The 277,729-nt window shown below is 50.7% G+C and overlaps 10 protein-coding genes across 51 annotated transcripts; 5 read left to right on the top strand and 5 right to left on the bottom strand.

The window, feature by feature from the left end:
• Positions 1-20,391: 20,391 nt before the first annotated feature.
• Positions 20,392-33,308, top strand: TBX21 (T-box transcription factor 21). The gene is made up of 6 exons (XM_055257331.2): positions 20,392-21,153; positions 29,810-29,964; positions 30,271-30,392; positions 31,386-31,544; positions 31,672-31,733; positions 31,938-33,308. Exons 1-6 carry the CDS (start codon positions 20,663-20,665, stop codon positions 32,554-32,556), a joined length of 1,608 nt encoding a protein of 535 aa, XP_055113306.1. The 5' UTR covers positions 20,392-20,662; the 3' UTR covers positions 32,557-33,308.
• Positions 33,309-97,735: 64,427 nt separating this feature from the next.
• Positions 97,736-112,261, bottom strand: OSBPL7 (oxysterol binding protein like 7). 7 transcript variants are annotated; one of them, XM_055257299.2, is made up of 24 exons: positions 112,101-112,258; positions 111,832-111,961; positions 110,639-110,800; positions 110,406-110,531; positions 110,165-110,218; positions 109,422-109,535; positions 108,942-109,052; positions 108,705-108,822; positions 107,670-107,773; positions 107,195-107,287; positions 106,978-107,110; positions 106,804-106,898; positions 106,521-106,616; positions 105,628-105,894; positions 104,939-105,032; positions 104,007-104,254; positions 103,686-103,823; positions 101,132-101,195; positions 100,954-101,032; positions 99,702-99,846; positions 99,444-99,588; positions 99,232-99,358; positions 98,906-99,028; positions 97,736-98,767 (listed from the first exon to the last, which is right to left on the bottom strand). In XM_055257299.2, exons 3-24 carry the CDS (start codon positions 110,711-110,713, stop codon positions 98,659-98,661), a joined length of 2,658 nt encoding a protein of 885 aa, XP_055113274.1. In that variant the 5' UTR covers positions 110,714-110,800; positions 111,832-111,961; positions 112,101-112,258; the 3' UTR covers positions 97,736-98,658. The 7 variants fall into 7 exon arrangements, 6 of the variants coding, with proteins under 6 accessions (XP_055113274.1, XP_063484350.1, XP_063484352.1 ...); XM_063628280.1 differs by having other exon boundaries at positions 111,832-111,936; XM_063628282.1 differs by having other exon boundaries at positions 105,628-105,765; positions 111,832-111,936; positions 112,101-112,257.
• A 1,648-nt stretch (positions 112,262-113,909) lies between these two features.
• Positions 113,910-122,355, bottom strand: MRPL10 (mitochondrial ribosomal protein L10). Of its 3 annotated transcripts, none has more exons than XM_055257347.2 (5): positions 122,221-122,355; positions 119,284-119,453; positions 117,503-117,667; positions 117,101-117,245; positions 113,910-114,914 (listed from the first exon to the last, which is right to left on the bottom strand). In XM_055257347.2, exons 1-5 carry the CDS (start codon positions 122,270-122,272, stop codon positions 114,661-114,663), a joined length of 786 nt encoding a protein of 261 aa, XP_055113322.1. In that variant the 5' UTR covers positions 122,273-122,355; the 3' UTR covers positions 113,910-114,660. The 3 variants fall into 3 exon arrangements, with proteins under 3 accessions (XP_055113322.1, XP_055113323.1, XP_055113321.2); XM_055257348.2 differs by lacking the exon at positions 122,221-122,355 and adding an exon at positions 122,070-122,210; XM_055257346.2 differs by lacking the exon at positions 122,221-122,355 and adding an exon at positions 119,926-120,024.
• On the top strand, positions 122,306-128,212 carry LRRC46 (leucine rich repeat containing 46). Of its 2 annotated transcripts, XM_055257351.2 has the most exons (9): positions 122,306-122,766; positions 122,867-122,972; positions 124,669-124,767; positions 125,298-125,406; positions 126,236-126,282; positions 126,549-126,658; positions 126,916-126,985; positions 127,217-127,359; positions 127,635-128,212. In XM_055257351.2, the coding sequence occupies exons 1-9, from the start codon at positions 122,757-122,759 to the stop codon at positions 128,003-128,005; spliced, it is 1,065 nt and encodes a 354-aa protein (XP_055113326.2). In that variant the 5' UTR covers positions 122,306-122,756; the 3' UTR covers positions 128,006-128,212. The 2 variants fall into 2 exon arrangements, with proteins under 2 accessions (XP_055113326.2, XP_055113327.2); XM_055257352.2 differs by lacking the exon at positions 124,669-124,767.
• Positions 128,213-128,573: 361 nt separating this feature from the next.
• SCRN2 (secernin 2) lies at positions 128,574-132,186 on the bottom strand. 3 transcript variants are annotated; one of them, XM_055257333.2, is made up of 8 exons: positions 132,090-132,186; positions 131,555-131,728; positions 131,075-131,256; positions 130,328-130,527; positions 129,675-129,890; positions 129,416-129,581; positions 129,154-129,334; positions 128,574-128,884 (listed from the first exon to the last, which is right to left on the bottom strand). In XM_055257333.2, exons 2-8 carry the CDS (start codon positions 131,726-131,728, stop codon positions 128,726-128,728), a joined length of 1,278 nt encoding a protein of 425 aa, XP_055113308.1. In that variant the 5' UTR covers positions 132,090-132,186; the 3' UTR covers positions 128,574-128,725. The 3 variants fall into 3 exon arrangements, with proteins under 3 accessions (XP_055113308.1, XP_055113307.1, XP_055113309.1); XM_055257332.2 differs by having other exon boundaries at positions 131,555-132,180; XM_055257334.2 differs by having other exon boundaries at positions 128,742-128,884; positions 129,416-129,603; positions 131,555-132,165.
• A 3,647-nt stretch (positions 132,187-135,833) lies between these two features.
• Positions 135,834-233,329, bottom strand: SP6 (Sp6 transcription factor). Of its 16 annotated transcripts, none has more exons than XR_010118092.1 (6): positions 233,261-233,318; positions 209,845-209,965; positions 203,592-203,630; positions 189,336-191,591; positions 187,301-188,134; positions 182,145-182,821 (listed from the first exon to the last, which is right to left on the bottom strand). XR_010118092.1 is itself a non-coding variant. In XM_063628816.1 (2 exons), exon 2 carries the CDS (start codon positions 139,349-139,351, stop codon positions 138,221-138,223), a length of 1,131 nt encoding a protein of 376 aa, XP_063484886.1. In that variant the 5' UTR covers positions 139,352-139,408; positions 186,920-187,294; the 3' UTR covers positions 135,834-138,220. The 16 variants fall into 16 exon arrangements, 2 of the variants coding, with proteins under 2 accessions (XP_063484886.1, XP_055113324.1); XR_010118086.1 differs by having other exon boundaries at positions 187,301-188,665; positions 189,336-189,453; XR_010118089.1 differs by having other exon boundaries at positions 187,301-191,591; positions 233,272-233,329.
• Positions 187,381-223,698, top strand: SP2 (Sp2 transcription factor). 13 transcript variants are annotated; one of them, XM_063628784.1, is made up of 11 exons: positions 188,124-188,141; positions 189,040-189,152; positions 200,869-200,935; positions 206,793-206,869; positions 207,635-208,609; positions 214,957-215,269; positions 216,928-217,102; positions 217,357-217,550; positions 219,709-219,805; positions 220,910-221,034; positions 221,639-223,698. In XM_063628784.1, the coding sequence occupies exons 4-11, from the start codon at positions 206,807-206,809 to the stop codon at positions 221,677-221,679; spliced, it is 1,983 nt and encodes a 660-aa protein (XP_063484854.1). In that variant the 5' UTR covers positions 188,124-188,141; positions 189,040-189,152; positions 200,869-200,935; positions 206,793-206,806; the 3' UTR covers positions 221,680-223,698. The 13 variants fall into 13 exon arrangements, with proteins under 13 accessions (XP_055113290.1, XP_063484852.1, XP_063484857.1 ...); XM_063628786.1 differs by lacking the exon at positions 188,124-188,141 and having other exon boundaries at positions 189,008-189,152; XM_063628778.1 differs by lacking the exons at positions 188,124-188,141; positions 189,040-189,152; positions 200,869-200,935 and adding exons at positions 194,162-198,068; positions 198,564-198,644.
• A 90-nt stretch (positions 233,330-233,419) lies between the features above and the next one.
• Positions 233,420-241,177, top strand: PNPO (pyridoxamine 5'-phosphate oxidase). 3 transcript variants are annotated; one of them, XM_055257358.2, is made up of 7 exons: positions 233,420-233,737; positions 235,215-235,339; positions 236,521-236,620; positions 237,462-237,515; positions 237,764-237,892; positions 238,209-238,279; positions 238,500-241,177. In XM_055257358.2, exons 1-7 carry the CDS (start codon positions 233,600-233,602, stop codon positions 238,666-238,668), a joined length of 786 nt encoding a protein of 261 aa, XP_055113333.1. In that variant the 5' UTR covers positions 233,420-233,599; the 3' UTR covers positions 238,669-241,177. The 3 variants fall into 3 exon arrangements, with proteins under 3 accessions (XP_055113333.1, XP_063484895.1, XP_063484896.1); XM_063628825.1 differs by lacking the exon at positions 237,462-237,515 and having other exon boundaries at positions 233,474-233,737; XM_063628826.1 differs by lacking the exon at positions 237,764-237,892 and having other exon boundaries at positions 233,474-233,737.
• A 2,723-nt stretch (positions 241,178-243,900) lies between these two features.
• Positions 243,901-245,118, bottom strand: PRR15L (proline rich 15 like). The gene has a single exon (XM_055257369.2). The coding sequence runs from the start codon at positions 245,087-245,089 to the stop codon at positions 244,778-244,780; it is 312 nt and encodes a 103-aa protein (XP_055113344.1). The 5' UTR covers positions 245,090-245,118; the 3' UTR covers positions 243,901-244,777.
• A 17,219-nt stretch (positions 245,119-262,337) lies between these two features.
• On the top strand, positions 262,338-273,607 carry CDK5RAP3 (CDK5 regulatory subunit associated protein 3). Of its 2 annotated transcripts, XM_063628279.1 has the most exons (15): positions 262,823-262,962; positions 263,172-263,217; positions 265,296-265,427; positions 265,708-265,808; positions 266,177-266,225; positions 266,940-267,118; positions 267,321-267,460; positions 267,678-267,822; positions 268,521-268,631; positions 269,651-269,729; positions 270,662-270,750; positions 272,419-272,624; positions 272,989-273,160; positions 273,263-273,285; positions 273,413-273,607. In XM_063628279.1, the coding sequence occupies exons 1-15, from the start codon at positions 262,957-262,959 to the stop codon at positions 273,558-273,560; spliced, it is 1,626 nt and encodes a 541-aa protein (XP_063484349.1). In that variant the 5' UTR covers positions 262,823-262,956; the 3' UTR covers positions 273,561-273,607. The 2 variants fall into 2 exon arrangements, with proteins under 2 accessions (XP_055113302.1, XP_063484349.1); XM_055257327.2 differs by lacking the exon at positions 262,823-262,962 and adding an exon at positions 262,338-262,534 and having other exon boundaries at positions 273,263-273,607.
• The last annotated feature ends 4,122 nt before the right edge of the window (positions 273,608-277,729 follow it).

Genomic DNA, 277,729 nt, shown 5'->3' with positions numbered 1-277,729 from the left:
GAGACGTGCATGAATGAATAAGGGTGATTTAGGGACACACGAGGCAAAGAGAAATCCTGCTGTTGAGAAGAGGCGCAAAGGATGGCTGGGAATGAGAGCACAGAGGCAGGGGGATGACCCAGGTAGCCACTGCTGGTCCTTGAGCATGTCTGAAGGTGGAAGGGAACCCAGGTGTCCTGCAACCTGGGCATTCCCCTGTCACCAGGGTGAGGGAGAGTGTGGGGACACAGGGTGCAGGTTCTGGCAGCTTGTCTCCTTGATTTCTGGGGACCTGGGAGAGGGCTCAGGTGCAGGGTGGAAAGTTGCTGGGGGCTGGGAGGGAAGGCTGGGAAGGAGAGAAAGCTAACGTGCCCCAGCCTTTCGTCTAATCCTCCCCCTCGCCCCTGCCACCAAAAGGAGAGGACAAGGTGTGGGGAGATGGGGAAGGGCTAGGGAGCCCTGCCAGTCCTTCTCTCAAGGACTGTGATCATGGAAGGACACCTGATACTCATTACTCTGTGGAGACAGGGAGGCAGGGCACTGAGGCTGAGAAAATGCAGAGGCAAAGGGGTCTCTAGGCTCCTGGAAAGGGGAAGAGGGTGGGAAAACTGCGGCAGGAGCAAGGGGGAGGGAGGGAAGACCTCTGCTGAGTCTGGAAAGACACACGTGGGGGACCCACTCACTCTCCCAAAGCCAGACATGCAGGGGTGGGGGAAGACGACTTCACAGGGAACAAGCCACCCTCGGGCGCATCGCCACATGCTGTATTAAAGGCCAGTGTCCCACAGTCTCTCTGGCTATGCCCCTTCTCCCCACAGGGTTTCCCCAGCCAGAGCTACCAGGCCATGGAGATCCCTGCCCCTGGCCGGGTCCCCATGCAGGCTGTGTCAGGAGATGAGCTGAGTGCAGCAACAGCTCCTTTCAGCAGCCGGTGGTGCACGTGCGTGCACATGTGTGCGGGAGAGTGTATGTCGGGAGCATCGGATCCTAACACGGGGAGGGGTGTGTGGGTGAGTCAGCCGTGTTAATCAGAAACACCTCACCCAGCTGATTAGGACTAATGAAGAACGGAGTGGGTGGGGGGCTCACTCAGTGACGTCTTTATAGGGTAGAGAGAGCCGGACAGCTCCCCCAGTCCCATCCTCCCTCAGCAAGGACAAGAACAGACCAACTTTGGCGGCCACAGGAAGAGTAGAGGTCAGATATAAGGATGAACCACAAGGGCTGGGGGTTCCTAGCTGGACAGGGGCGGGCAAGGTGTCTGAGGCGGCGGCCAGGTAATGTGGGGAAGATGTGTGAAATCCTCCAGCACCTGCCCCTATTCCTGCACTTCCTCCACTTTCTCTGTTTTGACCCCAGTGACATTCTCAGTGCTCAAGGCTGCGCCCCCTGGTCGCTTTCTAAGAGCCAACCCACATCTGCCACACCGGAGCCCCGTGAGCATGTGAGCCATGCTGTTCAGGAGCCGCCAGCCGTGCCCTTTACACTGCAGCCCAGGAGAGAAGGCTCTGGCTTGAGGCACTTACTGGTTTGTGCATTCACTGTTCATGCAGATGCCATGTAGATGCCATGTGGCTCTATGTCATGACCAGGGAAGTCTGGCAGGGCTGAGGACACAAAGGGGCTGCGCAGGGGGAACCTGGGCATCAGCTAGAGGCCCTCTCGTGCCTGCCCTTCCTTGGGGCAGAGGCAGATGCCCCTGAGAACCCAGTCTCAGCCCACAGCTTCACCCATCCTGCATGCCAATTCAGCCAAGGGCAGAGTCACCAGGCGCATCTCACAGATGTCCCATTCGGCTATGTGAGTGTGGGCATGGGGGAGGGGGAGGGCTGAGGGGACAGGATGGGTGTTGGCCAGCACCTCAAACACCTCCTAATTTGCATTACCGCTGACACCCTTCTTGACCAAGAAAATGGAGCCAGAAATAACAAGGGGGGAGGCGGTTCCCTTGAGGGGGACTTTGAGGTTCCCTTTCCTTGCCTCCAACACTCCCACGGTGCAGGGGACAGGAGGTCAGCCCCACAGTGGGGCCCTGGCCAGGGGAAATGCACCTGCTGTGGCTCATCCCTCTCCAGGTTGGGCAGACACCTCTTTCTAGCTTCCCACTTCCCTCAACCCCAGACACCTGAGCCCTGACCTTTCCTTCTTCAGAGCCTTCCCCACTGTCTGTTCCTCTGGGAACCCTCTCCCTGGTGCCCCTCTGGCAGCTGTAATGACCCCAGCTCTACCTAATTGGGGAGTTGTCTCTGCCAGTGTTCTCAGTCTGTGTTCTGCCTTCCCCATCAGACTGGGCATTTCCCAGGGCCAAGGGATGAATCTCCCCTATCAATCTGGCACCAGCTCAATGGACCATTCCACATGGGAAATAGGCCACACAATAGAGCAGAAGAGCTTGCGATGAGATTCTAAAAATGGCATGAGGTAAATCCGGGTCCGGTGTGAGACTGTGGCTGTGTGGTGGAGCAAAGGTAGACCCCCGTCCCCGCAACCCCAGGGACTCCCAGCTCTGTCAGAGGCCTCTGAGTGTCAGGCAATGGGATCCTGGAGGAAAAGGATCAGGACCGTGGCAGCACAACACTTTTATCCCCTGCCCCAGTGACTGCGGCACAGACTCACAGACACATTTGATGCTCAAACTGTGTGGACTGAATTTACTTCTTTCCCAAAGAGGGGAGGGAATGGTGTGACAGTCACGGCTTGGAAGTGGGAAATGATGGGCCGTGGAGAGCAGGCCCCCTCTCTGGCCAAGAGGTCCTGGCACCTGGCAGGGTGAGGTGGTGAGGGTGGAGGCAGAGCAGAAGGGCCTGGCAGGGAAACCAGGTCGTGAGAGACAGCGAGAGAACTGTGAACGCACTGTGGGAAGGAGAGAACGGTGAACTGAGAACTCCCCCACTCCTCCCTCCAGAGATGCTATTTTAGGGGAAGAGAATATATGCAGTGCAGGGGGCAGGGGTGGGGGAGCAGGCTGTCCATGGGGTCAGCTGGGCCACTGCTGCTTCTACTCTCCTAAGCATCTTCTTTGGCCCTAAACACTCCCTTCCTCTCTGGGAAAGTCTTCTTGTTCCCTTGAGTGTGAGGGTGGAAAGAACGAGCCAGGAGATTTGGAGCTGGTCTCTTGGTACCCTGTGAGGGTCCCTGGGGCCTCAGACCTAGGGGGGAGTTTCTACTTCCATTGCTTCCTTGGAAGGTGGGTGTGGAGGGCAGACTGTGAGGCAGGCACGGAGCCCGGTTCAGCAGGCTCACTCCACGCTTAGGCACTCTGCGCCGATCCTCTCTTAGTGTCAAGCAGGGGGAGTGAAATTTGGTGTTAGAGGAGGCCAGGGCGAAAGGCGCATCCAGGCCAGCCAAGCTTCCACAGATGGTTGGACCCCTCCCAATGGGGAGGCCGACCTGCTCCTTGGCCCAAGGAGGCTGGATGGAGATTGCTATCAGATAGAACCCTTGCTTGGCATGAAGGGAAATTCTTGCACCCCAGTTCAACCCTCTGAAGGGCCCTGACTCATTTTGGGATGAAGGCTCCAATGCCCTGTGGGTTTCTGTGGTGGCTGGGGGCAGGGGTGGGCAGGGAGGGTAGGGGATGAACAAAGACTTTTGTTTTCGTTTTTGGAGCTGGGTTGTTTCTCCACCTGATCCAGCTTCACCTGAAGGAGAGCGTTGGCTGGAGTGGGAAGAAGACCCGACTTCCAGCCTGGGAGGTGCTGAGCACTGGCTGCAGTAGAAGGAACCTTCGGTTAAACTTTAGGAAGAACTTCCTGCGGACACATTTCCAAAGAAGAATTGAGGGATCCTGTCCCCTGGATGTTCCCCACAGCAGATTCCTAGAGGGATCTGGGAGCTTGGCCTGGCCTTGGGAACGGAGGCAGAGAGATGAGCAGAGAGACCCACTGCAGGTGGGGAGTGGGTGGCAGAAGGCTCCAGGCAGGAGGGATGAGGGTGGGTCCAGGCGTGAGAACACACATGTCCCCAGGCCACAGCCTGGGTTGAGGGATCTGAGGCGGAAGAGTACAGGAAGAAAGGCTGCCTCTCCGCACCTCCTCTCACCTGTCCTGTCTTCATGCTTTTCTTCTTCTGGCCTTATGGGCCAGGGCAGAGAGGGGGTGGGAAGAAACAGCTCTGGTCCTTCTACCCATTCCTCCCTGGAGCAAGAGGCCTGCAGGACTTCTTGGTGGGGAGACTGAGATGAGACCTCATTTGGAGCCTCAAAGGTCAATGCGGCAGTGGAGCCAAGTCCCCTGGGGTAGAGCAGCTGGAGGCAGCCAGTGAGGCGAGAGGCAGGGGGCCATGCCACTTTGAAGGGATGCCCATGCCAGGCCTCCAGCCCAGAGGTGAGAAGGTGGCCAGGCCAACTGAATAATGATCTTGCCCCTCCCCTTTCTTGGGGCCCTTGGCCGTGTGGGTGTTGCAGGAGCCGAACTCTCCCTTCTCCCCACAGACAGCAAAAGCACACTGTGGATGGGAGGTAAGGGGGAGGATCAGGAGATGGTGTGAAGGAAATAGTTCACCCCTGCATGGGTGAGGGGGAAGGGAGAGGACAGTGCCCCCTGGTGCCCAGCACACACAGAGAACTCACATGAGGGATCAGAGAGCCCTGTGCCCACCTGGATATTCCACTCCCTCCCAGACTGGCAAATGGTTGTGCTTGAGGACAGAAGCAGTGCAGAGGTGAGACTTCGCACAGGGTCTCAGGACTCCCTGCGTCCTCCGAGCTCAGAGGTGTGTGTCTCTGATCTCAGGTGCTGCCCTAGTCCCCCACAGTGGGCACAGGTGGGTCTCCTCCCCATGGATGGTCAGGCAGTTGCATTGTCTCCACACCACCCTCCAGACTCACCCTGTCACATCACCCCAGATACACAAAGCACACGGACTGACCCAGTTCCATGCACATCCCTTCCCCACCTACCAGGCTTCCAGAACACCCATGTTCAGGGACACACTCCTCCCAACACACACAGCCAGGATCACGGTGCCACACAGGTGTGTCCCAGGTGCCACAGGAACCCAGGAATAGTGCACACTAACACATGCATGGAAATCCCACACCCATATGCAGACACGTACACTCCTGGCTCTGAAGCTGACCTCATTATCCAGTGGTGTGCTGCCAAACGTTTAACAACCAGCTCGCCAATGTAAGCTACCTCAGCACTGAGCACTGGGAAGAGATACTCATAATCGGCTCTTGAGAGCTGGCATGAGCCAGCTCCAGCCCACCACTCCATTATCCTTCATAGAAATCACATGATAAAACTTAAACGCAGCTGGGCAGCCCCGAGGAGGGCTGCACCTGGGCAGCAGTGACTCATCAGGGCAGCTTTTTTCCCCGTGGGAGTGCCTCCCCTTCCCTAGCTTCACGCACCCCCCCACTCCTGTCTGGACCCCACTTCCTGCCCCTCTCGTTCCTCCTCCTCCCTCTCTGTCACTCAGGGCTACAAGCTGTGGCTGGTACTCAGGCACATCTCGTTCATCCTTTCTCTCTCTGCCATGGCTGAGGCCACCAGGTGTGGAGGGTGACAGGCTCATTCCTAATTCTAGCAGCCTTCCTGGAGGAAGAGGACACGGCGATGCCATGTTACCAAAATGCTGTACCTCTCTGTGCCTGGGCTGCCACTGACCTGTATCCACATCCTTGAGCCAAGCCCATTCCTGTTTACTTTTTTCTGTCTGGTCATGAGGACAAGGGGTCTGGTTTACACTGAAAATCGTGAGAAGGGGAGAGAATTCTCAGCCTACAGTGTAGCGAAGGAAGCCGTTTAGAGCCTGTTCTGAGAGTGAGCACCTCTGGTTCTAGCCGCGCTCTGTGAACACTGTGCCGTTTCTCAGAGCTTCTGTTCCTCGGTGGACTAGGTGGTTTAATTTCCATCATGGCTCTGATATTTTGGCATTCTATATTTCTGAGATTGTTCCAAACTCCATTCAGTGGGAAGCTTCCCTTAGAGCTAATCTTGATCTCTTTCCCTGTAGCTCATGAAGGAGGTGACAGATGTGGTTCAGGAGTATACCTGGGGGACTCAGGGGCCTCTGCTCTTCATTGTGGCTCCTAGATTATTCCTGCCAGGCACACATGTAATGGGGCAGGGGCAGAGAGAGAAGCAGAGAGAGAGGAGGGAATAAGGAAGGAAGAGAAAGAAAGGAAAGGAAGAAAAGAAGGAAGGAAAGAAAAATGAAAGAGGGAAAGAGAAAGGAAGTGAAATGATATGAAAGAAAGGAAAGGAAGGGAAATGAAGGAAAAGAAAAGAGAAAAGCAAAGCAAAAGGGCTCATCGTGGATGCAGAAAGCAGCCAGCCTTGCCAGTAAAGTAGCCGGGGGTACATGGAGGGGATACAGAAGGCTGTTTCTGGTTGTTGCAAACCCCGTCTGTGTGAATCTGTAAAGTGGGTGCAATTCTGGGTCTTGCTGAGCCTTGGGCTGAGTCATGCTAGGGCAGAGTGCTCTGGGCAGGGGCTGGGGTCCGGGAGTCAGCCCACTCCTCTGCCCAGGGCCTCCTGCCACTGCTTTGCTGCTCCTTCTGAAAACAACTGAAACCGCAAAATTGGCTTGTGGTCGGGTGACTATCAGTGACTGCTATTCAGCTTGGCTTCCTAGGATGACTAAGGGGGTTAAAAGTCCCTCCCATTAGCCCCCCAGATTTTCAGGGGAGTCAGAGGCCAAGACAGAAAATTGTTTTCTTTGGAGGCTTTTGCTAGCGTCTGAGTTCCCAAATGGCAGGGCCTGCGCGCACTGTCTCACAATGTCTGTGGGTTCAGGAGTTGGGGGGTCACCAAGGTGGAGGGAGCAGTATCCCTGGGCTTGCACACCCAGCAGCTTGGAGTGGGGAGGGGTTGGGGTGGAGGATGTCTGGGTCATCAAAAGAGTCTCCTTTCAACATGCCTCTTCTGGTCCCAGTTCTCGGGGTAGCTAAGCTGCTGATGCTGCTAGTGGGACGGGGTATCATGGGTCCCCTCGGCAGGGCCTGGGCACCAGCTAGGCAGCCCAGCTGCTTGAGCTGCAGAGAGTGCTGGAACTGCCCCTGCTGTGCTGAACATCCCAGGTGCTGGGTCCTCCTGATTCCCCATGGAGTTAGAAAATTCACAACCTGGGAGGCAAGAGGGTGGGCTCTACAGGGTTCTGTGTTCCCTTTTAGTGGCTCTGAGCCGTCTTGCTCTGACTTGATTTCTCCTTCTTGAGATGAAAGGCTTGGATTCTCTCAGCACTGACCTTTCGCGTATCTGTGATGCTAGAGAAAAAAGGGAAAAGGCAACCACTTCCTAGACCCGCAGGCCCCCTCACCGTGCTGCCCAGCTATCCAGAAGGTCCTGCCCACCTCCAGCGCTGCCCTCCCCTCTCTTTCTGACTGCCCGGGGTCTCAGTTTCTCTCTTTCCCTCTCTTTCTTTCTCCCTCTGTCCTGCTCACTTTCCGTTTAGGCTCCCTCACACTCCCCCTACCCCTGACAGCGAGGTGCACGTGAGTTCTTCTGACTGCTGACCCAGATCTTCCTAACCACTCCCTGGCTGGGTTCAATTTCCCCACGGGGTGAGACCCTCCCTAAACTCTCCCACCTATATCCAGGGTCTAGGGGTGGGGTTTTGATATCTCCTTGAGCCCTCAAACAGGTGGGAAGGTTGAGGGTCTGCATGGCACGTCTGTGACCTGCCCCCACCGGGCTGAGGGTCCTCTGCTGGGAGGAGGAGCCAGTTTTCTGAGAAGGAGGTGCCGGTATCCTCAGAGACTCCTGAATTCCCAACCTTTCCCTCCCAAGGTGGGCGGGTCTCCTCACAGGGAGGCAGAGGGAATCTGCTTAATACCCAGGGATCAATGCCAAGCAGGGAAGGGGGACGCCGATCAGACTTGTGACTCGGGGAGGCATGGTGAGCACGTGCAGACCCAGAACGTGTGAAGAACATACGTGTGGAAAAAGTTTGTGTCACTCATAGGCATATCAGAGGCATGACATCTCCCTTCCTCCACCCGCCCTCTCCCTCGGGGGCTAGAGGGCCCCCCTACATACCAACCACACACGTGTGTTAAGTGTGTGTGCACACGCACACATGCAGCCGTCTAGAAGAGCACGACCGGGGAGCTGGGCTGGAGGGGTGGAGGGGGAAGGGACAGGAAGGCAGGGTCGCCCCACCCCCACCGCGTGCCCGTGCCTACCGAGTGCCGCCTCCCGGTGGCTGGTGAGGTCTCTGCCCCCTTGACTTTTCCCTGCTTCGAGGAAACACCTCCCTTTAGGGGAAAGCGAGATGGTGAGGGGAAGCAGGGGAAGCACTGACTCTCGGCAGAGGCATGAGCCTGATTTTCCAGTCCGTGGCGGGGCGGAGGGAGATGGCACTGGGGACGCCCGGGCGATGGGGCCTGACTCAGAGCCAGAACCACAGGGCTCCTCCGCTGTATTGTCGTCGGGGAACTAGAAGCCACCAGGTTTATAAGAAACTGCAATTCATCTCTGCCCTCTTCCACCCCTCTGCAAGGGATCAAGGTTAGACTAGGAGAAGAACTTATAGCCCGGGGCAAGAAAGGGACTCTGTCTCAGGTGATCTTTTTGGAAGCCTTCGCTGGGTTTCTTCGAGAAAAAGGGCCTGCCCCAAGGGGGTTAGATCGTAAGAAGAGCCTGGGGCCAGGGCGTGGGGCCCCCCATTTCCCTGTTTGTTGTCAAGGAAAGCCCCCTCCTCACTTCCAGCCTGGAACAGGAGCTCCTAAGAGCTGTGGACAGAGCTACTGCTGAGGCTGCAGCAGGGGCATACAGGGGTCCCCAGAATCCCAGGCAGTCTGGCTGGCATGGAGGGGATGGGGCAGCTGGTGGCTCCACTTGGCTCTGCTGCCTCACTCTTGGCCACTGGCTCACGTGTCCCAAGGTGAGAAGCAAGAGGGAGGAGAGTGCAGGTTCAATTAGCAGGAGGGCAGAGCGGAAGGTGTGATGAACTTAGGCGTGGGCAGAAAGACGGAGGCAGCACTGCCTGGCAGGGCGCATGCCCAGTGGCATTCTCTTCCCATTCTAGGAGCTGCCCAGGCCCCTTCCTTCCTCAGGCAGAAACACCTAACAGCTTGGATGGCTGGCAGTGGGCTCCGTTGCCTGGGGCAGGGAGTTTGGAGAAGTGAGGAAGGCTCCTGCCTCTCACTCCACCTGGACACCAGGACTCCTGGGTCCTTCCCGTCTGGACTCATCTTCCTTCACTGCCACAGTGGCTGTGTGACGAAGCTAGTCCCTGCCCTTTTCAGTCTCTCAGCCCTGCTTCCCCACTCCTACCCCATCAGCGGGATGGGATTTGCTGAGTAACGGGGTCCGGTTCTGCAGGGTCATCAGACAGAAAGGACGTCAGGAGAGGTGAGAAGAGGCCTGGGTGAGGCAAGGGTAATGTCAATTAGGACACCAGGATGACTTCCCAAAACATAGGGAAACACTCACTGGGTGACATACAGGGCCCTTCCATCTTGCCTTTCTCCAGAGGGAATGAGGAGAAGGACTCAGCCCAGGTTGGGTTGGGTACCTTATAAGGAGAGAGGGTCAGGGGATAAAAATAACTGAGAACCTGGGAAAATCATGTCACCTCTCTGAGCACCAGCTTCTCATCTGCAAAATGGGAACAATAGTGTCCTCTTCACACAGGTGTGGGAGGCTCCACTCAGGAAAGTGTATAGTAAGTGTTCATTAGGTCACCAGCCATGTGATCTTGACAAGGTATTTAACTTTTCTTTTTTTTTTGAGACGGAATCTCCATCTGTTGCCCAGGCTGGAGAGCAATGGCACGATCTCAGCTCAGTGCAGCCTCTGCCTCCTGGGTTCAAGCAATTATCCTGTCTCAGCCTCTTAGTAGCTGGGATTACAGGCATGTGCCATCACGCCCAGCTAATTTTTGTGTTTTTAGTAGAGATGGAGTTTCACCATGTTGGCCAGGCTGATCTCAGACTCCTGACCTCCAGTGATATGCCCACCTCAGCCTCCCAAAGTGCTGGGATTACAGGCACGAGCCACTGTGCCCAGCTGGTACTTAACTTTTTTTTTTTTTTTTGAGATGGAGTCTCTCTCTGTCACCAGGCTGTAGTGCAGTGGCACAATCCCGGATTACTGCAACCTCCAACTCCCTCGTTCAAGCGATTCTCCTGCCTCAGCCTCCTGAGTAGCCGGAACTACAGGTGCGTGCCACCACAGCAGGTAATTTTTGTATTTTTAGTAGAGACGGGGTTTCACCATGTTGGCCAGGATGGTCTCAATCTCCTGACCTTGTGATCCTCCAGCCTCGGCCTCCCAAAGTGCTGGGATTACAGACATGAGCCACTGTGCCTGGCTGATACTTAACTTTTTTATATCTCAGTTTCCTTGTCTGTAAAATGGGAACAATGGTTCTCACCAAGTTGCCTTCACACCATTGTGAAGTCTAATGAAATCAAAGGTATACTGACTAGTCTTAACCAAAAAAAAAAAAAAAAAAGAGAGAGAGAGAGAAAGAAAGGAAATAAAGGGTACGAGTTGCCTGGGGATGTTCTTTTTTTTTTTTTTTTTTTTTTTTTTTTTTTTTTTTTTTTTGACAGAGTCTCTCTCTGTTGCCCAGGCTGGAGTGCAGTGGTGCAGCAATCTCAGCTCACTGCAACCTCCGCCTCCCGGGTCCAAGCAATTCTCCTGCCTCAGCCTCCCTAGTAGCTGGGATTACAGGCACCTACCACCATGACCAGATAGTTTTTTTGTATTTTTAGTAGAGATGGGATTTCACCATGTTGGCCAGGCTGGTTTCAAACTCCTGATCTCAAGTGATCTGCCCACCTCGGCCTCCCAAAGTGCTAGGATTACAGGCATGAGCCACTATGCCCGGGCCGGGATATTCTCTTATCTCATCCTTTACCTCTCAACCCAGAGCGGTGATAGGGGGAGGGGGTTAATTAGGAAGAACTGGGGTTTTTACAGTTTCCAAACTCACTGGGAGTCAAGGATTGAGACAAAGTACAAGCTAGATTTGGCAACATCCAGGGTCGTGCATGGGAGCCCGGGAGCCCCATGCCCCACTGCCTATTTGCAGGGCCCTGGGTCTTGGGTAGTGGCCCTAGTTCAGTGTGCGCATGTGTGTGAAATGCAAGGTGATGAGGTCAGTATCTCAATTCCCAGTTACTGGTCCGGTTGCTAAGAACTTACCTGACCATCACCATCCTTTCCCAACTCACAGAATGTCAGGTTCTGATGCCAGTGATTGGAAAGAAATGGAGGTGAGCAAGGAGAGGGGCAAATGCTGGGCAGCCATGCCAGCTTTATGTCCCCTGTGGCCAGAGACGTGGGTCCAGGGCCCTTCTCAGTGCCCAGCTCAGTCCAGCCAGCTGCCCATGGCCCTTGTAGGAGGAGGTAGGCTGGACGCCTTCTGACACTTCCTGGGTAACTGAGCGGGGCAAGCAGCAAACAGCAGGCTCCTGGGGAAATCTCAGACTTGTGTGTCAGAGCGGATCTGTGTCTGGGGTGGTAAGTGGGGTTAAACTCAAGGTCAGACCTAGCCAATCCATTTTGGCGCCAACGTGGCCTTGGGTGTCCTCTGTTCCAGTGGCTGGGACCCAGGTGCCCACTCAGCTGGAGACAGCACTGCTGGGAGCCTAATGCCTGGTTTGTCCCTCTGCTTCACACACTGGTTGCTTGCCTGATTTCTGCCTGTGCCTAGGATTTATAAGGAAGGGAGTTGTGGCATGTGGATCCCAGGCCTCCGTTCTACTCCCAAATTTCAGGTGCTAATCTCTCCATGAGTTTCAGTGACCTCAGAAAAGGAAATAGGATTAAGCTGCAGTTTAAGGGGTTGTGGGAAGACAGCTGAAAGAATGTCCCAGTCTTCAGTAGAGGAGGTGGGAGGTGGCTGTAAACTGCCTAAATCGGGGGAACACTACCAGGAATCTCAAATTGCTGTACAATGCAGACACAGTCAATCAGCCTCCACCTACTTAGATCTCTAAGTGCTTAGAGATCACCAACCTGTCCCAGGCTCCTGAGTCTATTACCTCACTCCTTGTTCTCTGCCTTTCCCAGGCTACTGTGGTTATGATTTGTGGCAGAAGTTGGGAAGGCAGAAAAGGAGAGAAGGAGGGAAAAGGATGATCTGAGAACAACCTGGAGGGCCAAAGTGGACCCCTTGCAGAGTTGGCAAGATGGCAAAGGGGATGCAGTGGCAGGTGAATTAGTTCAGATAGGCAAGAAATGTAGAATAAGTCAGCAAGCCGCCTTTGCGCAGGAGATCCCTAGGCGAGAAGGTAAGAAGGGCTTCCACATGCGGCAGTAGTCTCAGTGTTTCTGGAATGGAGTTTGTATATATGTTGTGGGTGGGGTAGGGGGAACAGAAGAAGAGCTGCAGCATCCTGCCTTTGAGGAGGAAGATGGTACAACAGGAAGGCCAGGAGGTGGGCTGCAGGTAGAATTCCAAAATGTCCCCGTGAGACAGGGTTGAGGGAAGCAGAGGGCCAGCTGCTGGGCCTGCAGCCTTCTTGCCCCCACTCCCAGCTCACCCGCCTACTGCAAACACTCCTCAGCTCCCCCACCCCATTCTGGCCCACAGCCCTGGGGAAGCGACATGGCGTTCTCACCACGGACTCAGTGCCGGCTGTGGCTTCTTCCCTCTGACCTATTTTTTAATCATTTGATGGGATTTTCCCCCCCCAAACCAAAGCCCCAGCCCCCTGGGCCCGTCAGCTCCACCGCGTGTCAAAACCACCCCTGTCACTTTGCGTTGGTTTCTCAGTCCAGCCAGCCCCTCCCCGCAGGGCCTGAGAGCGATGGCTAATTACCCAGCTGCTGAGTGCCCCCCACTCCTGCCCCTCCACCCCCAGCCCTGACAGAGGGGCCCTGGAGGACTGCTGGGAGAAGCTGGGGCCTCCTCACCCTCCCACTGCTTGGCAGGAAGTCCTTCCTGCTGTCTAACCTCCATTCTTCCCTCTGTCCTGCCCCTAGTGGTGCTGAATCGCAGACACAGAGGCTGTTGGTACTAGAGGGGTCTTTGGGATACCTCTTTAAGGGACAGAAAGGGGCAACTAGTCTTCTGTCCTGGGTTTAGGGATGTCTTCTGTCACTCTGACTCTCTAACAGAATTCTAGGGAATGGTCCTTGCTGTCTCATTTTACAGAGCAGAAAACTGCGACACACAGAGGGAAAGGGCCTAGCCCAAGGTGATCTATGCCAGTGGCGGAGCCAGGATCAGAAGCCAGAGTTCCATGTTTGTCTTTCCACCTGTTTCTGGGTCCTGTTTCTGGTATATAGAGGGTCCACCCCCACATACCAACTAGGTCTGTTTCTGTTTCTGTGCAACTCTGCTGCCAGCCCTGAGCAGGTGTGTTCCCTGCCATGCTCTCTCTCCCTTGCCCCCTGGCCATACAGAACTTCACCCTGGCGTTTCAGGGCTGGGCAGCTTGCTTCGGGCACCATTTAGGAATTGGACTCTTTCCCCCAATACCACCCATGCCCTTTTCCCTCTTCCTCTCTCATTCATCCCTAACCAAGTCCATAAGTCTGCTCTGTCTCACCCGCACCCCGAGACATTAACCAGGTGGAGAAGGCAAAACCTCTAGGCCAGACACAGGAAGGCCAGAGCCAACTCACAGATGGGGCCTAGTCCCAGATGGACAGACAGACATGCAGGAGATACATGGAGCGCTGGATAGCCCTGGAGACATGGACAGTGACATGAAGATGCAGAGACAGACACAAACACGCTACAGAGACAAGGCAAGTTCCGAGGCCCACAGGTAACAGACAGACACAGAGACACAGAGAGAGGCACAGAACCTACACTCAGGACCAGCATGCAGACCTCTCACAGGTCCCAGGGATAGGAGTGGAAGTAAAGAGGATACACAAGATGCAGGCAAAAACACAGGGACCCAGAGAGGGGCCGAATCAGAACTGAGGAACCCAGACACTCAGGAGCCCTGAGAGACACGGGCACACAGGGCTGCCCACAGATCCCAGGAAGCCAGAGAGAACCTTGGGGAGAGAGGAGGCCCCAGGGGGTGGCTGGCCCTCTGAAGGACAGTGAGGCCTGGCCTGGCAGAGCCTGACTGTGCCAGGAAGTCATGCCAAGATGGCAAGATGGGAAGCAGAGAGGAGCTTGGCAGCCTGGGGGTTAACCCCTCAGCCTGTGCCCTCCCTCCAAGTCCCTTTTCCTTGGCTCTTCTTTTTCTTCCCTCCCCTCCCAGCTCCTTTTACCCAAAGCCCTGGATATTTCCCGCCCCCCCACCCAACTCCTGGTAACCAGACCCTGCTTCCTGTCTGAGATTAAGGGCCTGTCTGCTGAGAGGCAGGAAGGGTGGGGGCACAGCCTCTCCCCAGGGCCTCTTGAAGCTTGGGCTTGCCCATCCATACTATGGCATGCCCCCCTGATAACAGAGTTACCCAAGTACCCGACGTCTGAATATCCCTTCAGGAGGGTGCAGGAGCCCTAGCCTGGGAATGCAGTGGGGGCGGCCTACTGCATGCGTCGGTGTGCATGGGGGGTGTGGGTCTTGTGTGAAACACTGGCAGGGGTGAGAGCAGCTAGAGATAGAGAGAGGATAGATGATTCAAAATAAGATGCCAGGGAGAAGGAGGACTGAAAGGCACCCAGGCCCGGCCTGGAGCCCAGGGGTAAGGGCCGCTCAGACTTGGGGGTGTGTGTGTGGGGAAGGGTGACCCAGCTTGCAGATGAGAGCCTGGAACCCTTGACCTTGGGAGGAGCCCTCTGTTCTGTATTCACACTGACCACCTGGTGCTGGGTGCTGGGGACTCGGAACTCCTACAGCTGTCACAGGGCGGGGGAGTTCTACAGGTGCTTGTCCCTCCCCTTCCCCCCTCTCTGGCTGTTAATCCGATGGTTCCGGCCATGCCCTCTGAAGGACTGGCAGTCTGGGCCCAGAGGGGGAGGGGATTCAGGGCGCACGGGGTGGGCAGAGTCAGATGCTGAAGGAGCTCTGGGATGCTGGATGTGGGGCGAGAGCAGGTGATGGGGCTGCAGGGACTGGATCGCAGAGATTTCCCTAGCATAGCTCTGCATGGGATGTGTGTGCACATGCGTGGATGATGGCGTGTGTGCACGTGGTGTGTTGTGAGTCTACACCCCAGGGACAAGAGGGCTGAGGGGGTCACCTTGCTAGGAGCTCTTTGGGGGCAGGGACTGACCCTAATTTATCTTTGTGATCCCAGATCTCCAAGGGCCTGGCTTATCCCAGCCCTCAGGTACCCAGGGAATGGTATATGGGTATCAGGAGGGGAAGCCTGTCCCTTTCTAAAATGGGAGTCTTATGAACAGAGGGGCTCTCTTTTGGCCCTGAGTGGAGGCTGAGGATGGACCTGAAGGACACTTTGTGGATGAGCCACTAAGCGAGAGGGAGGAAAGGGCAGGTGTAGGTGCCTGGGAGTAGAGGAAAGAGGGCTTAGCACGGTCTGTGCCTCTGTTTTGTTTCAGCCTTAGGACAGCACCCCTCAACCTTCACACGACAGACCCAGTTAGTCCTGGCAGAGGTCTGATAGCTCCATTTACTGACAAAAAAACCAGAGAGGTTAAGATACTTTAATAGGTCACACAGCCAGTAAGGGTTGGGATTGAGGTTCCAACCGAGCCACCCAACTAAGTCTCCCCACCCTGTTTCTCTCTGCCCCAGCTCCAGCACCCCCAGGCCTCTCTGCTTCTGCAGACTTTCCTCCCATTGGCCCATCTCTCTCTGTCTCCTTTCTTTCATGCCCCTCTCGCAGGCCCAGCCTGAGACTTTCCCACTGAGTCATGATCTGGGTCTCTGACTTTGTGGTCTCTGTCCCTCTCTGGGTCTAAATCTTTCTTTCGGAAATGCACCCTAAGCCTCTCACTTTGCCCTCTCTTTCTTTTCATGCCTCCTCCCCAACTCGCTGCCCCCTCTCTTTTACTGTCTACCCTCTCACAGCCTCTACGGCTCTGCCCAGCAGGGTGGAGGGTGGAGATCCTGGGTCCTGGTGTCATGCCATGCTCCACTAACAGTTTCCAGTAGGCTGGGCGCGGTGGCTCATGCCTGTAATCCCAACACTTTGGGAGGCTGAGGCGGACAGATCACGAGGTCAGGAGATCGAGACCAGCCTGGCCAACATGGTGAAACCCCATCTCTACTAAAAATACAAAAAATTAGCCAGGCGTGGTGGCATGTGCCTGTAGTCCCACCCACCATGGGAGACTGAGGCAGGAGAATTGCTTGAACCCAGGAAGTGGAGGTTGCAGTGAGCTGAGATTGCACCACTGCACTCCAGCTTGGGTGACAGAGCAAGACTCTGTCTCAAAAAACAAAACAAAACAAAAAAACAGTTTCCAGTAATAGCCGCTCCTCCCCAGTTGCCCCACCAAACCCATCCAAGAGCCTTCCAGGTGCCTAGGGAGCTCAGCACTCCATACGTTTTCAGGAGAGGACCCAGGTGGCTGGTAGACTCTGGGGTGAGGAATCATCTGGTCCTACAGCATTAATAAGGAAATCTCAATGCCTGCAACCACCCTCCTCAGGCATGAAACCTCCTCCACTGCCCTCAGTGTGCATACCCAGCAAGCTCAGGGCACACTGACTCGCAGGATGGGACTTGGAGGTGGGACAGCAAAGTGGGAGGGAGCCTGAGAGTGGGGTGCATGGACTCCCTGAAGTCCAGTGCATCACCTGGAGTCCTTAAACATACAGATTCTAGAGAGCCGCCACAGGCCTGGGCCTCAGAATCTCTAGAAGCAAGTCCCAGAAATCCACATCGTCGTGGCTTCCTGGCACAGTCTGCAGCCCACAGGTGAAGCAAGTGCTGTGTGACCTTCGGGGAGCCTCTCTCATTTTGAGTCTTTATGGGAAACAGTTTGAAAGGAAGCCCTGAACGTTTGCAGAGGACAACAGCGTGGAGAGAACCAGTGTCTAGGCTGCGGGATTAGGCATGATTTTCTTTTGTGTTTTCTAAACCTTTTCTTTTCTTTTTCTTTTTGTTTTTTTGAGACCGAGTCTCCCTCTGTCACTCAGGCTGGAGTTCAGTGGCGCAATCTCAGCTCACTGCAACCTCCTCCCTCCTCCTGGGGTCAAGTGATTCTCCTGCCTCAGCCTCCTGAGTAGCTGGGACTACAGGGGCCAGCCACCACACCTGCTAATTTTTGTTTTTGTTTTTGTTTTGAGATGGAGTCTTGCTCTGTCTCCCGGGCTGGGGTGCAGTGACACGATCTTGGCTCACTGCAACCTCTGCCTCCCGGGTTCAAGCGATTCTCCTGCCTCTCCCTCCCAAGTAGCTGGGATTACAGGCGCCCATCGTGCCCAGCTAATTTTTGTGTTTTTAGTAGAGACGGGGTTTCACCATGTTGGCCTGGGTAGTCTAGAACTTCTGGCCTCAAGTGATTTGCTGGCCTCGGCATCCCAAAGTGTTGGGATGACAGGCGTGAGCCACCACGCCGGCCTGTTTTCTAAACATTTTCTGTTTTCTAAACCTTTTCTAGTGTTAGTATGATTCTTCCTCACTCTTGTGGGAAGAGCACTGGCCTGGGAGTCAAGAGACCTGGGTTCTAGCTTCAGCTCTGCCACAAATGCAGTGTGTGAGTTTGGTGTCTTATTCCATTTTGCATATTTACCATCCACCATGTCTCATAAACTGTGATGCTGGTTGGAGGCCATGTCTCTCTCATTCCTGGACGCTTACCTTGTGTTTCTTCATTCCTTTCTCACCAGGACCAGCCTCATAATGCTCCCTGTATTGATGGGATAGAGACGGGCTGGGAGGGGCAGACATGGGGAAGTGAGGGGATCCCAGGGGGCCTCATCTCCTCGCTCCTCTTCTCCCACCTTTCCAGCCCCAGGGCCCAGGAGGAGAGTGAGGTGGCAGCTGGAGGAGAAGGTGTCACTGCCAGGGCCCTTATTCTCACCCAAGCTGGCAGAGGGGCGGGACTGGCAGCAGTGACACCAGGGCCACTCAGCCCCCGCTTTTCACAAGCACTTTCTTTTTTGGGTGGAAGAAATTGGAGAGAGGCGGTGAGAAATTGGGGATTGAGGAACCAGGCTGTAAGACCCTATAACAGCCTGTCAGGTTCCAGAGAGACCACCCCCAGCCTTCCTCTTCCTCCAGAGGCATGGCCCCAGGACCACCTGATTCTGAGATTCATAATTCCACCTGCCCCAGAAAGCTGGGTGGGAGCTCATGTCATCCTGTTCAGAGGCAAGGGGATGAATCACTTGACCTGAGGATTAGTGTGGAAAAGAGGAGGGGGAGAGAGAGGGAGGAGCAAGACTCCATTTGATCTTCAACAGCCAAGCACTGAGCAAAAATGTCCCCCAAAGAGGTGTCAGCATTCAACAGTCTCACATCTCCTGGGGAATCAGTCATTCAGGAGGGTCTTACTGAAAGCTCTCATATTTCCCCAAAAGTAGTGAAGGATCCCAAGGTCACCGTCTCTTCCAAGCAATGCTGCCCCGCTTTGAACAACAGGCAGAAACTTCCCTGTTCCTTAAGGTACGGAGAAATGGCGGCTAAGGTGTTGGGGAGGAGGCCAGTCCTGTGTTTCTGGTACTGTCATGTATCCGGTCTCCAACCTCAAAAGATGTGCTGATTCTCTCTCCCCCAACCCTCCCTGGGTCATGCCCACCTCCTGGAGTCCCCAGCTTTGCCTTTGCCTGCCAACTTGCCTCTTGGTTCAGCTCTATTTGGGAGCAGAGAGTCCCCATGGGCCCCTAAGGGTGAAGCCCTGTCAGGCTGGGACAGAAATGTAGAGCTGGGGCCAGTTCCCAGGGGAGAACTGGGGAGGGCTGGGGTGAGGATAGAGAGAGAAGTTAAACTTTAGCATGACAAAAATGTTAAAGTATTTTTCAAAGTACTCTTAAAAATGTAAATCTTTATCGATATACTGATATGCAAAATATTCCATGACACCTTGTGGAGTGAAAAAAAAGTACACATTATAAAGCAGCATGTGTAGTGTTTATATAAATTATATATTTGTGCATGTGTGCAAAAGACAGAGACAGAGAGTATATAAGGAGTGCGGTCTCAGAGGGTGTTCACTGAAATGTTAATCCTGTTTGCCTTTAGGGGGTAGAATTTGGGGTGATTTATACAGTCTTGTTTTTACTTTTCTGTGCTGTTTTAATTTCCTATATAAGTATGTTTCATCTTTATACACAGGAAAACTCCCAATGATGCTATTTTCAATTGGAGGGGGCTGATAGTTTTCATCATAAAAGGAGTCTAATACATTAGTTAACATAAAAGGAAAATGGAGAAAGAAAAGCCTCCATCGTCCTATCTCCGAGGCAGCCCTTCAGAGCATGTGGTGGGTTTCCTTCCTGTCAGCCGGCTCTGAATCTGTTCAAAGCAGCTTTTCCATCCAGGTATAATAATAGATTGGAAAGTGCTGCACACGTACACCCTCTCATGTAAGGCTCGCAGCCCCCCTGAAAAGTAGATCTGTTTGTTTCCCGCAGTCTGTGGATGAGGCACGTGAGGTTGACTTTCAGGCAAGGAAAATGACTTGCCTGGGTCACATATACCTGGCAGGCAGAGCCAGACCTGGGATGCTCAGCACTGGCAGCCCAATGCTACTTCCAGTGCCCATGACTGCCATGCAGGGTAGGGGAGCTTCTGTGGGCCCAGCCAGGCCCAGCTCAGGGCCCTGCAAACCCCTGGCTGCTGCTGATGCCGTGTGCTTTAAGGAACTCTTCCTGTTGTCCATCAGATTCCAGGCCTGCCCCCAGGGCTAGAGCTACAAGATGCAGCCAACTCAGCACATGTGGACCTCTGGTGGGGAGAAAGAGCGCAACCCGAAAGGTCACTTAGCACAGAGTCTGGGCACACAGTAGGTATCAATAAAGATCGATGGAATGTTCTTTTTTTTTTTTTTTTTTTTGAGACGGAGTCTCGCTCTGTCGCCCAGGCTGGAGTGCAGTGGCGAAATCTCGGCTTGCTGCGAGCCCCGCCTCCCGGGTTCACACCATTCTCCTGCCTCAGCCTCTCCGAGTAGCTGGGTCTACAGGCGCCCGCCACCACGCCCGGCTAATTTTTTGTACTTTTAGTAGAGACGGGGTTTCACCGTGGTCTCGATCTCCTGACGTCGTGATCCGCCTGCCTCGGCCTCCCAAAGTGCTGGGATTACAAGCGTGAGCCACCGCGCCCGGCCAGTTCATGGTGAAAGTTGCTTCTAGTGTGCGCGTGCTCTGAGCCTCTGAGTGCTAAGAGAATGCCCAGCGAATCCCACTTGGGCCATCTCGGAAGGCTTCCTGTAGGAGAGGGCCTTTGAGCTGAGCCTTCAAAGCTTGGCTGAATTTCCCCGAGGGTCCAGAAGAGAGCCACGGGCTGGTGTATCAGGTGGCGGAGTTGACAATCCCAGAAAGCAAGGTCTTCGAACTACAGGGTGCGCGCGGGCTCTCGCTTGTCTCCACCGTAGGGGGCCCTGCAGTACTCGCCAAGAGCGTAGAATTTGCCTAGTACTAGCCACGAGAGGGCGGGGTGGGGCGAGGCGGAGCAGGGCCGAGGTGGCGGAGTGGGGGGGAGCCGGAGAGCTTCATAAAGCCACAGCAAAGCGCCGCGACTCTAGTGACAGCGGCCCGCTGGAGAGGAAGCCCGAGAGCTGCCGCGCGCCTGCCGGACGAGGGCGTAGAAGCCAGGCGTCAGAGCCCGGGCTCCGGTGGGGTCCCCCACCCGGCCCTCGGGGCCCCCGCCCCCTGCCCCCTGCCCATCCCAGCCCACGCGACCCTCTCGCGCGCGGAGGGGCGGGTCCTCGACGGCTGCGGGAAGGTACCAGCCCGCCCCGGATGGGCATCGTGGAGCCGGGTTGCGGAGACATGCTGACGGGCACCGAGCCGATGCCGGAGAGCGACGAGGGCCGGGCGCCTGGCGCCGACCCGCAGCACCGCTACTTCTACCCGGAGCCGGGCGCGCAGGACGCTGCCGAGCGTCGCGGGGGCGGCAGCCTGGGGTCTCCCTACCCGGGGGGCGCCTTGGTGCCCGCCCCGCCGAGCCGCTTCCTTGGAGCCTACGCCTACCCGCCGCGGCCCCAGGCGGCCGGCTTCCCCGGCGCGGGCGAGTCCTTCCCGCTGCCCGCGGGCGCCGAGGGCTACCAGCCGGGCGAGGGCTACGCCGCCCCGGACCCGCGCGCCGGGCTCTACCCGGGGCCGCGTGAGGACTACGCGCTACCCGCGGGGCTGGAGGTGTCGGGGAAACTGAGAGTCGCGCTCAACAACCACCTGTTGTGGTCCAAGTTTAATCAGCACCAGACAGAGATGATCATCACCAAGCAGGGACGGTGAGTGCGGCGCGCCGGCCCGCGGGGCCTCTGTGCCCCCGCCCGGAACAAGAACGTCTCGTCTGTTTTTCTGGCTCGACAATGCTTCTGACTCCCTGTCCCTCACTGCTTTGGCTTCAGCGTAGGGAGACAGGGGAACGGGGTTGTTGGAAGGACAGGGAAAGCTCCGGAGGGGCGTCTGTGCCCAGGCTGTTGCACCAACAGCCAGAGGACTCACAAGGGAGACGAGTGAGTGCGGGGCAGTGAGAAGTCACCTTGATTTAGGGGAAGGGTTACTGTGGCTTCATCCAGAATTGGTGTGCGCCCCTGCTGGTGTGCGCCCCTGCCTCTACTGTAGAGGAGTCGCAGCGGGCAGTGAAAGCCTGTGTTCTGGGCGGACAGGACGCCTGGGCCTCCTGTGTGGGAAACTGGAGGGGAAGGGAGCCCCTTATCTCCGGGCCCCCTGCGCCCACCTCCCCCGGCTCCCTTGCTGCTGGTGTGATCAGGTCAGCTTTAGTGGTGGTGGTGGTGGTGGTGGTGGTGTGTGTGTGTGTGTGTAGGGGGGGAGATTGGGATTTGGTGACATGGAGAAGCAGTCGCCAAGTTTCCTTTCCGGTCTTACTTTGAGATCATGTATCTGGTGTGTGTGTGTGTGTGTGTGTGTATGTGTGTGTGTGTATGGGGGGTAGTGGCAGTAAAGCTTATAGGGGGCACAGATCCCTTCCAGGCACAAATGCCCACAGGCTGGGCAGATGAAGCTCACCCAGGGATCCAGCCTGGTGGCCAGCCCCACACTGCACCCTTAGAGGCTGGTCCAGTGAAAACCTTCCCCACACTCCTGTCCAGATATTCACCGGTTCAGCCTGGGGAAGTGGGGAAGGGGATTCCCATGGCTTCATGGCTCGGGGTCCCTGAGCCCTGTGCGTGATGGAGAGAGTTTGGGGCTGAGGGTGCTGCTTCCGGATAGAGCCTCCTGCACAAGGAAAGAAACAGAAACCTGCGACTTGTGTGGTATTTGTTTAGTAAGCAACCCCCGGAGTGGGCTGTGTCTGATGTGGGCTGTGTGCACCCACCCTTCCCAGTGAGGCCCATGTGAGCAGGGGATCAGCGAGGACCAGTGTGAAGGGGCTGTTGTCATTGGTGGACCTGGGATGCTGGGTCCGAGGTCCGAGAGGTGTGGATACCAAACGTGGGGCTTGGGGTGGAGGGGAGAGGGAGAAGGCCATGTTGGGCCCCAGGGGTTGGTATTCCATCTGGGCATTGCTGGAACATTCTTCCCTCCAGATGATTTTTGTGGGGTAGACTGGGACTGGGGAACCTGTTGCCAGCCACAACTGGCTTCAAGTTACTGAGCTGTTCCACTTTCCCTGGGATGAACCCAGGAAAGTTGGCGTGTTCTTTGATGGCTCAGCCTTCATCTCCTAAGCCTTCTGATAATTCCTCTCGGCTCCCCTCAACCCTAGTCACCCTTTGGGTGTACCCAGACACAGCCCAAGCTTCTGGTCCCAATGTGTCTGAATAGGAATGGACCCAGAAGATCCTGTCCCTCTCACTGCACAGACAGCGAAACAGGCCCAGAGACAGCAAGACACTCTTCCAAGGTCACACAACACACTCATTGCAGGCAGAGCTGGCACTAGAGCCCAGATAGTATTTGCCTGGGATTCTTTCTCTGGCCCCCTACGGCCACCAGTAAGAACAGCCACCCACGCTCTCCGAAGGCCCTGATGCATTCAGAGTGCTTTCACTTCCATTATTTCACTGTGCGTTAGGTAGGCCAAGCAGTCTCCCCATTTTACAGTTGAGGTCACTGAGTTGCAGGGACAGCTAGTGGCTTGTACTCCATCACACAGCAGACCAGAAGTGGGGCCTCTTAACCTTCCAGTCTGTTGTGTGGTCAGGAGGCCTTCCCACCCTGGGCCCTTGCTGGGGTCTCCCCACAGCCTCTGCCAGGCCTCTGCCTCCCCCTGCCAGTCTTGAGGGATGGGGTGGATGGAGCATCAGCCAGCACTTTAAGGAGTTGGCCAGTGCTAGGGGGCTGCCTCTCCACCTGTAGAGCCAGCTTCAGGGAGGCACTTGAGGGGATGATTCTCGAAGTGTGTATCACCATCTCTACTCCCATGGCCTCCTTTCCTTGGTGTTCCTGCTGAGTAATTCTCACTTGACAAGTTTTTTTGTCCCCCTTTTAGATACATACACTTACATTTTTTTATTACGAAAAATTCCACTACATACAAACATGGACAGAAGAATGTAACAGACTTCCATCACCCAGCTTCCACAGTTGTCAATATGGGTCCAATCTTGTTTCTGCATCCTCACTTCGCTTCTTCTGTCTGCAACTATATTAGTAATATAGTAATTACTAAGTACATTCTAGATATTATTTTATCTCTGCACCTCTAAAAATGGCTTTTTAAAATGAACGCAATACCGTTAGCAAACCTGAAAAGAATTTCCTAAATATCACCAAGCTTCTCTGATTGCTTCATAAATGTGTGTGTGTGTTTTACAGTCCTCACACTTTTTGTTCCATTCCAAGGGGCTCCATACGCGGGGTCCCTGTTGAAGGAGGCAGTGGCCCTTCACTGTTTCTTTTGGTGCTTTTTCTTGGATCAGGCTTCATAGGCCCCATGCTGACATGGAGGGGACAGAGGACACACAACCCCAATTCAGTCCCACCAGCCCCAGGTTACCTCCATACCTTCTCAGCTTGGGCTCTTGAGATCTGGGAAATCAGTGGCCATTTCCTCTCGAAACAGGCTTTTGGGCTCATAGTACAGCTTCCTTTCCGTCCTCCTGCTTTTGTCGGTTGGCCTATCCCTCCGTGGGTTCCAGTGACCCACTAGTCACACCACATCACCCATGACCTTCTTCCTTTTTGAAAGGTTCTCCCACCCCAGGCCCACCTACAGCCCCATGGCTTTTTGCCTTGAGCTGACTCACGGCCGTCCCAGATTCTTCCTCTCCCATCCACCCTGGATCTATCCCTCGGTATTGACCAGCGCCAGTGGCACGCTCTTCCCAACGGGCAGAAATGGGGCAGGGCACAGGGGGTGATTCCTGGGTCTGGAGATTGATCAAGGCAGCTCAGATGGGGCTGAGAGAGGGGAACTGAGAACAAGACGATGGATTATCCCAATAGGAGACTTTGGTGTCTACGTTTGTGTCTGGAGATTTGGGCAGCCTGATAATGCCCCACACAGGCTTGTGCGAGGGTTTCTGTGTGGCGGTGTGTGTGTGTTGCGAATGTGTTGGTGAGTATATAATAGTTGATGGTAGACATTCTCAGTAGAGGAAGAGAGAGGCCTGTGTCTCTGTGAGTGTGTGGGTGTGTATTAATTGCTGGCAATCCCCACTTTTCTGGGTGTGATTGGTTGATTATTATAATTAAGATAACTTTGGGTAGCTGTGTTGTGTTAAGCTCAATTTGCATTTGGATTTGTGCATGTGAAGATAGAGGTTGGTAAAACAACAATTTCAGTCCCACACTATCCTTTCTATCCTCACAGTCATTACAATTTTTTTCTTGTCTCCACTTTCCCAACTCCAAGAACTTTAATTTTTTTATTTGTAATATTTTTCATGGGCCAGGAAGTGGACCTGAACCTCCCACATAGATAACTTTAGTCGATACTTTTTACATCTTTTTTTTTTTTTTTTTTTGAGATGGAGTCTCACTCTGTCCCCCAGGCTGGAGTGCAGTGGCTCGATCTTGGCTCACTGCAACCTGCACCTCCCGGGTTCAAGCGATTCTCCTGCCTCAGCCTCCCGAGTAGCTGGGATTACAGGCAGAAGCCACCAAGCCCAGCTAATTTATGTATTTTTAGTAGAGACGGGGTTTCGCCATGTTGGCTAGGCTGGTCCCAAACACCTGACTTCAAGTGATCCCCCGCCTTGGCCTCTCAAAGTGCTGGGATTACAGGTGTGAGCCACGGCACCCGGCCCAACTTTTCAGATCTTAAAAATTTTTTTAAATTTATTTTTTATGGAGACAGAGTCTTACTTTGTTGCCCAGGCTGGTCTCAAATCCCTGATCTCAAGCAGTCCTCCCGCCTCAGCCTCCCAAAGTGCTGGGATTACAGGCATGAGCCATTGTGCCCAACTAAAAAAATTTTTTTTAGGCTTAAGCATGCTTAACTGGTTTCATTTCTCTTGGGGCAAGTGAAAACAACTTTAATTAGAAATTTTTTTTTTAATGAGACAGGGTCTTGCTCTGTCACCCACGCTGGAGTGCAGTGGTGTGATTATGCCTCACTGCAGCCTCAACCTCCTGGGTTCAAGCAATCCTCCCATCCAGCCTCCTGAGAAACTGGGACTATAGGCGCACACCACCATGTCTGGCTAATTGTTTCTATTTTTTGTAGAGATGGGGTCTCACTATGTTGCCCAGGCTGCAGCTTTGCTTTTTGTCTGGCTGTTTGCCAGCGGCCATCTGAGTCTATTAAGTGGATCTGAGGTTGGTAAGACGAGGAGGTCCCTTGATGCCCAAGCACATTTTGTACTTTGGTAGGTACAACACATTGTCAGAATACCCTCCCAAAAGGTGCTACCAATTTACACCCACACCAATAGTCTATGAGAGGACCCATTTTCCCATAGCCTCATCAGCAGTAGATATTATCACTTTTCTTTTTTTTTTTTTTTGAGACAGAGTCTCGTTCTGTTGCCCAGGCTGAAGTGCAGTGGCATGATCTCTGCTCACTGCAACCTCCGCCTCCCAGGTTCAAGCGATTCTCCCACCTCAGCCTCTCGAGTAGCTGGGATTACAGGCGTGCACCACCACGTCCGGCTAATTTTTGTATTTTTAATAGAGATGGGGTTTCACCATGTTACCCAGGCTGGTCTCGAACTCCTGACCTCAGGTAATCCACCTGCCTTGGCCTCCCAAAGTGCTGAGATTACAGGCGTGAGCCACCACGCCAGGCCAATATTATCAATTTTTAAACATTCACCAATACGACTGAGAAGAACTATCTATCTCCTTGCTATTTTAACTTGCACTTAATTACAGTGAAGCAGAGTCTGTGCCAGGAGCTCCGAATCTGGGAGAGGTATGACGACCCTGTGAACCATCCCAAGGCTACTTAGTTCTTAGGGCCAGCAGAGGAATTTGGGGTCTTGGACCCTGTCTTATGAGGGTGGGATGGTAAGTGATTTTTTAGGGAGGCTCAATTTGGCACCAGACCCATCACCACTCTCGGTTCCTTCCCAGCAAAGTGTCATGTAAATCAGGGGCTATTTTGGGATTCCAGCTGGTGGTGATTCTCGACTTTTAGGAAGAAACCTAGATCTCCTTTCTCTTCTCCCTTTTCCCCAGCCTCTTCCTGTGTCTCCTCCATTTCCCTCTACTAGTGATAAAAACAGGATGAGCTGGGCATGGTGGTGAGCACCTATAACCCCACTCGGGTGACCCGGGAGGCCAAGGCAGGAGGATTGCCTGTGCCCAGGCATTTGAGTAGAGCCTGGGCAGCACAGCAAGACTCCATCTCTTAAAAAAAAATCAGTATGGCCTGGGCGCAGTGGCTCACCCCTGTAATCCCAGCACTTTGGGAGGTCGAGGCCAGTGGATCACCTGAGATCAGGAGTTCGAGACCAGCTTGGTCAACATGGTGAAACCCCGTCTCTACTAAAAAGTACAAAAATTAGCCAGGCGTGGTGGCGGGTGCCTGTAGTCCCAGCTACTGGGGAGGCTGAGGCAGGAGAATAATGGCGTGAACCTTGGAGGCGGAGCTTGCAGTGAGCCAAGATTGCGCCACTGCACTTCAGCCCGGGCAACAGAGCGAGACTCTGTCTCAAAAAAAAAAAAAAAAAAAAAAAAAAAAGAATTAGCCAGGCGCAGTGTTGGGCGCCTGTATTCAAGGAGAATCTCTTGAACCTGGGAGGCAGAGGTTGCAGTGAGCCGAGATCACACCACTGCACTCCAGCCTAGGGGACAGAGCGAGACTCTGTCTAAAAACAAAAGAAAAAAAAAAAAGAAAATAATTAATATGAAGCAATGGGGACCACAGGCCACAGCATGCACTCTGCAGTCAGAAGACCTCACCTCTGCTCTCCCACCAAGAACTGTCACCAAACCTCTCGGAGCGTCAGTTTCTTCAAATATAAAATTGGAAATACATTTTATGTTTTTTTTTTTTCTTTGAGACGGAGTCTCACACTGTTGCCCAGGCTGGAGTGCAGTGGCGCCATCTCGGGTCACTGCAACCTTCGCCTCCCAGGTTCAAGCGATTCTCCTTGCCTCAGCCTCCAAAGTAGCTGGGATTACAGGCACCCGCCACCACACCCGGCTAATTTTTTGTATTTTTAGTAGAGATGGGGTTTCACTATGTTGGCCAGGCTGGTCTCGAACTCCTGAGCTCAGGCAATCCACCCTCCTCGGCCTCCCAAAGTGCTGGGATTACAAGTGTGAGCCACTGTGCTGGGCCATCTTTCGAACTTTTTAACAGCTTTCAGAGGAAAGATGGACAGAAGTTAGACTCTCCATTTACATGTGAAGAAACTGAGATTTGGGCCGGGCGCAGTGGCCCATGTCTATAATCCCAGCACTTTGGGAAGCTGAGGTGGGTGGATCACTTGAGGTCAGGAGTTCGAGACCAGCTTGGCCAACGTGAAACTCCGTCTCTACTAAAAATACAAAAATTAGCCGGGTGTGGTGGCACATGCCTGTAGTCCCAGCTCTTGGGAGGCTGAGGCAGGAGAATCACTTGAACCTGGAAGGTGGAGGTTAGAGTGAGCTGAGATCGCGCCACTGCACTCCAGCCTGGGTGACAGAGGAAAACTCCATTTCAAAAAGAAACTGAGATTTGGTTTAAGAATTAACTTATCCAGGGTCATAGGGTAGTAATCTATTTTTCTCAACTCAGGAAAGTCAGGGGAAGACAGGTGTGTGACAGCACCCTTCTAGGACACCTTCCCAAGGTTGTTAGGTAAGTTGTCCTGGGGACCTCTGGGGATTCGAAGTCCCTCAAAAAGAGTTCATAGGCCCCTGGAACCCTCCCTCCTCCAGGTTTCCTGACTCACTGATAGGTCCCTTTTTCCCCATCCTTCAGGGCTTCTCATGAGAGGAGGGGGAAAAGTGTGTGGAAATGAAAAGTAATTCTGATGAGGATTAGCTTCTGCCATTCTGAAAACTCTGCGCTTCCTGCTTGTGTTAGAAGAGAAAGGCTAAGCCATTGGAGCTGGTGATGGAACTGGTGCTGGTGGAGGTGGTGGTTGTGATGGTGAAGGTGGTGGCTGTAGATGGTGGTGCCCGTGCTGGTGCTGGTGGAGATCGTGGTTATCGTGATGGTCGTTGTGATGGTGGAGGGGGCGGTTATAGTGACGGTGGTTGTGATGGTGGTGATGGGTGGTTACAGTGCTGCTGGTGGTGATGGTGCTGGTTGTAGTGGTGGTGGTGACGGGGATAGTGAAGGTGTTAGTGGTGGAGATGGTGATGGTAGAAGAGTGCTTCTTTTCTGAATCTGTTACTCTGGCATGATAGCAGAATCATACAGCATCCCACCCCCTAACTTCCTCTACTTTTCCTGGAAACAAGGACTTTGAACATGAGCCCCGTGTTCAATAGAGCCTTCTTTCAGGTGGGTGGGAAGCTCCCTGTTCAACTAGGATGTGTGCAACTTCTCTGAAGGCTGAGGGCAGGCTATACCGCAGGCGGCAGACCCAGGAGCATGGGAGAGGAGGGGCCTGTGAGTGGGTGTCATGGGGCTGGGAGTGTGTTAGCACTGTGAGAGCCACGGCAGAGAGGGTGGCTGAGGAACTGGGGCGTGAGGACCTTCCAGGAACTGCCTGTGGAGAGCTGGCTGGTGCCCCATCCTAGGAAGCAGCTAAGGTTAGAGACAGGGGTGTGCAGGTAGATGTCGAGCAACTGACCCTCCGAAAGAACATTTTAAAAAACTCTGATTTGTAGCGTTTGCTGATCCCCGTGGTGTAAATACTCCTGCTATGGATGATTTCAAGCGACTCATGTGAGTCATTGAACGCAGAGCTGGGAAGAGATGCACAGTGTGCTGTGATTTAGTATCTCCTCCATGCAGCTGCAATAGACGGAAGTAACCTCGACAGCGCAGACAATAGTAAAACGTAAAATAACTGGGCAGTGATGATTTTTTAGTTTTTACTACTTTGTTTTTTGTTTTTGTTTTTGTTTTTGTTTTGAGATGGAGTCTCACTCTTGTCATCCAGGCCGGAGTGCAGTGGCACGATCTCAGCTCACTGTAACCTCAGCCTCCTGGGTTCAAGCCATTCTCCTGCCTCAGCCTCCTGAGTAGCTAGGATCACAAGCACCTGCCACCACACCCAGCTATTTTCTGTTGTTGTTGTCCTTTTTAGTAGAGACAGAGTTTCGCCACGTTGGCCAGGCTGGTTTCGAACTCCTGACTTCAGGTGATCCGCCCGCCTCGGCCTCTCAAAGTGCTGGGATTACAGGCATGAGCCATGGTGCCCGGCCTACTTTGACTGTTAATATGTCTTGAGTTGCAAGTTTATATAATTTAATTTTTAATTATGGCTGTGTTTAACCACTGGCTGGCAAACTCCCTAAACACCTTCCAGCTGGTTCTTGTGAGTGGGAGGAAGCCGGCTACAGCACACCACTGATGCCTGGGCACTGTTGCAGGGGGGACTGGCTGTCGAGCTGGAGCTGATGGGTGCTGGGGGCTTTCTCTCTTCTCTCCAGGCGGATGTTCCCATTCCTGTCATTTACTGTGGCCGGGCTGGAGCCCACCAGCCACTACAGGATGTTTGTGGACGTGGTCTTGGTGGACCAGCACCACTGGCGGTACCAGAGCGGCAAGTGGGTGCAGTGTGGAAAGGCCGAGGGCAGCATGCCAGGTGCGCGCGCCCTGGGAGCGGTGGGCTCTGTTTCGTTGGGACTGGGCGCCCCCTGGTGGGCCCACCAAGCCCCTACCCCTAATTCCTAGACCTTTAACCCCCATCCCGCTCCATCCCAAGCCATTGCATCCCACCTCTTTCTGGCTTCCTGCTTTGCTCTAGCCTGTCCTCTGCTGAGTCCTCTGACCTTCCCTGCCTGGTCCTCCCTCTGCGTCCTTCCTTACATCCCTCTCGGGACAGGCAAAGCCCTACATCACCAGGGTTCTGTCCCGGGGGCTGCATGTCAAAGAGGTGAACTGTCCACAGGAAACCGCCTGTACGTCCACCCAGATTCCCCCAACACGGGAGCACATTGGATGCGCCAGGAAGTTTCATTTGGGAAACTAAAGCTCACAAACAACAAGGGGGCGTCCAACAATGTGACCCAGGTAGGACCTGCTCTTCAAAAGGTAGCCTCACCCTGCGCCCCACCCTGGGTCTGAGACCTCCAAGGCCACAAGGGTCCTGCGGGGCCAGTTTGGTTCATTTTTTCTTCCTTCCTAAAGGAAGGAAGGTTCGTTTTTCTTCTGTCCTAAAGGAAGGGTCATTTTTTTTCCTTCCTAAACTCTGGCTGTTTCTCACCCACCCTGGGAGGAAGATGAGATGGGATGAAGCTGAATCTTGGACAGGGGTCATATTCAGGCCACACAGGCCAACCCAGCCTCAGGGTTGCTTCACCAAATCATGGGTTGCCATTGCTTCAGCACCATGAAAGACACAGAGTTGGCCCCGTGGTCCCAGGGAATAGATGCCGAGTTTCTCTAGGTTGAACAATCCTGTTAAAAGTGCCCTTGCTGGCTGGGTGCGGTGGCTCACGCCAATAATTCTAGCACTTTGGGAGGCCAAGGCGGGTGGATCACGAGGTCAGGAGTTCAAGACCAGCCTGGCCAAGGTGATGAAACCCTGTCTCTACTAAAAATACAAAAATTAGCTAAGCGTGGTGGCAGGTGCCTGTAATCCCAGCTACTCAGGAGGCGGAGGCAGGAGAATTGCTTGAACCCGGGAGGCAGAGGTTGCAGTGAGCTGAGATCGTGCCACTGCATTCCAGCCTGGATGACAGAGTGAGATTCTGTCTCAAAAAAAAAAAAAAGAAAAAGAAAAAAAAGTGCCCTTGCCCTAAAAGCCCTGTTTGTGCTGATACCTTGGTCTCAATTGACATCTGGAGGTAGAAGAGGGGGCAAGAGGCTAGAACTGGTGCCCCAAAGAGTCCGGACACTGGAGTTGGAAAGCTTGGGGGAAGTTACATGGTGGCAGGGCAGGGGAATGGACAGGATGACCTCAGGGTGCTTGCTAGCCTCATGTGGGGCCAGCTGTTGGTGTGGGTGATGGGATCCTCGAAATCCCTCCTCCCCACCCCGACAACCGTCCCGCTCTGTCTACAGATGATTGTGCTCCAGTCCCTCCATAAGTACCAGCCCCGGCTGCATATTGTTGAGGTGAACGACGGAGAGCCAGAAGCAGCCTGCAACGCTTCCAACACGCATATCTTTACTTTCCAAGAAACCCAGTTCATTGCCGTGACTGCCTACCAGAATGCCGAGGTGAGGGCTGCCTGAGCCCCGTGGGGAGGAGGGCAGAGTGGGTCCCACCGTCTTCCTTGGGAGGGATTTGGAAAGTTCCCGAGCCCCAGACTCAGGACTCAGGTGACTCTATTTCCCTTCTCTCTAGATTACTCAGCTGAAAATTGATAATAACCCCTTTGCCAAAGGATTCCGGGAGAACTTTGAGTCGTAAGTGCCACTGGGTTCAACCCAGCTTTGGTCCCTACTGAGACACATCCTCTCCCTGCCCCTGAAAACAAGAGGGTGGGGGACAGGTGCTAGAGGTGGGCAGGCCAGGGAAGGAGGGTCAGAGAAGGAATGTGTGAAACAGGTAGGCTCACAGGTGACTGGTTCTGCTTGTGACTCGTTTTCTTGCCTTCTATTTTTTTCTAGCATGTACACATCTGTTGACACCAGCATCCCCTCCCCGCCTGGACCCAACTGTCAATTCCTTGGGGGAGATCACTACTCTTCTCTCCTACCCAACCAGTATCCTGTTCCCAGCCGCTTCTACCCCGACCTTCCTGGCCAGGCGAAGGATGTGGTTCCCCAGGCTTACTGGCTGGGGGCCCCCCGGGACCACAGCTATGAGGCTGAGTTTCGAGCAGTCAGCATGAAGCCTGCATTCCTGCCCTCTGCCCCTGGGCCCACCATGCCCTACTACCGAGGCCAAGAGGTCCTGGCACCCGGAGCTGGCTGGCCTGTGGCACCCCAGTACCCTCCCAAGATGGGCCCGGCCAGCTGGTTCCGCCCCATGCGGACTCTGCCCATGGAACCCGGCCCTGGAGGCTCAGAGGGACGGGGACCAGAGGACCAGGGTCCCCCCTTGGTGTGGACTGAGATCGCCCCCATCCGGCCGGAATCCAGTGATTCAGGACTGGGAGAAGGAGACTCTAAGAGGAGGCGCGTGTCCCCCTATCCTTCCAGTGGTGACAGCTCCTCCCCTGCTGGGGCCCCTTCTCCTTTTGATAAGGAAGCTGAAGGCCAGTTTTATAACTATTTTCCCAACTGAGCAGATGACATGATGAAAGGAACAGAAACAGTGTTATTAGGTTGGAGGATGCCAACTAATTTGGGAAATGGATGAAGGACTAAGAAGGCCCCCGCTCCCTCTGGTCCTTCTCTGTTTAGTAGTTGGTTGGGGAAGTGGGGCTCAAGAAGGATTTTGGGGTTCACCAGATACTTCCTGGCCCACGATGAGACCTGAGAGGGATGTCCCCTTGCCCCATCCTCTGCCCTAACTACAGTCATTTACCTGGTGCTGCATCTTGCTTTTGGTTTCCAGCTGGAGAAAAGAAGACGAGAAACTCTTGGACATGAAGGAGCTTTTTGCATCTAGGGGGTGGGAGGGGTCAGGTGTGGGACACGGGAGCAGAAGACTCCACTTTCTTCCTTTGTACAGTAACTTTCAACCTTTTTGTTGGCGTGTGTGTTAATCCCTGATCCAAAAAGAACAAATACACGTATTTTATAACCATCAGCCAGCCAGGGTCAGGGAAAGGACTCACCTGACTTTGGGCAGCTGGCCTGGGCTCCCCCTGCTCAAACACAGTGGAGATCAGAGAAAAGGGGCTGGAAAGGGGGGAATGGCGCACATCTCAAGAAGCAAGATATTGTTTGTGGTGGTTGTGTGTGAGTGTGTGTTTTTTCTTTTTCTTTTTATTTTTTTTGAATGGGGGAGGCTATTTATTGTACAGAGAGTGGTGTCTGGATATATTCCTTTTGTCTTCATCACTTTCTGAAAATAAACATAAAACTGTTGAATGTGCCTGCCTCAGTGCCAGCATGGGGGGACATGGATGGGGACTCAGTTGGGGTTGTACCCAAGCTGGTGTACCCAAGGTGTTCTGTCGGCTTTCATTTATGGGGAACCTGCTAAAACCCTGAAATGACTCCAGCTGAGTTACAGCAAGGCCACATGTCCTACCTTCAGCACTCAGGGGGATGGTTGATGCTACCTCTTAAGGCATCTTGGGATGGACAGAGAAGAATCCCTTGCCCTGTGTGCACCCTGACCTTGAAAGGAGGGGTGTGAGGGCAAGGCCAAGGGCTGGACTGGAAGCAGGGGTGCAGGGTGCTGTGAGGGGGTGGCACTTTATTTCTCTTTGCATTTCTAGCAGCCCTCCACCTTTATCTCTAGGGTTATTCAAGGATTAAAGAAATAAATATAAAATGAGCCATGTGAAATGACCATTTTTGTAGGTCAAAAAGCCAAATATTAGCAATTTTATGTGACTCAAGCTAATACATGTAAAGGGTTTAAGAACATTGCCTGACAAACAGTAAGCACTCACTGTGTAAGCTATTGTTACCAACAGTTTCTAGCTGTTTCTGTCTCTCTGTCTTTTTATACACATACTGAATTGTGTTTGTAAAATAATACATACTTTTTTTTTTTTTTTTTTTTGAGACAGAGTTTTGCTCTTGTTGCCCAGGCTGGAGTACAATGGTGCGATCTCGGCTCACTGAAACCTTCGCCTCCCAGGTTCAAGCGATTCTCCTGCCTCACCCTCCTGAGTAGCTGGGATTACAGATGTGCACCACCATGCCTGGCTAATTTTTGTATTTTTAGTAGAGACGGGGTTTCGCCATGTTGGCCAGGCTGGTCTCGAACTCCTGACGTCAGGTGATCTACCCACCTTGGCTTCCCAAAGTGCTGGGATTACAGGCGTGAGCCACCACACTTGGCCTATACAAGCTTCTTTTAAATAATTCAAGCAAAGAAGAAAAATATAAAGACAACAATAAATTATCTCAAATCTTACCCATCAAGAATTATCATTAACATTAGATGGGTTAGATAGACAGAAATAGTTTTATAAAATTGGAACCATACTGAAAAATGCTTTTTCTTAATGAAAATGGTTAAATGTATCTTATAGAATTTAGTCACACACACATACACACACACACACACACACACACACACACACATTAAGACAAGCAAAACCCCTCAAACTCTCAAGTGAAATGAAGGGAGTTGCTAAACTTAAGATAAATTTTTCTTCACTACAAGAAATATTTTCTTGTTTTTTTTTTGTTTTTTTTTTTGAGACAGAGTCTGGCTCTGTTACCCAGGCTGGCGTGCAGTGGCGCGATCTCAGCTCACTGCAACCTCTGCCTCCCGGGTTCAAGCAATTCTCCTGCCTCAGCCTCCCGAGTAGCTGGGACTACAGGCGCGTGCTACCACGCCTGGCTTTTTTTGTGTTTTTAGTAGAGACGGGGTTTTCACCATGTTAGCCAGGATGGTCTCGATCTCTTGACCTTGTGATCTGTCCGCCTCGGCCTCCCAAAGTGCTGGGATTATGAGCCACCGTGCCCAGCCAAGAAATAGTTTCTAAAAGAACTCTCAGGATAAGACAGGCGCTTATAGGAAACATTAAGAAGTTAGAGTTACTATGTTGCCCCACCACAGTCCAGGGTGCACCCCACTCTAATGGGGAAACATCATCATGGGCTTTGGGTAGTTCTCCCAGTTCTGTTTGGAGTCTGGAAAAACCTGGGGTTTTTTTGGTTTTCTTTTTTTTTTTTTTGTCACAATTCACATCCCATCCTTTTTTGCTCTCTACTCAGAGGCACCTTCTAGTTAGAAGGAAAAACTAAGGTGGCATACTTGGCTCCATTTCCTTTGAATTTGGAGTCTCATAATTTTGTAAATGACAGGAGTTCTGCCACATTGTGCTCTGTGAGTTCAGATTATTTCTCCCCCTACTCCTACCCCGTGGCTGTCACTTTCTAAAGTTAATGGGTTGGGTCCAATTCCTTTCTTGGAGGAACTGTTGTTGATAATTATAATACTCTTTTCTCTCGCCATTTAAAAATGATTTTTGCTCCCTTCATTAGATATGAAGTTAAGTGACTTGTGATCAAGCCATACTTTACCACCTTTTCTGGAAGTCTGACTGCATGTTTTGATGTGGTGTTATTTGGCTCATAAAGGTTCATTACTGTTATTTCTTCACTATTAGATGTACCTTTTACTGTATATACTGTGTATATATACACATACCATATATATCTATAATATATATAATCTAAATACCGCACAACTCAAGATATTTCTTCAAGAGTTAAACACTAATAATATCACAACTATATTTCCTCCATCTAATCTCCTGCCTTTCCCTCATAGATAACCAGTATCTTTAATTTTGTGTTTTGCTTTTCCTGCCTTTTATTTGTTATATTTTTTATTTTTGTAGAGATAAGGTCTTGCTATGTTGCCCAGGCTGGTCTTAAACTCTTGGGCTCAAGAGATCCTCACCTTGGCCTCCCAAAGTGCTGAGATTATAGTCATGAGCCACTGCATCCAGCCCCTTTCTTGCTTCTTAAAATTAAGTGTTAATACTTTATGTAAGTCTAACTACTGTGCTATGTAGTTTTACTTGTTTTTAACTTTATAAAATAATATATGTGTGTGTGTATGTATACATACATACATACATATATGTTTTGATTTTTGACTCAACACTGTTTTTAAGATTCATCCATTTGTGGCACGTATTTTTCATTTTTCACTATTTTATGATATTCCATTATGTGTATGTTTGCTATAATTTACTTATCTATTTTCCTGTTGACAATTTACACACTTTTGTTATTATGAACAGTTTTTAAAATATTTTTTAATGTGTCTTCAGGCACACAAGTGCTAAAATTTCTCAAGTCAAGTCTGTATCTAGAAATCGGTAGGATATGTGAATGTACAATTTAACAAGAGAATGCCAAATTACTTTACTAATTTACACTCTCACCAATAACGTACAAGAGAACATGTTGAGTTTCTTTCTTTCTTTCAGCAGTAGTAAGGTTGAGCCTTTCTTCATATGTTTTCTAATCATAGGTTTGTAAAATGATTTGTTCATATCTTTCACTCATATTGCTATTAGGGTATTTGTCTTTTTCTCATTGGTTCTGGTTCTTTATATATTCTTGACTTGATATCAACCATCATTTGGTTATTTATATTGCAATTATCTTCCTCTAGATTATTGTTCCTCTTTTCATTTTCTTTAAAGTGGTTTTCTGATGAACAAAAATTTGTAGTTTTAATGTAGCTAAATTGAACAATTTTACTTTTTTTTTTTTTTCTTAAGAGACAGGGTCTTGTTCTGTCACCCAGGCTAGAATGCAGTGGTGTCATTATAACTCACTGCAGCTGCAAACTCCTGGCCTCAAGTGATCCTTCCACTCAGCCTCCCCAGTAGTTAGGACTACAGGCATATGCCACCATGCCTGGCTAATTTAAAAATTTTCTGTAGAGATGAGGTCTTGCTATGTCACCCAAGCTGATCTTGAACTCCTGACCTCAAGTGACCCTCTCGCCTTGACCTCCCAAAGTGTTGGGGTGGCATGAGCCACCACATCTGGCCAACATTTTATAGTTAGTACTTTTCCTTATCTCATTTAAGAAAACTTTTTCTGCTTGAGGGTTAGAAAGATATTCATCTGTATTTTTTTCATAGGATTTGAAGTTTTGCATTTGACATTTAATTCCTTTTAGTGTATGGTGTGAAGGATTCATTTTTGTTTTTGTTTTCCAATTTCTCCTGTTTGTTTTTGTTGAATAGTCTTTCTTTTGCCCATGGTAGTAGTCTCACATACTACTTCTGGTAGAGCAAAGTCCTCTTTTTAAAATTTCTTCTTCTGAAGTGACTTGACTATGCCTAGCTAGCTCTTTGCCCTTCTATATGCAATATATAATAACCTGGAAATTTTCATAACAACCTTATTGAGGTTGGACTAAATCTATTGTTCAATTTGAGAGAAGAGATAACTTTGTGATATTGTCTTTCTATGCATGAACATGGGATATTTCTTCATTTATTTAGGTCATCTTTAAGGTTCTTTAGCAAAGTTTTCCAATTTGTAGGTGCAGGACTTTTATATCTTTTGTTAAATTTATTCTTGGGTATTTCTTTTTTTCTCTGTAAAAGGCATCTTTTAAAATATATGTTTCCTAGCTGTTTGTTACTGGTTTGCAGAATTACAATTGATTTTTGTATATTGATCATGAGATCCATGTTGCTAAAGTCTCTTATTATTTTGGGGGAATTTCCTATAACTTCTTTAGAGCTTTCTCTGTGGCCAATCATATTATTTAAAAAAAATGAGAATTTTAGCCGGGTATGGTGGTGGGCGCCTGTAGTCCCAGCTACTCAGGAGGCTGAGGCAGGAGAATGGCATGAACCTGGGAGGTGGAGCTTGCAGTGAGCCAAGATCGCACCACCACACTACAGCCTGGGTGACACAGCGAGACTCTGTCTCAAAAAAAAAAAAAAAAAAAAAAAAAAAAATTAATGAGAGTTTTATTTCCTTGTTTCTAATCATTACGCTTCTAATTTATTTTCCTTATCTTATTCGACTGGTCATAACCTCAAGTGCTGGTTTTTTGTCTTTTGGGGGATGGTTTCTTTCACTCTTTTTTGACCCCACCTCTGATGGGGTCTCACTCTGTCACTCAGGTTGGAGTACAGTGGTGCGATCATAGCTCACTGCAGCATTGAACTTATGGGTTCAAGTGATGCTTCTGCCTCAGCCTCCCAAATAGCTAGGACTACAGATGTGCACATTACGAAGCCTAGCTAGTTAAAAAAAAATTTTTTTTTTCTTTGTAGAAACAGGGCCTGGTTATATTGCCCAGACTGCTCTTGAACTCTTGGCCTCAAGTGATCCTCCTGCATTGGCCTCCCAAAGCACTGGGATTAGAAGAGTGAGCTGCCATGCTCAGCTCAGTTTTCCCCTATTTATTACACTTTTTTTTTCTTTTACTTGTTTGCATTTCTATAATTTATTTATTTTAGTGGCTTATCTATACATTTTAATGAGTATATTTAATAATGAATGATGTTTTATCCTCCCTTCTCATCAGTAAAATAATTTTTGATCACTTTAATTCTGATCTTCCTCCTTCTGACTTACTGTTCCTCCTTCTGACTTACTAATAAAAACTTACTTCCTTCTTCTGACTTATTGATAACTCCTATATTATCATTTTAGTAGCCATTCTAATAACCTTTTTTCCATTCATATTTTTCTCCTCTCAACTTACTCATTTCGTTCTTTCTTCTTTTAACCCCTAAAAATTGGACTCCTTTATTATTTTATTGAGACTATGCTTGGTTTGGACTTACCTTTATGTTACCATTCTTTTTTGTTCATTTTCCCTTTTTTGCATTTCTCTTTTTTGGGGGATCATTTACCTACATCTTTAAATCCTTTATAAGTTCTTTTAGAGAAGTTCTCTTTGTAAACTTCCCCTGGGCTTGTTTCTTATAAATGTTATCATTTTCCCTATTGGTATTGAGTGATTGTTTTGCTGAATACACAATTTCGGGTGAACAGTATTTTTTTCTTAATTTTTTTTTTGAGGTGAAGTTGTACTCATTGTGTCACCCAGGTTGAAGTGCAGTGGCATAATCTCGGCTCACTGCAACCTCTGTCTCCCAGGTTCAAGTGATTCTCCTGCCTCGGCCTCCTGAGTAGCTGGGATTACAGGCATCCACCACCATGCCTGGCTAATGTTATTTTTTTTTTTTGTATTTTTAGTAGAGACAGGGTTTCACCATGTTGGCCAGGCTGGTCTTGAACTCCCAACCTCAAGTGATCTGCTCGCCTCGGCCTCCTGAAGTGCTGGGATTACAGGCATGAGCCACTGCACCCAGCCTTTTCTTATCATTTTATATGAGTAATTCCACTGTATTCTGGCTTCATTGTTGTGAGATCTGCTGCTATTCTAATTATCATTCTTTGTTAGGTCATCTGTGTTTTTTCTCTGCTTTCCAGATCTTCTATTTATATTCATGCCCTAAAGATTCACTATGATGTGAGAAGGCATGATTTTATTTTTCCTTATCATATTTGGGATACATTGTGTTTCATGGATCTTTGCATTCATCATTTTCATGAGCTCTGAAAATTCTCAGTCATCATCTCTTTAAATATTGCTTCTTTCTATTCTCTCCAATTTCATCCTTTAGGACTCCAATCAGATGGGTGTCTTTTTTTTTTTTTTTTTTTTGACAGGGTCTGGCTCTGTTGCCCAGGCTGGAGTGCAGTGGCATTTTCTTGGCTCACTGCAACCTCCACCTCCTGGGCTTAAGCCATCCTCCCACCTCAACCTCCTGAGTAGCTGGGACTGCAGGCATGCACTGCCATACCTAGCTAATTAAAAAAAAATTTTTTTTTTTGTAGAGACAGGGTCTCGCTATGTTGCCTAGGCTGGTCTTAAACTCTGGGCTCAAGCAATCTTCCCACCTTGGCTTCCCAAAGTGCTGGGATTACAGGTGTGAACCATATTTATCCTTATAATTGCATTATTTGTTTTTGTAAACATTCTACACCTAGCTATTATGTATTTTCAACATCTGCTGTCCTTGTAGGGGGTGATGGCAGGGTTGTTGTCTAAATCTGTTGTTTCTTTTGATTCTCAATGATAGTGGGTTTGCCTTCTTCCATGCTTGGTGGTCTTCTTTCTTTATTTATTAAATTTTGCTAAAGAAAATCTTCAAGGAGTCTTTGGTGTATAGGCAATAACACTTCTGAGTATTTAACATGTCTTTATTTTACTTACACATGTGAGTGATAGTTTGACTCAGTATAAAAGGCTAGGTTGAAATAATTTTCTCTCAGAATTTTTTTTCTTAAAGACCAGTATGACAGTACTCTCAGACTTTTTTTTTTTTTTCCTGAGATGGAGTCTCAGTCACTCTGCTGCCCAGGCAAGAGTGCAGTGGTGCCATCTCGGCTCACTGCAACCACTGCCTCCTGAGTTCAAGTGATTCTCCTGCCTCAGCCACCAGAGTAGCTGGGATTAGAGGTGCATGCCACCACGCCTGGCTAATTTTTATATTTTTAGTAGACATGAGGTTTCACCATGCTGGCCATGCTGGTCTCGAACTCCTGGCTTCAGTTGACCCACCTGCCTCGGCCTCCCAGAATGCTGGGATTACAGGCATGAACCATCACACGTGCCCTACTTACAGAATTTTTAAAGCATTTTTTTCATTGTCACTTAGTTTTTAGTATTGCTCTTAAGAAGTCTGATGCCATTTTTTTTTTTTTTTTTTTTTTTTTGAGACGGAGTCTCACTCTGTCGCCCAGGCTGGAGTGCAGTGGCGCAATCTCGGCTCACTGCAAGCTCTGCCTCCCAGGTTCACGCCATTCTCCTGCCTCAGCCTCCCGAGTAGCTGGAACCACAGGCACCCGCCACGACACCTGGCTAATTTTTTGTATTTTTAGTAGAGACAGGGTTTCACCGTGTTAGCCAGGATGGTCTTGATCTCCTGACCTTGTGATCCACCCACTTTGGCCTTCTAAAGTGCTGGGATTACAGGCGTGAGCCACCACTCCCGACATTTTTTTTTTTTTTTTTTTTTGAGACAGGATCTCACTCCCGTTGCCCAGGCTGGGGTGCAGTGGTGCTATCACAGCTCACTGTCACCTCAACTTCCCAGGCTCAGGTGATTCTCCCACCTCAGCCTCCTAAGTAGCTGGGATTACAGGCACATGCCACCATGCCCAGCTAAATTTTTGTGTTTTTAGTGGAGACAAAATTTCATCATTTTACCTAGGCTGGTCTCAAATTCCTGGGCTCAAGCAATCTGCCTGCCTTGGCCTCTCTAAATGTTGAGATTACAGGCGTGTGCCACTGCATCCGGCCTTTGTTTCTCTTCCTATTACTTCGTTTTCATTTTTTGACTTTATATTCTGTCCTCTGGGAGAGATTTCCAAAGTTATCTTAGTAGTGGCTTATTAACTTGGGGATGGCTGAAGATTAATTTCTAAAGGAGGGAGTGATCCAGAAGGATAAATATCTGTACTTATGATTTACATGAATGCCTTTCTGAGTGTCTGTGGTTACAGCTATCTCTTAGTATGCCATATTTTGTAAGAGTTTATATGGCAAGAGTTATAAACAGCTGGGTATAAAAGTAACTGTTGGGGGCTGGTCTGATGGTATTGGGTTATCAGGACTTATTAGCATTAGTGTCACTAAAGTTGGGAGACAGAGTGAGACTCTGCCTCAATCACACAAACAAACAAAAAACCCAGCCTGCCTAAGCTACTTATACCTAGATTACCACTGGGTTTTCCAGATAGGGAAAAGGGATGTAGGAACTGCTTCAGAAAACATCTGAAAAAACACAACTGCCTGTGGTCATATCCTAATATAACAAGTATTCTTCTGTGATGTAAGAGAAATTGTGGGCTGGGCATGGTGGCTCACCTGTAATCCCAGCACTTTGGGAGGCCAAGACAGGAGGATCACGAGGTCAGGAGATCGAGACCATCCTGGCTAACACGGTGAAACCCCGTCTCTACTAAAAATACAAAAAATTAACCAGGCATGGTGGCAGGTGCCTGTGGTTCCAGCTACTCGGGAGGCTGAGGCAGCAGAATGGTGTGAACCCGGAAGGCAGAGCTTGCAGTGAGCCGAGATGGCGCCACTGTACTCCAGCCTAGGTGACAGAGTGAGACTCCGTCTCAAAAAAAAAAAAAAAAAGAAACTGTGGCACAGATACATGGCTGAATCATGTTCGGCCACACACAATATCAAAATGGTCTTTCACCTCACTGATTTGGTTTTCCCCCAGTTCAAGTGTGCTCTTTAGAGCCTTCACTGAAAGTTTAAATTCCTCCATTGGATTTTAGTTTTCTTTTCAGTTTTGTCTTATCTCATCTATTTTTCTTTCATCCTGGCCTTTTATCTTTGTATCTCAGTTTTCTCCTAATAGATTTATTTTATTTCATTTAATATGCTGAATAGTTACCTGAAATTTTTTGGGTAGGTCTTAAAAATGTCAATATAGGCCGGGCGCGGTGGCTCACGCTTGTAATCCCAGCACTTTGGGAGGCCGAGGCGGGTGGATCACGAGGTCAGGAGATCGAGACCACAGTGAAACCCCGTCTCTACTAAAAATACAAAAAATTAGCCGGGCGTGGTGGCGGGCGCCTGTAGTCCCAGCTACTCGGAGAGGCTGAGGCAGGAGAATGGCGTGAACCTGGGAGGCGGAGCTTGCAGTGAGCCGAGATTGCGCCACTGCACTCCAGCCTGGGCGACAGAGCAAGACTCCGTCTCAAGAAAAAAAAAAAAAATGTCAATATAATTGAAGAGGTAACTGACTATGTGGGATTACCAGCTATATATCAGTTCAAAAAATAGTCCAACTGTAACCTTTTTTGGGCAAAATAATAGATATTATATACCATACTCCTCCTTTCTGAAAACTTCTCCCACACCCTCCTCCCTCCAGGGGTAAGCCTCGGAAGGCCATGTTTATATGATGTGACCCTGCCCCACCTCATCTGCATCATAACTGATTGAAAGTGCATTGACACATGAAAGAATTGAGGTTGAGAGTCATTAGTCACTTTGGGGTGGTGCTTGAGTTTGGGTTGTCTACACTGTGTTGCAACAAGTCAGCCAAGCATATGAAGATGCAGAGAATACAGTTTGTGGAGCTGGAGTAGAAGAAGATATGCAAGGAGACAGAGGAATAAAACTTAAGAAGAGATTGAGTGATAGCAAGATGAGAGTAAGAGTGAAAGAGAATTTCCTGGTTCCAGTTCCCTTTAAAGTTCTACTTAACTTCCTCTCTTTGTCCCTTGAGTCACTTCCATGTGGTGATAACAATTCTCCTTTAGTTTGTAGTGGGATTCTGGGACTACTAAGAGAACCTCAATTAAGACATCCCTTCCCAGTCATAATAAGCAAATCACATCATTGTGAGTAAGAGGATGAAGATGCTGCACAGTCTGTTCCTATAGTGGGAGGATATGGATCCAGCTCATCCCAAACTAATATCACACTGTTAAGAAACAAGACGAAAAGCTGTGGGAGTGGAGAGACAGAGATCACATCCTCATTTTATCCCTATGTAAATTATTTTCTGATCTATCAAAGGTTGACCCTGCCATTCCTAGGTCTTGCTGAAGTATTGGTGTAGCTTCCATATGAGTAGCAAAAGCTCACAAAGCTTTGCCTATAGCCAATTTCCAATTGTGGAGTTCAAAGTGGGAGGGAACAACTGAAGCTTCTGGCCAGGTGTGAGGACCACAATCATAGTCCGAAGTGGAGGGTCATAGCCAAGTCCTGTCTGCTTCTCATGTTCAATACTAGGATTTCAGATCAGTGAAGAAGCAGTGGGCATACATTTTAGATGGATGCTTTGACTTTGGAGTAACAGTGGACCGTCTTTTAAAAAGGGAGATGTCTAAATGAGATTCACCTAGATGGGAACCAAGCCTGTGAGGCCGACAGTAGCTTGGCAGAGAGCCGACAACACTCTTCAAGGAGGCCCTTGAACATCACCAGGGCCACAGAGTCTCTCCTGGATGCTGTACTCAGTGACAATTTCATTCTTTTGAAACTTATTATAAAAAATTTTGAGCATACAAAACATTCACTGTATTTAACAATTATTAACATTTTGCCATATTGCTTTGTCTATTTTTTCAGGCATTCTAAACTAAGTTGTTAATATCATGATATTTCACTGTCAAATATTTCAGTCTACATCTCTTAAAAGCAAGGGCATTTTTGTTACATAACCACAATGCCACTATCATGCCTAACAAAATCAAAAATAATTTCTAGTATGTTCTTTTATTGAGTACTTATCCATATTTACCTCACTGTAACCCAAATGTCTTTCACAACTGATTTGTTTGCCCAGATTCCAAACAAAGTCTACATCTGATACTTCATTGTTATTCCCCCTCTTTTAATAGGGAATAGTCCTTCTACTTCTCCTTTTTCTTAAATGCTGTTGACTTTTTAAGTAGCCAAATCAGCTGTTCTGTAGAGAAGTATCCCACTTTCTGGATATGGGTGACTGCTTTCTCATGATGTCATTTAATTTATTTGTCTATACTCTTTATTTCATACAAATTTACATATTTATTTATATACACACACAGTGGGCCCTTGAACGCTCATGTAGTTGAAAATCTGCATAAACTTTTGACTGCCCAAAAACTTATCTACTGTTGATTGGAAACCTTACCAATAACATAAACAGTTGATTAACAGATATTTTGTATATTATATGTATTATATACTATATTCTTACAATTAAGTCAACTGGAGAAAAGAAAATGTTCTGAAGGAAGCCATAAGGAAGGGGAAATATATTTATTATTCATTAAGTGAAAGTGGATCATCAAAAAGGTCTTCAACCTCATCATCTTCCTGTTGAGTAGGCTGAGGAGATGGAGGAAGAGGAGGGGTTGGTCTTGCTGTCTCCGGGGTGGCAGAGGTGGAAGAGTTGGAGGAGGTGGAAGGGGAGGCAGGAAAGGCTGGGACACTTGGTATAATTTTTATTGGAAAAGATCTGTGTACGAGTGGACTCATGCAGTTGAAACCCATGTTGTTTGAGGGTCTAATGTTCAGTCACATTAAAATGCACAGTCTGCCTTATTGTCCAGCTAGAACTTTCTGACCAACTTGATAGTAAGAGGGATTGTTAACAAAATTCAGACAGAGACTGATGTCATATCTTCAAAGATTGGGACACCTGACTAATAAATAATCTCTGCTTGTCCCCACAGGTGAGCCACCAATACACCCTAAGTCTAAAAGTCTCTAAGGAAAAAAGTACACATATTTCTTATTTGAGCTACTATACTTCGAGGTCACTTTGTTACAGTAGCTTAACCTGTCTTCCTTCCCACAAAGTTGTCAAGGAAAATATCTACATTAGAGATAATGGATAGTCATTATCCTATCAACAACAAATGGTGTTACTAGAGGTGTCATTATCCTCTAGTAACACCATTTATTGGCTAGTCCATTAGTTCCCCATTTATTTACAATGCCATCATTATTATATTTTGAATTCCAAGGTATACATAAGTATGAGTCTGTATTTTTTTCCTTTTATTCATTTGTCTTTTAATATGCCAATTATACACTTTTTAAATGACACATTTTACTTTGAGATAATTATAGATTCACAAAAAGTTGTAAGAAATAATACAGAGGCTTGGCACAGTGGCTCATGCCTGTAATCCCAGCACTTTGAGAGGCAAGGTAAGAAACCCTGTCTCTACTAAAAATATGAAAGTTAGCTGGACATGGTGGTGCACACATGTAGTTTCAGCTACTCAAGAGGCTGAGGCAGGAGCATCGCTTGGACCTGGAAGGTGGAGGTTTCAGTGAGCCAATATTGTGCCACTGTACTCCAGCCTGGACGACAGACAGAGACTCCATCTCAACAACAACATCAATGAAAAAAAAAATTTTTTAAGAAATAATACAGAAATCCCATGTACCCTTTATCCTGTTTTCCCAGTGGTAACACTTATAAAACTATAATATTACAACATAGGTACCAACATTCATGCAGTCAAGATACAAAACATTTCCATCACCACAAGGATCCTATAGCCCATTTATAATGACACCCATTTCCCTCTAGATCTCACCCCCTCTTTGACCCTTGTAGGTTACCTACTAATCTGTTTTCTGTCAAATTTTTTCTTAATGTATTTGGGGGCTCTGTTATTAGGGGCTTGTATGTTTATCATTGTAACTGAGGATTTTATCAATATATAATGTCCTTTGTCTCTTATAATCTTTTAAAAAAATGTAAGGTCTACTTTGACAACAATATAACCACCAGCTCTCTTTTGGTTACAACTTGCATGGAATATTTTTTCCTTCAAATTCTTTGTTTTCTTATATCTAAAGTGAGTCTCTTGTAGACAGCATACAGATGAATCATGACTTTTCATCACTCTGCTAATTTGCCAATTAAAAATTGTTATATTTAGCCCATATCAGATGATCTGATATCTGATAACATATCTGACATGTTATATTTAACATATCAGAATGGAATTACTGATGTATTAGGGCTTAAAATGAATTGGTAAGTGTTTCTCTTTTACTTTCTGGAAGAGATTATATAGAATTGGTGTTAGTTTTTTTTTGTTTTGTTTTGTTTTTTTTCTAAGACGGGGGGTCTCACTCTGTCACCCAGACTGGGGTGCAGTGGCACAATCTTGGCTCACCGCCACCTCCACCTCCCATGCTCAAGCAATCCTCTTGCCTCAGCCTTCCGAGTAGTTGGGACTACAGGCACACACCACTACACCTGGCTAATTTTTGTATTTTTTTGTAGAGACGGGGTTTCACCATGTTGCCCAGGCTGGTCCCAAACTCCTGAGCTCAGGTGATCTGCCCTCCTCAGATTCCCAAAGTGCTGAGATCACAGGTGTGAGCCACCACACCCAGCCAGAATTGGTGTTAATTCTTTCACCATTTGATAGAATTCTCCAATGAAACCATCTGGGCCTGAAGATTTCATTTTTGGGAGTTTTATATTATGAACTCAATTTACTTAATAGTTGTAGGACTATTCAAATTGTCTGTTTCATATTGGGTGTAGATTTTGTTTTTTGAGGAATTGGTTCATTTCATCTAAGTTACTAACTTTATATGCATAATTATTCATAACGTTCCCTTATTCTCCTTTTATTGTCTGGAGATCTGTAGCAATATCCCATTTTGGTCCTGCCATTGGTAACTTGAGTCTTCTTTTTTCTTTGTCAGTCTTGCTAGAGGTTTGTCCATTTTATTCATTTTTAAAAAGAACTAGCTCTTTGTTTCATTTATTTTCTCTATTGTTTTTGTTTTAAATTTAATAGATAGTTGCTCTTATCCTTCTGCTTGCTTTGCATTTATTCTGCTTTTCTTTTTCTGGCCCTTGAGGAGGAAGATTAGATTATTGATTTGAGACTTTTCCCTTTTTTTTTTTTTTTTTTTTTTTTGAGACAGAGTCTTGCTCTGTCCCCAGGCTGGAGTGCAATGGCACAATCTCACTGCAACCTCTGCCTCCCAGGTTCAAGCACTTCTCCTGCCTCAGCCTCCCAAGTAGCTGGGATTACAGGCACACACCACCACGCCCAGCACTTTGGGAGGCCGAGGTGGGCAGATCACCTGAGGTCAGGAGTTCAAGACCAGCCTGGCCAACATGGTGAAACCCCATCTCTACTAAAAATATAAAAATTAGCCAAGCATGGTGGTGGGCCCATATAATCCCAGCTACTTGGGAGCCTGAGGCAGGAGAATCGCTTGAACCTGGGAGGCAGAGGTTGCAGTGAGCCGAGATCACTTCATTGCACTTCAGCCTGGGTGACAGAACAAGACTCTCTCTCAAAAAAAAAAAATTATTGAGATAATTTTATGGTCCAGGATGTGGTGTGTATCTTGTGGGCACTTGAAAATAATGTTCATCCTGCTGTTTTCAATCGTAATGTTCTTGTTGGTTGATGATGTTAGGTTCTTCTGTACACTTGCTGATTTTCTTTTTTTTTTTTTTTTTTTTTTTTAACAGAGTCTAGCTCTGTCATCCAGGCTGGAGTGCAGTGGCGCAATCTTGGCTCACTGCAACCTCCACCTTCTCCTGCCTCAGCTGCCTGAGTAGGTGGGACTACAGCCACACACCCCCATGCCCAGCTAATTTTTGTATTTTTAGTAGAGATGGGATTTCACCATATTGGCCAGGCTTGTCCTGAACTGCCAATCTTGTCATCTGCCTGCCTTGGCCTCCCAAAGTGCTGGTATTACAGGGATGAGCCACCGCACCTGGCCTCACTTGCTAATTTTCTATCTAATTGTCCTGTTCATTGCTGAGAGAGGGGTGTTGAAGTTTCCAGCATAATCATGGATTTGTCTATTTCCCCTTTCAGTTATATCAATTTTCCCCTCTATGTTGGACAGCTCTGAACATCAGTTTATTTACATATTTTGTAGCTCTGTTGTTTGATGCATACAATTTAGGATTGCTATGTCTTCTTGAGAGATTGACTTTCATTTTCTCTGCTTCTGGTACTTTTCTTTGCTCTGAAGTCTACTTTATCCATGCCAGGTGCAGTGGCTCACACCTGCAGTCCCAGCACTTTGGGAAGCCAAGGTGGATGGATTCCTTGAGGCCAGGAGTTTAAGACCAGTCTGGCCAACATGGCGAAATTCTGTCCCTACTAAAATTATAAAAATTAGCTGGATGTGGTGGTGCATGCCTATAATCCTAGATACTCAGGAGGCTGAGGCATGCGAGTCCCTTGATCCTGGGAGACAGAGGTTGCACTGAGCCAAGATCATGCCACTGCATTCTAGCCTGGGTGACACAGTGAGACTCTGTCTCAAAAAACAACAACAAAAAAATGAAGTCTACTTTATCTGATAATAATATAGCCACCCCTGCTTTATTTTAATTGATATTTGCATGACATATCTTTTTTAAAAAATCTCTTTACTTTCAACCTGCCTATATAGTTATTGTGGTGCCCCCTTATTCGTAGTTTTTCTTTCTGTGGTCCAAAAATATTGTTTAAAATTCCAGAAATAAACAATAAATTTTAAATTGCTCATCATTCTGAGTAACATGATGAGATCTCTCACCATCCTTCTGTCTTCCACCAGGATGTGAATCACCCCTTTGTTCAGTGTATTTATGCTGTATACACCACCTGCCCGTTAGTCACTTAGTAGTCAGTCTTGAGGGTTATCAGACTGAAAAAACATCATATATATAGGGTTTGATACTATCCTCAGTTTCAGGCATCCACTGAGTGTCTTGGAACATATCCCCTGCAGATAAGCGGGGACTACTGTATATTTGAAGTAAGTTTTTTTTAGGCAGCATATAATTGGTCATATTTTCTATAAACTCTGCCAATCTCCATTTTTTAATATGTGTATTTAGACCATTTACATTTAACGGAATTACTGATATGTTAGGAATTAAACCAGTGGGTTTTTGTTGTTGTTTTATGATTATTCTCTGTTTCTCATTTTTGTTCTTTTTCCTGCCTTCCTGTGGCTCAATGGAACATATTTTAGAATTCCATTTTGATAGTGTTTCTGAGTACATCTTTTTGTATAGTTTTTAAAATAGTCACTCTAGCTATTATATTATCTATCTATCAATCTAATCACATTCTACTGATGTAATTTTTCCCAGTTAGAATGAAACATAGAAACCTTATCTTTCTTGGCTGGACACGGTGGTTCACCCCTGTAATCCCAGCACTTTGGGAGGCTGAGGTGGGAGGATCACCTAAGGTCAGGAGTTTGACACCAGCCTGGCCAACATGACAAAAGCCTAAAACAAAAAATACAAAAATACAAAATACTAAAAATACAAAAAAAAAACAAACAAAAACTTAACCAGGAATGGTGGTGCATGCCTGTAATTCCAGCTACTCAGGAGGCTGAGGCAGGAGAATCACTTGAACCCAGGAGGCAGAGGTTGCAGTGAGCTGATATCACACCACTGCACTCCAGCCTGGATGACAAGGGTGAAACTCCATCTCGAAAAAAAAAACCCTTATCTTTAAGGTCCTTTACTCTCCCCATTTTTAGTATAATTGTCTTAAATATTTCCTTTATATTCATTTAGAACCACACCAGGTAGTCTTATAATTTTGCTTCAACCATCAAACATAATTTAGAAAAATCAAGAGGATAAGTTAGTTTATTAAATGTATTCATATTTTTGCTTACCATGTTCTTCCCTTCTTCCTAATGTTCCAAGATGTTCTATTATAATATCCACTCTGTTTAAAGAATTTCCCTCAGCCATTTTTAAAGGTAGACCTGCTGGCAACAAAGTCTCTTAGTTTTTCTTCATGTGAAAATGTCTTGATTAACCTCTTATTCATGAAGGGTATTTTTGCTGAATGTAGGATTCTGGGATGAGTTATTTTCTATCAACATCTGGAAAATATGCCACTTCCTTCTAGCCTCCTTAGTCTCTGATTAGAAATCTACTGTCATTTAAATAGTTTCTCCCTTATAGGTAAGATACTACTTCTCTCTCACTGCTTTAAAGCCTTTTGCTTTGCCTAGTTTTCAGAAGTTTGTGATGTGTTTTGGTGTGGATTTGAGTTTAGCCTATTTGGGATCCACTTGACTTCTTGAGCCTGTAGGTTTATGTCTTTTGCCAAATTTGAGATGTCTTCAGACACTATTTCTTCAAGTACTTTTTTTTTTTTTTTTCCGACAGGGTCTCATCGCCCAGGCTGGAGTACAGTGGCACGAACATGGCTCACTGCAACCTCCCACTGCCTTCCAGGCTCAAATGATCTTCCCACATCAGCCTCCCAAATAGCTGAGATCACAGGCACGCACTGCCACGCCCAACTAATTTTTGTATTTTTTGTAGAGACAGGGTTTCACCATGTTGGCCAGGCTGGTTTGAAACCCCTGACCTCAAGTGATCCGCCACTTGGCTTCCCAAAGTGCTGGGATTACAGGCCATATTACCCAGCTAGTCTGGTACTCCTGAGCTCAAGGACATCTGCCTGCCTTGGCATCCCAGAGTGTTGGGGTTACAGGCATGAGCCACTGAGCTTAGCCTCAGGTACTTTTTTCTTTCTTTCTTTCTTTTTAAAGATACTGTTTGTATTGAATGTGTTGATCTGGGCATGTCTTTCTGTGTTGCCCAGGCTGGAGTGCAGTAGCACAATTTCGACATCTGGGCTCACTGCAAACTCTGCCTCTTGGGTTCAAGTGATTCTCCTGCCTCAGACTACAGAGTAGCTGGGACTACAGGTACACGCCACCATGCCTGAATAATTTTTGTATTTTTACTAGAGACGGGGTTTCGCCATGTTGGCCGGGCTGGTCTCAAACTCCTGGGCTCAAGTGATTTCCCCAGACTCGCCTCCCAAAGTGTTGGGATTACAGGTGTGAGCCACCGCGTCCAGCCCTTAAGTACCTTTTTTTTTTTTTGAGACAGTCTCGCTGTTGCCCAGGCTGGAGTGCAGTGGCGCGATCTTCGGCTCACTGCAGGCTCCACCCCCCGGGGTTCACACCATTCTCCTGCCTCAGCCTCCCCAGTAGCTGGGACTACAGGCGCCCACCACCTCGCCCGGCTAATTTTTTGTATTTTTAGTAGAGACGGGGTTTCACTGTGTTAGCCAGGATGGTCTTGATCTCCTGACCTCGTGATCCGCCCGCCTCGGCCTCCCAACCTTAAGTACTTTTAAAACCCTGCTCTCTTTCTCCTCTCTTCTGGACTTCTGATGACAAGAGTGTTAGATCTTTTGTTATCGCTCCACAGGTCCCTGAGACTGTGTTCATTTTTTTTGTTTGTTTTAGTCTGTTTTCTCTCTGTTCTTCAGTTGGGTAATTTCTATTTTCCTTTTTTTTCAGTTTACTATTTTTCCTCTATTCTCTCCATTTTTACTGTTGAACTCATGCACTGAGTTCTTTATTTTGATTATTATATTTCTCAGTTCTAAAATTTTCATTTGGATCTTCTTTATGTCTTCTATTTTTTTGCTGAAACTTTCTAGGTTTTCATTTATTTCAAGTGTGTTCACTGAAGTATTTTTATCATAGCTGCATAAAAATCTTTGTCGGATAATGTTAATATGCCTGTCGTCTCAATGTTTTTTTTTTTTTTTTTTTTTTTTGAGACAGAGTCTTGCTCTGTCACCCAGGCTGGAGTGCAGTGGCGCGATCTCGGCTCACTGCAAGCCCCGCCTCCAGGGTTCACGCCATTCTCCTGCCTCAGCCTCTCCGAGTAGCTGGGACTACAGGCGCCCGCCACCACGCCCGGCTAATTTTTTGTATTTTTGGTAGAGATGGGGTTTCACCGTGGTCTCGATCTCCTGACCTCATGATCCGCCCGCCTCGGCCTCCCAAAGTGCTGGGATTACAAGCGTGAGCCACCGCGCCCGGCCTCCTGTCGTCTCAATGTTGGCATCTATCAGTTTTCTTTTTTCATTCAGTTGAAAATTTCCTGGTTCTTCGTATAACAATTGATTTTCTACTGAAATGTGTACATTTTGAGTAATATGATACTCTTGATCTTATTTAAACCTTCTGTTTTAGCTGGCTTTCTTTGATGCTACTCGGGCAAGAAAAGGGGTGCCTTCACCTCTTTACTGCCAGAGAGGGGTAGAAGGCAAGGCCCTCCACATCATTTTTATTGACACTGCGAGGAGAACTACCCTCAGTGGAGATGAAAGTCCTTACTCCTTACTCTGCCTTCCCTTGACACGGCTCCATTCGGTGGATGAATGAGGGAAGGGAAGGTCAATTTCCTCCCTACAGCCTTGCAAGGATGGAAGTCTAAACTCCTCACTTGGTCTTTGCTGGCATGTTTGGGAGTTGAGCCACAGTTTATTTTCTGTAATATTTAGCTACAATAGAATGGCTACTGTCTAAAACAGCAGTCCCCAAACTTTTTGGCACCAGGGACTTGTTTCGTTGAAGACAATTTTTCCACAGACCTGGGTCAGAGAATGGTTTCAAGACGATCCAAGCAAATTACATTTATTGTGTACTTTATTTTTATTATTATTACATTGTAATATATAATGAAATAATTATGCACCTCACTATTATGTAGAATCAGTGGGAGCCCTGAGCTTGTTTTTCTGCAACTAGATGGTCCCCTCTGGGGGTGATGGGAGGCAGTGGCAGATTGTCAGGCATTAGATTCTCATAAGGAGCATGCAACCTAGATCCCTCGTGTATGTAGGTCGCTCTTATGAGAATCTAATGCCACTGCTGATCTGACAGGAGGCGGAGCTCAGGAGGTGCATCAGCAAGTGATGGGGAGTAGCTGTAAATACAAATGAAGTTTTGCTGGCTTGCCCACTGCTCACCTCCTGCTGTGTGGCCTGATTCCTAATAGGCCATGGACCCGGAGCCGGGAATTTGACGTAGGCCAGGCGCGGTAGCTCACACCTGTAATCCCAGCACTTTGGGAGGCCAAGGCGGGTGGAGCATGAGGTCAAGAGATTGAGACCATTCTGGCCCACGTGGTGAAACCCCGTCTCTATTAAAAATACAAAAAAATTAGCTAGGCGTGGTGGCATGCGCCTGTAGTCCCAGCTACTTTGGAGGCTGAGGCAGGAGAATTGCTTGAACCCGGGAGGCAGAGGTTGCAGTGAGCCAAGATCGCGTGACTGCACTCCAGCCTGGGCGACAAGAGCGAAATTCCATCCAAAAAAAGAGATGCTCTTGGTTATACTCATGTACTTATCTTCCAGAAGAACTTCGGACTCAGCATTTCAAATCCCCCCTTTGAAAATCCCATTAGAGTTTTGATTAGGAATATATTGAATTTACAGATTAATTAGAGGAGTATATCTTTTTTTTTTTTTTTTTTTTTTTGAGGTGGAGTCTTGTTCTGCTGCTCAGGCTGGAATGCAGTGGCGTGATCTTGGCTCACTGCAACCTCCGCCTCCCAGCTCAAGCAATTCTCCTGCCTCAGCCTCCCGAGTAGCTGGGATTACAGACGTCCAGCACCATGCTCAGCTAGTTTTTGTATTTTTAGTAAAGACGGGGTTTCGCCACATTGGCCAGGCTAGTCTTGAACTCCTGACCTCAGGAGATCCGCCCACCTCGGCCTCACAAAGTGCTGGGATTACAGGCGTGAGCCACTGTGCCAGGCCTTGGAGGAGTATATCTACTGCATTAGAATATTGAGTCATTCCATTGAAAACCAATGACTCTTTATATTTATTACTCCTGTATTTTATGTCCAACTTTGAAAAGTCATAGTTTTTTGAAATTTCTTGTTAGATATATTCTTATATCATCACAGGGTTTCTTTTTTAAATTGGAAATGGGATATTATTAACTAGCTATTTCTAATCAATAATTGTCAATGTCTACAGAGTCATTAGTTTCTGTATATTCATCTTATATCTGGCCACTTTACTAAGTCTTTTCATTAATTCTTCCAGTGGCTTTTTTTCCCTCTACTAAGCATCCTCTTCCCCCACATTTCTGGTAACAGCTGCAGGAGTGCATATACAATACAGTACAAGTCAATCATAGCATCCCATGCTCCTGGATGAAAGGTTGGCACATGACTCAAGACAAACCAATCAAAACCCTTCTTGGGATTTTTATGGTTGCAGTTGATATAAAAAAAAAAAGGCTTATTTTTTCCCCTAGTTATGGTTTTCAGGTACTATCCTGGATGCCACTGGTAGCCAGCATCCTCTAATTGCATGGAGAAACCCATTCTCATTTAGGAGACAATGAGGTTGAAACACAAAGTGGGAAACCAAGATAATAGAGAGAGAGATAAACTAGGAGTATTTGGTCCTTGTTCCCAATATATTCCTGCCTTTCCCATCTCATGACACACTAAGTCCCCTTTTGTTTAAATTGAGTGGGTTTGTTTATTTGCAACTAAAAGAATCTTGACCATACAGAACTGGTACCAGAAGTTGGGTGATGTAAGCAATAGAATTTGAAAAGTGAACCTGAACAAGTGGTGTGGAATGCAATGAAAACGCCCTCTTTCCATCCTGGGAAGGTAGCTATTCTCATGGTAGTGGATCAGCTGGGTTAACCATTTCCTGTTGTACCTTGGGAGTCAGATTATGTGGCCAAAAGTGATGAAATTATTGGTGAACTTGATGGAAAATGTTAGATATTGAACATAATTTACTTCCTGTGGTCTTCAATATAGTGCTACAAGATAACAAAAATCTTTCTTTTAAGCTGGACCATCCAAGGAGGTTGGATAATTAGCTTTGTTAAGAAAGATTCAATCTATCTGTGGCCAATGATCTAATACCACCAAGAGACAATTGTGTGCTGTGTGTAACTGCAAAAGCTGAATTTTCTTCTCTATGCTCAAGTTAGGAGTCATCAGAGCAAATGATCTATTATACCCATAGTCTATTTTTTGTTTTGTTTTGTTTTGTTTTATTTTTTGTTTTCTATCTCTCTGTTCTACATGCACGGTGTCGAATAACCTGCCTTGCAGTCCCAGCAGCCCTCCCCTTATTGGAGTCTCAGCAGCTCCTGGGGCTATAGAGTCTTATTTGATACCAGCAAGAAAGAACAAGTCCGTTTCACAGTGTTCCCAGCAAAAGTCCTGTGATTCACTCCGGGCTGTTGTAGATCAAGTGCCCATCCCTGAGCAATCACGGGATTGCTCCCATGACTAGGGAGATGGGAATATATTGAGTGGCACAACCTAGATTTGGGAGCGGAAACAATCCCAGATTAAATATCCTGTCTGAGGATGGACTGGGGAGATTGTTCCCCAAAGGAAATTCAAGGTCTCAATCCCAGAAGGATGCTGAGAAGTGAACCCCAGATGTTCTAAGAAGGAACCTGAACCTAAGGCCTAGATGGCATCGTCAGAGCCTCCAGGCCTGTTTCTAGGAGACAGGCACAACCATAGCCAGGTTCAGAGTCAAATTTCATAATTGGGCAAAATTGTTAGCATTGGTTCCTTGAACATGGTATCCCCAGGAATTGAAATGGCAGACAGTCAGCTAGGATTTAAGGGAGTTGCGTCACCAGAGAAATCCCAGGCCTGGCAAATAGGGGCCTCCGATGGCTCAGCCCTGAGGTCATTCCCACTCTATGCCAGCAGGAAGTGGGGCACTTGAGGACTTGAAACTCCTCCTAGGTCTAGCCATGGAGGGCAAAGGACGAGGTAAATTCAGGCAGTGGCCACAATCAGGGCAATCTGATCTGCTAAGAAACAGTCGATTTCACTGCCAGGGAAGTGAGTTCTTGCAGGTCCTATCCTCCCACCTGGAGTGAATTTCTAGACTGTGGACCACTGTTACTTTCCCTCCTCTCCCCTTCCTTTTAAAAAATATACGTTACTTTTTTTAAAAACAAAAATCCTAAGTGCTGTTTGTTTGTTTGTTTGTTTGTTTGTTTTGAGACAGAGTCCTGCTCTGTCACCCAGGCAGAAGTGTACTGGTGTGATCTTGGCTCACTGCAACCTCCACCTCCCGGGTTCAAGTGATTCTTGTGCCTCAGCCTCCCAAATAGCCGGGACTGCAGGTGTTTGCCACCATACCCAGCTAATTTTTTTGTACTTTTAGTAGAGATGGGGTTTTGCCATGTTGCCCAGGCTGGTTTTGAACTCCTGGCCTCAAGTGATCCACCCACCTCGGACTCCCAAAGTGCTGGGATTACAGGCATGAGCCACTGTGCCCGGCCTTAAGTGCTCATTTTTATAAAACAAAACAACATAGAAAGTTACAAAGTGAAACCTGAGTCTGTCCCCAGACCCTCCCTCTTTAGGTCCACTCTGACTCTCTAGAGAGTAACACCTTTAAGAATTATGTGTGAATCTTCCAGTGCTTTCCCTGTATACATACAAATATAAGTATATACCTGAACCATAGAAGAGAGTAAAATTGAAAAAGTCTCCCTCTATTAATTCTGAGGCCCATTCCCAGAAGTAATTATTTTTAACTATTTCTCTTTTTGGCTTTCCTGATAGTACTTCCATGATGCTAGAAAATATGCTTCCATCTCTGTGCCTAATCCATCAAGTTTAAACCGTAGCTTCTGACTCCATGTAATGAAAGGTGATTAATTTAGCTTGCTTTCTCTGCTTCCTTCTTTCAATCTCTGCCAGTCACATATTTATTTACTTCTTCTTCTATTATTTACTTTTCTAAATTTAAATAATATATTTCAAATCTATTTCCTGACTTCTTGTTGGATCATTGCCTGTACAAAAATGATTTTTTTGTTCTCACACTTGATTGATAGTTTGGCTGGGTATAATTTCCTCTCAATATCAGTTAGGATTAAGGTTAGCTATAAATAAGAGACTCAAAATAGCAGTGGCTTAAACAAGTTGAAGTTTGTTTCTTTCTTTTGTGAAAGACTGGAAGGGACTAGGTTCCTCCCAGTTTTCCACTGTGTCACACTTAGGAGGATGTGGCCCTTCTCCTCATGGTTCAAGAGGATGGCCTCATATTGGCTTTTTTTTTTGAGACAGAATCTCGCTTTGTTGCCCAGGCTGGAGTGCAGTGGTGTGATCTCGGCTCACTGCAACCTCTGCCTCCCGGGTTCAAGCGATTCTCCCACTTCAGCCTCCTGAGTAGCTGGGATTATAGGCGCACACCAGCATGCCCAGCTAATTTTTGTATTTTTAGTAGAGACGGGGTTTCACCATGTTGGTCAGGCTGGTCGCGAACTCCTGACCTCATGATCTGACCGCCTTGGCCTCCCAAAGTGCTGGGATTATGGGCATGAGCCACTGCGCCCGGCCCTCATATTGGCTTTCTAGGCAGCAGGATGGAGGAAGGTGCAAAGAAGGAAGGGACAGCCGGAACTTAGTCACATGGCCACACTTAGTTTCATGGAAGCCTGGATGTGGAAACTTCATTCTGGATGGCCATGCACTCAGCTGATTTTTTTTTTTTTTTTGAGACAAGGTCTCACTCTGTTGCCCAGGCTGGAGTGCAGTGGCCTGATCACAGCTCACTGCAGCCTCAACTTCCTGAGCTCAAGTGATCCTCTTGCCTCAGCCTCCAAGTAGCTGGGAATACAAATGCACACTGCCACACCCAGCTAATTTTTAATTTTTATGTTTTGTAGAGACACGGTCTCGCCAGGTTGCCCAGGGTGGTCTTGAACTCTTAGGCTCAAGCAATCCTCTTGCCTCAGCCTCCTGAAGTGCTGGGATTACAGGTGTGAGCCACTACACCCTGCCAAATATCAGGTGTTTGTGTTTCTTTGTTTTTTTGAGACAGGGTCTCACTCTGTCACCCAGGCTGGAATGTAGTGGCTTGATCTCTGCTCACTGCAGCTTCCACCTTATGGGCTCAAGGGATTCTTACCTCAGTTTCTCAAGTAGCTGGGATTACAGCCATGCACCACCATGCCCAGCTAATTTTTATATTTTTTGTAGAGATGGGGTTTGGCCATGTTGACCAGACTGGTCTCGAACTCCTGAGCTCAGGTGATCCACCTGACTTGGCTTCCCAAACTGCTGGGATTATAGGTGTGAGCCACTACGCCTGGCCAACTATCAGTCTTAATGCACCCTATACTTGTTGAAGGTTTTGCTCCACTTTCTTCTTCTTTTTTTTTGGACAAGATTTGGCTCTGTTGCTCAGGCTGGAGTGCAGTGGCATAATCATAGCTCAGTGCAGCCTGGAACTCCTAGGCTTAAATGATCCTTCCATCTCAGCCTCCTGAGTAGCTGTGGGACTACAGGTGTGCACCACCACGCCTAGCTCGCTTCCTTCTTCTTGCATCAGGTCTTGCTTATGAGATGTCAGCTGACAATCTGATTTTCATTTTACCTTTGTGGGTAATCTCTTTTTCCTCCTAGAAGTCTTCAAATGAGAGAGAATGACTTACGCAGAGCACTTGGGATGCGGGAGCACAAACCATTTCCTCACCATTCCCCACTGACCCGTGGTGCTTGTCCTCCCCACCAGACTCCATCCTTCGCCTGCCTTCTGTGTCTGCCGCTCAGTGAATGTGGATGTCCTCCAGCTCTGGCTCGCCCTGAGTGATGGCATCCTCCTGAGGCTTTAGCTACCACCCGTGGGATGAATCCCAAATTTATCTCCACCCCTTAATCCCTTTCTCAACCTCTAGGTACAAAATTATCTAATCATCCACTGGGTATTCCACCCGACTGACCGACAGGCACCTCGATCCCCCCCACGTGCCAATCTCAACTCTCCAGTGCCTCTCACCTCAAGCCGAACCTCCCATTTGTCCCTGTCTCAAGGAACTGGGTAAGTTTGCCCTTTATCCCAAGCCAGAACCTACCATTTCTGAGGTCTATACCTCTGTATGTTACTGTCCCTCCCTGAACTTTCTTCTTCCTTTGCTAATGCTCATTCATCTTCCATAACTCAGTTGAGGGACAGTGTTTTTAGGAAAGCGTTTCCTGGTTTCCTCCTGCCTCGGTCTGTGTTGGGTGTCCTCTCTTGGGCTCCCAATGTCTGGAGAGTCCCTGTGCCCCATCATCACTGTATACTTCCTTTTTTTTTTTTGAGACAGAGTTTCTCTCTTGTCACCCAGGCTGGAGTGCAATGGAGCAATCTTGGCTCACTGCAACCTCCGCCTTCAGGGTTCAAGCAATTCTCCTGCTTCAGCCTCCCGAGTAGCTGGGATTATAGGAATCTACCACACCTGGCTAGTTTTTTATTTTTAGTAGAGTCAGGGTTTCACCATGTTGGCCAGGCTGGTCTCAAATTCCTGACATCAGGTGATTTGCCCACCTCGGCCTCCCAAAATGCTGGGATTACAGGCGTGAACCCCCTGTGCCCGGCCCATCACTGTATACTTTCTAATCATCTGAACCCTCATCGGGACTGTGAACTATGTGAAGTTAGACACTGGATCTCATTTTCGAATTTCCAGCTATAGTGGGACATCTGGCACATACAAGTGACAGCTTCTTTTTTGTTTGTTTGTTTTGAGACAGAGTCTCGCTCTGTCACCCAGGATGGAGTGCAGTGGTGCGATCTCAGCTCACCGCAACCTCTGCCTCCTGGGTTCAAGCAATTCTCTGCCTCAGTTTCCCGAGTAGCTGGGATTACAGGCACCCAACAAGTAGCAGCTTCTATGGTTTGCTGTCCAGCCCATTTTTTGTGCACCTCCTGATAACTACACCCCCATTTCTTTGGGGAACTGCCTCTCTCCCTCTACATGGTCCTGAGGAGCTGAGCTGTGGTACTCTCTTCTACTTCCACCTCCTCTACAAAGGCGGGCATGTGACCAGGCTGGGTTAATCAGTTTTTCATGTCCCTGGCAACAGTGATTAGACCAATGGGTATCAGTGACCCAAGCAGGACCAATCAGATTCTTTTTTGGAATTACCCTGCAGACACTGGAAGGAGGTCCCTTTCATGTTGGGATTGCTAGTTGAGATGTTATAGGTGTGGGGCTGCAGGTGGCCATCTTCCCTCCTTGTGGAGGGAGTCGGTGTGTAGAAAAAAGGCAAGCAGACTCAAGTGGAGATGAGATATGGGCAAGGATGGAGCCCTGGTGGCCTTGTGTCCTGAGTTCCAGTCCTGTTGGTGCCTGTTGCCCTCCTTCAGCCCTTTAGACTCTTAGAGTACAGTGTCCTCCCAGTGTGAGCCAGCAAGTTCCCTCTTAAAGTTGGTTTGAGTGGGTTCCTGCTGCCTGTAACTAAAAGAGTTCTGACTAATAGAGGACTCCGTACAAATTTAATGAAAACACTCATAAACTAAGTGAACCATCTCAGGCACTCTCACCCACCATCCAAGGTGGTGCAGCAAGACCTCCTCATCTATGCTCTTTGAAGAGGCTGATACTACCCCCTGCCTGCACTTGCAGTCTCCAGTCTGAACCCTGCAGAATGGCAAGTGAGACCTTTGTGATCTGACCTCAACTTCCCCAGCAAATTTCCCATCCTCTTCCTAGGCAGCCTCTGTTCCAGCCAGTTCCTTGCACATAGGTCACTGAACTTGCCCTGTTGTTTCAGACGGTTGCATGTGCCTCACATTGATGCTCTTATCCCAGCTGATTAATCCTGACCCACCCTCCAAGACCAATCCCAAGGGCATCTCCTCTAAAGTCTTTCCTACCCCACCCAAGCATAGTTCAGCCCCCTTTTCTGCAGTAATCACCCCCCACTGCAAACCCATCATATGAAATCACAATCATTGCTTACTCATCTGTCCTTCCTCTACTATGCAGGGTCCCTCAAGGGCAGAGGCATGCTTTTTATCTGCCTTTGTAGCCCTGTCTCCCAGCACTCATAGTATATTGTCAACAAACACATGTTGTGAGTGGTCTTGGGAAGAGGCTTCATTTCCTTCTCTATAAAATGGTGGAAAGGGAGTTCTTCTGACCCCGCACACTCCCAGGTTTCAGGTTTCAGAAGAGAGGCACGTCTTATGATCATCCATCAGGACCCACTCCATGCCAAGAGGGTGGAGAGCAGAAAGACACTGTGGACCTCATCGGACTAGCCCGTGTCTACACTGGCTTCTGGTACAGTTGATGATGGGTCCATTTAACTTAGAGTACCCTGACTCTCCCCGAGAGTCTCTGAGCTTTAAGCAGCCCAGTCTCCTCCCTCATTTTCCACCACCAGATGTGACAAAAAGAGAGGGGAGGTTCTTGGAGGTCTCCTGACCCTCCATTCATGTGTGAGGACAGAGACATCCCAGGGAGGTGCTGGAGGAGCTTTGGGGAAGTCAGAGAAGAGGACTGGGAAAATTCTCTCTGTTGCATGCACTCAAGTCCCTGGCTGTGACTGTGTTACTGTATGAGCCTTCCCACACCAGTGGTAGGCAGCGTGGTGGAATGCTTAACAGCAGAGAATCTGGAATCCAGAGTAGCTGTGCAGCTTTAGGCAAGTCACCTAACTTCTCTGTCCCACAATTTCCTCATCTGTAAAATAGGGATGATAAAAGTAGTTACCTCACAGGGTAGATTGTGAGGAATAAGAGTTATTTGTAAAGCACATAATAACTGCTATTAGTTGCTTATATATACAATAATAGGGTTTCCTGTGTTGAAACTCAATCTTGGGACCCATGAACTCTTTTTGTCCTTAATAAAGAGATAACTCAATGGGCCCATGAGCAGAGTGGGGGTGGGATGGAAATGATTATGAAACTGCAGTCATGTGTCCCTTAATGATGGGTAGGGATGCGTCGTTAGGTGATTTCATTGTGGTGGGAACATCAGAGTGTACTTCCACAAACCCGGATGGTACAACCCACTTCACACCTAGGCTATGCGGCATAGCTTATTGCTCCTAGGCTACAAACTTGTACAGCATGTTACTGCACTGAATACTGTAGGCAATTGTAACACAATGGTAAGTATTTGTGTATCTAAACATATAAAATGCACAGTAAAAATACCATATTATAATCTTATGTGACGACTGTCATTTATGCGGTCCATTCTTGACAAATGTTATGCGATGCATGACTGTGCATGGAGGATGGAAAAGACATAGTGAAATTCCTCCAGCATCCACAAGAGGGCTCCTCAATCTCCCCAAAGCACCCACTTCACTATGATGAAGAGCCTCGTGGGACTCATTGCCTTTTCTTCTACTTGAGTATCTATCGAAGCAGGTCAATGAGAATCAGGCCACGAATGTGTGATGATGGCTGAAGGTGCTGCCTAGTGATGGCAAATGACCCACATAGAAGCATCTCCAAACTCAGGCTGTGTGCATCCCAACACACACCACTTCTTATCTCGCAGAGACACAGATATCCCCAACTTTTATCCCTGTCCCCCAGGACACTGGGGAGAGGGAGAGTCATGTGCTCTGTGGAAAACTATGCCGGTTCCCTCCCCCACGCCCACCCCTGGGAGTCAGGCCCCTCCACCGGCCTCACCCATTGGGCCCTCATAGTGATCTGGCCCCTAAGCAGCCACAGACCTCTCAACCACTCCTGCCTCCCCAGCTACCTGAGCCTGACCACGGTCTGAGCTAGGTCACGTGGGTCTAGCTCTGGCCCTCACCTCTGGTTTTTGGGAGAGAGCTGTAAGTGGGATGGGAGTGAGGTGGGGAGATGGGAGACATCCCTGTGTCCTGCAGAGAGGGTGAGGATTGGGTTGAGAACAGGGTGGTGATTAGGCCCACTGCCCAATTCAGCAGAGAACTCATGAGTGACAAGGGACGCCACTGCTCTGGCGTGTACTTAGGAAGAGCAGTGGTGGGAGAGAAGGTGGAAGATCAGAAGGGAGGTCATGCAACCCCCCTCCCTACAATGCAGGCCCAGGTCACCTCCCTGCAGCTGGGCTCTGTGGGGATGCAGCCCGCAGGGACCCAGATGTGGCGGAGTCACTTCTGACCCCCCACCCTCCTTTCCCAGCTCTCACATGCGTAGAGGAGCCAGGGGCAGAGGAAACAGCACTGGATTCTACAGGAGGCCTGGGTTCTAGGCCTGCTCTGTCACTCACTGTCATCGCCCCACTGAGGTTCAGGTTCCTCATCTGTAAGGAAGGATATGACGCCATCCAGCCCCAGCAATGGCAGATTGGCTCTCACGGATGATGGAATCAGAGTTTGGAAGGGAGCGGGGATAAGGGCCCTGCCAACTGTAGATGGGAACACAGTTCCTAAAATTACCTACCAGTTTAGTCGGGGCAGGAGCAGAACAGACCCTTAGTGGAATCTAAGGTCCACCATCACTCAAAAGACAGGGTTACTTCGCCATCAGTTCCTGGGACAGAGCACCATCCCGTGTCTGCCATCTGACTAATCCTCCTCCCCAGTTAAGGAGGCTTGGGCTGTGGGGAGTCTTGCCCCACCCACCTCAGATACAGGAGACAGCGTGGTTAAAAGAGGCCAGAAAGTTCTAGAAGGGCTGGCAAAGATGCAGGTTGAGAGGACAGAAATGGGCACTTGCCCCCAGGCATCACCTTCAGCGCACACTCTGGGACCGACCCGGGTGGCCCAGGGGTGGGATGTGGCGGGGACATGTGGACCCCGAAGCGTCTGCAGGCCGGCGGGTGTGGACAGCAGCCTTGCAGGAAGGAGCAGTGCGGGGCAAAGCCCGGGGCTCTCGGGTGCAGCAGGCCGGGTGGCCGCGGGGCGGAGCCCGAGGACCAGAGACGCCCGAGAGGGAGGGACCCGGCGCGCCTTGGTCTCGGTCGCCTGCGCCCGGAGCGGCGCGGACCAGTCCGCCGCCTTTCTCGGCTTCCCGGAGGCTGCCGGGCTCGGAGCACGCGGAGAAGGCGCAGGGTTCGCAGCAGCGCTCGGACTCAGTCCCCCAGTGGCGGGGAAAACCGGCTGGGACCCGGGCCGGGGGCCAGGGAGGCAGCAGAGTCTCCGCGTGGTCCGTCGGCACACAGCGGGGTTCCGCTCGCCAACACTAAGGCGGGGCGCGGCGGGACCCGCACAGAGAGCAGATCCCTGGCAGCCCTCATCTTGGTGGTCGTCTACCACCCTAGCTACTAAAGAGGCTGGGGAGGCTATAGGATGGCCACAGAAAAGGCACCTCAGGTCCCCTCAGTTGAAGTATTGAGGATCAAGAGGTGGTTGGATTAGACGAGGGAGGGTTGGACCAGGCACAAGCCGCTGCAGATCCCCCCCCTCCTTTTTTTTTTTTTTTTTTTCACTTTTTAAGTTCTAGGGTACATGTGCACAATGTGCAGGTTTGTTACATATGTATACATGTGCCATGTTGGTGTGCTGCACCCATTAACTCGTCATTTACATTAGGTGTTTCTCCTAATGCTATCCTTCCCCCAGCCCCCTACCCCACGACAGGCCCAGGTGTGTGATGTTCCCCGCCCTGTGTCCAAGTGTTCTCATTGTTCAATTCCCACCTCTGAGTGAGAACATGCGGTGTTTGGTTTTCTGTCCTTGTGATAGTTTGCTCAGAATGATGGTTCCAGCTTCATCCAAGTCCCTGCAAAGACATGAACTCATCCTTTTTTATGGCTAGGAGGGGTCGAGGACCAATGGCCTCTTTCCAGGCTCAAATGCTCTTTTGCATTTCTTTTGATCACTGTTGTTTTTTTCTTGCAGATCAAAGTGATGAAAGTCAATTTTAGAAAATTTGAGAATTTACAACAAAAGTAAGAAAATTATAAATTGCTCCTAATGTTATCACCAAGAAACAGTCTTATTGTCTTTATTAATATTAAATTAATATATACAAAATCACACTGTATTTAAATTTGGCTGGGCATGGTGGCTCACGCCTGTAATCCCAGCACTTTGGGAGCCCAAGGCGGGAGGATCACTTGAGTCCAGGAGTTTGAGACCAGCCTGGGCAATATAGGGAGACTCCGTTTCTACAAAACATACAAAAACTAGCCAGGCGTGGTTGTGTGTGCCTGTAGTCCTAGCTGTTTGGGAGGCTGAGATGGGATGCTCGCTTGGCCTGGGAGGTTGAGGCTGTAGTGAGTGAGCTGTGATCATACCACTGCACTCCAGCCTGGGTGACAGAGTGAAACCCTATCTCAAAAATAAACAAACAAAAAAAACAACAAAAAAACCCAACATTATATCAAGAACATTTTTCCATATCATCAAATAATTTATAAAAGCATGATTTTTAAAGTCCATATTATATTTAATTGGAAGAGTAGATGACAACTTATTTAGTCAATTCCTTATTGATAGAAGGTTAGATTGTCAATCTCGAAATAGTCTCTAAATTTTGCCACAGCCAACATCCTTGCACGCGAGTCTGTGCCAACATATGCCTATTCTTTTAGGACAAGAACTAAGACAAGAACCATTGGGTGAAGTATTATGAATTTTTTTTCTCAAATTTATTTTTATTCCAAAAGAAGTACCAGCTCCTTGTAAATGATATAACCAATCCTAAAGGACCCAGAAAAGAACACTGAAGTCTGCCTCCACTCTTTGTAAACTCCCCGGAGGTGACAGAGTCCTCATTTTTGTAGGAAGAGGTCAAGATTTTCCTGTGTGCATTGCAAGGTAGACATACTCTTGTATATGTATGTATATGACGAGGAACAGCAGATCACACTTATAACCCCTTTCTCTTTTTAAAATTAAATACATCATTTTGTGAAAAACACACATTTGGCCAGGCATGGTGGCTCATGCCTATAATCCCAGCACTTTGGGAGGCCAAGGTGGGTGGATCACTTGAGGTCAGGAGTTCAAGACCAGCCTGACCAACATGGTGAAACTCCGTCTCTACTAAAAATACAAAAATTAGCTGGGCGTGGCAGTGAGTGCCTGTAATCCCAGCTACTTGGGAGGCTGAGGCATGAGAATCGCTTGAATCTGGGAGGCAGAGGTTGCAGTGAGCGGAGATTGTACCACTGCATTTCAGCCTGGGTGACAGAGCGAGACTCCGTCTCAAAAAAAAAAAGAAAAAAAGAAAAAGAAAAACACACATTAATTGTGAACAACAACAACGAATCAGATCAAACTGGGAAAGAGAGTAGAGCGTGAAAAGCTGGGGATTGAGGGCGTCTTCAGACTCGCAGTGTCCCTGTGTCGCTGTGTCGGTAGGGGTGGTCACAGTCATGAGAGCCTGGCCCACTCCCTGTGAGTGCCTATCAGGAGAGGCCCCCAGACTCCTGAGGCTGGAGTGCTGGAGGGGAGACCCCAGAGTGGAGGAGGCGTGTAGATTGGGTGGAAGTCATTATCTCAGTGCCACTAAGGTCCATGATTCTGGGGAGACAAGGGACCCAAGTCGCAGGGGAATGACTGGCCTCTTTGGCAGAACCTGGAACAAAGACTTGCAGGTCCTCGGTCTGCCTGGGGTGCATGGCTTTCCAAGCCAAGGGAACTCTCTCAGCAAATTAAAGGGACCCTCCCTGCCTGGACATGGGCCACCTGATCCGAACAGCTCTGGCTCTGTTGGGCTGAACTGCTCTCCTGCACATAGCTGGGCCACCACCCTTCAGGCCCTCCCTTACTAGTCTGAGAGCCCAGAGGCCTCATCTGCCCTCCTCAAGCAGAAGACCCTCCTCTGTGCCAACCCCCAGAGCTGAGGAAATTCCAACAACCCAAGCAGCTAGCTGAGAGGAACCATGAGTGGGCAAAGGTCCCAGGCCATTTAAGATGACTGTAGTTCAAAGGAGAGATCATGGAGCAGGGACCTGAGGAAGGCTGGACCATGCATGGGTCGCCCGTGAAGGACAATACCCCCAGGCCATCGCACCCTGGACTGTCCCCAGGGACCTGTGTCAGGAGCTGTCACTTCAGGGACTTTTAGATGATACCCATGACAGTGCTGTAGAGATGCTTTTCATGTTGCATGTTAACAGTTGTGGGTCCAATGGGGTGGGTTTCCTGCCCGGGAGTTCTGCTCTGACACTTGAGGGTATGGTTGACAGCCTCCTTCCAGCCCCTAGGGTGAGGTCTTACTCACTCTGGGTAGGTGACCACGCATCTCAGCTCAGTCTGCTGCTAATTAAATGCTCAGCTGTTACATGGAGATAGAATTAAATCAGGAGTTTGAGGAAGCTGATCATTATCATAACAATTATGTTCTATTTGGTGCCTACAATGACCCAGGCATTTTACATCGCTTTTTATTTTTTTAGTGTTTATAATTGCCTCCCAGGTAAATACTCTTCCCTGGTTTACTGAAGAAGAAGTGAAGTTCAAAGAAATTCAGTAACTTAACCAAGAAAAAATCAGTAGCAGATTATGGGCTTGGGCTCATGTTTTTCATTTCTCTATGTTCTTAAAACTTTTGAAAGACTTATATAATATTTTTTACATTTAAATGAAATTATAACAAGGATAACTTTACCCTAATATGACAGCAAAAGCAAATTGCTTGGAAAACCTGGAAAAAACAAAACAAAGTTCTATGCGGGTTGTCACTTCTAAGATGTTGACTGCATCCCTGAGATGAGCTGTTAGTGATCATCAAATCGAAGATCACTTTCCCTGGAATCACCTGAGAGGAAATGAACAAATTAACAAAAAAGAAAAATAAGAAAGCCCAAAGACTGGAAAACAGTTGTGCAGTTTCTTACAAAACTCAACATACCCTTACCATATGCTCCAGCAATTCCACTCCTCAGCATTTATCCCAGAGAAATGAAAACTTCTGTTCACAAAAAAGCTTGTACACAAATGTTCATAGTGGCTCTATTTATAAGAGCTCCAAATTAGGAAAAACCCAAACGCCCTTCAATGAGTGAATGGATGAACAAACTGTGGTTCATCTACACCATGGAATACCACTCCCAATAAAAAGGAACAGGTTCAGCAGGTGAGGTGGCTCACGCCTGTAATCCCAGCACTTTGGAAGGCCGAGGTGGGCAGATCACTTGAGGTCAGGAGTTTGAGAACAGCCTGGCCAACATGGCAAAACCTTGTCTCTACTAAAAATACAAAAGTTAGTCGGGTGTGGTGGCGAGCACCTGTAATCCCAGCTACTCAACAGGCTGAGGCAGGAGAATCACTTGAGCTGGGGAGGTGGAGGTTGCAGTGAGCGGAAATCGCATGACTGCACTTCAGCCTGGGCACCAGAGTGAGACGCTGTCTCAAAACAAACAAACAACAACAAAAAAACCAAACAAACAACAACAAAAAACCACACACACACACACACACACCAGAACGGGTTACTGTGACACACACAACTCAATGAATCACCAGGACATTACAATGAGTGGAAAAAAGCTAATCCTCAAGGTCACCAAAGCTAGAGCTCTAGGAAAAGGTCCCTAAAATACCTCACATAAGACGGTGTCAGGATGGGGGTAGTTTTGAAGGGAGAGCCTGGGGGATTCCTTTATCTGACCCAACAAGAGACTTTTTTCTCTCTCTGCCTTATCTGGGGAGAGGCTGATTTCTCCAGGATGAAGACTCACTGGGCTGGTCTATACCATACCACCATATAAGCGTACCTGAAAAGCTTCTTTCTTTTTTTTCTTTTTCTTTTTTTTTTTGAAATGGAGTCTCACTTTGTTGCCCAGGCTGGAGTACAGTGGTGCAATCTCATCTCACTGCAACCTCCACCTCCCGGGTTCAAGCAATTCTCCTGCCTCAGCATCCCTAGTAGCTGGGACCACAGGTGCTCACCTCCACACCTGGCTAATTTTTGTACTTTTAGTAGAGACAGGGTTTCGCCATGCTGGCCAGACTCCACCTTGGCCTCCCAAAGTGCTGAGATTACAGGCATGAGCCACCATGCCTGGCTTTTTTTTTCTTTTTCTTTCTTTCTTTTTTTTTTTTTTTTTTTTTTGAGAGAGAATCTTACAATGATACCCAGGCCAGTCTTAAACTCCTGGGCTCAAGCGACCTTCCTGCCCAGCCTCCTGAGTACTTGGGATTACAGCCATGTACTATGGTACCTGGCTTTGAAACCTTTATTCTTCCTCAACCCCTCTCTCCCACCGCCTCTCCAGCAAACCAACAGACCATCATCCCTGCAACCGCTTTAAGCCTCCTTATCAATCCCCTGTCTCTGGAAGGATGGTCTTTCTCCTGTCCCAGCTTTTAGGGGCAGATCATTTTCAGCTCATATCATTCCCCAGTTTCAGGTATGCAAATACAGGACAGACACTGAAGCCAAGATTTTCTGACACCTGCCTTCTGTGAACATCACTTCATTCCCTGTGGCTTTTCCCAGCCCCTCATTCAATAGAAAAACCGTCGTTGTCTTGTAAGAAAATGTCATGGAATGGTAAGCTGACCTGAACTTGGCCATGAGTACCCTTCCTGACCCATGAGGTAGGGTCCTTATAGGCCACACCCTTGCCATCCCCAACTGTGCAGACCCCATGAAAACAGGTGAATCTCTTCCATGTCCTCTTCACATCCCATTCAGTATGCCCCAAATCACATCTCTCCTTGTCTCAAGTAGCAACTCCCATCCTACTGCACTTGGCTCCCATTTTCCCAACACATCTTTCTTCCATCTCATACAGACACCCCTTCCCACAGAGGCAGGTAGAACCTCCATTCTAAGACGTAAAAAATTTTTCCTTCCCCAGCGTGTACACACAATGGTCTTCTGCTGTCCCTGTAACTTATCTGGCGTGTACTTCTCTTTGAACACACTTCTTTCCTCACGGTCCTCTCTGAATGAGGTTTTCATCTTCCCCAGCCCTTCATACCACAGGGACAGTGGGGGAGGTTTGGGGTTATTCTGGCTCTTATTTTCACTTCTAACAACTCCTCAGGAAACTGTGACCCAGTATCAGTCTCTATTGTTTCTTTTTTTCTTTTCTTTTCTTTTTTTTTTTTTTTTTTTTAGAAATGGAATCTTGGCCAGGCGCAGCGGCTCACGCCTGTTATCCCAGCACTTTGGGAGGCCAAGACGGATAGATCACTTGAGGTCAGGAATTTGAGACCACCCTGGCCAACATGGTGAAACCCCATCTCTATGAAAAATATTTAAAAAATAGCTGGGCATGGTGGCACGCGCCTGTAATCCCAGCTACTCGGGAGGCTGAGACAGGAGAATCGCTTGAACCCAGGAGGCGGAAATTGCAGTGAGGCAAGATCATGCCACTGCATTCCAGCCTGGGCAATAGAGCGAGAGTCTATCTCAAAAAAAAAAAAAGAGAGACAATGTCTTGCTAAGACGCCCAGGCTGGCCTCTAACTCCTGGGCTCAAGCAATTGGCCCTCCTCAGCCTCCTGGGGCAGCTGAGACTACAGATGTGTGCCACCATGCCCAGTGTCTATATTAATGAGATGTAAGGTCAGAGGAAGATCTGCCCATAGACAAGAGATACCTTTCCTTCTCTGTAGGTCCATCTTACACCACCAATTTGCATCTGTCACTAAAAACAGATGAGCTATGGCATTAGAAAGGGGTTCCAGAGTAGTCGTAACTCTTCAAAAGCCCATTTCACCAGCATCAGCCTTACCAGCAAGTAGCTGATAGTGAAGATCAACCAGAATTTCCTCTAATTCCTATATATTGTGACATTTTCTTGGTAAAGGTGTGTGTGAGTGTGTGTGTGTGTGTGTGTCTTCCATAAAGCAGGGAGGTTGATTTTGCCACACACCACGGTCTGATGTGAATTCGACCCATCAGGAGCTCCTCTCTGGTTGTGTATGATTTGTGGGTGTCACTCTCCATCATTTCAGTACTGAGACATATTTTCATTTGTTTTTATTTTTATTTTTGATCACTTTAGGAATACAGGGGTTTAGACATCCCTGAATTACGCTAGCAGCTTTCTTAGAATTCCTACCTGAATTACGCTAGCAGCTTTCTTAGAATTCCTACCTTTCGGCCAGTGGATCACTAATCAGAGCAGACTACAGATGTCCCTTAAACTGTGCTAGGTTTATAAAGACCCTTATAAGGTATAGCTCACATCCCATCAGGAAAGTCATGACTGGTAGAGGAACCATGTGACCTACTTGTCTGGAAGAGGGTAGAAGAAATGAGACAGAGGCTTCTCTCATCTTTGCTGTTGCAGAAGATCAGGCCCAGCACACAGAAGTGGAGCATCAACACCCTGTCCCAGATGTCCAACAACACCGTTCTCTTCCCATATCCCATGGAGGCTCCATGGGACTGAGGAGAATCTGTTTTGGAGAATAAACGCTGAGTCAAGACCTCTTTGAGGACAGTCAGCTCCAGGAGAGACAATATAGTCCTGGCCATAATTGAAGTTTTTACTGAAACTTTCTCTAGGAAGTCCCAAGTTCACAGGCAAAGATTTTAGATAGGGTCCTAGCAAGTACAACAGCTAGGAATCCAAAGCACTGTAGACCCCAGGTCAGCACTTTCCGCTGTCCATGGTGCTGGTGGCTGCAAGAGTTTTGGAGCAGAGGAGACTGATAGGGAGCTAATTATGACATATGACCTAGTGATCAATAATTTGAGAAGGTTACCCATTAGGATCATGTGAAATCACTCCATGAGGAGGCCTGCCATCTGGACCTCAGCTAGACTGCTGCACTAGCCTTTCGAATCTCCCACTGGGATATAGGGTTCTGGGAATCATATTTTAGAGTGAGCTTGAAAAAACAAAAAACAGACAAACAAAAAAGTGAGATTGATAGGCAGTGACCTAATTGTACATTGAGGAAAAGTGAAAGTTACAACAAACTTCAAAGAACAGGAGTTATATACATTTTACTTTCTGATCATAATGCAATTATGTTAAAATTTAATATTTGAAAATGAAAACAGATCTAAATAATTCACAGGGCCATGTATGGTGGCTCACACCTGTAATCCCAACACTTGGGAGGCCAAGGTGGGAGGATGGCTTGAGGCCAGGAGTTCAAGACCAGCCTGGGCAACAAAGTGAGACCCTGTCTCTACAAAAAAATTTAAAAATTGGCTGGGTGTGGTGGCATAATGCTGTAGTCCCAGCTACTGAGGAGGCTGAGGTGGGAGGATCCCTTGAGCCCAGGAGTTTGAGATTGCAGTGAGCTATGATCACATCATTGCATTCCAGTCTAGGTGACAGAGACACTAAATAATAATAATAATAATAATAATAATAATAATGCATAGGTCAAAGAAGAAAGCACGGTGAAAATTTTAAAGTACTTAGAACCTAATTAAATGATAAAATGGTATAAAAGTTATTCATCCTTTTAACAGATTAACAGAGAAAAACCATATGATCAACTCAATAGATGCAGAAAGAAATTTTTAAGTTCAATGTTAATTTGTGATTTAAAAAACAAGCCTTAGAAGATTAAGAATAAAAGAGAACTTTCTTAACTTGAGAAAATATGTCTACAAAAATCCTATAATAAATGCCATCCTACATGGGGAAATGTAAGCATTCCCTTTAGAATCCAAGGTTGATGAAGTTGTGGAAGGAGCTAGTGAAGCTAATTTGACATTTTGGCAAAAACCAGAAACCTAATCTCTATTTTAAAGCATATAATCCTGAATTTATCAATTTTGGAATGGAACAGTATGTTAAAACACCCTCAGAAATTTGTGCTATCTTTATGAAATATGTTACAGAAAAATGAAGGTATTAGCAAAGGTATCTTGCTTTGTTTTTGTTAAAATGTTTCTTTTTTGTTTTTTGTTTTTGTTTTTGTTTTAAGACGGAGTTTCACTCTTGTTGCCCAGGCTGAAGTGCAATGGTGGGATTTCAGCTAACTGCAACCTCTGCCTCCCAAGTTCAGGCGATTCTCCTGCCTCAGCCTCCCAAGCAGCTGGGATTACAGGTGCTCATCACCATGCCCAGCTAATTTTTTGTATTTTTAGTAGAGATGGGGGTTCATCATGTTGGCCAGGCTGGTCTCGAACTCCTGACCTCAGGTGATCCACCCACCTTGGCTTCCCAAAGTGGTGGGATTACAGGTGTGCGCTATTACTCCTGGCTAATTTTTGTATTTTTAGTAGAGACTGGGTTTCGCCATGTTGGGCAGGCTGGTCTCAAACTTCTGGCCTCATGTGATCTGCCTGCCTCAGCTTCCCAAAGTGCTGGGATTACAGGTGTGAGCCACCACACCCAGTCCCAAAATTAAGTGTATTTCTATAGACCAGCAATGAATTATCAGAAATTGAAAATTCTGGCTGGTCATAGTGGCTCACACCTGTAATCCTAGCACTTTGGTAGGCCGAGGCGGCCCGATTGCTTGAGTCCAGGGGTTTGAGACCAGCCTGGACAACATGGCGAAACCCTGTCTACAAAAAATACAAAAAACTAGCTGGGCATGGCACACACCTGTGGGAGGCTGAGGTGTGAGGATCACCTGAGTGAGGGAAGTCAAGGCTGCCATAAGGCTGCAGTGAGCCAAGAGCACACCACTGTACTTCAGCCTAAATGACAAGAGTGAGACCCTATGAAAGAAAGAAAGAAGAAAGGAAGGGATAGAGAGATGGAGGGAGGGAGGGAGGGAGAGAGGAAGGAAGGAAGGGAGGGAGGAAGGAAGGAAGGGAGGGAGGAAGGAAGGAAGGAGGAAGGAAGGAAGGAAGGAAGGAAGGAAGGAAGGAAGGAAGGAAGGAAGGAAGTTGAAAAATTTTAAAACACCATCTTTGTGCAGTGGCTCATGCCTGTAATCCCAGCACTTTGGGAGGCCAAGGCAGGCAGATCACCTGAAGCCTGGAGTTCAAGACCAGCCTGGCCAACATGGTGAAACCCCATCTCTACTAAAAATACAAAAATTAGCCAGATGTGGTGGCAGGTGCCTGTAGTCCCAGCTACTCAGGAGGCTGAGGCAGGAGAATTGCTTGAACCTGGGAGACAGAGGTTGCGCTAAGCCAAGTTTGCGCCACTGCCCTCCAGCCTGGGCGAAAGAGCAAGAGTCTGTCTCAAAATAAATAAATAAATACATAAATAATAAAACAATAAAACACCATCCCATCTTCAATGGCATTAAAATATGAAATACTTGGGGAAATGGAACAAAAGATGTTCTTGATCTACACACCACTGAAACCTATAAAACTTCCTGAAAAAAATTAAAGAAGACCTAAATAAACATAGAAATATGCCATGCGTATACATCAGAAGACTCAATATTGTTACCGCGCTAATTCTCTTCAAATTGAACTAGAAATTCAACGTGATCCTAGCCAAAATCCCAGCAGGCATATTTTTTGGTAGAAAAAATCACATGCCAATTCTAAAAGTTATATAGAAATTCAAAGTACTCTAAACTAGCCAAAACAATTTTGAAAAAGAAACATGAAGTTGGATGAATTACACTACGTGGTTAGACATTATACATAAAATTGCAATAATCAAGACTGTGTGATAGTGGCATAATATAAACAAATAAATCAATGGAACAGATTGGAGAATCCAGACATAGATCAACTCCCCAAAGGTATAAAGGCAATTCTGAGGGGGGAAAGGATAGTTTTTCAATCAAAAATGCTAAAAAGTGTGGGTATCTGCATGCAAGAAACGAAAGAAAGAAAAGAAAAAACACATTCAAAAATTTCCTCAAATGGATCATAGACATACATGTAAAACTACAAACCTGGAAGAAAATCTTTGTGGTCTTAGGCTAGCCAAAGATTTATTAGACACAACACCAAAATCTTGATTTGTAAAATTAAAAAATGAATAAATCGGGCTTCATCAAAATGGACAGAAGACTTGAACAAACACTTCACCAAAAAAGACATACTATTCAGATGGCAGTTAGCACATGAAAAGATGCTCAACAATATTTGTCTATTCTATCTTATTAAATCTCATTTTACTCAGTATCTTCTGTATCCTAACTCCTTCTACAAACGAAGATGCTACTTACTGTCTTTGTACTACGACAGGTGAGTTTTATTTTCTTATTTTTGTATTTGAAAACTTTTCTACAACAAACATGCATTAATTTTGTCAGCAGCAAAAAGATTTTTTGTTAAACAAAAAAAATAAAGAGAAATTGACGACCTGTATCACAACCTCCATCACTCATCCAGCGGGATAGGGGTCCTGCATTACTTGTACTTTCAACCACGTCCCCCACTCTAAAATTCTGCGCCTCCCTCAAGCCAGTTTCTCCTCTGCTTCCTCCTCGCAGCAGCCGCGGGCGCGTCCTTGTTCCGTCCGGGCATCTTCAACGCGTCCCTCCCTCTGGACGCTGCCGAGGAAATATTGAAGTGGTAGAGGGTGTGGGGAGGCCGTCCAAGAGTGGAGGTGTCCCGGGCCTGCTTTCTCCAGGAGGAGGAGTGCTGGCTGGGGTCTATCTCCCCGCTCCAGCAGTGCTGGGGAGGGACCCCGCACGTGTGCCCGGAGCGCGGACGCGGTGATGCGGCTGCCCCTCGCCGCTGCCCCAGGCTCGCTGCGCCCTCCCTCCCCGGTCGCCTCTGCATTTCTCCCGCCAGCAGGAGACCGAGTCTGAGCGCAGCCGTCGACCCTGCGCCTTCCCTGTGCACTTAAAGACCGCCAGCTCTGGGAGAGCCCGGGGACCCACGCCGCTCCGGCCACAGGCGACCGAGGCCAAGGCGCTCCGGGTCTCTCCAGTTCTGGCGTCTTCTGGTCCTCGGGCTCCGCTCCGCGGCCACTCGGTCCGCTGCACCCGAGCGCGCCGATCTCTGCCTCCGCTGCTCCTGCGAAGCTGGTGTCCACACCCGCCGGCCTGCAGGCACCTCGGGGCCCACGTGTCCCCCGGCCACATCCCACCTTGGGGCCACCTGTGTCCATCCCAGAGCGTGCACGGAAGGTGAGGCCTGGGGGCAGGTGACTATTTTTGCCCCCTCAACCTGCATCTTTGCTATCCTGGGACTTACTGCTCTTCAGAACTTTCTGGCCCCTGGTAGAAGGAGCTGTCTCTCCTGTGTCTGAGATGGGTGGGGCGGGAACTCCCTACAGCCCCGGGCTTCTTAAGTGGAGAAGGGGTGGGAAAGTCAGGAGTTGGACTTTCTGGATTGGTCCTGTAATTTTTTTGTCTTTTCTCTCCCATTTCCATTCTATTTGTTTCATTTGCTTTCTGAGAGATTTAATTTTATCTTCCAACTCCTATTGAAATTTTAATTTCTGCTATCCTGTTTTCAATTTCCAAGAGAATATTTTTATTCTCTGAATATTCTTTTTTAAAAATAACATTCTATCTTGTTTCTTGAATGCCATATTTGACCTAATCTCTTTGATCTAATCTCAGCGTTGGTGAGATTTCCTTTTCCCTGGGTGTCTCTGTTTCCTCCAAGTTGCTCTTTTCACTGTGTTTATTTTGGGTCCCATTTTTCACATTATAAGGTTTCTTTAGATGTTTCAGATTTTCAGTCAATTTTACCTTCTCTGAAGAAATCTCTTCTGAAGTCTTCTAGCCTGCTCCCATTTGAAATGTCACAAGCCACACTTGGTGATCGGCTGTCATTCTGGGAATGCCTTGTCTGCCCTTGTTTGAGAACAAGGCACTAAACACTTACAGGGCTGGCTGAGTTCATGGCTGGGCTTACCCACAATGGGGTCACTGTAGTGATCTGACTGGAACTTTTAGGGGGAACCCTTCAGAGTCTTTCCCTCATGAGCTGGTCTGATTCTGTAAGAAGGACTCTTAAACCCCTCACATATGGGGTTTAATAATGTGGACAGGGTCTGGGTGCTGAGTGGAAGAAGAGGTTTGGGAAGGGTGGTCTCGAATTTTAACTCGTAAAGATTCCCTCTCCCCCTGTTTCCTGAATGGTAGCCCCAACCCTCGGCTGCATCTGGCATCTCGCAGCTTAGAGACTGTTTATTTTAACCTCTCCAGAATAAACCTTCATCTTTTGGGAATTGGAAGGGGAAGTTGCCCAGCTGTGTTGAGTGTGGAAGAGAATCTGAGAATGTACCTGTTTCTTAAATAGGCTTTTAAACAATCTTTTTTTTTCTTTTAACCCTACCTTCTTCTCCACTTCCAGAAGTACCTGGTACCTCGTATACCAGGATCTTTAGGGAGTTACGTGCAAAGCAGAGTTCTGACTGTGCCTTCTCCACTGCTCGTGTCAGAGTCAGTTATTTTAGGTTTGTTATCACTCACTGTTTGTTTCCAGCTTCCACAGCAGCCTCCTATTTCAATCACTGTGTTTGCCTTTGTCTTTATTTTTTTTTTTTTTGACAGAGTCTCTGTCACCCAGGCTGGAGTGCAGTGGTGTGATCTCTGCTTACTGCAACCTCCGCCTCCTGGGTTCAAGCAGTTCTCCTGTCTCAGCCTCCCAAGTAGCTGCCATTACAGGCGACATCACCACGCCCAGCTAATTTTTGTATTTTTAGTAGAGATGGGGTTTCACCATGTTTGCCAGGCTGGTCTTGAACTCCTGACCTCAAGTGATACACCTGCCTCAGCCTCCCGAAGTGCTGGGATTACAGGTGTGAGCCACCGCACCTGGCCTCCTTTTCCTTTTAAGGTCTACAAAGATCTTGTTAAAAGAACCGTTTGAATGTGATAACCAGACAGAACCTTGGCTCTACCCAAAGAAATGAAGAGTGGTAAAAATGGCTGATATTAAAGATAAAATTTATATCTTTTACATTTTGTATTTGTCTAAAGGATAATTTACTATAAAAATTAACTCCAAATGGATCATACACTTAAATGTAAAACTATAAAACTTCTAGAAAAAAACGTATAACATATTTTTTACTTTCAGTTAGGCAAAAAATTTTTGAATACCACACCAAAGGCATGAGACATAAGATAAACTATTGATAAAATTGGACGTCATCAAAATTAAAAATTTCTGCCCTCCAAATGACATTGTTAAGAGAATAAAAAGACAAGCCACAAGCTGGGAGGAAGTATTTGCAAAACATGTATCTGATAAAGAACTTGGACCCAGAATATATAAAGAATGCTTAAAACTCAGTAATAAGAAACAAACAATCCAATAATAAAGGGACAAAAGATTTGAACAGGTGGTTCAGCAAAGATACATTAATGATAAGCACATGAAAAGATGCTAAGATCATTAGTCTTTAGGGAAATGCATATTAAAACCACAATGAGATACTACTATACATCTATTAGAATGAGTAAAAACAAACACACAAACACTCTAAAACCCTGACAATAACAAGTAATGATGAAGATGTGGAGCAATTGGAGCTCTCATGTGTTCTTAGTGGGAATGCAAAATGGTACAGCCACTTTAGGAAACTGTTTGGCAGTCTCTAATAAAATTAAACATACACTTAACAACTTTTACAAAGTTAAATATACACCTAACATAAGACCCAGCAATTTCACTCCTTGATATTTATCCAAGTAAAAGAAAACAGGTTCACTCAAAAATTGGTACATGGGACCTGGCTTGGTGGCTCACACTTGTAATCCCAACACTTTAGGTGGCTGCGGCGGGCAGATCACTTGAGCTCAGGAGCTTGAGACCAGCCTGGGCAACGTGGCAAAACCCCAACTCTACAAAAAATACGAAAATTAACTAGGCATGGTGGCTCACGCCTGTGGTCCCATCTACTTGGGAGGCTGAGGTGGGAGGATTGCTTGGGCCTGCGAGGTAGAGTTTGCAGTAAGCTGAGATTTGCACCACTGCACTCCAGCTTGGGTGACAGAGGGAGAAAAAAAAATTGGCACATGGATGTCTATAGTGGCTTTTTTCATAACTGCCAAGAACTGGAAATAATCCAAGTGTCCCTCATCTGGTGAAGGGATACACAAACTGTGATACAACCATACAATGGAAAACTATTCCACAATAAAAAGAAATGAACCATTGATACACACAACGATTTAGATCTCAAATGCAGTATGATAACTGACCAAAGCCAGACTCAAAAGGCTATATATTGTGTTATTCAATTTATGTAACATTCTGGAATAGTGAAAACTTTAGAGACATAAAACAGATCAGTGGGTGTCAGCAACTGGAGGTGGGGAAGGGAGCTGACAACAAAAGGGCACAAGAGAATTTGGGGGTGATTGTGGATTACAATTGTGTGCATTTGTCAGAAATAATAGAATTGTCTTCTAAAAAGGAAGAATTTTGCTGTATGATCATTGTACTCTAAATAATGCTAAAGTTAATCCATTTGATCTTATTTAGTTGTGTTTGGCCAGGAGACAAAAGTACATGCATGTGTTCCATCTGTAGTTTTTACATGAACACCATTCTGTATACATGTTTAAAGTAGCTTTAGAATTTCCATTGTGTTGTTTATTTATTCGCTTATTCCCATATGGGATATTAAGGTTTTTGCTATTAAAACCAATGCTAGGCTGGGTGTGGTGACTCATGCCTGTAATCCCAGCACTTTGGGAGGCTGAGGCGGGCAGATCACCTGAGGTCAAGAGTTCGAGACCACCCTGGCCAAGATAGTGAAACCCCATCTCTACTAAAAATACAAAAATTAGCCGGGTGTGGTGGTGAGTGCCTGTAGTCCCAGCTACTTGGGAGCCTGAGGCAGGGAGAATCGCTTGAACCTGGGAGGAGGAGGTTGCAGTGAGCTGAGATTGTGCCATTACACTCCAGCCTGGGCGAGAGAGCAAGACTCCATCTCAAAACAACAGCAACGCTTTCTTTCTTTCTTTCTTTCTTTCTTTCTTTCTTTCTTTCTTTCTTTCTTTCTTTCTTTCTTTCTTTCTTTCCCTTCCTCCCTTCCTCCCTTCCTCCCTTCCTCCCTTCCTCCCTTCCTCCCTTCCTCCCTTCCTCCCTTCCTCCCTTCCTCCCTTTCTCTCTTTCTCTCTTTCTTTCTTTCTTTCCTTTCCCTCTCTGGCGCAGGCTACAATCTACTCGGCTTGCTGCTGCCCGCGCCGCCGACTGCCTGGGACTGCCGGCGCGCTCCACCGCTGCCTGCCTTTTCTCCTTTCGCTGCAGGCACGCGTTCACCATCTTGGCCACGCTGGTCGCCAGCTCCTGACGCCGAGTGCTCTGCCCGCCTCAGCCTCCCGAGGTACTGGGACTACAGACGGAGTCTCGCTCACCCAGTGCTCGGTGTTGCCCGGGCTGGAGTGCGGTGGCGTGGTCTGGCCTCGCGGCAGCCTCTACCCGCCGGCCGCCTGCCTTGGCCTGCCAGGGTGCTGGGATTGCAGCCCCTGCCCGGCCGCCGCCCCATCTGGAAGGTGGGCAGCGCCTCTGCCCGGCCGCCCCGTCTGGGAAGTGAGGAGCGCCTCTGCCCGGCCGCCCCGTCTGGGAAGTGAGGAGCGCCTCTGCCCGGCCACCCACCGTCTGGGAAGTGAGGAGCGCCTCTGCCCGGCCGCCCCGTCTGGGAAGTGAGGAGCGCCTCTGCCCGGCCACCCATCGTCTGGGAAGTGAGGAGCGCCTCTGCCCGGCCACCCATCGTCTGGGAAGTGAGGAGCGCCTCTGCCCGACCACCCTGTCTGGGAAGTGAGGAGCGCCTCTGCCCGGCCACCCACCGTCTGGGAAGTGAGGAGCGCCTCTGCCCGGCCACCCACCGTCTGGGAAGTGAGGAGCGCCTCTGCCCGGCCACCCACCGTCTGGGAAGTGAGGAGCGCCTCTGCCCGGCCACCCACTGTCTGGGAAGTGAGGAGCGCCTCTGCCCGGCCACCCACTGTCTGGGAAGTGAGGAGCGCCTCTGCCCGGCCGCCCCGTCTGGGAAGTGAGGAGCGCCTCTGCCCGGCCACCCATCGTCTGGGGAGTGAGGAGCGCCTCTGCCCGGCCACCCTGTCTGGGAAGTGAGGAGCGCCTCTGCCCAGCCGCCCCGTCTGGGAAGCGAGGAGCGCCTCTGCCCGGCCACCCATCGTCTGGGAAGTGAGGAGCACCTCTGCCCGGCCTCCCATCGTCTGGGAGGTGAGGAGCGCCTCTGCCCGGCCGCCCCGTCCGGGAGGAAGTGAGGAGCGCCTCTGCCCGGCCGCCCCGTCCGGGAAGAAGTGAGGAGCGCCTCTGCCCGGCCGCCCCGTCCGGGAAGAAGTGAGGAGCGCCTCTGCCCGGCCGCCCCATCCGGGAAGAAGTGAGGAGCGCCTCTGCCCGGCCACCCATCGTCTGGGAAGTGAGGAGCGCCTCTGCCCGGCCACCCACCGTCTGGGAAGTGAGGAGCGCCTCTGCCCGGCCGCCTCGTCTGGGAAGTGAGCAGCGCCTCTGCCTGGCCGCCCCGTCCGGGAAGAAGTGAGGAGCGCCTCTGCCTGGCCGCCCCGTCCGGGAAGAAGTGAGGAGTGCCTCTGCCCAGGCGCCCCGTCCGGGAAGAAGTGAGGAGCGCCTCTGCCCGGCCGCCCCGTCTGGGAAGTGAGGAGCGCCTCTGCCCGGCTGCCCCGTCCGGGAAGAAGTGAGGAGCGCCTCTGCCCGGGCGCCCCGTCCGGGAAGAAGTGAGGAGCGCCTCTGCCCGGCCGCCCCGTCCGGGAAGAAGTGAGGAGCGCCTCTGCCCGGCCGCCCCATCCGGGAAGAAGTGAGGAGCGCCTCTGCCCGGCCACCCACCGTCTGGGAAGTGAGGAGCGCCTCTGCCCGGCCGCCCCGTCTGGGAAGTGAGGAGCGCCTCTGCCCGGCCACCCACTGTCTGGGAAGTGAGGAGCGCCTCTGCCCGGCCACCCACCGTCTGGGAAGTGAGGAGCGCCTCTGCCCGGCCACCCACCGTCTTGGAAGTGAGGAGCGCCTCTGCCCGGCCGCCCTGTCTGGGAAGTGAGGAGCGCCTCTGCCCGGCCACCCATCATCTGGGAAGTGAGGAGCACCTTTGCCCGGCCTCCCATCGTCTGGGAGGTGAGGAGCGCCTCTGCCCGGCCGCCCCGTCCGGGAGGAAGTGAGGAGCGCCTCTGCCCGGCCGCCCCGTCCGGGAAGAAGTGAGGAGCGCCTCTGCCCAGCCGCCCCGTCTGGGAAGAAATGAGGAGGGCCTCTGCCCGGGCGCCCCATCCGGGAAGAAGTGAGGAGCGCCTCTGCCCGGCCGCCCCATCCGGGAAGAAGTGAGGAGCGCCTCTGCCCGGCCACCCACCGTCTGGGAAGTGAGGAGCGCCTCTGCCTGGCCGCCCCGTCCGGGAAGAAGTGAGGAGCGCCTCTGCCCGGCCGCCCCGTCCGGGAAGAAGTGAGGAGCGCCTCTGCCCGGCCGCCCCGTCCGGGAAGAAGTGAGGAGCGCCTCTGCCCGGCCGCCCCGTCCGGGAAGAAGTGAGGAGCGCCTCTGCCCGGCCGCCCCGTCCGGGAAGAAGTGAGGAGCGCCTCTGCCCGGCCGCCCCGTCGGGAAGAAGTGAGGAGCGCCTCTGCCCGGCCGCCCCGTCCGGGAAGAAGTGAGGAGCGCCTCTGCCCGGCCGCCCCGTCTGGGAGGTGAGGAGCGCCTCTGCCCAGCCACCCATCGTCTGGGAGGTGAGGAGCGCCTCTGCCCGGCCACCCATTGTCTGGGAGGTGAGGAGCGCCTCTGCCCGGCTGCCCCATCTGGGAAGTGAGGAGTGCCTCTGCCCGGCCACCCATAGTCTGGGAGGTGAGGAGCGCCTCTGCCCGGCCGCCCATCGTCTGGGAAGTGAGGAGCGCCTCTGCCCGGCCACCCATCGTCTGGGAAGTGGGGAGCGCCTCTGCCCGACCACCCATCGTCTGGGAAGAAGTGAGGAGCGTCTCTGCCTGGCCGCCCCGTCTGGGAAGTGAGGAGCCCCTCTGCCCGGCTGCCCCGTGTCTGGGTAGAAGTGAGGAGCTCCTCTGCCTGGCCGCTCCGTTTGGGAGGTCTACCACGGAGGCCAGAAGCAATGTGGGGGCTGGACGTGGTGGCTCACGCCTGTGGTCCCGGCACTCTGGGGGGCGAGGCGGGTTGATCACTTCGGGCTAGGAGTTCGAGACCAGTCTGGCCAACTTGGCGAAACATGAAGAATACAACAGACAAACCAACCAACCAACTCAATGACAACAAAACAGGTCTACCCTGGAGTCATACTCTAATTTTTTCTATTTTCCTCCCTTTCTGATCCTTTATCCCACTTTCTTTTTCTTCCTCTTCCTTCTCCCTCTTCTTTGTCAAATAGAGGATTGAGTTATTATCACTGATCCATATAAAGTCCCTCTCTCATTTATTTTAACTCCCACCCCCATTTCTATTCCCCGACTTCCCATGTGCAACCTTCCTAATGTGTTTGATACCCATCTTTTTGTTTGTATGTATTTTTAGAAAATGTTTATTGTTTTTGTATGCAAAAAAAATTAATAAAAAAAAAACAACAGCAACAACAACAACAACAAACAATGCTACAATAAATACCTCCTTCTCATTTGTGCATTTATTATATGAGATACAGTTCTGAAATTGGGATTCTGTGTGGAAGGGCCCATTCTCTCCAAGGGCAGGTGAAAGCAGTGAGTGTGGCTTTAATCCCAAGGGGCCAGCAGGAGTGAGTGGAGCTGCCCGGCTGCAGCAGAGCCCCCCTATGCTTACCCACCCCTCCATCCAGGAGGAAATCGAGTCTCTTTCCTATTACCTGCCAACCTTACCCCAGGCTCAAAAGTTTTACTAATGGCTGACAGTCAGTACTTTGCTGCAATTAAACTGATGTTCATAAAGTTTTAATCATGCCTGAAAGAGTTTATGTGGTTTATAAAAATTTGCATCAGTATGACCACAGCAAGGAAAAAATTGAATGCACTAAATGGGAGGAAGCCATCAAAAGACAGCATTTATCATTGTCTTTGGTGGCAGGAATATAAGTGATTATTTTCTGCTCTCCGCATTTCTGCATTTTTATATGTATTAAGAGGGTCAGGGCCAGGTGCAGTGGTTCATGCCTGTAATCCCAGCACTTTGAGGGGTTCAGGCAGGTGGATCGCTTGAGCCTGGAAGTTTGAGACCAGCCTGGGCAACATGGCAAAACCTTGTCTCTCCAAAAAGTACAAAAATTAGCTGAGTGTGGTGGTGCATGCCTGTAGTCCCAGCTACTTGGGAGGCTGAAGTGGGAGGATCTCTTGAGCCCAGGAGGTTGAGGCTGCAGTGAGCAGAGATTGTGCTACTGCACTCCAGCCTGGGCAACAGAAAGGTTGATGGGTAGCTTTATAATGGAGGCTTCAAGATGTTACCAACTGAAGCCACAGGTCACTCTTGGTATCACTAAGAATGGGACAACCTGACATTCAGTGCCTTCTGGTGGCATGATGTGAAGTACTTAGTACTATCTCTGAAAGAAATGTTCTTACCCAAAAGAGAAGTTAAACTTGAATTGAATCAAGCCTTTAGATCTAACTTCCAGTTCTCAGGAAATACAGAGGATAAAGGAACAAGTTGAATGCCATCACAAAGCCATAAACAGGCTAATCTAGACTATGGGACATTCCATAGGACAACCGACCTGGTTTCTTCAACAAGCCAATAGTTTGAAGGAGGATGAGGAGAGGATAGATACTCTGGGTTAAAAGATATTTAAGAGACATCATCAAATACAATCTGCAGACCTTAACCAGATCCAGATTCAAACCAACTGACTATAAATAGATATGCTTGGAACACTTGGGAAAATTTGAAAATGGTTTAGATGTTAGAGAAAGCCAAAGAATGTTATTTTCTTAAGGCATGATACTGGCACTGTGGTTCCGAAGAAAATGTCCACATATTAGAGATGAATAGTGAAATATGTAGGGTTGAAAAGATGTGAGGTCTGGAGTTTAAAACAACAAAACAGAATGAACAGATTAGGCAAGTGGGGCAAATGTTTGAAGATTGCTCATTCTAGGAGATGGAAATATCAGGATTTATTATATGTTCCCTCTGTAATGTTATTTTATAATGTTTTCATAACAAAAATTTAAAAGAAATACAGTAGGTGGTTATGTTGTAAAGATTACAGATAGCAAACGGGTGTCTTCCAGGGATACCACCATACATGATGTAAAAAATGCTTATTCTCAAATAGCTGAGATAGAAGAGCTTAAACAGCCCTGGCAGTGAAAATAAAAGGGATATGAAAGAAACAATTTGGATCAAATAGTTTCATAAAACGAGAGAGTGACAAAGCTGTATTTCTAAATTAGTCTATAATGTACCATATTATTTTACAAAATGTCACTTTCAATATGAACGTGTACTAAAATTAACAATATAGGACTGTTGCGGTGGCTCACGCCTGTAATCCCAGCACTTTGGGAGGCTGAGGTGGGCAGACCACCTGAGGTCGGGAGTTTGAGACCAGCCTGACCAACATGGAGAAACCCCGTCTCTACCAAAAATACAAAATTAGCCGGGTGTGGTGACACACGCCTGTAATCCCACCTATGGGAGGCTGAGGCAGGAGAATTGCTTGAACCCGGGAGGCAGAGGTTGCCGTGAGCCAAGATCGCACCATTGCACTCCAGCCTGGGCAACAAGAGCAGAACTCCATCTCAAAACAAACACAGAAACAAAAACAAAAACAAAAACCAAAAAACAAAAAACAATCTAAATATTTTCAACGTAACAAGCCAAGGATGTGAGGACTAGAGAGCAATAGTTTTTATTTCTTTGGGTGGCCCAATTTTTCCAGTACCAGATAAACACATTCTAGGTTTAATTCTTTTTGAGATTCCCTTGAGGTATATTCTATATCTTTATTATCTTTTATTTTGCATTTTTGATGCATATAAAATAAGATTTGTGGCATATATTTGGGATATAAATTATAATATTAAATTCCTGCAAATCAAACACCCTAAGACCAAAATGGTACCAATAATTCTGCATCTATCTGTGTACTCCTTCCCTCTCCACATCCCTTGGTCTCCCCTAGGTCTCCCTGATAGTTTACTACTATCCTGAATTGTGAGTTTGTTATTTCTTTTTTCTTTTTTTTTTTTTTTTTGAGACGGAGTCTCGCTGTGTCGCCCAGGCTGGAGTGCAGTGGCGCGATCTCAGCTCACTGCAAGCTCCGCCTCCCAGGTTCACGCCATTCTCCTGCCTCAGCCTCCCGAGTAGCTGGGACTACAGGCGCCTGCCACCATGCCTGGCTAATTTTTTGTATTTTTAGTAGAGATGGGGTTTCACCGTGTTAGCCAGGATGGTCTTGATCTCCTGAACTCGTGATCCGCCCACCTCGGCCTCCCAGAGTGCTGGGATTACAGGCGTGAGCCACCGCGTCCAGCCTGAGTTTGTTATTTCTTTAAGAAATTCTTAATCTGGCCAGGCGCAGTGGCTCACACCTGTAATCTCAGCACTCTGGGAGGCCGAGGCAGGTGGATCACTTGAAGTCAAGAGTTTCAGAATTGGGAGGAGAAGAATCTGGACCCTCAGTTCTCCTTGAGACCAGAAGTCAAGAGGCCATGGGAGCCAATTTCATAATTAGCCTTAAATGGGTCCAACCAATCAGCACCCTGGACGGATCGGGGTCATTTCAAGTATTCTGCTACCTTCCCTTTCCCTGAGGTCAAAATAATTTCTCCTCCTTCCTGGCCTCAGGATTTTGCAACACTGTTCCAGGTCCTTACCTGTTGGTTCTGCTGGTTCTGGATTTTTCCCAAGGTGAGAGTCAAGGAATTTGTACTAGGTCCGGGCTTGGGTGATTAGGCCTTCCTTCTCCACCCAATCCTGGACGAAGATCCCAGTTTTCATTGTTACCCCTTCACCGCAAATGGCAGAGAGAAAATAGTGGGAAAAAAAGTATTTCCAACAACATCCTCAGAAGAGTTATAGCCCAACCTGGCCTCTTTCAATTAAAAAAAAATCATAATCAGGGGAATAAACAGGAACATTATCAAGGCCTGGATCTCTCCCACGGAGTATTTCGCTGGATATCTCAAAGTCTCAGGAAGATTTCTGGGCTGCAGAAATTTTTTTTGAGCTCAGGCAGGAGGAATTTTATGACACTGGATTATGGATTATTCCCCTAAATTAACTCAGTCAGCGTTATCACCCAATAATTACTCTTCCTGTTATAGGAAGCTGAGCCAGCTCCAAACTGGTTTAGGTGGCTGTCCTCACCAAACCTGACCTAAATTATTACCACAACCTTTGCCCTGCTCCTCCTTTTTTCAAGCTTTCCTGCCTTCCCCATCACTGTAGGCATGGGAGCCACCTCCAGCTTATGGTGATAATTGTAAATGATAAGCTGGAAGTGCACTTTCATACATAGTCACAGTAAGATAAACAGTGTTGTTTTGTGTTTTTGTTTTTTGTTTGTTTGTTTCTTTTTTGAGATGCAGTCTCGCTCTGTTGCCCAGGCTAGAGTGCAATCGTATGATCTCAGCTCATTGCAACCTCCACCTCCAGGCTTCAAGCAATTCTCCTGCCTCAGCCTCCTAAGTAGCTGGGATTACAGGTGCCTGCCACCACACCCAGCTAATTTTTTGTATTTTTAGCAGAGACAGGGTTTCATCATGTTGGCCAGGCAGGCCTCAAACTCCTGACCTCAGGTGATCCACCCGCCTCGGTCTCCAAAGTGCTGGGATTACAGGCGTGAGCCACTGCACCCAGCCCTGAGTTTTGTTTTAACCAAAAATTATCATATAATTATATGGAGAAGATAAATGGGGAGGAAGCGAGTGTATGGCCAGTGTAAGAGTGCTAAATCCTCATCTTCCTTAATAGATCAATTATTAATAACATTGCTTAAAACTGATAAATCAAGACATTAATATCAGAAGGAGCATTGTATTCCTATATAGGGAGGAAATACCAGAAAAAAATAGCTGAAAGGGTTTGGGATGAATGACAAAGGGGCTGAGAAAGAATGAAGTAAAGAACCATTGTTTTTTGTAATAAGCACTTTATACACAACATTTTTTAAAAATTATTTTTAGTTAATCAATAGTAGTCTTGCTAGGCCGGGCTCAGTGGCTCACGCCTGTAACCCCAGCACTTTGGGAGGCCGAGGCGGGCGGATCACGAGGTCGGGAGTTTGAGACTAGCCTGGCCAACATGGTGAAACCCCGTCTCTACTAAAAATACAAAAATTAGCTGGGCGTGCTGGCAGGCGCTTGTAATCCCAGCTACTTGGGAGGCTGAGGCAGAATCGCTTGAGCCCAGGAGGTGGAGGTTGCGGTGACTCAAGATTGTGCTACTGGACTCCAGCCTGAGTGACAGAGTGAGACTCTGTCTCAAAAAAAAAAAAAACAAAACACCCTACGTTGAGAGTGGTTTTGCTGTGTTGCCCAGGCTGGTCTCAAACTCCTGGCTTCAATCAATCCTGACACTTTGGCCTCCCAGAGTGTTAGGATTACAGGAGTTAACCACTGTGCCTGGCCATATTTTATAAGTTTTAAAACACACACATATGCATGATAAATGTAAAAATAAATTTTAAAATAGAAAACCCTTAAAAGAGTTTTGTCCTAGTTTTCTTTGACAGGAAGAGGATTTTATACTGTGCAAATATGACTATGATTTAGATTATATAATAAATCAATTCATTTCAGGTTAAGTGTGAGATTTTTAAAATCCCTATTAATATCAAGAATGAAAAGGGATAATCACAAAAGATCCTACAGGCATTAAAAGAAGTTCAACTTAACAACAAATTTGACTATTTGAATTTGAATGGACACACTCTTCCAAATAAAAACCAAAAACTTACCAAAACTGGCAGAAGAAAAGGTAAAAGCCTTGAATAGTTCAATATCTGTTAAACAAATTGTCTCTGTTATTCAAAGTGTTTCCTCAAATAAAGGCCCAGATTGATTTATCAGTGAATATTTTCTTTCTTTCTTTTCTTTTTTTATTGAGACAAAGTCTCACTATGTTGCCTAGCCTGGTCTCGAACTCCTGGTTTCAAGCCATCCTCCCGCCTCAGCCTCCAGACATGCTGGGATTACAGGTGTGAGTATTTTCACATTTAAGAATGAAATATCAGCAATATAATCAAAGTCTTCAAGAAAATAGAAAAAGAAGAGGGAACTCCTCCGAACTCTTTGATGAGGCCAGGAAAATGTTTACAGAAAAATCTAATATTATAAGAAAGATAAATTAGTGTCCGATTTCTTTCATAAGCATAGATGCAAAGTCCACATAAATTATTAGAAAATTGATTCCAGTGATACATAAAAGGGATAATACCTCATGACCAGGTGGGTTTATTCAAGAAATGCAAAGGTATTTGAAAATAAAATACCCTTGTGGGGCCTTCGCCGCCCCAGGCACAGGCGACTGAGGCAGCGGCATGGCGCGTCCCTCCGGCTTGGGCATCTCTGGTCCTTGGGCTCTGCCCCACGGCCACTGGGCCTGCTGCACCTGAGCCAGTCTGGTTGGGTGGCCGGGCTCTGTCCCAGCTGCTCCTGGGAGGCTGATGTCCACACCCGCCTGCCTGCAGGCACTTCGGGACCCATGTGTCCCTCAGCTGCATCCCATCCTGGGGCCACCCTATGTCGGTGCCAGGTGTGGTACCTGGGGGCAGGCTCCCATTTCTGCCCCCTCAACCTGCATTTTTGCCAGGCTGGGACTTCCTGCCCTTCCAGAACTTTCTGCCCCCTTGTAGCTGGAGATGTCTCTCCTGTGTGTGAGCTTCCCACAGCCTAAGCCTCCTTAACTGGGGAGGGGGATCAGTCACCTGACAGACACAGGATGCTCGGTTGTCTCCGAAACTGATGGTGAGAGGGACCACAGAGATAAGGGGTGCTGTCCCCTCCACTTTGACCAATGCCAGAGCCCCCAACCTTTCTGGGGAGACACTTTGCATCCTCCTATTTTTGGCAAAAGTCTCAGGAGAGTTAAGGCACCAATTGGTGTCTGCAGGTTCACACACTAAATTCTGCTTCTGTCTCTCTCAGGGGGAATTGCTGCTGCCTTGGGAAGGCCCACAGGTGTGGGAGCGGCAGAGCTGGTGGTGACCGTGGCCCAGGTCATCTGAAGCCACCCTTGTCCTGTGCTCCACAGCTAAAACAACCCTCAGTCCTCCTCTGTCCTAGGACAAACAAGACACCGGTGAAGGGGTAAGGCCAGCAGTATCACCCCCAAGCTACAAAGGAGGAGACTGAGGCTCAGGGGGTGAAAGGAATAAATGGCAGAGCCAGGGCCAGAACTCAGGATTCCTGGCTCTTGGTCCAGGGCTCTTCCCCGCCCAGGCTGCATGGGAGGTGGTGGGAGGTGAATGTGCCAGCCTCTGAGGGCTGCGGCCCACTAGGCCCAGCTTGGAGGAGAGTGTCTCTCTTGGGCCTGTAACATCTTGCTTAATGGAGAAGGGAGGGAAGGCCAATGTGACCTGCCTTCGGCATCTCCCACCTTCGCCCTCCCTCCTCAGGGGTCCTAGGTGAGATGGCTTCCCACAGAAGCCAAGGCTTCTCTGCTAAACTGGCACTGGCTCAATAGCTCCCTTCCTTCTTGTCCTCATTCTCATCCCTCCCAGGAGGGCACCGTGGACACCACCTCCTTCAAACCATGTGCGCGCGTGCACACACAGACACACAGACACACACACACACACTTCACCTAACGTTAGCCTACAGAACTAAATGCAGGGGTTCCCATCCCAGTGTGTGATGGGCTCTGGGGTGACAGAAGCAGGAGAGGTTTTAGTGGAATCTTAGGGAAACGTCCATCTTATGAGGGCTCCGGAGGAGGGGTGTCCTGACCAGCTGTCCTTGGGAGGGATGTCACCTGGAAGTGAAGAGACACCAGCAAAGGGTGCCTGAACTCCTTCCCCCAGACCATCTGGGCAGCTCTTGGGAGTGGCTGGGGACACCTGGGTCTCCCAGAACAGGGGTTTCCTGACTTGTGCGTTCTCTTTGAAGATGAAGAGGGCAGGCGGGGGTGGCCGGCAGTCCGTAGGAATGCGGCTGTAACAGTGTCTGCTGCTGCTGTTGATCACTGCTGGGCTGGGTCCAGCCAGGGCCACATCCTTGGAGGCCTGATACTCCATGCAGCTGGTGGTGCAGCCACCTGTCAGGTGGGGCTTGGGATGAGACTAAATTGGTTCTTTCAAGAGCCTGGGGTGCCCTCTTGAGGATGCCTGGAGAATCTCACCACCTTCGTCCTAGACAGACTGTGGCTGACTCTCAGGCTTTTCTCTCTTCTTCCTGCTCCTGCCCTGGCCCTGCCAATCTCTTCTTCACCCACACCCCTCCCAGAGCCCAGCCCACCCACCTACCCTCCTCTGGACAGACGCTTCATTTTGAGGGGCCTCTCATATTAGGGGTCAGCAAGGCCCAACATCCCCAGGGGCCTGGCATCCTGGGGCATAGTGCCCACAGTTTGGACTTGCTCATCAAAGCCACCCCTCCACATACCTTAGGGCCTGGAGGCATCTTTCAGCAACCTGAAGACTTTGCACCATGTGATGACATGTGTTAATGAGACATGGGCCGTGCAAGGTGGCTCACGCCTATAATCCCAGCACTTTAGGAGGCCAATGCTGGAAAGTTGCTTGATCCCAGGAGTTTGAGACCAGACTTGGCAACATAGTGAGACCCTATCTCTACTAAAAATTAAACAAACAAACAAAAAAAACTAGCCAGGTGTGGTGATGTGCGCCTGTAGTCCTAGCTAATTGGGAGGCTGAGGCGGAAAGATTGCCGAAGCCCAGGTGTTCAAGGTTGCAGTGAGCTATGATCGCGCCACTGCACTCCAGCCTGGGTTAGACCCTGTCTCTAAAAGAAAAGAGAGAGAGACATGAGTAGTGCTCTAGAACCCCCACCCGTGGAGCCACGCTCTCCCAGCCCCTGGAACCACTTGCCTGAGTCCCATGCAGACCTGACTCTGGCCTGTCGGGATCTTGATAACTCTCAGTGTTCCCCTCTGATGGTAATGCCTCTTAAGGTACAGATGAGGAGAAGATGAGGGTATGTGTGGCAAGAATCAGGAAGACCAGTCCCTGCTCCACCGCATAAGGCCAGGTGATCTGGTTAAGTGCCTGTACCAGAAATAGGTCATTGGATGAGCGAGACCTGGCCCAGGCCAGCCTGTGAATGTCTCTCTGAAGTCGTACACTGCCCTCCCTGACCACCTTAAGGGGAACAGAGATGGGTCCCGGGGGAGAGTGCTAAGCCTCTTCTCCTTTTCTACCCCTGCTAGTACTAGAGGGTCTCTAAAAGGGGAAATCACTTATAAAACGTGTCCTTTGCAGTAAGGAGACACCATTAAACTAATGACTCAATGGCAAGGTCCCTTGAGCATTCCCTAAAGGGATTGGACATGGCCAGGCAATGTAATCCAGGATCTTTAAGGTGCCTGTGTCAGAACTGGGACTAGACTAGGGCAGCCTAGAATAGGAGAGCTGTGCACCACTCCTGGGGCAGACTGGAGCTGGTGGAATTGAGGTCGGACATAAAATCTCTGCATTCTCAGCAGGCATTGGTCAGGGGCTGGGGGTTACCCCACCACTCTCCCCACCACCTTCATTCTCCCTGAAACAGAGAGAGTGGGACTCCCCTGCACACATCCCCCTGGGCTGCATGCCATCCAGGTGAAGCTGGGAGGCACAGTGCTGGCCCAGCAGCCTCCTCCTGCCCTGAACACCCCTCCACTTTGACCTCATGGAGGGAATGTGAATGCCTGGGCCTCTCACCTGGTTCAGCACGCTTTCCCCTCTCTGTTTATTACACACACACACACACACACACACACACACACACACCCTTTATTCAGAAGATGCAAGCAGTTGGGGGTTTTATGTATTTTTGACTTTTTTTTGTTTTTGCTCCTTCCAACCCAGGTGTCCCTGTCAGCTATTCAATAATGATTAATAAAAATTTTAAAAATTGCTTAAATCCCTCTGGGTGGAGCAGTTTGGAGGTGGAGGGTCCAAGGAGGCAAAATGAGGACTGAGACACCTCCTGCCTACCTTCCTCTCCCTCTGCCAGCATTGCTTGGCCCGATCATTTCCCTTGCTGTCCAAGCTCCATCCTCCTTTGCTCATCCAGGGAAGCAGGTCCCTGGTTCTCCAAACTACTGCACTCTGAGCCTAGTTAAGGGCCATTAAGCCCCCAAATTCTCCCCTTTGCCCCAAGCCCACCATGTCCTCCAACGAAGGCAGGAGATCTGGGTCTGTACTTGGTTCCCCACGACCCAGTGGTAATGGGTACTCCTGTGGGACACCTGGACTAGGCTGACAGGCTTGAGAAGGGGGCCCACCATTCCTTTCTCAGATCACTGACTTGAGCACTCCACCCTGGGATTCTTGGCGGCCAGAAGCTGGCACCGCTCCCTGAACTCCTGGCTGGTGTGGGCCCCTCACACTCTGTCCATGGAGCACAGACTGGGGCCAGAACCCCAGGCTGCCCTCAGCCTGGCCTGAGCTCCCATCAGCAGTGACCCACAAAGCCCTGGCCAGATGGGGAACGTTTCTAAGGAGACCACAGTCCTTCAGATGGGACTGCCCCCTCATCTGCTGGGCCCCAGAAGAAGCAAAAACAACCTTACCCCCCGCTTCCAGCTGTTGAGGTGGCACCTGGGCTGTGCCTGGGAAAGGACTCGGGGGAGGATGCTGGTCTAGAGGGCACAGCCACAGAGGCAGAGGAATTTTGAGATTTTGGCTCCCCTGGAAAAATAACTTGGGAATTTGGTATATTTTAAACTCTAGTTCTCTCTTTTTTTTTTTTTTTTCTAGATGGAGTCTCACTCTGTTGCCCAGGCTGGAGTGCAGTGGCACGATCTCGACTCACTGCAACCTCTGCCTCCTGGGTTCAAGCAATTCTCCTATCTCAGCCTTCTGAGTAGCTGGGATTACAGGTGCGCACCACCACACCTGGGTAATTTTTGTATTTTTAGTAGAGATGGGGTTTCACCATCTTGGCCAGGCTGGTCTTGAACTCCTGACCTCGTGATCCACCCACCTCTGCCTCCCAAAGTGCTGGGATTACAGGCGTGAGCCACCGCGCCCAGCCTAAACTCTGGTTCTTAAAATATGTGGCAGTTTGTCACGGGCTGGTTAGTCAGGTGCTGTGGTGCTCTGAGGGGAAAGGGCCCGGAGCAGGGCAGCACATGCTGTTTAAAAATATCCTGAATGTGTGCAGGCCTTGGCTTTTTTTGGAATGGGTTGAGGTTATTTCTGGCATGTGGTGCCAGGACAAGTGTGTTCATTTTTAACTTTGATATTCTCTGTAAATAAACTGGAAATGTGGACCACCGCTCCTCTGCAGGGGATGAGGAGGAAGAAAAAGATGACAATGTGAAGGGCTGTCATAGCTCAGGGGTCCCCTCTGTTCCTGCCACTCTGCCACCCCCCAAAGAAAGCATGACTTCCTCCTGGGACACTCACTGGACCAGAGCAGGACTGGGGTCGCTGTTGCTGCAGGTGGTGGGGTGGGAGTGGGGAAGAGGGGCTAAGAGAATGAATAAAATGAGGAGCCTGGGTCACCTCACAGATGTTCTCCTTTAAGACACAAAAGGAGCCAAATGAAAGACTGAAGCCTCTAAACAGAAGGGGAAGGCAACCTGACCAAGATCACACAGCTTCAGAATCCGAGCTGGCCCCAGGGGCGAGGGCAGTGGGGAGGAAAGGCAGCTGGTCCTGTTCTTCCTCCCTCCCTTCCGCCCTTGAACACTCATTGATCCTGGGGGGGTCAAAGCGGGGTACTAGCAAAGACCTGACTTAGGGTGCTGAGTGTGGGGGCCAGCACTCTGTGCCAGACAGGGGGCCAGGGGCCATGTGGTTTTCTACCGGTTGAAGAGTTTGGATTTTCCTCTAGGCACTGGGAAGCAGCGGATGTATTTTAAGCAGACATGAGGTGCCATTTTCTCTTGAAATACCACCCTGGAAGCCAGGCCCGGTGGCTCATGCCTGTAATCCCAGCCATTTGGAAGGCTTAGGTGGGCAGATCACCTGAGGCTGGGAGTTTGAGACCAGCCTGACCAACATGGAGAAACCTCGTCTCGCCCTCCCTCCCTCCCTCCCTCCCTCCCTTCCTTCCTTCCTTCCTTCCTCCTTGCTTTCTTCTTTCTTTTCTTCCCTCTGTGGCCCAGGCTGGAGTACACTCGGCTCGCTGCAGACTCCCTGCGTCCGCCTCTCGTGATTCTCCTGCCCTCGCCTGGGATTGCTGGCGCGCGCCACCACCCCTCCCTGGTTTTTCTCCTTTGGCTGGTGGCGCGGTTTCACCATGTTGGGCACGCTGGTCTCCAGCTCCTGACCTCGAGTGGTCTGCCCGCCTCGGCCTCCCGAGGTGCTGGGACTGCAGACGGAGTCTCGCTCACCCGGTGCTCGGTGTTGCCCGGGCTGCAGTGCGGTGGCGTGGTCTTGGCTCGCTGCAGCCTCCGCCTCCCAGCCGCCTGCCTTGGCCTCCCAGGGTGCTGGGATTGCAGCCTCTGCCCAGCCACCGCCCCGTCTAGGAAGTGAGGAACGTCTCTGCCTGGCCGCCCATCGTCTGGGATGTGAGGAGCGCCTCTGCCCGGCCGCCCCGTCTGGGAAGTGAGGAGCACCTCTGCGCGGCCGCCCCGTCTGGGAAGTGAGGAGCGCCTCTGCCCGGCCGCGCCTTCTGGGATGTGAGGAGCGCCTCTGCGCGGCCGCCCCCTCTGGGAAGTGAGGAGCGCCTCTGCCCGGCCGCCCCGTCTGGGAAGTGAGGAGCGCCTCTGCCCGGCCGCCCCGTCTGGGAAGTGAGGAGCGCCTCTGCCCGGCCGCGCCTTCTGGGATGTGAGGAGCGCCTCTGCCCGGCTGCCCCGTCTGGGATGTGAGGAGCGCCTCTGCCCGGCCACCCATCGTCTAGGAAGTGAGGAGTGTCTCTGCCCGGCCGCCCCGTCTGGGAAGTGAGGAGCACCTCTGCCTGGCTGCCCCGTCTGGGATGTGGGGAGCGCCTCTGCCCGGCCGCCCATCGTCTGGGATGTGAGGAGCGACTGTGCCCGGCCGCCACCCCGTCTGGGAAGTGAGGAGCGCCTCTGCCCGGCCGCCCCGTCTGGGAAGAAGTGAGGAGCTCCTCTGCCCGGCCGCCCTGTCTGGGAAGTGAGGAGCGCCTCTGCCCGGCCGCCCCATCTGGGAAGTGAGGAGCGCCTCTGCCCGGCCGCCCCATCTGGGAGTGAGGAGCGCCTCTGCCCGGCCGCCCCGTCTGGGAAGTGAGGAGCGCCTCTGCCCGGCCGCCCCGTCTGGGAAGTGAGGAGCGCCTCTGCCCGGCCGCCCCATCTGGGAAGTGAGGAGCACCTCTGTGCGGCCGCCCCGTCTGGGAAGTGAGGAGCGCCTCTGCCCGGACGCGCCTTCTGGGATGTGAGGAGCGCCTCTGTGCGGCCTCCCCGTCTGGGAAGTGAGGAGCACCTCTGCCCGGCCGCCCCGTCTGGGAAGTGAGGAGCGCCTCTGCCCGGCCGCCCCGTCTGGGAAGTGAGGAGCGCCTCTGCCCGGCCGCGCCTTCTGGGATGTGAGGAGCGCCTCTGCCCGGCTGCCCCGTCTGGGATGTGAGGAGCACCTCTGCCTGGCCACCCATCGTCTAGGAAGTGAGGAGCGTCTCTGCCCGGCCGCCCCGTCTGGGAAGTGAGGAGCACCTGTGCCTGGCTGCCCTGTCTGGGATGTGGGGAGCGCCTCTGCCCAGCCGCCCTGTCTGGGAGGTCTACCACAGAGGCCAGAAGCAATGTGGGGGCTGGACGTGGTGGCTCACACCTGTAGTCCCAGTACTCTGGGAGGCCGAGGCAGGTTGATCACTTGAGGCTAGGAGTTCGAGACCAGCCTGGCCAACATGGCGAAACATATGAAAAATGCAACTGACAAACCAACCAACCAACTCAGTGACAACAAAACAGGTCTACCCTGGAGTCATACTCTAATTTTTTCTATTTTCCTCCCTTTCTGATCCTTTATCCCACTTTCTTTTTCTTCCTCTTCCTTCTCCTTTGTCAAATAGAGAATTGAGTTATTATCATTGATCCATACAAAGTCCCTCTCTCATTTATTTTCTTTAATTCCCACCCCCCATTTCTATTCCCCGTCTTCCCATGTGCAACCTTCCTAATATGTTTGATATGCATCTTTATGTTTGTATGTACTTTTAGAAAATGTTTATTGTTTTGTGTGCAAAAAAAAAAATTAAAAAAAAAAAAGAAACCTCGTCTCTACTAAAAATACAAAATTAGCCGAGCGTGGTGGCACATGCCTGTAATCCCAGCTGCTCAGGAGCTGAGGCGGGAGGATTGCTTGGACCCGGGAGGCATAGTTGCGGTGAGCTGAGATCGCGCCATTGCACTCCAGCCTGGACAACAAGAGTGAAACTCTGTCTCAAAAAAAAAAAAAGAAGAAGAAATACCGCCCAGGAGGCCACTGCAATAGTCCAGGCAAGCGTTGATGAGGGCCCAGCCTAGCCAGTGCAATGGAGAGAAGGGGCCAGTGCAGAGAGACACCTGGGGTAGAAGTGACAGGGCATCAAGCGGGAGGGAAGATGGCCTCTGGGCTTTTGGCTCGGGTTGGTGGTGGCTGTATTCAATTCCTGAGGTTGCTGTAACAATGCACCACATATTGGGTGACTTAAAACAACAGAAATGTATTCTCTCATAGCTGAGACCGGGTGTGAGCAGGGTTGGCTCCTTCTTGAGGCTCAGTGGGAGAATCTCTCTCAGCCTCTCTCCAAGCTTCGGGCGGTTGCCAGCAGCCTTGGCACTTTTGGCTTTCAGATGCATCGCTCCCATCTCTGCCTACATCTCCACGTGGTTGACTCCCGTGTGTCTGTTTCACACACTTGTCTTCCCTTGCGTACGTCTGTGTGCCCAAATTTCACTCTACTTATAAGGAGACCAGTCACTGGAGTAGAGCCACCCAAATCCAATGCGACCTCATTTTAGCTTGTCTCTGCAAAGACACTATTTGCAACTAAGGTCACATGCACATGCCTGGGGGCTAGAAACATTTCTTGGGGACACAATTCATTTTACCCATGACAGTGGCAGAGGGCTTTCCACTGACCTTGAGCCCACATGTTTTTCAATGAATGGTCACAGGCCAAAGTCTGGGACATTCTTTATTGGAGCTTGGAATGTCATAGCAATTCGCCCTCATCAGAGGCAGACTGTGAGAAAGAGCAGCGATGTGGTGGACCCCCAGCACGGGGAAGGCCGGGCTACATGAGGGAGCCCTGCTCGCCTGCAAGCAGGGCACAGGCGCACACGCACACACTCTCCTACATGAACTTACACTCACACCTGCGCACTCGCTGCCGGTAGGTCGGAGGCCAGGTGCCTTGGGCTGCTCCCCTCCTCATGGAGAGGCCTCCTCCACTCTGGGGGATCCGCTGAGCTGAGACGGGAGGGAACCACTTGAGGATCAGGGACGAAGGAGCTGGAAGCTGCAGGCATTTTGCAGTCAGGGAGAAGGGATCCAGGACAGGAGGGATGGCCAGGGGCCAACGAAAGGGAGCTGGAGAAGGCCCTGCAGGGCCAGGGAAGGGGAAGAAGACGCTGGAGATGGGCAGGGGAAGGGGAGGGAGAACAGATCATCTCTCCTTCACTCACTGCAACCTCACCGCCGGGGACAGAGCCCTGGGCACAGAAAGCCTGGGGAGCGTCAAGGGGTCCCTTGTGTCCTAGGAAGGCACTGAAATGGGGAACAGATCCTGGGAGCCGGAGTCTCCCCCAAGTACCCCAAAGGGGACAGGAAGGGGAATGGTGAAGCGGGAAGGGTCTTACATGCTGGTTGTCTGGGGCAAGGAGACTGGGAAGCACAGATTCTGCTTCTCACCCCAAACGGTGGGGTGGAGGCTGGGCTGAGATGTAGACCCTCTGGCCAGCAGAGGGGAGGGAGGGCCAGGGCTGCCCCTTTGGTCTCAAGGGCAGTGAGGCGGGGAGCCTGGCCTCACCCATGTGTCCGTGGTAGGGGGTGGAGGCAGGAGGAGTGAGGAACCAGAGCCTCCTGCCCCCGGGGCCAGGGCTACCAGAGCACGGCCCCATCCATGTTCCCATAGCCTGGCTCGGCCCGCAGCCTCCAGTAGGTATTGTTGGTCACCCACCACTCCTTCCCGCTGCTATCTGTCTGCCGCCTGGTGGGAGAAGGCGGTGGCAGTGAGGGGTGAACATCTAGAAGGCAGGCTAGGGCCCTAAGGTGCTGCCTCCCACACCTGCCCCGCTCCAAGCAGGGCTCATGGGGAGACCCAGGGTGGAGGGCGAGGCCGAGGCACCTGAAGAAGCGAGCCTGGTGTACGATGTTGTTTTCCTCCATGACTTTGCGCCTGTCTCGCTGCAGCTGCTCGATCCTTCTCTTCTGGGCCTCAGCAGCCTGTATGTTCCCCTCCTCCAGGTACCTGAGGATCCAGATCAAACTCAGGGGAACTGCCCATCTGCAGGGGCCCCCAAACCCAAGGCCTCTGTCCCTGCCCAGCTCTGTCCTCTAGACAAGCCTCATTTCTCTGAGGCCACTCAGTGAAGGAAGGACAAAGCCCCAGCTCTGTACTCTGTGGAGGGAGTGAACTAGATGGTTCTAGGCCGGCACCCATCCGGCACTGACCTCTGGTCTGGCCGGAGCCTCGTGTCGGTGGAAGGCAGCGACCGTTTCAGCTCTGCTGTCAGCTCATTCAGCTCCAAGGCAAACTGGGTGAAGCCGAAGTTTCGCTCATGGTCGGGGGGCATTGAGTCTGGGGGAAGGCAAGGGGCTGGGGCAGGTGCACCATGCCTGAGCTGCTCCAGCCTCACCCAGCCCTCTGTGACCCCTCCACTTACTGGGCTTCCAGATGCACTGGCCACCTGGCGTGGGTCCCCGGTACAGCCCCTCGTGCCACTTCCCAAAAAGTCGGTGGAGGACACGGCCACTCCGACTGAGCACAGCGCCCTGCACCTCGTGGACATTGGAACTCCAGTACTTGGCCTGGGGTGGGGAAGGCAGGGTTTAGGGAGGTGCCCCCTCCCCCTTAGCCCGGGTGACCTCCAGAGACTGAGGCTGCTGGGGGTGGATGGGCAGGGTCAAGGTGGCACACACACCTTGCAGAAGGTGATCTTGCAGTGGCAGGAGCTGTCCTGTGTGTTTCGGATGAGCACCTCCCCATAGTGCTCGATCCAGCGCTGACCGCTCAGGACATTGTGAATGCAGGACGTCACCTTGTTCCACTCAAAGTGGTCCCCAAACCTGAGAGAGACAAGGTATGGAAGGGCAGCTGGCTGGCCCCAGGGAACAAATGAGTCAGGAGCCTCCTGTCTTGCTGGAGCAGGTCACGTGGGTCTGTGACAGGAACCCTGGGGTCCCAGCTCCGGTTCTGCAGTGAAGGATGACTTATAATCACAAGGCAGAGTGGCCTTCACAGAACGTATTCAAGGAACACATCTCCACTCATCTACAAAGCCCCTGAGTGCCTGAGCAACGGGGATGAAAATACACAAAGCGTCCTGCCCTTGGGCACCAGGAACCGTGTGTACATTCACATCCATTATCCTGCTTAATCCTCACCTCTTTTAGGTATCACTTCTTACTGTCATGTCACACGCAAGCAGGCTCAAGGCTCTGAAGTGTCAAGTGTTTTTGCTGCTTGTATCACTATTTTTGTTTGTTTGTTTGTTTTTGTTTTTTTTTGAGACGGAGTCTTGCTCTGTTGCCCAGGCAGGCTGGAGTGCAGTGCAGTGGTGCAATCTGAGCTCACCGCTACCTCCGCCTCCCAGGTTGAAGCAATTCTCCTGCCTCAGCTTCCCCAGCAGCTGGGACTACAGGCTGGTGCTAATTTGCATCACTATTGAGTGGCAGAACTCAGGGCTTCTGACTCCAAAATCCAGGATCTCTACCACAACACCCAGACCACTCTCAATACCCTTTTTCTTTCTGGCTTCAGTCCCCTGACTGTAAAATTAGCTAGATGAGAGTTTTTCAAATTTTGTCTGTGACCCCTGAGTCCTGAGATCAATTTAGGTTTCTGTGTGCGTGTATGTGTACACGTTGGCTTGAAGTCTCAAAGGCATTTCTGACTGTGAGACTGTGAGTCATGGTCAAAAAAGTGTGAAAACCGCTGAGTCAGATGACCTCGATGGGCCCTTCCAGCTCTACTACGTTCCAAGGCTTTTCATCTTTCTCTATTGGCAACTGCCGTAAATACAGGTGTAAAACCTACAGACACTGACCCCACTACAAGCAGTTTCAGGCCAGACCTTCCTATCCCGTCCTTATCCTGTCCCTAAGGCCACGCCCCCTCCAGCCTGAAGGATTGCCTGTGGCTTGGCCTGGCTGCTAAGAGTCTAAGAATCCCACCTGGGCAGGCTGACGTTGACTGTTCCCACAGGCACAATCTCCAGGGATTTGCCCCAGAACTTGTTCTTCCACTTCATATCTGGAATTGGATTAGGGGAAGGAGAGAGAACAACAGAGATAAGGCCAGAGGGTGTTCCCTTTGCCCAGGGCCACCCCGGCCCTGCCCTCTACTCCTCACCTTGCCAGAAGGCGAAGTTCTCAGACTCTGCATGGCAGGCCGAGATAGGGGGGTGGTGCGAGACCTTGGTGAGCAAAGAAGTTATCTTGAGGCTATCCCCGAGCACCATTAGGGCACCCCAAAGTCCCTTATTCCCACCCCTAGTTCCCCTAAGTACCACAAGACTAGCTGGTTCCAGGTCTCTTGTCTATCACCCTTGGCCACCTCCCAAACCCATCCTCCTCTCTTCTTCCCATGAGGCCCCTATGTTCTCCCTTCTCACTCACTCTTCCTCAGGAGCTCCCCTGGCTGGCCCTGTCTATGGCGAACCCCTGCTCAAGACTGAAAAGTTCCCTGCAACAGTGATGGGGGGGCCTCCACCCCATGCCCTGCCTGAAACCCAGCCCTCGCTGACGACCCTCTTCCCTACCATCTCCCCCCACCGCACCCCAAAGCTGATCATCACCCTGTAACCACCTGACAGGTGGGAACCCCATCCCCTGCCTGAAATGCAGCCCCTGCTGACGACCCTCTTCCCCGCCATCTCCCCACCACCGCCCCCCAAAGCTGATCATCGCCCTGCAAACTCGACCCCACACCCTTGGAAACACTTGGCCTTGTCCCCACTTGGAATGGCTCCACATCTGGAGCCTTCAATTCCAACAACCCACAGCCTGCCTGCCTTGCCTCTCTCTCCGCCTGTCGCCCACAGCTCCAGCCAAGACGTCCAGGTCCCTGACTGCACTGCCCTCCCATGGTCTGCCAGCCCCCTCCTGCCCTTCACAGCACTCTCACCTAACACCCTCAGCCACCTCCCCCACTTGCCAGAAATGCCAGCGCCGGCCTCTTCTGTGCACCCCTGGTTCTGACTCTGTTGCCAAAACACAGACATGACCCACACTAAGAAACTGCTGAACCTACAATGTCCCGTATCTGGGGCCTTGACATCCCTCACCAGTCCTCCTCTGAGGACCTAGGCATGAGCCAGGCCCTTCAAACCTCATTTGCCTCCCACAGTCTGTGACAGAACAGAAGTGGGTCAGGGGGGCGATTCCTTCTGCTTTGGCTGCAGTCAGCCTGCTCCCACTGATGCCCCCCAGGCTCCTCCCTCCTCCTCCTTCTGCACCTTCAGTTTTTCCCTCTTTATTTCTCTTTCTCTGAATATAAAGATTTTCTGTTTCTTCCACCTTAAAAAATAGCAAACGTTTCTTTTCTAGACACACACATCTTTCTTCACATATGCGTAAAACATTTCTGGGAGGAATCCCAAAAGCTGGTAGCAGTAGTCCCTTCGGAGTGTTGGGATGAGAGGGAGGCTTATTTTCTGTCGTATGCACGAGTGTACTGTGTCAATCTTCACCATGTTTCCAAAAACACTTCAAATCCAAACAAACAAACACACAAACTGCCTCGACCTTTACCCCCTACCAACTGCCACTTCTCTCTCCTCTGTCCCTTATGATAAAATTTTTGGAAAATAGTCTGCCTTTTTCTCTATTTTTTATAAAACCTACACTCTACACCCTCTGTAATCCAGTCTCTGTCCCCATCCTGTCTCGGAAACCTTCCTCACGCAGGAAGCCGATGACACCCCCCAGGACCCAGGGACCCGCGCTCCCTCCTGCCCTCCTCCCTAGACACTGCGAGCAGTCCTCCCGAGGGCAGTCCTCCCTTGATGTCCTCCTCCCTCTAAGCTGGCCACTCCTCGACCTGTTAGTGCCACCTGCTGCTCTTGGAGGAGCTCCAGGCCAGCGACTCCAGAGCCTCCTGGCCGTCTCCTGTGGAAGTCGAGCCCACATAGACAGTGCTCCCACACACACCTCACTAACTGGCGCCACCATGCACCCACTAAAGACCCCAGACCAGGCCGCCCAGACTTCTTCCTCTCAACAAAAACCTCCCCATTACCTACACGGGAGGGTACCCTGCTGAGCACCAGGCCCCGTCGGGGCAGCACATAAACAGCTCTTGAACCAAACACACTGCAGCCTAAGTGCAGGGACTCATTAGCTCTACAGAGATGACGAGGTGGACCCTGTCAGCCTCCGCCAACCAGGCACACGCCACCTGGGTGTGCTTTGCACACTGCGATTCTGAGCAGCCACTCCACTGCCTCAAATCCTCCATGGTGCCAATGCCTTCAGGATTTAAAAACACACATACAGAAGCCCAAGGCCTCTTTCCCTTCACTGGCAGGCTCCTCAGCGTCTGGCCCGCCTTGTCTTCCAGCCCCATCTCTAACCTTCCCAAGCCTGCTCCATGCATTCCTCTACACCATCTAGAAGGAACATCCCATTCTCCCCAGCCCCTGTACTCCCAGCTCTCTCCAATTCACCCTTCAGTTCATCCTAGCCCAAGATTGCCCCCTAGAGCATGGGCCCCCAGGTGGAACTCCTGGGATCCAATGGCTGGACCTCAGAACGTGGGCCAGGAAGCACCGCAGGGCCCGGCACAGAGCCAACTGCCCACACTCCTCTCCCAGGCCCTGGTCCCTCTGCCCCAGCTCTGGTCCCAAAGCCCAGGTCCCTCCTTGCCCCGGACACCCAAGGCCAGCCCTCTTCTCCCAAGGCCACACCTGCTCACTGATGAAGCGGAAGCCTCGGTCAGGCCGCTCACACTCGTAGGTCTCCCCCAGGACGGGGTTGAAGGGCTTGCAGCCGGCTCGGTGGTATGTGGAGGAGTAGGCCGAGACAGCAAAGGCTGCAATGTACACCTGTGGGGGGCAAGGCAGGTGCAGGGTACTGAGGACGGGGCCGCCACCCCAAGCAAGCAAAGTATGGGACCTTGGGGTGGAACTTCAGCAGTAAGGAACAGCCCAGCCAGGATTTTCTGGGAGAAAAGGTCCCAGGGAGAAGGAAGCAGCCTTGGGCTGGGCATGAGGACAGGAAGCAGGTACCATGCGCTCGCAGGGGTCGGTGATGCGGCTGGCCTGGTCCAGGAGGCTGCTGTACTCCAGCTCCTCGCAGAGCCGCTGCAGAGTGTTGAGCGGCTCATTGAGCTGCACAGGCATCGACACCTTGGACAGGTCTTTGCCGATGTTGTTGCGCAGAATGTTCCACAGGCTCACGTCAGCCCCGGGCCCGCTGGCCGCCGGCAGGCAGCGACGGCGGGGTGGCCCCATGGATCTCCCTGGAACACACCCCCCTGGGGCCGCCCTGCCATGTCACTCTCCATCTGGGCAACAGGCATCCCAGACATGGCAAGCCCACAGCCCAGTCCAGGGCCCAGCTGCCCCCAAGCCCCTGGGACACTCGCCCCTGAGCCCTTGTCTCGACTCACAGCAGGGCAGGGTGACTGGGGCTGTAACTGCTGACGAGTTCCCAGGGACCGAGTTGGCTGGCAGGGGTGGGAGCCATGCAAAGGGGCAGACAGTTCCCACTGCCAGAAACCCTGCACCCCAGGAGCCCCTCCCGAGTCCTCACCCTTGCCTTTTGTTCCCTTTATAAACACAGAAACAGAGGTCAGAGTGCAGATTATCCAGCCCATTTTATGGATGAGGAAATAGGCTCTCAGAAGTAAAATGACAGGTCCAGAGCCACACTGCTAACAAGCAGCAAAGTAGGATCTCTTGCCTCCCTCCCAGGCCCTAGGCAAGCCTGCTGCAACAGAGGCAGCCCCAAGGCCGGAGCCTGGCCCACCCCGGCAAAGCTGCTCCTGGAACATTTCCCAGTTCATGACCTGGCCTTCCCTAGCTCCTGCAGTCAGCATCCAAAGCCACTAGCCCATCAGTCACCACAAGGGATAGCCTTTGCGTGGGCCTGAGCCATGGACAAACCCTGTTTTTCCACCCGCCTCCCACCCCTTCCTGCCTGCCCACCCAGCTGGCACCTTTCTGACAGCGCTCAGCTCCCCTGAGGTCCAGCATCTCCTCAGACAGGCTGGTGGTGACTTCACTGGTACATGACTCCTCCTCCTCTGAGGCCTGGGCCAGGACAGATGACAGGCCGGGCAGACTAGGCCTCCCCCGGGCAGCTGGGCAGTGCCCAGGGCCTGGCAAGAATCTGCCCAGCTAGCCCTTTGTTGGGAAGGGGAAGAGAATGTATTGGGGGGGCTCTGAGCCCTAAGACATTGCCCCGGGATGCCTGGCATCACAGAATGTGCCCAGCCACCTTGGGAAGGGGAGGGCCGGGCCCTGCGGCTGGTGGGAGAAAGCTCAGGGACTTGGTGGGACACAGAAGGAAGGGAAGTTGGGGATTACTGAGGTTCAGGGTCTGAGAAGAGGGGATCAAGGGTGTGCTGAAGCTGAGACAGGGTCACAGGAAGATGACTGGGGTTGCAGCTGTGGCAGTAGTTTCAGGAGAACCCAATGGGGATAAAAATGTCACACTCCTCTAGGAGAAGAGTCCCTAGCAGAGATTTCTGAGCAGGGCCACACAAACCCAGCTGATCTGGACATAGTCCCAGAGATAGCAGCTGAGGTGGTGAGAAGGGGCTGAGGAATCTATGGTCTCTGTGGATCCCACCCTTCTGTTCCCAAGGTCCCCCCCGCCTCACTGCCAGCTTCCCTCCTCCCTCACCTCATTCTCAGAAGAGCTGGCGGAGAGGAGAACCTCACAGGCATCGAAGAACTCCGTGTGGGAATCAGCAAGGGACAGGATGCTGGTCTGCGACAGCTGGGGGGTGAGCTCGCGCCCCTTCATGTACAGAGCTTCTTGCTGTGGGAGCAGCCAGATGGATGTCAGGCTCCGGGGCCAAGCCGAGGGGATCAAGCAGGGCACCCGCTTGCCTGACAGTTCCATTGAGAGGGAGGCATAACCGGGCACTTTTGCTGAGTCAGACACCTTCTGAGCAGAAGAGGCAGAGGGGAGTGAGAGGGGGACAAAGGCATAGTAAAATGAGCCCTGGCCTGGGAGTGAGGGGACACAATCTCCATTATAACTGTTTACACTTCCTGGCACTGACCCTGAGCCCCACTCCAAGCCCTCTGTGTGCACTAACCCACTCAATCCTGACACCTACCCTGTGAGGTAGGTGCAATTGTCACCCCCACTTTGCAGATTAGGATGCTGAGGCTGAGGATCACAAAGTCGGCAGGCAGGAGAGCCAGATTTGAACCCGTGGAACGCAGCCCCAGAGTCTGTGCTCAGAACCCGAGTCTCAGTTCAGCCCATCTGTAATTACAGGAGCCTGAGCCCACCCATTAGATCCTTTGAGCCTCAGTTTTGTTATGTTGAGGGTGAGAATCACTGCATCAGAGGACTCTGAATTAAAAGTAAAAGTACCCTGCATGTTGTTACATAACGATCGAGATGGGGCTGCTGCTGACCTTATGGGAAAGCCAATGGAGCCAGGATTTTGGGGGCTGTCTTTGGGACTAAAAACAAACTTCACCCACTGCCCTGGGCCTTGGCTCTCGCTGGGAGAGAAGGCACAGGAGAATCGGCCCCCTCAACCCACCCTGGCTCCGCACCTCCTCAGGGTTGAGGGAGCTGAAAGAGTCCGCTGTGGTGTCGGAGGAGGTGGACAGTGAGTGGAGGCGCCTCTGGCCAGTGGAGGCCTCAGAGAGCTGCAGGGAGAGGGTGAGGGACACAGTGTCACAGGAGGATGAGGTCCTCCCCACCTTGCCACACCTCTGCAGAGACTTCCTCTGCCAACTCCCCACCCTGACCCAGATTTGCTATCGGACCCCAGGCTGGCAGTCCCCAGCTTGAAGCCCTCTCCCCCCACCAGCCACCCTGTCCCCCAGGCCTCACCCCCATCCTTGACAACTCTGAGCCCTGGTGCATGTCCCTCAGTCGGTCCCGTTCCGTGGTGAGGGCAGCCAGGACGCTGCTGAGGGAGCTGTGCACTACAAGGGGTGGGGCAGACCATCAGAGTCCTCGCTCACTCCTGTCTGCTCCCCAGCAGCCCCCTCAGCATGCACTTACCCTTCTGGGCCAGGGCCCAGAAGCTTCGCTGCAGGTGGGCATAGTCTGTGGGTGGCAGCCCACGGGTGCCCGAGGAGTCCCGAGACTCCAGGTAGCGAGACAGGTTGGGAACAGAGCCGTGGAGACGACCAACCTGTAGGTGAAGGGGAAGGGCTGAAGGGGCCGGCCGCCTTAGAGCATCCTGCCCCAGCTACGTGAGGTGCACGCCCCACCTCACCCGTCCAATAGTGTCATCCTTGGCAAAGCTCTGGGTGCACCACATGCGGCTGGTCCGTTTCCCCTTCTTGGGTCTTTCGGTTGTCACTGAGGCCTAGCAAGTCAAGGCGGGGGCAATTTTACTCACAGGGTGGGGAAAAGGGGCAGCAACCATCACAGCCTGGGAGAAGTAGACGGCCTCCTGCCCATGGAGGAGGGCGCAGATTACCCAGCACAGAGGATGCGGCCGCTCAGGCAAGGCGACAGAGACAACTGACATCCCAGTGGAAGATGACAGCCACCCTGGCAGAGGCGTGGGCATGGAGGAACAGAGACAACCTTGACACAGTTTGGACATGGGGCAGGGGTGGGGAGGAAACCAGGCGATGCGTGGCTCTCCAGGAAACTGCAGCGATGTGGGAGGAATAGGACTCATCCTGGGGAAGTGATGGGATCGGGGGCCTGAGCAGGACCCTGTGTGTCCCCCTGGATCTTACCTGGTGTGTGGGGATAACAGGGGCTGAGGGGATTCGGTGCAGGGACTCCAGGCTCTGGAGGAGCCTGTGTAGTTCCTGGAGCTTCCCCTGACACTCAGAGAGCTCTGTGGGGAGAAAGAACAAGGATATCTCTCTCTCTCTCTTTTTTTTTTTTTTTTTGAGACGGAGTTTTGCTCTTGTTGCCCAGGCTAGAGTGGAATGGCGTGATCTCGGCTCACTGCAACCTCTGCCTCCTGGGTTCAAGTGATTCTCCTGCTTCAGCCTCCCGAGTAGCTGGGATTACAGGCGCGCACCACCACGCCTGGCTAATTTTTTGTATTTTTAGTAGAGATGGGGTTTCACTATGTTGGTCAGGCTGGCCTCGAACTCCTGACCTCAGGTGATCTGCCCACCTAGGTTTCCAAAAGTGCTGGGATTACAGGCATAAGCCACCAAACCCAGCCTCAAGGACATGACTCTCCCAACACTGACTTCATGGAGATCCCGATACTGCTCCCTGTTCCCTGCTCAAGAGCTCGGGTCCCTACCCCTGTTGGTGTGGTGCTCCCTGGTTTCCTGAGACTGCCTGAAGCCTAATTTCTGCCCTGTCTCTAGACCACGCCTCACCTCTGCTGCCTTTGAGCAGACTGGGGATGTGCTCACCCTCTCTCTGTCTCTCTCTACTTGGTTTACACTTCTCCCTCCAGGCCAACTTCACAGACCCTACTGCAGGAACCCTTTCCTAGAGCACACCCCTTCCCGGGCGCTACTCCTCAGGCCCCTGCCCTGTGTGGGCATTCAGTATCTGCTTTGTCACTCCTGTCCTTGCATCCACGTCTGTCTATGTGCCCAGACAGACTCTTACTCCTCTGTAAGACTGGGACTCCCCTAGACAGGACCCAAGTAGACTGGATCTCCTTGGAGGCAGAGGCTGTCTCATTAAATTGGGGCTCCCTGAGGCGGGGATGGAGGTAACATTTTCCCCTCCTGCTAATGCTATCTAGACCTGCCAGCTTGGGCCCTACCCTTGGAGGTGCTGTGCCTAGGACCCCTCACCATGAGAGCAGCGGTCCAGCCCATCACTGTCCCTCAGCCAGGAAGACACTTTCTCCCGCGGTCCAAGCCCAGGTAGGGCTGAGGCAGTAGCTGCTGTTGGAAGCTGGGCACCAGGAACCTGTGGGGTGAGCCCAGGGTCAGGAAGGATGATGCCCACCTCCCTGGGTCTCACAGTTCCCCATAGCCCCCACCCCTGAATTGCCACATTACCTGCCCCCACCCCAGGGTCCACCTTACCTTCCAGTGAGCCGTACTGGGCAGTGAGCCACGGGGCATGTCCAGGCGGTGGGCTAGGCGGTGGGCACGCAGCTGTGCCACCCAGCTCTGGAATAGGTCCTGGGATTTGATCTGCAGAAGTGATGGAGAGGGGGAGGGCTATCTGAAGAGAGGGACCACTTTCCAGGAGCAAGAAGTCAGGGCTCTGGTCCCCATACAAGCAGGGTCTCTTCTTACAGAGCCTGGTTTGTGCAAGGCTCACTTGCAGGGAGACAGAGCGTAAGGTGCCCAGGTGTCTGAGCCCTTAGCTCTGTGCCTGTCCGTACAACAACCAAGAAGTGCAGGTTTGCCCTTGGCTGTTTTTACAGGATGAAAACTTACTTCTTGTCAAACTCAGAGACAGACCCTGAGTTCCAAAGACCCTCAGCCCCTGCCCCTGTGTGTTCCAATGCCTCTGCCAGGCTGGGGGCCAACACAGGTCCTGCCTCCCAGGGATGTCACCTTGAGGTGGTAGATGTTGTCTTCAGTGTCAAGGTCAATGCGCTGGGCCTTTTTGTTGATGGACATGACCGACAGCCGGACATCGATGGAGCCATGGAGCTTCCCCTTGGTGATCTGGGGTTGAAGCGTTGGTAGGGGGACAGGGGACCTGTTTTAGGCTCCCAGAGCCATACAGCCACCATCTCCCTGATGCCATTCTAGGCTCAAGGGCCAGGTGGCAGGTTCACCCTCATGTCCAAGTCACACTATCAGTAGAGACTTGTCAATCATCCTCCCATGTGCAGAACGCTCCCCTACGTCAAGTCACATCTTGAGCTCTAAGAAGTCACAGATCAAGAAAAACTATTCCCACCCTCAAGGGTCTGCAGGGCTGTGGAAGGCAACACCCTCCCAGAGAGATCCTGGGTACCTAGGCCTTCAGTTCCTTGTTCCCAGCCTGAGAACGGGACCAGGATGAGGGTGGTAAAGCCCCCATTTCTTGGGCACTTGTTTTGCCTTGTCCAGAGAGGCTTGTGTGTATGACCTCCCTTACCATGACAGCTCTGCACCTGAGGGATGGTGCTGTCCCGTTAGAGATGAGGAAGCTATGGCCCAGGGATGTAACTCGCCCCAGATCACACATTCAGCAAGTGGTGGACCTGGGATTCATACCCTGCCCTGGTCGATTCCAGATACCCCGTGCCTTCCCAGGGCATGCTGGGGCCAGACTCCTCCCACAACCCCAAGCCACTGCCCGGACTCACGTCTTGTCGGGTTGTTGCATAATGAAGGATCCCGTCCTCGAGCACAAAGTATCTCTGTGATGTTGCCCAGGAGTGACAGGACCCGGGAGGCCAAGAGGTAGGGCATGAGGGAGAAGGCAACCACACAAATTAGCTTTTCTTTTCCTTCTCATCATGCAAACACCATTGGACTGCCCAGCAGCTGCCCCCCATTCCCACCCCGCCCCCATGTCTGGCCCCTCCCTTTGCCTGCCCACCCTACCTTGTGCCAGCCTTTCAGAGGCCACTTCCTCTTCTTGAGCAGGTGACCTTCCTGCCTCTCAGGCATGACACCCTCTGTCCCCAGCCTGCCCCGAGGCTCCTCCACCACCTCCCACAGCTCAGAGGCCTGCAGTCCAAGACAGAGGGAGGGAAGCACTGGTGAGACGTCTGCCTTGGCCCCTCCCGGTCCGGTTCAAGCTTGGCCCACCCACCACCGCTTTCCCACTCTCTGACCTGCTGAGCACTGCTGGGCTTTGAGGACTGAGCGCTCTCAGGCAGGAAGGGCGGGTCCCTCTCTTGGAAGTCCATGGAGAAGGGAGAGGCCACTCCCTGCTGGGGACATAGAGCAGGGAGCAGGGTGGAAGGGGAAGGATGTCACCTGCTCCTGACGGGGTCCTTGAAGCAAGAGAAAGACCTCCTTAATGCAAACTCTGCTATCACCTTCCCCACCTCCAGCCCCTCCCACACCCTCTGAGATAAGGGCTCTCCAACATACCCTCTGCTCACCTGCCATGCCTCTCCCAAGTCTGCCCCTCTGTCCCGACCCCACCCATTTTCACCTGATATGGACGCTGCCCTGAGAGTGAACTAGCACACAGCAGACGGGCAGGTGCCCAGGGAAAACCACAAGACATATGCCCAGCCCCGCCTTGGGCACATACTCTGAGGCCCCAGGAAACATTCAGTGCTTTCTTTAGAGGCTTCCCTGGGAGTGCTCAGAGGTGAAGCAAGGGAGTGACAGAAGAGGCTCCAGGAAGAGGCAGAGGTTCAGAGACTGGACAAGCGAGACCTCCTCAATCCAGCTGCCTCTGCCTTCGGGACCCCTCCACCCTGCCACCGTAGCTCAGAGACTTCTCTGCGATGATCCCCTTGCAGAAAACTCCCCAGCCTCCCACCAATTAGTCTCCATATTCTCTAGTGCTTGGAGAAACTGAGGCCTGAGATAGCCCCAATTTTCCCATGTCTCCTCCCACCAAACATGCCCCTAGGATGCCCTCTTTGGACCCTCAGTGCCCCCTAAAGCCTCACCATCCCCTGTCTACCCTCCCAGTCCTTGGGGCTCTGAGAAGTGCCACCCACCCAGAGAGGGCAGGACACTGGGCTAACGGAGATGCTTCATGAGAGAAGAGGGGGCCCAGGACATGCCCAGTCTGCACAGGTCCTGCAGCAGTGCCCACAGGCACCCTTGGCACTGGCCCTGGCCATCCTGGCTCCACCGGGAGATCAATAATGCATGAGGCTCTGCGTGTGTGAGACGGGGGAGGGGACTGGAGGGGCGAGGCTGGTTTGAGGTGGCGGAAGCAGCCCAGATCTTCTAATGGAGCTAGCAAGCACCTGAGGAACTGAGGCCCAGAGGGGACAGGGATGTGGCAGGAACGGGTGCCCAGGAGGTTGGGGCAGAGGGACCGTTGCTGCAAGAGGCTGACCTGGGAGGAAACTCCTGCGTTCAGCCATTGAAAGTTCTCAAACTCTTCCGGTGTTCAGGTATCTCTGTGCCCTTCTCCCGGCCCTGTGGGGATCCTGGCCCCTCACTGCTTGTGGGCGGAGGGGGAGGCTCTATCAGTAGGAAGGTGAGGGGTCTAGGCGAGCCAGGTGGGTGCCCCCTCTCCACCTCCATTCAGGAGCAGACCCACCAGCTTCAGGTGGGAGGAAGCTCTTCTCAGGAATGTCAGCTGCTGCCACGCAGCCCCCTTACCCCAGGGTCCATGGACGCCAGTGCTCCTTGGCCCTCACGCCGCTCTGCCTCTGAGTCACCGTCTCCGAGTCACCGGCTCCCTCCTCACCACGCTGAGCAGTGGCAGCAGCTGCTGCAGGAACCAGGAAGGAAGGAGACGTCGGAGCCTCCCCTCTAGCCGGATCTCCCCACCTCCCTCTCCCCTGTCCCCTCCTCCCACCAAGCTCCGGGCAGCCGCTCAGCTCTGCCCCCCTGCTCCCCGGAGGACTCAGGGCTGAGCAGACTGCCCTAGCATCGATGTGGCTTGGGAGTGGGGGCACAGTCCCCACTGGGCATGGTTCCAGATAGATGAGAGGACTGGGGAACTGCTGGCTGTACGCCAGTGGTAAAGGATTTATTCAGACTAGCATGGCAGTGACCCTGTTAGTGCCCAAGGCCAATTCCTAATTAACCCCCGCCCTCCGCCTCTCATTTTACATCTGAAAATAGACTGCAAAATTTGGAGCCAGCAAAAGTATCAGGTTGATGGTGGAGGGACAGATGCCCCCTCTGGGACCATAAGAGAGTGCCAAGAGCACAGTCAGCAGGGGCAGTCAAGCCAGGAGAGGGACAGCCAGCAGTCCCCACACTGAGGCCCTTCACTGGGGTGATGCCCCACTAGGTCAGACCCCATGGAGATCTGAAAGTGCCTGTGCGTACAATGACACCCCACAGCCTGCAGTCTCTGATCAGGAGCAGGCCTGGGGCAGTCACAGCTGCTGTTAAAAGGGCTGCAATGCTGGTCCCCTCCCTTCCCTTTACCCTTCTGCTGGAGTACTGTGCCCAGCCGCTCAATTCTAATGAAAAATCGGCTCTTAACAAAGATCTAAAATTCATTCAAATGAATGTGGCACAGACCTACAGTTTCAAGTGCAGCTAAGTTTTCTGGAAAGAAGTAGTCTTTTCTGGAAAGAATTAGGTGGGGCCTCAGGTGAAGGGTGTGATTCAACTTTCTTCTGACCCCAAAAGTGACATAGGCCACTTATCCCTTCTACTTCATCCCCACCGAACTTGATTTACGTTTCAGGGTCTCGCGTATCTCTTGGGGACACCCACTGTCTTGCCTTTATTCAGAGCCTCAGCACCGCTCCAGCCACCCCAGGAGGAGGGTGTTGTTAGCACCTGGCAGGGTTCTGGGAGGGACAGGAGCACTGGGCAGCACTGACCAGACAAGCTCTGGCATCCAGGAGCCTCAAGGGCCTTTTAAGCCACTTCCCAGTGATTGAACATCCCTGGGCATACAGCACAGGGCGAGGCACTGTGGGAAGCTGGTCCTCGGCCAGGCCACAAAAAAGCTGCTGCAGATCATCCCTGCAGGGGGACATCCACTGCAGACAGTGCCTGTCCAAGACTAAGGAAGCGGTGGCATTACTTCAAGTCCGAGAAGGAATGTTGAACAGCCACCTTCCCCGGGTCACCCCTGCATCCGCCCAGAATGTGCTCCAATCAAGGATGATGGTGGACTCTGAGTTAAGCATCCCATCTCCCTTATTAGGAATTTCTGGTTCACGAAGACTTGCATGAGGCCTCCTACCCTAGAGCTCTCAGAATTCTCCATTAATAGAGAATCCTAGTTTTCCCGCAGGCCTTTTGTCCAGAACCACCAGAGACACTTTAGCTAGTGGGTACAGCTGTCAGCTGCCTTTAACAGGGCAAGCATGTGCGGGATGCCATTTGTGGGAACAGGTATAGGAGAAGAGGATTTTCCTAGGAAGGGAAGCGAGAGTGAGGAAAGTCAGATGACAGAGAAGCCCCTGAGAGTAAGGGAGGATAACCGTGTAAACCACAAAATAAAGTAGAATGTATTTCATTTTATTATAAAGCAGTGTTCCCAAACTTTCCACAGCGTACACCTCGAGGGTGGAGAACTAACATCCAAGCACATCTGGATGGTGGATGGGACCCACTTCTGGGTAACCTGATGAGGAAGCTCTAGTGTAGAAATTCGGGACGCGGTCTTCAGAGCAGAGGGTTTGGTTCAAGTCCCTGTTCTGCCACTTACTAACTGCATGACCTTGAGCAAGCCACTTAATTTCTCTGCTCCTTCTCTGTGAAATGGGTACAAGGTGCTCAGGAGTGAAGGAACTAATACATGTACAGCACTCAGCACAAAGCCTGGCACACAGCAGCCTCTCACCAGGTGCCATTCTCAGCACAACTGCTTGGTTGAGCTACTGTGGCAGTGACAGGTTGTGCCCCAAGGGGGTGGGCTCAGGAGCCCCGTGCAGCAAGAGGCAGTGACCAAGGAGGCAGGGGATAATAGCCTTATCTTTTCAGGATCTCTGCCTTGGACCTGGAGAATGGAGAGAGACTTTGCTCCTATCAGGTCCCAAGCTGGGAAAACTAAGGACGAAGCCGGTGACTGACATCTGAAATGGAATCCTCTGCATCTCCGAGTGGCCCGATACCTGACAATATCATTATTAGTGAAAACCAAGTGACAAACACACTCCCCGACCGCAAGTTCTTCCACATCTCCCATGGAGGAGAGCACAGCCAATAGGGCAGTGTATTTATGCGCAGGGCTGGCTAAACAGGCTGGCTACGAGTCCGGAACAGGGTCAGGATCTGGCTTCCCATTGGCCGACATGACAGAATCCCTCTCGCGTTGCTCTCTGATGTACTGGTCCAACAGGGTGGTCAGCTGGAGGGGCTGGTGCTGGAGCAGGGAGTGGGTCTGGGCTGTGAGGCGGGTGAGGCCTCCTACAAGCTCCCCCTGCACCAGGGGCAGGCTGGGGAGCTTGGAGTAGTTGATAAAGCCCTGCCTGCTGAGGATGGTGTCATCAATGCAGCCACCTGGAAGAACACAGGACAGGGTCAGTTGGGCTCCTTGCAGATGCCTTTCTTCTCTGAAAACACTGTTTTGACCCTAGGAACTTGCTCTCCATTGCCCTTCTCAAAATCCTGCCTTCCCCAGGACCTGGGTTCCACTGTGCCCCACACCACACCCACTCTGCTTGGGATCGATCCCTACTTCTTCACTCTTCCCTCAGAAAACTCTTAATATATCCACCTGGCCCTGACCCCATTAAGTCAGTGTTTCCTAAACTTCCTTGTAAATAAGAATCAGGCGGCCAGGTGTGGTGGCTCTTGCCTGTAATCCCAGCACTTTAGGAGGTCGAGGCAGGCAGATCACCTGAGGTCAGGAGTTCGAGACCAGCCTGGCCAACATGGAGAAATCCCCGTCTCTACTAAAAATACAAAAATTAGCCAGGCGTGATGGCGAGCGCCTGTAATCCCAGCCACTCGGGAGGCTGAGGCAGGAGAATCGTCTGAACCCAGGAGGCAGAGGTTACAGTAAGCTGAGATCGTGCCATTGCACTCCAGCCTGGGTGACAAGAGCGAAACTTCGTCTCAAAAAAAAAAAAAAAAAAAAAAGAATCAGGATGAGGTCGGGTACGGTGGCTCAAGCCTATAATCCCAGCACTTTGGGAGACCAACGTGGGTGGATCACCTGAGGTCAGGAGTTTGAGACCAGCCTGGCCAACATGGTGAAACCCCATCTCTACTAAAAATACAAAAATTAGCCAGGCATGGTGGTGAGCGCCTATAATCCCAGCTACTTGGGAGGCTGAGGTGAGAGAATCGCTTAAATCCGGGAGGCAGAGGTTGCAGTGAGCTGAGATCGCGCCATTGCACTCTAGCCTGGGCAACAAGAGCGAAACTCCATCTCAAAAAACCAAAGAATCAGGCTGAGTGCAGTGGCTAACGCCTGTAATCCCAACACTTCAGGAGGCCAAGGTGGGATAATGGCTTGAGCCTAGCAGTTCAAGACCAGCCTGGGCAACATGGTGAATACAAATACAAAAAATACAAAAATTAGCTGGACATGGTGGCACGCACCTATATTCCCAGCTACTTAGGAAGTTAAGGTGGGAGGATGGATTAAGCCAAGGAGGTCCAGGCTGCTGTGAGCCATGACCGGACCACTGCACTCCAGCCTGGGCAATGGGAGTGAGGCCCTGAATCATGGAATGGAGGGAAGTAACGGGGAACTACTGTTTAATGGGTGTCGAGTTTCACTGTTAGAAGATAAAACGTTCTGGAGATGGATGGTGGTGATGTTGTATAGCATTATGAATGTACTTAACACTGAACTGTACATTTAAAATGGTTAAGATGGTAAATTTTATGTGTATTTTACAATTAAAAAATTGAATACATATCACGGAGTGTTGAGGGGGTATTAAAATCACAGATTTGCTGGGAGCAGTGGCTCATGCCTGTAACCCCAGCACTTTGGGAGGCAGAGGTGGCGGATCATCTGAGGTCAGGAGTTCGAGACCAGCCTGGCCAACACAGTGAAACCCCATCTCTACTAAAAATGCAAAAAAAAAAAAGATTAGCTGGGCATGGTGGCAGGTGCCTGTAATCCCAGCTACTCGGGAGGCTGAGGCAGGAGAATTGCTTGAACCCAGGAGACAGAGGTTGCGGTGAGCTGAGACTGCGCCACTGCACTCCAGCCTGGGTGATAGACTGAGACTCCATCTCAAATCAAAAAAAAAAAAAAAAATCAGATTCCTGTCCCGTCCCCTCCCTACAGAGACCTATGAAATCTGGATTTCCAAGGGATATGTGCAGTATTCTCTGCTCCTTAAATGAGTCAGCATCAGGGGAGTCTGGGAAACACTGGTCACTGACCCTCGGCACCCTTTACTTGGGCTACTTGTTTTAAATATCTTCATCTGTGAGGGTTTCAGCACCTACTACCCCACTGTTAGACTCAGGGTATCTGAATTTTCTCTCCCTGCTCCATGTCTGCCTTTCCTAGTCTTCCCTCCAGTGCAGAAGTGACCTGGGGTAATGAGACAACACAGGTGTGGGAGTGATAGTCGGCCCTCAATAAATGTGCTATTGACTCAGGCCCCATCCGTGAAAGGATGGTCTCTCCAAGAACATTCACGGTTTTACCAAGACAAGCCTAGCAGATGGCAGCAGGCCCCTCTTCACCCCACCCCTAACTGGCAGGGGTGCTTGCTCACCTAGCAGCGGCAGGAATGGCACAGTCCTTAAGATCCGTACCATCTCCTTGACCTTGGGCTCTTCACTGACCAGCAGCATGTTGTGCCCCACAAAAAGGGGCAGCAGATTTTGGTACTTGGAATCCTCCAGGAAGGGCTTCAGGACCTGGGACAGCAGGAAAAAATGGCTTATCGGGGACAAGTGGGAGGAAGAGCCACCTCATGGGTCATGGGCCACATTAGGCTGAGGGTGCAACCCAAGGGTCTTCTCAGCCCCTAATCATAGGTTAGACACCAGATTAGAGGGTGATTCATGGAGAGGAGGAGTAAGAAGTATTATCACTGGGGAGCAGATGGTGAGGTCTGAGTCCGGTGGGGGTCGGGGGAAGATGGGCAATCCATGCCAAGGGGCCTGCTCCCTACCTGGTTGGGGAAGACCTTCATCAGGATCTTGTGTTTCCGCAGCTGGTGTCGCATAAGAAGCTTGTCCTCTGCGCTTAGAGCCACGTTCTGGCAAACGGCTATCATTCGGTTGTCCTGGAAAACTGCTGCTATCTCCCGGCGGAGAAGCCTGATGAGGCCTGTCTCCTGAAGTTGGAAAGCAATGACCAAGGGTATATCAGCTGTCACTTCTCCTGGCAACCTTGCTCCCTCTGTGATAGGTTCTAGGGCTTCCAGTGATGTCCAAATGTGCAAAAGATTAGGGAACAAGTAGGATAATTGGGCCTCTGACTCTCAGAGACATGTAACATCTCCCACTCCTCTAACCTTTTCACTTTCACCTTAGATAATTGCAGTCTTTAGCAGTGTTTTTCAAACCTGAGAATGCTCAGTTCCACTCCCCCGAAAACAGGCCTGCAGTCTGCCCCAGTCAACAGTGCTTGACAATAATATTGCTAAAACTACTTCAATTATCAATCTGACACCATACTTACGTTGAATTATTTTGCCAATCATAAATATAACTCTTTTGCAGTGTTAGTTTAAAATTGAAAAATTTGGCTGGGTGCGGTGGCTCATGCCTGTAATCCCAGCACTTTGGGAGGCCAACGCGGACAGATTGCTTGAGGTCAGGAGTTCGAGACCAGCCTGGCCAACACAGAGAAACCCCGTCTCTACTAAAAATACAAAAAATTAGGCCGGGCGCGGTGGCTCACGCTTGTAATCCCAGCACTTTGGGAGGCCGAGGCGGGCGAATCAGGAGGTCAGGAGATCGAGACCACGGTGAAACCCCGTCTCTACTAAAAAATATAAAAAATTAGCCGGGCGTGGTGGCGGGCGCCTGTAGTCCCAGCTACTCGGAGAGGCTGAGGCAGGAGAATGGCGTGAACCCGGGAGGCGGTACTTGCAGTGAGCCGAGATTGCGCCACTGAACTCCAGCCTGGGTGACAGAGCGAGACTCTGTCTCAAAAAAAAAAAAAAAAAAAAAATTAGCTGAGCATGGTGGCATGCACCTATAATCCCAGTTATTCATGAGGCTGAGGCAGAGAATCGCTTGAACCCAGGAGGCAGAGGTTGCAATGAGCCAAGAATATCCCACTGCATTCCAGCCTGGGTGACAGAATGAGACTCTGTCTCACAAAAAAAAAAAAAAAAAAAAAAGAAAGAAAGTAAAAAAAAATGGCCGGGTGGGGTGGCTCATGCCTGTAATCCCAGCACATTGGGAGGCCGAGGCAGGCAGATCACAAGGTCAGGAGATCAAGACCATCCTGGCTAACATGGTGAAACCCCATCTCTACTAAAAATGCAAAAATTAGCCAGGTGTGGTGGCGCACGCCTGTAATCCCAGCTACTCAGGAGGCTGAGGCAGAAGAATCACTTAAACCTGGGAGGCGGAGGTTGCAGTGAGCCAAGATTGCGCCATTGCACTCCAGCTTGGGCAATAAGAACGAACTCCATCTCAAAAAAAAAAAAAAAAAAAAGATTGGAGAGATACTCTCCCCAACCCCACCTGCTAGGGTAGCTCTCACACACACATTTTTGGAGACAAGAAGGAAATTCAGGAGGCCCGCCCAATCTAGAGCCCAAAAGCCAATATAGAATCAAGTGCGGATTTCATCTTACAGTATCTGGATCAGGCAGTCAAACTGAAATAATGACATGAGTGACAATGGGTGAGTGTCCTACTTCACTATGGCCAGAGACAAGATTACTTTAATCCACCATCTCACCACCAAGTGACATGTATCCAAACTCCTCCTTACCTCCTGTGGGGGCCTGGGAGGAGATGGCAGGCATGATGGGTGGATGGCTGGTTTCGGGGGGATATATTCAGTCACAGCCATCAGTTTCTGCCGCTGAAAGTGCATCACACGACGGTGGCGGGTAACAGCCTTGGAGCCATAGCGGACAGTCTGGAGGGTAGGCAGCCGGCCTGGGAGGGGATATAGCAACATGGTTAGATGCAACCTCTTGGAGGCCCTAGTTTATCCCAGATGGAGAAAAAACACACCCTCTAGCAGAGAAAAGCACAGCTCACAGAGCTAGACTCAGCACAAGAGTGGGATAAGGAATTGTCTGCCAAAAGTCCTGAATTTCCAAAGCTTCTCTTCCCTTTCAATAAGTGACCTGAGGTCAATTACTTAATCTCTTGAGGCTCCCATTTCTCCAGCTCTTCTTAATGTGCAGAAATGCGAGAAAAATATGAGAACAAAGGAGAAAATATTTTGAACACATTAAGAAAAGGGGGGCCAGGTGCAGTGGCTGACACCTGTAATCCCAGCACTTTGGTAGGCCAAAGCAGGCGAGATCACTTGAGGTCAGGAGTTTGAGACCAGCCTGGCCAACACAGTGAAACCTCATCTCTACTAAAAATACAAAAATTAGCCAGGCATGGTGGTGTATACCTGTAATCCCAGCTACTTGAGAGGCTGAGGCAGGAGAATCGCTTGAACCCGGGAGGTGGAGGTTGCAGTGAGCTGAGATCATGCCACTGCACTCCAGCCTGGGCACAGAGTGAGACTCCGTCTCAGGAAAAAAAAAAAAGAAAGAAAGGAAAAGGGGATAAGGTTGAATACACTTTTTCTTAAAATGGTCAAATAGTAAATATTTTCAGTTCGGGGCCCATGTAATCCGTCTCTAACACTCAACTCTGAAAAAAGCAGCCACAGACAATATGTAAAGAGACAGCAGAAGCTATGTACCAACAGAATTTTATAAAACACAGTGACTGGCCCTGCCATAATATGCCAAACCCGGTCTAATCTAGTGGCTGTCAAGGTATGCCCCACCTCCACCCCAACCAGCAACATCAGCATCATTTGAGAGCTTGTTAGAAATAGAAATTTTGCTGGGTGTGGTGGCTAACGCCTGTAATCCCAACACTTTGGGAGGCCAAGGTGGGCAGCTCACTTGAGGTCAGGAATTCAAGACCAACCTGTCCAACATGGTGAAACCCCATCTCTTAACTAAACTACAAAAATTAGCCGGGTGTGGTGGCACACACCTATAGTCCCAGCTACTCCGGTGGCTGAGCCATGAGAATTGCTTGAACCCAAGAGGCAGGGGTTGCAGTGAGCAGAGAATGTGCCATTGCACTCCGGCACTCCGGCCTGGGTGACAGAGCAAGACTGTCTCAAAAAAAAAAAAAAAAAAGAAAGAAAAATAAATATAAATTCTCAGGCCCTGCCTAGACCTACTGAAGCAGCAACTCCGGGGTGGAGCCTAGCAAATAGTGTTTTTTGTTTGTTTTGTTTTGTAGAGACCAGGTTTCACTATGTTACCAAGGCTGGTAACAAATAGTGTTTTAACAAGCCCTCCTGGTGATGCTGACGCATGCTAAAGTTTGAAAACCACTGCTCTAACCGCTGCGCTGACACCCTCTCCTATGATTTGAAGAGGAGAAAAAATGTTACACCATTCTTACAGCTCTCAGACAAGTTTCTCTTTCCTCCTCTCTTCCTGTTTACAGGTAATGCTACAGAGCACCCCACAGAAAACAAGGGAGGCACTCAAAAGCCCTGAGACAAAGTGACCCCTTCATCCTCAACACAAGGGCCAAGACTAGAACTTCCCACTTTCAGTCATTCCCAAGACTGGGATGTGACCTCAGAAAAAGGTCCAGATAGAAGGCGGCTCTAACAGTCAGAGAGTATGGATATTTGCTGGGGTAAGAGGTCTTTTGCCAGCAGCCACAAAACCTAACTGTTAAGACTGCAGGCAGGCTTTGGGATCAAATTAAACTGGATTTTTTTTTTTTTTTTTGAGATGGAGTCTCGCGCTGTCGCCCAAGCTGGAGTGCAGCAACGCGATTTCAGCTCACTGCAACCTCTGCCTCCAGGGTGTAAGCGATTCTCACGCCTCAGCCTCCTGAATAGCTGGGACTACAGGCACGCGCCACCATGCCCGGCTCATTTTTGTATTTTTAGTAGAGTTGGGGTTTCGCCATGTTGGCCAGGCTGGTCTCAAACTCTTGACCTCAGGTGATCCCTCCGCCTTAGCCTCCCAAAGTGCTTGGGATTACAAGCGTGAGCCACCGCACCCAGCCGAAACTGGATTTTAATCTTTCTTCCACCAATTACTAGCTGTGACCTTGGCCACCCAACTGGTCTGAACTTCAGTTGCTGCGTCTGTAAAGAGGAGATGCGAATGTCTTTCTCACAGGGTGCTTTAGATTTAAATGATTTAAAAGATTTAAATGAGCTAACACATATAAAAATAGTTATCACAGTGCCTGGCCTATATTAAGTGCTCAAATCCATTCATTAAACAAATATTTACTGCACGCTTACTAACATCAAGCACCATGCCACTGCTGGCTATGCTGAATGAACATGGTTCTGCCCTTGCGGAGTTTAATAGAGGAAACAAGCAACTAAACAAATGCAAAATTACAGATAGCGACGGGGCTAAGGAGTCCAGGGAAGACCTGAGGTGACATTTAGGCTGAGACATTAAGATGGAGACATAATGCAAAGGTCTGGGCGAGGAGTGGTCCAGGCAAAAGAAACGCTGAAAACAGGCAACAGCTGGACGTTGTTGCTGTGATTACCAGTCTGGAGTCACAAGGAACCGGACGGGGTAAGGAGGCCAGCGATCTAGCTGGAGTCAGAGATTATGGGAAGAATCAGTAGTAGAGGAGGGCAGATGAGGACTAGAGAGCGGCGGCAAGCCACGCCGTGAGGACCTGGGCCACTCCTTACCCGCCTGGGGCAGGAAACCCCCTCGCATCATCCCCGCCACGGCCGCAGCCATCTTCACCGGAAGAATGGACGGAAGCCGAGTGGAAACGGAAAGAGCTAAGGATTGTGGGGTAGCGAACCCCGGGGCCGGAAGCAGTGGGCGTACCCGCCAGCTGTAGCTGTAACACGCATGCGCTAAGCCGGGCCAACGTAGCCCGCCTTTACCTCCCCACTCAGCGTCCAGTCTCTTAGCAACGACTCCGGCTTCTTAGGAACTGCTCCTTTTTCAACCATTCCTGCCCACAACGCCCCAGCTTGCTGCCAGCAAAGCCCCTCCACACCCCTCAAACTCCAGACCCTTCACATCAATTTACTATTGCCTTCGACCTCACCCCAGCAATTTTCTCTGAATCGACCCCTTTTCCTTCTCTCCCAAGTCTCTGAGTTTCTCTCTCCTCCTGCCATCCTGAGTTCTGCCATCCTTAGGGGCCGCCCAGGCTGCTAGGCTCCTTTTCGTTCCTCTCCCGCCTCAGACCAGCAGCCTTTTATTTTAGATCATGTCTGGAGGTGAGTAGGGAGGTGGGACGGTGTGTAGAGCAGTTGGAAAACAGTGGGGTAAGGCCTCCAAGAGTGAGGAAATGTCACAGTTGGATTCGTCTTTTCACAGCGAAGTCAGCCCAGGGTCCAGAGGAAGGGGGCGTCTGCATCACTGAAGCCCTTATCACTAAGCGGAACTTGACTTTCCCTGAAGATGAGGAACTGTCAGAGAAGATGTGAGTGCATGGGGGAGAAAAGGGGTGCTAGAAGGCTGAAACACTCAGGATGACCAGGTCCCTGAGGTGTACTGATTTGTCAACTGATCTTTGTCTCTCTCCTTACTTACTCCACACATCCAATCAGTGGTAATGCCCAGTTGATTTTCCCTTCTTAAAAATAATTCCATTTCTTTTTCACCATCCTCACTCAACTGTCTTAGATAAGGCCGTGCTCACCTCTCTCCTATACACCCAGCACTTTGGGAGGCTGAGGCAGGAGGATCGCTTGAGCCCAGGAGTTTGAGACCAGCCTGGGCAATAGAGACAGAATCCTATCTCTAAAAATAAAAATAAACTAGCTGAGCATGGTGGTGCACACCTGTAGTCCTAGGTACTTGAGAGGCTGAGGCAGGAGGATCACTTGAACCCAGGTACCTGTAGCTGCAGTAAGCTATGATCATGCCATTGCATGCCAGCCTGGGCAACAGGGTGAGACCCTATTTCTAAAACAAACAAACAAAAAGTAAAGTATTTTTAATTACTTTTTTAGAGATGGGGTCTTGCTCTGTTGGCCAGACTGGTCTTGAACTCCTCAAACAATCTTCCTACTTCAGCCTCCTGAGTAGCCAAAGTGATCCTTTTAAATAACAAATCTAATCAGGCACTCACTGATAGAAACTTCCTCCCAAATAAAATCCCAATGCCTAAGCATGAGTTGACTTCTGCTTTTCAGCCTTATTTCTGGCCACTCTCCACAAGTGTACAATTTCCCACACTGTGTACTCACACCTTAGTACCTTACTACTGAGAGTATGTGTGAGCGGGAGGGGGTGCAGGGGTAGGGCAGCAACATTGGCATCACAGGGGGCTTGTTAGAAGCGGAGAATCTCAGCCCCTCTGCCCGATCTACTGAATTAGAATCCACATGGGCATATTGGAGTTTCTGAAGGGCTGAATTAGCACATAATATTCCTTCTTCTTGAAATGCCTTCTCCCCATATCCTCCTACCTTCATGGCTAATGCCTACTCATCTGTCACCTCCTCTAGGAAGCATTCCGATTCCTCCTACTCTGAACTTAGTGCACAGCCTATGTACACCCTTTGTCCCCTGTACTTGCTTCTGTTATCCACTTGTCATAGATGTTTGGCCTGCCTGCCTGCCTGCCTGCCTTCCTCTTTCTTTCTTTCTTTCTTTCTTTCTTTCTTTCTTTCTTTCTTTCTTTCTTTTCTTCTTCCTCTTCTTTATTCTTTCTCCTTCTTCCCCTTCTTCCTCTTCCTTCACCTCCTTCTTCCTTTCCCCTGTACTTGGCTCTGTTATCCACTTGTCATAGATGTTTGGCCTTCCTCCTCTTTTTTTTTTATTTTTTTTTGTTTTGAGATGGAGTCTCACTCTGTTGCGCAGGCTGGAGTGCAGTGGCGTGATCTTGGCTCACTGCAATGTCTGCCGCCCAGGTTGACGCGATTCTCCAGCCTCAGCCTCCCGAGTAGCTGGGACTACAGGTGTGCGCCACCACACCCAGCTATTTTTTTTTTGTATTTTCAGTAGAGATGGGGTTTCATCATGTTAGCCAGGCTGGTCTTGAACTCCTGACCTCAGGCAATCCGCCTGCCTTGACCTCCCAAAGTGCTGGGATTACAGGCATGAGCCACCTTGCCCAGCCTCTTTTTTTTTTTTTTTTTTTAAATGACATAGGGTCTTGCTCTGTCACCCAGGCTGAAGTGCAGTGGCATAATCATGGCACACTGCAGCCTCGACCTCCTGGGCTCAAGCAGTCCTCCTGCCTCAGCCTCCCAAAGTGCTGGGAGTACAGGGTAAGCTACCATGGCCAGCCTGCCCTGCTTCTTTAATAGTGGTGGGCATAGACTGTCATTTGTCCCTAGTAGGCACTCAGCAATGTTGTGGAATGAATGAATGGGTGGATGGAACAAGTGCTTTTTCCTCCATGAACCACTCAAAAGGAAGGTGAGGAAGGATCTTTCTGCAGTGTCTTATCTCTGTCCCACCCCTGCCTCCACCATCCAAGCTGGCCAGAGGAGGGCTTCTCTTGCCTCTGAATCTCTCCAGGAACCATAAGCTGCCATCCCCCAATTTCCCAGGGGGCCCTTACTCCTCTCTCTCACCCTTCCCAGTGCTAACGATAGAGATACAAGTCTGCAAGTCAAGCCAGTTTCATGATCTAGACACCACCTCAAGATGTCAAGATGTTTCTTACATCTGATTAAAATCACTCAGCCAACTACCCCTCCTTGAAACCCCTTCCCTCCTCCCTCTCTCCTATCCTCCCTGCTAAGAGACCACATGAGTGGTGCTCTAACTCCACCCTTACTGACTCTTCTCCCAGGTTTCACACTCTTGATGAACTGCAGACTGTCCGCCTGGACCGGGAGGGGATTACTACTATCAGGAACTTAGAAGGCCTCCAGAATCTTCACAGTCTCTATCTGCAAGGGGTAACTTCTTTCTCCACCCTTCTCCTCCCCTTGACCCCTGTGGACCTAATCTGTCTCATCTGAAAGGAGCCAACCAGGTCATCTTGCCCATTCCCTGGTGTTCAGGCAGGCAAACCTTCATTTAAACCATTCCCAGATGAATGACATAGGGTCCTGAATTGAAAGACTAATTCCCTCAAAATAGATCCTGAACATGACCTGTGCTCCCTCCACTGTTCTTTAGGCACTTCTCTTGATCCAGAAGTTCTTCTTGGCATCTACTCTAAATCTTTCAGGTTAAATAGCTCCAGCCCATTTCCTGTTTTGAAGAAGAGGAAACTATGAAGATTCCTCTACATCATTCAGATCCTACTTGAAGGCTGTTTGGTGGTGGTGGTGGTGGTGGTGGTGGTTAGTTGATCTTCAGCCTTCCCCTGGTTGAATATTCCCAGCTCGCTTCAACTTTCCCCATAGAAACTTTACGCATCAAGTTCCTGTATGCTCATTGTTCTCTCTGTGTATGCAAGCCACCACCAAGGCCCTTTCCATTTTCCTGGTGGCTTCTTGGTTTCCTTTTCTGATTCCCAGGTCACTCTTTGGTTGCGGAATCAGAAGAGTACACTTAGTCAGGTTTAGATACCCCAGGTTTACACCCTTAACCATCCACATGGAGAAAGAAAGTCATCTTTCTTAAGGTAGTGGCAACCTGTTCAAGGAGTGGGGTGATCATTCCCAAAGTGCCAGATCTCCAGCTGCAGGAGTAGACATGGTCTTGGGGCTTTGTCCCCGTAAAGGGCCCCCGGCGCATCTGATCTCAGCTTGGTTTCCCCACTTCGGTTTCTTCTTGCAGAATAAGATCCAGCAAATTGAGAACCTGGCTTGCATCCCCTCCTTGCGGTATGTGGTGCCAGGGCTCAGGCAGGGGAGGAGGGGTCGGGGGAACCTAGCCATACCCCAAAGAACTGGTTCGGATTTCTCCAAGCCTGGGTCCTTGTCAGTCAAGGACCAGCAAGCCTAGATCTACTCCCTCACCCCAGAAGGCCATGTGTCCCTACTGGTCATCAGCTGCCTAGCCCAGGGGCCCCGGTGTCAGGTACCCTCCTCTTTTCCTCCAGCTGTTCCATGATTCAGCTCTGCCTCTGTACCCCTTCCTTCCCCTACAGCTTCCTGTCTCTGGCAGGAAACCAAATCAGGCAGGTGGAAAACCTCCTCGACCTCCCATGCCTCCAGTTTCTGGACCTTTCTGAGAACCTGATAGAAACGTTGAAGCTGGGTAGGAACCCACTTGCCCTCACTTACCAAACACATCCCCTGTGGGGCCTGCCCTCCCCTCTGCACCCATCTGCCTGTGCTTCTATTAGCCACGCCCCCACAGGTCCACATTTCATCCTCAGGGAGTTCAAGGGGTTGTGCCTAGAGGTACTGGCTTTGGACTAGAAAGTGGGTATGAGAACCCCATTCCCATCGCTTCATGGCCTTTTGGCTAAGATCAAGTGAGAACCCCATTTCCTCTCTCTTTGCTGTGTGCAGATGAGTTACCCCAGAGCCTTCTCATCCTCAACCTGTCTGGAAACAGCTGCACCAACCAGGATGGCTACCGGTAAGGAGTAGAGGGTGGGAAGAAAGGTCATGGCTGAGCTCTACCTGCTAACTCAGCCCAGGCCCGCCTCAGCCTGCAAACCTGGGGTCACTGTCCATGACACCTTCTCCCCCACCTCCTACCTAGCTCATGAGCCACCACCCCTCCGGGCGTGGGTGCTGTGGTGCATGTCTTTGCATCTTCCATGCCAGGGTGCCCTCCTGGGTAACCTCTGCTCCTTCTGCTTTGCAGCGAGCTGGTGACAGAAGCCCTGCCACTTCTCCTGGACCTGGATGGGCAGCCTGTGATGGAGCGCTGGATTTCGGACGAGGAGGATGAAGCCTCAAGCGATGAGGAGTTCCCAGAGCTGAGTGGCCCATTCTGCTCAGAACGAGGTGACCCTGCTTTCCAAGACTTTCAGCCTCCCCAGAGCCCACCTCTGCCCTGTGGGACATGAGGGAAGCTAAGATGGCAGTGGCGTCTGGGGAGGGGAGCCCCAAGTGCAGATCAACATCTGGGCCAGAGCCAGGTGTCAGTACCGGGCCCCAGCCTCAGGCTCCTTCCTACGAGGGACAAGGGGCCAGCCAGAGACTTCCCTGAGCCCAAGGACCCTCCTGCTGAGCCCAAGGCTCCACCCACCCTGTACCCTCCACCCCCTGGCCCCTCACAGGCTTCCTCAAGGAGCTGGAGCAGGAGCTGAGCAGGCACAGGGAGCACCGGCAACAGGCGGACCTGACAAAGCACCTGCTGAGGACGGAGATGCAGCCCACCCTCACCGACCTGCCGCTGCTACCTGGGGTGCCCATGGCTGGGGACAGCAGCCCTTCTGCCACTCCTGGGCAAGGGGAGGAGACAGTCCCTGAGGCCGTCTCCTCACCCCAGGCCTCCTCTCCCACCAAGAAACCATGCAGTCTGATCCCCAGGGGCCACCAAAGCTCTCTCTGGGGAAGGAAGGGGGCACGAGCAGCCACAGCCCCCAAGGCCTCTGTGGCTGAGGCCCCCAGCACAACCAAAACTACGGCCAAGAGAAGCAAGAAATGATTCTCTGTCAACCTTTCTCTACTAGTGGAGAGGAGTGGGGCCTGCCCCCCTTCTCAGACCTCTGACCTGTGACAGGAGCCCATCCCCAGTAAAGTGTCTCTAGGCCCTGAATATGCTTTTCATGTCACTTGGGGTATCTCAGGGGAAGCAACCAGTGAAAGCTCCAGGAAACAACATACAGAGCCCAGTGAGCCACCTGATTCTAAAGAGCGAGTTTGGAATCTTTCGGGAGCTACCCACAGGGCAGGCATGCCTCAGGCCCCCCGCTGGCTTCCTGGCTCCCATGTGGGCAGGAAGCGGGCACTACCTCATGGAAGATGCCATCTCACTGCCACCCCTACATAGTGCCCTTCCCCGGTCCAAGCCAAGGACCAAGAAGCTGTGGTCCTAGTCATCCCCAAGAGCAGCCAGCTCCTGTCCCCTCCCTGTCCTCCTACCTAGTCCCCATCACTCACGCACTCATAGGAATGAGTACACAACCACAGGCCCTGCAGCCAGCCCACAGCTGCCTTTGGGCCTCACTTGGCTCTCCCACCCCCACTGGTCCTGGGATAAAGTTCACTGAAGAGAAAATAAAGCACATTTATTAAGGCAAAGGCCAAACTGGCCGCTCAGAACATGGCCAAGGAGCGTGAAGGGATTGCTCCAACTTCACCACCACTCAGGGCAGTTGGCCCCAGGGGTCCTGGGCCCACCCCAGGCCAGCAGAAGCTATGAAGCTTACGCGTAAACCTGGCTCTCCCTCTTCACGAAGGCCTGGAAGAGGCTGCCCAGCTCCCGGAGAGGTGGGGTCCATTCGCCGGCCAGCAGCCCCTGTGTGGCCTTGAGGCCTTCCTGCTCCAAATCCCGCTGTTTCTGCTGGAGCTGCTGCCCCCGATCCTGCCCCAAGGGAAAGCTGAGATGAGTCTGTCCAGGACAGGCTTCCCACCAGGTGAAGGGGGGACTGTGTGCCACCTCACACAAGCAGGAGAAAGGAGAGACCCCCCCCGACATTCCCCAAAGGCAGTTGCTGGCTTTTAAGGGAGGAACTCCTCTCCCCAGCTCTGAAATCTCTTCCACTCCCAGGTTGCCTCATATTTCCAGAGTCCCACTGGGAGTGGGGGAGGTCTGTCATCCCCTCAGGGTAGCCCCTACTCCCTGGGGGATACCTGATCACTCTCCATCAGCCCCAGGGCTGCCTGGTGTCCACGGTAGAGGGTATGCCGACGATCTACCTGCGTCTGGAATCGGGGCAGGGTCCGAACAGGGTCCTGTGCTCCAAAAGTGGGGGACAGCACCTGGGGGGCCTGGGTCACCCCCGCCCCGAAGATGAAAGGTTTGAACACAGACCTAGAAGGGGCACAGATGGAAGGGCGGAGATATATCAGATCCTCTCTTCTCCCCAGCCTTCCCCACCCTCATTCTTCCCACCTGGATGGGTCTGGCGTGGCGGTAAGAAAGTGCACGCAGGGCTGCGTGGGATCCTGGGGCAGGACAGACACCATGCTGGCCGTGGTGCAAAAGCCTCCCGAGTCCATACAGATACCACTCTCCTTGTCCCTGAGGATGCCCATCATCACCTCTGCCGTGATGCCCCCTGCCAAGGAGTAGGGGGGAAGCTGTGGGAGGGGAGAGTGGCTGGCACTGCTGTGGCCCTCCTGGCCCCCAGCCCCCTCCACCACTTACTAACCTTGCCGTTGCCGCAGCAGCTCCCCACCTGCCCGGAAGCGGGCCTTGGCAGCCTCCATGCGCACAGGCTGCTGGGTCAGGGAGAAGACCTGAGCAAAGTCAAAGGCGCCCTGCCCATCCCACCAGCCCTTGGCCTGGGCATGCTTCTGCAGCTCCGGGTGTTGGGCCGAGATGTCCTTGCCAATGCTCAGCTGGTTGGAGATGTTGCGGGCCCCCTCTGTGGAGGAGATGGGGGAGCGGTTCATTTACCATCGAGCATCTATTCTATGCCAGGCACTGGGCGAGGTGCTGAGAACATGGTGGAGAAGAGAACGACCTACCCTCATGGAGCCTACGGTGTGATGGGGGAGGCAGACAAAATAATCGCAGAGATAAATGTAAGCATGCAACTGTGTTGAATGCGATGAAAAAGAAGTACCTGCTTGCATATAAGCAGGAAACCTGACCACCCAGGGAAGTCCAGGAAGGCTTCCCAGAGGAAGCAACAGGCTATAGCACAAGCAAGACTTAACCAAGTGAAGGGGAGGAGAATTCCCAAGTGGGCTCATCTCCCATCTCCCTGGATGTCCCAACAGGCTTGCACCTGGATCGGGCCCCTCCCCGCCCCTACCATCTCTCCCACTTCCCAAAGCTGGCAGAAAGGGAACACCTCACCCTGGATCCTCTGTGCAGCCCAGAGCCTCCCAGCTGTCTCCAGCACCCATGCCTCAGTGCGGTCAGCCAGCAGGAAGGTGCTATGGTAGGAGAATGGCGCAGGGTCCTCCAGGCAGCTGCCCCCTTGCCCATAGCGCTCCAGTAACCCTGTGATCACATGCAAGGCCTCCTGGGCAGAGCTGCTCCGTTCCAAAGCCAGCCTGGCAAGAGAGAGGGCCAAGGGACAGAAGGGTGACAGAGGGATCAATTGCTGGTGGCAGAAGCTCCAGGGGACAGAAGAGGGCCAGAGAGGTTTGGTGACAGGCCCAAGTCACACAGCAAATCTGCTGGTACTGATCGTATCAAACGCAATTATGCCAGTGGCTTTCAGTGCCCTGGTTCCATGTGCTATGCTTTGAGGGTTCCATGAAAAGGCCTGAAACACAGTTTCAGAGAGAGAAGTGTCTTGAGCCCCCAACCTCTCTCCACCCAGAGCTGCTCCATTCACTATTACTGGTTTTATAAATCGGGACTCTACGTGAGATTTCAACTGAAAATAAATAAATAACCACTGCTCTATTTCTGGGCCAGGAGAGGCTCAAAGGTGGCTGCTGCTGCAGCCTTCCTCACGAAGGCACAAGGGCAAAGTCTGCAGAGAGGAGGAGGCCCCTGTGAACCAGGCTGGGGGAGGGATGGATGGGCCCAGGTCAAAATTCAGCCCCCAGATTTCTGGTGTGTCAGGCAGATGAGGAAGGGCAGGGTCTGCACCTGAGTAGGTCCATGCCCAGCAGGGCTTCCCCCTCCCCAACTGGCTCCTTCGTCCACACAGCCTCGTTGCCAATGCAGACACCATGCTCGTTGGCGCCCATCTCAGCCCCCCATAGCCAAGAAGGACGGCTCAGAATCACAGCCTGCGTCTTCGACACCTGTTCCACTTCAATGTAGGTGCACTAGAGGTGAGGGAGGAGAAAGGAAGCGTCCACTCATAGAGGGGCGGCCCCTCGAGTGCTGGCACTCTGCCAGTCACCTTATAGATCCCTTTGAGGAAGGTCTCATTCCCATTTTACAGAAGAGGAAACTGAGGTAGACTGAGGCTACATAATGGGCTCAGGTCCAGGTTGGTAGACCTAAAGCTTATGCTCTTCCACTACTTCTGGCAGCCTCCCAGGTGTGGGGAGCAGGGAAGAAGGTCTTAAAAGAATGCAGAGATCTGCCACACCTCCCAGCACCCCGTAAAGTCTAACCCACCTGGAGCCGGCTCCCAGGAGTGTGAGTGCCTGCGGGGACAAACACCACCTCCTGCACCTCGTCGCGGGGTCGGTCCGAGTTCTTGGCAAAGATCACAGCCGGGATGGCTGAGGCCGGGGGCACGGAAACAAAGCAGTCGCAGGAACATGGGGAGTCAGGGCTCGACGATGCCATCTGGGGAGAGGCAGGCCTCTCCATAACCCTGGCCACGGCTCAGCCCCGAGGAGCCGCCTACCCCGACACGTGTAAAAGACGCGCAGGGAAGACACTGCCGTGGCTCTTGGACGCTCGGCGCACACACCATGCACGGGTGTGCGGGAACGGAGGTGCCCACCCTCTCCCCAGGCTCCAGGCTTGGGAGTTCGCAGGCGGGCACTCCGAGGGCCCCGCCCCCACTGGGAGTCCCGGCCCTTCGGAGCAGTCGTGGGACCGTCCCCCTCGCTACCCCAAGAGTCCAGCGGCCCTGCGCATGTCCAGATACCCGACCCTCTTCTGTCCAACGCTTCTCTCAACCCCAGTACTGTATTCCCCTCACCCTCTCTCCCTCCAAGACCCCAGCTCGGTCCTGGGTGCCACCTCCTCCGCTTCTGGCCAGGGCCGCCCCATTGGGCGGAGACTCCCAGGTGACCTGGAAGGCCTTCGGCCTCGGGGTCGGAGCCGGAACGGAGCCTGCAGCTCCGCGATTTTCCACCAGGGCGCGCGCCTGCACTACTTCCCGGAGCGGAGCGGCCTTGCGAGTCCCACCTGGCTCCCTGTCCTACCCAGGCGCCCATTTCAGGCCTGACAAAGGCTGCTAACCCCGCGGAGTCACTGCGGGGAGCTGGAGCTGGGGGTGGAAAGGATCCCGCGTGGAAAGGGAGACTTTGTCAGAGAAAGGGGACTGCTGGGACATCTGGAGATTAAGGAAGAACCTCAGATACTTGAGTCCTGGTTTGAATCCCAGAGGCGCAATCCCAGGCTGGAGGCGCCCAGGGGAATAAGATACAGAATACGAGAGTGGTGGAGGCTGGGTGCGGGGGGCGGGGGAAGCTCGCCCCTGTAATCCCAGCACTCTGGGAGGCGGTGGTGGGAGGATCACTTGAACCCAGGAGTTCAAGACCAGCCTGGGTAACATAGCAAGACCTCACCTCTACAGAAAATATTTTAAAATTAGCTGGGCGTGGTGGTGCGTGCCTCTAGTCCCAACTGCTCGGAAGGCTGAGGTGGGAGGATCACTTGAGCTAGAGAGGTTGAGGCTGCAGTAAGCCAAGATCACACCACTGCACTCCAGCCGCGGTGACAGAGCAAGACCCTGTCTCATAAAATTAATAAATACGGGAACGTGTACACAAAACCCGTCTCATCCCAGAGGGCCTATCTGTCCGACAGTGCTCAAACCCATAGGAAGATCGCTTTAAAAGGAAATTTGGAACTTTCTAGTTCAAAGATTTGGTGCCTTTACCTGTGGTGAAACTGAAACCACAAAGAAGTCTTGGCCAAAGGTGACACAGAGTCATGTGGAGGTACACTCTGATCCCAAATGTTTTGATTTTCAGTTCATTTTTCTCCACAAACCATCTCTCCATAGCCATCATTAAGACAAATGCATCTTACACCCTTTTGCTCTGTGGAGCCCTCCAGAATGGAGGGAGGGGAGATGCTGCAGGTTATCTGCTTCCAGGGGTTGCACTGAATCTATAGATGGCTTTGAGTAGTATGCACATTTTAGCAATAGTAATTCTTCCAATCCATGAGCATGAAATATCTTTCCATGTCTTTGTGTCTTCTTCAGATTCTTTCATCAATGTCTTATTTTCAGAGTACAGATCTTTCACCTCTTTGGTTAAATTTATTCCTAAATATTTTATTATTTTGGTAGCTATTGTAAATGGGACTATTTTCTTGATTTCTTTTTTGTATAGTTTGTTATTAGTGTATAGGAACACTATTGACTTTTGTACATTGACCTTGTATCCTCTGACTTTACTGTATTTGCTTAACAATTCTAACAGTGGGCCGGGTGCGGTGGCTCACGTCTGTAATCCTAGCACTTTGGGAGGCCGAGGTGGGCAGATCCCCTGAGGTCAGGAGTTCAAGACCAGCCTGGCTCACATGGAGAAACCCCATCTCTACTAAAAATACAAAATTAGCTGGGCGTGGTGGCGCATGCCTGCAATCCCCGCTTCTTGGGAAGGCTGAGGCAGGAGAATCGATTGAACTATCGCTTCTCGGCCTTTTGGCTAAGATCAAGTGGAGAATCGATTGAACCTGGGAGGCAGAGGTTGCGGTGAGCTGAGATCGCGCCATTGCACTTGGGCAACAAGAGCAAAACTCCGTCTCAAAAAAAAAAAAAAAAAAAAGAAAAGAAAACAATTCTAACAGTGTTTTAGTGGAGTTTGGCTTTCTTTCAAGCCTACTCTGCTAGGGTGCTGGTGGTCAGTCACGCTAGGATTAATGGGAAGGTGAAGGCTCTTTCTGATACAATGTCGGGGAGGGGTTGTGAGGTTGCCAATTAATGTCATTCCAGAGGTAAACATCAAGGCTGTGTGCTGAGAAATCTGGGCACCTGAAGCAGCTTGCAGGAAAGCGGGTTCATCTCCTGCAGTTCCCCGGCTTCCCACTGTGGGGCGGAAACAGGCAGGAGGAGAGGCAGAGAGAGGCCACAGCGCATCCCCAGGTTGCAGTTCCCAGGCTGTCTTCTTCTCTGTCACTTTCTCATTTCTTATTTCATTCATCCACCCTAGAGGGTAGGATAGATTCTACTTCCACTTCCCAGGAGAGGAACCCAGAGAGCCAGCCCAGATGTTCTGATTTCCCTAACCCCTTCCTGTGCCCTCCACGATCCTCCTGCCAGACACCCCATCTGAGGGGGGTCAGAGGTGGCCTTGGATTCCGTCGTGGGGGGGTGGGGGGCAGGCCAGCCAGGCAGCATTTCCAGCAAGCAAGCAAGCGTCAGAGCCCCACCAAAGGCCCCTGCTAAGAATGCAGGTCAGCGGGAGGAGCTGCATAGGGAGGAGGGGCGGCCCCAGCCCTGCCCAGACAGGCCTAGCCGGCCGCACAGCTGCCCTCCTGTCCCTGGGGGCAGCAATGGGAGTAAAGGAGGACGGGACTCACCAAGTTCCTGGGGTCTAACTCCCCTAGAACCAGGAAGACAAAAGAGGCACCTGGAGGAGTGGGGCTGGCATAAGGTCTCGGGAAAACACACCTGTCCTTCCTCCTCCCAGCCTTCTAAATCCAGCAGCAGATGGAAACAAAACAATTGGCCCCAAACCAGTCTGGTTTCCTCTACAACCCCTAAATCATTCATTCTGATGACCCTATCCTAAGGTAGCCATAAACATTGTGACCCCAGGATCCCAAATTAAGTTATGGGATGGGCCAGCCTGAGTACCAGATTTGGCTTCGAGAAATTGGGTTAGGGTTAGAGTGGTGGATCTAGAAATCCCACTAGGGGAAAATAATACTTTTGGCAAAAGGTAGAATGAGAAGGTGAAAGAACACAGTAACTCCTGCCCCCCAGCCCCCTTGGAGCCCAAAACCTATCTTCGGTCAAACTTCCTGGCTTTGGAGCTCTGGAATCATGAGGCTTTCTACTCATTTGCTGTGAATTAGGCACCAACTTTGTATCAAGCACTGGGAGGCCTGGGAAGATGTGTACAGATGGATATTTCTGCATATCTCTGGGGGCGGGTGCACATGGGTCCAGTGCGGGTATGTTTGTGTGCCTTGTGGTTGTGTAACCATGGTGGGTCTCTAGCTGTGAGCTACCGTAGGAGCCTTTCCCTCATACTTTCCAGCTGGGCGGGAGCCCATCAGATAGCTCGGCTGCCTTTCATCGCCTTGTCCCTGATAAGGATCATCCTGGGTGAAGAAATCATTGCCAGTCACCCCCAGCTCAGTCACAGGCAGGGGATGGACTGACATGCACCCTCCATGGGGATGGAGTGAGGGAGCCAATGACTGGGAAAGAGGGAACCAGTGTTCTTAGCAGGGGAAGGGAAAGAAGAGGTTTGTATGTGGAGGAGGAAAGAGATATCTAGAAACTTCTCATAACCACAGGTATGAGACCAGGGAGGGACAGCCCGGGTATCAACCCAGAGGAAGCACCTCCCTCCTTCTGTACCAGCCACCTCTGGGGCAGGATCAGACCCCTGCTCCAACCCAACTCAATAGACATGAGGCTTTCCAAGGGGCTGCAGGATCATTGGGAAGCATCCACCCCACTCTGTGGCCCAGACCTGGTCCTCACTGCTGAGGGACACTGAGTCAAAAAGGAAACAGAGCTGGAACACAAAGGAAGCATGATGTAGTTGATGACTTTATTGCATAAAAAACACAGGCTGTTTCTCCCTCCTACCCCTTCAAAGTGAGTTCACAGCAGTTAAAGAAAAAATAAATTCCTACATTTTTCCTCTAGGGGGGCTGCCTAGAAAGACAGGCAGCCAAGCAGCCTAGATCTATACAAGACGGGAGCAGAAGAAAACCTATCCAAAGCCTCTACCCGCATACCTCAGAGCTTGGGGCTTCCATTGGGGGGAGCATCTGTGTCTACCACCAACACCCATTTGGGAGTTCCCCTTAGGATGGCCACTGGAAAAGGCTGTCTTGGTGGCACAGGGAGGGGATGGCTGGTTTCGATGGGTGGAGGAGAAAGGCATCCTACACCCACGGTGCCCTTCCTCTCTCCCCCTCTCCACCTGGCCAGGCAACTTGCAGGCACTGCCAACTCTCTTCCTGCCCCCAACCTTCTCAGCAAGGAAGGGGATCTCTGGTTGGGTTAGCAGGAGGTAGGGAAAAGAGAAAGAAAGAAAGAAAGAACATTACTTCTTAAACTACCCCAGGCCAATGAGTCGCTCCGGAAGGTCATCCTGTCCCTTTTAAGGAGGGCCCCTTTGTATACAAACACATATTCCCACCCAGATCCCAGCCCCCACTTCCCATATAGCTCCCAGACCTTGGCTGGGCTGTAGCATCTACAAGGGAAGAAGAGATGCTGGGCCCAGATCCCAGGATCTTGGACATGGTGAATAAGATGGGGTCTCCCTGGCTAGAGACCCCAGGCTCAGTAGAGAAACACACATACATGCACACAGGTACACACAACATGCACACACATAACCTAATATTAAATAAAATACCCTTTGCTTATAACTTAAAAATCAATACACAGCTAATCTCCGCAGAGGGCTCCAGGTGAAGAAAGGGAGCAAGGGGAAGGGGGAGGGGTATCAGAGGGACTGTAAGGCCCCTCTCTCGAGTGTGGGAAAGCCCTCCAGCTGCAGGGGCTGTGGCCTGCCAGACCCTTCCTCATATCAACTTCTTTCCCCTCTGCCTGGCTCAGCCTCTGCTGGGCTTCTCACCTCCCTCCCTTCCTTTCTCCCCCACCCCATGATCAGAATCAAAACGTCTTTCTAGCATCTAAAGGAGAGGGAATGGGGACAGCTTCCTGGATGTCACCTCAGAAGGCAGAACCCCTTCCAGTGGGAGAACAACTCTTCCCCCTTCCCCTGTGAGGTGAGGGGGAGGAAGGAATCCCCTAATGAACATGCTACAGCAAGAGCAAGGGAAAAACAAGGGCCAAACTAGAGAGACAGTGGGGTTTATTTTCTTGGTGATGGCTAAAGAGATGGTCAGGCAGGCTGCAGGCCTCCACTCTGAGTGGGAACCAGTGGACGTTCCTCTGCTGAGACACCCCCAATCTGTCCTCAACCAGCCCAAGAAACCCTCTTCCTTCCATCCCTGAGGGGAAGGCAACTGGTGGGAACTACATGGATTCTACTGCTGGCTGCCTTGAAAACACACCTAGGGTAATAGATGGGGAATGTGACTACTGAACTTTATTTATCATAAGGACCAAGAATTAAGGGCTGAATCAGAGGTGGAGAGGGAAGGGGCTAGTTCCTTCCATACCCCACCAAATCCCTATCTCTCATTTTAGAAGGGGACTTCCCTACTCGCCCCCTACATCTAACTCTGTCCTTTATCGCCAGCCCTGGCTGGGAGGCTGTCAGGAATGCCAGCCCTCTTTCCCTCTTCCTTCATGGCTCCATCAGACTGGGTCTGAAAGGGTTAATAAGGAAGCTCATCAAAGGAGTTATTTTTACAGCAACAACCTTCCAAACCAGAGAGAGAGACCCCTGCCAAGGGGGACCCCCAGGCTCCCCCATCCCATCTCGGCTCTCCCTCCGGAAACCCTAGGGGCAGAAGCACTTTAAGTGGGATGAAAGGGACCCCGCCGCAGGGCGGCTCCGGAGGCGCTTTTATGTCCTGGTTCCCAGGCGCTAAGGACGTGTCCAGACAGCCACCACCAGCGCCCCGGGCCGGCCGCACTTCTCTCTGCTCCGGGGACTGGGACTTGCTGTCTCCTCTAGCCTGGCCCCGCCAGCCAGCCGCGGTACGGGTGTCCCACCCCAACCCCCCAGCCCAGGGGCAAGGGAAACTGTGAGGCAGGGGAGAACAGAGGGGCATTGCACAGCTCCTACCGGTCCAGTCAAATGCAGCCTGCCTAGTAGCCCCAGAGACTAAGAACCCCTAGCGCCCCATCTCCCTGTCCCTGCACCACTTTTCCTCCTCCCTGAATAAATACGCACCTTCCCCTCTTCCTCAAGCCACCCCCAAGGACGTCAGACCTGGGGGCTCGCATCCAGTGCCCCCCGGGAGACCCGCAGGGAGGCGGCACCGAGGAGCTCAGTTGGAGGGAGCCGCGCTGCCCTCGGCCTCGCGTTTGCCTTTGCCCCCGGGGGGCTCTACTGCGCCGCCGGCCTTGCCCTCTCCGGAGGCCGCCCCGGCCGCCTCCTCCTTGACGCCCTCGTGGGTTTTCATGTGCTTGGCCAGGTGGTCGCTGCGCATGAAGACGCGGCTGCAGACTGCACAGGGGAACTTCTTGGTGCCGGTGTGGGTCTGGAGGTGGCGCTGCAGCTCGTCCGAGCGCGTGAAGCGCTTGCCGCAGAAGAGCCAGTTGCACACGAAGGGACGGTCGCCGCTGTGCCAGCGCAGGTGCGCCTTCAGGTGCGACGTCTTGGCGTAGGCTTTCCCGCAGCCCGGGATGTGGCAGTTGTGCAAATGCTTCTTCTTGCCCCCATCGGGCCCACACGGAGACCCCAGTCGCTCCGCCTCCAGGCAGTTGGGGCAGCGACAGACGGTCTGGCCTGAGCTGCGGGGCACCGACCGCCGGGAGCCTTTGGGACGCGCCGCCCCGTCCAGGCTGGAATCCAGCCCTTGAGACTCCGGGGCGGCTACTTCCAAGGCCTTAGCTCCGTCGGGCGGCCCTAGGAGATGCTGCCCTCCGGCAGCTGGAAGGAGGTGGTGCGGATGCGGGTGGGGTGGCGGGGCACAAAGCTGGTGGTCTCCGACGTAGCCCCCCAAGCCCGCCTGAAGCGCCCCCGGGTGGCCAGGTGAGGTCAGCGCGCCCTGAGTGTGGGGGAGGTCCATCCAGCTGGTGCCCGGATGAAGGTCCCACCACGAGCCATCCTCCGCGCCTGGGTGAGTCGGCCTGAACCACGATTCATAATGGTGTGACATGTCCGGCTGCAGGAGCTTGGAAAAGGGGCCCGGGGCCAAGGGACTGTCGCTTTCCAGGTCCTCGCAGGTTACCCGCGAGGAGGCCCCTGGCAGCTCATAGCCCTGCGAGAAGTCCACCTCCGGGCCCAGCGGCAGGCTCTGCAGCTCTCCAGGCTGCAGCGGGGAGGGGTAGTCCCCGGCCTCAGGGCTCGTGTGGCCCTGGTAAGTTTGGAGAGGCTGCAGGTCGAGGCGCGGCGGGGAGGCGTGCGGCGCTTCCGTGTGCTGGCTGCCCAGAGAGCCGCAGACAGCGGTTAGCATTGCCGGGATCCGGGGTGGGGTGAGGGCAGGGACGGTCAGGGGCACCTCAGACGGAACCTAAAGGAGGCGAAGAAGCAGAAAAGTAAGGGAAATGACCAGCTCACTTTCCCTCCTAACCCAGGTCCTCCTCTCTGGCCCCAGGTGTAAAAGAAGGATGCACCTCTGAACGAGGACTAGAGATCAGTTTAGAGAATTCGGGAGTGCGAGGAAGGGTCCAAGATGTGAGGTTCTCATCCAAGCACAGAGGATGATGGAGGTCTACCTTCCTCTGGGTGATCCCTGCCGTATGACCCAGCTCATCCCTAGAGTTGGGCCACTCCCAGAATGGTAGGTCAGATACACCTACAGCACAGTGCTAGAGCCATCCCCACCCCAGCTGCCCAGGCCAGCGCAAGGGGCAGTGGCATTTTCCCCCTGCAGACTTGCGTCAGCCCAAATGGAGGATCTAGACCCATCTCAGCTTCCCCAGTTTAACTCAGGATACAGATGGGAGAGGGGATGGTCTATTTCTGAAACCCAAAGCTTCAGGTGACCTGCCCCTCATAAAGCCCCAAACGGGTCCTGAGTCTTTAGAGACAGAGTTCTCATGCCATTTCCAAAGCATGTTCAGTAATGAAAAGCATTTCACCGTCTACGCTGCTCCCCGCCTGGCCTGGTCACATCGGGCCCACTAAACCAACTCACATACCCCCGCCCCCTTCCCTCAAGCAGGGACTTCACCTCCCTGGGGAGCAGCTCTCTGGCCACCAGATACTCCCTGGAATCTGGGAGATACCCCCACCAGAGAAAACCAAATTTCCATCCCTCTCCTGACTCATACCAGTGCAAGGCAACTCTCTGACTGCTACCCATCTTCCTCTCCATGCTAGAGGAGGCCCAGATATAAAGTTGGGAGGGAATGGCTTCCCCAGAGAAGAGCTTGACAGCAAGCTCTGGAGGGTACAGTTGCACCCCTTTAAGTGATATAGGGTCAGAGTGCAGGAAGAGGAAGGCAACAAGAGAAGTCATAACCACAGAACTTAAGAGCAAGAATTGCCTAAAAAGATGACATAAGCGAGTGCATCCCAGGCATGGATCATTTTTTAGAAGCCCCCCCAAGATGATTCCTATATGCAGCAAATGTTGAGAACCACTGCTCCAGGCCAATCTTCTTATTTTGAAGAGGAGGAAGCAGGCTGAATGACTTGGCACAGTGACTTGGAGAAGGATGTTCATTTATTCATTCAATAAACCAGGTCTCCTAACTCCTGGACTCTCAGTCTGTTACTTTCTGTAAACCAGTCTTTCTGTAGACCTTTAGGACGCTAAAGACCCCCAACCCTTTCTCAACCACATATCTGTGGCTTGAAGTTCACTGTCTTCTCACCACCTCTCCCTAAGGCCTGGAAGCCCTGCTGCCTCAGCTGGGCAGGTTTGTATGCCTGGGTCTTCTCTACCGGTGGGGCAGGAGACCAGTGACTTAGGGCAGGATTGTTTCCTTCCCACAGCAGGGCTTAGCTGACCCTACCATCTTCTGCCTCTGGGACCAGGGAGGTGGCACTGATAGCCTGGGAGAGGGAGGGAGAGGAGGACGGGGGCACCTACTCAGGCTCTGGCTGCCTCACCACAAGACAAAAACAGGGTGAAGCTGCAGGAACGGAGCCCCAGGCTGGGGTGGGGCAGCACAGAAGGGGCTGGGCAGGAGCTGTTAGGGGACCCTAACAGCTTTTGGTGCCTGGGAACTGCCCCAGGGGCTGGAGGGTGAGAAGGCTAGGATAATCTGGGCTCCAGAGTGGCTTCTCCTGGCAGAGAGCTGGAGAGCCCAGGCCTGGGATGCAATGGCCTGCTACCAAGATTTTGGAAACCCAAAGCGGGGTGATTCTCAGGTTCTAAGACCCGTCCCACTGGGTGGAAAACTGCCCTGGAACTGGCTCAGTCTAGCAGAAGATGCAAGACTAAGACCCAGGAGAATAGAGGAGGGCGCAGGTCTTGGGGGTGATACGGAGCTACCCTTAGGTGGCAACCCTTTGGTTGCCTTTATGTTCCTTGACCCACCTGCCCCAGATGGGCAACACTGCCCTGCCCCAGAACTGAGAGGAAAGAAGGGAACAGGATTGAGTACCAAGTATATGTCCGGTTCATTTCCAGGCCTAGAAAGATTTCAGGAAAGGAGAGAGCACAGCGCACATCGCAGGCTTCTCTCTCCCCGAAGTGGGAAGGCAAGTCGGTGCACCCTTATGCCCCATTCGGCTCTGCCTCTCTGGATCACCGGCTAGTACTCCCAGTTCTCAATGTCCCGGTCCTCTGGTTGTCCCAGTCGCTCCAGTTGCCCCGGTTTCCAGCCTCCTCGGTCTCTCCAGTCTCTCCCGTCCGCCCAGTTTTCCCTCCATGGGGGTTCTAACCCCTCAGATCCTTTAGGACTACCCCGCTCCCAAGGCCATAGGAGGCTGGGGCGCGTTCGGAGTGCGTTTTTTCGAGACAATCTCCGTAGCGCTCACCCCTGGCCACCCCGACCCGCGCTCCTACCTCGAGGCTGCGGCGGCCTCCGGGCACAGCTGGCTGGTGCGCTACAGACGGTCGCTCATGGGCCCTGTGCGCCGGCGAGCTCTCCAGCGGTGAGGGGCAGGAGCCCAGGGCGAGCCAGACTCGGTGGCTGGCGGCAGGCGGCAGGCGGCAGGCGGCGGAGGAGGTGAGCGCCGGCGAGAGGGCGGAGGACGGAGGGCGGGCAGGAGCCAGCGAGCGAACAAGGCCAGCTCCGCCCGTGACTCACCCGCGCTCTCTGCCTTCATCCTCTCCCCAGCGCTGCTTTTTCCCCCGAACTCGCGGCCCCGCCCACCTCACCTGCGGCCGCCTTTAACCCTTGCGGGCTCGGCTGGACCGGAGGCCCAGCCGGGGCCGCGAGGAGGGGGCGGGCGGGAGTGGGGGAGGAAAGCTAACTAGGGCGTGCGCCGCCCGCTCCCTCGCTCCTCCCTGGTCCCCTCCACTCCCAGGGCGAGGGGCCTGGGTGGAGTGATTCCCAGATTCTAAGACCCGCCCCGCCGGGTGGAAAACTGCCCTGGAGCTGGTTCGGTGTAGCAGAGGACGCAGGACTAAGACCCGGGGGGGAATGGATAAGGGGGCAGGTCCTGGGGGTGAGACGGAGCCACCCTTAGGCAGCAACCCTTAGGTTGCCTCGATGGCCCTTGACCCTCTCTGGACGGGCAGCCCTGCCCCGGAACCGGGAGGAAAGAAGGAAACAGGATTGAGCGCCAAGTATGTTTCCAGTTCGCCTCTAGGCCTAGGCCGTGTGAAATTTGTCTTGGCTGCCCTCCTTCCCCATTCCCCAGACCCCCGACCCCCGTCTCCTGCCCCGCCTCACCCCCCCGCACCCCGCGCTGCTTCTTTCCACCACCACCCTTCCCCGTCCTTTTTTCCCTCTCCCTTTCGGGGTCTCCCTCTCTGACCTTTCTGGATGACCACCTCCTCTCCTCCCCTCTCCCAGCCTCTGCCCACCACCGGTCTCTGCTGCCCCCCTACTCCGGTCCCAGGTCCCAGCAGCTCTCACTTTGCCCCTCCCCTTAGGTAGCAACCCCAGTGCCTCCGAAATCCACCTCTCAAATTCGCCTCTCCTCGCCCTCCTGTCCTTTGGGAAATGCTCAGCCTACGCACACCCTCGCCCCCGAGCACCCGGTTCTGAAGAATGGGCAGGCGCCTGAATGGCCCTGGGAAGGGACACTTCTGGAAGGAATTGAGCTATCCCTTGCCACCATTCCTTCCTAATTCTCACCAGAATAACTAAACCCAAGGTTCTCAACTTTGGGGAGGGGGTCTTGGATTCCTTTGAGAAAAATGCACATGCCCAGTGCAATATTCTGGTAAAATTTCAGCGCGCTCGCGGAGCTCACAAAAACTTCTCTCAAGATCTGGATGGGTCGACATTTCCGAGACCTGCCAAGCACCGGTGGGTAGGGAAGTTCCATCCCCCACCCACGCATTCTTCTGCCTGGCCACCGAGGTGGCCCCATGCTTCACTCCCATGCCGCAGTGTTGATCTCTCCATGTGACCCCTTTTTTCACAGGGGAACGCCAATTAATTTCCCTATTTCTTTCATTTGGCAAGTTGGTCTCCTCTGTGCGCTTTGCCGTCGGCTTTTTAAAATTTCGTTTTCCTCTTTACAGTCGATTTCATACTTGAATTTAGGCTGATTTAATCTCGCCTCTACAGCCCCTATTCTACCCCCATTGGTTTACCTGTCCTGCATGCCCGTTCGGGACACACTCAAACTGTAACTCAAAAATAGCTAAACCGAGTGCATAAGCGGGGTGAAAATCAATCCATGCGTGTATGCGTATGTGTGTGGTACCCCTCAGCCACGCACACGTTCTTATCCAGAATCGATGTCGGATTCAACTGTGCATCTCCCTCTTTTCTAAGGCTCATTTCCTTCATCCGGACCACCTGGGTACACATTGGTAGGGTCTCTTGGGGGCTTAAAGGAATTGATGTGCCTAAAAATGCTTAGCCCACGGGGCCCCTGGTAAGTGCCGGGTAAATGGAAGATACCCTTGTTATAATTATTAAATAAGTCAGTTCCCAGTAAATATTGGTTGGATTAAGGTGTATGCACAAAGACCTGTGGACTAGAAGTTGACGGATTTAAATTCTAGCCCCAGCTCTGCACCTGCTAAACTGACCCTGGCAGGTAGGTGCCTCTAAGCCTCAGTTTCTTCCTTGGTGAAATGCTGTAAGAGCAGCCACCAAGCTAGAGAAATGACAGGTATTCGGAAGCCAGAGGTGTCGCCTGACATCGGGGGATTGAGATTTCTGATCAGTCGGGGTTTGCTTTTTGCCTTCTTGTTACTTGGGGCTCTGGATGTGGATTCACAGAAACTGCTCTGGATCTTTGTGGCCATGGCTAAATTGACAATCCTCTTCATCAATGCAGCTTTCTCTCCATCCATTCAGCCTACAAATCCTGGCCAGGTGGGTTTGTATCCTAGTTCACAGCTACCTCTGGAATGGAGTAGAAGCTCATCAGGTCCAAAACAGAGCCCCCAGTAGGGGACTCTGGTTCCTGATTTGACCTCTGGGCATTCCTGCCTCCTCCTCCAAGCTGCCTGCTGGTGCTGCATCTACTGTTCCTAAGGTGCTAAAGCCTGTGCAGGGGTCTGACTCTGGGTAGGGGGACCAAGTTCCCCCTCTCATTTATAGGCATCAGATTGCCTTCTCTTCCTGGCCCCTTCTGCCTTTTCCCTGGAAAGCAACAGGGATTCAGCCCAAGGATGGTAGACACTCCCCGCTACTTTCACTCTAGGCCCCCTTTAGCCCTACCCCGATCCAACCAGACCTGTAGCCATCTGGAATCCCACGAGCAAAGACCCTCTATCTGCCTGCAGCTCATCAGCAGGAAATTCAACAACAATGCAGTTGTCTCTGGAAACTCCCAGCCATTCTGATTTCTGCCTAGGTTTCTGCTGCTCACTGAGGGTACTGGCACTATCTTTCCTCCAGTCCCCCTCTACTTGCAGTCCTCTGCTTCCAGCCCTTTTGGTTGCCCACTTGCTAAATGTTTTCCCACCGAATGACGGCCCATGGTCTGATGTTGACATAATGAGTAAGGTCACCACAGCCCATTGCCCATATACTTATTGCTACTCAAAATTGAACAACACTGCCCATTGCATCTCCTGTATAAACTGAGATCTGTCTTGGACTTGGGCCATTTCTGCTGCTCTTCCTCATTTTCTCAAATAAATAGTCAGATTTCCCCTGCAAGTGTCCAGCCCCCATTCCTGCCACCCCTCTTCTTCTCAAGCTTCATCTATAGTCGGTGATCCACTTTGTACCTGGAGAAACCTCATTAGTCTGCGTGTTTATCACAACCAGGGTTTATTTACTGAGCACCTACTATGTTCCAGGTGCTTCACACAAATATCTCTAATTCTCATGGGCATGCAGCAAAGTAATTATTATTATTCCCATTGTACAGATGAGGAAGCCACAGATCAAAGAAGTTAAATGATCTACCCAAGATTACAGAGTTGTTAAAAGACAGAAGAAGAAACTGAGTTCAGATCTCTCAGGTTCCAAAGCCTGTATTCTGCCTACTAGTCCATCTGGCCTCAATATGGCAAATTGATGACCCTGGAAGTCTGGCTCCCCTAGAGCCTGAAGGCGGAGGAAACAGCATTCTTAAATGAATCCCTAGATGAAAGCCATCTCCTATCTTGAGTCTAATGGACAAACTGATCCCATCTTGAATTACTGAGACAAGTCAGACTCTACACTTGTGATCCCTTCCAAACCTCAACTGTCCTGTAGAGATTGCACTATGAGAATATCAAAGCTGGTCTAGCCCCAAATTGTCTAGTCCAAGCCCTCGTTTTACTGGTAGGGAAACTGAACCCCAAAACAGGGAAGTTAGTAGCAAGTTAGAAGCAGAGCTGGGACCAGACCAGAGTCTGGCCCTGTTTTCCTCTTCTCACTCACTCGTCTCCTCTATTTCCCACTCCCACCTCCAGGCTGCACTTCCAAGCCTGCAAGCTGATGACCCTGGATGCCAACATATTCCTTATTTCCCCTCCTCTCCCCACCACAATCTCCTGATTCTTAGAAAACCAGGTAGAGCCCAAAGCTGGAGTCAAATAGTTTTCTTTCATTCATCCTTTATTTCATTCAACAAACACTTATCGAGGGTCTACTTAAGGCCAAGCACAATGCTGGACACTAATTTTATTATTAATTTCAAAATCCCTAGCTACCACCATCCCTTTTCAGTCTAGAAGATGAACCCGCCTGAGGATAGTGCATCTGTATGTTGGTGTGTGTATATCTACAAATGTGTGTACATATTATGCCTGCGTGTACCTGTGGGCTTGAGTGTAGAGTGTCTTCTCTCCTCCATCATAAATGCAGTTCCCCATAGCATGTGGATAGTGGTTTCTCCCTTACTATCCTTGCAGGTGTTCTGTCATTCAGGATCTTCCAGGCAGTGAGTGTGTGTGCCCTGTATTTCTATTAACATTTATTTGCCCTTCCTTTCTCTCGGAATAAAGTTCCCGGCTATGAATCCCTACCCCACTTCTCCACTGGGCTGACTACCCCAGCCCAGTCAAAAGACCTCCAAGGGATCCCTTTGGTTCTCCATGCAAACCCCACCAAGATCTCCCTCTTATCTCCCCCTTCCCAATTCAGAGAGAGCCAGACCCTTCTCTATGACCCCTACTTTAGAGTGGAGACCTGATCCTCTTTGTGGAGGTCCCCTGTACTGGACAGGGAACAGCCTCTCTTACCAGTCCATGGAGCCCAGAGCTGGCGGCGGCAGTGAGGGACAAGTGGCGGTGATAAAAGAGCCAGGCTTTATAAAGGAGGTGACAGGCAGTGCCAAAGGGGGAGGTGAAGGAGGGAGTAGGGATGCTGCCAATTCCTCACGGCCTCGGAAGCTTTTAGGATAATCCAGGAAACAGTGGCCCCCAGCTCTCCTAGGGGAGTGGTAGGGGGTGAGATCTGAGTCCGTGAGGTCTGCCAGGAAAGGAGGATTTCAGCTGGGAGTAGGGGCTGGGGGCATTTCCTTCCTTTCGCAGAGTTGGCTGGGCAGTGGGAGAGGGACAAAGTGGTTCTTGCAGGATGGAGGAAATGACAGCATTGCTAGGGTGGAGAGCTGGGATGGCTGGAACTCTCCAAATTCCATCCCCTCTTCCTGAGGTTTCCTCCATGGACTTGGTAAGAAGGAAAGAAGTTCCATTTTTGAGACTTGAAAGACGCATGCCCCCCACCCAACACACACACACCACACGGCTTCAAGTCAGTTCCTCCTTGCAGAGCTTCATGTCAGTGTTGTTGGCCACTCTGAGGCACAATTTCTCTCTCTCCCTTTTCATCCTCTTTTTACATACTCACTTCCCAACTTGGATCCCCAGGAGGACCCAGTGTAATCTATCTTTTGGACCTGGGATCTCTCATTGTCAAATGGGAAGGGAGGACCTTTTCCCTGACTTTGGATGGGGTAAGGCAGCTTAGGATGGACAAGAGGTCACCTAAGACCAGAAAGACCAGAGGCAGAGTCCAGCCAAGAACTGTTACAGACAGTTCAGGACTCCTGGAACTCCAGGAGGGTGAAGAGGGTGGGAAGGTGGCCTGGAAAAGGGAGAAGGGGCCTGAAGGTGAATTTAGGGGGAGCCCCCAGATCTCTATTTATATAAGCCTAATTTTAGGGTGGTTGTAAGTTTAGGTATACTGGCTAACACAAACATGTCCCAGGGCAGAGATGGACAAAAGACCAGGAAGGAGAACGGAGATGAAACAGAGTAAGACTTGTTTCCCAAAGCTCACTGAAGCTGCGAACTCTGACCCACATAGGAGAGTGGCCTGGGGATTTTTCACAGGATGACATCCTGTTTTTGACCACAGCCCAATGCCCTTGGCAGAGGACAGGAGCAGTTGTACCCCCTCTACACACCAGAACCCAGTACCCCAAGACTTGCATGCTACCTCCCTCCCACAGGATGAGCCAGGGAGTCTTCACCCAAAACTCTTCTCCTGCTCCTCCCCTATACCCTCAGCAACCTCTAGACTGGGGATTCCCAGTCTCTTCATTAACTTTTCAGCAATTATCCCATAAAGGCTCCGACAGGTCCTTCCTCTCCCCATTTCAGAGATGAGAACACTGAGGCCCTGAAAAGGTAAAAGCTCAGCAGAAAGCCACCCATCAAGCAAGAGAGAATAGAGTATTAGAGGGCTTAGGAGGCAGAGCTGGACCTCTTTCTTCAATCTGAGGCAAAATTGGGAGGACAGGGCCAGCACAACCCCCTGGGGGAACCCAGGCGTCAGGACTGAGGCAGGCTCCAGGGAGGGGCTTCCCTGTCCCTCCCCACCTTCCAGCACAGAAAATCAGAGTGGGGAGGGGAAACAAGCTGAGGAGACCACACAGGTGGAGTAAATAATGTTAATACGGGAGCATTATCACTAGGGCATTTCCTCATGGATAAATGTCTCAAATACCAAAGGATGCCTCCAAATTATAGTTAATTACAGAGTTGATTTGCATAAATTATAAGGTGAGCATACAAATTCTTTCAATCGGTTCCATATGCTTAGGTAGCAGGTCCAGTCCAAAAGATGGGAGAATCTTGGGGTGGGGGGGAGTTTGGGAGAGGAAAAAGACCCAGCCCTCAACCTGGACCTTCAGGCCCACACACCTTCCCCTGGACTTTGGATCAATCAGGGGTGTGTGTAGACCCTGCCTGGACAGCAATGAACATAGCCAGCACCCTACTTGGCAGGCGACCCCCTTTCCTCCTCTATTTGCACCTCCAGACAATGTGTTTTCCCAACACCAGTGATGGGCGGGAGAGAGGAGCTGGGAAAGCCAGGGGTGGGTGCCATGCAGCCTATAGCTTGGAGTGGGGGGCGGGACTGCAGAGTCCTGGCTTCTGGCCTTTGGAGCCAGAAGAGGGGAGGGGGCTGAGGAAGCTGAAGACCCAGTGCGGCTAAGGGTAGATTCAATTCAAGCCCCTCTCTCTTGATCGCAGCTCCCCTACCCGCCCCCTGGCCCCCCACACGAGCCACCTCCCCCAACTCCAGCTCACTCCCAGCGCCAGCCCTCGGATCTCAGGTTTGATGTTGCCGCTGCCTGCACCTTCCAGGTGGCTCCTCAGCGGCTCAGACTCCCAGACTTTCGTCTCCAGTGCCTGGGCCTATTTCCTCTGCCCTCGCCTCTCAGTCTCCCACCTCCTCCTCCCGCCCCTAGCTGCTAAGACTCTACTTCCTTCTTCAGCTCTCTAATTTGTTCCTCCCTCCGGCCCCCATCCTCAGCCCCAGAGGCCCATCTCCTACTGTTCTTCCTTCCATCTTTCTCCTCCTTGCCCAGCCTCCCTCCCCTAAAGATCCCAGGGCTCCCCTACACTCAGCTGTCAACTTCCCTTTTCCCACCCCCCAACTGCTTTCTGCTTTCCAAGCTACTCTTCCTCCCACCCCTAAGCTTGCTTACCTCACTGTCCCCCAAATCCTTACTGCATGTGGTTCTCTGATTTTTCTCAATATACCTGCTCCAAAGGCAGACACTACTGGATTCGCTTAGGCTGCAAGGGGGAGGCTGGGCTAAGTAAGATCTCCCAAGTGTGTGCAGGTGAGAGTTTACCTTCATCTTTTTATCTTAGGGCAGGGGAAGATGATGAAGAAAGAGCCTAAAATGGTGTCTGGTACTTAGCAAGTATTTTACAAATATTTGTTGAATTGACGAATGAGGTGGAAATGGGCACTGGTCTGTGGAAATTCTATGGCAGCGTCAACTTGCTGACAAAAATTACTACTTGTCTCAATTAATTTTCAGGTCTCCTATGCCACTTCTGTACCCACCAACCTAAGCTTTCCTGCACCTAATCAATGACAGATTAAGCATCTTTTTTTTTTGAGACAGTCTCCCTCTATCACCCAGACTGGAGTGCAGTGGCGCCATCTTGGCTCACTGCAACCTCCGCCTCCTGGGTTCAAGTGATTCTCATGCCTCAACCTCCCAAGTAACTGGGATTACAGGCACCCACCATCATGCCTGGCTAATTTTTGTATTTTTGGTAGAGACAGAGTTTTGCCATATTGACCAGGCTCCTCTCGAACTCCCGGCCTCAGGTGATCCGCCTGCCTCAGCCTCCCAAAGTGCTGGGATTACAGGCGTGAGACATGATGCCTGGCCTAAGCATCCTAAAGTGCCACTCCATCTTGGCACTTCCCATCTCCAACACATCCAGTGGCTCCACAGTGCTAACTGTGCCATCCAGGGCCCTCCCACTTCATCTATGCAGTCTTCTCTCTCGCTGGTCCTCGTACAAACCCTACAGCCCAGCTCAGCCCAGTGGATTTAATGTTCACCAAACGTGTCCAGCCTTCCTACCTTTGTTGAAATCATTTCCACCCCTGCCAGCCATTCTTGCCTCTGGAAAGCACATTATCCTTCAAGCTCCTGGCTGGCACATAGGCGGCTTTCTCTGCAAAGGCTTCCCTTATCAGCACATCACTGGCGTGCTCTTCTGAACTTCCTCAGCACTTATTGCCTCATGCTCTGCTTCCATGGGCTTGTTTTCTTATCTTCTCTACTGGTTGGATCCTTGAGGGCAAGAACTCTATCCTTTCATGCCACAGAGTCCTCAGCCCAGAGCCTTTCTTTGAGAAAGGGGTGGATAAGCCACAGCTGAGTGAATTAGAGAAAGGGCTCCCCAGAATCCAAGCTTCCAGAAGCTTGTCAGCTGGGGGAGGGCATCAGTGAAGGCAGAAGCCTGGGTCAGGGGGACTTAAAACCCAAAGATCCACGAAGTAAGCACACACAGCTTCCTACTGTCCCCCTGGCTGGCCCTGGTTGTGTGAGGGAGGTGGAAGGACCCAGAGAGTATCTGGGACATGTAGGGTTGGAGTGGGGGCTGAGGGAGAGTGAAGCCCCCCACCCTGTCACCCTGCTTGGAACAAGGAATTGGAGGTTTGGGATGCTTGGAACAAGGAATTGGAGGTTCGGGGCAAAGAAGCAAGGGCAGTAAGTGGAGCCGAGAGAAAAGGCTGGCTGGGTGTCAGTCACGGAGACAGGCAGAGGCAGAAAAAGCAGAATCCCCTTAGTCCCTCAGTAGGAATTTAAACTTCTTACAAGGGTGGAAAGATCCCAGTCATGTCGTGCCTCAGCTCAAAAACATTCAATAGCTCCCCATTACCTACAGGAGAAAATCTGCACTCTTAGGCCTAGAATTGAAGCCCCATTCCCCATCTGGCCTCAGCCTCCCTTTCCAGCCACATCCCTTCCCCCTCCCCAGGAAGCTTCTACTCCATCCTTACCGTCCACACACTTTCACACCCCCACACTGTTCCATGTGTGAAATTCTCTTCCCCATTTCTCTGCCTGATGAGCTCCTATGGATCTTTTAAATCCCAACTCCTATGTCCTCATGCTCTCTAAAGCCTTCTCCAGTTTTTCAAGTTATACTTTTCTGTGCTCCCATAGTTCTAAAATATAGAGTGTTTAATATTCTCTGATGGGTAATATAATTAGCTGTGTGCGTGTGTCAGACCGTGAGTTCCTTGAGGGACTGGAAATTTCTGTTCATCTTTGTATCTCCCCCAGCATCTTATACAACAACTAGTACTGAGTATGCAATAAATATATGTCACACTGGATTGAATTTACACCTTTTGCAGAGGACAAGCGGCTGCCAGGTCAGAGGTTGGTGAGTTCTCTATAAATCCCTTTGTCAGCTGGGTACAATGGCTCATGCCTGTAACCCCAGCACTTTGGGAGGCGGAGGCAGGAGGATTACTTGAGGCCAGGAGTTGCAGACCAGCCTGGGCAACATAGTGAGACTCCGACTCTACAAAAAAAAAAAAAAAAAAGTTTAAATAAATAAATCCCTTTTGTCACGTCACTGAGAGCTGGCCTCATGGCCTTCAAGACACTGCATCAAAAACACGCCCTGACCCTTCCTCTTTCACCCTGACACTGTGCCCAGTGCCCTGTCAGGAATCCAAGGTCAGGGCTGACAGACGAGGCTCCATAAGAGGCGCAGCATCCTGTGTCCTGGTCAGCTGGGCACGGCCACCAACCCACAGCCAGGGTCATCCAGAGAACCTCCAGCAGGATCCCACGAGAGGGGAATTAGAGAGGAGGCTGGGTATCAGGACCTGGCAGGCGGAATCAGGCGGGTAGGGGGAGGGAGGGCAGTGCTCTGGAAAGGGGGCCGGTCTCATTGTTGTGGTCTGTCTGGGAGATTCCTCCCCTTTTTAATTTGCTTCCTGATTGAGGGGTTGGCTCTGACTGCCCAGCTCCCCCGTCATTATCTGCTGCCGGTGGCTCAGGTGCTGGCGAGCCTGGCGTGGCCCCTAGGTTATTACCTGGAGCTCTGGGGGTGGCAGAGGCTGCCCCTCTGGCCGGGGTGGGGGCCTGTCTGGAATCTGCCCTGATCCTACCACCCACAGGGCAGCCATCTTGATGCCCAGCATAGTGGACACATTCACTTGGTTCCAAGAGTCAGCTAATCCCAGGCGGACTTCAATGTCTAGAGGAAGCTTCATCTTTCAAGTGCCTAGAGTATGGATTCAAGAACCTGAAGGGCCAGGCGCAGTGGCTTATGCCTGTAATCCCAGCACTTTGGGTAGCCGAGGCGGGGGATCACTTGAGGTCAGGAGTTCGAGACCAGCCTGGCCAACGTGGTGAAAACCCATCTCTACCAAAAATACAAAAATTAGTCAGGCATGGTGGTGCACGCCTGTAGTCCCAGCTACTTAGGAGGCTGAGGCACAAGAATCGCTTGAACCCAGGAGGCAGAGGTTGCAGAGAGCTGAGATCATGCCACTGCACTCCAGCCTGGGTCTCACTCAGACAGAGTGAGACTCCGTCTGAAAAAAAAAACAAAAAACAAACCTGAGGCAGCCAGCCACAGTGGCTCACACCTATAATCCCGGCACTTTAGGACGCCAAAGTGAGCAGACCACTTAAGCCCAGGGATTCAAGACCGGCTTGGGCAACATAGCCAGACCCCATTTCTACAAAAAGCACAAAAATTAGTTGGGCATGGTGGGGGTGCCTGTAGTCCCAGCTACTTGGGAGGCTGAGGTAGGAGGATCACCTGAGCCCAGAAGGTCAAGGCTGCAGTGAGCTATGATCACACCACTGCATTCCAGCCTGGGAGACAGAATGAGACCCTGTCTCAAAAAAAAAAAAAAAAAAAAAAGGAAAAAAGCCTGGCATGGTGGTGGCTCATGCCTGTAATCCCAGCACTTTGAGAGGCCAAGACGAGTGGATCACCTGAGGTCAGGAGTTTGAGACCAGCCTGGCCAACGTGGTGAAACCCCATCTCTATGAAATACAAAAATTAGCCAGGTCTGGTGGCGGGCGCCTATAATCCCAGCTACTTGGGAGGCTGAGGCAGAAGAATTGCTTGAATCTGTGAGGCGGAGGGTGCAATGAGCTGAGATCGTGCCACTGCCCCCAGGCTGGGTGACAGAGCAAGACTAAGTCTCAAAAAAAAAAAAAAAAAAGGGCGTGGTGGCACACACCTGTAGTCCAAGCTACTTGGGAGGCTGAGGCACGAGAATCGTTTGAACCTGGGAAGCGAAGGCTGCAGTGAGCTGAGATAGCACCACTGCACTCCAGCCTGGGCCACAGAGCGAGACTTCATCTCAAAAAAAAAAAAAAAAAAAAAAGGTAAAGCACCCAAAGTTCAATCCATTTCTCAAAGGCTGTGAAAAGAGTTGAAGTCATTCATTAAGAAGAGATTCCAAGCCACGTGGGGATGAGAAAGAGACAGCAGTGAAGCTAGGGGATTCCCTTGCTGAATCCTTCCTATTCTATGGTGTTCAGAAAACCAAGATTCATAGAGGGGAAAAAGTGACATTGATCTATGAACCTGGGACAACTAGAACCCAGCATGTGGGACTTCTGTTGTGTAGGTGCAGAGGAGACTCAGCCTCCTCTAGTGCCTGGAGCATTGGACTTCAGACCTCTGCCCAGTGCCTGTGGGCACAGCCTAGAACCCTGGCAGAGAGGGCACCCTTGCCTCTTCCATCTCTGAGTCCCCAAAGTTCTGGCCCTTTGCCACATCCTTGATTGGGCCTGTGGGCTTCAAGGACAGGAGATAATATCAAGATAAACAGGAAGCGCCAAATTAGAGACACGAAGTTTGTTGTTTTAGAGGGCGCCCAGCGCCAAGCAGCGGTGCCAGGTTGGCAGCCCTGGAGCCTGGTGTCTGCCTGCTCTCTGCCCCTTGGACCACAGCAGGAAGGCCCTCTGGACAGGAAGGGAGGATGGGATGGAGCATGGCAGGGAATGGGTTAAGCAAGCCATTCTTTTTTACCCACCAGCTGAACATTTGCAGTGTCACCTCTGATTCATTCTGGGCATTTAGTCACTCATTCCACAGATATTTTTAAGCACCTTCCCTGTTCCAGGCATGTGCTCGGTACAGCCTCTTCCCCCTGAAGCTAACATCCTCACTAGAATGTAAGCTTCATGGAGGCAGGGGGTTTCATTCATTGCACTACTCCCAGTGCTTGGATTGGTGCCTGGGACTCTGTAAGTGCTTTGAAAGTTTGTTGAATAAGTTAATGGAAGGACGAATAGATGGAGGAAGGAAGGAAGGAATGGAAGAAAGAAGGAAGGGAGAGAGGAAGGGGGCTCTTAAGCGGGCATAGGAGGGTCCCACTATTTTTCAGTCCACTGGACTTCTTTTTTTTTTTTTTTTTTTTTTTTGAGACAGAGTTTCTCTCTTGCTTCCCAGGCTGGAGTGCAATGGTGCGATCTCTGCTCACTGCAACCTCTGCCTCCCAGGTCCAAGCAATTCTCCTGCCTCAGCCTCAGCCTCCCAAGTAGCTGGGATTACAGGAATGTGCCACCATGCCCAACTAATTTTGTATTTTTCTTTTTTTTTGAGATGGAGTCTTGCTCTATCGCCCAGGCTGGAGTGCAGTGGCGTGATCTCGGCTCACTGCAAGCTCCGCCTCCCGGATTCACGCCATTCTCCTGCCTCAGCCTCCCAAGTAGCTGGGACTACAGGGGCCCGCCACCAAGCCCGGATAATTTTTTGTATTTTTAGTAGAGATGGGTTTTCACCGTGTAGCCTGCCTCGGCCTCCCAAAGTGCTGGGATTACAGGCATGAGCCAGCACGCCTTGCTTTTTTTTTTTTTTTTTAGTAGAGATGGGGTTTCACCATGTTGGTCAGGCTGGTCTCGAACTCCTGACCTCAGGTGATCCACCCACCTTGGCCTCCCAAAGTGCTGAGATTACAGGCGTGAGCCACCACACCTGGCCTACACTGGACTTCTTAATGACGGCATTGATTATCCACAAGTGCTGTCCTCTCCATTCCATTCTGTCCACCTCTGAATGAGTCTTTTTTCCTTTTTTTTTTTTGTTTTTTGTTTTTTGTTTTTTGTTGTTTAAGAGACAAGATTTTACTCTATTTCCCAGGCTGGGGTGCAGTGGCACCATCATAGCTTACAGAAGCCTCTAACTCCTGGGCTCAAGCAATCCTCCTGACTCAGCCTTCCAAGTAGTTGGGACTACAGGTGCACCACCACATCCAGCTAATTTTTAATTTTTTTTTTTTTGTAGAGATGGGTGTCTCGCTGTGTTATCCAGGCTAATCTCAAACTCCTGGCTTCAAGTGATTCTCCCATCTTGGCCTCCCAAAGTGCTGGGATTACAGGTGTGAGCCATGGCACCATGCCGAATCTTTGAGTCTTGACACCAGTAGGTGATTATGGTCCAGTTCCTTGCCCAGATGCCCACAGGGACTTCAGCTTCCAGGCTGCAATCACAGAGAATGAAGAAGGCTGATCTAGAAATATGGGCAGCTCTTACAGGAAAGCCCCCCAGCCTCTAACAGGCCCTCTCTGGGCATTGAATGTGCCAGTGGTCTTCCAAGGTCCGGGACGTGATTGCTTTCCTGGGCCCTGTCTTGCTGCCCTTTGCCCCCGCCCTCCTCCTCTCTACCTGATGGTGCCAGGTAAGGCTTCAGGCATGGCAGAGGCTGAACTGAGAGCCACCCCACCTTGTTCCTGTGGCTCCATCCCCCTATCCACACCCAAGAGGTGAGATCCTGGGGCAGTTGGCATCTGACAGCCTGGCATCGACTCATGCCAACAGCTTGGAAGCTGCAGTAATTAGAAGGGGAGAGGGAGAGAGGGGGAGAGAAGGAGAGCGAAAGCAAGCTCTAGAGAGAAACCTTCTTCTCCTGCCTGCCGCAGGGCAAACTACTTGGGCAAACTACTTCAAACGAATTCGTTTCGCTCTTGTGAAACTGAAGACAATTTCCTTTTCTGTCATAAAACAAATTATTGCTCATCAGGAGTGCTGGGCTAGTCTCTCTCCTGAGGGTGTGCTCCTGCTCTTGTGCAGGAGGAGGGGAAACATTAGGGGAGGGGACCCAGGGTGCAAAAGGGATTCCTGTTAACCATCCTGAGAGGGGGTAGGAAGAGAAGCTTTGAAGAGATTCATGCTCCTCTCAGGAGTGAAACAGCACTGTGTCCCCCTTGTCAACCTCCCCAACTGACCAGGGAAAGGGTCCAAGAAGGTACCGCTTGGCTCCAACCACAAGGACCAAAAGAGCCTCTGAGAGGGTCCATCCCTCCTCCATCCTCCTGCCTCCAAGCCACCCTAGGGAAGGCTCCACCTCCCCCCTCAGGCACCTGTTCCTGCTGTGGAGGGGTGAGGACAGGAAAGGGAGGCCCAGAGAAGTTAAGAGACTTGCCAGAGATCACTCAGCAAATTAATTAATGGCAGATCCAGGATAAGAACCAGTGAGTTCTCTTCCAGGCCAAGATCGGAGGGTGCCTGGGGACTTTTGTTAGCACCTTTATGACACTGGGTTGCTCGGTGAGCAAACGGCATCCAAATGCTGCTGCTATCCCTGGGGCAAAGTCTAGAAAGAGGAGCTGGTGCAGCGGGCTCCCTCCATCCCCAGTCATCAGGCCCCCATGCTGCCCCAAACATACCCTTTCACCTCTCCTGGTCTTTGCTTTGAAAAACTTCCAGGGGACCTCCCTTCAGACCCACAAGAGGAATGATGGGTAATTTTTCTCTTCCCATCCCATCTACCCCACTAAATGTTCATAGCTCTTCTCCACACTGATCACCAGGCCAGGGCTCAGGGGAGACTTGCTTAATCTTTATGCTTCAGCTCTTACCAATTTTTCATCACCTCCCCTGATAATTGCCCTCTTCCCCTCCCTCATTTCTCCAAGCTCTGGTCTCATGGCTTTTCTGGGAATTGGGGGAAATATAAAGATTCCTGTCCCTGAGGAGCACCTAACTGGGATGGGAGGGGATACAGACCCGACACTCACAAGCACCCAGAAGAGAAGAGAAACGGGAGGACTCTGGCTGGAAAGAATGTGGGTATCAGGATGAGGAGAGGGAGGGCAGGGAAGAAAGGCAGAGGCAAGGCCAGGGAGGGGTCTCTGAGAGGGTTTCTTGGAGAATGAGGGCAAGGAAGATGTGAGGAGGGGTATGGAGTAGAAAATCCAAGCCACAGACTGCCTGGAGACAAGGAGGAAGATGGGCCCAGGTTGGGGGTCATGGTGATGCCTGGGAAGGGGCTGGGAGCCAGGAGATAGGGTTCAAATCCCTGCCAGAGATGACGCAGGGAAGTGGGAGGGCCAAATACAAACAACCACTCCAGTGATGTGGAAACCTAGTTTTAAGCCAGGGTGAATGAAGAAATGTTTGGGGACTGGCTGCCGGACCGGAGCAGCCAGACAGCCACCATGAACAAAGGCTCTGGGATCGCATCCGCGGCCTGACGGGAGATGGAGAAATTGCCTTGCCCACCCCTCTTTCCCCAGGCATGCGTGTTTCTTTCCCACCCAACCCGCTGATCGGCACTCGGGAAAGGGGGGCCCACCACCTGCCAAGTTCCCTGCTTGGCAACATCCCCAAACGTTCTCTCTTGTGTCCAACCACAATTCCTCTGGTGGCCATTGGAGGCTTGGCAAGGAGAAGGCAGTGGGGAGATGGAAAGCGACTGCCCCTCTGAAAGTGGCTGGGAGGGAGACAGGGAGGGGGAGGTGAGCAGAGGGCAGGGCCAGGAGAGGATCGTGTCCGGGCGAAGACTCCTGCTCATCGGACACGCCACGCTGGGAATCTGAGAATCTGTGGTGGGAATGGGCCGGGCTGGCAGGAACAAAGGATGAAAGCGAGGTCGTGCGGCCGGCTGGGACGTACACACCCATCGCTGACGTACTTCGGCGGCCGATGACCTCAGCCAGGCCGTCAGACCCCGTCTTATCGCGCTGCCCCAGTGAGGGTCCCCCTGCACCAGTCCCCAAACAGGGCCTGAGAGCATGAGATAAGTCGGTTAGATGCCAGAAGGACCTGCTGTGAGGAGGAGCTCAGGGAATGACATTTCCCAGACACAGGCGGGGTCAGAAGAGGGGATATGGGAGGGTGAAGAGAAGCGATGAGGCTTAGAAGGAAAGTGGAGAAACCGTCATGTCAGTGACCCTGACTTGAGGATCCAGGGTCCTGGTTGTCAATTCTTCGTGTCTATCTAAGAATTCTGACAGTGGGAGGGCAGGGCCCTGGCTAGGCCTGGAATACCTCTAGAGGACTTGGGTTAGACACCATAACTTATTTGCTTTTTGGTGGCAGGAACATTAAGAGACTGAGTGAAGAACCCACAATGATCTCAGAAAGTGTGGAATCATGCCTCTTGTGCAAGGGTAGACCACCACTTGGCCACACAGCCAGTGGAGGCTCCGATCCTCCCACCCCCACCGCCGTGGACCCACTCAGCTTCCTGGGCCTCCGTGGAAACCTATTGCTGGCATTTCATCTGTTCCTTTGGACCAGGAGCGGAGTAAGGCACAGTGGTTATGGTATAGCTCCCTCTCGCTTACCCCATTCTGGGGAAGAATATGGGCTCTTACTGTTTTTTCTCTCTCAGTTTTGAGGTGAGGAGCCTGGGAAGGAAGAATCTGTTTGAAGAATTCATCTGCCCTTCTAAAGATCTCACCCCCACTGGAAGCCTTTGGCAGATCCTCAAGCACAGCCACACTGCCTGTGTGCCCCCCAACCACCCCTCACAGGTAGATATAGTTCCTCCCAAACAGAGCATGACATGCAGCCACACACATAGAGCCTCCACCAGCATGCACACGCGCACACACATGCACACACACCCTCACTCAGTCACACGCCCTCTTAGGTCATCACTTACCCAGAGGTTCATCCAGACCCCAGTGCAGGCATACACTGTGGCCGCAGCAGCCCACAGTGACCACTGGAGCAGGCACACCCCACTTACTGCAGCACAGAGCCTCGCCATGCCAACAGGCTCCCACACACTCCCGGGATCCCCTTCACCCAAGTGGTCCCTCACACACTCTCCACTCCCATTCGGGCAAGTGTGTGCAGTGAGCAAATACTATGATAATGAAGTGCAAAGATGGACCAACATGGTGCCTCCTGGATACATGTGTTTACAAGGTGGCGGGAGACTCAGTCACATGAGCAGAGTGTTGCAAAGCAGCACTCGAAGTGCTGGAAGAGGAAAAAGCGTCAAGTACCTTGGGGACAACCCAAGTCTTGGAAGCCACTTGCCTACACAGCCAGTGGGGGGCACTGAGCCTTCCCACTTTCATACGTGGCAGCCAACCTAGAGCTGCCTGCATCAGAGCCGAAGTGCTCCCGACCTCCACCAACCTGCCTCCATCAGGGACAGAGCTTTCACACTGACGAGGCCCTCACCTACTCCCTAGAAGCCTCCTAATGCCAGCCAGACCCTCCTAACCCCGACCGTCATGCATACGCATAGACCCATCTTCAAGCCCTCTGCTCTCACACACCCTCCCTCCAAGGAGCCAGGGCCACTTGTCACTAGAGGAGCCATAATTGGCAGGTGCTGAGGCTGCCACGGAGCTTTGGAACAGGCAGAGGGGAGGGAGGAGAAGGGTTCCTGAGGTAGGGGGCTTGGGAGCCGGATGGGGGAAGAAGGAGGGGGCTGGCTCCAGTGCCCTCTTCTCCGCTCTGCAGGTGTAATTAGCCCTGGCAGATGAAAGGGCGTCTTTGAAAGCAGGCGAGATCCTTGTCTGTCAGCAGGGCGCTCTGGGTGGCATCGGCAGCTTATCCTGAAACCACACACGGCACCAGAGCCGGGCTGTCTGGGTGCTGCCCAGGAGGCGGGGAGGCAGACCCCAGGGGCATGAGCCCTTGACCCCCCACTGCCCCATATCTCGGCCCTGGGCTCCCTGCTTCTATGAGCAGGAGCTTCTCAGAACAGAGTCCTCCAGAGCCTGGCAGTGCCACTCCCAATAAACTGATGCCCCATCCTTGGGGCCTGAAGGGACAGGGTACTGCCTCCCCTCCCCTACCAAGCTGGACAGGAGGCCAAGGACAATGGCCCTAGGCAGTCCTTTCATCCTGAGATCTCAAAGCGCCATCTAATTAACCCCGCCCAGGTTGGGGACTTCCTCTGGAGTCCCTTTGGAGGGGTGTGGTCTGGGACCAGCAGTTCCCAGATCTTAGCTTGGATAGGAGCACCAAGAGGGCAGGATCTCCCAGTCCTCATCCTGTTTGGGATCTGGGGAGTCGAGGTACAGCAAATTGAGGGTGTTAACACCAAACTCTGAAAAGGGGACTGACAGGGATCTCAGGAGAGCCTGAGTTTGACACCCAAAGGGGGATAATCCCTGATGCATCCTGTCCCTCCTATTGCAGTTGGGTTCAAACTCAAGCAAAAGACAAATCTCATGAACACTCAGAGTGAAAGAGGCTGGCTCTAAAGGCGTAAACACAGTGCACGATTCCACCTACTTGAAAGTCAAAAACAGTCAGAAAAACTAATCTATACTCTTTGAAGTCAGAATAGAGATTCCTTGTTTTTGGGAGGTTTAATAACCTGAAGGTGGTATAATGGGTGCTTTGGGGTGTTGGCAACCTTCTGTTCCTTGAGCTGAGTGTTGGCTACCCAGTTATGTTCATTTTGTGAAAATTCATCCAGTTTTGTGCTTATGATTTATGTATGTTCTATATTTATAACACTTTTCTATATGCATTTCATAGTTCAATAAACATTTACATTAAACATTTTTACATATCAAGCCAATACTTTGTCTTATGATTCCTTTAAGGGGCTCTCACATTTGTCTCTTTCCTCAGCTGGAAGATCAAAGAGTTTGCTCCAGAATGAAGACCTGGTGAGGCCAGATTCTCAGAGAATTTCTGGACTGTGTATGTGTAGGGGGGAAGAAAGACAGGAGGCTGTGCAGAGCCAACACATTGATACACCCTATTCCCTATCCCCCTGCAATCCTCAGACACACTAACCTATTTCACTTTGCTAAAAACCAGTGAATGCTTTGATGCCAAGGGAACCAATGAGATCACCAGGATCCCTGCTCTCCTCTGCCCTGCCCCCACTATCTGCTCCTGAAATCTGTTCCCAGTGAGGGTCCTACCCTCTCCACCTCTCGTGGTCAGCTCTGTCCCTTTCATCTCCCTCCTCTGCTTCAGGGTCTAAAAGAGATAGCTTTGGAGGGGTGGAAGGTGTTTGTGAAGAAGCTGCTGGTCCCCACCTCATCAAATGACATCCCTGCTTCTTTCCCTCCACCCAGGAAAAAGGCAGGAGGCACTGATTTCCCCTCCTGCCACTGAGAGAGAGGGCTTTGAGCTGGACTTCCTGATAACTGGGGTAGTAAGAAGTCTTTGGAGGGGGTGAACAAAAGCCGGGATTATTTAAAGACTGACCTGTCTGGAGACAAGGAGAGATGAGATCAGTTTACGAGGTCCTAAGCTTGCTGGGTTTTCACTGCGAAGAACTTCACCACCCAAGCATGAATACATGGAGGTACTTGCTCCTGACATAGAGTATCCGGCTGGGAAGGGATCCTAAACATCTGGGTTTCCTAATTGGCACCCCAGAACCCCCAGCCATGCCAGAGACTGAAACTGCCAGTTTTGTGTGACTTCAGGAGCATCCACCTCCTCCTGCGCTGAACTCAGTGATGTCCCACTGGCAACTTCATCTCCACTGGTTTGATGGGCTCTATAACCTAGAGTCTGGGGTTCACCTTCCCTAGTTTTCTGGAAAATTCGTACCCCCTGCCCCCAAACTCATCCTCCCTAACTAGCTCCCCTAAAATGTGCTGAGAAGAGGGATTGTTCTCTTCTAACCCTCCTTCTAGCAGGTGGAGTCCATAACCCTCAAGTATTCCAGAGATTTTTGTTTTGTTCACTAAGTGTATCGTAAGCACCCAGAACAGTGTCTGGCACACAGTAGGCATTCCATAAATGTTTACTGGATGAATGAATGGTGCTCACGCTTGGAAAGTTCCTCCTGAAGCCCATCCTATATCCCTATTACTATCATTTAAGCTTTCAGCTCTGGCCCTAGAAGAGAGGAGTCAGCTATCTGCCTGCATCAGTCATCATTTATTGAGCACCTATTGTGTGCAAACCATTGTGATATGTGACTGTCTGTTCATAACTTAAGAGTCTTGGCTCATCCCAATACCTCTTACTATCTGTCCCCACTTCTCCCTCCAAGTCCAGTCTTCATTCAACCTCACTGGCCCATTTTCTTAAGAATTACTCAAGATTTAATAAGAATGAGAAGCTTGCTTTCTGTGATTATAATTGTTTGTTCTAGTTCTTCTTTTGTCTCCATTTAAGAGAAGTGAAAACCTCTCCATTTCTTTTTGTCTCTGTGCCTCCAACTCTCTGCATAGCATGTGTCCCTGCCTCTGTGTCCCCATCTGGTCTCTGTTTCTGTTTCTCTTTTTTTTTTTTTTTTTTTTTGAGACAGAGTTTTGCTCTGTCACCCAGGCTGGAGTGCAGTGGCATGATCTTGGCTCACTGCAACCTCTGCCTCCCAGATTCCAGCGATTCTCCTGCCTTGGTCTCCCGAGTTGCTGAGACTACAGGTGCCTGCTACCACCCCCGGCTAATTTTTTTGTATTTTTAGTAGAGACGGGGTTTCACCATGTTGCCCAGGCTGGTTTTGAACCCCTGAGCTCAGGCAATCCGCCTGCCTTGGTCTCCCAAAGTGCTGGGATTACAGGCGTCAGCCACCGCACCCGGCCTCTGGTCTGTTTCTTTGCTGGAGGAGTCGCTCTTTCTTGGGATCCCCTCTCTAGGTTTGATTCCTTGGGGTGTGGGTTTGTCTCAGCCCCAATCTATTTCTCTGTCTCCCTCTCTTTCATTTCCTTTACAGCAAATAGGTAAAGAAGTGGTTGAAAAATAGGAAAAGGGGAAGAAAAAAAGAGAAGCTATCATGGGGTGTTTTCTCTCAGGTATCAGGGTCGCAGGTAGTTCCAACCTCAACTGGGAACAAGTCCCAACAGGTGCAACCCCTGTCCAGATGTTGCACAATGCAGGCGCGTGCCCAGAGCCCAATCCCAGATCGGTTCCCGGGCAGAGGTCCGGATTGGGGATGTATCCAAACCAGAAATATCCTTTCAGGTCTCTCTCTCCGAAACAAACCCCGGCAGGGTCTGCTCCTTCCGGAGCCGGCTTGCAGGCGTGTAGGGGGAAGCCAGCGAAGTTGTTTGCCGGGAAAGGACAGTTTGGGACCCGGGAGGGGAGTTCCCTGCGTCTGGGCCGTGCGGGGAGCTACAGGCCGGGCGGGGGTGAGTAAGGCCCAGCGGACGCAGGAGGCTCAGTGGCGGCGGCGGCGGCGGCGATGGGGAGGAGGGTAATTAGCAGGGAGGCTCTCGCCACAGCACGTCCCCACAAATGAGAGGCCCCGGGCCCCAGACACCACACAACAAAGCAGGAGGCAATTATTTGGCTCCAGTGGGAGGGGACAGCCCTTTGCCAGCCCACTGCAGCTGAGCACCCAGCCTCCGTTGAGGACGCGGAGGGTGGGGTGCAGAGACCCCTCTCACCAGCCCCCCGGTGGCAGAGGCAGGGCCCCGAGGGACTCCCGCTGGGTTACCCTTAGAGGAGGTCCCTGTTTGGGAAGGCAGAGCCGTAGGAGGCCCCAGCCTGATTAGAGCCGGCCCTCAGCCAGCCTGGAGCCTCCCACAAGGCCTCCAGGAGACCTCCTGGGGACTCCACAGGGAAGCGAGAATGTCCTGGGACCGGGGCTGGAGAGGGCGGAAGGGGCTTTTTGGGTCCTGGAGAAGCCAGTGGCCAACATCTGAACCCCCCTTCTCCAGCTGTGGCCACACAACTGGCAACCGGGAGGCTCTCAGGCAGGTGGGGAAACCACAGAGAAGGGAGCAGGAGCCAGGGAGATTCCAGAGCTCCGGCCTAGGCCTGGAATTCACACGATTGCTATGCAAACGAAATGCAAATACATCTTCTTTTATCTCCCCTTCAAAAATCATCAAATCAAGCATATTTGGAAGAAGGCCAGGCCTGATCAGCTGGAGGACCCCCAGCCTCTGCTTGCCTCCTTCTCCCTTTCCACCTACCCATCCCTACAGGAAAACTAAGTCCTGCAATACCTTAGATTCACCTGGGACCCACCTGCAAAGGACTTTCCCCTCTTTAGATGAAAGAGCCCAAAGTATAGATGGGGAAAAAGAGGCCTTAAGAGATTAAGGTAATTTCCCCCGCTCTAACAGCCCACCTGGAGGATGACAGGCCTCCTGGAACCTTCTGACAACAGCCCTAGGTTAACAGCATGCCAGCTGGGGGAGGGGAAAGAGCACAGAACTGGGAGTCCTAAAATCTGATCTGTGGTCTCGGCTTTGCCTCTGACTTGCTGGGTAATCCTGAGAGAGTTACTTATCTTCTCCAAGCCTCAGTTTCTCTGAATACCAAGTGGCTATCTCTGGGAAACAAGGCTCTTCCCGAGTTGAGCCCCTCCCTGTGTCAGGGCCATCCAGCATTGCTGCCAAGGGTCCTTGAGCCAAGTGCTCTGCTTGTCACCCTCCCCAGCTCTCACCACTCTCTGCTTCAGGCCAACAGAGGATGAATCCCAGCCATTGGCCTCCCCTTTTCTTTTTTCTTTTCTTCTCTTCTCTCTCTCCCTCTCTCCCTCCCTCCCCCTTCCTTCCTTCTCGCTTTCCTCCTCCTCTTCTTCTTCCTCCTCTCCCTCCTCCTCTTCCTTCTCCTTCTTCTTCTTCCTCCTTCTCTTCTCCCTTCTCCCCCCTTCTTCCCTCCTCCTTTCCTCTTTCTTTCTCTTTCTTCTTCTTCCTCTTCCTCTTCTTCTCGTTCCTCCCTCCTTCTTCCCTCCTCCTTCTTCTTCTTTTTTGTTTTTTTGAGACAGTCTCACTCTGTCACCCAGGCTGGAGTGCAGTGGAGCAATCATAACTCACTGCAGCCTCAACCTCCCTGGCTCAAGTAATCCTCCCACCTCACCCTCCTGAGTAGCTAGGAGTACAGGCGTGCACCACCACACCCAGCTAATTTTTTAAATTTTTTTCTGTAGAGGCTGGGTTTCATTATATTGCCCAGGCTAGTCTCGAACTCCTGGGCTCAAGTGATCCTCCTGCCTTGGCCTCTCAAAGTTCTGGGATTACAGATGTGAGCCACCACACCCAGCCTCATTTTCAATCTTCCTCAAAATTCGCTTTAGGAGCCAGGCAGGGGGTACATGCCTGTAATTCCAGCTACTTGGGAGGCTGAGGTAGAAGGACTGCTTGAGTCCAGGAGTTCGAGTCTAGCCTGGACAACACAGCAAGACCTCCTTTCTAAAAGAGGAAAAAGCAATTCCCTTCAGGAGGCCTCACTGGGTTAGCCCTGCTGACCTCTGGTTGCTGCTGATGTTGGGGTTCTCTCCAACTAGGAAGGGCTCACTGGTCCTGTACGTTTGCCCTTGCTGATATGGGCTGGGAGAGCTCCTAAGTAATTTGGAGAGTGTATGTGGGATCCTCATTGTGCCCCCACCTGCACCCAGGATGGAGACAGAGACTATCTCTTATGTTAGACTGGGGGCTTCGCAAGAACACAGGCTGCGTCTTTTCCAGTATATTGTAGCTCTCTGAGGCCAGAGAGCCCCCATTAGGGTGGGACTGCGTCTCTACCATTAATACTTTTCCCTAAAGTTGAGGACTCTGCCCCCTCCACCTGCCCAAACCTGTGGTCAGCAGGAGCCATTCCACAGAGGAGAGGGGCCTAGACAGCTGCCTCTCCCAGGTCTTCACTGACTGCTTTCTCAGCTCCCCCCTCAGCCCTCTTTTCTGGGCCCCTGCCACCACCAGGGGAGCAGCTTTGTCATTTCCCCTCTCCCACCCAGCTTCTTCTCTTCTCAGAAACTCTGGCCTGGCATCTGCCTCCTCCTCCTCTTCTCCCAGCTTCCCACCACCCTCATCCCTCTCCAGGGCCTCAGGGCAAGTATTTGCCATCTGCCATGTCCATGCATTCCTGGGGCTGGCTCCCAGGCTCCCTGCTTCCCCGGGGGGCCTGAGAACCCTGATCATCTGCCCTATACCATCAGAGCTGCCCTTGCCACCCTCAGAACGCCTGAGTCCTTTGTTCCCCAGTCCCCCCCAAGGCCTCCTGCGGCTTGCAGTGCCAGGGCTGTTAACATCCTAGGCTGCCCTCACCCCTCTGGAGCCAGAGAGGCTAACAGAGCAAGCCTGGGGGCCCCCTCTAGCGCCGGCAACTCCCGGTGCCTCCCTCCTTCAGGTCTCCATCTTCACCTCAGGGAGACTCCCTGCCCTGAGACCCCACCACTTCATATCAATTTGCATATACTTGTTGGTCCAGCCTAAGCAAATTAATGCAAATGCAATCCAAACCAGAGGCAATGAAGCAGCAACAACGCTGGATGGCCCTGATGCCAGGAGAAGAATCAACATCTGGAAGAACCTCTTTTTCCAGAGATGGACATTCAGGGAAACCGAGGCTGGAAAGAAGTGCATTCCTTGCTTGTGCATTCCTGGCTGGGATGCCTGATTCTCTGAAAACTTTCCAGGGCCACTGACCTGAGTTGTGTAACAGTGCTCTCCTTTTGCCCTTAGACCTCCTTTAACTGTGGCTCTTCTTTCACACACTTTCGATCTTTTTCCTTCCCTCTGATCTTCCCCTTCCCTGAGTCCTGACATTCCTTGCCCTCAGCACAGGAGCCCTGCACCCCACCATCATTCCCTGAGGGTTAGTGAAGTAGGTGGTTCCTGTGGACTCTGAGAAGAGCTGAGGAGCCTCCCCTGTCCCAGTGAGCTCCCCACTAACCTGCCCTGTTGCCAAATAATCCCTACCATTAGAGTGTTTCTGTGAGTACCACGTTCTGTTTAAAGACATGTGTCACTGTGGGTCTGGCTGACATATTCTGGAATTATCACCTTAGCAGAAAGCAGGGACTTGGGATCCTCTGGTAGATTTGAGGTGGTTGAAGAAGAGAAGAAGACCTGGAGTGAAAAAAGGAATAGACACTGTCTAGAAATGCATTCAATCAACGGATGTTTATTGAACACTTACTATGTCCTGGGCCCCGAGCTGGGCAGTGGGGATGGGGTGAACAAGAGTGGCTGGCTTCATGTAGGAAAATAGGTGTTTCTCAAGCTTGAATTACACCAGCATTACCATGGATGACCATTAAAACCCAAGTTCCCAGCCGGTGCGGTGGCTCACGCCTGTAATCCCAGCACTTTGGGTGGCCGAGGTGGGCGGATCACCTGAGGTCAGGCATTTGAGACCAGCCTCGTCAACATGGTGAAATCCTGTCTCTAATAAAAATACAAAAATTAGCCAGGCGTGGTGGTACATGCCTGTAATCCTAACTACTTGGGAGGCTGAGGCAGGAGAATTGCCTGAACCCGGGAAGTGGAGGTTGCAGTGAGCCGAGATCGCACCATTGCACTCCAGCCTGGGCAACAAGAGTGAAACTCTGTCTCAAAAAAAACAAAACAAAACGGAAACAAAAACCAAAGTCCCCAAGCCTCTGTTGATCCAGTGAGTCTACGGGGGCCCAGGAATCTGCACTGAAACAAGCATTTCCCCGGCCGGGCGCGGTGGCTCATGCCTGTAATCCCAGCACTTTGGGAGGCCGAAGGCAGGCAGATCATGAGGTCAGGAGATCGAGACCATCCTGGCTAACACAGTGAAACCCTGTCTCTACCAAAAATACAAAAAATTAGCCAGGTGCGATGGCAGGCACCTGTAGTACCAGCTACTCGGGAGGCTGAGGCAGGAGAATGGCGTGAACCCAGGAAGCGGAGCTTGCAGTGAGCCGAGATCGCGCCACTGCACCCCAGCCTGGGTTACAGAGCAAGACTTCGTCTCAAAAAAAAAAAAAGAAAAAAAGAAAAAAAGAAACAAGCATTTCCCCTTCCCCTTCCCAGTGATGTAGCTGTAGGTGGTCTGGTGACCACACTTTGAAAAGCCCTGGTGGCAGGTCCTGGGTTCTAAGAACAGCCTGGAGTTTCAGGGATCCATGGAGGTAGAAAGAGGGAGGGAGGGAGGAGGGTGTTGTCAAGAAGAGTTAGCCAGGGTAGGAGGTGACAGGCAGGGTCTTCTCCTCATGGCCTGCCATGCCCTGAGAGGGGCTGGGGATCCACCAGGCTCTCTCTGCCTGCAGGTCCCCCCTGGCCCTTCACCATCACTTGGGGGCTTCCCTGGACCCTTCCCTGGGATCAGAGGGTCTTCCACACTGAGGCCTCCCAGCACCCTGTTGATTCCCACCTTTCATTTCTCTCCGGGCCCCAGGGCACTTTCTCCTGAGTCTACAAAGGGTGGGCACTAATGGGAAAAGGTGGCAGAGACTCCAGACCACACTCCCCACTCTGTAGCCCCGACCCCCTGGTCTCAGAGGGCTTCCTGGAGTCAGTGTCTAGGCTGAAGAGGGAGGGCCTGAGAGGATGAGATTTGAGGAAGCAGGAATAGAGGTTGAGAGGGAAGGAGAAGGGAGGGAGGCTGCCCCTCCTCCCCTCCAGCGCTTGGTGTTTGATGCTGGGGGTGCCGAGACATCTCCTCTCCCGGAAACTCAAGGCCAGACAGATAAACACAGATGGAGGGAGAGACTCGGCTGCTTTATTTATGGGCCCGGTGACAGGCCCTCTCCTGTCTCAGAGTCACTAATCTACCAGGCGGAAGAGACATCCCACTCCCTCGCCACCCTCTTCCCTCCCTCCTAAGACTGGGGCTCAGCCAGGCTCCAAGCCTCCCCTAGGTGGTCAGGCAGTGCCAGCTCCCATGGGCTAGAGGGGTGTCCAGAGGCTCAATAGACACCTTCTCTCTCCCCCAACAAAACAGGGTGTCCTTCCCCTTGAGAAGGTGGACACTTCAAAGGCCTTGACTTAAGAAGTCCCTGAAGAGACATCCTAGGCTGCCCCGACTTGGGTCTATCCAGAGCAGCGGTTGATGGGGGACCCCAAGATGTCCCTAAGGGGTCAGACCCAGAGCTGAAGGGTGCTGCCTCCTGATGCTTCCTTCAAATTTACTTCCTCTAACAGCAATTAGCACTCAAATAAAGGGGTCTTTGGGGACCCATCTTAATTGCTCCATTTTCTCCACCTCTACCTTCTCCTTACCCATCCACATTTTCACAAACCACCTCCTGCCACCCTCCAATGAAGGGTTAAATTTCACTGTGGCTGCTGGAGGGGACACCAGGAATAGCCCCGCCTCCCATCAGCTGGGAAACATGGGGCTCTCTGACTTCCCTGATTCCTTCAGTTCCCTCTCCCTGCCCTGTGTCTGTCTGCCAGCACCCCTTCATTCTGCCATCTTTACCTGGGTCTACCCCAAATCTCTGCATTGGGGCAGAAGTGAACTCAGCCTTACAGACAGAATGGGTTCCTTGGGCCCCAGGGTCAGAGGTCAGAGAGCACCAAAAGGGCAGGAAGCAGAGGGGGTCAGGGAGGGGGCAGATCCATACCTGTCGGTGGCTTTGAGGCCGGACACTCAGAGCCTTTAAAGCCCCAGAGATTCGGGGATTTGGCTCATGGGATCAGACTGCCCGGCTCCCTGACTCACAGTGGCCAGACCCAGACTGAGACCTGCTCAACTCGCCCCTCTCTTTTTCATTTAAGCGACTTTGGGTCATCCATGGGCCAGGGAGCCCAAGTTTCCCCCTCCCATGGCCCCGCCCCATTGTTGGCACCTTATCTGAGCACACACACTCGAGCCTGGGGAAAAGGGGGTGATTTGCAATCCTGGCTCAGATTTACAGTGAAGTCCTAGGCGGTTTCTTCCTCCGGTGAATGGGCATAGTTTGGGGGTAAATGGCATTTACTAGCCTCTCCCCCAATCTCCTGCCAAATCAATTTCAGATTCTCCTCTAGAAAGCTTTCCCCAATAACTCCACTCAGCCCCTTCCCTGTATCTTCTTCCCATTCTCCCAGCACTACCTCAATAATTCCATTCAGTTGTTGTCTGCCCTTGTTTCTGGTCTCTGCTGATGAATCAGGGATGTATTCTGTCTTCCCACTCAGGCTGAGACATCTCTGTGGTCAAGAACTACGCCTCCCCTATCTGACCACTGCTCCTTCACGGGGTTTCCTCTAGATCTCCTCCCTGCACTGAGCACAGGAAGCTGACTGCTGGCAGGGGAGGAGGCGGCAGAGGGGAGGCCCATCCACCTTTCCACTCAGGAAAGATTTTCACAAGTAGACAGATCACCCAAAGGAAGTCAGGGCAACATAGAAGCATAAGGGAAAGAATTCCCAGTGGAGGTGACATTTTTTTATTTCAATTTTTTTTTTTTTTTTTTTTTTGAGACAGGGTCTCTCTCTGTCACCCAGGCTGGAGTGCAATGGTGTGATCCCAGCTCACTGCAGCCTCAACCTCCAGGGCTCAAACAATCCTCCCATCTCAGCCATCCAAGTAGGTGGTACTATAAGCGCACACCACCACACCCAGCTAATTAAAAAAAAAAAAAAAATGTAAAGATAGGGTCATCCTGTGTTGCCCAGGCTGGTCTTGAACTCCTGAGTTCAAGTGATCCTCCCACCTCAGCCTCCTAAAGTGCCAGGATTAGAGGCGTGAGCCACTGCACCCAGCTTATTTTTTGTTTAATTGGCCAATTACAATTGTAAATATTTAGCAGTGAACATGATTTTATTTTATTTATTTATTTATTGAGTTGGGATCTCACTCTGTCACTCAGGCTGGAGTGCAGTGGTGTGACCATAGCTCACTGCATCCTCAAACTCCTGGGCTCAAGCGATCCGCCAGCCTCAGTCTTCTGAGTAGCTAGGACTACAGGCATGTGCCACCACACCAGCTAATTTTTATTTATTTTTTTTTTTTTTTTAGAGACAGGGTCTTGCTATGTTGCCCAGTCTGGGACATGACTTATTAAGTCCATGCTGAGAAAAAGAAGAGTGAGTTATTCTCCCCCACACTCAGGATTTTCCAGAGAGCTTCAGAATCCCTCCTCCTGCCCCACCTCCCCATTCCCACTTGCTCCTTCCTTGGAGGCCCAAGGCAGAAGGCTGCAGGGGTCCGCCTCATCTCTCATAAAGTCGTGTTGCACTTCCCCTCCACCCACTTGCCTACCCTGCTCGCCTGAGGGCCTGGCTCCATGCCAGCTGTCACCTGCTCAGCCTCATCTAGGGTGCTTACTCAGGACAGAACCAACTGGGGAGACAATGTCTCCTCTTCCTCACAGCAGCTGCCAACCTCTAGGTCCCCTTCTGTGCCCCGAACCCATCCCTGCATGAACACACTCTGAACCCAGGGGTGTTTGTCTGCCCATGACAGGGAAGGTGTAGCCGGGCACATTGGCTCACATCTGTAATCCCAGCACTTTGGGAGGCCGAGGCAGATGGATCACATGAGGTCAGGAGATCAAGACCAGCTTGGTCAACATGGTGAAACCCCGTCTCTAGTAAAAATGCAAAAAATTAGCCAGCTTAGTGGCATGCGCCTGTAATCTCAGCTGCTCGGGAGGCTGAGGCAAGAAAATTGCTTGAACCCAGGAGGTGGAGATTGCAGTGAGCTGAGATCATGCCACTGCACTCCAGCCTGGGCGACTGAGTGAAACTCAGCCTCAGAAAAAGAAAAAAAAAAGACAGGGAAGGTGGATGTTTGCTCAGCCTGGGTGTGTTTTTCACCTCTCTCTGTCCCCTCCCCTTCTTTCAGGTGATTATGGAATCCGTGGTCTTGGAGAGGTCACTCATCCCTCCTGCAGCCTCTGCCCCAACCCCCCAGCATGCTGATGAACATCTCTTTTAGGTTTAAGACCACCACCACCCTGGAAAAGGAACCACCATACCCCTCCCAGGTCTTCTGAAGCAACAAAATGTACTCTCCCTTGTCTGCTCTGCCCTGCCTTGGCAGTTGGGTCCTAACTTGAAATCCATCTTCGTTGCCACCCTGTCTGCTGAAGATCTCTGAGGTTGCCCACACTGACCACTGATCTCCTTGCTACCTCCTGGAGATAATGGACTTCACTTGTCCACCAGGGTCTCGGCCCGAGACCTGCATAGGGCTGCTAGGCTGGCTGGCTTCTGTGATTCTCATTTTGAAGGCTACCTTTCTAAGCTTAGGCTGCTGGATCTTCCAATCCTGATTTCTGATAAGCAGAAAGCTAGGAGGGGCTCCAGCTGTCCTGAAGGCAATAAAAGTTCTCATTTACTGAGCCCTTACCAGAAGCCAGGCACATGCTTTTTAAAAATTTAATCTTCATGGCTGGGTGCGGTGGCTCACACCTGTAATCCCAGCACTTTGGGAGGCTGAGGCAGGTGAATCACGAGGTCAGGAGATGGAGACCATCCTGGCTAACATGGTGAAACCCCATCTCTACTAAAAATACAAAAAATTAGCCGGGCGTGGTGGCGGGCACCTGTAGTCCCAGCTACTCAGAGGCTGAGGCGGGAGAATGGCGTGAACCCGGGAGGCGGAGCTTGCAGTGAGCCGAGATCGCGCCACTGCACTCCAGCCTGGGCAACATAGTGAGACTCCGTCTCAAAAAAAAAAAAAAACTTAATCTTCATTACAACTCCATTCTACACAAGAGGAAATGGAGGCACCGACAGAACACGGTAGCACTTCCCAATCAGAATGCAGCCCCCGCTGAGTCACCGACAGAGTCAAGGTTCTACACACAGCAGGAGTGGCCCTCTTTGGACAAAGCTCTGCCCTGGGCAACTGAGAGAAGGGGCAGAGGACAAGAGAGGGAAGTGAGGGAAGGCAGTTTCTCCAGGAGCTTTCAGTCTGAGGGAGGAGACAAGACCTCTGTCCTCTGGGAGTTGCTAGTCTGAGAGAGGAGTCAGATTGCACTTGAAAAATCAGTAGTTCCCTGATCCCTAATGCCACCATCCAGGTGGTACCAGAGGTCTTCATGACTGCATGAGCCTAGCTCCCCACCCACCGTGTCCTGGGAAAAAACACAAATAAGATTCCTCTTCCCTGAGTCGCCGGAGCAAAGAACAGCAGAAAACCCCTCTATGAGGTTGAAGGATTCTTATTAGATGCAATAGATGAAAAGGCCTATTGACTTCCAGGGCTAAGGGCCTCACTTGGGGAAAGTTCTTGTGGATGGTATTTGAACTTTCCCATCTAGAAGCAGGGGAATGGCTGGGATGAACTCTAAAGGCATCTTGGAATTCCATCCTATCCTATTTCCTCTCCTTCATCCTAGCCAAGCTCTGAGGATTATGACAGCGTGGGCAATAAAAAGTGCCTAATTGGTTGTTGTCCAGCCGAGGCTGCTCCCCATTTCCCTTGGCGGGGGTGGGAAACCGGCTGAGTCAGTTTCACTTTTGCTATTGCCCAGTTTCCCCATGGTTGCTGGGCACTAGCGGAAGCAGGGCACCCCGTGGGAATCAGGAGCTTGTCCCTGATGCTGCCTCTGAGGTGAGCATCCCCCAAAAGGCAGAGGACCCCTAGAAAGCACCAGAACATTAGGCTACAACTGCCCCTTCCCTGTGGAAAGAGGATAACTGGCAGGCTTCTCTCCAAATGCCCAGGGCCAACCCCACTGGCCTCTGAAGGAGTTGGGAGGAGGCACAGAGGACACCCTTTCCCCGGGCCTTGGTGGTGAAGCCTCTTCTGCAGCAGAGGGCAGAGGTGGAGACATGGGCTCTAGAGCCAGGTGCCTGGCTGGAATCCCGACTGTGTGAAGCCAGTGGTGTGATCTTGAGCAAGTTACTTAAGCTCACTATGCCTCAGTTTTCTCATCTGCAAAGTGGGGCTGATTATAGGACCTATCTCATAGGGAAAATGGGCTTGAATGAGTCAATGCACGTAAAGAGCTTGGAGCAGTGCCTGGCATGCAGTAGGTACTCAATAAATGGTAGCCATGAGCACTAGCTCAGCCTGGCAGTGGGCATGGGGAGATGGGATGCAAGTCAGAATCTGGACATGGCGGGGATGGGGGTGGGTGAGTGAGATGACTTCTGAACAGAGATCCTGGGCTTCCCAATGTCTGCTCATCTGGCAGTGAGATCCCAGTAAGCCAGGAGGGTCAGTGAGAGTTTGGCCTGGGTTCTCTCCTGAGCAGCTGCATCCCACTCAAGCCCTTCCACCACAGAGCTCTCCCTCCCACCGCCCACCTTGTCTCTCCCCACCTTCAGCATGAAGGCTGCTCTCTCCTTTCCTTGTCTTTCCAGGAAGGGTGGAGCCAGGCTCCTCACCTTCCTGGCAAACCTGCTGGCGTCCCCCCACCCAGGTCACATCCTCTCTCCTAGGAACCTGTGAACAAACTGTTCTTTCTGCTGGGGACACCCTGCTCCCTTTGCAGCTCTCACCTCTTCCTCCTTCCCAAGCCAGTCTGGTGCTCCTCTCCTCTAATGGGACGTTCCCAGGCACAGTATCATCCCTGCCCTAAGTCCTACCCAGTGCCGGCAATCTGGCCCCCTTCTCAATGCCCAGGTCCTGGACGAGTGCGCAGTCTCCCCCATCAGACTAAGAAGTTAAGCACTGTGTTTTACCCCAGAATCCACTGGGCCGTGCAGTCCATCCATGAGCCTCCAGCCCTCAGCCACTGTTACCCCTTTCCCTTTCCTTGGGTTTCCCATTCTGATCCAGGAAAGCAGCATAGTCGCTGGGCTGCCTGCCACTTCCAAGGCACCTGGGGGCTTGGCAGACAGACAGCCACCTGTCTCAGGAGGCTCAGGTGGATACTAATAGGCAGTGGAGGCCAAGGGCCTCCCCACCAGAGACCCCCAGAAGCCCCTCCAGCATTGAAGCTGGAAACCATTCAGTTACAGAGTCCAATCCCACCCAAGCAGAGACTGATGCCGGAGGAGGTCCCAGGAAGACCCTCATTTAGCTGCTGCCCTTCTTGCAAACCTTCTGCCTCCACCTTGCCACTTCACTGCGGTCTCTTGAGGGGAGAGATGCTTATGGGTGGGAGTTGGAGTGGGAAGAACTCTGCTTGGCTCCTGGGGGGCAGCAGAGATTTATGGGACTGGATTTTTACAGGGTAGGGAGAGGCCCCAGGCAGGAGCTATGGAGCCCAACAGAGGAGCAAAGGCATAAAACCTCCGGACATGAAAGTCCCAGCGGCAGGCCCCCCCAGGCCTGTGGGTGGTGAGAGATTTACAGCTCTTGCACAAGGCCTGCAGGGGCCTGGGGAGCTGCAAGGACACTTCAGAGCCAGAATAACTCCCCGCCAAGGCCTTCACCTTTCTCCTCTAGGAAAAAAAAAATACCAATAGAACAGGTTGGAGCTGCCAAGAAGATGGTTATCACTGCTGGGACCCCGCCCCGCCTGGAGACGAGGTGGCTCCCAACTTCCTCCCCCTCCCTGAACTCTCCTCTCTGCCCCCAGGTCAGGGAGAGGTGCCTGGGGCAAGACGAGGGGAGAGTGGAGGTGGGGCAACTTCCAGAAGGGGCCTCCCCCTGGAGAAAGTGGGGCTTGGGCTTTCACTGTTCCTTTGCCCAGACAAGGAATGCACAGCAGTGGCCAGAACCCCTGACAAGCCCAGGGGCCTGGAAGGGGGCAGTGAGTGGGTTCTGCCAGCTCCAATATTTAGGGAATGCTTTCACAATGCGCATGTGGGTAGGAGTCTTACCTGACGGGGACAAGGATGGGAAAATAAAGACAGAAACACAGAACGTCCCTTGTGCTTAGCGGCCATCTCTCATTTCAGCCAATGAGCCAAAAAGCTGAGACGGGAATTTCTCAAATGGAAAGTGCCCGGCCCCAGCCCCATGCCCTCTGCCCTTGCTCCACCAAACCCAGCTGCCAGTTTTCTCTTGGGCCAGACCCCGGCTCCTTCCCTACCCACTGAAAGGAAGGGCGGTAGCCCTGTGCCTACTGGGGACAGCTCATCTGGTTGAAGGGTGTTTCTGCCTCTTCTGGACTCTGTGCCCCATCACCCTGGTCCCCCACCTGCATGGAGAAGCCCAGACCCCCAGCAGGGTGGGGGTGGGGTGCATTGCTAACCACTTAAAAGGGCCAGGCAAGCACCCTGAGAACAGGTGAGGAGCCAGAGCCTTTGAACTGGGAGGGGCAGGTGCTGCTGCTGAAAGATGGAAATCCTGGGCCATGGCTTGCAGCGCCATGGGAGAGGGGTGGGCAGGAAGGCCCATAAAAAGCTGGACCTTCCCCTTCCCACCCCTCAGTTCAGTCCCTCAAGGTGCTGAGACAGCCAACTGAGTAATGTCTCAAGTGCTCAGCCAGGGGGCACAGACTTGTCCCTTACTAGGCCCCACCCTGATTGCTCCGTCCCCACCCCCCAGGGACAGGCCAGGGGAACAGTGGGGAGAGAGGACTGAGGCACTGCTGCCCAAGAGGCAAGAGGTTGAGTGGGGAGAGCCTCAGGTAGGGTGTGGGGGAAGCAGCTGTATCATCCTTTTTCCTGCTGACTGGCAGGCTGGGAAGGGAAGGAAGAGACAGGTCAGTGCCCCAGAAAGGAAGGGGAGGAAGTTAATGAGGAAAGGTGGCTTTGCACCCCTGGCCCCCGCCCCCTCTGCCACCAGCTTCTGACTCCAGGCTCCAGGAGTGGGCCGGGCTGGTCAGGACCTGCCTCCAGCCTGCCTTCCTCCCGAGCAGGTCGGGAAAATTACTCTCCTGGTACTGCTTTTTATTTTTTGAAGCCAGATCAAAGGTGGGACCCAGCTGGGAGCCATAGTAAAATCTCAGCAATGTGGAGCCTTGGAGTTTCAGAGGTGAAACCAGGAGCTGGGGGAGGGACCATCTCAGGCCCAGGCTGCACGGGTCAGAGGCCAGAGTGGGAGTGGAGAAGAAGAGTCAGGAGTTGAGCTGGTGGGTGGGGCCCTGCGAGAAGAACCAGCTACTTGAAAAATGCAGGCAAGTCTATGGTCACCTTGGTGTGCACCACAGCTCTCTCAATGCAGGGACCCACCCACGCGGAACCCCCCCACACCCCAGCATGCAAGCCATTCAGAAACTTCTCTCCAGGCCTGTGTTCATATTGCCCCCATTGCCTCACTGCCCCCATTGGTCACCTGCTCCAGTGCATCACTTTATTTATTTTTGAGACCGAGTCTCTCTCTGTCGCCCAGGTTGGAGTGCAATGGCGCGATCTCAGCTCACTGTAACCTCCGCCTCCCGGGTTCAAGCGATTCTCTTGCTTCAGCCTCCGGAGTAGCTGGGACTACAGGTGCGTACCACGACGCCCAGCTAATTTTTCATATTTTTAGTAGAGATGGGGTTTCACTGTGTTAGGATGGTCTTGATCTCCTGACCCCATGATCCGCCCGCCTCGGCCTCCCAAAGTGCTGGGATTATAGGCATAAGACACCACGCCCAGCCTTTTTATTTTATCGTAATTTAATTTAATTTTTATTTTTATTTTCAGACGGAGTTTCACTCTTGTCACCCAGGCTGGAGTGCAGTGGCACGGTCTTGGCTCACTGCAACCTCCACCTCTCAGGTTCAAGCGATTCTCCTGCCTCAGCCTCCCAAGTAGCTGGGATTACAGGCACTCACCACTATGCCCAGTTAATTTTTGTAATTTTAGTACAGATGGGGTTTCACCATGTTAGCCAGGCTGGTCTTGATTCCTGACCTCAGGTGAGCTGCCATTCTCAGCCTCCCAAAGTGCTGGGATTACAAGCGTGAGCCACCACTCCTGGCCTGTTTTTAAATTTTATTATTATTTTTGAGACAGGGTCTCATTCTGTTACCCAGGCTGGACTGCGGTGAAGCAATCAGTGCTTGTTGTGACCTCGGCCTCCTGAGCTCAAGTGATCCTCCCACCTCAGCCTCCCAAGTAGCTGGAACGACAGACTCGTGCCACCACACCCAGCTAATTTTTCTTTTTTTCAGGAGTCTCACTGCTCTGTCACCCAGGCTAGAGTGCAGTGGTGCGATCTCGGCTCACTGCAACCTTCGCCTCCCGGGTTCAAACAATTATCCTGCCTCAGCCTCCTGAGTAGCTGGGATTACAGGCGCATGACACCACCCCTGGCAAATTTTTGTATTTTTAGTAGAGACAGGGTTTCATCATGTTGGTCGGGCTGGTCTCGAACTCCTGACTTCGTGATCCGCCTGCCTTGGCCTCCCAAAGTGCTGGGATTGCAGTTGTGAGCCATCACGCCCGACCCACCCAGCCAATTTTTACTTTTTTGTGTGTGTGTGTGTAGAAATGGGGCATCTGGCTACGTTGCCTAGGCTGCATAACCTTATATAACAAGGAAGTTCTTAGATTAGGTAACTTTACTCCCTCCTGCTTCAAACAGAGCATATTCCCACTTTACATGCCCGAGTTCAGATTAGCAAAAAGCACCTTCGGCGGGGCGAGGTGGCTCACGCCTGTAATCCCAGCACTTTGGGAGGCCGAGGTAGGTGGATCACCTGAAGTCAGGAGTTCAAGACCAGCCTGACCAACATGGTGAAACCCCATCTCTACTAAAAATACAAAAATTAGCTGGGCGTGGTGGCGGGCGCTTGTAATCCCACCTACTCGGGAGGCTGAGACAGAAGAATCGCTTGAACCCGGGAAGCAGAGGTTGCAGTGAGCCGAGATTGTGCCACTGCACTCCAGCCTAGGTGACAAAAGCAAAACTCCATTTCAAAAGAAAAAAATGAAAAATGCACCTTCTTGGGGCTGGGCGCAGGGGCTCACGCCTGTAATCTCAGCACTTTGGGAGGCCGAGGCGGGCAGATCGCCTGAGGTCGGGAGTTTGAGACCAGCCTGACCAATATGGAGAAACTCTGTCTCTACTAAAAATACCAAAAATTAGTCTGGCGTCGTGGCGCATGCCTGTAATCCCAGCTACTCGGGAGGCTGAGGTTGCAGTGAGCCAAGATAGAGCCACTGCACTCCAGCCTGGGTGACAGAGCAAGACTCTATCTCAAAAAAAAAAAAAAAAAAAAGAAAAAGAAAACAATTTTCTTTATTTATAGTAGAGATTTAGTAGCATTTTTAGTAGAGGCGGGGTTTTATCATGTTGTCCAGGCTAGTCTCCTACTCCTGACCTCAGGTGATCCACCCACCTTGGCCTCCCAAAGTGCTGGGATTAAGGTATGAGCCACCCACCGGGCCCAGCCATTTGTTTTCTTTGAGACAGGATCTCGCTCTGTCTCTCAGGCTGGAGTGCAGTGGTTCGATATCAGCTCACTGCAACTTCCGCCCCCCAGGCTCAAGCGATCCTCCCACCTCAGCCTCCTGAGTAACTGGGAACACAGGCATGCACCACCATGCCCAGCTAATTGTTTTTTTTTTGAATTTTTAGTAGAGACAGTGTCTCACCATATTGTCCAGGCTGGTCTCAAACTCCTGAGCTCGAGCAATCCACCCGCCTCAGCCTCCCAAAGTGCTGATGGGACTGCAGGCATGAGCCACTGGCCCAGCATAAGTGCATGTGGATGTAGACGAAAGGAAGGACAGAGGGCTGCTCCACAAATTCTGCTGTCACTAATGGACTGGACGACCTCAGCCAACTCCATCACATTCTCAGAGCCTAGGTTTCCCCTGGCCATAAAATATGGGGTTAATTGTCCCTTCTAGGGAATCTAGGAGGGTTAATTGGGCAATGGCTCTGAAGTGTCTAGGAGGAGAAGGAGATCTATAAATATAAGGGATCATTAGCGGGCATTTCACAGCCGTTTTGTGGGCCCCAGTGTTATTATTAATACGATTATTGTTATTGTTATCGCCCCCATGGCCCACTTCCCGAGTCTCTCCCAGCCGGGTCAGTGCTTTCAGGTGACAAGCGCTGCTTCTGAGCCCAGCCTCCAGCCCCTGTTCCCAGCCCTGGTCCTTCTGAACCCACACCCTCCACACTCAGGGTCTCTGGGGAACCCTCAGCAGGCTAGCAATGGGACGGAGATGTGGTTTTGACAGAAGTGAGGGCCTAGGAGGGAGAAGAGCAGAGGGTAAGAGGGCAGTGCCTACATTCTCAGCCTCCCTTTGTCCCTGGGGACACTTCTAGTCTGCGGTGGGCAGCTGGGACTCAGAGAAGCAGACTGGGCACCACATGGAGCTGTGGTCCATGGGGTCGGGAAAGGTGGGGAGCAGGGGAGTGCAGGGGAGGGGCTGAGGCAGAGAGAACATGCTGCTACCCGGGGAGGTAAGAGGAGCTGGTTGGTAGGAAACCAATTCCTTGAAGAGGCTTGGTGTTGGTTTTTTTGTTTTTGTTTTCAGACAGGGAGACAGGGTTTTGCTTTGTCACCCAGGGCAGAGTGCAGTGCCGCAAACACAGCTCACTACAGCCTCAAATCCTAGGCTCAAGGGATCCTCCCGCCTCAGCCTCCCAAGTAGCTGGGACTACAGTTGAAAGCCACCAAGCCTGGCTAATTTTTAAATTTTTTTGTGGAGATTGGGGTCTCACTAAGTTGTCCAGGCTAGTCTCTAACTCCTGGGCTCAAGAAGCAATCCTCCTGCCCTAGGCCTCCCCAAGTACTGGGATTACAGGCATGAGCCACTATGCCCAGCCCAAATGGCTCTTTGTTGTTTTGTCTTTTTTGTTTTATTTTATTTTATTGAGACAGAGTCCCACTCTGTCGCCCAGGCTAGAGTGCAGTGGCAAGATCTCGGCTCACTGCAACCTCCGCCTCCCAGATTCAAGCGATTCTCCTGCCTCAGCCTCCCAAGTAGCTGGGACTACAGGCACGCGCCACCACAACTGGCTAATTTTTGTATTTTCAGCAGAGATGGGGTATTGCCATGTTGGCCAGGCCGGTCTTGACTTCCTGACCTCAGGTGATCCACCCACCTTGGCCTCCCAAAATGCTGGGATTACAGGAGTAAGCCACCGCATCCGGCCCCAAATGGCTCTTTTTAAGGAGTTTCTTTGTAGAGGCTGGAACCCACTCTCAGTCTCCGAATGAAGCAGGCCCTATTCCTGGGGAATAGCAGGCACTCAATAGCTGCTTGTTAAACTGGATCTCCCTGCCCGCCCTGTGTTACTGTAATGTGAACGATGGGCAGCTGCTTTCAAATGCCTTGCGCGCCCCCTGGTGGTGACACACAAAGGCTGAGGAGGCACCCGTGCCTTCCACCTTAAAGGGCTCCTTTTACCTGGGGCCCTGCCCTTTCTTCCTGAGGCTCCACAGATCCCACCCCAGGGAGACTGGGGGTAGAAAGAAGCAGCAAAGAAGGAAGAACCCTGTGGGGAAGGATGAGTGGAATGTCCTTGCTGGAAGATTCCATGGCAGTTGGTGGGGAGCCATCGGCCTGGACACCGGAACCAGGGGCAGAGGAAGTTGACACGCGTTAGGGCAGGGGTCAGGAGTGGCATCCCCGGCAGTGAAGACAGAGGTGTGTCTGTATGTGTGCACCAGGGGTGTGGTGTAACAGGGAGATACATCTTACAGCCTCTGTCAATGTTTCATGTTCACAGAAGACTGAGGAAGCCTAGATCCCTGAAATCACCGATGGACCCTAGGAGGAAAAAAAATAACCCAAATTCATCCAAGCTAGGTGTCTGTCCCATCAAATATTTTTGTGGGTCTGCATATGAGACAGTCCGGGTTAGAAAAGTCTGCAATTGGCGGGGCGCGGTGGCTCACACTTGTAATCCCAGCACTTTGGGAGGCCGAGGCGGGCGGATCACGAGGTCAGGAGATCGAGACCACGGTGAAACCCCGTCTCTACTAAAAAATACAAAAAATTAGCCGGGCGCGGTGGCGGGCGCCTGTAGTCCCAGCTACTCGGAGGCTGAGGCAGGAGAATGGCGTGAACCCGGGAGGCGGAGCTTGCAGTGAGCCGAGATTGCGCCACTGCACTCCAGCCCGGGCGACAGAGCGAGACTCTGTCTCAAAAAAAAAAAAAAAAAAAGAAAAGTCTGCAACTCTGGGACAGGAGAAGTCGCTCACGCCTCTAATCCCAGCACTTTGGGAGGCCGAGGCGGGTGGATCACCTGAGGTCAGGAGTTTGAGACAAGCCTGGCCAAAATGGTGAAACCCCACCTCTACTAAAAATACAAAAATTAGCTGGGCATGGTGATGCGCACCTGTAATCCCAGCTACTCAGGAGGCTGAGGAAAGCGAATTAGTTGAACTCAGGAGGCTGAAGAAAGAGAATTAGTTGAACCCAGGAGGCGGAGGTTGCAGTGAGCCGAGATCGCATCATTGTACTCCAGCCTGGGCGACAGAGCAAGACACTATCTCAAAAAAAAAAAAGTCTACAATTTTGATTTCCCCATAGGTAGAAAGGGAAGAGATGAGAAAATAGAAAACCATAGGAGGGAAAAGGGAGAAGCAGAGGTTACTGGGAAATCCTTAAGGCAAAACAAGCAGTCTTTAGAAGGCTGGGTCGGCTGTAACTCTTCAAAAGATAAACACCAACAATACAGCTTGGGTTGTAGCTATGAGTGAGGACCAACAGAGAGTCAAGGGGGCTGGCCTGATATTCTTCTAGTTTCTGGACCAACAGCACCAGCTATGCCATGTGGTTTCATAGGAGGCTCCAGGAGGGATCTGAAGCTTTTTTTTTTTTTTTTTTTTTTTAATTATACTCTAAGTTTCATAGGAGGCTACAGGAGGGATCTGAAGCTTTTTTTTTTTTTTTAATTATACTTTAAGTTCTAGGGTATATGTGCACAACGTGCAGGTTTGTTACATAGGTATACATGTGCCATGTTGGTTTGCTGCACCCATCAACTTGTCATTTACATTAGATATTTCTCCTAATCCTATCCGTCCCCCAGCCCTCCACCCCCCGACAGCCCTGGTGTATGATGTTCCCTGCCCAGATCTGAGCTTCTTGAGAGCAGAGGCTGTAGTTCCACATCTCAACATCCTGGGGGAGAGATGTTCACTGTCTGGTACTGACGGATTAGATGAGGACAATCCTGTGCAAAAAAGGTCAAAGAGAACGTCAGGAAGCAGGAAAAGCACAGGAAAGTGAAGAAAGAAGGGGATTCAGAGGTAGACATGGAAGGAGAAGTAAAGTGGAAGTGGAAGAAGCTGGGCCTGAAAGAGAAGGGCTAAGTCCCTGAGAAGTGTTAAAAGGATATAGTCATTCGGTCAGTCAGCAAACATTTACTGTGCACCTACTATAATCAAGCAATGTGCTGGGAACGGAAGGTGCCATGGTAGACAAGACAAGCATGGAGTTTCTAGTGGTGGAGAATGTGTAGCTTTGCAAGTTAGAAATGGAGAGAAAGTGACAAAGTAGGGTAGAAAGAAACTGAAAGCAGCTGGAGACAAAAGGGAAATATCACTGAGAGAACCTGCCTCCAGACACACCAGGGAGGAGATGTCACCCCTGGTTAAGGTTGACAGACACAGCCAGAACCACCCACTGGCCCTGGCTCTGTGAAGATGGCAGCAGGTAGGGTAGAAAGAGGAGAAATTCAGAAAGGGGAGGGACAGGAGTGGGTGGGGGTGGAGGGCACAGACTTTTCCTTGTTTTTTAATTGGGCACTCCCAGTGGGAAGGTATCTTTGGGCTAAGGAGTCCTTCTCCACATTTGGCTGCCCATTGGAATCACCTGAGGAACTCCTTAATGCTGATGCCCCCAGAGATTTTTATTTCCTGGGATGGGACCCAGACTTCAGAATCTATTAAAAGCTCTTTTAGTGAGTCTCAAGTGTGGCCATGGCTGGGTGCAGTGGCTCATGCCTTTAAGCCTAGCACTTTGGGAGGCTGAGGCAGGAGGATCGCTAGAGCTCAGTAGTTTGAGACCAGCCTGGGCAACATAGGGAGACCCCAGCTCTACAAAAAATTTAAAAATTAGCTGGGCATGGTGGTGCACACTTGTAGTCCCAGCTACTTGAGAGGCTGAGGCGGAAGGATCACTTGGACCCAGGAGGTTGAGGCTGCAGAGACCCCGTCTCAAAAATAATAAAAATAAAGGCCAGGCACAGTGGCTCACGCCTGTAATCCCAGCACTTCGGGAGGCCGAGGCGGGCGGATCGTGAGGTCAGGAGTTTGAGACCAGCCTGGCCAACACAGTGAAACCCCGTCTCTACTAAAAATACAAAAAATAGCTGGCTGTAGTGGCGCACGTCTGTAATCCCAGCTACTCAGGAAACTGAGGCAGGAAAATCGCTTGAACCCGGGAGGCAGAGGTTGCAGTGAGCTGAGATAGTGCCCCTGCACTCCAGCCTGGGCGACGGAGCAAGACTCCGTCTCTAAATAAATAAATAAATAAATAAAGTGTGGCCAGGGAGAGCACGAGCATTTCCAAGTCGCTGCCTGACCTTCTCCCTCTCTGTTGAAGACAGGGGCCATCTTCAAAGAAGAAATCTCTGAGGAGTTGTGTGGTCACTGGGGGAGCGGGGGTGTTTGTGAACGAGTCTCTAAGACTCCAATGGGCCTGACAAAAGTATAACAGGGTCTTCTTCTTAGAAAGTGTCCCTTTCCACCGGGCACAGTGGCTCACGCCTGCAATCCCGGCACTTTAGGAGACTGAGGTGGGCGGATCACTTGAGGTCAGGAGTTTGAGACCAGCCTGGCCAACATGGTGAAACCCCATCTCTACTAAAAATACAAAAATTAGCTGGGAGTGGTGGCGCATGTCTGTAATCCCAGCTACTCAGGAGGCTGAGGCAGGAGAATCGCTTGAACCTGGGAGGCAGAGGTTGCAGTGAGCCGAGATCGCGCCACAGCACTGCAGCCTGGGTGACAGAGCAAGACTCCATCTCGAGAAAAAAAAAAAAAAGAAAGAAACAAAAACAAACAAACAAAAAAAAGGGTCCGCTTCTTTGCCTGTGTCTCTAGTAAGAAAAGTCAGACAGCCTAGAAACAAACAAAACAAAACAAGGATAAGGTGACCTTTAAAAGGGCAAAACCAATCAAATAATTCAAAACTACTACAGAATTCTTCCAAGTTTTCGCACCCTGTCCTCCGCCATGTGTGTGCACACTTTTTTTTTCACCTCTGCAGTCTTCATGATGGGGCCTCTAGGATAGGAGAAGCATAGCTACCCCGTTTTTCTCCCAGAAGAGGTTTGACAGTGGCCCAGCAGGATATTCAACCCCACCTACCTCACCCCCAAGCCCCTGCACCCTAATACAGGTGAGTCATGGAACCCGGGTGGAGTCCTTGGTTTGACAGTGAAGCAATCTAAACTTGAAAAATGGCCTGGGAACAGAATGTATGGACTATACAAACAAGTCCTGCAGATGTCATTGTATGCAAATATTCATTCTTTAACTCAGCTTACATTTCCTGCTGATCCTCCTCTGTGCTGGCCTCAATCCTTCTACCACAGCTCAGTCTAGCAGGAGAGTAAGAAGTGAGAATAAAAGTGTGGAAATAGTGTGTGAGAGAGAAGCTCTTTTGCATGTGCCAGGGCAGCGCAGAGGAGGAAGAAGCTATGGCTGGGCAGGAGTGAGGTATGCAGACTTTGAGCAGGGTCTTGAAGGATGCATAGGAGTTTATTTATTTTTCTGAGAGACAGGGTCTCGCTCTGTCACCCAGGCTGGAGTGCAGTGGTGTGATCATAGCTCATTTTATGTTCAAACTCCCAGGTTCAAGTGATCCACCCACCTCAGCTTCCCAGGTAGCTAGAACTAAAACTGCGTACCACCACATGCAGTTGATTTTTTTGTAGAGACAGGGTTTCGCCATGTTGCCCAGGCTGGGTCTCGAAATCCTGGGCTCAGGTGATCCGCCTGCCTCTAGCTTCCCAAAGCACTAGGAATACAGGTGTGAGCCACCACATCTGGCCATGGATGCATAGGGGTTTACCAGAAGGGAAGGGTCAGACAGGAAGTCAATTAGTGGAAAAAAGCATAAGTGTTTAGGAACCTGGAATCTTTCCTGGAGGGAAAAGGGTAGGATTTGTAGGAAGGGAACGGGGGTAGAGGGAGGAGATAAAGCATGAAAGATACACCAGTAAGAGTGTGTCCTCTGGTGGATGCTGAGGTTAAGAAGAAAAAAGAGTGGGAGGACTTTGCCTAGAAAGGAGTTTGGGCTTTATCTAGGAGATATGGATCCCATGAAGGATCTTTACTAGAGGAGTGCTATCGTCTAAAGTCTTGTTTTTCCAAGGCTAACACTGCGAGGAGTAGGCTGGAAGAGGCTATTAACATTTATTCAGCAATTACTGTGTAGCCGGTATTCTGCTCTGCATTTTGTATTATCACACCAACCTTTTCTAGCAGTGTTTTTCAAACTGCCAGTCATGATCAACAAGGAGAATAAGATAGGATAGGATACGCATAGAAACTATCAGTGCGTCACAAGTAGTAAGCATTGTTTTCGGAAACTTTATGACACTCTCATACAAAGAGCAGTGTACTGGTCAGTATGCAAAATGTATTTCTCTTGATAGGCTATGTTTAAAAAAAAAAAAAAAGTCATTGCGCTAAGGTGTAGGTGTGATTAACCTCGTTTTACTGATGAGGACACGAGGCTCAGGGAGTTTCAGTACCCTGCCTAAGTTAGTGGGATGTGTAGGTTTCAAACCCAGACTGGTCTGAAGCCAGAATGGATTCCCTCACTAAGCTAGGCAGCTTTCCCAAGTTCTCGGAAGAGACTTGGGAGCAAAGATAAACCTACCCGGATAGTGCCTACCGAGTGCTTTACCTCATCTCAAGAAGGTAAGGGTAAGTGGGGCAGAGGCCAAGCAGTACTTCTCAAATTCAAGCGTGCAATTCTGTCCACGCGAGGCCCTTGCTAAAATGCAGATTCTAGGCACGCCCCGTGAAGTATCCAGTCGGATCAGGAGAGGCGGCCCGGGGAGCCTGCCTTTAGAAAGAGCTTCGGATGATTCAGATGCACACGTTTGGGACCGTGGGCTATGGGGGTCGCCGCAATAACCATGTGAGGATTAACGGGGGCTTAACCAATTGTGAAAATCCCCTTAGAAGTAGTGTCGCGTAAACAACCCCAACTCCCACTATGGTGCCGGACCCCAGTGCCTCACTGTACAAAGTAGCCCCTCCCGAGGCGACAACGAGCGAGGGACTAAATAAAAGGTTGATGGCTTTCCACTCACCAGGCATGGGGTTGAGTGGCAGCCGGCTACTGCCGAAGAGCAGGTAAAAGCTCCTGCCACACCTGGGCGAGACTGGACTTAAGGCGCAACGTATATGCTATTTCTGGGGCATTTGTGGGCCTCACCCTAAGGACTTCTGATTGGCTTCAGGGCAGATCTATCACTCATCCTCTGGGTTAGAGGTGGGTGGAAGGTCAACCACGACCAATACAAAAGCACCCTTCGGCTAAGCCCCTCCCCTTCCAGCTTCCTGTTGCTGTCCATCAACCACCCAGCAGGCGGGACTTTGCCTCCCTCCAATTGGCTAATGAACATGTCATTCATTATTCAATTGGTTTTCGGTTGGTGCACTCTACCGTCCATCAGTGACATTGCACAGACCTATTGGTCAAATCAACGTCGCTCTAGACGCCTCTGGTTGATTGGCTAATAGTGCTGTCGGTCCCCAATGTTCCAAGCACTTATTGGTGAAGGCTGCCGTCGCTCGGGCGGTGGCGGGCTCCGGGATTGGCGGGTGCTTGGCGGGCGGTGTCAGGCTCTCGGTGGCGGCGGAGGCGGCGGAGGCCAGGGAGGAAGATGTCGTAATGAGCGGTGGGTCCCGGCCGCTGCCGGCGGGGTCTTCCCGGCCCCCAAGGGTCGGGAAGACGGGCAGAGGCCGCGGGGAGAGGGAGCCGAGGCCGGGGGTTCCCCCCTGGGGCCGGGCCTGGCGCCGGGGCCCGGCTTCAGGAGGGGCGGGGGAGGGAGGATTCCCGCCCGGAGGAGGAGCGGGGCTGGCCAGCCGGGCGGAGGCACCCGGAAGGGGGCGTTCGACTCCCCGCCCCCTCGGAGCCCGCCGGGCGGGAGGGCGGCGCTTCCGGGGGCCGGTGAGAGGAGCGGGCACCGGGGTGGCCTGGCACCCCTCAGACGAGTGCCGACCCACCTCAGCGCCGCTCTCCCGCCTGGGCGGACTATGCCTGGGTCGACTCCGAAGAGGCAGCCAACAGCCCTCGTGTTCGCCCCGTGTCTGAGAGGCCTTCCTGCACTCTTTAACAGTAGATGCCCACCAGCGATTCAGGGCTCCCCGGAGTACAGAGAGGGGCGAGGGAACGCTTGAGATCCGGACGCTGCCAACCAGATGGGCACTGCTCGGCATCGACGACAGCACGGTTACTGATGTATCCCAGTCGGGCGATGGTGTCAGGACACGAGGGCACTCCCTGGGCAGATGACCTCTCACTGGGGAGTAGGCAAAAACCTTCCTTTAATATTTTCACTTGGGTCCTTGATCTTCCAGCCAGATATCTGCAAGCTCTTAGCAGAATTGTGAGAAGTTTGAGAACTTCTTGCCAGAGCTCCCAGCCTGTTACCTGACGCCCCGTGGGGGAGACTACTGCAGTCCCAAAGCTCAGGCGCAAACAATCTTAAGGAATTACAGAAGAAATAAAACAAAATAGATACTTGCTCTCCTCCTCCACCCACCTCCATCCCCATTGCTGACTTACGGTTTTCAGTCTCTTACCCATGCTTCCTATGTTTCCTTCCCAGCGGCTTTCTAATTTTAGTTCAAAAGGAACTATGTTTTCTCCTCTGAGAAACCTGGGCAACTGAGAAACCTGTCCTCACTGCATTCCTTGGTTTTGATTGCAATATCCTGTCATGTTTGTTTCTTAATTAATTTCATCCAAGGGGACTCAGTCTGGCCTTTCTCAGTGCGTTCTCCCAAAGTTCTTTCTTCTTCTGAGGTTACTTCTTGTTCACTTATTGTTTCTAGAGAAAGGTATGAGCCAGTAGATCTGCTTTAAACAATGAATTGGCCCAAGTTTCCCGTTTACAGATTTCATTACAGATGGACACTGTTTCAAGGTGCACTGGCATGCACTGTCTAAAACTGTTTCATGCTGCACCCCAGAAGGCATTCAGTTTCACAGTGGAGGGCTGTATTGAGTTGGTATTCTGGATGATGCAATTTTTAGGGCTAGAAAGTTTAGAGTGTTGGTTAGCTCACAGGCTGCGAAGGGAATAATGGTGGAGTCCAGACCACAGCAGTAATTTCAATTACAAACACAAAGAAACCCATTGTCTGCAATAATGAATATAACTGCAGTGTCTTGTTTTGTTTTAAATTCTTGTGTGCGATGAAGGGGGCGAATCTATCAGACAACCTATCAATTGGGCTGATGATGTCAATGTTCCAATGGCTTCTAACAGGCGTTAATACCTGTTGGAAATGGATTATCATTGGCTGGGACGATTGGTAAGTTTTCTAATTCTAGTTCTTCCTCTTGGTTGTACAGAGGCTTAACCTCTTTGGTTAAAAGCAACTACAAGAAAAAAGGGAGTCTGACATAATTATGAACCCCCCTGAGCTAGGCTGCTGAAGCCAGAAACTCTTTGCCAAGGAGACCCAAGTAGAGTTTGTTAATAATCGGATCCTCACCTGACTGCGCAACGGGGAGAACTGGCTCCGGGAGAAAGAGTTTGGCATCACTCTGGACAGCAGATAGACTGGCCACTTTTTTCTCTCAGATTCTATTAAAGTTTGGGCCTCTGGAGGCCTGTCAGAGAGGAGAAAAGAAATTATGAGATTTGGGCAAATGTCTGGGGTAAAGAAGCTTTATGGCATTTCAGCAAGTAGAGTGGTTGGTTCATTTGGATATTTTGGCCTTGAACTTATTTCTTCTGGTGGTTAATACCAGCTTTTTGGAGAAGTTGAACAGTCTTTTGCTATAGGTCTGTGGCAGTTCCCAAGTGTACTGTCAGCAAGTATAGTATTGCCCAACCAGGGCCCTTATGAAGACATTTTAAACTTGTTGCAGCCAACCAGTAGACCTTAGTATTGGCTTTGTTTCAGCCATCTTCTAAACCTTGCCCACTCATTTCTGTGATAGATATGTAACATGTTCTTTTTCTAATACTTATTTTTTCACACACCCCCCCTTTTCTGTATACACAAAAATTGGAAACCCTGCTTCCAAACACTGAAAAATTTAGGATATTTTGGATCAGGTGGACAATGGCTACGGAATGAAAGATGCAGAGAAACACTGCTTTAAAGGGTATGTAGAGAATTACAAAGTTTAGGGATGCAGTAGCATGAACACTTCTGAGTTTACAAGATTTAACCTCATGGCCCGATCTTAAACCTTGTGGGCTGCAAACCTGGGGTAAAATCTGTTCAGGGAAGCTCATATACTTTCTTACAAGTTCATTGGGTGATATGTCTGGAGTTTTCCCTTTTTGCAACTGACTTGGATTTGTGAATTTCTTCCCAGCCCCTACAGGCTGAACTAAACCAGTATCCAGTACATTTCTGGGCTGAGAAATGGACATCATTTTGGAATACATTTGTTGCTTTTTTGCTTGTTTTTGCCTTGCTTTTGTTTTGGATATGCGTGCAACTCCTTGTATGACGTTATCTAGACCTGTTGTAGGAGGAAAAAAAAGTTCTTTCTCTTAATTTCTTCCCTCATATAGCCAACTCTTAGATTTTTATGTTCCTGAAATGTAGTTGAGTGTCTTTTTAAAGATGCTCTTCCTCAATTATCAGCAGATCTTTTTTTGGCTAGCAGCATTCTTTTAGGAGACCTTGGGGTGGAGGAGGTCTCACTTTTCTGTCAGCAATCTATTGGAGCAAGGTGGAAAGATGAGTGAAGAGGGTAAAAATATGAGACATTTCTTTTTTTTTAAATAATAGAGGCATAGTCTCTCAATGCCAGGCTGGTTTCAAACTCCTGGCCTCAAGCAATCCTCCCACCTCAGCCTCCCAAAGTGCTGGGATTACAGGCATGAGCCACTGTGCCTAGCCAACATGGACATTTCTAACTTGAGGGTATTGTCAGGCTATGTAGAAAAGGGAGTAGAGATTGCCCTTGAGGAGATGCTCCCAGGTGGCGGATTTGTCCTACTTGATAGATTCCAAAATGGAAAACGGGTTTTTCTGCTGCCTCTGGGGACACTGGAAAAAGAACCTCCACATGAGTTCAGAGGCAGCACTAGCAGATTAGGGGAAGTCATGGCTTCCACTGCGTGTCTAGGAAGCGCTCTTTCCGGATGCTCTGAGGCTGCCACTGGCACGGGAATACTGTGCTTCTCGTCAGAGTGAGCTGCGGGCTGATGTGCTCTTGGGAGATGAGCTCTGCTCAGGAGCAAGGGGTTGTGAAAGGGCTGATGTTTCTTAGGCTCCCCCAATGAGCAGCTCCAAGCAGTGCTGAGATGTCTAGGCTGTTTGTGTCACAGGACAAGCATGCTTGCAGACCCAACTGTTGGAATCCTTCATTGGCATATCATTCCCATTGCTGCTGTTTGTCTCCACATCAGAATTGCTTGCTATACCTAGCCAGAAGCCCTGCCACATTGCAGTGCAGAGGCTTAGCTTGCTTGTTTTTGTTGCTGAGTGCTCTGAGATACCAGTTTGTCCCTTTGTGGTGATTTAGGCAGTTAGATGGCCTTTCATCTCAATCACAGAGTAAAAGTGGCCCAAGAGGAGCCAGCAGACACTAGCATACACATTTCCAAATGTCATCTTTCTAGAGCCTTCTCTTTGGGGTTGTCACCTCTCCTATAGGATTTGGTAGAATCACAAAGTGGCCTCCGAGAGAGTGAATAGGAAGTAAGAGTGAGCAGGCAGGGCCATGTAATTGGAAGTGGAATATCTCTGCTCCCAGTTGATAATGAGGAATCTTCTTAGATCAGCCTAGAATAAAACAGACCAAGACATTTCCCAGCCTCCAAAAAAGTAAATGGTAAGCCAGCCCTGTCTTCTCAGGGGAAATGAAATCACCACTCATTTCAGAAGCTGATTCTGGCCTGGGGCCGGGCTCGGTGATCATACCTGTAATCCCAGCACTTTGGGAGGCTGAGGCAGGCAGATCACTTGAGGTCAGGAGTTCAAGACCAGCCTGGCTAACATGGCGAAACCCCATCTCTACTAAAAATACAAAAATTAACCATATGTGGTGGCACACGCCTGTAGTCCCAGCTACTCCGGAGGCTGAGGCATGGGAATCACTTGAACCCAGGAGGCGGAGATTGCAGTGAGCTGAGAGCGCACTACTGCACCCCAGCCTGGGCGACAGAGCAAGACTCCGTCTCAAAAAAAAAAAAAAAAACGCTGATCATGGCCCAGGATAAATGTGGGGAGTGACTCACAAATAAATGTGCCAAAGCACATAATGAGATTCTTTAGGGGAAAAAGTGTATCTTGCTTTCTTTTTTTTCTCCTGTTCTCTAAAATTCTGAGGCCCAGTATTCTTTGACAAAAAAACTTGATGCTGTTTCTTGGGCCTGCTTTGATCAGGTTCTCTTCACCCTATGCTGCCCCCACCCCCACACACTTCCAGAGTCCCTTCCAGTACAATGGGATGTGACCCAGTCAGGATGCAAACTAGCAAATGACAATCACGTTTTGGAAAGAAGAATTAAGGGTGGAGACAGACAGGCGGCATTCAAATTCAAGTGCCTTCGTTATCTTTTTTTTTTTGAGACAGAGTCTCCCTCTGTCACCAGGCTGAAGTGCAATGGTGCAATCTTGGCTCACTGCAACCTCTGCCTCCTGGATTCAAGCGATTCTCCTGTCTCAGCCTCCCGAGTAGCTGGGACTACAGGCACGCGCCACCACACCCAGCTAATTTTGTATTTTTAGAAGAGACGGGGTTTCACTGTGTTGGCCAGGATGGTCTCCAACTCTTGACCTGATGATCCACCCGCCTCAGCCTCCCAGAGTGCTGGGATTACAGGCGTGAGCCACCGCACCCGGCTTTGTTTTGTTTTTGTTTTTGTTTTTGTTTTTGAGACGGAGTCTTGCTCTGTCACCAGGCTGGAGTGCAGTGGTGCAATCCCGGCTCCGCCAATGCATGTCAATGGAGAGAAGCATTAATGCATGTCAACTGAGAGAAGCATTGAAATGCAGTAGTACCTGGTGTGTGGTGATGAGAGGCGTGAGCTTTGAAGTTTTTGGCCAGGGGCAGGACTGGACTGCACTGGCCCACATGTGAGGTGACTGGTGGGGTTGAGGGTTCCATCAGGGTCTGGGTCAGCTAAACCCAGCTGTGGAGTGGATCCTGACCTAGTGCCAGGATATGCAAATCTGCAGCTTTTCTCCTTTGGTTCCTAAACTCGCTTTAGGCTCTCCTGCTCTAAAACCTTCAGGATTTATTCATTCACTTATTCAACAAATATAGATTATTAAGCACCTACCATGTGCCAGGGACTAGGATACATCAGTGAATAAGGCAGAGAAGTCCCTGCCTTTAGGAAGCTTACATCTTAGTGGGAGACAATTAATAACGAATAGATATTTGTTAGACAATGAAAAGTGCTAAGGAGGCAAAACGAGGATAAGGAAAAAAAGGGGGGTGGCAATTTACATAGGGTGATCAGGGAAGGTCTCAATGATAAGGTGACATCTGAGTAAAACCCTGAAGGAATGGGGAGGAGATTGAGCCTTTTTCTATCTGGGGTGAGGGGAGGAGGGTGAGAACTCAGCAGAGAGAAGAGCAATGCAAAGGCCCTCAGCAGGGGCCGTACTTGGTATGTTCAGGAACAGCAGGGAGCCACCATGTTAGCTAAAGCAGTGAGAGAGGGAGAGTGACAGGGCAGGTGAAAGAGGTCAGGTCACACAGGGGCCTTATGTGTCACAATGGAGATTTTGGCTCCTACTTTGAGTGGGAGATGGGATGGTATTGGGGGCCTCTGAGCAGAGAAATAACATGGTTTCATTTAAGTGTGATGGGTCTTACTCTGGATGTGTTGAGAATAGACTAATGGGGTCAAGGTCAGAAGCGCAGCTAGGAGGTTAATCCATGGGAGACATGATAGAAACCTGGACCTAGGTGATGACGGAGGAGGTGGTAGAAGCAGTCAGATTGGGCATATATTTTGAAGATAGAGTGTTTGCTGTGAAGTGTAGGGTGTGGAAAAAAGATAAGGATAACTCCCAAGGTTTTAAGGCTGAGGAGCTGGAAAGATGAAGTTACTATTCATTCACTGCAATGGGGAATTTTGAAGGCGTCACAGGATTAGGACAATATAGGGAGCACTGTTTGGGGCTAGTTAGATTTTTGTTTTGTTTTGTTTTTTGAGATGTTGTCTCGCTCCTGTCGCGCAGGCTGGAGTGCAGTGGCACAATCTTGGCTCACTGCAACGGCCACCTCCCAGGTTCAAGCGATTTTCCTTCCTCAGCCTCCCAAGGAGCTGGGATTACAGGCATGCGCCACCACGCCCAGCTAATTTTTGTATTTTTAGTAGAGATGAGGTTTCGCCTGTTAGCCAGGCTGGTCTCCAACTCCTGACCTCAGGTGATCCACCTGCCTTGGCCTCCCAAAGTGCTGGGATTACAGGCGTGAGCCACAGCGCCCGGCTGGGGCTAGTTAGCTTTACAAAGCCTATTAATACATCCAAGTGGAGCTATCAGTAGGCAGTTGGATATACAAGTCAAGATAGAAATGTGAGAGTTAAAATTATATAGAATCTGTATCTTACTGGTTTCTAAACCTACGAGACTAGACAAAATCAGCTAGGAAACAGGTGTAGACAGAAGAAAGGTCCTGAGACAGAGTCCTGGGGCAACCCAATCATTTAGAATTTGAGAGGAGAGGAAGAACCAGCAAAGGAGATATGGGAGAAGTTAGCCAGAGACTAGCAGGTGTGTCCTAGAGGCCAAGTAAAGAAAGTGTTTCAAGGAAGAAGAGGCCAGGCACGGTGGCTCACACCTGTAATCCCAGCACTTTGGGAGGCCGAGGCGGGCAGATCACTTGAGGTTAGGAGTTCAAGACCAGCCTAGCCAACATGGTGAAACCCCAGCTCTATTAAAAATACAAAAAATTAGCCGGGCGTGGTGTCAGGCCCCTGTAATCCCAGCTACCTGGGAGGCTGAGGCAGCAGAATCACTTGAACTGGGAGGCGGAGGTTGCAGCGAGCCAAGATCAAAAGGAAGAGCAATCAACTGTCAGAGCAACACGGATGATGTGGTTTAAGAAGTAGCCATGGCCGGCGCGGTGGCTCATGCCTGTAATCCCAGCACTTTGGGAGGCCGAGGTGATCGGATCATGAAGTCAGGAGATTGAGACCATCCTGGCCAATATGGTGAAACCCTGTCTGTCTCTACTAAAATACAAAAAATTAGTCGGGCATGGTGGCACATGCCTGTATTCCCAGCTACTCAGGAGGCTAAGGCAGGGGAATCGCTTGAACCCAGGAGACGGAGGTTGCAGTGAGCCGAGATTGCGCCACTGCACTCCAGCCTGGCAACAGAGCGAGACTTTGTCTCGAAAAAAAAAGAAGTAGGCCGGGTGCGGTGGCTTATGCCTGTAATTCTAGCACTTTGGGAGGCCGAGAATGGCGGATCATGAGGTCAGGAGATTGAGACCATCCTGACTAACACAGTGAAACCCTGTCTCTACTAAAAATACAAAAAAAAAAAATTAGCTGGGTGTGGTGGCGGGCACCTGTAGTCCCAGCTACTTGGGAGGCTGAGGCAGGAGAATGGCATGAACCCAGGAGGCGGAGCTTGCAGTGAGCTGAGATTGTGCCACTGCACTCCAGCCTGGGTGACCGTGAGACTCTGTCCCCCAAAAAAAAAAGAAGTAGAAGTAGCCATTAGGTTTTTAGCAACATGGAGGTGTCTGGTGGTGTGAACAGTTTTGGTGGCATGCATGGGGAGGGTGCAGCCTGGTTGGAGCAGGTTTAAGAAAAGCTAGCAGGAGAGAAATTAAGGACAGTAAGTATAGGTAACTCCTACAAGGAGTTTTGCTTGAAGAGAAGGGGAGACATAATGGATCTTAGCTGATGAGGGAAATTTTAACTTCTTGATGAAATTGTGGACATACCTAAGGGTCATTGCCTGAGGCTGGGGGTCTGAGATGGTGGGGTGAGGGGAGATGGGAGGCTCAGTAAAGGGTTAATGTGGAGACAAGATCTCCATTCCTTACTCACCTTCTTGCTTCCTTCGGCCTGTGGCATTAGCAAGCCACTGCCCAGAGTTGTTCTCATTTAATGAAAGCCATTGAAATTTGTTTTACTGTTATTGGGCTCTTTTACCATGGTTTTAATTTATTTGTTTATTTAAAATTTTTATTATTATTTTTTAAAGACAGGGTTTCACTGTCATCCAGGCCAGAGCACAGTGGTGCAATCATGGCTCACTGCAGCCTCGACTTCCTGGACTCAAGCAATCCTCTCGCCTTGGCCTCCTAAGGAGCTGGGACTACAGGCACACGCCACCACACCCAGCTAGTTTGTAAACATTTTTTGTAACGATGGCATCTTGCTGTGTTGCCCAGGCTAGTCTTGAACCCCTGACCTCAAGTGATCCTCCTGTCTTGGCCTCCCAAAGTGCTGGTATTACAGGCATGAGCCACTGTGCCCACCTTATAATGGTTATTGTGATTACTGAGGTTTGCTTCTCATTGAAATATTCAGCACAATTTGGAGTCTTTCACTACCAAGGTTGCTGCTTTCTTCATCCAAATGGATTCTCTTATCCCATTTGTCAGCTTTCTTTGAGGTCCAACTTTGTCCTCTAAAACCAGTCAGGGCATGCTTTTCCCTCACCAGCTCTGAATTCTTCCAGGCTAGGCAACTGGAAAAGCCTGGGCTTAGAAACTGCTTTGTTGGCTTACAGCCCAGCTGAGCTGACCAAAATAGCCAAGAGAAAGACTGTTTGCACAGTGTGAAATTCCTCCAGGGGAAATACCATAGCAAAAGGCCAAGAAAGCCAGAGCCACGATGGCAGGAACCCACAGGCAAAAAAAGCCAAGTTACCCCCAAGGCCTGGGTTGTGGAGATGGAGCCTAGTTCTCTCCAGAAGGAAAAGCTTCCTAAAGCCTACTGTTGTGGTATTTCTGTAGGCGCTTTTTCTCATTTGCTGGGTCTCAAGAGTAGCATTCTCAGTGAAAAGAATAGTCGAACAGCCTGCAGCCTGGTGGCCAGGGCTCAGAGGTCTCTCTTCCTGTTACGTTCTCTCCCCAAGTCAGGCCTAGAAAGACCGTGGGACAGGGACACACTACCAGCTCTGTGTAGATGGGACAGTGCCGAAGGGTGCCTGGAGTATGCACGGGCGGGTAGCAGGGTCACCTGCCCCAGATTTGAGGTGGGAGGAGGTCAGAAAAGGCTTTCCCTGAGTGAGTATAAATGAGCTCTGAAGGACAGGAGCTGGCTGGGCAAATGGGAGAGAGTGTGCTTCAGGCTCCAAGTGAAACAGGGTGGCATGTTTTAATTCCAGAAATGAAAAACTGAAGTGTGTGTTGGGAGAGTTGGAAGGGAAAGAGGTCAGGAGGGAGGACCAGGGAGGGACAGGTTGTTCTGGCCTTTATAAGTTTATCACAAGAGCATCAGGGAACAATTGAGATGGTTAATTAGGAGAGTAGCTGGATGGGATTTGCATTTTAAAGAGCCTTCTAACCAAATTGTGGAGGCTGGCTAAGGGGGAGGCCAGAGGCCAGGAAGCAGTTTTAGAGGCCATGGGCAGTATCTCAGGTGGATCATGGTGATGAGGATGGGGAGCCTGGGTACACTGTAGGGAGATTTGTCTATGAGGTGGAATCATGAGGACTTGATGATTGGTTGGCAGTGAGGGGGATACTTAGGTTTTGTCCTGATTGGAGATACCAGAAGAGAGGCTGCTTTAACCCAGGATATTCATACAGCCCATAGGCACTGAAGGTATCTGTGAGCCATGTGCCAGGCCTTGGTGTCTGCAGTTCAGTGGTATAAACAGACATGGCCCACCCTGGGGAGCCCTCACATACATTGGGCTCGTGATTAGTTAATGGGTGGTGAGTGTTCCCAAAGGAGTTAACCTCATCTCAGGGGTCCAAAAAGGCCTCTCTGAGGAAATGGCATGCCTGTACATAATGGCTCTTAAATTATGCTGGGAAAGTCAAATAGCCAGAGACCTGAAGGGTGAGGTCTTAGCTAGTGAAGAGAACAGAAAGAGCTATAAGCAAGGAAAGACAGCTGCAGAGACTCAAGTTTTTCAAGGATCTGGAAGAAGGCCTGTGGTGGCTGAGGGTGAGAAAGCTGGAGAAAGAATGGGCAAAGCTGACAGCTCAGTGCTCTGAGTGTCTGTGGCCAGCCCTAATGGAAGACCCACAGAGGGCTGGATGTACAGGTCTAACACGTGGAGCAGAGATCTGGGCCAGACACAGGCCTATGAGTTGCCAGCCTGTGGAAGGTATGTAAAGCCGTGCGAGTAGGCATGGTCACCCAGGGAAAGGGTGCTGGGTGAGGAGAAAGGACAGATGTTGGGGAACATCAGTATTTAAGGGGTGGCAAAGGAAGAGGAGCCCACAAGGGGAAGAGGTGGCAGGAGAGGTGGGAGAAAGTCCATGGGAATTTCGAGGAAGAGGCACTGGTCAGAGGGGCTGTTGGATTGAGCAGCAAGGAGGTCGCTGGCGACCTGGGCAGGTGCAGCATGAGCACAGTGCCAGGGTGGACGTCCTAATGCTGCTGGGAAATGAGTGAGTAGGGAAGGAGGGAGGGGACAGCAGGGTGCCAGCAGTTTTTCTACCAAGTTTGGCCAAGGGGGTAGGAAGAGAAGGCTGTGCTGGAGGGGACAGGAGGTAGAGGCGGATGATCAGTCCAGAAACTCAGGGGGTGCTTTTCTGCTGGTTTTGGAATTAAATTGGTTTCCAATATGGGAAAGGAATGTTGTGTGTGGTCCCATCAGGCACCTGCATCCCCATCCCTACCCTATGCTGCCTTCAAACCTTGTTTGATGCCCTGGAGTTTTCCTTGGAGACTAAGAGAGGTACTATTGTTTGTATAGTAAATATTGTAAAACTTCACTAGCCTGGGGACTGTTGGGAAAGTTTTAGCCAACCTAACTTAATGAAAAGTCTGAATGATATAACTTTGAAAGCAATGCAGCTTTTTCTTTCAAGAATATGCACTAATCCCACTTACCTATGTTGTTAAGTGTTGGTTTCAGTGACCGGATGTAAACTACTGTTAAAACCAAGTGGCACTATTAAAGTGGCGGAAGTGGTATAAAACAATTATTCTGACTAAGGGTCCCTTTGCAATCTTTGAACACCATTTAGGCTCGCTTTAAATAGTATGAAAGAAAAGTTAAGCATAATTTATGTCCAAATTGTATATTTTAAATATAAGGTTCCAAATTAATGAGGTTCTAAAGTGCCTTTGATCATAGTCTTACAGTTAGGTATCTATGCTACCTCTTCTTAACCACTTTTCATTTCCAAACATCAGTGGGAAATGCCTCTCTTTTCCTTTTCATGGTTAATTCCAGGAGATTAATTCTGTAGTGGCAGGGAGATCGGTCTCTCTTTTGGTTGCCCCGGTCTGCAGCCTGTGGCCATAAAGCTCTGAGTGACACTAGGGAAGACACTTGCAAACATTTGTTTGAGATCTATAGGAGTATTTCAGGAACCAGCTGGGGAGGAAAATGAAACCAAGCTGAAATGGTGCAATGTCCAGCGCCAGCAGTCTGCAGCTTGCTTCAGTGGATTCTGCTTTAACCTCCTAACTGAAGAGTCACTCAGAACCCAGCCCAGTGTCCAAACAGTTTGAGTCCAGGGTAATAAGGACTGCAGAGAGGGAGGAAGGGAGATGATGAAGAAACGCTAGGCCAGTTTTTATTTCGTCTCATTTCATTTACACTCTGCACGGATCCTGTGTCCCTTCTGTTTTATAATAGAGGATGTCTAAGCGAGTCATTCACTAATTTTAGCTAAGCAAACCTGAGCCCTGGGGGAGCCTCCTGGAAGAGCCATTGCCTTCCTTTGTAGTGCTGCCAGCAACAAACTCATCTTGTATTTTTATCAGCAACATGGTCTGAGAAGTATAAAAATATATTTTTTAGCTTATTTTAAATCACTGCACTTTCTTCCAGTGAATACAAATCTTTTTTTTTTTTTTGAGGTGGAGTCTTGCTCTTGTCGCCCAGGCTGGAGTACAGTGGCACGATCTTGGCCCACTGCAACATCTGCCTCCCGGGTTCAAGCGATTCTCCTGCCTCAGCCTCCTGAGTAGTTGGGATTACAGGTGCGCACCACCACACCCAGCTAATTTTTGTAGTTTTAGTAGAGACGGGGTTTCCCCATGTTGGCCAGGCTGGTCTCGAATTCCTGAGCTCAAGTGATCCGCCCGCCTTGGCCTCCCAAAGTGCTGGGATTATAGGCGTGAGCCAGCGCGCCCGGCCATGAATAAAAATCTTAAAGATCATTTGGTCCAACTTCCCACCCCATCTCAACATCCTGACTCCAGCAGGGACACGTGTGTCCTGCCTCTGGTTAAGTGATTCCAGAGAAGGGAGAACATAGTACCTCAGAAGGCAACTGATTTTCATCTTTTCAAAGTTCTCTCTTGTGTTAACTAAAATCTGCCTCAAAATGTCCACACAGGAGTCTTGGTTCTACCCTTTGAACCCATGTCCCCACTCTGGCACCCTGGCCACAACCATTGCTGCTGTCTTCTGAACAAGCTTCAGCTGAAAATCCCCTTTCTAAAATGTCCCTCAGAACAGAACCTGATGCTCCAGATGTGGCCCAAGTGTGCAAACTACAGGAGGATGTTATTTTTTTTTTCTATGACTGACCTTTTAGAAATGCAATCCAAGATTGCAGTAGCCTTTTTGGCAGCCATATCTAGATTGTGCTGGCCCCCATTCAGCTTAAAGTCAAAACCCCTGGGGCTTTTCCACATGGCACTATTAGGCTCTTTCTGCCCTGTATGCATGTGATTGGTTTTTTAACCTAAGTGGAGGACTTATTTTTTTAAATAAACAGACAAGGTTTCACCATGTTGCCCAGGCTGGCCTCAAACACCTGAGCTCAAGTGATCTGCTCACGTTGCCCTTCCAAAGTGCTGGGATTACAGGCGTGAGCCACCGCACCTGGCCAAGACTTATTAAACTTTAAAGCCATATATGCCTTTAAACCCTTGATGCTGCCATATAAGTTATTAGAGCCTCACAGAAATCCTAGAAGGATGACATTACCTTTGTTTTACAGAGGGCACTAGGAGGAGGCTAAGAGGGACCATCCCACTAATGAACCACACAGTCAGAATCTCATTTAGGTATGGAGCCTGATGTTCTTAAACATTGTACCTACCAGTTTTTTAAGATGTCCTTGAACCCTAATACTGATACCCATTGTGTTTACAATCCTTCTCACTTTCGTGACATCTGCAAGTTTTTTGTTTATTTGTTTTTTGATACCGAGTCTTGCTCTGTTACCCAGGCTGGAGTGCAGTGGCACCATCTCGGCTCACTGCAACCTCCGCCTCCAAGGTTCAAACAATTCTCCTGCTTCAGCCTCCCAAGTAGCTGGGAGTACAGGCATGCGCCACCACACCCAGCTAACTTTTTTGTATTTTTAGTAGAGACAGGATTTCACCATGTTGGCCAGGCTGGTACGAACTCCTGACCTCAAATGATCCACCTGCCTCAACCTCCCAAAGTGCTGGGATTACAGGTGTGAGCCACCACGCCCGACCAACATCTGCAAGTTTTACTTGTCGTCTAGATCTTTGCCAAACTTGGGTGGTGAATACCATTCTAAAGCCTAAGTTTTCCAGCCTGTAGGGCACAAAACCAATTTAGTGGGTCACAGCCAGCATTTAAAAAAATGAAATAGAATAGAAAAATATCACGGTCCATCATATGTAATAAGGGAGTTTTGTTTCAGGAAACTTTCATTGCATGAGCATGGGACAGAAATGTGTGGTGTATGTATGCATATGGTGGGTCTTGATGCAGATTGTTTCTGTAACTGTGGTTCGTGGTCTGATAGTTTGAACACTACCACTCTAAAGGAAAAATGGTTTGGGGTTGGCTTAGATTATTTTCATTATAATATTACAACTTAATTTTGTATGAACATGAATCTGTGTGTCAGCTCATTGATCTAGCTCCTATAAAGTTCACACATGTAACTACAAAAAAAGCCAGTAAAATTCAAATTATCAGCATCAGTCTGAGAGAGTGATGTTCGACTGAACCCAAATCATTGCTTTTCCTTGTAAGCATGGCACAGACTTGACACTTAGGCTCCTTGAGTTCTGCACACCCATCCTGTAGCATGTCAGCCAGGGTAACACAGTCTTTCCACTGCTTCTGAAGTTATGTCATCTTTCACTTTGCACAGATGTATCGTGAACTACATGTGCAGAATGAAGTTGTCCTAATTAGCCCACATAGTGCACTTGTAAACACACACACAGGCCCTGAAATGTGCATGACTTGGTTATACAGCAGTTACCTGGTGATCTATGGTATATGTTCATCTTTAAAAAGATGATTGGGGCCGGGCGCGGTGGCTCACGCTTGTAATCCCAGCACTTTGGGAGGCCGAGGCGGGCGGATCACGAGGTCAGGAGATCGAGACCACGGTGAAACCCCGTCTCTACTAAAAAAAAAAATACAAAAAAAATTAGCCAGGCGTGGTGGCGGGCGCCTGTAGTCCCAGCTACTCGGAGAGGCTGAGGCAGGAGAATGGCGTGAACCCGGGAGGCGGAGCTTGCAGTGAGCCGAGATCGCGCCACTGCACTCCAGCCTGGGCGACAGAGCGAGACTCCGTCTCAAAAAAAAAAAATAAAATAAATAAAATAAAATAAAAAGATGATTGGGCTGGGTGTGGTGGTTCATGCCTGTAATCCCAGCACTTTTGGAGGCCAAAAAATGGGATTGCTTGAACCCAGGAGTTTGAGAAAAGGCTGGGCAACATGGCAAAACCCCGTCTCTAGAAAATATGTAAAAATTAGCCGGGTGTGGTGATGTGCACCAGTGGTCCCAGCTACTTGGAGTGCTGAGGTGGGAGGATCACATGAGCCCAGGAGGCAGAGGTTGCAGTGAGCAGAGATCACGCCACTGCTCTCCAGCCAGGGTGATACAGCAAGACCTTGTTTCTAAATAAATAAACAAATAAATCTTTGTTTTGGCTGGTCATGGTGACTCATGCCTGTAATCCCAGCACTTTGGGAGGCCAAAGTGGGCGGATCACTTGAGGTCAGGAGTTTGAGACCAGCCTGGTTAACAAGGCAAAACCCCATCTCTACTAAAAACACACAAAAAATTAGCCGAGTGTAGTGGTGGGTGCCTGTAATCCCAGCTACTCGGGAGGCAGAGGTTGCAGTGAACCGAGATCATGGACCCCAGCCTGGGCAACAGAGTGAGACTACATCCCAAAAAAAAAAAAGATTGGCCGGGCACAGTGGCTTACGCCTGTAATCCCAGCACTTTGGGAGGCCAAGGCAGGAGGATCACGAGGTCAGGAGCTCGAGACCATTCTGGCTAACATGATGAAACCCCCTCTCTTACTAAAAATACAAAAAATTAGCTGGGCGTGGTGGCAGGCAGCTGTAGTCCCACTACTTGGGAGGCTGAGGCAGGAGAATGGCGTGAACCCGGGAGGCGGAGCTTGCAGTGAGCAGAGATAGCGCCACCGCACTCCAACCTGGGTGACAGAGCGAGACTCTGTCTCAAAAAAAAAAAATCACAGTGAAAACACAAGAAAAGAATAAAAAGGCCTCTGTGGGGATGCCTGTGAACCCTGGTCCTGAGACCCACCCCAGTTCAAGACACCTTGCAGCAGCAGACTTCTCAGCACTTAGGTGGAGGCATGCTCAGCTTAGCCCCAGACAAACTAGACTATCATATTGCCCAAGTTTCCTCCTTGTTTGTTCACAAGAATATTATGAAAATATCAGCCAGATGCCTGTTGAAATAAAATACCTGGTGTATACCATGCTCTTGATGTATCCATCCAAAACCCTGCAAAAAAGAAACAGATTTGTTCAGCATGATCTGTTCTTCTATATTATAATGCTATTCCTTGTGGTCACTCCTTCCTTTCCTCAGTAGTTACAATACTATTCAATCATTTGTCCTAGGATTTTGCCAAGGATCAGTGCCTGTAATATTACAGGATCTGCATATATAATTTTGCCCAGAGCTGCCCTCCAGCTCCATACACATTTGCAGGTGTGTCTGCAAAGTCTCCCCTCCTCTGGAGTACAGTTTGTGTGGACTTCAGGCCTGGTAAACATTTAAGGCACTGGTGTGCTTTCTTACCAGCTCATCACCTATCCAGGGCTTCAGTTTCCACTTCGCCTTTTTTTTTTTTTTTTATGGAGATGGGATCTTGCTCCATCACCCAGGCTGGAGTGCAGTGGTGTGATCATGATTCACTGTAGCCTCGACCTCCCAGGTTTAAGCGATCCTCCCACCTCAGCCTTCCAAGTAACTGGGACCATAGGCATGTGCCACCATGTCCAGCTAATTTTTAAATTTTTTATATAGACGGGGTCTCCCTATGTTGCCCAGGTTGGTCTCAAATTCCTGGCCTCAAGCAATCCTCCCACTTCACCTTCTTGAAGTGTTGGAATTACAGGCACGAGTCACTGCGTCCAGTGCCTTCACCTTTTCTTTACCTTTCCCCACTTAAGAATTGTTCTTCCAAACAGAGAAGCCTGAGGCCAGCCAAAATGTGAACGCTTCTGCTTTCCCAATATGTAGCCTTTGTTTGTTTGTTTGTTTGTTTGTTTGTTTGTTTTTGAGACTCAGTCTCACTCTTGCCCAGGCTGGAGTGCAGTGGTGCAATCTCAGCTCACTGCAACCTCCACCTCCTGGGTTCAAATGATTCTCCTGCCTCAGCCTCCTATGTAGCTGGGATTACAGGCACCTGCCACCACGCCCGGCTAATTTTTTGTATTTTTAGTAGAGATGGGGTTTCACCATGTTGCCCAGGCTGGTCTCTAACTCCTGAGCTCAGGCAATCTGCCTCCCTCAGCCTCCCAAAGTGCTAGGATTACAGGCGTGAGCCACCACACCCAGCCCAATATCTATCCTCTTTTTGCCAAATTCCTTACAAGGACTCAACCCCTGCGCCTTTTTGTTTGTTTTTTTAAGAGATGGGGTCTTGCTATGTTGCCCAGGCAGGAGTGTTTTGGCTATTCACAGGTGTGATAATAGGGAATTGCAGCCTCAAATTCCTGGCCTCAAGTGATCCTTCCATCTCAGCCTTCCAGGCAGAATGCACCCTGCGCCTTTTTGTCTCTTTGAGTCTTCAAAGTAATACCCCTCTTATTTCTGTACTTACTGAAATCTGCTTTCCAAAGGTCCAGGATTGAAGTCTGACTCTGCCTGGTGTTCTTTTCCTTAGTGATTTATGAACTTTAAGATGGCATAGATTCTTTCTCCTAAAATTCTCATGACTTTCATTTTCCTGATACTGTGTTTCTTTCTTTTTAAAAATTTTTTATTAGGGATGGGGTCTAACTGTGTTGCTTAGGCTGGTCATGAACTCCTGGGCTCAAGCGATCCTCCCACCTCGGCTTCCCAGTGTATTAGGATTACATGCATGAGCTACTGTACCTGGCCTCTTTTGGATGACTTAAGTGCACAGTAGAGAGTCCCTTCATTACTTCCTCAACCTTATTTATCTTTATTTGAGAAAAAAAGTACAATAGAATATATTTATCATGAGAAAATGAAAAAGTACAGAAAAACAAGGTGCAAAATAAGTTTAAGTCCAACAAAACTCAACCACTAGGAGATAATGGCTTAAGACTTTTTCCTATTTGATTATGTTAATATATAGAAATATATACACATTTAAACAAAAATAGAATTTACTCTGTTTTCATTCTCCTTGTTATATCCGGTTAGTCATTAGCTCTACTGAGTCTTGGTTGATGCCTGTGGGGCCATGCCTATCGTACTATGTAAAAGTGTAAATTCAAGTAAAGAATTGACCTATGAGGCCAAGGATGGTGGCTCACGCCTGTAATCCCAGCACTTTGGGAGACCGAGGCAGGTGGATCACCTGAGGTCAGGAGTTTGAGAACAGCCTGACCAACATGGTGAAACCCTGTCTCTACTAAAAATACAAAAATTAGCTGGGCATGGTGGCACATGCCTGTAATCCCAGCTACTCAGGAGGCTGAGACAGGAGAATCACTTGAACCTGGGAGGTGGAGGTTGCAGTGAGCCAAGATCGCGCCATTGCACTCCAGCCTGAGCAACAGGAGTGAAACTCCTTCTCAAAAAAAAAAAAAAAAAAAAAGAATGGACCCATGTGCTGTATATGCTGCCTGGGGACAATGGCCTTTGTGGTGAAGGCTGAGCATAAAACACCCAAGACTTGGCAATGGAGCAGGTATGTCCTCCTTGTCAGAAATCCTGGCTGAGCGATACTTCCCTCCCAGTTTTGGCATCTGTCTACAGCAGGAGTGAACGGGAGGCTTGAGTTTGAGCTAGAGGATTAGCTGGGGAGCTACCCCCTGCCCAGCAGAGAGGGCATAGCTGAGTTACAGAAGAGAGTCCTGGTATAATCTTGATTATTTTTGTGTTATCTCAGACTCTATGGTGGCTGGAGGGGGCAGTCCAACAACAGCAGGACCAGCTGTCCTCACAGCCTCAGATGGCTGAGTCTGAGGAGAGGAGAAAGTAATCTACTGAAATAGATGTAAGGCTGTCAACCCAGGGTGGGGAAGTCTGGGGAAAAGTCATTAACTTCCCTTGGAGAAGCAGCAACAAATAGAGGCAAAAAGAAAATCTGGCTGGGTGCAATGGCTCATGCCTGTAATCCCAGCACTTTGGGAAGCCGAGGCGGGTGGATCACCTGAAGACAGGAATTCGAGATCAGCCTGGACAACGTTGTGAAACCTCCATCTCTACTAAAAATACAAAAATTAGCTGGGCATGGTGGCAGCGCCTGTAATCCCAGCTACCCAGAAGGCTGAGGCAGGAGAATCGCTTGAACTTGGAAGTGGGAGGTTGCCATGAGCCTAGATCACACCACTGCACTCCAGCCTGGGCAACAAGAGCAAAAATTCCGTCTCAAAAAAAAATAAAAAGAGAAAATCTGAGGCAAGTGGGCTTGCGTTCTTTTTGGGCATTTTATACATTACTCCATCTCTTTTCTTCCAACAGATCCACAGACCAGCATGGCTGCCACTGCTGCTGTGAGTCCCAGTGACTACCTGCAGCCCGCCGCCTCCACCACCCAGGTGAGTAGGCAGTGGGCTCCGAGGGCTTAGGGTTGCAGCATCCTGGACAGACTCACCGAAAACACTCTCTCTTCACTGTCTCACTATAAATACCCTAGGTTATGAGACTGGGGAAGGTTCAGTTAGCCACATTTTCTTTACTGAGAAACCATGGCCATTTACCTAAGGTGCTGCAGTTGGGCCAGGGGGAAAAACAAGGATTAAACTCTGTGTTCCTTCCACCAGACCTCACTAAAAAAGGAAAAGGAAAACAGGCTTTCCCATTGTCTCGAAAGTGTAGCCCTCCCCAGTCTATAAAGTTACATGTTCCGAGTACTAAAAGGCACTTTACTGAAGTATTTATTCCTCCTGTTGCCCCTCAATTTTTTCTTCCCTCCTTTCCTCAGTTGAGCAATCAGGGACCCCTCAATCTCTGGGGTGGGCTAACAAACTCCATCTAAGAGCCAAACATGCTTCATTGTCCTTAGAAACAAGGCCAGCGGGGAGTAGGAAGTCAGATCGCATTGTTAGTTTACCCTGTCTGTGGGGTGCTGCCAGGGGTTCCTTCCTGAGAAAGACATTGCCCACCTTTTCTCCCTCACTTAATGGAGAAACCAGTAGAGAAGAGGAGACAGGAGCCAAGCAGGGGAGGGTGCTGGCAACATGCCTGCCCCGGAGGTGGGGAAGAGTGGCGTGGAATGCCGCCAGGAGGAGAGGATCATGGACAGAGGCGGCTGGGCAGTGGGCCTTCCTGTCTCACTCCTTTCCTCTGCTGTTTTTTTGCAGGACTCCCAGCCATCTCCCTTAGCCCTGCTTGCTGCAACATGTAGCAAAATTGGCCCTCCAGCAGTTGAAGCTGCTGTGACACCTCCTGCTCCCCCACAGCCCACACCGCGGAAACTTGTCCCTATCAAACCTGCCCCTCTCCCTCTCAGCCCCGGCAAGAATAGCTTTGGAATCTTGTCCTCCAAAGGAAATATACTTCAGATTCAGGGGTCACAACTGAGCGCCTCCTATCCTGGAGGGCAGCTGGTGTTCGCTATCCAGAATCCCACCATGATCAACAAAGGGACCCGATCAAATGCCAATATCCAGTACCAGGCAGTCCCTCAGATTCAGGCAAGCAGTTCCCAAACCATCCAAGTACAACCCAATCTCACCAACCAGATCCAGATCATCCCTGGCACTAACCAAGCCATCATCACCCCCTCACCGTCCAGTCACAAGCCTGTCCCCATCAAGCCAGCCCCCATCCAGAAGTCGAGTACGACCACCACCCCCGTGCAGAGCGGGGCCAATGTGGTGAAGTTGACAGGTGGGGGCGGCAATGTGACGCTCACTCTGCCCGTCAACAACCTCGTGAACGCCAGTGACACCGGGGCCCCTACTCAGCTCCTCACTGACAGCCCCCCAACCCCGCTGTCTAAGACTAACAAGAAAGCAAGGAAGAAGAGCCTTCCTGCCTCCCAGCCCCCTGTGGCTGTGGCTGAGCAGGTGGAGACGGTGCTGATCGAGACCACCGCGGACAACATCATCCAGGCAGGAAATAACCTGCTCATTGTTCAGAGCCCTGGTGGGGGCCAGCCAGCTGTGGTCCAGCAGGTCCAGGTGGTGCCTCCCAAGGCCGAGCAGCAGCAGGTGGTGCAGATCCCCCAACAGGCTCTGCGGGTGGTGCAGGCGGCATCTGCCACCCTCCCCACTGTCCCCCAGAAGCCCTCCCAGAACTTTCAGATCCAGGCAGCTGAGCCGACACCTACTCAGGTACCACACCCCCCGTACTGTCCTCCTTCTTCTCCTCTGATTACCTCTTTTTGGCTTGCTTTGAAGATGATGCTGATCATCTCCCAGCTTGATCTGACCTTTGAGAGTCAGTATCTTTTGGGGTGGGCAGTAAGTGGCTGTTTCTACCTGACAAATGGGCTCTCTTTAGTTCATAGGGCCAAGTACTGCTCATCTTTAGAAATTAGATGAAACATAGGGATATTTTGGCCCTTTTTCTTTATGGGTTGTTTTTTTTCAGGGGATGGCGAGGGGACAGATACATACTTTTTAATAACACTTATTTTTGATTATAGAATTACATACTCAAAACATTAGCAAGAATGAAAACATTCCAGTCCATAGAATTTTATGTAAAGTAAGAAAATTAATGAGAAAAATGCTGACCATTATTAATGACAAGAAAAAAACAGGAAGAGCAGCCTAGTTTATAGCAGGAATATTTAGGCTAGATTCATCTGGAATATTTGTTTGTTTTAGGGTGGTTTTTTTTTTTGAGATAGGGTCGTACTCTGTTGTCTGGGCTGGAGTGCAGTGATGCGATCACTACAGTCTCAATCTCCTGGGCTCAAGCAATCCTCCCACCTCAGCCTGAGTAGCCAGGACTACAGGTGTATGCCACCATGCCAGGCTGAGCCACTGCTTCCTGCCAAACTGGGATGCTGAATTCAACAAGAATGTTCTTATTTTTGGCATTTATTAATGTGCTCTAATCTGTGGAATCTCTTTGGCTCTGTGAGGCAAGTTTTATTCTTTGTGCATGCCTACTAAGTGCCAGCAATTGTGTCCATGTTGCAGATGGATAACCCAGAACTCAGATAATTTATGAAGTGTCCAAGATCAAATAGGGCATAAATGACAGGAACCAGGAGTCAACTGAGATTTGTAACTTCAGACCCCACACTCTTCCGTCTTCCACCTTGACTTTTATGTCTTATGTGTAGCAGGTGCTACCATTAAAATTGAGGAGTTTTTTTTAATATAAAAAACAGTTCCTGCCATTGAGGAATGTATGACCTAGTTGTCTATAGAGGGAGAACCGAATGACTGAGAGTGGGAAGTTGTGTAATTTCCTGGGTGGAGAAGAGAGCCCTTGAATTTGAACTGTGGACATGGAAATCACACAGGAATTCACCCTTCTGGCATATTTAATATTGCCAGGTATTTTTTATAAGTCATTTATCACGATATCTGTGAATTCCCATGATCAGACCTACCTTACAGGTGAAGAATTGTGGCACCTGCTCAGGAGCATGTCCTCGGCATTGGCCTCCCCTCCCTTCCATGAGGTCCCATATCTTGAGGTTGATGGAGACAGAACTAAAACCCAGGTCTTCCCTAAGGAAATAATGATACATATGCAGAAAGATTTAGCTACAGTATAATTTTTTCATGACTACACAGCTTTATATCATCCCAACATGCTGATTATTATACAACTGATACCTTGTTAACTGTATATATCTAGGCTGTTTCCAATCTTACAGCTAAATAAATCCCTGAAAGTGGGTCAAGGACACGTACATTTTTTAAAAATTTGTATCCTATGTTAGAGGTTTGCAGTCTGTGACCAACTTTCAAGCCAAATCTAGCCCACCCACCTGTTTTTGTAAATAAAGTTTAATTGGAATGCAGACACGTCCATTTGTGTTGCCCTTGCACTGCAGTAGTAGCAGAGTTAAGTAGCAGAGACAATATGCCCCGCAAAGCCTAAAATATTTACTCTCCAGCCCTTTATAAAAAAAAGCTTGCTGAACCTTCAGATGCAAATACACACACACGCATGCATGCATACACACACACACACACACACACACACACACACACACAAAATCAGACAAAATATCAGTGATTTGAAAAAGGGGCACATATCAGAAAACTGGGAATGAGATTTGCATATTTACTAAGAAATGGGCCAGGTGAGGTAGTTTGTGCCTGTAATCCCAGCACTTTGGGAGGCTGAGGCTAGAGATTGCTTGAGCCCAGGAATCCCAGGAATTCAAGACCAGCCTGGGCAAGATAGCAAGACCCCATTTCTACAAAAAACTTAAAAATTAGTGAGGTATGGTGCTACACACCTGTAGTCCCAGCTATTCGGGAGGCTGAGGTGGGAGGATCACTTGAACCCATGAGTTCGAGGCTGCAGTGAACTATGATCATTCTACTGCATTTTAGCCTGGGTGACAGAGACCCTGTCTCTATTTAAAAAAAAAAAAAATTTTTTTTAAAGAGATGAGATGTTTGTTAGCTTTTAAATGAGAAGAAGCACAGTCATAAATGATCCAGGAATTAAAAATAACCCCAATCAAAATGACAACAGGATTTTTTTTTTTTACAAAGCACTTTTTTCCTTTTGACTCATTTGAGTGTAAATTGCCACCATGATCCCCCTTGTCATTTCTGAATGCTTTAATTCCTACAAACAAGGACATTCTACATTACCACAATACAATTGTCAAACCCAGGAAATTAGCAATGAAACACACTACTAATTCCAAGACCCCACTCTGTTTTCACCACTTGCTCCACTAATTCCTTTGTGGCAAAAGGATCTGATCCAGTATTACACATTACGTTTAGTTGTCTCCTTAGTCTCTTTTGATCTGAAACACTTCGTCATTCTTTTTTGTTGTTGTTTTTTTGAGATGGGGTCTCGTTCTGTTGCCAGGCTGGAGTGCAGTGGCGATCTTGGCTCACTGCAACCTCCAACTCCCAGGTTCAAGCGATTCTCCTGCTTCAGCCTCCCGAGTTGCTGGGAATACAGGCGCGTGCCACCACGCCCGGCTAATTTTTTTTTTGTATTTTTAGTAGAGACGGGGTTTCACCCTGTTGGCCAGGATGACTTCCTCATTCTTTACTTGACCATCATGACCTTGACACTTTTGAAGGCCAAAGGTCAACTTTGGCCATTGGCAGCTCTTTTCAGGTCGGCTCTCTGCAACCTCTGCCTCCCGGGTTCAAGCAATTCTCCTGCCTCAGCCTCCTGAATAGCTGGGATTACAGATGCCCACCTCTGCGCCCTGCTAATTTTTGAATTTTTTTTTTTTTTGGAGACGAAGTCTCACCCTGTCACCCAGGCTGGAGTGCAGTGGTGCCATCTCGGCTCACTGCAACCTCTGCCTCCCGGGTTCAAGCAATTCTGCCTCGACCTCCCGATTAGCTGAGACTACAGGTGAGCGCCACCACGCCCAGCTGATTTTTTGTATTTTTAGTAGAGATGGGGCTTCACCATGTTAGCCAGGATGGTCTCGATCTCCTGACTTTGTGATCCGCCCACCTCAGCCTCCCAAAGTACTGGGATTACAGGCATGGGCCACCGCACCCGGCCAATTTTTGTATTTTTTTAGTAGAGACGGGGTTTTACCATCTTGGCCAGGCTGGTCTCGAACTCCTGACCTCGTGATCCACCCACCTCAGCCTCCCAAAGTGCGAGGATTACAGGCGCGAGCCACCACGCCCAGCCTTCAGGTCGGCTCTTATATCCCTCTGGCAGGCTCTTAATTTTTTTTTTTTTTTTTTTGAGAGGGAGTTTTGCTCTGTCACCCAGGCTGGGGTGCAGTGGCGCGATCTCGGCTCACTGCAAGCTCCCCCTCCTGGGTTCACGCCATTCTCCTACCTCAGCCTCCCGAGTAGCGGGACTACAGGCACCCGCCACCATGCCCGGCTCCTTTTTTGTATTTTTTTTTAGTAGAGACGGGGTTTCACCGTGTTAGCCAGGATGGTCTCGATCTCCTGACCTCGTGATCCGCCCGCCTCGGCCTCCCAAAGTGCTGGGATTACAGGCGTGAGCTACTGCGCCCGGCCTTTTTTTTTTTTTTTTTTTTTTTTTATAAAATCAGCTTTATTGAGACATTCACATACTATGAAACTTAACCTTTTAAAATATACGATTCAGTGATTTTTAGTATATTCACAGAGCTGTGCAGCCATTACCTCTATATAATTTTAGAACATTTTCATCACCCCAAAAAGAAACTCTCTACCCTTTAGCCATCACTCCCCATTTATTTCCTCCTCTCTGCAGCCCCTGGCAACTACTAGTCTATTTGTAATGTTTTCAAGGTTTATCCAATGTTTTTTTTTTTTTTTTTTTTTTTTTTTTTTTTTTTTTTTTTTTTGAGACGGAGTCTCGCTCTGTCGCCCAGGCTGGAGTGCAGTGGCGCAGTCTCGGCTCACTGCAAGCTCCGCCTCCCAGGTTCACGCCATTCTCCTGCCTCAGCCTCTCCGAGTAGCTGGGACTACAGGCGCCCGCCACCACGCCCGGCTAATTTTTTGTATTTTTAGTAGAGACGGGGTTTCGCTGTGGTCTCGATCTCCTGACCTCGTGATCCGCCCGCCTCGGCCTCCCAAAGTGCTGGGATTACAAGCGTGAGCCACCGCGCCTGGCCAGGTTTATCCAATGTTGTAGCATGTGTCTGGTGACTGGCTTCCTTCACTTAGCATGTTTCAAGGTTCATCCTGTTGTAGCATGTGTCTGAACTTCATTCCTTATATTTTCCCAACCTCAGCCTTAGGGTCAACCATTTCTTCTCGGATTCCTGGTTCTTCTCATTGAAGGATGTGATTGCCTCTTTTTAATTCTGTCATTCTCTTTCTCCCCATTTATTTATTTATGTCATTATGGACTCATGGATTGCTGCTTTTTTGTTTTTTTGAGATGGAGTCTCGCTCTGTCACCCAGGCTGGAGTGCAGTGGCACAATCTCGACTCACTGCAACCTCCACCTCCCAGGTTCAAGCAGTTCTCCTGCCTCAGCCTCCCCAGTAGCTGGGATTACAGGCGTGCACCATAACTCCTGGCTAATTTTTTTTTTTTTTTTTTTGTATTTTCAGTAGAGATGGGGTTTCACCAAGTTGACCAGGCTGGTATCGAACCACTGACCTAAAGTGATCTGCCTGCCTTGGCCTCCCAAAGTGCTGGGATTACAGGCGTGAGCTACTGCACCCGGCCAGATTCTTGTTTTATTCACTGGGTTATAATCTGTTAAGATTATTTTGATGTTTTCATTGACCTAGATTTGGCCAGTGGGTGCCCCTTTAAGCTGGCTTGTATCTTTTCAAGTCCCCACCATTCTGTAAGCGTTTCTTTACTTTCTGGTACAAGTGTTCCAAGCTTTTCTTATACCTTCCCTGCCCCAACCCTGGAATCAGCTATTTCTCCAAGGAGCCTGGGTTCCTTTTAGTGGAACATATGAGTTACAAGCTAAGGCCTGGGTGCTAGGTAAGCTCATTGCTACTGGGCATGGCTGGTCCCAGCCCTTCTCAATGGACACAGCTAGGAAGTATATATAAATAGACATACCTAAGGACACACACATATATACACATACACATATACACACATTTGGATCTATATTTCTCTGTCTATATATATTGAAACCCATGAGTTTCCACTAATGTCTCTAATTCCCATCTAGCACCACAGTGTTCCGTCTAGCCTTTTCCCTTTCCATAACTCCCTTCTGTGACAGTGAGAGCCCTCACTCCTATTATCCTTAACATGCTTCCTTTCTGGATAAGTCCTCGGTATGCAGCCAGTCTCCCACAGCCATTAGCTCTCCCACAGGGACACCCTCCTCAGCCTGCCACCGCCATTCCCTACCCACCACGGACACCCTCCTCCCCGCTACAAACGCCCTCCTTGTCCTGCTCAGCCTCTAATATGCGTATTTTTAAGGTTTTTGATACATATTCCCAAATTTCCTTCCAGCAAAGTTAGCCCACATCATACTTCCACTCCTAATATACAAGTGTCTGTTTCCTGCTGTCTCACCAACAATGAGCATATTTTATTTTTCCATGTTTGTCAATCTGAATTGGAGAAAAGTTGTTTTTCATTAATATGTGGCTCTTTTTTTTTTTCCGATTACAAAGACCAGAAACTTTTTTTTTTTTTTTTTTTTTGAGACAGCATCTTGCTCTGTCACCCAGGCTAAGTGCAGTAGAGGAATCATAGCTTACTATAACCTGGAACTCCTGGGCTCTAAAATGTGGCTCTTAAAAACTAAAGTGAACCTGTGTCATTTGTTTGATGGTCATTCACAGTGCACTGCCTTCTAAATCTCCAATTCTGATTCTTGGCAATTACTTTTTCCATGCTAAGTAAAATTCAACATTTGATTTCAAATCAATAGTCGACATTCGCCAGCTTAGTATAGGATGCCAGCAGCCCTTTGTTGAGCATTAGCTGTGTATAATTGTAGGTTTGGGTGAATTGAAGAGACTTTTAGCGGACAGGCGCCCCCAGTTCTCACTTGGGCAGGGACATTTGAAGGCCCCAGGAACCTAGTCTCTTCCAGGCACTGACTTTTTTTCTCTGGCCCCTCCCAGGTCTACATCCGCACGCCTTCCGGTGAGGTGCAGACAGTCCTTGTCCAGGACAGCCCCCCAGCAACAGCTGCAGCCACCTCTAACACCACCTGTAGCAGCCCTGCATCCCGTGCTCCCCATCTGAGTGGGACCAGCAAAAAGCACTCAGCTGCAATTCTCCGAAAAGAGCGTCCCCTGCCAAAGATTGCCCCCGCCGGGAGCATCATCAGCCTGAATGCAGCCCAGTTGGCGGCAGCTGCCCAGGCAATGCAGACCATCAACATCAATGGTGTCCAGGTCCAGGGTGTGCCTGTCACCATCACCAACACAGGCGGTGAGTGTGGCCCCTGTGGCCAGGGTGTTGGCAGTGGTACCTGCTTCTAGCAGGTGGAAACTATGGGCTGGCCCTGGGATTTCCAGTAACAATAGTGAGGACGCTGTCCATCATAACTTAAGGGTATGTCCACCTGCAGCTTCTCACCTAGTCCTTACAATAGCACTCAGAGATAGTTTAAGGCACATGTCCCCATCTGACAGCTGAAGACAGAGAAGACAGATGTACTCGGAAAACTTTCCAACTAACATCCAAACGCAAAAACGGCTTCTTGGAGGAGAAAGCCTTGAGTTAAGGTTGGAAGAAAAGAAGGGATTCCCTGGCAGTCGGAATAGTTTGTGCTGCACTTCAGTTCAGTGGTGAGATTTATGCTGTGAAACCAGCCTTGCAAATAACCAAAGGAAAAATTGGAGCAACCTAGCAAAAATGGCTCCTTATGTATTGGGAGCTCTCTGAATTTCTCTTCATCCTTAATGAATTTTTTTTTTTTTTTTTTTTTTGGAGACAAGAGTCTCACTCTGTCGCCAAGGCTGGAGTGCAGTGGCGCAATCTCTGCCTCGGCCTCCCGAGTAGCTGGGATTATAGACGCCCACCACCACGCCCGACTAATTTTTGTATTTTTAGTAGAGACGGGGTTTCACCATCTTGGCCAGGCTGGTCTTGAACTCCTGACCTGGTGATCCATCCACCTCAGCCTCCCAAAGTGCTGGGATTACAGGTGTGAGCCACCGTACCCAGCCTATCCTTAATGAATTTTTAGCACTTTAACACATTTGCTTTTCCCTCTTGAGGTGACCCCCAAGAGGATAAGGCATCCTAGAGGATCTGATTTTTCCCAAAGCCCATAGAACTGTGTCCTCTTTTGTGTTTTTTGTTTTTTGTTTTTTTTTTTAAGACATGGCCTCAGGGCCTCACTCTGTCATCCAGGCTGAAGTGCAGTGGCACGATCATGACAATGCAGCCTCAGCCTCCTGGGCTCAAGCAGTCCTCCTACTTCTTCTTCATGAGTAGCTGAGACTACAGGCATGTAGCACCATGCCCGGCCAATTTTTTAGTTTTTTGTAGAGATGAGGGTCTCCCTATGTCGCCCAGCCTGGTCTTGAACTCCTGGGCCCAAGCAATTGTCCTGCCTGCCAGAGTGCTGGGATTATAGGTATGTGCCACTGTACCTAGCCTGTGACCTCTGTCTTTTTAACAGAAATCCCTGGAGACTTTCCTAAAAGTAGAGTTGGTATCTCACAAGGGCCTATGGTTGGAGGAGATTAAGAAATGTCTTAAGACCCTTCCCAGCTGAAATCATGTGGGCAATATTCTAAAGCAAATTCTGCCTACATAGTACAGTGTTTCAGGGCACTGACTTTGAAATGAGCTTCCTGGGTTCAGATCTGGGTTCTACCACTTACTAGCTGGGTGATCTTGATATGTTATTGAGCCTCAGTTTCTTCATCTGTAAAGTGCTGATGATAGTACCTATTTTATAGGGTCATGAAGATTAAATGAGTCCCTATACAAAGGTCCTTAAAATGCTATCCAACATATAGCAGGCTCTCAAAAATAGCTGCTGTGATTATCATCTTTGTCATGTGCAGAAGGGCAGAAGGGTTGACTCGAGGTTTCAGGCTTCCTCAACCTGAACTCTGCCCTCTTTGTCCCCACAGGGCAGCAGCAGCTGACAGTGCAGAATGTTTCTGGGAACAACCTGACCATCAGTGGGCTGAGCCCCACCCAGATCCAGCTGCAAATGGAACAAGCCCTGGCCGGAGAGACCCAGCCCGGGGAGAAGCGGCGCCGCATGGCCTGCACGTGTCCCAACTGCAAGGATGGGGAGAAGAGGTAATTCAAGGAGAGGGCCCAAGCCACAAGGCTGGCCTGTGTTCCCCAAGCCCCTCCTGGACAGTTGTCCAGAGCTGCAAGCTGGCACAGACCAGGCAGGGAAGAGCTGGCAGCTCTGTGCCACCTTGCCCCCTGCCTCCCTGTGCTCTCTGACCTGACCCCACATTCTCACTGCATCCTGTTCCTGCCCCATCCTCTACCTCTTTTCTGTCCTCTTCCTATTCCTTCCACTCCACCCTCACCCCAATTCTCAGGTCTGGAGAGCAGGGCAAGAAGAAGCACGTGTGCCACATCCCCGACTGTGGCAAGACGTTCCGTAAGACGTCCTTGCTGCGTGCCCATGTGCGCCTGCACACTGGCGAGCGGCCCTTTGTCTGCAACTGGTTCTTCTGTGGGAAGAGGTTCACACGGAGTGACGAGCTCCAACGGCACGCTCGCACCCACACAGGTCAGCCCCCTGCCTTCGGGACCCTCCACCCACACAGGTCAACTTCCTGCCTCTCCTCTCACCCCCACTCTACCGGCTTTAGCAACATTGACACTCCTGGAACTGCCACACTGAGCAAGAGCTACAGACTATCCAAGGATGACATAGGAAATTATTTTCAAGCCATTCTGTTATCACTGTTGTTTCCCCAAGTAATGGGAAAGGAGTAGTTGTCGTTGCATGACACAACCTGATGACTTTTGCCATGTCAGCATAGTTATTTAACAAACACTGACATGGTGTGCCAGGCACAGTACTAAGCACTTTACTGATTACCTCAGTTGATCCTGGTAAGGACTATAAGGGAGGATACTTCGTTTATGCCTTTTTTTTGGAGATGGAGTTTCGTTCTTTTGCCCAGGCTGGAGTGAAGTGGTGCGATCTCAGCTCACTGCAGCCTCCACCCCCTGGGTTCAAGCAATTCTCCTGCCTCAGCTTCTCAAGTAGTTGGGACTACAGGCACCCACCACCACACCCAGCTAATTTTTGTATTTTTAGTAGACATGAGGTTTCACCATGTTGGCCAGGCTGGTCTCGAACCCCTGACCTCAGGTAATCCACCCACCTCAGCCTCCCAAAGTGCTAGGAATAGAGGCGTGAGCCACTGCACCGGCCTGTTGATGCCCGTTTTATTGAGGCATGGAGAGGTGGCCTAGTCACACAGCTAGTGACTGGTGTAGCCAGGTTTAAACCCAGGCCCTGCCATGGCTTTTTTTTTTTTTTTTTTTTTTGAGACAGGGTCTCACTCTGTCACCCAGGCTGGAGTGCAGTGGCACAATTTTGGCTCACTGCAGTGTTGAACTCCTGGGCTCAAGCGATTCTCCCACCTCAACCTCCTGAGTAGCTGGGACTACAGGCATGCACCACCACACCTGGCTAATTTTAAAATTTTTATAGAGACAGGGTCTTACTCTGTTACCCAGGCTGGTCTCAAACTCCTGGACTCAGTTGATCCTCCCTCTTCTGCCTCCCAAAGTGAGATATCACAGTTATAGTTTTAGGTACTAGCAAATCAATGCAAAACTATTAAAAATATTGATCCAAGCTGGGCACAGTGGCTCACACCTATAATCCCAGCTCTTTGGGAGGCTGAGGCAGGTGATCACTTGAGCCTAGGAGTTCGAGACCAGCCAGGGCAATATAGTGGGAGCCCATCTCTTAAAAAAAAATTCATACATCTACCACCTGAAATTGTCCTGGGTATCCACAGTGGTCCACACATACACTTTGGCAAACAGTGCTATAGTGAATGCCCGCAGTGAGCAGACACCTGTCCTGGGGCTAGAGGGCTGAGGGAAGCGTGACCCAGCGCTCTGGCTCCTGGCCAGTGTGGTGGGACAGTTCCTATTCCCCAAAAGGCAGAGGAGTCAACACTCCACAGAAAAGCAGTTGGGGTCAACATGGTTCCAACTAAGTGAGTGCTCAGGGCTGGCAAGGTCAGGGTGGAGCGGGATTTTCCTGTGACGGGGAGGATGCTGATCCAGGTTCAAAGTCAGAGGGACAAAAGAAGAAAGCAGGCAGACAGCCCTGCATGGGAAGACTCTTAGGTGCAGGGGCTCCAGGGACAAGGAATGGGAATGAAATAGACTGGAGAGGTCAAATGGGGGTCAGAGAGAAATGAGAATTGATAAAAAGATTTAGATGAGTAGGGGCCAAGCGTGGTGGCTCATGCCTGTAATCCCAGCACTTTGGGAGGCCAGGGTGGGCGGATCACGAGGTCAGGAGTTCGAGACCAGCCTGGCCAACATGGCGAAACCCTGCCTCTACAAAAATACAAAAATTAGCTGGGTGCAGTGGCGGACATCTGTAGTCCCAGCTATTTGAAAGGCTGAGGCAGGAGAATTGCTTGACCTGGGAGGTGGAGGTTGCAGTGAGTGGAGATTGTGCCACTGCACTCCAGCCTGGCCAGCAGAGTGAGACTCCATCTCAAAAAAAAAAAAAAAAAAAAGATTTAGATGAGTAGGCACCAGTGAGCAAATGTGAGAGCAGGAGGTGGGCAGAATGTGGTGACAAGGCCATGTCAGCTTGATTGGGTGCACCTCACACGCACCCTACCTTTTTGGGCAGAGACAGGGTCTGTGCACAGGGTCTGTGGGTGATGGGCATCTCCTCTTCCCAGGGGACAAACGCTTCGAGTGCGCCCAGTGTCAGAAGCGCTTCATGAGGAGTGACCACCTCACCAAGCATTACAAGACCCACCTGGTCACGAAGAACTTGTAAGGCCAACTGCGGCGGGAGGCCCTGAAGATGCAATCCCCCACCTGTGTCTTCCCTGGGCCCCTGTGGCTGCCTTGGGCCTGCCCTCAGCCCCGCTCCTGTTCTGCAACTGTCCCCACAGGAAGGGGCTCTGTTCGCTGTACTGTCCTCCTTCTGAAGCCCCTTGGCTCCGCCTTGGCCCTTCCCCTCACCACGAGCTCCCGGCCTGCCCAGACTGTGGACACTGGCCGTGCCCAATGAGACGTTCTAAACCAGGACGCGTGGGAACCCTTATTTCCAAAGGAAAAACATGCATTTCACTCCGTCGAGGAGCAAAGTGAGCCCCTACCCCCCACCCCGATCCCCGCTCCCAACACTGCCGGAGTCGCATCGTGCCATGCCCCTCTCTTGCACCTCCCTGGCCCTGCCGGCCACTGTGGACGCCCTGGGGCTCGGCACCCACCTCTGGAGAGACTCGGGGCCACCTCCACTCCATGTGCCCAGCCCCGCCACAACCTCTCCTCCAGCACATTCCAGCTCTATTTAAAAAGTAAAGACACCCACCGACTCCTCCTGATCCCCCTCTTTTTCTATGGAGAACGTTGCCTTATACTCTCTACTTCAGATGATGAACACTGTGTACTGTGTGTGCTTTAAAGAAGTTTTATTTAATTGCTCCCCTCTTCCTTTCCTTGTTATTCACCTCCCCGATGCCTGCTTTCACTTGAGGGTTAGGGGGCAATGATGAGCATATGAATTTTTTCTCACTCTAGCAATTCCCTTTTCTAAATGACACAGCATTTAAACTCAAATCTGGATTCAGATAACAGCACCTGCACATCCTGCACCTCCTCCCTCTCCCTTCACCTCACCCCTGCCCGGCCCAAGCTCTACTTGTGTACAGTGTATATTGTATAATAGACAATTGTGTCTACTACATGTTTAAAAACATATTGCTTGTTATTTTTGAGGCTTTTAAATTAAACAAAAATCCAACTTTATTTTTAGTTGTAACTGCTTGAGGTATGTTTTATGAATTAAGTGACAGATTTGTTACCCTTTATTAACGTACTTTGTTGGTCAGCGCTGGGCTGACAAAAATTTTTTCTTGCTAATAAATTTAGTTGCCTGAGGCAAAATCTTCAACTTGGCAGTTCGGCTTCCTTTGTCTTTTCCCTTGGAGAGCTCGGAGAGGGGACTCCAGAGGAGGGAGCTGTGGTCTCTCAGAGTGATCCACACTGGGACCAAGGTAGGACCTTGCCCTCCTGACAAACCCAGGCAAACCCAGGCCACATGCCCAAAAGGGGCCTCGGCCACATGTACCTCATGACACTGGCACGAGCCCCCAGAGCACCTCCAAGGGCCAGGGCCCAATGCGGGTGTTCCTGCCTTTTTCTTCTGTAAGCCAGTTTTGCCTGTACACAAAGCAGATACGAAGAGCCAAGTCACAGCAGTGACCTCAGCCAGCAAGTTAACTCTTCCACCCACCTCCCCAACCCCTGGAGGAAGGCATTGGCCTCAGAGCCCATTAGTAAGAAGCTTAGAGAGGAGAGCCAATGGGGCCTTGGCTCAGTCCCCTCCAGAAGGCTACAGTCTGGCAAAAATGCATTTCCCCAAGAGCCAAGGTCCCTTCCCAAAGTGAAGGGCGAGGCAGGTTCATGGGAGGGCTTGGCAGCTAGAGAGGCCTGGAGCCCAGCTGCACCCGAGAGAGGACTCTGGCCACAGATTCTGTTTCCTTCTATATCCCCTGCCCAGTAACCCAGAGAGAACAAGAAGTTGATTTTGCCTTTTCGTTTTAGCAGATGCTACAAATCTGAAATTTTGGTGGGGATTTGTTTTGCTTTGTTTTGCAGAGCTAATAGGAACTCAGGGGTTGCGATGTTGTGCAGATTAAGATTGGAGCTAGTTCAGTACATGTGTTTAAGCCCCACAGGGCCCTGAAGAGCATCCGGCCTGAAGAGACAGGCAAGTCCGCCTCAAGCATGTAGAGGACAGCACGTGCTTTCACTCTCCCTCGAAAGGACACAGCTGGGATTGCTGTTCTGTTCGGAAGTGGTGAGGCTCGTTTTGAGCTATCCATTCCCCTGCTCTGTTCTGTTTGTCACCAGCCACCTGTGTCTGCCAGCAAACAGCTTTTCCTTAGAGCCAGTCAACCCTCAAATGGCTGAAAAAGTAAAAAGCCCACAGATCTCAGATGGATCCAGGTTCTCTGTCCTTCCCCTCTTCTTTGTTAACAAGCAGGGGGCCTTTCCTATCCCTACGGAAGCCGTTTGGGCAATACTAGACCACCAGCTGAATCTACCTTGACACAGAAGCCTCTTCCTCAGCCCCTCAGCTCTGCATCTCATCACCGCACTGGCAGCAAGGGGAAGACATGAGGTGTATTTATTCCTCATGTGTGGACTGCATGACTAGAAAACTGCCTTGCTGTGTTCTGAATAAGGGGATTGGTGGAGAGAAGGGGAATATTAACAAAGTGACCTCTTTCTGCCACATGTTTCCCTTGGCTTTGCTCTTAGGCACAAAGAATGATCCTTTCCTGGGGGCTGATTCCAAGCCATGTGCTTTATGCTTCCAGTACAGAAACTGACCTGACCCCAGCATCATCTGGAAATGAAGGTGCCAGCCCCCAGCTGGGCAGGACGAGGATTTCCCGTGTAGGATTTCCCTTCTCCAGTGATATGGGGGTTCAAAAGTTATGTCTGATCATCTCTGCCTCCCTTGGGGTGGCTAAGAGCGAGAGAATGTATTCTGCCTAGCTGAGTGATGGCACGAGGAAAGCATAGAAAGACTTGTGGGCAAATTAACCCTCCTCTGGCTTTAACCTATCCATTATTTGAGAGTTGCAGGGGAACTGTTGAAGGTGTGATGCAGTCTAAGCTCACCCTAGGCAAGAGGCTCCCACAGACACCTGATCCTGATGGGCCCTTGATGAAAATCTGGGTGCAGCTGAAGGGTAGGGGCCCCACTTGTGTGGTTCCTCCTCTGTCCTCTACCGTCCCCAGCGTCATGTGCACCAAAGCCCATCCCTCATGCCCCTCCTTTCTGTCCAGCTGACACTTGACATTGTGCTCATTATCCCAGAGACGAGGATTCCATGCCTGGAAGAAAGGGGGACTGGGCAGGATTTCCCTCCCAAAGGCAAATCCACGCATTATATGTACTTTTTTTTTTTTTTCTTTAACCAAACCAGCAAATGGGTCTTACTTGCCCTTCCTTCAAACCACCCAGTTCATTTCTACAATCATCTTTCTGGTGGGGCACAGTGGCTTATGTCTGTAATCCCAGCACTTTGGGAGGCCAAGGCAGGTGAATCACTTGAGGTCAGGAGTTCGAAACCAGCCTGGCCAACATAGCGAAACCCTGTCTCTACTAAAAAATATAATAATTAGCCAGGCATGGTGGCGCATGCCTGTAGTCCCAGCTACTCGGGAGGCTGAGGCAGGCAGAATTGCTTGAACCCAAAAGGCAGAGGTTGCAGTGAGCCGAGATCGTGCCACTGCACTCCAGCCTGGGTGACAGAGCAAGACTCTGTCTCAAAAAAAAGAAAAAAAATCATCTTTCCAGTGCCCTTGTGAGGCCCCAGGCTTGTTTGATGACAGTGCTGATGTTACAGCCCGCCACACATGAGATATTTTGAGGAAGACAGGATGGAGCAAGAGAAGGGTTCAGACCTATCCCCAAGCCCAGGGTGGGTGTGTAGGAGCCCTGAGCGATGGATGAATGCAAGCTGTCCTGATCCGAGTGCAGAGAATGGGGTGTTCGGGTTCTCCATTTGAGTCTTCCACTGCCCAAACCTGAGGCCCCTTTAAGGTTGCCCCTTAAAGTTGCCACACCCAGAAATTGGGCCAAAGAAGTTAAGCTGTTGATTATTTCAATTCTGAATAAAAATGAAGGCATCTTCTCTGCCTCCTAAGGCCTAGTCTGATCTTGGCTCCTTCATCACTAGAACCTTCCTGAGCAGTGGTCTGGGACCCCTCGCCTTCCTCCCTCCACCTGTGTTTCAGAGCCCTCCTAGTCAGCGTGGGCTTCACCTCAACCCGTACTGCTGTTCTTTCTTCTTCCTAGGGTTCACCTCAAGCCCCACTGCTATTCAACCCCCCTCTTCCTCTTCAGCTTCAAAATAGACTCCTGCATGTATCTTGATTAAACACAGACCCACTGCAACCCCGGTGCCTCAGGGACCAGGAGGGAAACTGTTTTTAACCATAAGGAAAGCAAAGCAAGTACTGTGGTCAATGTCAGTGACCCTCTGCTTAGGGCAAATATTGGAGTGTGTGACCGCAAAAATGGGACATCCACCCCCGACTACAGGGGGTGCCCCTACTCTGCTTCGGCCAGTTGGTGCTATGTGAGAATGCCAACTCTTGTGATTTTTGTAACAGAAGCCAGAAATGTGGAGTTTGGGGTGGAATCTGATCTTTCAATGTTGGCTCAATTGTTTAAAAATACAGCAGGACCAGTTTCAGCACTTGAGCTACCAGTTTTTGACTTCTGCATCATCCATCCCCTCTTCCCTGGCCAGTGACATCCTCTCTACCCCCTGACAGTCTCCTACCTCTCAGTCTTCCCTTCCCCAAGTTATAGGATCACAATGGCCAAAACGTTTTTTGTTTGTTTGTTTGAAGACAGGGTCTTGCTCTGTCACCCAGGCTGGAGTGCAATGGTGCGATCTCAGCTCACTGCAACCTCTGCCTCATGGGTATGCAATTCTTTTGTTCCCAGCCTCTCAAGTAGCTGGGATTACAGGCGTCCACCACCACGCCCAGCTAATTTTTTTTCTTTTTTTTTTTTTCTTAAATAGAGACGAGGCTTCACCATGTTGGCCAAGCTGGTTTCAAACTCCTAACCTCAAGTGATCCGCCCGCCTCGGCCTCCCAAAGTGCTAGGATTATAGGCGTGAGCCACCATGCCCAGCCTCATTTTTTGTATTTTTAGTAGAGATGAGGTTTCACTATGTTGGCCAGGGTGCTTTCGAACTCCTGACCTCAGGTGACGCGCCTGCCTTGGCCTCCCAAAGTGCTGGGATTACAGGTGTGAGCCACTGCATCCAGCTCCCCAAACAGTTTAACCTGCTGCCCAAGAGATTATCAAAGTGGAAGGACTCAACTGTCCAAAGCAAGTGGGACAGCCGCTAGGGGTTAGACCACTGGCCTCAGTGTCCAAAGGCTCAAGCGCCTGTTGCTTCTGCTTCTTCCCCTGCCTGTATGGGGTGAACAGGGTTCTCAGTTCCTCTCCTGCACCAGGCCCCCAACACACTGACCTTTCCTAGAGGAACTTAGACCAGCACTGACCCCTCCAGTGGGCAGGCAAACGGCTTTTCATGGTGACAGTGTCAGCAGGAATGTGTTGCCCAATAGTGAAAGAACAGGCTGCAGACCCCCAGGAGAAGTAGTGGAGCATCCATTGTGCCATCAGCCTGGGCTTTTCAGGTGACACCTGTGACAGCTCTGCAGACTGCAGTTGCGTGATGTACACCCCTGAGTTTGGGGTCAGCTCTACCTTAGGTCCACTGCTGTCCTGCAGGACAGTAAGAGGGCCCAGTCCCCAGTCATTAATCTGGACATTGTCTCAGTCTCTTCCTAATTTCCAGTCCTAGAATAGCTCTGGCCGGGCGCGGTGGCTCACGCTTGTAATCCCAGCACTTTGGGAGGCTGAGGCGGGCAGATCACGAGGTCAGGAGATCGAGACCACGGTGAAACCCCGTCTCTACTAAAAATACAAAAAATTAGCCAGGCGTGGTGGCGGGCGCCTGTAGTCCCAGCTACTCGGAGAGGCTGAGGCAGGAGAATGGCATGAACCCGGGAGGCGGAGCTTGCAGTGAGCCGAGATTGCGCCACTGCACTCCAGCCTGGGCGACAGAGCGAGACTCCGTCTCAAAAAAAAAAAAAAAAAAGAAAGAAAAGCTCGGCTATGATGTCGACTGGACACAGACCCCTCTGCAGAGTCAGAGGCGACTAGATCCACCCCCTACAGCAATGCCCACACCAGGGTCCCATGAAGCGTGTGTCTTCTACACTGTCCTCCCACAGGCAGGCGGTCTTATTCAGCACAGCAGGGCCACCCACCCCATGCCGGGGAGGTTTTAGGGAGACAGGCCCAAAGTTTAATAGAACTGTCATGACTGGGAGTCCTCAGGGGGGACACCCTGGGCTCCCCAGCTCATGGTGAGAAAGTGGGCTGTGGTCACGCACACAGATACAACTTCTTATCAGCAGCATCGTCCTTTACCCCAAGCAAAAGGGAATATGGCAGAAGTTTCCTAGTTCACACCGCCCTAAGGAAAACTGACCCTGCCCAAGGCCAACCCTATCTCTGGTCCTGTCTCCAAAACCAAGCTGCCACATCATTTCCAAAGTGAGTGGACCCATTTCCCCACACCACACCCATTCTTAAGTTGAGGGGACCTGGATGAAGCAGCCGAAAGACTGAGAACAGTTATGGGTGGGAGACTAGGGGGACAGGACTGCTAAATGCAATGTGGGGTCCTGGAACAGAAAAAGGACATGAGTGGGAGAAAAAGGGGTAAAACTCAAAAAAGCCCATAATTTACTTTTTTAGTTTTTATTTTTTTGGTAGAGATGGAGTCTCCCTATGTTGCCCAGGCTGGTCTCAAACTCTTGGGCTCAAGGATCCGTTCACCTAGGCCTCCCAAAGTGTTGGGATGGCAGGCGTGAGCCACCATGCCCTTCCTCTGTAGTTTAATTAATAGTGGTGTGCCAATGTTAATTTCTTGATGTAGACAATTGTGCTATGGTAGTAAGATCTTAATATTTGGGGAAGGTAGGTGAAGGGTGTATGGGAAATCTTTGTACTATATTTGTAACTTTTTTGTAAGCCTAAAATTACTTTAAAAAATAAAATGGAATGGAAGACCTGGAATAGAGAAGTAAAAAATGAAGCAAATTGAACAAAATCACCCAAGCAGCATCAGAATCAGAGTGGACAGCACATAGGACCCTGAGATTCTGGAGATTATGAGAGGTGTGGGCACCTGCTAGGCAGAGCTTGCCAGCTATGGCCCCACCTCCATTCTGCCCCTTGCCACTTGCACCATCTCAGGTCCCCAGACCCATCAGGGGCTCATGGCTGATAGAACACAGGTGCCGAGGAACCTAACAGGATGAGATGCTGCCTTGGGACAGAGAACACTTGTGATTCAACCAAGGTCTTTGAGGCTGGGGTGAGTCACTAAAGGAACTGTGATAATAGGACAGGTGGCAATTGGGTTTCCTAAGAGAAGGGGTCCTCAAGGAGTAGAAGAGGCAGGAAGTGAGCCTGGGAGGATGGAATAATGAACAGGGCTGTGGGTAAAAAAGGAAGCAAACCATGGTGGACTATGGTAGTGACTCAGGGCCTGGAGAAGAGGGTCAAATACCTGCTCATAGGGACCTTGAACAAAAGGAAATGAGAACTGACCACAGGGCAGGCCAAATGCAAGGACTGACCAGGATTTGTCAAAGGAAACTAGGAAGTCACTAGGCCATGTCCTTTGGGCCTGCCGAAAACCCACCACCAGGCCTCCTCCCACTCACTGCCTGTGGCCCACACCATAATTATCAAGGCAGGTATTCTGAGGACTGAAACTGATTTAATTCACTTGGCCTTTGAAGCTCAACATCCCTCCAGTCAACAAACACACTCGTGGACGGGCACAGCGGCTCATGCCTATAATCCCAGCATTTTGGGAGGCTGAGGCAGGAGGACTGCTTGAGCCCAGGGGTTTGAGACCAGGAGCAACATAGTGAGACCCCATCTCTACAAAAATAAAAAAATTAGCCAGGCATGGTGGTGTGTGCCTACAGTCCCAGCTACTTAGGAAGCTGAGGTGGGAGGATCTCTTAAGCCCAGGAGGTCAAGGCTGCAGTGAGCTATGAGTGTGCCACCGCATTCCAGCCTGGGCAACAGAGTAAGACCCTGTCTCAAAAAAAAAAAAAAAAAAAGAAAGAAAAGAAACCAAAAAACCAAAACACACACTCAGCCCTGCTCCCACCAGGTGCAAAAATGTCTCACACCCCACTCACCATACATAACACCCATCATACTGAAAAGCTTAACAAAAGTGGTTTATGCATAAACATTACAGATTAGCATTTTTTGAGCACACTTTGTGGGCTAGGATTGTAAGAAGAAGCCAGAGAAAGTTAACAGATGTGGTCCCTCTCGTGAAGGAGCTCCCATTCTAACAGGGAATACCAGCCACCCACAATGTATTTGGGAAGCCATCTGTAAGCACATGCAAGGATCGTGTAGGGGGTTAGCCACAAGCACCACAGGCAGGACACCGATAAGGTTCAGCCTCCTCTGATCTCATCCCAAGCCTCTGAGGATCCACCTCCTTTGGGCCTCTGATAAACCCACTCAGGGCTCAGGCATCTGCTGGCAGAGCACCAAGCACACACCCTTCTGTAAGTCCTGGTGTTGCTACCCTTGGGGTTCCAAGCTGAGTTCACCTCAAGGCTGGGCCCAAGAATTCCTGAGCTTCAGGCTCTCCAGCACACCCCTTGCTCTGCTATCAGCCTTCTTCCTCTCACCTCTTAGAAAGCAGGACACAGGCCGGGCACGGTGGCACACACCTGTAATCCCAGCACTTTGGGAGGCTGAGGCAGGCAGATCACCTGAGGTGAGGAGTTTGAGACCAGCCTGGCCAACATGGTGAAACCCCGTCTCTACTGAAAATACAAAAATTATCCGAGTGTGGTCGTGCATGCCTGTAATCCCAGCTACTCAGGAGGCTGAGACAGAAGAACTGCTTGAACCCAGGAGGTGGAGGTTGCAGTGAACTGAGATTGTGCCACTGCACTCCAGCCTGGGTGACAAGAGCGAAACTCCATCTCAAAAAATAAAAAAAAAACTTAGAAAGCTGGACGCTGTATTTCACCAGCATCATTACCACTCCTCCTTGACTCTCCCTTTCCCCACCACCCTCCCTAACTCTCCCAGGCCCTCTTCCCTTCTCAGACATTCTCATCCTCCCTCACGGCTCTAAGTGCCACCCCGAGGCTCATGCTACCTAAACCAGTATCACCAGCCCTGACCTCCCAACTAAGCTCCAGACTCCATTATCCAACCTGGCCAAACGTGGGTGTCCCATCAACCCTCACACTTGAAATGTTGCTAAGGAATTCACCTTTCCCCCAAACCTCCTCCTCCAACATGCCCCACTTCAATGAACAGCACCACCCATGTCACCTAAAGCCAGCCCTGGTGGGTGGATCCCTCCTCTCCACATGCCCTACACCATACTCACGCATCAGGATCCTGCCCCCACCTTCCACTTAGACAACACCACAGCTTCTCCCAACCTATCCCTGCCACCAGCCTCACCCTCCCTTGCTCATCACCCATTTGGTCACCAGAGCCAGGTTCCAAAACACAAATCCAATCACTAAAGTAAAACTGAAATACACACTTTAGTCAGATGATTAGAAAAAAGGTGGTTTAAGAAAGTAAACATGGCTGGGTGTGGTGGCTCACGCCTATAATCCCAGCACTTTGGGAGGCCGAGGAGGGTGGATCACTTGAGGCCAGGAGTTCGAAACCAGCCTGGCCAACATGGTGAAACCCCCTCTCTACTAAAAATATAAAAAAATTAGCCAGGTGTGGTGGCAGGCGCCTGTAATCCCAGCTACTAGGGAAGCTGAGAAAGGAGAATTGCTTGAACCTGGGAGGCGGAAGTTGCAGTGAGACCAGATTGCATCACTGCACTCCAGCCTGGGCAACAGAGTGAGACTCTGTCTCAAAAAAAAAAAAAAAAGGAAAAGCATTAGAAGAAAACAGGCAAGGCACAGTCCGCAAACCCACATGCAGACCTTTTTTTTTTTCTTTTGAGACTGAGTCTTGCTCTGTTGCCCATGCTGGAGTGCAGTGGCACCATCTCAGCTCACTGCAACCTCCGCCTCCCGGGTTCAAGCCATTCTCGTGCCTCAGCCTCCTGAGTAGCTGAGATTACAGGCGCCTGCCACCATGCCTGGCTAATTTTTGTATTTTTAGTACAGACAGGGTTTCACCATGTTGGCCAGGCTGGTCTCAAACTTCTGACCTCAAGTGATCCACCCACCTCGGCCTCCCAAAGTGCTGGGATTACAGGCATGGGCCACCACACCCTGCCATGCAGACTTTTTTGTTTCATCTTGAGAAACCAGTGTGCCTCTCTGTACAATAAAAATGTTGCTATGTATTTTCTATTCATTTAAGACTTTCTCAGGAGAAGACTGGAACAGTAAAATAATTCCTTTCTCCCACTCAGAAAGTCCCTGCTGGTAGTTGCATCAGTAGCAAAAGCAGCTAGCAGGCTTGTTTCCCTTCTGGTTGTGCACTGAGGGGCTGCTTTGTGATCCAGAAACCAAATCAAACTAAGCAGAAAAGTGTAACACAAGTCTACTTATTATCTTCAAGACAAAGGGAAAAATACAAAAGGGCAATCAACTGCACACTTCTTTGCTAATCACCAAGGGAAGGAGACGCTGTCAGAATCTAGCACTTTTTTCTCCCCATCTGGTCTTTAAAAAGCAGGAACTAGACACTGGTTCACAGGCTAAAAAATATCACAGGATAAAATATCAAAATCATTGTGTCTAAAAGCCTGACCCTCGGCACCTGCATGATGACTCTTCAGCAAGGAGCACCTAGCCCTGCCTGCTTGTTCAGCTTGTTTTCTCATCACCTTTGCTCCAGCAGTATTACATGTCTCCAGGTTCCCCCAAGTGCACCATGCCTTTACTCATAATGTTCCCTCTTGCTGGGATGCCTGTTCCATTGTCCATCCAGCAAAAACTTACTCATTAAGACATCAAATGTCCACTCCCTTTACAAAGCCTTTCCTGACGGTTTGATCCTCTTCTTTTTGCTTCTCTTTACTGTACAGAAACACCTGTTCAAATATCTCGGGAGGCTGAGGCAAGAGAATCGCCTGAACCCAGAAGGCGGAGGTTGCAGTGAGCCAAGATCGTGCCACTGCACTCCAGCCTGGGTGAAAGGGTGAGACTCTGTCTCAAAAACAAAACAAAACAAAACAAATCTGCAACAACTCTTAAGCTCACAAATCTGCCTCCCCCTATAGACTACAAGCCCAGGTTGTCATCTTCATCTTAACATTCTCAGACCTGGTTCAGTGCCCAGTCCAAAGGAAGTATTTAAAAAATGTCTACTGAATTAATACATAAATATGTATCTACCTCCACTACACTGAGCTGTTGGCTTTTAAGTACATAGATGATCTTAGTCTTGATGTCCTAGAATCCAGGTCCAGGGTAGCAGCAGCCCAGGAGTGCTAACAGTGTGAAGAAAAACCCCATGGCCAGGCACAGTGGCTCACGCCTGTAATCCCAGCACTGTGGAAGGCCGAGGTGGGTGGATCACTTGAGGCCAGGAGTTCCACATAAGCCTGGCCAACATGGTGAAACCCCATCTCTACTAAAATTACAAAAAATTAGCCAGGTGTGGTGGCACACACCTGTAATCCCAGCTACTTGGGAGGCTGAGGCAGGAGAATAGCTTGAACCCGGGAGGCAGAGGTTGCAGTGAGCCGAGATCGCGCCACTGCACTCCAGCCTGAGTGATAGAGGGAGACTCTGTCTGAAAAAAAAAACAAACCCATGAACCAAACCCATCTGAGTTGAAGTGCACTCATTACTGCTTACACAGGTTCAACTGCAGGGGCTTAGGAGGGCAGGAGTACAGCAATGCTCTTATATAGAAAGACAACTTCAGCCGGGCGCCTGTAATCCTAGCACTTTGGAAGGTTGAGGCGGGTGGATCACGAGGTCAGGAGATCGAGACCATCCTGGTTAACGTGGCGAAACCCCATCTCTACTAAAAATACAAAAAATTAGCTGGGTGTAGTGGCGGGCGCCTGTAGTCCTAGCTACTTGGGAGGCTGAGGCAGGAGAATGGCATGAACCCGGGAGGCAGAGCTTGCAGTGAGCCGAGATTGCGCCACTGCCCTCCAGCCTGGGCGACCGAGCAAGACTCCATCTCAAAAAAAAAAAAAAAAAAGAAAGACAACTTCAACAGGAAAGTAAATCTAGTCAACTTTCTCTCAATTATGCTGATGGAGGAAAATGATGGCAGCACAAAAAAATCCAACCAGTGGAGAATCCATAGACCAATATCATTAAGCCTTGAGACATGTCTTATTTCTTTGCAGGAAAATTGCCTTCCAGATTCTATCTGGCTCAAGCTATGTACACATAAAGGATGACAGGTATCTAATGTAGGGCTTCATGAAGCTCAGCTGTAATGCAGACACCTGGCCAGGCCAGGAACTTCCCCTTACCTGGCACAGTCCTGGGTGCCTGCCTAGATGGCTCTTGCAGTTCCCCTTCCTGATGCTGGTGGAAAGCAGGGCTACAGAGAGGTCTCGACCCAAGGCTGCCCCAGCCAGCTCAGAATTGGACTGGGCACGAGTGGGTTTCCCATTTTTCAGCCTTGCATCCATAGCCTGGAAAGGCTATGCACAGCACCTGCTCCGTGTACTCTCAGTTGGCAATTGCTTGCATTGACCTAGGGGCTAGACTCCTACTATCTAGCATGGGCAAAATGTGGAAAAAGGGAAGCTTGACAAAGATGGGGGAGACCCTGGAGAGACAGGACATTGGCAGCCTTGCCATCTACTAGGACACTGGCTCCTATGAACTCCAGTGCACCATGGCAGGGGAAACCATGAGCAAAGGGAGTAAAACTCTCTGACCCTTGCTTAAATAAATGAGGCTGGAGGGAAGGGGTTTAAAACTAGAAGAGGTGGTGGGCGCGGTGGCTCACGCCTATAATCCCAGCACTTTGGGAGGCCGAGGCAGGTGGATCACTTGAGATCAGGAGTTTGAGACTAGCCTGGCCAACATGGTGAAACCCCGTCTCTACTAAAAATACAAAACTTAGCCAGGCGTGGTGGCGGGCGCCTGTATTCCCAGCTACCCGGGAGGCTGAGGCAGAGAATTGCTTGAACCCGGGAGGTGGAGGTTGCAGTGAGCCGAGATCGCGCCACTGCACTCCAACCTGAGCAACAGAGCTAGTCTCCGTCTCAAACAAAACAAAACAAAACAAAAACAAAACTAGAAGAGGAAAACCACTCTGGTCTGGGATACCTTGGTCTCAAATTTCCTTCTTCTCCCTTCCCATTCAGCCATCTTCCTTCTCACCTCCCCGTCTCTTCCTCACCCCACTGCACCTCCCCACTCGGGGCATGGTCCACAAGTCATTTCAACCTCTCCCACTCTCATGCCCTAATTTCTCCCCACAACCAGATTACCCTTTTCTCTATGTGTCCCCATCACCTTGCCTCAGAGTCTGGCCCCTAATTCCATTTTCCTTTTTTCTTTTCCCATTCCACTAGTCTCCCTTCCCAGCGGGTACTTCCTGCCCTAAGCTCGCCTACAGGCACCTACTGTGGGCCATCCACTTAATACTGACTACTCCTCTCAAGCCCCCGGGACACATCCTCCGCCCCGCCTGAGCTGCAAGAGATCCTCCTATACCTTTAACCAACCTCCACGTGCGTGTTAACAGCGGCGACAGCATTTCCTTGTCTCTCTGCTCCCGCCCCCAAAGGCGCTACCCATTGGCGGCTGGGTTCCTCTGTTCTCGCTCTAATTGGCCTCTTTACCGAAAAGCTCCAACCAATGACCTCTCCGTTTCTGTCTCCCTCCTCCGATCCTGGAAACTCATTGGCTCCGAGGACTTAGGACCTGTTAGCTTGGTTGGGGGACTGGCAAATCCTTCCTTCCCCGGGGTAGAAGTCCAGGGTGAGAAATTGGTTCCGAACTCAAAGGAACCCAGCGCCGGGCCACAGCCGGGTCACGTGGCCGGCGGCCCCCATGACGCGCTGGCTGCGGGGCGTCACCGCGACGTTCGGGCGACCTACCGAGTGGCCAGGCTACCTCAGTCACCTGTGTGGTCGCAGTGCTGCCATGGACCTGGGACCCATGCGCAAGAGTTACCGCGGGGACCGAGAGGTGCCGTCGCCAGGGCCAGGCCTCCTGCAGGGGCGGGGGAAAAGGGGTCCCCGGAGTCATCTACAGCGGGGAGGGGAGTAGGAGGAGCCCCTTGGGGCTTCTGGGGCCACCCGGTGGGGCAAGGAGGTTTGGAGATCACCCCCCGTGGGAAAAGGGCGCTTCAAAGACATCCCACCAGGGGAGGAGTTCCAGGGAAACGCAAATGAAGATGGGTTCAAAAGGCAGCCTTTCGTAATGGGTAAGAGCTCGAACTTTGGAGCCTGCCTGGGTTGGAATCCTCAGTTTCCTCATCTGGGAAGTGATAGTACCTGCCTCACGGGGATGTTATGGTCTTAGATGTTTGTAAAGTGCTTAGAACCCTGCTACTCGACAGGTAGCAAGGTCAGATAACTTGCTCAGTCCCACAGCTAGTGATGAATGAATCAGGGGTTCATGTGATGGATGTCAGGACTGTGCTGGGCCTCCCTCAAGGGTGGGGGAAGAGGGGTCCTCGGAGTCATCTACTGGGGGGAGGGGAGTAGGAGGAACCAGCCCCTCAGGGCTTCTGGGGCCACCGCCTGGGGCAAGGAGGTTTTGGGGTCACCCAAACCTCCTTATGCCAGGTGGGCATGGTCATGGGCCCGTCTTTAGGTGGGTACAGTGATAAACAGCTTACAAACTGTTTGACAAAAAAGTAAGTGGAATATGGGGGAAGGCGACAAGCTCAGGGAGGAGGGGAGGAGAAAGCTCTTAGCTTACTGCCTTCAGTACTTTCTGCTGACCACTGGAAAGTTCTTTTCCTTTTCCCTTCTCAGGAGGGGAACCAAGAGAAGCTTTTAGGAATTGGGTTCCAGGGCCCTGGTTGCCAAATCTGGTTGCACGTGGTCATTTCTAGAAATGCTTGTTTAAAATGCAGTTTTTCCAGCCTGGGCAACATAGTGAGACCCTGTCTCTGCAAAAAAATAAAATTAGTCGAGCGTGTTGGAGCGTGCCTGTAATTCCAGCTACTTGGGAGGATGAGGTTGGAGGATCGCTTGAGCTCAGGAAGCTGAGGCTGCAGTAAGCCGAGATCATACCACCGCACTCCAGCCTAGGTGACAGAGTGAGACCCTGTCTAAAAAAAATAAATAAGTAAATAAAAATGCAGTTTTTGATGAAGCCTCAGACCTACTGAATGAGAAATTATGGGGGTGGAGCCCAGAAAGTTTTTTTTATGCTCCCCAGGTGATTCTGATGCACAGACAGTTTTGACACCCATGACATGTAACCCTGATTTATCCATCACTAGCTGTGGGACAGCAAGTTGTCTGACCTTTTTATGCCTGTTTCCTCACCTGTAAAATGGGGCACAGAATCTTCTTACCGCATACTATTTTTTATTTTAAGGTCATTGTCATGAGGACTAAATGAGTTGATTTTTGAAAAGTGACTAGAACAGTGCCAGATGCATAGTAAGCACTATATATGTTTATTAAATGAAATAAATCTCCCTTCCTAGGCATTTGAGGAGACTCATCTGACCTCCCTTGACCCAGTGAAACAGTTTGCTGCCTGGTTTGAGGAGGCTGTTCAGTGTCCTGACATAGGGGAAGCCAATGCCATGTGTCTGGCTACCTGTACCAGGTGGGCATGGCCGTGGGCCCCTCTTTGGGTGGATACATATGAACTAGGAAGCTCATGAAGCTCTCAACTCTGGTTGCCAACTTTATGGTTCCAGCTCTGTTATTAATGTGCTGTGTGGCTTTAGGCAAGATACTTGTCCTCTCTGGGCCTGTGTCCTTACCTGTAAACCAAAGACCAGACCACAAAATTACATTTCAGTGATAAAATTGCAGTGCCTTGTTCATTTCTGCCCTTGATACATCCACACACAACCCTTTGCCTCCCTCATCTCCCCATCTACCTGAGCCCCGTCTGCCATTCAGGAGCTACTTCTCCTGGTGAAGCTCTGTCTCTCTCTCGAAACCTAGCACAGTACTTGACTGTATCATTCCTTTGACAATCATATGCCCTTTGAGACATCACTTGTATTAGCCTGTTATTCAATTCTCCTTGCTAAAGTGCAAGGCCTTGAAGTCAGTGCTCTTGTACTGTGCGAGTGGATATCTCCCAGAGCTCTGAACAGAGGAGCTGATCTCATAGCACCACTGTGATCCCGAAGCATGGGATGATTGCATTATTGTTAGTCCCTGCCCTTAGGGTCTTATGAATTTGCTAGGGCTGTCTTAACAAAATACTATAGACTGGATAGCTTAAACAACAGGAGTTTATTTCCTTATAGTTCTGGTGGCTGGAAGTCCAAGATCAAGGTGCCATCAGGGGTGGTTTCTGATGAGGCCTCTGCTTGGGGTTTGCAGACAGCTGCTTTTTGCCATGTCCTCACACTGCCTTTCCTCTGTGTGTGTGTGTGTGTGTGTGTGTGTGTTGTGGAGGGCAAGGGAGGTGGTTCTGAAGTGTCTCTTCTCTTACAGTGACACCAGTCCTACTGGATTAGGGCCCCACCCCTATGACCTTACTTAACCTTAATTACCTCCATAAGGTCGCCATCTCCAAATACAATCACATTGGGGTTTAAGGCTTTAACATAGGGGTTTGGGGTGACACAATTCAGCCCATAACAGGGCCCCAGGCTGTGGTGTGATACCTCTAGGACAAATCCCCAGGAGCACATGGGAGGGGGCAGCCTGACAGCCCAATAAAGGGGGTGCAGCTGGAGGGGGTGCTGAGACATCCTTTGGGGAGAGGGACTGTAACCAGAGCATCGAAGCAGGCTCTGACCACAGTGCTCTGCTGTTTGCTCCTAGAGATGGAAAACCCTCTGCTCGCATGTTGCTACTGAAGGGCTTTGGGAAAGATGGCTTCCGCTTCTTCACTAACTTTGAGAGTCGAAAAGGAAAAGAGCTGGTGAGTGAAAAGAGCTAGTAATCTTTCGCAGGGTCTGCAGGGTTTGGCTCTTGCCTCCTCAGTCACCTTTTCATGCCACCCCACCCCCCAGTCTAGTTGCTGTCTGTGTGCAGGTGCCCTCCTGCCATGAGGCCTTGGCACTTGCTGTGCTCTCTGCCATAAATGAATGAATGCCCTTTCTAACCAGCCTCACCCCATCAGCCATAACCTGTTCCTTCAGCTCTCAGCCCACATGTTACCTCCTCAGGATGGCCTTCCTTGACTCTGACTCAGACTCAGCCCCTCATGCTGTTTGCTGCCATTATAACTTGCAACTTTCTTTTTTGTCTTTTTCTTCAGTTTGGAACTGAGCATTTATTTGGGTGATTATGTAACTGATGTTTGTCTCCTCTGCTCAACAGTAAGCTCTGTAGGAGTGGAGGCTGCTCTGTTTTATCTCTGCTGTATCCCCCGCATGTCTCCTGTTGTAAGACCCAGAGTGGGCACTTCGCGTGCATTCAGTGAATGAATCCAAAATGAGTAAACCTCCCTAAGTCCATGCCAGCCAAGCATGCATTTCTCAAGACTCACAGATCTGTGGGTGAGAGAAATCACCCAGTCTCACTTTGGAGTCCGACTGGCTTAAACTTAGCTCCACCACTTACTGCAGGAACTTGGGCATGTGACTTAGCCTGTCTCCGTATCTGTGACAATAGGCCTACTTTTAGGGTTTAAATGAGCTCTTATGGTGGATGCATCTGCTGTGGACCTGCACACTACAGCTCTCCTGCCTTTTCCCTGCATGCTGGAGGCCTCCTCTCCCTGTCCTGATGGCTGGCTGTGGATTCTCTTTTACTTCTAGGACTCTAATCCCTTTGCTTCCCTTGTCTTCTACTGGGAGCCGCTTAACCGTCAGGTGAGTGGATTTTCCCAGGACAGCCTGGGATGGGCTGGGTTGGCAGGGCCTGAGTTTATGATTAAGTCTAGTGAAGGTCCCCAGACTGGGCAAACATCCCAGCTGGGCACTCTGCCTCTAAAATAGCCCTCAGTTAGTTGGAGCCAAGAGTGGTGGGGCAGCCAATCGAGCAGAGAGGAACAGGGCCTATGCTGGTAGGGAGGGCAGGTGGCATTGAACGCCATTGACCCAGAGCCATCCCTGAGCAGGTGCGTGTGGAAGGCCCTGTGAAGAAGCTGCCCGAGGAGGAGGCTGAGTGCTACTTCCACTCCCGCCCCAAGAGCAGCCAGATTGGGGCTGTGGTCAGCCACCAGAGTTCTGTGATCCCTGATCGGGAGGTGAGTGGGGTTCCGCTGTAGTCCTCCAGGCGGCGGAGGCTTTGGCTTATCCCCAGAAGCTGTTCCCAGGAGATGCCAGGTTCCTATCTCTCCAGCCCAGTGAAAACAGTGACAAGGACAGTGAGAAGGGAAAGTGGGGGTAGGGAGAGGGGAAATAGGCCTCCTCTGTCCATCTGGCCATCCCGTTGACTGCTCCTGGAGGACAGAGGCCAGTCTGCTCTGCTCACCCATGTCCCCAGCACATATCCCCAGAAAGTCCTTGTTAATGAATCATTGACTGGGCCTGGCCCTTCTTCTAACTCCTTCCCCTGGACAGTATCTGAGAAAGAAAAATGAGGAACTGGAACAGCTCTACCAGGATCAAGAGGTGCCCAAGCCAAAATCCTGGTGAGTGACATCTGGTAGTTCTCTAGGAAGGAACACCAGGCCCCTGTGTTTACTTGAAGCCACCTGCCTGGGGAATCACAGATCTCCTCCTCCCTGGCCACCCTTGTCACATGCATGCCAGCAACTTCCTTCAAGAGGCCCTGGGATGAGGGGTGAGGGTGGGAGAGTGACCTGGCTAGAAAACTCCACAGAGCACTGAAACCTCTGCTTCTCCTTATAGGGGTGGCTATGTCCTGTACCCTCAGGTGATGGAGTTCTGGCAAGGTCAAACCAACCGCCTGCATGACCGGATAGTCTTTCGGCGGGGCCTACCCACAGGAGATTCCCCTTTGGGGCCCATGACCCACCGCGGGGAGGAAGACTGGCTCTATGAGAGACTTGCACCTTAACTCTGGGACCTGCCGGCCCAGAGTGGAGCTAGGGCTAGGTGTCAAGAGAGGGTGTGGGATTGGGACCCAGGCCCTTCTTTCTAAACTCAACCCATTTCCCTCCCTACCCCTTATATTCAGGACTCTTCAGAGCTAATCCTCTAAGTTCTCTGTACTCAGCTGGTTCTCAGTTAGCTGGTCAAGTGGAGTATAATGGTGGCATAGAGAATCACCAATGGAAAATAATTCCATAATTATTTTTTTGACCTTGCCTATGATTGATTAGGATAGCTCCCTCTAGGGGTAGCAGCCGGTGTGACTCCCTTTCTGGTGACAGAGAGGGCCCCAGCAGCCCTGTCTGTTACCATGTGAGTCATACTGGCCAAAGCTTAGTCCCAGCATATGCGCCTGAGCCAACCTGGCCAATCAGATTGTTTTGTCAATAATTTGAAATCTGAACTGGAGAGATCCAGAACCTTGGGAGTCATTGAAGCCAAGTCATTCACAGCAGCCAGGAAACAATAGGAACCAACAGCCTCTGCCTGCTGCTATTGCAATTCCCAGGATCTCTCCTTCCCTGGATCCCTCCCTCCCAGGTCTGGGCTGTGCAGTTCCTCCCCCTGCCTTGAAACACCCCACTATCTCTGTAAAGTCTCTCTCTCTCTTTTTTTTTTTTGACTTAATCTAGCTAGAATCTATTTCTGTTGCTTACAACTTAACTAACTCATTTACGGATAGGACTTTTTTTTCTTTTCTTTTTTTTTTTTTGAGATGGAGTCTCACTCTGTTGCCCAGGCTGGAGTGCAGTGGCGTGATCTTGGCTCACTGCAACCTCTGCCTCCCAGGTTCAAGCAATTCTCCTGCCTCAGCCTCCCAAGTAGCTGGGACTACAGGCACATGCCACCACGGCCAACTAATTTTTGTATTTTTAGTAGAGACGGGGTTTCACCATGTTGGCCAGGATGGTCTCCATCTCTTGACCTTGTGATCCTCCTGCCTCGGCCTCCCAAAGTGCTGTGATTACAGGCATGAACCACCACACCCAGTGAGATGGGGTTTCATTATGTTGGCCAGGCTGGTCTCCAACTCCTGACCTGAAGTGATCCGCCCGCCTTGGCCTCCCAAAGTGCTGGGATTACAGACATGAGCCACCACGCTCGGCCGGGATAGTATATTTTTATAGCACTTCCTCTATTGATTGCTGCCTTCTCTGTGGCTACAAGGGACCCACAGAATTACAAGGAAGTTACAGGGAAGCAGGTTTCATCTCAATATTGGGAGAGATTTCAAACAATCATACCTGCCTGAGAAGGAGTGGGCTGTCACTAGGAATTTTTATTCCCAGTCAGTCAGGAATTTTGTAGAAGGGCTTCATGTGCTGGTACCAATAGGACAGGAAGATTTTAATCAGCTTTACTATCTATGCTTGTTTATGGAAACTGTGTGTATGTATACATACATTTTCCAAAAAGAAAAATTAAATGATTATAGAGATTATGTTTTTCAGACTACTCACATATCTGCTTTCCTTACTCCCCACTTCTGCTGATAATTCCTAGATCATTGGTTTTTCCCCCATACTAGAATTACCTGGGGAGCTTAAAAAACCCTGATGCCTGGGTCCCACCCTCAGAGATGATTGAACCAGCCTGGCCAGCATGGCAAAACCCTGTCTCTACTATGATATGAGTGCAGCCTGGGCACTGGGAAATTTAAAAGCTCGCCAGAGAATTCTGTGCAGCCAAGGTTGAGACCTCCTGGTCTAGAGCTTTGCTATACACAGGGTGGTCCACAAGCCAGGAGCATCAGCATCACTTGGCAGCGCCTTAGAGATTCAGACCCCAGACCCACTGAATCTGACCCTGCATTTTCACTAGACCCCAGGTGATCAGCTACACTAGACTCAACCTCTAAACCATGACCTCCCACCCTCACAGTCTGTGATCCTTTAGTGACCCTCAGCTGAGTCCTGTGCTGAACTGTGTTTGTTCTCCTTGAGCACAAGCCAGCTGACCAGGGGCAGACTGGATGAGCAAGCAACCTGCTGGCTATGGAGAGGAGCCAGGCTGGGTAAATGTTTGCTGTGACTAAGCCAGGATCAAAGAACTGACTGTTGCTTGCACTGGCTGGCATTGAGCTTGCCACTCTGTGAACTGTGCTTCCTTCCCCTGCATGGACCTGTGCCTCAGTCACTATTTTCCGCAGGCCTTCTCCAAGGGCAGCCCTATCCTTGTTTATCCCTCTTAAGCCTGCGTGCAGGAAGGCACATTAACCCTGTGGCCCCCTGCAAGCAGGAGGGTGTCGGGTGCCCTTACCTACCTTGCCCTATTTCTTGTACCGTAGGCTGTGCCGTTCATGAGTAAGTGTATGTGTGTCTGTGTGTGTGTCTAGAAGTGCTGCACCCACCTTGTGTTATTGGAGGTTGTGTATCCCCCTAGCTTTGAGCCTGGTCTCAGATGTTCCTTTTCCGTTCTCTGTCCAGCCATTACTGCCCCAGTCTGTAATAAAAGCCTGTCAGCCGTGCACTTTATTGATGTTCAACCCGGCCTGGTCTCCCTCAACCCCCAAGGCGGGGACTTGGGGACTTTAAGCGACTTTCCTGCCCCCTCACTTCTCTGCACCATGTAGGCAGTACGTCCAGCAGGGGGAGCCCGCCACCCAAGGTCGGCCCCTTCCGGGCAGTGAAAGCCACTTCTAGCCGGCCTCCCCTGCCTCCCGCTTCATCCGCTTGGGCCGCGTCCCAGTGAAACTGTGGTCGATAACCCGTAGCCTCTCCCGGTTCCCGCACATATTTGCGCTCTCGGTTCCTCCTCCTCCCCTGTTCTCATGAAAACTTGCAGTGGCCTCACTCTGCTTCCCTGGGCAGCCAGATCTCTCTTTGGCTTCTAGTACCTACCCCACATCCATCCGGCCCCCCAGCTTAGAAACGTGTGGACTTTACCTAGAAGATGGAGCCGGGGTCAGCATGCAAGGGGCAGAGGGGCTGTGGATACTCTCACCCAGAGGGGTAATGGTGATACTGGAGGAGTTGGCAGTACAGTGCCAGTATTATCTAGAACCTTAGGTGGGTGGCCCAGGGGCCATCCTTATCCCCCACCTCAGGGAAACCGAGAATGGGCGGATGTGGGAGATGCCTATAGTCTAGGGTCTTAGGGGACACTCAGCTTCAAAGCTGGTTGGCTTTATCCAACTGCTTCCAGAGTTTGTCCAGTCCCCTCAAGTGATGCTCACCTCCCAGGATCCTAAGACCCAGAAGTTGCTCCCTCCCCTCCCAACTTCCCCTTCTGCAGAAGGTGTCAGTGCTTTTATTTGTTCCAAGCTTCAGTTTCCTGTTCCCGTAGCAGATGAGAATCAAGAGTGGAAGGTGGCTGTGTGGGACAGTGGTCACATGTACAAGCTGGCTCTGGCTTCAGTCGCAGCTGTACCACTGCCAGCACCTGGCCCCCAGGATGAGTGATTTAACTTCTAAGCCTCAGCCAACTTGTCTGAAAAATGGGGATAATGACAGCACCTGTCTCAGGTGATGATAGGATTAAATGAACAACCTTAGGGAGGACTTGTTCTAGGGGCCGCCTGCCATAAACACCCTATAAATGTTAGCTATTAACACTGGGCAGGGCTGCAGTGTAGGGAAAGTCTGAGATGCTCTGTGGAGGCCTCATGGATTAAGTAATTGGTGAGACCCTAGAAAGTTCCGTGTAGTGGGAAGGGGTAGGGGAAAGAGGCTTTGGGAAAGGCAGCACCCCTGAGCCTGCCTTCCATCCCTCCAGCTCCTGGTCTCCCTTACTCATCATTTGAGGTCCCCCTGGCCGGAGTGAGGCCCCTAACAAAGGCTCCCTTGTATAGGTCTGTTTGTTTCAGTAATAAATTCCCTGAGCAACAGCTCCTGGGGTGAGGTGGCCCAGCAGCCTGCCAGGAGCTGACCTGGAAGCCGCAGGACCACATTGTTTAGTGGCCACCTTGGTCTCTCCCTGTGTTTCTACCATGAGCTCCAGAGATTTGGCCAACATTTTTTTAGTTCCCAGCTCTTACAGCTTGAGAAAGAGCTGGACCTAACCTCATAAAATGACAGCTTTCTCCTCTTTCTTATTTATTTATTTTTGAGATGGAGTTTTGCTCTTGTTGCCCAGGCTGGAGTGCAATGGAGCTATCTCTGCTCACCGCAACCTCGGCCTCCTGGGTTCAAGTGATTCTCCTGCCTCAGCCTTCCAAGTAGCCGGGATTACAGGCATGTGCCACCACACTCGTCTAATTTTGTATTTTTAGTAGAGACAGGGTTTCTCCATGTGGGTCTTGAACTCCCTACCTCAGGTGATCTGCCCGCCTCAGCCTCCCAAAGTGCTGGGATTACAGGCATGAGCCACTGTGCCCAGCCTCTCTTATTTATTAATTTTTTTTTTCCTAGAGATAAGACCTAGTTCTGTCACCCAGGTTGTAGTGCAGTGCCACAATCATGGCTCACTGTAGTCTTGAACTCCTGGACTCAAGCAATCCTCCCACCTCAGCCTCCCAAGTAGATAGGACTACAGGCATGTGCCACCACAGTCAGCTACTTTTTGTTTGTTAGTTGTTTTTTTTTTAGGCATGGGGTCTCGCTATGTTGCCTAGGCTGGTCTCAAACTCCTGGGCTCAAGCAATCCTCCCACCTCAGCCCCCAAAGTGCTAGGATTACAGGCCGGAGCCACTATACCCACCTTCTCCTTTTTCTTAAACCAAAGCTGTGGGGTATGGTGGAGTTCCTTATAAAGGAAGGGGGAAGGAAGCTAGTATTAAACTGAGCGCTTACTATGCGACCTCTCATAGGCCACTTAATACTGACCACTCCCTATGAGATAGGTATTATTTCAGCCCCCTTTTACAGAAGAGGAAACTGAGGCTCAGAGTACAAGCAAATGTTCCCAAGGTCACCCAGCTACTAAGGGGTAGAGCCAGAATTTGAATCTTAATCCCAAACCAAACCACTGAAACTTTGGGGTCAATCACCAAAGGTCTGCCCTACTCTCTTAGAGCACCTGATGGCCTTTCTGTTGACCGGAGAGAGCTGACCACTGAGGTGTAACTAGCTCCTTCTGCTCCCCCATCCCCATACTAAGGCTAGTTTGATGGTAAAAATTAGTGACCCAGTTCCTACATTGTCACACCTGGGAACCCTTCCTGAAGCTTGAAAGGAACAGTTTGAGCACAAAGGTCCACTTTACTTACACGAAGGAAGATAAAGGCATGAGAAACAGTCATCTCAATAAATGCAAGACATGAGCATAAAAGAGGTTCTCTGCTTTTCCAGCGTTGTTATTACAGAGAGAAACCTACAATTATTTTGTTAAACAAAATTCAAGGCTCCAGGACTCATCTCTGGAGCTGATATGTCTTAAATACTATTATAGTAGGGGAGGGAGAGGAGAAAATTCCCCACCCACTCCCCCAATTTGGCCCGTGTAGCTTCCCTTCGAGGGTGTGTGACTTGCCACCTGCAAAAGTCATGGCCAAAACAGGAACCAACAGGCCAAACTACCATCAATCTAGTCTTCTACAGCACCCTAACAGAGTGCCAGGGTCCTCTGCCCCCTCCATACCTGAGGGCAAAGTTCCAGGAAGTTTACTGCCGGTGTTAGGAGGTGAGCTCAAGTTTAGTGTCTCTGCCTCTGGCTCCACAGAAACCAGCCCCTATCACGTGGCTTCTGGAAAATGTGCCCTCCTCAGGATTGGTCCAGGGAGTAGTCACAGGTAGAGAAAGTAAAGGGAGCAGCAATTGAAACTCACCCTTGACCCTGTGTCCAGTAAGGAGGTGAAGTCTGTCTGGCTCACTCTCTCCATTCCCTGCCATGCCCACCTCCCTGCTGGCCCTGCCATTACTTCAAGGAGGGCTGTTCCTCCTGGGTGAGAGTTTTCACCCTTGAACTAGAGTGCCTTTGTATGTGGTCAGGGGGAGGGTGGAAGACCCTGGGATCTCCCAGGCCTTACAAAAGTGGAGGCACATAAATACAAACCTAAAAACCAGCCATTTCCTGCCAGCAGGTATCAACTGCCCCCGCAACTTCAGCTATGGCCAAAGAGGCCAGCATGGCAAGGTCCTGTCTCAGATCTGGCTGATGGCAGGGAGCCAGGAGGTGCTAGCACCCTCCTCAGCCCTTCACTTTGATGACCGTCCTTCCTCATGATCATCAAAGAGGTTAGGGTTCTCTGCCAGCGTGGCTCTCACTTTCTTCTTCTCCTTGAAGCGTCCTGAGTTGGAGACCTTGACGTGCTTGCCCTTTGTGCTCTTGTCCACAATCTTCTCCAGGCGGGTGCTAAAGTCGCTGTTGGGGCCTCCAGTGTCAGGCCTTGGGGGTTCTGCATCTCCCTCTGTTTGGGCATAGGTGTCAGGGATCTCATACAGCACCTTGGGAGTGGATTTCTTTTTCCGGAGGAAAGTCAGCTTCCACCAACCAATTTCAGTCGTCATGGCGCTGCCTAAGCCAAGGGTGGGGCTTTCTGCTGGAGCAGGGTGGGGGAGACAAAGGAGTCAGTGGGAAAAGGGGGTGGATGCCTTTGGACCAGCTTGCTGCAGACTCCTAATCATGGGCTGTTTTAAGAATTAAAGAAAGGGCTGGGCATGGTTCCTCATGCCTATAATCCCGGCACTTTGGGAAGCCAAGGCAGGTGGATCACCTAAGGCCAGGAGTTCAAGACAGGCCTGGCCAATGTGGTGAAATCCCAGCTCTACTAAAAACACAAAAATTAGCTGGGCGTAGTGGCACGCATCTGTAATCCCAGCTACTCGGGAGGCTGAGGCAGGAAAACCACTTGAACCCAGGAGGCAGAGGTTGCAGTGAGCTGAGATCACACCACTGCACTCCAGCCTGGGTGACAGAGCGAGACTGTTTAAAAAAAAAAAAGAAGAAGAAGAAGAATTAAAGAAAGAATTTAAGGTAGGGCTGAATAAACCCAAGATTCAGCTCAGTGGGGTGACACAATTGCTTTTGGAGAGTGTGAGACAAGAAAAGGGTCAAAGTCAAGGTCAAGACAGGGAAGCCACTTGCCAGACAGAGAGGCAGTGGGACAGGCACACACCATTGCCCTGCAGGGTTGTCGGGAGCTTTGAGGTAATTCCTGCCAGGCCCCTCAGGGCCACAGGCAGGTGGACAGCTTGCCTGAGTCACACAGCATCCAGGCCTTTGATGCTCTTCCCAAACTTCCCACTATACCACCAGACCCTGCTGCCAGGCATGGGCAGACCATTGACTGGTAGCATAGGGAGGGAAACGCCCTGTGCATTTTGCTTGGAATTCATTACAAAATTAAATATAATTAGTGACATTCCAAGCAATTTGAACTTCCCAGTGGTGACCAGCAGGGCTAAAGTAGCTGCTGGGCTGTTCCTAAGGCAGGAGTCAGAACCTCAGGCTGGGAGTGGGAAGTCCTGGGGGCTGTCCTAGCCTCATGACCTGGCAAGCTACCACCTCTCTGGGCCTCAGTTTCCTCACCCATCCCATCCAGCGCTAGCATTTAGCTCTACTGTTAATCCCTGCCCACAGAGGTAACCATGCATTGCAAAGTAAAACTTATGATAATGGAAATAATTACTAAGGGATGGTTCCCTTTCCCCACCAAGCTTCCACAAGGACAGGAGTTGGAAGGGGAGCTAAAAAGGCAGAAAGCAGTTAGAAGGATCCCAGAAGTACAGGGAAGACATGGTCATCACAGGTTGTACATTTCAGGGTGGGGCTTGGGGCTGAAATCCAGGCTTCTCCGCTCACAGGCCACGTGCCCTGCCATGGAGCTGCCTTCCCTGGGGGCCTCAATCTTTGACTAATTTCCACAAAAGTACTGTCTGAGATAGCGGAACTTCTGGGAGAGGAGGTTGCCTGGACATCATTGATAGCTGGGGTATGTAAGATAGAAGCAGATGACAGTCTGCTAGATGAAGGAAGATCAATGACAGAACAGGTAGAGGAACACTGATGACTGGTGAGGTCAGTGGTCTTGTTCTCAGGATGCCTAACTGCCGGCTGTGAAAGCTCCCAGGAAGGATGGCGCAGCCAGTGTACACCAGAAAGCTAGAGGGTATCACCTCCTTTTAAAAACTGGAGGTGTTCACTACATTTTTGAAAAAGACCAGAAAGACACTCCAAATGATTAATAGTGCCTTTCTTTCTTTTTTTTTTTGAGACAGAATCTTGCTCTATTGCCCAGGCTGGAGTAAAATAGTATGATCTCGGCTCAACACAACCTCCACCTCCCAGGTTCTGGGATTACAGGCATGCGCCACCATGCCCGGCTAATTTTGTATTTTTAGTAGAAATGGGGTTTCTCCATGTTGGTCAGGCTGGTCTCGAACTCCTGACCTCAGATGATCCGCCCGCCTCAGCCTCCCAAAGTGCTGGGATTACAGGTGTGAGCCAAAGCGCCCAGCCCAATAGTGCCTTTCTTTATGCAGGAGTAGAGAATGCTTTCTCTTCTCTAGTTTTCTGATCTGGAATTTCCATAATGTACATATAGATTATTTTAGGGGTGGGGGGGCATATCAAATTTAGGAAAGAGGAGAGCACGATGCAGGCCTAGGTTTTACGATGAGCAGAATGCCTGCATCCATACCCCTCATGCTCTGGTCTCCTGCTCCCCACCCCCTCCCTCAGAGCACACAGCCGGTGAATTCCTTCCCACCTCTCTGACTGGGAAGCAGCTCCCACATTGCCAGCTCTGTCCCTTTAGCTGTCAAGTAGCAAAAGAAGCTAAGGGGAGATCTTGTGCAGCTCCCACTCAGAAAGTGAAGGAGCGGTGACAGGGGCTCGATAAATACCTCCAGGGCACCCTGGAGAGGTGAGCACACCTAGGGACAGCCTGAGAGGTTTGCTTTGGCAGCTTGCCCCACCTGGGCTCAGCACAGCATTGTACAGAACTTAGTGTTCCAGAATGGATTTCTGGAAGGAGGTGGGGGAGAGCAGAGAAGGAGGAACAGGGCACTTGCTTGGTCTGTGGGTGCCCGAGTCACTGCCTTGTCTGGAATGAGGCCCACAGCCCCACCACTGCCCATTTGGGGCTGCCAAGGAACTTGGGGAATGGAAGAACAGAAGATCCAGCTCCTGAGACTATCATAACCACCAGATTTTCTAGCTCCAGAGAGAAAAGGGCTTCGCCTGTGCCCATTAAAATTCACCTGTTTTAACAGGCATTTCAAGTTGGCAAACCTGGGGCTTAACTCTCCTTGGCATAAAGAGAGCCACAGATCATGAGGAACTTGTCAGCAAACTGTAGAGATGGGAACAGCCCTTGTGCCCTGCCCTGGGGCCTCCAACAAGGCATCAGCTCTGGTGCCCTTGCATCCTAGCCTTGTACTCTGGTCTCTCTAGAATACTCTGCCAGAGGCCAGGTGCGATGGCTCAAACTATAATCCCAGCACTTTGGGAGGCTGAGGCAGGAGGATTACTTGAGGCCAGGAGCTCAAGACCAGCCTGACCAACATGGGGAAACCCCATCGCTACTAAAAATACAAAAACACAAAAAATTAAGCGGATGTTGTGTCGTATGCCTGTAGTCCCAGCTATTCGGGAGGCTGAGGCACGAGAATACCTTGAACCCAGGAGGCAGAGGTTGCAGTGAGCTGAGATCATGCCACTGCATTCCAGCCTGGGCTACAGAGTGAGACTCTGTCTCAAAAAACAACAACAACGACAAACGAGAATACTCTTTTTGCCAGGCCTTCCTGTCTCTTCTGCCCAGGAGGACATGTGGGCACCAGTAAGCAGGTGTTTGCCCCATTAGACAAGCCTGACTTATGGAAATCTGAGTTTGCAAAACAGAAAAATTAGTGGACTATTCTTTGTTTTACAAAATAACCCAGCTGTAGGATCTGTAAGTAGTCATCATAAAAGATAGTGTAAAGTCTGATTTGCTTTAAAAACAAGCAAACAAAAAAGGTGATGTGATATCCAAACTTCCCAGTTTCTCAAAGTTGCAAAGAACAAGATATCTACAGCCGCCTGCCTGTGCCTCATCACAGAGGGCTGAAAGGGGTTGGGGGAGTGGGGGCAGGTGCTTGGGACTTCAAACAGACCCAGCATTTGGTGACACATGGTGGGCCCTGCAGTTCACTCGTGCAGGTTCCTGAGCTGGCCAAGCTAAGGGCTGGGCCCTTGCCCTGGGGCCCTGCAATCCAGGGATGATGGAAATCAGCCCCTGAGGATGCCAGCTTCACCTCCGCTGTTTGCAAAGCTTTGGGGCCATGAAGGGCCTCATGGGACAGCCTGCCACCCCCTGTCTTTGGTGTCCAGCGCTATAGCATGCACATGGGTGTCCCAGGACAGGCCCCTCCATCCCAGCTGGGTTCTGTGAGCTGCTCTGAAGGGCTTTGCCCAGACTGAGCCAGGCCCCTCCTGAGCTGGGTCAAGTTAACCATTGACTGGGGCAGAGGTGGAGGGGCAGGGGGCCAGATAGGGGAAGCAAGTCAGCTAATATGTTGTAAGACAAAACCCCAGAATTCCCTCCCCCATCCCTCTGCAGGGCCCCGATGGCACTTAGGGGGCCTGCAGGATGAGACAGGGGTACCCTGGATAGGAATGGGGAGATGTTCCTACCAGACAGCTGGAAAAATGCTCCAGACTGGGGGGTCAGAAGGGTGGGCTCCAGCTCAGCAAGGGTTAACAGAAAACTACTCAGCAGGAGCTCTGTTTGAGGCCTGGACTGACTCCAAGAGGCCAGTGGGATGAGTCTTGAGTGGAGACCAGGTTAGAGGCCTGGGCTCCTCCTTCCTGCTGGGCTTGTCAGCCATGGAGGCAGAACTAGGTGCTTTGACTGGGGTCTATGCCTTGGTTTCCCCACCCACCAGCCCTCTGCCTGTACCTGTAATCCCGACTGCTCCAGGCTGGAGGTGAGACCTTTCCTAGAGAAGCAGTTGAGTGTAGGAGCTGCCTGGGAGGGTGAGACTCAGGAAGGAAGTGGTGCCTCCGGGGTGCTGTATCAGGCAAGGCTCAGCCAGGAGAGGTGGGTAGAAGCAGCTGCACGTCAGGTGCAAGAGAAACAGGTGCAGGAGCTGGTACCTGCTCTGCTGCAGCTCCTGGAGTCAAGGTGAACCTGAAACCCAGCCCCTCCCGGCTAAGTAAACAGAAGCAGAGGCCGGCTCAAGCTGATGAATATTCATCACGCCAGAAATCCAATCCCAGCGCCTCTGCATCCACCCAGAAGCCAGGGTTCTCCAGGGACCGCCACGCAGGAGGAGGGAATCCCAAGGGAGATCTGGGGTCAGGGAGCACAGGAGGCTCTCGCTCAGTTTCCCCACTCTTGGGTGTCTGGTTGCACTCCCCAGCTATAGCCAAGGTCACCCCAACCATTTCATCTTCTGAGGAGGCGCAGACCCCTCTCTAGCACAGACCACCACCTGGATGTTGCCCAGGGCACAACCAGGAAAGAGTTAAGGGCTGCTGCTTCCATTGGCAGGCTGGGTAGGACGGGGTGCACCCCAGCTTCCTTTGAACTCCCTGAGTCGAAACCAGTCCCGGTTAAACTGGTTGGCAGACCGGTTCCCAGGCTGTCCCTCCCCTGCCTGAAGCCTCAAAGTGGGGACTGGGTTGGGGGCTGTGGCTTCCTCCTGACCTGAAGAGCCCCTCCTCGAAATCTCCCTAGGGAGAAAAAAAAAGGGCACAGCCTCCCCTCGGGCCAGGTTCTCCAGACCCACCACAACCTCAATCATCGTCATCCCTCTCCCACTTTGCTTGGAGGTGGGCTTCAAGGCCCTTGAGGTCTTATGCAGAATTCCATGTTTGGGGGCAGAGGGGCATTGCTTTTTCTGCATAGATTATACTTTTATCAGACTCTCAAAGAGACCTGTGACAGTCTCCCCACTAGCAAAGTGCCACTGGCTTCAACTCCTCCCAGATGTCCTGCAGTCTATTGAAAGGGCCTTCCTGGGTATTATAAAGTTGGCAAAACCTGGAGCAAGTTCTCAAGGAAAGGAGAGATGGGTCCCTAGTGAGGCTGGAAGAGAAGGAAAGGCAAGAAGGCAGGGGATGGGCACACGGTTGGGGACAGGGGTAGAGTGTGTGCGCACAGGGGCCATCATCCTCACTGATCTGCAGTCTCACTGACCCTGCAAACCCACCATCGGCCAAGCCTGTGTGCAGCCCTCAGCCAGGGCTGCTCTTGCAGATGGCTCCATGCTTGGGGAGCGTTGTTTTGCAGCCACCCGGAGGTGGCCTGTCCTATTTGCGCTAGCATTCTCTCTCCCCTCGGATGGGCATCGCTGGAGAGTGGAAAACATCTGCTACATACTCAGTGTCTCTGCCACTTCCTGGGCCCAGTGCTACCAGCTTAGGTGCCCAATCCACCCACCGGCTACCTTCCTCCATGGACCGGGTGTGCGTGTCAGGCAAAGAGTGAGGCACGGGGTAGAGAAAAGGCATAAAATTCCCCCTTTCCCTGGCTCTCCCTCTAAGTTACATTTGAAATCCCAGCTCACCAACTCTTAAAGTTGTCCCCCATCTCCAATCCTGCTTCCACTCACTCCAGCTTCTGATGGCCTCTTGGGTTTGTATTCTTCTCCATCTGAAATAGCCCCCCTTCCCTTAAAATGTCCTTGGGTGGGCAGTCCTCCAAAGCCTGCCCACAGCCCACAGCAGAACCCGCTTGGCCTGGCTCTCCTAGGATGGGGCCTCTGCAGCCTCCTCTCGTGCCCACCCACACCTGCCAACTCTCCCTGAACACTAGGCCCTTCTCTGCCTGCCTTTGTAGGCAAGAGGCTGCCTTAGAAGGGTGAGATTAGGAGTGCTGGCTGTGCTCTTGGGTAACAATGTCCTTCCCATCACCTGTGTGACCCAAGACAAACTCCTTTTCATCCCTTTATAACTGAATTAATGATCACACCTCCCACCCCGCCAGGAGTTTTCTTGTTTCCCCTTCTGTGTTCCCATAGAACCTGCTCATATACTTCTATTTAACACGATATATATACCATGATTGATTTCCACTTATAGACTTTTAGCTCTTAGAGCCCAGAATTATGTATCACTGATCCAGACGGGACATACAATAGGTACTTATGCAAGCTTGAAAACACAAATGAGAAACAGAAACATTGTTTTTACCCAGAGAAACTTAATGTAGCCAATTGCTTTGTCCCACTCTCCCTGGGGCAGGTAGTGCAAGAAAACCCATTTATTTGCCTTCTTGTGGTTCCAGCCACAGCTGGCTTGCTGACATGCTGTCACCTCCCTGGGGGTTGATTCTAGTTGAAGGATATAATTTTGCAAGGTCCCCTGCCTCTAGTGCAAAGGACACACAGCTGTCCCAGAAAGGTGCCCACAGCCTCCTAGATCTGTCACTTTCTATAAAAGCCTGGTCTACTCAGAGTGGATATCTGGTTCAGAAGACAAAAACTCCTTCCAGCTCAGGTGTTGGGAAGAGACCAGAAGGCTAGTGGGATGGGCTTTGGTCTGAGGGACAGTAACTCAGAGTCAGGTCCCCGTTCCCCATCCATAAAAGAAAGGGCTTGCCCTGGAGGTACTCATTCCCCGTGCCTCGGAGATCCAGCCTCTCTGATGTCTGAGCCCAGGGGAGCAGATTCCTGTTCTTTTGGCTCTACACTCGAGAAGGAGCCCCCATAAGTGCCATGGCAGGCCCACCTGTGGCTCTACCTTCCCAAGTGCCACCAGGACCAGATGCAGGTGTGAGGACCTAGCGCATTACCAGGGAGGGGCCAGCCTGGGAAGTCAGGCACAACCCCTGGCCTTCAGGGCATTTATTTCTGGGAGGAGCAGGGCTGGGAGGAAAGTTTGAGATAAGGCTGTGAGCTACGAATATAACTCCTCACGTACAGGCCACTTCATTGCTTTATAAAAATTTTCACCTTTGGCCAGGCGCAGTAGCTCACACCTGTAATCCCAGCACTTTAGGAGACTGAGGCAGGCAGATCACCTGAGGTCAGAAGTTCGAGACCAGTCTGACCAACATGGAGAAACCCCATCTCTACTAAAAACACAAAATTAGCTAGGCATGTTTGTGCATGCCTGTAATCCCAGCTACTTGGGAGGCTCAGGCAGGAGAATCGCTTGAACCTGGGAGGCGGAGGTTGCAGTGAGGCGAGACTGCACCATTGCACTCCAGCCTGGGCAACAAAAGTAAAACTCTGTGTAAAAAAAAAAAAAAAATTCACCTTTAAGCACACCTTCCTAAAACTAGGTTTCAGTGTAACATGCTATATACATGCAGTGTGCACGTTTTCAGAAATGTGTTCTTGTTGAGTAAAGCAAGTTAAATTCACCTAAGGGAGCCCCAAGGACCTTGGTGCCCTTTTGGGGTGCACAATCATGGGGCCCCATTGCATTACAAATCTAATCGGCCTGGCATATCCATCCCATTTTGCTGACCTCTGCCCAGCAAGTAGATCTAGGCTTCTGGAATATTTCTTCCCTAAAACAGGGAGAAGAAAGGTGCTGCCATTCTCCTCAGCTCTCCCCGTTCTCTGGAAGGCCAGGAGATTCGAGATCCTGGGGGCGTCCAGCCTGGTGGAGGTGACAGGTGGGGCAAGACCAAAGATCAGTCTCTGGTGGGCTAACGCCAGGTGCAGTGGGGAGGCGGGGGCAGGCAGAAGCTGCATTCTGATCTGAGATGGGTGGTGGGGCTGCCATTGGAGGGGCTTTCTCCTTGTTTTCGTGCGAGGCGTTCCCTTCAAGGAGATCTCAGCAGGGAGTGGGGGTATGAGCAGCCAATATTAGGAGGACTGTGTTCCAGGCACTCTTCCAAATGTTCCATAGGTGTGAACTCTTGATCCCCATAGCTGCCCCTTAAGGTGGATTCTCTAACCGAGTACACCCATTTGCACCCCCTCAGCAATTTTCCTGTTGCTGTTTGCATTCGTTTCCTGTGGCTGCCATGAGTTACCATGAACTCCATGGCTTGAAACAACAGAAATGGATTCGTCTGACCTATCCAGTAAGTCAGAAGTCAGAAATGAGCTTAACTGGTCAAGACCAACGAGTTGCCAGTGCTGTGATCCCTCTGGAGGCTCCGGGGAGAACCTGTCCTTGACCCTTCCAAGCTCCTGGTGACTGCAGGCACTCCTGGGCTTGTGGCCACATCACTCCAATCTCTGCCTCCTTTGTTTTCACTTCCGTGGGTTTGGCTAAACTCCCTCCACCTCTCTCTTATAAGGACACTTGAGATGGCATTTAGGGTCCACCCAGATGATCCAGGATTCTCTCATCTGAAGAAGTTTAACATAATCACATGTGCAAAGAGGCTTTTTCCAAATAAGGTCCCACTCATAGCTTCTGGAGATTTGACATGGTTATCTTTGGAGAGATCATTTTTCAGCCTTCCACGTTCTTCATTCAGACCACCTCTCTGTATTGTCAGGCATAAGTGTGCTTCCTACATCCTTTTTCAGGGAAGGACTTGCTGCCGGGTCACAGGAGTATGGTCAGCAGTTGGCCATCAGCTCCTTCAAGGTCTATCTCAGCGACAGAAAGCCACCTTGCCCGAGGGCTACCATTCTGGAGCAGCATACTTCTAGGGATATAAAAGCCCAGCTATTTCAACCCCATGAAGGACATTCTCGGGGCAATATTCACTCAGAGGCCCCCACCACATTGACTAAAGCTTTGCTGGGCCTGCAGTGCAGTTGGATTTCTGCCTCTGCCCAGCACTGCTTCCATCTGGTTCCTCTCACAAGAAATGATTCCTAATAAACATCTTGCCCCCCAAACCACCACCTACTTCTGTAGAATGCAACCCATGACACAGACATTTCCATTTTTACCAGTATGATGGAAGTGAAGTGGTCTTCTTCATGTTATTTATTTATTTATTTATTTATTTATTTATTTATTTATTTAGAGATGGAGTCTCGCTCTGTTTCCCAGGCTGGAGTGCAGTGGTGCCATCTTGGCTCACTGCAATCTCCATCTCCCAGGTTCAAGCAATTCTCCCACCTCAGCCTCCTGAGTACCTGGACTTACAGGTGGGCACCAACACACCCAGCTAATTTTTGCATTTTTAGTAGAGACGGGGTTTTACCACGTTGGACAGGCTGGTCTGGAACTCCTGACCTCAGATGATCCGCCCACCTCGGCCTCCCAAAGTGCTGGGATTACAGGTGTGCACCATTACACCCTGCCCATGTCCTTTATATTTGCATTTCCCTAGTGTACTGGATTGAATAGTGTCCCCGAAAATTCATGTCCACTCAGAACCCCAGAATGTGACCTGCATTGGAACTAGGGTTTCCAGATGTGGTTTTCAGATGTAGTCATCCTGGGTTAGTGTAGGCCCTAAGGCTGGGGAGTAGTGTCCTTACAGGAAGAATGTCATGTGACAATGAAGGCCATGTGACAATGGAGGTACATGCAAGCCAAAGACACCAAGGCCTGCCAGCAGCCACAGAAGCCAGGAGAGAGGCACAAACAGCATCTCCTCTGCAAGGAATCAACCATGCTGACACCTGGATTTCAGACTTCAAGCCTCCAGAACTGTGAGAGTAAATTTCTTTTTTTTTTTTTTTTTTTTTGTTTTTTGGGACAGAGTCTCTCTGTCGCCCAGGCTGGAGTGCAGTGGTGCGATCTCGGCTCACTGCACCCTCCATCTCCCGGGTTCACGCCATTCTCCTGCCTCAGCCTCCCAAGTAGCTGAGACTATAGGCGCCCGCCACCACGCCCGGCTAATTTTTTGTATTTTTAGTAGAGACAGGGTTTCACCGTGTTAGCCAGAATGGTCTCGATCTCCTGACCTCAGGTGATCCAACCGCCTTGGCCTCCCAAAGTGCTGGGATTACAGGCTTGAGCCACTGAGCCTGGCCCTGTGAGAGAGTAAATTTCTATTGTTTTAAGCTACCCAGTTTGTGGTGATTTGTTACAGCAGCCCCAGGAAACGAGACACCTTGTTTCTAGTAGGGTTGGACATCTTTTCATACATTTATTGGTCATGCTCTCTGAAATGATCTTTCCTTCCTTCTTCCCTTCCTTCCTTCCTCTCTCTCTGTCTCTCTTTTTCTCTCTTTTTTTTTTTTTTTCTGAGTCAGGGTCTCACTATGTTTCCCAGGCTGGTTTCGAACTCCTGGACTCAAGTGATCCTCCTTCCTCAACCTCCCAAAATGCTGGGATTACAGGTGTGAGCTACCATGCCCAGCCAAAATTATCATTTTTTTCAATGTAGAAAAATTTCTCCATCTCATCATATGAGAGTTGTCTTTCTAGTATCCACTGACTTAAAAAAAAAAAAATCAGGCCGGGCGCGGTGGCTCACGCCTGTAATCCCAGCACTTTGGGAGGCCGAGGTGGGCGGATCACAAGGTCAGGAGATCGAGACCATCCTGGCTAACACGGTGAAACCCCATCTCTACTAAAGATACAAAAAATTAGCCGGGCACGGTGGCGGGCGCCTGTAGTCCCAGCTACGTGGGAGGCTGAGGCAGGAGAATGGCGTGAACCCCGGGGGGCGGAGCCTGCAGTGAGCCGAGATCGCGCCACTGCACTCCAGCCTGGGTGAAACAGCGAGTCTCCGTCTCAAAAAAAAAAAAAAAAAAAAAAAAAAAAATTAATGCATTTATGGATCCCTGGTACCTTTGCATAATTCTATTTTATTTATTTATTTATTATTTTTATAGACAGGACCTCCCTCCGTCACCCAGGCTGGAATACAGTTGCACAGTCATAGCTCACTGCAGCCTCAAACTCCTTGGCTCAAGTGATCTTCCCACCTTTGCATAATTCTACAGCTTTCCAGGGACCTGCTTGCCCATTGGTTGGGAATCCTAACCTACGGAATTAAATTTCAACCCTTTATAATGGACCTGAAGTTTCTTCAAGATCTCCCTTTGCCTGTCTCTTCAACCTAATTTCTCTCCATTCTCCCCATAAACATCCATGCTCCCATAATAAACTTCTTCCTTCTGGAACAGCCATTCTCTCACCTCTGGGCTTTGTCTTTGCTTTTCCCTTTTCCCAGAATGGCACCTGTCACCTCGCTTCCTCTTTTCTCTCCTCTCCATTCTATTACAATTCATGCCATCTTGCAAGACTCAGCTCGAATGTTACTTCTCCTAAGAGCCTGCTCTGGTGGTGTTCTGTCCTTCTCCTTTGCCTTTTCCCATGCTGAGTTGGGTACTCTGTCTCCTTCTTTCTGTTCCCTTAGCACTCTGAGCATCTCTGAGCGGACCTCTTATTTGCTTTTTTTTTTTTTTTTTTTTTGAGACTGAGTCTTGCTCTGTTGCCCAGGCTGGAGTGCAGTGGCACGACCTCGGCTCACTGCAACCTCTGCCTCTTGGGTTCAAGTGATTCTTGTGCCTCAGCCTCCCAAGTAGCTGGGACTACAGGGAGGCACCACCACACCCAGTTAATTTTCTGTGTTTTCGTATTTTTAGTAGAGATGGGATTTTGCCATGTTGGCCAGGCTGGTCTCAAACTCTTGACCTCAGGTGATCTGCCCGCCTTGGCCTCCCAAAGTGCTGGGATTACAGGTGCCTCTTATTTGCTTTGTGTAGATTTTTTTGGGCACCTTCTATGCATGAGCACAGTACTCTCACACTCTGTGACGACACACTCTGGAGATATCGTCATAGGATTTGGAAAGTGACGGGCCTCTCACTCAACATACTGCTACTTCCTTTGAGGCCTAGGACTGTGTCTTCGTGATAAGGTGCTCAGGGTGCATAAAGTTGAACTCCATTGGAAAAGAGGTGAATGGATGGGTGGTTTGGTAGTATCCTTGGTTTCCCTTCTCTTAGCAAATTAGATTCCCACCCCCTTCCATGATAAGCATGGTGAAATAGTGAAATACAGTGGCATCCTTAGAAGATGATACACAGGACACATTTCATGAAGCCACCCAGGGAGTTCTTTTTCCCCAGAAGACTAACAAAGGTGGAGGGATGAGGTGGCCAGGAGGGCATGAGTGGCCAGGGTTAAGGGTGCTTAGCAAGTCTGCTTTGGCTTCCCAGCCCACAGGTACTTGCAGACTAGGTGGGGAGACAGACTGAAAAAAGCAACACGCCAGGCATGGTGGCTCACGCCTGTAATCCCAACACTTTGGGAGGCCAAAGTGGGCGGATCACGAGGTCAAGAGTTCAAGACCACCCTGGCCAATATGGTGAAACTCCATCTCTACTGAAAATACAAAAATTAGCCGGGCATGGTGGCGCGTACCTGTAATCCCAGCTACTTGGGAGGCTGAGGTAGGAGAATCGCTTGAATCCGAGAGGAGGAGGTTGCAGTGAGCTGAGATCGCGCCACTGCACTCCAGCCTGGGTGACAGAGTGAGACTCTGTCTCAAAAAAAAAAAAAAAAGAAAGAAAGAAAGAAAGAAAAAAGCAACACAATGGTTACACTCCAGGCAGCAAGAGGCCCAAGGCTGCTTTGTTTCCAGAGCTTCCAGCCTAGCAGGCAGATACACCACACACACACAGGCACACACACCACACCCCATAGTCAGTGTGGCTGTGAGCAAACACACAGACCATAAAGTAATAAAAATATAGCAGATAAAATAAATGAGTTATTTGAATATCAAAAGTAAGCCTTCTTTTTATGGATATTGCAGGAGGATAAGTAATGGGCTCCCTTTCCCAGAATGGGGTGTGGTAAGAATGAACTTTGGAAAGGGGCAGGGCCTGCAGGGGTGGGAGTTCTAAGCTTCTGGCACAACAACTGGGGAGAAAATAGGAATCAGGCCCAAGGGAGGAAGAGACCTGAAGCTGTTGTGGCTGAGCCAAAGGGGCAGGCAGGGGTGCAGGAGAAGCAAAGGCACATCACACAAAGAAGAATGTAGGCTGGGTAGCCCAACAGGCCTGGGTTTGAATTCCAGCCCCACCAACTACCCACTGTATGATTTTCCTTTTTTTTTGAGTCTTTCTCTGTTTCCTAGTCTGGAGTGCAGTGGCACAATCTTGGCTCATTGCAACCTCTGCCTCCCAGGTTCAAGGGATTCTCCTGCCTCAGCCTCCCGCGTAGCAGAGATTACAGGCATGAGCCACCACGCCCAGCTAATTTTGTATTTTTAGTAGATGGGGTTTCACCATGTTGGCCAGGCTGGTCTCAAACTTCTGACCTCAGGTGATCCACCCTCCTTGGCCTCCCAGTGTGTTGAGTTAGATGCGTGAGCCACTGAGCCCGGCCCACTGTATGATCTGTATGATTTTCTTTCCCTTTTTTTTTCTTTCTTTTTGAGACGGAGTCTTGCTCTGTCATGCAGGCTGAAGTGCAGTGGCGCGATCTCGGCTCACTGCAACCTCCGCCTCCTGGGTTCAAGTGATTCTCCTGCCTCAGCCTCCTGAGTAGCTGGGACTACAGGCACGTGCCACCGCACCCAGCTAATTTTTTGTGTTTTTAGTAGAGATGGGGTTTCACCGTGTTAGCCAGGATGGTCTCGATGTCCTGACCTTGTGATCCACCCTCCTCGGCCTCCTAAAGTGTTGAGATTACAGACGTGAGCCACTGCACCTGGCCCACTGGATGATTTTCAACATGTTACGTAATTAATCTTTGGCTTCCTTGCCTTTAAAATCTGGTTAATGATGGTACCCACATTATAAGGTTGTTAGAAGAATCAAATTAGATAAGGCTTGTAAAACATTTAGATCTACACTGGCACGTGGGCATGTTTATCACGTAATAAGCAAGCTAACAACAATAATAATGGATGGCAAGGCAGGCTGCCTACACGGTGCCTTGGGGATCTGTGCTTCCTTGTCCAAAGCTGGCACAGCCCTGGTATATCCTCCTCACCTCTCTACATGTGCTGCCCCTCTCCTAGGGTCCCATCTGCTAAATCAGCAGAGAACTGAGAGATTCCTGGTCAGAAACCTACCATACCTCTCTCTGCCTCCTTCTAGCTGCTGGGAGCCCTGATGACTAAAGTCTCCTGAAGGAGATAGAGTCGATGCCCTGGATGCCAGACAAATTATGTGCTTATCTGCCCACAGGCCCTGAAGTTCCCTGTGGCCTTGGAAAAGTGCAGAAACCCACCAAAGGCCCATGCTCTTACACTCTTTGGGAACACAGAAGCATGTGCCTTTGGCAGGCTCTCCCCCAGAGCCTCTGCAGTCAGCAGAGGCAGCTTCTCTCCCAGAGCCTCTGGCTTTGGAACAGCCTCCCTGGAGTCAGTAGCTGGGCAGAACTGTTCTCAAACATCCTTCTGCTCCATGTGAGTCACCTTGGGGAGCTGTGGGTGGGGCTGAAGTTCTGGTGGTCCCTGCTTCCGTCAACTCACCTGGGCTGGGTCTTCCAGACCCACCCTGTCCTGTTCTGCCCAGCCTGTTGGTTCAAGGAAGAGAGATAGATACACCTTGAGGGCAGGGCAGTGCCTTGCTTCTTGAGATGTCCCAGAGAGCCCCGAGCACATAGTTGGGGCCCAGTTAAGTGTGTGTTTAATCATGGAGGAGCCTGAGCAATTCCTACAGCCTGAGTCAGGCTGACTCAGATGGGAGCCAAATTCCCATGAAAGATCCCTGAAAAAGGCCCTTAGTTCAGCCCTATGAGCCATTTTCAGAGCAGTTTTTCAATCTGTTCTATAATAATAATGATCATATATGACATATATATATATATATTTTTTTTTTGAGATGGAGTCTCACTCTGTTGCCCAGGCTGGAGTGCAGTGGCGCAATCTCCGCTCACTGCAACCTCCGCCTCCCAGGTTCAAGTGATTCTTCCGCCGCAGCCTCCCGAGTAGCTGAGTAGCTGGGACTACAGGCATGCACCACCACGCCAGGATGGTTTTTGTTTTTGTTTGTTTTTTGTTTTTGTTTTGTTTTTGAGATGGAGTCTCACTCTGTCACCCAGGCTGGAGTGCGGTGGCGCAATATCGGCTCACTGCAACCTCCACCTCCCGGGTTCAAGCAGCTCTCCTGCCTCAGCTTCCTGAGTAGCTGGATTACAAGCGTACGCCACCACACCCAGCTAATTTTTGTATTTTTGGTAGAGACTGGGTTTCACCATGTTGATCAGGTTGGTCTCAAACTCCTGACCTCGTGATCCACCTGCCTCAGCCTCCCAAAGTGCTGAGATTACAGGCGTGAGCCACCATGCCCGGCGTGTTGTTTTTTTCAGAGATGAGATTTCACCATGTTGATCAGGCTGGTGTCAAATTCCTGACCTTAGGTGATCTGCCTGTCTCAGCCTCCCAAAAGTGCTGGGATTACAGGCGTGAGCCACCGCGCCCGGCCCATATATGATATTTCATATAGGGAGAGTTTACAAAGCATGAGAAATATATCCACAGTATGTTGTAAACTGTCATGAGTTACTAGTGTGTTTATTTAAGCCTCTAAACAGAAATACCCTGAGACAGGATAGCTGTTATCTCCATGTGGGGAAACTGTGGCTATCAGATAGATTATAGAAATGGTCCAAGACCTCACTGGGCAGAATCTAGGTCTTCCCGCTGCTCTATCACATTATGCATTTCAATAAAAAATTGGCTAAGCCTCAAGTGTTGTGCTGTGGTGAGCAGGAGCTGGGGAAGGAATATTTAGAAATGGCATACCCAGGGCCGGGAGCGGTGGCTCACGCCTGTAATCCCAGCACTTTAGGAGGCCAACGCGGGCGGATCACGAGGTCAGGAGATCGAGACCATCCTGGCTAACACGGTGAGACCCCGTCTCTACTAAAAATACAAAAAAAAATAGCCGGGCGTGGTGGCGGGCGCCTGTAGTCCCAGCTACTTGGGAGGCTGAGGCAGGAGAATAGCGTGAACCCGGGAGGCAGAGCTTGCAGTGAGCTGAGATCGTGTCACTGCACTCCAGCCCGGGCGACAGAGCGTGACTCCGTTTCAAAAAAAAAGAAAAAGAAAGAAATGGCATACCCAGCCCTGTGAGATCCTAGGGGATCTGGCCTCAGCCTACCCTCCCTCCTTACTCTACCCACTTCTTGGCCAATCTCAGACTCTCCCTTAGTTAGCTTCAGCCACCACTCGGACCACAGATTAGCCAGCTTGTGACTCTCCAAGCTGTATCTCCAGCCCCGACAACTCCCTTGAACTCCAAAATTATAGACCCAAGTGCCTTCTGCACACTGTCCATCTGGGGGTCTCCCAGCATTGCCATACTAGGTTCAAAGCTAGACTCCCTCCTCCCCGACACCTGCTCAGCATCCTGCATCCCTGTCTCAGGTGTGGTTCCCACCTAATCACCTAGGGGTCATCCTTAGTGTCTCTCTCCTCCACCCAAACAGCCAATCAATTGGCAAGTCCTATCCATTTTCCTCCTAAATATTCCTCAGATCCAGCCCTTCCCCTTCCTCCTCATATCTTGTGTCCCAGCTCAGGCTATAATCCCTGGATAACAACCTCCTTCCAGCCTCCTTGTCCCCAGTCTTATCTCCCATGCATCCATCATCCCAGCAGCCTATCTGTACAGGTTCCTCCCTGCCTCAAACCCCTTCTGTGATTCCTCTGTCTGAAGGGATGAAGTCCAGGTTCCTTAATGAGGCTCCCTTTGATATGACCTTTCCACCCTTACAGCCTCTCCTCTAGCCACTCGCTGCCTCAAACCATCTACTGCACAGAGGTTGGCCTGCCCGTGGAGCCGACTTCATCTTGAAATTCTTCATCATTTTGTGACAAGCAGCCATGCATTTCCATTTTGCACTGGACCTCACAAATTACGTTGCCCGTCCTGCCTGCCTGTTGCTTGCACTTCTCTTGCAGTTTGTGCCACCTAAGCTTTGTCTGTGTAGTCTCCTCCACCTAAAACTCCTCTTCCCACATCACCCAGCTATCTTCAGCTCTTCGTTTAGACTCAATGTAGGTGTTCTCTTTGGGACGTCTCACCGACTCTCCTCCCTCCCCTTCCCTGCCCTAATCGCCCAACACGTTGCAGGTGCTCAACCATGTCTATTAGAGAAACTGAATGAGAAGGCAAAGCATGACAAGTGCCACAAGAGACCTGCACACTGCTCTGGATGGTAAAGTGACGCAAGGAGGGAAGAAGGTATTTGCAACGGCCTCCCAGATCGGCGCTAGGACCCCGCCAGAGACGCCTCAATCTGCGTGGAGAGGACCCAGTGCCCGCCAGGGGAAGCGGCAGCCAGGCTGGGCTCTCGGGCGCCGCCTGTCGCAATCGCACGGCCGCTGCAGCGCACCCCTCCCGTCCCCTGCCCTGAGCCCGCCTCGCATCTCCGATTGGCTGTCTCCATTCTCCCGCCCCTCCCGAGCTCAGCCATTCGGAGCCTTGGGGTGGGCGGGGCTTGAGGCCTAAGTGGGGCGTAAACCCTGATTGGCTGTACGGAAGGCGGCGACGTGGCCGAAGGAGGCCCGTTTGTGTCTAAACGGAGGGTCGGCCACAACGCCACTGGATTGGTGGTAGGGCGGGGCGGGCCAGAGTCTCCAGCCTGAAGCGGAAGTGGAGGAAAGATGGAGGTGTGGGGGCAGGAGCTGGGTGTGCTGGGGACTGGCCGCAGACCCCTAACCTATGTCCCCGGTCTCCCTCCGGGAGCGGCTCAACCCAGCCCATCGCTCTGGCCCCGTTCTGGCTCTGCAGGGTGGTGGTTGGGACCGTGAAATGCGCGCGCGAGTGGCACGTCCTCTCTCCGCGCTCACGCCCCCCTCCCCACCGTGTTTCCCGTCAGGACCATCAGCACGTGCCCATCGACATCCAGACCAGCAAGCTGCTCGGTAGGAGGGGGCGCCACCGCGCAGCTGGCTGTCGGGGGGAGGCCCGTTCGTTGCCCCCAGTGTCCAACAGCCGGGAGCTCTAACGCCTGAAAGCCTGGGACGAGATGCTGACCACTGACCTCGTTCTATGCCCCATCTGTGGCCAGACCTGCTTCCCTGATAGCAGTGGGAAGGAACTATATGTAGAGTCTGTATATGTTATCTTATCATTCAGGGACAGGATAAATGACTCGCTTTAAAAACAGTCAACCACGGCCGGGCGCGGTGGCTCATGCCTGTAATTCCAGCACTTTGGGAGGCCGAGGCGGGTGAATCACCTGAGGTCGGGAGTTCGAGACCAGCCTGACCAACATGGAGAAACCTTGTCTCCATGTCTCCATGACTAAAAATACAAATAAAATAAAAAGTAGCCGGGCGTGGTAGCACATGCCTGTAATCCCAGCTACTCGGGAGGCTGAGGTGGGAGAATCACTTGAACCCGGGAGGCAGAGGTTGCGGTGAGCCGAGATCTCACCATTGCACTCCAGCCTGGGCAACAAGAGTGAAACTCCATCTCAAAAAGAAGACAAAAAACAGTCAACCACTAAGTGGCACATCTGAATTGGAACTTAAGTCTCTCTGACCCACTGTCCATGCCTTTTGCATTATGCCAGGAAAAAAAAACAAAACCTCATTTAAAAAGCTTCCACCTCCCCCTTGATTTCAAGAGGAAGAGGGACCTAAGACCCAGTTGCAAATGAAGACCTTTTAGTGTCCAGGCCATCTCCAGGTTGTCTGGGGCCTACATACCTCCTCCCCAGTTCATAGTCAGGGAAGGCCTCTTCATCTGATCACACAGCTCCTGGCATTTTAAAATGCTTATTGGATTCATGGATTTGATGCCAGTCTTGTCCTTAAGATGGTGTCTGTTTGACTACCACAGTCCATTGCTTCTAGTTCTGTGACATCAACAGAATTTTTCTTTCTGAAAACTTTATAGGAATATAGCAGAGGGAGTATAACTGATACTAGTGTGGGACCCTAGCGTTTGACTGGTTGGCAGAGTTCAAGTTCTGAATTCACCACTCTGTAGAGCCATTTAGTCAGTCCTGCTTGATGGCCACAAGGGGAGCTTCTTTAGCTTCCCTTCAGATTTGTACTGGCCCTTCAGCCCATGTGCAGTCTTGGTGTGTGAGCTTGTTCTTGGTCATGAAAAGGACCAATAAAATGACCACCATTCATTGAGGGTTTTTTGTGTAGCAGGTGCTGTTTTAGGCACTTGACATGATAAAAATGATCACTATGATTTTTTGAGTCCTTGCCATGTCTCAGGCACACTGTTCAGTGTTTTACCTGCATTCCCTTTTCTAGTCAGTGTCTTACTATTCCCCATTTTACATGTGGGAAAACTGAGGCACAGAATGGTAGACTTGCTCAAGAAACTTGATGGCAAGAACCCAAGACCATCTGACCACAAAGCTCAGCTCTTAGCTCTCACTGAGGAAATATGCATGGCTCTGAAGCCACAAATCTGGTCCCAGACTTTGAGAGGTCAGTCCCATTGGTATTCACATGTACAGGGTGGTACTTCACTGTTCACAATAGAGTCATGTTATCTAGTCCTTAGGGCGCTGTAGGTATTAGGGGCTTTGCAGCTGTTCATTCTTCCGGTACTTGGCATAACCATCTTGTATTTTCCATTGTCATGGTTAATCCCAGCCCTGAGGAAATGGAAGCTGAGCAGCATCCTCTGTCAGGAAGAAAGATATAATTACCCATAGAAGCAAAAATATTATGGGGAATCGAGAATGGTCAAAAGTGGCACTTTCATGTCAGGACCAATTTAAACTTTTTGTTATCCCTGTGTTGAGGCAATTGCTGTATAAAAATCACACTGCTAATGAAGTCAGATTGTCAGAGCCTGGTTTAGCCCCAGGCATCTCTTTGGGCTTGTCTTTATTCCCATCTTCCCATGACCCCCATACTTTAATCAATGTAAAGACAACTTTTAGACTAATTTCAGTGTATTTCACTCGAATTAGTGATGGAATTTTGGTGATGTGAATGGGAATGCTCTAATTTGGGTGCTTCTCATGTAGATTGGCTGGTGGACAGAAGGCACTGCAGCCTGAAATGGCAGAGTCTGGTGCTGACGATCCGCGAGAAGATCAATGCTGCCATCCAGGACATGCCAGAGAGCGAAGAGATCGCCCAGCTGCTGTCTGGGTCCTGTGAGTGCTTAGGGGCTGTCACTGGAGTCCCCTCTTTGCTGAGGTAGTATATATCAGCTGAGCTACTCTCTTGTTATTTAGCCACCAGGGCTGGCCTTTAGAGAGGGAGCGATTTTTATTTGAGGTATAGATGCTGGCTTCTTCCGCTATGAAATGATGAAGGGAAAAGCTACACACTAAAATCACTGGCAGTATATTATACATGAATCAGCCACCTGCAGTGCCCAGAGTAGGTGAGGAAGATATTTTAGTTCTCAAAATCCTGTCTCTTGCTTTGTAGACATTCACTACTTTCACTGCCTAAGAATCCTGGACCTTCTCAAAGGCACAGAGGCCTCCACGAAAAATATTTTTGGCCGATACTCTTCACAGCGAATGAAGGCAAGTGTGGGTCAAGGGCTAGTAGTATGTGGCTGGGGACATCCAGTCCGAGGAGCCATAGCCTCTGTGGTCTCTCTGAGGCTCCAGTGGGGATGCCTACATAGAATATTTCCTGAACTTTCGCTCTGTCTTTATAGTTTGTTCCAAAAGTAGATCCTCTCCCTGAGTTTAATTTTCAAACCCACTGCTTTAGGGATTGCCTGCACTCTTAAAGTGGGTGGTCCAGCCAGCAGAGTTGAAAGAAGGACAAAGAGTTTGTGTTTGATGTGATGTGAAGGCTGGGAGAACTTTCCCTGTTTAGGGATTGAGCTGGGATGTGGCTGTTGAGTGCTTTTCTGGCTTAACATCGTCTTTCTGTTCTTACTCAGGATTGGCAGGAGATTATAGCCCTGTATGAGAAGGACAACACCTACTTAGGTAAAGAGGCCCAGCCTGGGAGCCCTGGTATCCATGGGGAAACCCACTCTCAGAGTTCTGAGATACCAGGCTTATAGGAGGCACAGTCCGTGAGTGGGAAGAGACTGGAGTGTAGATATTGCCTATTTGTAGGTGGTAAAATCAATTGTTTTTGATGGAATTGATTTTCCCTGGGTGGAGTGCTGGGGGAAGGAGGAGGTTCAGGCCGGTAGTGGGCATTCACCGTGCCTCAGCGAGCAGGTGTCTGTGGATCCTCCACCACTCACCTCTTGGTTAGCGGGAGTGTGCTGTCCCCACCCCCACCCCCGTGCCCCCATTCTATACAAGGCAGAAGAGGCACGGGTTTTCCTGGGAGTGAATATCAAGTGCCTGAGAGAGAGCAACTAAAGGACTAACTGTGTTTGGGTTGGGTTTAGTATAAATAATAATAATGGCTAATATTTACTGAGCATCTACTAAATGCAAGGAATTGTGCTTGGTGTGTCATGTGGATTCTCTCTTGCATCTTCATGATAAATGTTATTGTCGCTGTTTTACAGATGAGGGTTGGATTAGAGGGGTTAAATAACTTGTCTTAGGCTCCACAGCTGGGAACAAGTGGGGCTGGGAAGCTGACTTCATGCTCTTCACCACCACAAAGGGTGTGTGTGCATCCTGGGGCATGCCTGCCTCATGTGAGGGTGTCCTGGGCTGAATTTCCTGGGCCCTTCTCAGTGGAACTCTCTAGCCTCCTGGTTCGGAATGTCAACTATGAGATCCCCTCACTGAAGAAGCAGATTGCCAAGTGCCAGCAGCTGCAGCAAGAATACAGCCGCAAGGAGGAGGAGTGCCAGGCAGGGGCTGCCGAGATGCGGGAGCAGTTCTACCAGTCCTGCAAGCAGTATGGCATCACGGTGAGCGGCGGCAGCCTCTTGGCAGCCAGAGGACACCCGGACCCCTGCTTGTCTTCCTCTGACCCCATCTGACCCCTCAGCCTGGCTGCGCCCCCTTTGGGCCAGTGTCTTACTTTTCTTTGGTCTTTGGATGTTTTCTTCAATCTGTTGGACTCCACCTCTCACCACTTCTGTCTCACTCCCCCTCTTCTCCCCACTCTAGGGTGAAAATGTCCGAGGAGAACTGCTGGCCCTGGTGAAGGACCTGCCAAGTCAGCTGGCTGAGATTGGGGCAGCGGCTCAGCAGTCCCTGGGGGAAGCCATCGACGTGTACCAGGCGTCTGTGGGGTTTGTGTGTGAGAGGTAAAGAGGCCTCAGGTTCTCCTGGTGGGGGTGCTTTGCCTGTGTTCCCCAGCTCATGTCCCTTCTCCACTTATCTTGTTCCCATATAACATTTGAACTCTTTTTACACACCTGAACCTGTGGGGGCCTTGCCCATTTGACCATGTGGCCCAGGCCAAAGCCCAGTGTTGGCCTCATGCATGGTTAGCAGGAGAGTCAGTTGTGTGCTCTGTTGAAGCCCCACAGAGCAGGTGTTGCCAATGCTGCGGTTTGTGCAGAAGCGGGGAAACTCAACGGTGTACGAGTGGAGGACAGGGACAGAACCCTCTGTGGTGGAGCGACCCCACCTCGAGGAGCTTCCTGAGCAGGTGGCAGAGGACGCGGTAAGATGGGCCTTGTGATGAGCTGTGGGAGCGGAGTGGGAGCTGGTTGTCCCCTCCCCACCCCCAACAGCCCAACCCAAGACCCAGAGGGAAGAAAGGGGGATTTCTGTGAGAGTGACTGTAGGTAGAAGGGCCCAGGAGGCCCTACTCCTTTATTTTTCTGAGTATAGGTGAGTGAGTGCCACAGAAGCTTTGCAAGGTGCTTTGCTTTGAACTCGGAACCTCCATCATGTGAGCTCTCTGAAGATGGGCTTTCTTTGGGGGAGCTTAGAGGCCACTGCATTTGAACAGTGTGCTCTCTACAGAAGCAGCTGAGGCCTGTGGGAAGGCAGCCCCACCCTCCTTTTTAAATTAATTTATTTTTGAGACTGGGCCTTGCTCTATTGCCCAGGCTGGAGTGCGGTGGCATGAGCTCAGCTGACTGCAACCTGTGCCTGTCAGCCTCAAGCGATCCTGCCAAGTCAGCCTCCCAGATAGCTGGGATTACAGGTTTGCGCCACCACTCCTACCTAATTTTTTATTAACATCTTTGTAGGAACAGGGTTTTGCCATATTGCCCAGGCTGGTCTCAAACTCCTGGGCTCAAGCAATCCACTATCCTCGGCCTCCCAAAGTACTGGGGTTACAGACATGAGCCACCACGCCTGACCCTTTTTAAATCCATCTTCTGTGAGCTAACACTCTCTTTCCCTTTCCAGATTGACTGGGGCGACTTTGGGGTAGAGGCAGTGTCTGAGGGGACTGACTCTGGCATCTCTGCCAAGGCTGCTGGAATCGACTGGGGCATCTTCCCAGAATCAGATTCAAAGGTGAGGAGGCCTTCTCAGTCTGTCTCTCTCTGATCACTACTCTAACCATAAGGGAAGTGTCATTTATGTCTGTAAAGGCATCACTTGAAGTTCATAGCTCTAAGATCAGGTATAGTCCAAGGGAGGCAGAGTTTCACACGTCACATGTCAGAGTTTTGTTTTGTTTTTTTGAGACAGAGTCTCATTCTGTCTCCCAGGCTAGAGTGCAGTGGCGCGATCTTGGCTCACTGCAACTTCTGCCTCCCGGGTTCAAGTGATTCTCCTGCCTCAGCCTCCCAAGTAGCTGGGATTATAGGCGTCCACCACCACACCCCTCTAATTTTTGTATTTGTTTGTTTGTTTGTTTGTTTTTTGAGACAGAGTCTCGCTCTGTCGCCCAGGCTGGAGTGCGGTGGCGCCATCTTGGCTCACTGCAAGCTCTGCCTCCCGGGTTCACGCCATTCTCCTGCCTCAGCCTCCTGAGTAGCTGGGACTACAGGCACCTGCCACCACGCCCGGCTAATTGTTTTATATTTTTAGTAGAGACGGGGTTTCACCACGTTAGCCAGGATGGTCTCGATCTCCTGACCTCGTGATCCGCCCGCCTCGGCCTCCCAAAGTGCTGGGATTACAGGCGTGAGCCACTGTGCCCGGCTAATTTTTGTATTTTTAATAGAGACGGGGTTTCGCCATGTTGGCCATGCTGGCAACTCCTGACCTCAGGTGATCCACCTGCCTCAGCCTCCCGAGGTGCTGGGATTACAGGCGTGAGCCACTGTGCCCAGCCCATGTCAGAGTTAAATTTTGATGTCCTTTTTCCTGGTGTTTGGTGCAGGGTGTAGGGGTAAAGGCAGGTGGGAACACTATAGAGCAGGGATGATGGGCCATACTGCCATCTTTGCCACCTAAGTCAGGGCTGCAAATCCTTAATAGAGTTGGAATGTGCAGCCATTGACCTCATCAAGGGCTTTGGTTTATTCTGGCTCCTTGGCTCAGGAAAATTCTCCCACCATTGCTGTGGTTCTTTGCTCTCCTTCCAGGACCCTGGAGGTGATGGGATAGACTGGGGAGACGATGCTGTTGCTTTGCAGATCACAGTGCTGGAAGCAGGAACCCAGGGTAAGTGCACCATCCCATGCAGACCTGGCAAAAGTGGGGTGCTCAAGGGCCCCCACATGTCTAGAAACAGAAAAAATGCAGCGCTAAGATGAGGCTTCTCTCACATTTAACTGTTTCTCAAAACTTTGATGAAGATATGAGTTGAGGGGGACCAAGAGAGATTCTTTTTTTTTTTTTTTTTTTTTTTTGAGACGGAGTTTCACTCTTGTTGACCAGGCTGGAGTGCAATGGCATGATCTCAGCTCACCGCAAACTCTACCTCCTGGATTCAAGCGATTCTCCTGCCTCAGCCTCCCGAGTAGCTGGGATTACAGGCATGCACCACCACGCTCAGCTAATTTTATATTTTTTTAGTAGAGACGGGGTTTCTCTATCTTGGTCAGGCTGGTCTTGAACTCTTGACCTCAGGTGATCCACCCACCTCGGCCTCCCAAATGCTGGGATTATAGGCGTGAGCCACCGCTCCTGGTCCGAGAGAGGTTCTTAAAAGTTGAGAGTTTAGAAACTCTCAACTTTTTAGAGATCAAATGTGGGCCAGCTGTTACGGTAGGAGGGCTCTAGGGGGGTCAGGGGGCCCTGGAGTGTGACATGACCCCTGCCCCAACAGCAGAGAAGATGTAGTGGTGTCTGAGCCACTAGAGGGCGGTGCAGGATGAAACTTTACCTCCTGCCGTCCACCAGAGCAGAGAGCCAGCCTTTCTACCCCTCTGAACCCAGCTCTGGTCCTCCTCTCAGGCTGGGGGTTGGAAAGTGGTACCTGATTAGAGCTGACACACTTGAGACAAGGTAGCCTTCCCCTTTGGATTGGAACAAGAAGTGGCTTTAGCACAGTGAGTCTGTCCGTATTAATCCTCCAGGGCTTCTCAAACGTGAGGGTCTTTTCTATCTCCAGTCCTCTGATCCTTTATCACATCTCTGTCTCTTCCTGGCAGCTCCAGAAGGTGTTGCCAGGGGCCCAGATGCCCTGACACTTCTTGAATACACTGAGACCCGGAATCAGTTCCTTGATGAGCTCATGGAGGTACCATCATCTCTGGAAGATGCGGGGGGAGGCATGGCACCAGCACAGGTGGCCTCACTCCGGACGCCTGACCTGACCCCTCCTGTTTGTGTGAAGGGTGTGAGTGCTTTCTGTGTCCTACAGCAGGAGCCTCACATATTAGATGCCTTCTATTCATCCAGTTACTTATCAGGTACCTCCTAGGCACCTGGCACTATCTTAGGCACCAGAACTTGGGTGGTGAATAAGACAGTCAAAGTCCTTGACCTCATGGAGCTTATATTCTAATGGGGAATGCAGACTGGAAAGAAGATAAATAAAATGTGCAGGATGCTAGATGGCACTAAATGCCACGGAGAAAAAGATAGCAGGGGAGGATGACGAGGATGTTGGGAAGGGCTATGGTTTTGTATCTGGTGGTCAGGGAAGGCCTTATTGAGAAGGTGACCTGTAATCAAGACTGCAGGCGGTGCAGAGGGAACCATGCAGATGTCTGGCAGAAGGGCTTCCCAGGCAGAGCAACTGCAGAGGTCCCGAGGTGGGAGCAGGTCTTGCACAGTTGACCAGCAACATGGAGGCTGGTGTGGCTGAGGAGAGAGAGCTGGTGGGGAGTAGAAGAGCTCAGAGATGTAGCGTCTGAACCTTGGTTTGCCTCTGAGTGAACTGGGAAGCTGTTGGAGGTTTCGAGCAGGTTAGGAACATGATCTCATTTGCGTTTAAGCACGATCCCTGTGGCTAAGGTGTTGAGCAGCCCAGCATAAGGAGCCAGCGTTCTTGGACCTTTGTTGTAAGGCTGGGAGGACAGGGTCCTGTCTTTGTTAATCTCTATATCTGCTCCCTTCCCAGTAGCCTGCTGGTTCGGAGAGCCTCCTGAAAGTTCTGTCCTCACCCACTTCTCTCCTCTTTCTGCCCAGAGGCTTCTTCCGGCCTTGAGGGGAGAGGACAAAAGATATGTCAAGTTTTAATGGCAGAATAAGATTGATAAGTTAATATGGCTGGCTCTTGAATTCTTTTCAGCCTTGCCTTAATCCGGTGCTTCTCAAACATGTATTTCTGTTCCCTGAATCTCATCCCTTCCATGGAGACAAAATAAATACCTTCCCTGGGCTGTGAGAACCCTTTGAGTCTCTGTATTCTCAGTTATCTGATCCTAGGCTGGGGAGAAAGGACGGAGGTTCAGGGTTAGGCTGAGATAGGAGTTGGGGACTGAAGGGTGACAGTAGTCTCTCCTAGCGCTTACAGTGTTCAGAGGAAATAACCCCTCCTTACCCAGGGTCTAGCCCTCGTCTCATTTTTGCATTTCGAGTAGTCTGAGGGCTTAGATTCTGAGTTCTTTTCTCAGTTTGAACCAATTTATCTTCTTTTTTTCTTTCTTCCTTTTTTTTAAAAAAGAGTTTCTCTGTCGCCCAGTCTGGAGTGCAGTGGAGCAATCATAGCTCACTATAACCTCAAACTCCTGGGCTCAAGTGATCCTCCTGCCTCAGCCTCCTGAGTAGCTGGGACTACAGGCATACACCACCATGTTTGGCTAATTTTAAAAATTTCTGTAGAGACAGGGTCTCACTGTTACCCAGGCTGGTCTTGAACTCCTGGCCTCAAGCGATCCTCGTGCCTCGGCCTCCCACAGTGCTGGAATTGCAAGTGTGAGTCATCATGTACAGCCTGAACCAATCTTTCTTCTGTCCTCAGCTTGAGATCTTCTTAGCCCAGAGAGCAGTGGAGTTGAGTGAGGAGGCAGACGTCCTGTCTGTGAGCCAGTTCCAGCTGGCTCCAGCCATCCTGCAGGGCCAGACCAAAGAGAAGATGGTTACCATGGTGTCAGTGCTGGAAGATCTGATTGGCAAGCTTACCAATCTTCAACTGCAGCACCTGTTTATGATCCTGGCCTCACCAAGGTCTGGCTTCCCCTTGATGCAAGGCTCTGCCATCTTGAGCATCTCTGCCTCCTTGTATTCCTCCTCTTGTTCCATAACCCCTTAGACCCCATCCCTGCCTCCTGGCCATTGCCATCCACTGGGGATAGGGGTTTTCTTTGGTGCAAGAGGGGGTGGTTTGATACATACAGGAAGAATCTGCTTGCTTCCTGAGTAGGACAGGGGAACTGGGAGTGGGTTTTCCTTAAAAGGAAAGGGTTTAAGGATGTGAGGGTAAGCGGCCAATTGGGAGTTTGGTTTCCTGAGCCTCTCACCTCCCCAGCAGCTGAATGGGAATGCTCAGGATGCACAGCTACCCCAGCACTCACCTGAGTGCCCCGCACAGGTATGTGGACCGAGTGACTGAATTCCTCCAGCAAAAGCTGAAGCAGTCCCAGCTGCTGGCTTTGAAGAAAGAGCTGATGGTACAGAAGCAGCAGGAGGCACTTGAGGAGCAGGCGGCTCTGGAGCCTAAGCTGGACCTGCTGCTGGAGAAGACCAAGGAGCTGCAGAAGCTGGTGAGCTGGGAAAGGGAGGCCTGCCGGTGGGAGGACTCCCAGTCTCTGCAAAGCGAGGCCCTGAGCACCCCTGCTTCTGCCCACTTGGTATCACTCTTTCAGATTGAAGCGGACATCTCCAGGAGGTACAGTGGGCGCCCTGTGAACCTGATGGGAACCTCTCTTTGACACCCTCCGTGTTCTTGCCTGCCCATCTTCTCAGCTTTTGGGATGAAGATGATAGCCAGGGCTGTTGTTTTGGGGCCCTTCAAGGCAAAAGACCAGGCCGACTGGAAGGCAGAAAGCCACAGGAAGGAAGTGGCACCTGATGGTGATCTTGGCACTCTCCATGTTCTCTACAAGAAGCTGTGGTGATTGGCCCTGTGGCCTATCAGGCAAAAACCGCAGCTTCTCCTTCTAGTTAGTATAGCGGACTTAATAAAAGAGGAAAAAACTCTTGCTTCAGTACTGACAGTTCCTTATGCTGCTTCTCTGAGCCTGCAGTTGAGGCTTCGCACCTGTTTTCTTGGGGTTCTTGATCCAGGTAGGCTCCCCGGGCCATCAGCTGTCACTGTGGAGCCCCAAGTTGAGGACTTTTCCTCTTTGCTTCTGGTGATAAGGAGGACCCCAGAACTACAAATGGTTCAGCAAGGGGCTCTGGGATGGCTGCATGTGGGCCCCTTTCCATAACCAGGCCCAGGCCGCCCGACTCAGGCCAGAATCCCCGGGGGAGCAGTCAAGCAGCAGCCTTGTTGGAGCCAGCAAAGCTGTATTTTCCTTTTAATCACAGCTTACCTCCAGGCAGAGGGAAAATGCGGTTTGGGGAGGAAGGGTCTGATAAACAAGGTGGAGACAGGAGCTGTCACCTTCCCTGGCTGCCTGTCCACCTCCTGCCCATAACTGCCCGCTCTGTGATCGGATAGAGCCCACCCCAGGATAGCAGCCCTCTCCCAAGCCACCTACCCATCCCCATTTCCCAGGAAGGGTAGAGGTTGAGGGTGGCCGGCAATTCGATTTTAATTTCATAGCAGAGCAGTTGATTCATGGCTCTTTGTCGCTGGCGTTGACTCCCGTAATGACTTTCCATCAAAATGAAAAGTGGAGTGACACCACTCATTATTCCTGCTGCTTGTTATCTCAGTTCTGGGGAGGGCCACCCCCTCCCTGCTGCCTTTCAGCCGTCCTGGACAGTGAGTGATGGCGCCTATTAATCACCGACCCCGTGGACTCCAGCGGACACACGCTATCCAAAGGAGAGAGAGATAAGGCAGCATGAACTGCTCGAAGCCGTTCCTATCAATTAATGTCAACCCACTACTTCCCCCCAATCTTTGCCTGGTCACCTCTTTTTGGGGGATCGGGGCTGAAATGAGAAGTCCAGGAATTGGAAAAATATTGGTGTTGAATGTGGAGGTAAGACTTCACGGGCGGCCGGGCGCGGTGGCTCAAGCCTGTAATCCCAGCACTTTGGGAGGCCGAGGCGGGCGGATCACGAGGTCAGGAGATCGAGACCATCCTGGCTAACACGGTGAAACCCCGTCTCTACTAAAAATACAAAAAAATTAGCCGGGCGTGTTGGTGGGCGCCTGTAGTCCCAGCTACTCGGGAGGCTGAGGCAGGAGAATGGCGTGAACCCGGGAGGCGGAGCTTGCAGTGAGCCGAGATCGCGCCACTGCACTCCAGCCTGGGCAACAGAGCGAGACTCCGTCTCAAAAAAAAAAAAAAAAAAAAAAAAAAAAAGACTTCACGGGCTAGCAGGGTATAGAGGAGCTGAGTGGACTGCACTCTGGCCTCAGCGCTCAGGAGGGAGGCTCTTGGCCTAGGGAACTGCCTGCTGCTCTTGGTCCGTCTCCCTCTGGGAGATTGCCTGCTAGCTCCTGCCCCACCTGTTCAGCTGCTGGCTTCGTTGGCCGTCTGGCCAGCCTCTTGCAGTAGCAGTCAGTTCACTGAGGCATGCTACCCTTGCCCACTCTAATGTCCTTTGCCCAGTTACCAGCTGTTACGCAGACTCCATTGCTTACAGCAATGGAGCTTCAGGGAGAAGCCCCGTGGACCAGGTGACTGTGGCATACTGGGTTCAGGCCTCCAAAGCTTCTGCCCCTGCCCTTGCAGATGAGCACCTGACCTGCTTTCCCAGCCCTGCCTAAGGTCAGCGAGGGGAAGCAGTACTCACCGAAGTTTGGCTATTTTCCCAGGAAGGGAAGTGGGTTTAGATACAGTTTTCTCAGCTGATTTTGGCCCCCTTGGTAAGCAGTGTGGTTAGGCGACTGCTCTGGATCAGAGATACTAGGTGACTGCTTAACAGGTGACATCAAGGCCCACCCTGATCCCTAGGCTGAGGCAAGTGGTTTCATAAAAGCCTTTAACCCAGTAACATTGGGTTTGTTCTCCAGAACCTTCGGCCTCCCTTTCCTTTACCCCCGCCTGTTTCCTGAGTCCAGCCCTCCTGGCCATGCTGAAGACACTGAAGAGACCCACCTGGCTGGTTCTCCCTGGGCAAGAGCAGCTTTGTGTCTTTCAGGTCTGCCTCCGACTTCCCTGAGCTTCACTGGTTGTGTTTGGGTTCCTGCTTGTGTATCTCAGAATGCCCTCAGAAGTCGTTGTGGGGACAGAATGAGTTGAGATGCAGAGCTCTTAGAACACTGCCTGGTGCGGAGGAGGCTCTTGCTGGACATGTGTGAGCTTTTATTTTTGGTTTGGGGAACCATGATGAGGACTCTCCATCCTGGCCTAACTTGTCTTCTTGGAAAGGAGAGGTGAGGGGCTTTAGGGGAGCTTGAGACCAAGTTTCAAGCAGTCAGGTTGAAACATCCCTCTTTCAGGGAAAGAGGGAAGCGATGCACCAAGATTATACCCCCAGAATCCTTAGTTTGGTGTGAATTATGCTGCCAAGAGCACACTATACTTTTGTGTTGACTTTTATCCCACCTCTTTCCAGAGAGGATTTAAGGCAACGCCTCTCACTACTTGGCTAAGACTCCTCACCCGGCTTCAGATAAGGAAGCAGCAAGTCACCTTTCCAAAATTCTCTGCTTGCTAAATCCAGCCACGGCTCAGGCCCACTCACTGCCTCTCTGCCCAAACACTACCTCTCTCTCTGTGTCAGCTCTGCCGTGTCCTCTCCGGTGTGGTTCTCTTCATAGACCACAAAAGTAGGATCCTTTTGCACTGCAGCCTGCGGTGGCTGACTGTGAACATGGGATAAGTGGAGTGCTAAGGCTCGTTATCTGGGTCCCAGCGGTCCACCCCCTGTGCCGCTCTGAGGGCCTGCCAGGATCATGGGGAGTCCGGCACATCTAGAACTCCTTTCCCATTGCCAGTTCAGAGCAGGTAACATGCTGCATCATTCAGAGTGAACATCTCCTCACCCATCTAAGGTGGCTCACGCTTGTAATCCCAGCACTTTGGGAGGCCGAGGCGGGTGGATCACGAGGTCAGGAGATCGAGACCACGGTGAAACCCCGTCTCTACTAAAAATACAAAAAATTAGCCGGGCGTGGTGGCGGGCGCCTGTAGTCCCAGCTACTTGGAGAGGCTGAGGCAGGCGAATGGCGTGAACCCGGGAGGCGGAGCTTGCAGTGAGCCGAGATTGCGCCACTGCACTCCAGCCTGGGCGACAGAGCGAGACTCCGTCTCAAAAAAAAAAAAAAAGAATTAACCTGCTCTGGAGACCTGGCCTGGAGTTGAGGACAAAAGAAAGGCACATCCCCAGCCTTTGGGAACAGAAGCCGACCTTGCTGGAGCTCCTCACGTGTACCTCCCAACCACCATTAATTCTCCAGATGTTGCGTACAGTTTCTCCCCAGAAACCCAGGTCCTGTGGCTCTTCTCTGCCTTTTCATACACTCCTACCTGTCCTGTTAATGATTTTTATTTCATCTTTTTTAAAAACTTACTATTTTTGAGACAGTTTTGCTCGTCACCCAGGCTGGAGTACACTGGCGCGATCTCGGCTCACTGCAACCTCTGCCTCCTGGGTTCAAGCGATTCTCCTGCCTCAGCCTCCCAAGTAGCTGGGATTACAGGTGCAGTAGAGCCTGGGTTTCACAGTGTTGGCCAGGCTGGTCTCCAACTCCTGACCTCAGGTGATCCACCCACCTCAGCCTCCCAAAGTGCTGGTATTACAGGCATGAACCACCATGCCTGGCCTAAACTTATTTTATTTATGTTTTTTGAGATAGAGCCTCACTCTGTCACCCACGCTGGAGTGTAGTGGCGTGATCTCAGCTTACTGCAACCTCTGCCGCCCAGGTTCAAGCGATTCTCCTGCCTCAGCCTCCCAAGTAGCTGAGATTACAGGCACCTGCCACCACGCCTAACTAATTTTTTTTTTTTTTTTTTGAGACGGAGTCTTTCTCTGTCCCCCAGGCTGGAGTGCAGTGGTGCGATCTCGGCTCACTGCAAGCTCCGCCTCCCGGGTTCACGCCATTCTCCTGCCTCAGCCTCCCGAGTAGCTGGGACTACAGGCGCCCACCAACACGCCCGGCTAATTTTTTGTATTTTTAGTAGAGACGGGGTTTCACCGTGTTAGCCAGGATGGTCTCGATCTCCTGACCTCGTGATCCACCCGCCTCGGCCTCCCAAAGTGCT

The sequence above is a fragment of the Symphalangus syndactylus genome, chromosome 20 (assembly GCF_028878055.3).
Source record: "Symphalangus syndactylus isolate Jambi chromosome 20, NHGRI_mSymSyn1-v2.1_pri, whole genome shotgun sequence".
Lineage (NCBI taxonomy): Eukaryota > Metazoa > Chordata > Mammalia > Primates > Hylobatidae > Symphalangus > Symphalangus syndactylus.
Note: the sequence above shows the minus strand (reverse complement) of the source record. Positions and strands in the feature narration are given on the sequence as shown.

Coding starts and splice junctions, on each gene's coding strand:
- TBX21 (XM_055257331.2), top strand. CDS start 20,663: ATGGGCATCGTGGAGCCGGGTTGCGGAGACATGCTGACGGGCACCGAG. Junction 21,154..29,809: donor ATCATCACCAAGCAGGGACG/GTGAGTGCGGCG, acceptor TCTTCTCTCCAG/GCGGATGTTCCCATTCCTGT. Junction 29,965..30,270: donor GGCCGAGGGCAGCATGCCAG/GTGCGCGCGCCC, acceptor AACTGTCCACAG/GAAACCGCCTGTACGTCCAC.
- OSBPL7 (XM_055257296.2), bottom strand. Junction 105,895..106,520: donor GCTCCCTCAACCCTGAGGAG/GTGCGGAGCCAG, acceptor TCTTCTGCTCAG/AAGGTGTCTGACTCAGCAAA. Junction 99,847..100,953: donor GTCAACGTCAGCCTGCCCAG/GTGGGATTCTTA, acceptor TGTCTCTCTCAG/GTTTGGGGACCACTTTGAGT.
- MRPL10 (XM_055257346.2), bottom strand. CDS start 120,007: ATGATCTCAGCTCACTGCAACCTCCACCTCCCGGGTTCAAGCGATTCT. Junction 117,246..117,502: donor TGAAGGTCTTCCCCAACCAG/GTAGGGAGCAGG, acceptor CTGCTGTCCCAG/GTCCTGAAGCCCTTCCTGGA. Junction 114,915..117,100: donor GCCATTCCTGCCGCTGCTAG/GTGAGCAAGCAC, acceptor GTGTTCTTCCAG/GTGGCTGCATTGATGACACC.
- LRRC46 (XM_055257351.2), top strand. Junction 122,973..124,668: donor GAGGAACTGTCAGAGAAGAT/GTGAGTGCATGG, acceptor TCTGTCACCCAG/GCTGAAGTGCAGTGGCATAA. Junction 126,659..126,915: donor GATAGAAACGTTGAAGCTGG/GTAGGAACCCAC, acceptor TGCTGTGTGCAG/ATGAGTTACCCCAGAGCCTT.
- SCRN2 (XM_055257332.2), bottom strand. CDS start 131,752: ATGGAGAGGCCTGCCTCTCCCCAGATGGCATCGTCGAGCCCTGACTCC. Junction 129,335..129,415: donor GCCACGCCAGACCCATCCAG/GTGGGAAGAATG, acceptor TGCCCCTTCTAG/GTCTGTGTTCAAACCTTTCA. Junction 128,885..129,153: donor GGCTGATGGAGAGTGATCAG/GTATCCCCCAGG, acceptor CCCTTGGGGCAG/GATCGGGGGCAGCAGCTCCA.
- SP6 (XM_063628816.1), bottom strand. CDS start 139,351: ATGCTAACCGCTGTCTGCGGCTCTCTGGGCAGCCAGCACACGGAAGCG.
- SP2 (XM_063628776.1), top strand. CDS start 187,955: ATGCCCACCAGCGATTCAGGGCTCCCCGGAGTACAGAGAGGGGCGAGG. Junction 188,142..206,792: donor AGATGACCTCTCACTGGGGA/GTAGGCAAAAAC, acceptor TTCTTCCAACAG/ATCCACAGACCAGCATGGCT. Junction 219,806..220,909: donor CACCTGGTCACGAAGAACTT/GTAAGGCCAACT, acceptor TAATAAATTTAG/TTGCCTGAGGCAAAATCTTC.
- PNPO (XM_055257358.2), top strand. CDS start 233,600: ATGACGCGCTGGCTGCGGGGCGTCACCGCGACGTTCGGGCGACCTACC. Junction 235,340..236,520: donor TGTCTGGCTACCTGTACCAG/GTGGGCATGGCC, acceptor GTTTGCTCCTAG/AGATGGAAAACCCTCTGCTC. Junction 237,893..238,208: donor CTGTGATCCCTGATCGGGAG/GTGAGTGGGGTT, acceptor TCCCCTGGACAG/TATCTGAGAAAGAAAAATGA.
- PRR15L (XM_055257369.2), bottom strand. CDS start 245,089: ATGACGACTGAAATTGGTTGGTGGAAGCTGACTTTCCTCCGGAAAAAG.
- CDK5RAP3 (XM_063628279.1), top strand. Junction 268,632..269,650: donor TCCCAGAATCAGATTCAAAG/GTGAGGAGGCCT, acceptor CTCTCCTTCCAG/GACCCTGGAGGTGATGGGAT. Junction 273,286..273,412: donor GAAGCGGACATCTCCAGGAG/GTACAGTGGGCG, acceptor GGGCCCTTCAAG/GCAAAAGACCAGGCCGACTG.